Consider the following 288,358-nt stretch of genomic DNA (forward strand, 5'->3'; position numbering starts at 1 on the left):
CAGACTGAAGCGCCTAGAACCGCTCGGCCACCCCGGCCAGCTATCATTTTGTTGACGACGATTTATTTGTTTATTGATTTCCAATCTTTTATCTGAATCAAAAGGAAAGCTAGTGTAAATGAACTACTCTACTTGCGTTGTGCTGACGGGTTCAGTCCCACAATTCTTTCCCAGCACATTAAGCAAAGGGCAGAACTTTCTTTGATTCTACCTATAACATTAAATTCTTCTTCCAGGTTTTCTTTGCAAATTCTAGTATCCTCATTTATTTTCCTCTTAGTGGATTCTTTTGATGGTTTGATGGTGCGTCAGATATTAATGATTCTAATAAACATAACCACGACACGAACAAGATCAGAGAAACACACAGAACGTGAAGACTCCTAAGGGGCAGCGAAACGTAGTGCGCCAGTGACACTGAGTGACCCGAAAGACCTGTGATGGAAGTGGGGTGGGCGTAGGCGGAGTGCGCTCAGTTCTTCGCTTTTTCTTCGGGCAATCCCACCTATATGAGCCTGTAATGTTAATCAGTCTTTGTAGTGGTGATTTGAACTCAGATCCTGTCAATGAGAACACTCTTGTAACGTTAAGAGTTTTCTCGTTGTACACTACTGGACATTAAAATTGCTACACCAAGAAGAAATGCAGATGATAAACGGGTATTCATTGGACAAATATATTATACTAAAACTGACATGTTATTACATTTTAACACAGTTTGGGTGCATAGATCCTGAGAAATCAGTACCCTGAACAACCACATCTGACCGTAATGACGGCCTTGACACGCCTGGGCATTGAGTCAAACAGAGCTTGGATGGCGTGTACAGGTACAGATGCCCGTGCAGCTTCAACACGATACCACAGTTCATCAAGAGTATTGACTGGCGATTCGTGACGAGCCAGTTGCTCGGCCACCATTGACCAGACGTTTTCAATTGGTGAGAGATCTGGAGAATGTACTGGCCAGGCAGCAGCCGAACATTTTCTGAATCCAGAAAGGCACGTACAGGACCTGCAACATGCGGTCGTGCATTATCCTGCTGAAATGGTTCAAATGGCTTTGAGCACTATGGGACTTAACTGCTGAGGTCATCAGTCCCCTAGAACTTAGAACTACTTAAACCTAACTAATCAAAGGACGTCACACACATCCATGCCCGAGGCAGGATTCGAACCTGCGACCGTAGCGGTCGCGCAGTTCCAGACTGAAGCGCCTAGAAAAGCTCGGCCACTCCGGCCGGCCCTGCTGAATTGTAGGGTTTCGCAGGGATCGAATGAAGGGTACAACAATGGGTCGTAACACATCTGAAATGTAGCGTCCACCCTTCAAAGTGCCGTCAATGCGAACAAGAGGTGACCCAGACGTGTATCCAATGGCCCCATACCATCATGCCGGGTGATACGCCAGTATGACGATGACGAATACACGCTTCCAATGTGCTTTCACCGCGATGTCGCCAAACACGGATGCGACCACCATGATGCTGTAAACAGAACCCGGATTCATCCGATAAAATGACGTTTTGTCATTCGTGCACCAAGGTTCGTCGTTGGGTACACCATCACAAGTGCTCCTGTTTGTGATACAGCATCAAGGGTAACCGCAGCCATGGTCTCCGAGCTGATAGGCCAGTCTGCTGCAAACGTCGTCGAACTGTTCGTGCAGATGGTTGTTGTCTTGCAAACGTCCCCATCTGTTGACTCAGGGATCGAGACGTGGCTGCACGATTCGTTGCAGCCATTCGGATAAGATGCCTGTCATGTCGACTATAGTGATACCAGGCCGTTGGGATCCAGCACGGCGTTACGTATTACCCTCCTGAACCCACCGATTCCATATTCTGCTAACAGTCATTGGATCTCGACCGACGCGAGCAGCAAAGTCGCGATACGACATACCGCAATCGCGATAGTCTACAATCCGACCTTTATCATAGTTGGAAACGTGATGGTACGCATTTTTCCTCCTTACACGAGGCATCACAACAACGTTTCTCCAGGCAACGCCGGTCAACTGCTGTTTGTGTATGAGAAATCGGTTGGAAGCTCTCCCCATATCAGTACGTTGAACCGCGGGACTGCTACGGTGGCAGGTTCGAATCCTGCCCCGTGCATGGGTGTGTGTGATGTCCTTAGGTTAGTTAGGTTTAAGTAGTTCTAAGTTCTAGGGGACTTATGACCGAAGATGTTGAGTCCCATAGTGCTCAGAGCCATCAGCACGTTGTAGATGCACCACCGGCGCCAACCTTGTGTGAATGCTCTGAAAAGCTAATCATTTGCGTATCACATCTTTTTCCTGTCGGTTAAATTTCGCGTCTGTAGCACGTCATTTTCTTGGTGCAGCAATTTTAATGGCCAGTAGTGTACGAGAAATTGCGGAAGATATCTTGCAAGCTTTAACTTTCTCCAAAAATGAAAATAGGTACTGAGTAACAATTATATTATGTGTACAGCTAAGATCTGCACAAAGATGAGCATTAGTAATTTCAGGTAAACAGTTAACTAGAGAAACAAAAAATGCAAAGAAAACCGCACGACCGCTACGGTCGCAGGTTCGAATCCTGCCTCGGGCGTGGATGTGTGTGATGTCCTTAGGTTAGTTAGGTTTAAGTAGTTCTAAGTTCTAGGGGACTTATGACCACAGCAGTTGAGTCCCATAGTGCTCAGTGCCATTTGAACCATTTCTGTCTTGTGATGTACATTTCTGGCTATCTCATCCGTGTCTGCTCCTGTCCGCACGTAAGTAGTCCCCATAGCATTTTCCAAATGCAGAGTCTATGATTGTATTGTGAGATAGTATTCTCATTGTACTGGAATTTAAATTGTTTCACAACTTACCTGTCGCGGCGCTCCGATTGTTGCAAGAGGGCGCACATCGGGCAGATGGCAACTACGCAGAGTTCTTATGCTGGACTGTAAGATGTGACTGGCCCAGTCAGGTAACATCTGCCTTTAACTGTCAAGTGAAAAGTAATGTTAACTGCACGATACTTCCAAGAAACATCTACACCGCGTTGGGTAAACCTCTCTGTCTGTGATAAGCCATTTGCATGGTGGCAAGTGCAGCGAGAAAATTTAACATAAAACGTCACCACCACAAGTCTTTATTTCTATAATTTAAAGTGCGCTCACAAATTCCACTTCTATAAATCTTGTTCACTTTTGTTATTGGTAGTATTGTTCTGTAGCTGACGCGCAAAATATTAGTCAGTAGTCCCAAAGTACTGACGGCCTGACGGCCACACATCAGCACTATTCAGAACACTTCATGTTAACTGTGCTCTGTTTCAGATTGCTGCCAACCTCCGCATACTATCAGTTGTGACAGTGGAACTACGTGGTGAATTTTCTTTCTTGTTTTTTTTAATTGTTTTACTCTCCGTGTGAATGATGTTGATTAATAACAGTATCCATACAAATGTTTGAAAGCGCTATTGAATGTGAGACACCATCACAGAAATTTGATAAATGATTTAAATGCCTGTTCTCTCCTAGTTACTGTGTTGTATGAGTCTTGCACGGCCTTGGGTTGTCAGTGCTGCAAGGCATACAATAAAACATTCCCCCTCCTACATTCTCTGACTCTTCAGTGGCCAAGTGGCTTAGCCCTCTCCACAGAGCTCACGGCTGAACTGATAAACATCAATTAAAATTAAGCACGGATTAAAATATTACTGACTCTTTAAGTATTTTTGTTCGCTACTGAGCAAGAAAACAACACCCTTAAGAAGATCTTATCGTTAGTTACAGAGTTTGAATTTAGCTATTACTTGCTGGATACAGTGTAGATATAAAGTAGTGCTGAGAACCACGGGCCTCACAAATATGTGATTAGGGCTGCATTTAAGATCGTCAGGTCCAAAAAATAGAAAAGGTGTTATCGGCGTTATGTTTAGTCGGACATTTTGCCTTAAAATTCGGACTACCTATTTTAAACACAAATAGAATTTATTAGTGTTTATTGATAGTTTTGTTTGCCACATCAACCTAAAAAGTGGTTGAAGATACAAAAGAAAAGGAAAAAAACAGTAAACAGCCTTATAATTTGGCACTTATAGCAACTGATTACTCACTCTTCGTAATTGCTCAGTCTTCTTCGTAAAGTAATTTTACGTCAAAATAATTATCTATCTTCTGTGGCGGAAAACGAATCAACATTCAATAACTTCGGCCGTTTCAACCACACTTATAAAGGAATAACAGTAATGTGTTGTTTACTATTAATATTCCTCTTTTGAGCCCACTTTATGATGAACTTGGTTTTTTTTTCGAAAGCCTCTCGTGGAGTACAATTTTAAATTACACAATTATAACGCCATCATTGTGGTTCTGGCGGTTTGCAAGCTATTGCGTCCCTATATCCAGTTGGTATTTTTTAAAGAGAACACACTTTCACTGTTAGCATTATGGCCTGGAATTGTGCAATTATGTTCAGTCAATTTCAGTAGTTCCGAATATAATTATTCGTTCGGAGTTATTCCCTGCGCTGGGGAAAGAAGGTGCTGCTACTCGCAAAGAAGTTAATCCAGTAACTTCCACAATTTAAATCTATCTTCGGATGTACATTCATCGTCCTCGACAGCATCTTGGTTTTAGTATCAATAGCAGAAAGAAGGCCTTGGAGCAACCACTAATACACATATTAGTTAGGTTTGGACAGAGCCGGAGAAAGGCCCCTTGCTTCTCTTTCATTTACGCGAAATTTTCGGGCTAATTTTGTAATTCGGTTTCACCTAATATCAGATTCTTCCCAGAATTATCTAGCCAATATTTAGAATAAACAATCTTGGCACAATCACGAAAAAACAGTATCATTTCCTTGAAAGCAAATGCTTTCCGGCAACTTCTTGCAGACTTTTATAGAAATGAGATGACCTAATTGCCGGATTTTGTCTTTCATTTTTGTGGAGTTCCGACCTTTTGAATTTCGTAATCTCCATACTTTGAAGAGACATACTACAGCAGAGATAACGATTTTCAGTTGTTTCCTAAAAAATTTGGAAAGTGTTAATTATCTTCTTGTATGCTTTGTGCGAGTGAATATTTCTCCCATGTAGACCTAGACATAGTTCACTAAGATCTTGGAGATTGCCATACTTTTGGCCCAAATTGAGAACAAATGACGATGGCTTATTTTTCTCAAAAGAGGTTCATAAAGACGGTGATCTGTCTTGCTTCATTTTCTGTCTTCTTTTACTTCCTAAAGCTGATGGACGACGGTTTCAAACTCTTGTTATACTACCGAGACGGTGCGAAAGATAGATGCAATCCAACGAGTGCTTTAAATTGTGCCAGATTTAAGAACTTGAATCTGTAGAGTCGCTACACAACGCGGTAGTTCCCAAAGAAGTAGGAGGTCAACTTACAAGGACTGAAACAGGTCATTTCATCCACGAAGACAGTGCCGTTTACCAGGATAGTTGTAATATATTCTGTTGGAAATACGTCGAACACTTTTAAGATGTAAAGGAAATGTGTAAGTAGAAAAGTATCGATAGAAAAATAGCACTACTGATTCCTCTCCTTAGGTCACTATCTTGAAAGGAGCATTAGCTGTGCTTTTTCTGCTTCACCACTGAAAATGCTTACGAAAGCCGGACTGGCTGGATTTGTACATCTTTTATCAGACACGACGATAGATATCCGGACCTATGCCTTGTTAACAGCCGCATGCGGCCTGCAGAGCGCAGTTTGACGCCCACGTCACAACACTTAAGTTCTCCCAACACATTTATTGTCTTCGTATCTCTAATGGTCGTCTTTTAATCTAACATAGACCTCAGGACTGACGTAAGGAGTGAGGAGGGTTCAGCGGAGAACACTGACAAGAAGAGGGAACGCGATGGTAGGACGTCTGTCAAGACATCACAGAATAACTTCCATGTTTCTAGAGAGCTAGAGAGAGCTGCAGAGGAAAACAGAGATTGTGGTACATCCAGCAGACAATCGAGGGCGTAGATTGCAAGTACTAACCTGGGATGATGAGTTTGGCACAGAAGAGGAATTCGTGGCGGGCCACACCAAACCATGAGTCAAAAATAAAGAAAGAAAGAAAGAGGCCTTGAGATATTCTACAGAATTCACCACAACCTAGTTCTGCAAAGTAAAGAAAATGCTAAGAAACATTGTAGCAGTTATGTTCGTAAATTGAAGGGGGATCACTGCCATCAGCTTTAGCGGGAGATTAAACAGAATCAGTGGCGCCGAGCGAAAATGTGTACTGGGCCGGGATTCGAGCCAGGGATCTCCTGGTTACCAGGCAGATGCGGTAACCACTGCACCATTCGGCACGCAGCGTTATCGCAACTGCACGGACCATCTCCGTACACCTCGAGGTCGATCCACACTCCCACCGAGCGCCACTTCGCCGCAGTCCCTGTCCATTATACTCATGTTCGATACTTCAGAGATTCCCACAGTAGGCCGGACGTATTTGTGCATTGTTATCTTTGTGTTGCACGTTTACGGCGCCACATGTTACGTCATCATTAAGTCCCACGGCGCAGTCCACATCTGGTACCGGTAGGCTCAGGTGACCATCATACAATGGGCTAAGAAAAAAAATGAAATTTGTTTGAACGAAAAAACTGAAAAATATAAATATTTAAATTACAACAGAAACGTATGCAGAATACATACCACATTTCAAATGGTTCAAATGGCTCTGAGCACTATGGGGCTTACCTTCTGAGGTCATCAGTCCCCTAGAACTTAGAACTACTTAAACCTAACTAACCTAAGGACATCACAAACATCCATGCCCGAGGTAGGATTCGAAAGTGCGACCGTAGCCGTCACGCGGTTCCAGACTGTAGCGCCTATAACCGCTTGGCCACTCCGGCCGGCATACCACATTTCATTAGATGTCAAATGGCACAGAGAAGTAAAAACTTTTCCATAATTTGTGTAGGTATGTATAGAGATCAAAAGACGGTTGAGAAATACATGTAAGCTGGCACTGAAAATGGCGCTATTCCGCTGCTAATGTCAGATGAGGAATGCAAACTATTTGAGATATGAAGAAAAAGATGATAGCTTTCCAATAGAAGTAACAACAATTCTCCTTGTGGAGCACTAGAGCATGATATTGCGCATTAAAGGAAAGTGGGTGCGGGGCATTTAAAGGACTCAGATTTTAATATAAAACCTACAAGAAAAAAATAACAGAGAGTGTGGTTTCCTTATTAAAACCTTTCATTGAGATATGTTATTTCAAAGCTTTAAACTCCTAGTGATCAATTTTAAATCTCTCGTAAGCTTCCATTTATCTAGACAAATATATCGTAGAGTACTGATACTGTAATTCGCATTACACATCTTAAACGACAAGAAAAGTCAAAAGGCCCTTAATATGAAGCTTACACACGGATTCAGCTCGGTGCGTTATGTATGCAGCAGCTTTAGCCACCCGTAAGCAAAACAATAAACGTGACGACGACGGGTGTGGCGAGCTGCTAACGCAACTAATTTCGTAATTCAAATTTTGGACAATGGTTTGCCGTTATTGCTTGCCGAACAACGAGAACGGGACCAAAACTTCTATGGGTAGCATGAATCTGACTTAATTAATAGCGCTGCAAATCCATTCAAAATTAAACGTTTGGACAGCGCGCAATAGCGCCCCGCTGGCCGCCGCTGTGGGCTTTTGTGGACGGATGCGGCCAGCGCGGAACAGTGCTGCCAACATAACAGCGGCGCGAGGAGGAGGAGGAGGAGGAGGAGGAGGCGGCAACGTGCCGGTGAATCTGAGCGATTGTGCGTTATTCGAGGAACAGCAGGAACAGGAACGGCGAGGTAAAACGAGGTTTTACTTGGAAAAGCGGCCCAATTGCGTTGTTCTCGGGATAGCATTAATTCATTTGCAGCAAATATTACGTTTCCAGACACGAAATGGTACGATAAAGCAGATTTAAGCCCAGTTCGTGAATCACATCAAGTAGTAACCAAATCTGACGCGCCAGTTTGTTTCACCAAGGTTTGTATCGATTTTACTGGAAGGGAAGTGCAGAAATAATTAAATCGGGACAAGCTAAAAGCGCGTGATATAATAAAGTTATAAACAGCATGGATGAAGCAGTACTTAAAGTACTTCACCCATATTGAGATATCAATTATTTGTAACGCAGTACTCAACAATGCAGCCTCTAGACGCTGGGGTCCCGTGTTTTATCCCAGCCTGGTTGGACATTGACTCCACTCGGGGACTGAATGTTGTCATTTCATCAACAACGCGCATGTCGTCCAAGTGCCGACAAATACAAGGACTTGGACTAAACGACCTAACTACCCTAATAGTGCAATACCGTCATTTAATTTCATTTGCAACTTGTCCGCAGATTGTAATCTGTGATACGCTCTAAAAGAAGAAGCTATAAAAAGAATTTGGTCTGTCAGGATTTTAACGAAAGTGGCTTGAAGTGTGGCGGCGGAAACACATGGTGGAAGAGGCTGTTGTGGTTGGGGGGGGGGGGGGGAGACGTGTATGCTTAATTGTAGTAAACGTAATGTTTGTTATGGAAATTGCTGACTACCACTATCGGTACATAGTCGAAAGGACTCCAAATGGCTATGTGTTACCTAGGTGATTTCGGACAGCCACGCACGTTTATCGCTGTATATATATATATATATATATATATATATAAACTTATTGTTTACATGCGTGGGCTTCCTTCGCAACTGTCACAGTCAATAAAATTCATCCGGGTGCTTGACCGCCTTGTAAATGTGTGTGGACAATATTCTCGGACAAGAAGGCGTCAAGCCCATTTTTCGAATCAGCAACAGAATAAATCGTGTTGTTAGTTGGACGAAAGACGCAGTTGACAATCTGAGTTTACGAAATCGGGTGCGACTGTGGATTAGTGTATGTAGGCGAGGCGGTGCGACCAAGCAGCAAAGGCGTATCTGAAGAACAGTTTGAAATGACCCTACTACAACAATCGTTAGTGGCCCAAGACGAAGAGATGAAATGAAGTTAAGCTACATAAGAGAGGAGAGGCAAGAAGTCTTCTTGACATGCTTCTGAAAAGGCACAGGTTACTTACTGCACATCATTCTTTCTGAATAATGCCGTCTATACTGCTTAATATATTTATTTCTTTTCAACGACGTTTCGGCTGCTTAGTATTCGGATCAAAGTTCAAAATCGGTAAAACAATGCTTGCATTGATCTAGAGGGCTTTACTCACAAAAGTCCACAAAAATCACAGACTCATTCAGGAAATTTCTTTCTTTTGTCATGAAGTGTTATATCTGGCACAGAAACCTGGCCTTCGAACAAGCGAAATACCTTTAGAGACGAGTTATGTCATACGGAAAACAAAATATACAAACTGTAATTAGGTGTACATACGTAAAATGTATTGGTAAACCATAGAATAAGATGGAAGGCCGTAATAAACCTTACAAAAGACGAGCACAGCTGAGAATGAAATGATCTGCAATATCATTCCACCAGAATAGATAGAATTTTTCTGTATCACACATCATAACTTCAAACTGTCCTTTACAAAATTGATAGTTACTACATGTGCCGATTTAGAGTAACGGACACCGTGATACTATTACGGGTATTAGGTTCTTACATAACAGCACACTAGAAAATAAATCTAGAAGCTTCAATAACCTCAGATAACTCTCTCATAAAGTTTCAGTTTTCATAAGTTGTAGTGAGTACATTCATAAAAAAAGTAAAAAAAAATGAAAGAAATAAAAATAATGCAACATGAAACCTTATTCGAATGGGACGAAAATCGATAGACGTGATGTACATGTACAGGAGAACAAATGATTACAATTTCAGAAGAAATAGATCATTCGGCAAACTAAGGATGTTAACAACTCGTTGGTCATCTCTGCCCCTAATGCAAGCAGTTATTCTGCTTATCAGTGACTGATATCGTGACATATCCTGTCCAACTGGTGCATTGGATTGTCAAAATCTCTATCTTGTTGGAGGGCCCTCCACATAATGCTCTAAACTTAGCACTTACGGAGAGATCCGGCGAACTAGCTGGTGAAGGTAAGGTTTGGCAAGCACTTTGTCAAGCAGTAGAAAGTCTCGCCGTGTGTGGATGGGCATTATCTTGCTGAAATGTAAACCCAGGGACAACAAAACGGGAACAGAATACTGTCGACGTACCACTTTGGAATAGCGGTGCCGCGGATGACAATCTAAGAGGTCATACTGTGAATTGAAATGGCAGCACAGACCACTTCTACTGGTTGTCGTGCCGTATAGTGGGCGATATTCAGGTTGTATCTCACCGCTGCCCGAGGCGCCTCCAGGCAAGTCTTCACTGGTCATCGGGGATCAATTCAAAGCGGGATTCGTTACTAAAGATAATACAGTGCAGGAGATTCCAGGCCGAAGACGTTTCTGGAGACGCTAAAGACAGTTATGTGGTACCAAATCGACTGTCTCTCGCCATATGGCCCGATGACCAGGCAGCAGCAAAAACTTCTCAGACAAACAGAAGCTAAATGATGTCAAAGTTGGCGTTAGGAGCGTGAAGCGTTCAGTGAATTCGAAAGTAAAATTCTATGTACCGACTTGACAGAAATTCTAGGAAGTTATCGTCTTACTTTAAATCAGTAAGTGGATCGAAACAGCATATCCAGACACTCTTGGATGATGATGATGGTATTGAAACAGAGGATGACACGCGTAAAGCTGAAATACTAAACACCTTTATCCAAAGGTGTTTCACAGACGAAGACCGCACTGCAGTTCCTTCTCTAAATCACCACACCAACGAAAACATGGCTGACATCGAAACAAGTGTCCAAGGAATAGAAAAGCAACTGAAATCAGATACCAATTCGATTCTACACAGAGTTCAAAAATGGCTCTGAGCACTATGCCACTGAACTTCTGAGGTCATCAGTCGCCTAGAACTTAGAACTAATTAAACCTAACTAACCTAAGGACATCACACACATCCATGCCCGAGGCAGGATTCGAACCTGCGACCGTAGCAGTCCCGCGGTTCCGGACTGCGCGCCTAGAACCACTAGCCACCGCGGCCGGCCTACACAGAGTACGCGAAGGAACTTGCCCCACTTGTAACAACCGTGTATCGCAAGTCTCTAGGGGAACGGAAGGTTCCAAATGATTGGAAAAGAGCACAGGTAGTCCGTTTTCAAGAAGGATCGTCGAGCAGATGCACAAAACTATAGGCCTATATCTCTGGCACCGATCTTTGGGGGAATTATAGAACATGTTTTTTGCTCGCGAATCATGACATTTCTGGAAACCCAGAATCTACTCTGTAGGATTCAACATGGATACGGGAAACAGCGATCGTGTGAGACCCAACTCGCTTTATTTGTTCATGAGACCCAGGCTCCCAGGTAGATGCCATTTTCCGACTTCCAGATGGCGTTGGATACAGTTCCGCACTGTCGCCTGATAAACAAAGTAAGAGCCCACGGAATATCAGACCAGCTGTGTGGCTGGATTGAAGAGTTTTTAGCAAACAGAACACAGAGTGTTGTTCTCAATGGAGAAACGTCTACTGACGTTAAAGTTACCTCTGGCGTGCCACAAGGGAGTGTTATGGGACCATTGATTTTCACAATATATTGAAATGACCTAGCAGATGGTGTCGGAAGTTCCATGCGGCTTTGCCGGCCGGTGTGGCCGTGCGGTTAAAGGCGCTTCAGTTTGGAACCGCGTGACCGCTACGGTCGCAGGTTCGAATCCTGCGTCGGGCATGAATGTGTGTGATGTCCTTAGGTTAGTTAGGTTTAATTAGTTCTAAGTTCTAGGCGACTGATGACCTCAGAAGTTAAGTCGCATAGTGCACAGAGCCATCCATGCGGCTTTTCGCGGATGATGCTGTAGTATACAGAGCAGCTACAGCGGGTTGACAGAGGAGATAGAGAAGATCCAAAGAAGAGCGGCGCGTTTCGTCACAGGGTTATTTGGTAAGCGTGATAGCGTTACGGAGATGTTTAGCAACTCAAGTGGCAGACTGCAACAGAGGCGCTCTGCATCGCGGTGTAGCTTGCTGTCCAGGTTTCGAGAGGGTGCGTTTCTGGATGAGGTATCGAATATATTGCTTACCCCTACTTATATCTCCCGAGGAGATCACGAATGTAAAATTAGAGAGATTCGATCGCGCACGGAGGGTTTCCGGCAGTCGCCTGGAACAGGAAAGGGAGGTAATGACAGTAGCACGTAATGTGTCCTCCGCCTCACACCGTTGGGTGGCTTGCGGAGTATAAATGTAGATGTAGATGTAGATGAACGATGGTCTGGGGTCATTTCTTTTCATATCAGACTCCTTTCGTAGTCATTCGTGGAACACTTTCAGAAGTACGTCGACGATATTCTACATCCCGTTTTTTGCCGTTGATAGGCAAGCCATCCTGGAGTAACATTTCAATGAAATAATGCACCCCTCCCTCCAAAATTCTACCTTGCCAAACCGTACATTGGCCAGCAGGGTCGCCGGATGTCTGCTAAAGGCAGAATGTTTGCAGCATCAGGGGCAGGGTCCTCCAGTCAGCTCGCTATTTTGACGAGCCAACGCTACAATTGGCCATAATTTGACGCGATATCCCTGCAGATGGCACCCAATAACTCTATCAGTCAGTCTCAAGCTCAATAACTGCTTGCATAATGGGTATAGATCGACCACCACATTATTGACTTGCGTAATTTGTGAAGCTCTTTCTCTTGAATAATTCACTGACTTTTCAAAAACTGTATTCAATTGTTTATCAGTACGTGTACATCAGATCTACCGATTTAGGTTAAGTCCTTCATTTTGTGTCGTTAGTTTGATTCTTAGAATGTATTTTCTATCCCATGTAATTATTGTTGTTTGGCGTTTTGTTAGAAACTCCCACGTTTCGCGTTTTCAGTAATGGGCAACTCGATAATATTTTGCCGCCGCATGTCCTTAACGGTGCTGTCGCCTCAGAACGACCGGGCTATTTAGTATTCCTGCCTACAGCCTTAAAGACTGACACTTGTGAGTGATGTGTTTAATAACGGTGCCACAGCACATGGGGTGTTTATAGAAAGCAAGTTCACCGCCAACGTGTAATCGACAACCTAACGGCTTAGCCGTAATTTATCTCCACACTCTACCGCTTCGTGTTTGGTTCTCGGCGTGTGCTGGTGACAGGCGCATATATCATACTTTTCCTCAACTATACAGGTAAATTTTATAAATTCTGAGTGTTCTTTATCCACATAAGTACTATGCATTCACAATAGATGCTTGGCATCAATTTGTTAGTGCTCATGACGCTAAAACAAATCCGTTGTAAATGACCTGTAAAATTATCAGTGGAACTCCATGCTACATTTGCAACGATGGTCCTGTTTGAACTCGGTGCCTGCTTCCCCCTTAAATATAGTTGAAAGAATTGTGACACACGCAGCTAATCCTGGCTTTTTCTTTCTACTTCATTTCACTATGGTAACTGCTTTCGGAATAGTGTGTGCATATTTATATAGCTACACTGGAAGGTAGCTAATTGTCATGTTCAAGTAATAGGGAATAGTTGCTTATAACACGTAAATGAAAAGTAACGACACTAACTTATGATAATTTTAACCATAAAGACATCGTAATGAAAGACATGGGGCATGTAAAATATAACAGTAAATGTAAAGGATAATAGTACACATCCAGTCTGATCGAAACACAGTTAATAATGTTACAAAGAATACCGTAAATATCTGTAAACCCAGATTGCTGTGAAACTAACTCAGCAAAGCAAAATGCATCAGAAATAAATTTAAACACACAGCACACATAGTAAAATATTTGCATTATCTGTGAGCAGAAATAACAAATTAAAATTTATAGAAAGCTGGACTAAAAAGGAATACAATGCACTACAAAGCTGGAGAGTAACACAGAAGTTGTGTGTTTTCATGTACGATCGATTTACTGTGAAAGAATTAGTGATATTATGCCATTGATGTACATGTAGTGGATGTTAAAAACAGTTGCACCATTGATATGACGATGTATTTAATGAAAACATCTGTTCGAACAACGGACGTTAAGGGCAGCCCAGAGCAGCCCCACATAAGCTTGACTATAAGACACTCTAGAACTAATGAAAATGATGTCGTTTAAGGTCAAAGAAAACCTGAAATTTCAGTTAGAAATAGGAGATGCCATACTATACTCGTTGCATCTCAGAATGATATTTAACCTCAAAGTAAAACATATCCTATAAATGCAGTAGCTATAACTAAGAACAGAATTACTGTTACAGTTATTCGGGTGTGTATATACATATAGGATCCATAGTAGATTCCTCGTCCTACATGCAAGTAAATGCAAATAAAAGATTTAGATGCTCCACTTGCCTGTAAAGTTCGAATGATTCAACCGTTATTTACGTCCCGGTAGATGTGTACTACACTACTGAATGCTATTTCAATATTTGGTGTACAGTGCATAGATAAAAATAGTCCAGTCACTATTTGAATTACTAAACACCGTCCTAATACATCTAATATTTATGTCAATATTATGTTTTCTAACAGTCAAACGCAGGTAATGCTATTGGGTAGAATTATGTTGTATGTTGGTAAAAAGCTACAGTTATACAAGTGGACGTCGTAAGCCTAAGTTGGACAGATGTAGAAGATATGTAAGGATATTGAACGGGTAGTTCACTACGTAAAGTGAGATGGGCATCTAATAATAATTGGGGATTGGAATGCGGTTCCAGGCGAAGGACTAGAAGAAATATTTATGTGAGGATATGGACTTGGTAGTAAAAATGAGAGAGGAGAAACGCTAATTGAGTTCTGAAAAAATTTCAGATCATAAGAGCAAATAGTCTGTTCAAGACTCACAAGAGGAGGAAAAAGCCGGGTGACGCGGGAAGATTTCTGTTAGATTAAATCATGGTCAGACAGAGATCAGATACTGGATTGTAAGGCGTACCCAGGAGCAGATATGGACTCAGGTCACAATGTAGTACTGATGAAGAGTAGGCTGAAGTTTGAGAGACTTGTTGGGAAGAATCAGTGTACTAAGAAATGAGATACGGGAGTAGTAGGGAATGAAGGGATACTTTTGTAGTAATCTGACGGTATAGATACTGGGATAATGAATAGCTCAATAGGCATTTCTATTGAAGAGGAATGGACATTTCTAAAAAGGACCTTAACGGAATTTGAAAAAAAAAAAATAGGACATAGGTACAAGGGAGGTAGCTGCGAAAAAACCATGGGTATCAGAAGAAATATTTCAGTTGATCGACGAAAGAAAGAAGTACAAGAATGTTCAGCACAATTCAGGAATACAGAAATACAAATCAGCTACGAAATAAATAAATAGGAAATGCAGGAAAGCTAAGACAAAACGGCTACATGAAAAATGTGAAGAAATCGGAAAAGAAATCGTTATCAGAGTGACTCATCATACAGAAAAGTGAAAACAACCTTTGGTGAAATTTTAAAGCAAGGGCGATAACATTCAGAGTGCAATGGGAATTTCAGGGCCAAATGCAGAGGAGAGAGCGGATAGGCGGAAGGACTACATTGATTACCACTATGAAGGGAAGGACTTACGATGAAATAGAAGAAGAAACAGGGGTCGACAGGAAAGAGATAGGGCATTCATTATTAGAATCAATATTTAGCACAGCTTCGGAAGACGTAAAATCTAATGAGGCAGAAGGGATAGATAGCATTCCAATGGAATTTCTGAAATCATTTTGGGAATTGGCAACAAAACTATTATTCGCATTGGTGCGTATAATGGGTGGGACTCGCCATTCATCATCAGACTTTCGGCAAAAAACATCATACACACAATTCCGAAGACTGCAAAAGTGAGAGAACTAGCGCACAATCAGGATAACAGCTCGTTCATCCGTGTAGTTGACCAGATTAATTTATAGAAGAATGAAAAAGAAAATTTTTGATCTGTTAGATGACGATCAGTTCGGCTTTCGAATGGGGAAAGGTGCCAGAGAGGCGGTTCTGACATCACGGTTGATAATGAAAGCAAGACTGAAGAAAAATCAAGACACTTTCATAGGATTTGTCAAGCTGGAAAAAGCCTTCGACAATGTAAAACCGTGAAAGATGTTCGAAATTATGAGGGGAAGTGGGGCAAGCTATAGGGAAAGAAATGAAACGTTCAATGTGTACAAGAACTGAGAGGGAATAATAAGAATGGAAGACCAAGAACGAACTGCAAGGACTAAAAAGGGTGTGAGACAGACATATAGCCTTGGGGCACTTCTGGTCCGAAATAAAAGTAAGGTTCAAGAGTGAAATTAAAATTGAAGGCGAAAGATTATCAATGTTAGAATCGCTGATGACATCGCAGATCTAAATGAAAGTAAAGAAGAATTACAGATTGTGTTGAATGGAATGAGCAGTCTAATGAGTAAAGTATGTGGATGGAGAGTGAAACAAAGAAAGACGAAAATAACAGGAAGTAGGAGAATTGAGAACAATAAGAAGCATAACTTCATAACTGTTGATCACTAAAGAGTTCTGCCACTTGGGCATTTGAGATGCGATGCTAGAGACGAATGTTGAAAATTAGGTAGACCGATAAGATAAGGAATGGGGACGTTCTCCACAGAAGTTGGAAATGGGAAATTTGTGGTAAGGTCTTATGGGACCAAACGGCTGAGGTCATCGGTCCTTAAGCTTACACACTACTTAACCTAACTTACGCTAAGAACGACACACACACCCATGCAAGAGGGAGGACTCGAACCTCCGACGAGGGGAGGTTCTCCACCGAATCAGCGAGTGAAGTAAGGTACGGAAAACATTGACAAGAAGAAGGAACAGAATGATAACATATTTGTTGACACATGAGGGAATAACTTTCATGGTTCTAGAGGGAGCTGCAGAGCGTAAAAGCTGTAGAGGAAGACAGAGACTGGGATACATTGCCTTTGACTAAAGAGCTAACAACGCCAGTGCCCTAGGAACCTCCTTTAAATTTCAGATCAGAAGAAACAGTTTAGCTAGTGGGCATCCAAGTGCTTTACAGAGCCATACGGGATTCATTTCACTGACCAAATAAAGTGCGCTTAGAAATTTGACGGCAAAAGAGCTACTATGATAAATCACGACGGAAATCCCAATAACGGGATTAGCACAACATGGAGCCAGAAAACATCATCATACAAATGATGATTATTTAAAACGAAGTGGAAGCTCAGAACTCTTGTTAAACTCAAACACACCGGGAAATACTCTAACAAAACATCTGATACTTAATTCTTAATGGAACCTACGATCAGGAATGCTGGCGTAACAGCTGGTTACCGTCAAGGCAACACAGTGTAATGGTTCAGTCAAATGCGTTAACAGACGCCAATAAATACTTTGTGCAGAGCCCGCATCTCGTGGTCGTGTGGTAGCGTTCTCGCTTCCCACGCCCTGGTTCCCGGGTTCGATTCCCGGCGGGGTCAGGGATTTTCTCTGCCTCGTGATGGCTGGGTGTTGTGTGAAGTCCTTAGGTTAGTTAGGTTTAAGTAGTTCTAAGTTCTAGGGGACTGATGACCATAGATGTTAAGTCCCATAGTGCTCAGAGCCATTTTTGAACTTTGTGCAGAATCACCTAAAGGTGGCAAACATGAAAAACTTATGACGACAATATACTAGGGCTTCTGCCTGATTAAATAGAACTGGTGGTGATAGTTTCCTATGGGACCAAACTGCTGAGGTCATCGGTCCGTAGGCCTACACACAAGTTATTATAACTTAAACTAACTTACGCTAAGGACCACACACACACCCAGTGAGGACTCGAGCCTCCGCTCCGCCCGGGAGGGGGGGGGGGGGGGAGTTGAGGGGGAGGGAGCCGTGCGAACCGTGGCAAGGCGCCTCAGACTAATTAAATAAAACACATGCAGCCACACACAACGCACACGTAGCACACAAACGAGTTTACAATGCTCATTACCAAAAGAATGAAAAGAACATTTCTTCAGGGGGAAAAGTATTAAGGAAGCACACTCTAAAATACTGACTCACAAAAAGGCACACTTCACACAGCGGACGTAAAAACAAATTACACTTCAGAAATGTACACAAGAATGGCACTTCACGCTAGGATGGTTGAGCAGTGATCGCGACCCGAACATGAATGCTTTTGCTATCAAATCCGAAGAAGGGCGAAATTAATTGATCCGTGCAAAATTTGAAATGCGGCAAAGTGATTGCAGTGCAAAGGGACTCGGAAAAAAACAGGCACACACGCACACAGAGAATTTGCCACAAACTTTTACACGGTGAGCACGAAGCATTAACGGTGTGGAAAGTTCTCAAAGCTGCTCACTCGGTTAAATGCTGAAACAGTACGGTAGGGCTGAAGACGCCCGCAGCACCGTGTCCTCCTGCGTACATGTAGTGGAACTCCTCCCCAAGGTGATTCCTGCTGGAAGAACCGCACGGAGGCTAACGATCAAGGTATTAAAGCTCGTCGGGCGGTTCCACATTGATCAGATTTCTTTGCCATCACTAACCACCAACGAAGCACGCCCAACCCGCTCTGTGTGCACATCATTCACGGACCTCGGTGTTCACAAAATGGGCCCATGCCACCACAACACAGACCTAACCGACTCTTACATTCTGTCGCTGTTACGCCACCCTCATTCGCCTGCTCTCACTTTCCACATCCTAGTCACTTTCCGCCATCTGCACGGACCATACCTAGCACCAAATCCCTCTGGCTAAATATAACCCTCCAAGAATCTGACACGAGGCATGAAAACGTAAAACATGGCACATCTCTGCGCCTCCTCCGAAACTAGACCCCTATCCCCCATAGCCGGGTTCATAAACACGAAAAAAATTATCTACACCTGGCAGGTTTGATATGACTCACGTGTACTTGGTAATCATACCTGGTCCCTTCATGGCAGATTTGGAGTTTCCACTGGGGGGGGGGGGGGGGCGGCCGTTATGGCCGAGCGGTTCTAGGCGCTTCAGTCCGGAACCGCGCTGCTGCTACGGTCGCAGGTTCGAATCCTGTCTCGGGCATGGAAGTGTGTGATGTCCTTAGGTTAATTAGGTTTAAATAGTTCTAAGTCTAGGCGACTGATGACCTCAGATGTTTGACCCATAGTGCTAAAGGCTCTCTTTCACTGGGGGTGGGGCACCTCGAGCACATTGCAGGGCTCCACAAATTGAGCTTAGAAGTAATTCCTCAGGCAACAGATCATGAAGAGACCAGATGTAGATAACGTAGATTTGAGAGGGGATGCATACATTAGGGAAATGGGGGTTGTCTTATGCGTCAGGCGGTTAGCGGTATTGATAGCAACGTTTAACTACCGTAAGAAGCACGTTCACTTAGCCTGGGCCTCCGTGTGGAAAATGAGATTTCAAATTCCTACTCATTCTCTCCGCAAAGGCGTGATGGGGTTAGCAAGTGGTCATGTAGCAGTACGTTTGACCCCGCTCTGGAAGCAGAACTTCTGTAATTCCATTGATACAAAGTCAGAAGTTTTGCCACTCATCAGCACTTTAACAGGAACAATCGAAGAAGAACTCTTACTGAGATACTGGATGATTCGCGCTGCCATCAGTTCGCTGCTAGGTGCAAACCACGTATGAACCACAAGTGCCTTCATCTGCGACAAAAATTTAATAGTGGCTGCACTGGGTGTGTGGCAGCGGCCCCACGTAACCCGTGAGAAAGTGTTCCATAGGTTTCACAGCCCGCGTGAACTGAAGCAAAATCCTGTGTCCGTAAAGATTGTTTTCTGCCGCCTAACTTTACTGACACAAGCTGACCATCCACCGCATAACATGGTACAACGATGATCAGGTCAGAGATTCCCTGATGTTTTGGATAGCACTGTAAGCTGCTAGTTGCGTCATGGCAGTACCTGAAGATGAATGGTAGTTAAGCAGCGGGAGACCTAGGGAAGGGTACGATATTTTCGTTGGTTCGGCCTCCTAAAGTGATTGCTAGTTACAGCACTCGTAATTTTGTGTCAAGTCGTTTCCGGAGATTCTATTTCCAGAGGGTGTCAAACATACCATTATGAGTAATTACTATCTGTAACCCCCTTCACAGAGTGGGTGATTTGGAATTGAAAATTTACTTTAATAATTCTTTACACTGATGCCCATGCTAAACGAGATCGTTTCTTATAGGGTTAAACCACACATTTAAAATCGCTAAAAAAGAGACGCAATGTATGAACTCAGTTGCGTACCAACTTCGTTATCTAACATCTTGTCTATCCAGGACCTGCTGCCTTAGGAATTACTCCTAAGCCCGTGTAGGGTAATTTGCGTAGGTTTAGGGCTAGTACAGAAGGAGCACATAAAACGTAAGCATCGCGGTATGACAGCTCCTCGTGTCTCGGCAGTTTTCAACAAGTGGGTTGTGGTGTTCATGAAAGGTATGATGGACGAGTTTGTGTTAGTCAGTGGTCAGGGAAGTGAGCTCTTAAATTTGTGAAACCCTGTAAAGTGCTCGGGGTGTCCTCCACAGCAACGCTCCAGATCTGCCAAAAGAGACATGGTGTGATTACGTGAATGAGATCTAATCTGGCATTTGCAGATATTTCTTCCCATATTTATGAGCCCGACCCCACGAGGAAGGAGGCCAAGTTGTGACTGAGGGCCTGGAATTGGTTATCTTTGGCCAGAGGTAGTGGGCGCAAGCAGTGGTCCGTGCAGACAGCGAGATGTGACTGCTTTGTGAGATGGTTTTGGAATAAGGGTGGGTGAAAGAGGGCGGCTTAGCGGAGACTTAGGGTAACTGTCGTGTCAGTTTGTGTTGCAATCACATGGGTCCATTTTTGTGGATCCCGAAGTTCGTGCCTTGTGTGTATCCAAAGCGCGCTGAACGTGCTTTGGTGATGATTAGTGAAGGCACTAAAAACGGATCAACATGGAACTTCACGACCTGCGGGAAAATATTGGTCGTTAGTCTCGATCGCATTCTTCTGCCTGACATCTCCTTGGGAAGCAGTTCCAATACATTCATACAGAAGGAAGCTAGGAGCTGTGGGCCCGTTCATCCTTGTCTATCTTCTCTCTATTTTAACGGTTATGTAGGTTTGAGAACTTTCCACCTTACTTTTAATGCTTCCTGCTTACCATGAAAAACGTTGTGACAATATTATTGCGCGTGTGTGCGCTTGTCTTTATTTCTGAGGCCATTTGGAATACAGTCCCTACATCCCATTTCGACTTCTCCTCGGAACCGTTAATTCAGTTTGTCTGAGGGTCTTATAGTAAAAGTATTAATGTTCCGGTCACTGACTTGAAGTGCCATTAATGCGGACATTTCTCAAGTGTTTTTTTTTTATTTCTTTGTAAACGACTCCGCTGCTGCGAGGATTCTGTGTTTCCTTAATGCCTTAACTCCTGAAGAAATCTTTTTCTTAATTTATTCTTTGGTAATAAACACCTTTCGATCGTGTGCCCTGCATGCGACTGCGCGACTTCCATTTAATCATGTGTTCGTCATGTTTGCTCCCTTTGGGCGATTCTGTACAAAGTACGTACTGGAGTTTTTTAAGGGATTCGAGTGAAACATCATATTCTCTTGCCTTGTTCTTAACCAGCTGTTACGCCAGAATTCGTGACCGTATCTTCGATTGGGGGTTAATAATCATTTCCTATATTTTATTAATTTCCTTGCGTGCTTATGTTTACCAAGAATACTGAACTTTTTCTCGTTTACATTAATCATCGCTTGCATAATCTTGTTATTTGGCCGCGTGTTGTGCTAACCCAGTAATTGTGAGTTTCCGAAATCGCTGGACCTCTTTTGACGTAAAATTTATTAGCGTACTTCATTTGGTCAGTGAAATAATTCCTGTTAATATTCTGAAGAGGAAAGGCTTGGTCCATGTACTTGGGTGCCCGCATGTCAGATGTCCCGAATTTTTGGAGACTTGGCGCTTGTTATCAGCCACTGGCTGGGTTGTTCATAAGCAGAGTTTGTTGTATGTGTGGATGTTTCTCTCCTTCTGCTAGTAATTTTCCAAGCGTTGACGTTAAATAATTCCTTTAGACAAATATTCGTAAGATATACATTTGAACGAATTATCTAAAACGAGAACTAATACTTGCTAGTAACTTGCCAAAAAACAGGCATTGAAATTGGATAGTTTGTTCAGCCAACTATTAACCTTGTTAAATAATTTGTTTTATAACAAGTATTAATGTTGTTAAAATTTAATATAAAGTAGGCATTTGTGTACCTCTATAAAATTTCATCCAAAGCACGGTTACTGTCTTTTATAATTGTTTCAAAGGAAGTTCGATTCTTTTTATTAACTTGTCTGATTACAGTGTTGAATAAATGCTGTTGTAAATTGGGTGGGTCACAAATTATATTCCATGCCCCAGTGTTCCATTCCTTCCAATGACAAGGTACCAAGGACCGGAAGCCATGTACCAAAATGATGGGCAGAGCAAAGTCGCCTTGGGAGGTGGGGTCTTCTACTTTTAGAACTGACTTGAAGGTTGACAATAACATTCTGCTAGGAGAGCTCTGATAATGTTTCATATTTAGTATTTTGTCACCATCTCTCTTTGCTGTATATGTTAAAGTCTACTCGCTCATACCACGGTGACCGTGCGGTACTTGGACTGGGCTGCTTGAAGAGGAAACAGCTATGGTACGAACTTCATATACATGGGCTTTCAGAGGAGGCGAATGTCACAGAACTGTCTGCGGGGCTTTATGGAGCAACAGAAAATCTGGTTATAGCGGCCGGAAATAATCACGTGCGTGCTACTGTTGAATATGGTATCGGTTCTGTTTCAGACTTAGAGAAAAATCTAGAATGCTTGAAAGACAATAGTCCATCTGGCGCAGAAGTCTACTGTGTTCAACCTCAGATCACTAACTGGTGTCACCATATCGAGGATTGTTTTTTGGGTTTGATTCATTCTGGTTCGAAAGTGAAGACGAGTGAAATTGATTTGGCAGCCTAGTAGCAGCTTAGGTGAAGTTCTTTATTGTGGGGCGATAAACCAGGGATGAGTGGAAAGGAGAGCCCTCTCGACTTATAAAACATCATTAGTTCTTCTGGTGCAAGAAGCTGGCATTCCGATGATGTGTTCTCCAGCTTTGAAAAATAACTTAACCGTCTTTTGACTGTGTTTCAGGGAGTAGAGTTCTTTACTATTGACATCTTGCAACAGCTATTGACACTTTTGTGGTGTACTGTAATTCTGGAAAGACAGCTCAGAGGTGTCCCAGGAAGTTGTTTTGACACTTTTATACCCGTTTTATCATGGGTGTTGGCGGAAGTTGTTGACAGTCTGGGTGTGACATTGGTCTACCATGACACTATCAACACAGACTAAGAGCCCCGAGAAGGAAAATTCCCAATGTGACCGATCGACCGTCGACAGCTTGACGGTCAGCTTCATCAATTACGCCAGCACTTCCCGCTATGTTCCAGGTAAATGTTACTATAGAATGAGATTTTCACTCTGCAGCGGAGTGTGCGCTGATATGAAATTTCCTGGCAGATTAAAACTGTGTGCCCGACCGAGACTCGAACTCGTGACCTTTGCCTTTCGCGGGCAAGTGCTCTACCAACTGAGATACACAAGCAGGACTCACGCCCCGTCCTCACAGCTTTACTTCCGCCAGTACCTCGTCTCCTACCTTCCAAACTTAACAGAAGCGCTCCTGCGAACCATGCAGGACTAGCAATTCTGAAAGAAAGGATATTGCGGAGGCATGGCTTAGCCACAGCCTAGGGGTTGTTTCCAGAATGAGATTTTCACTCTCATTCTTGAAACAAACCCTAGGCAGTGGCTAAGCCACGTTAACACCTAAAATGCAGTCTGAGGGGCTTTTACGCAAGACTGGCCGTTAATAACTGATGCTATAACACTTCACTACAAAATTCATATGTCGCTATCACTGTACTCGACAGTCTGTTCACAGTTCAGAAAATACGCTGTTCTGTTGTCCTAAACCATTATATTGCGCTCAACGTGATCGTTTTCAAATGTCACTGCATACGTACTTGCCTCGATCGTGGTTACCAACCCAATACTCACCCCAGTTAGCAGCAGGTCCGGCTCTTACCGTTGTTGTTGTTGTGATCTTCAGTCCTGAGGCTGGTTTGATGCAGCTCTCCATGCTACTCTATCCTGTGCAAGCTTCTTCATCTCCCAGTACCTACTGCAGCCTACATCCATCTGAATCTGCTTAGTGTATTCATCTCTTGGTCTCCCTCTTCGATTTTTACCCTCCACGCTGCCCTCCAATACTAAATTGGTGATCCCTCGATGTCTCAGAACATGTCCTCCCAACCGATCTCTTCTTCTAGTCAAGTTGTGCCACAAACTTCTCTTCTCCCCAATTCTATTCAATACCTCCTCATTAGTTATGTGATTTACCCATCTAATCTTCAGCATTCTTCTGTACCACCACATTTCGAAAGCTTCTATTCTCTTCTTGTCTAAGCTATTTATCGTCCACGTTTCACTTCCATACATGACTACACTCCATACAAATACTTTCAGAAACGACTTCTTGACATTTAAATCTATACTCGATGTTAACAAATTTTCCTTCTTCAGAAACGCTTTCCTGGCCATTGCCAGTCTACATTTTATATCCTCTCTACTTCGACCATCATCAGTTACTTTGCTCCCCAAGTAGCAAAACTCCTTTACTACTTTAAGTGTCTCGTTTCCTAATCTAATTCCCTCAGCATCATCCGACTTAATTCGACTACATTCCATTATCCTCGTTTTGCTTTTGTTGATGTTCATCTTATATCCTCCTTTCAAGACATTGTCCATTCCGTTCAGCTGCTCTTTCAAGTCCTTTGCTGTCTCTGACAGAATTACGTCATCGGCGAACCTCAAAGTTTTTCCTTCTCCTCCATGGATTTTAATACCTACTCCGAATTTTTTTTATTTCCTTTACTGCTTGCTCAATATACAGACTGAACAACATCGGAGTAGGCTACAACCCTGTCTCACTCCCTTCCCATCCGCTGCTTCCCTTTCATGTCCCTCGACTCTTATAACTGCCATCTGCTTTCTGTACAAATTGTAAATAGCCTTTCGCTCCCTGTATTTTACCCCTGCCACTTTCATAATTTGAAAGAGAGTATTCCAATCAACATCGTCAAAAGCTTTCTCTAAGTCTACAAATGCTAGAAACGTAGGTTTGCCTTTCCTTAATCTTTCTTCTAACATAAGTCGTAGGGTCAATATTGCCTCATGTGTTCCAACATTTCTACGGAATCCAAACTGATCTTCCCCGAGGGCGGCTTCTATCAGTTTTTCCATTCGTCTGTAAAGAATTCGCGTTAGTATTTTGCAGTTGTGACTTATTAAACTGATAGTTCGGTAACTTTCAGATCTGTCAACACCTGCTTTCTTTGGGATTGGAATTATTATATTCTTCTTGAAGTCTGAGAGTATTTCACCTGTCTCATACATTTTCCTCACCAGACGGTAGAGTTTTGTCAGGACTGGCTCTCCCAAGGCTGTCAGTAGATCTAATGGAATGTCCTTGTTTCGACTCAAGTCTTTCAGTGCTCTGTCAAACACTTCACACAGAGTCATACCTCCCATTTCATCTTCATCTACATCATCTTCCATTTCCATAATATTGTCTTCAAGTACATCGCCCTTGTATTGACCCTCTATATACTCCTTCCACCTTTCTGCTTTCCCTCCTTTGCTTAGAACTGGGTTTTCATCTGAGCTCTTGATATTCATGCAAGTGGTTCTCCTTTCTCCAAAGGTCTCTTTAATTTTCCTGTAAGTGGTATCTATCTTACCCCTAGTGAGATAAGCCTCTACATCCTTACATTTGTCCTCCAGCCATCCTTGCTTAGCCATTTTGCACTTCCTGTCGATCTCATTTTTGAGACGTTTATATTACTTTTGCCTGCTTCATTTACTGGCATTTTTATATTTTCTCATTTCATCAATTGCATTGAATATCTCTTCTGTTACCCAAGGGTTTCTACTAGCCCTCATCTTTATACGTATTTGGTCCTCTGCTGCCTTCACTATTTCATCCCTCAAAGCTACCCATTCCTCTTCTACTGTATTTCTTTCCCCAATTCCTGTCAATTGTTCCCTTATGCTCTCCCTGAAATCCTGTACAACCCCTGGTTCTTTCAGTTTATCCAGGTCCCATCTCCTTAAATTCCCACATTTTTGAAGTTTCTTCAGTTTTAATCTACAGTTCATAACCAATAGATTGTGGTCAGAGTCCACATCTGCCCCTGGAAAAGTCTTACAATTTAGAACCTGGTTCCTAAATCTGTGTCTTACCATTATATAATCTGATGTCTTCTAGTATCTCCAGGGTTCTTCCATGTATACAACCTTCTTTCATGATTCTGGAACCAAGTGTTAGCTATGATTAAGTTATGCTGTGCGCAAAATTCTACCAGGCGGCTTCCTCTTTCATTTCTTGGCCCCAATCCATATTCACCTACTATGTTTCCTTCTCTCCCTTTTCCTACTCTCGAATTACAGTCACCCATGACTATTAAAGTTTCGTCTCCCTTCACTACCTGAATAATTTCTTTTATCTCATCATACATTTCATCAATTTCTTTGTCATCTGCAGAGCTAGTGGGCATATAAACTTGTACTACTGTAGTAGGTGTGGGCTTCGTGTGTATCTTGGCCACAAAAATGCGTTCACTATGTTGTTTGTAGTAGCTTACCCGTACTCCTATTTTGTATCCATTATTAAACCTACTCCTGCATTACCCTTATTTGATTTTGTATTTATAACCCTGTATTCACCTGACCAAAAGTCCTGTTCCTCTTGCCACCGAACTTCACTAATTCCCACTATATCTAACTTTAACCTAACCATTTACCTATTTCAATTTTCTAACCTACCTGCCCGATTAAGGGATCTGACATTCCACATTACGATCCATAGAACGCCAGTTTTCTTTCTCCTGATGACGACGTCCTCTTGAGTATTCCCCGCCTGGAGATCCGAATGGGGAACAATTTTACCTCCGGAATATTTTACCCAAGAGGACGCCATCATCATTTAATCATATAGTAAAGCTGCATGCCCTCGGGAAAAATTACGGCTGCAGTTTCCCCTTGCTTTCAGCCGTTCGCAGTACCAGAACAGCAAGGCCATTTTGGTTAGTGTTACAGGGCCAGATCAGTGAATCATCCAGTTTGTTGCTCCTGGAACTATTGAAAAGGCTGCTGCCCCTCGTCAGGAACCACACGTTTGTCTGGCCTCTCATCAGATACCCCTCCGTTGTGGTTGCACCTACGGTACGGTTATCTGAATCGTTGAGGCACGCAAGCCTCCCCACCAACGGCAAGGTCCATGGTTCATGGGGGGAGGCTTTCTAGTAATTTTTCGTAAACCACGCATTAAAATCCGATAATTTGCTCAGACAGTTATTAACCTATTTAAATAATTTGCCTTAGAACCTCTTAGCGTTACTCAAACTCAACTCGACCAAAGATGGCCGCCCTATACACCCTCGAAGTGACTGCCTAACTCAAAACAATGTTTGACAAAAAAATTACGAATATTGTAAAACTAAACACAAAAACACATATGATAACTTGAATAAAATGGAAATTTTCAGGGTAATAACAATTTAAAGTCCAAGATTTTTGTATTTGCCACCGTTTTCTCACAGATAATGTTCTTGTAGCGTGATTTTGCTTTGTCCAGATTTTTTTGAAACAAAACATAAATAAACAAATAAAAATAGTACTTAATTACTCACCTACCTGTTTCAACTTTAGAATGGTTCCTCCAGTTTCGTCTCTTTAAATTTATTTGTTAACAAAAAATCAGTTTCTCTCAATCGAATCCCATATTACGACCTCTCATTCAAAAATGGTACATATTCTGCTAAATCGGCTATGATTGCTCGATGCATCTCTACTAGCCGCACCCGTAAACACTTCGTTCGTATTAATCGGCCAAAGCATTGCCGAAAGTTAGCTTTTGAACTTTCATAAATTTACGGTTTTTAAGGCAATAACTTTTAAACTGTTTTTGTGGCATGTCTAGATAATTAACTTTTCATATTTTTCTGTCCATGAGTGCCCACTCGCATTTCCGTGCCACTCTTACTTAAGTTTTAATCAATTTTTCTCTGGCTTATAAAGTCCTCCAAGCCCGCAAAACGGCCTTACTCTCTCCTGCCAAGCTTTCGCTCAGGTTTTTCCAATGCCGCATAACCGCTGGCCGCTCGCCACGGTCCCGTAGCAACCGCCAGCCACGTCCTCTGCGGCAGAAAACTGCTGCTCTAATCTCCCCCCCCCCCCCCCCCCCCCCAGCTTATACGCTCACAAAGTCAATAATCCTGCTTCCGATCAAATACTAAAGAGTTAGCACAAATGCCTTCTTTATTGTACATCACAACAATATTAATACTAGTTCTAAGGCAAATTATTTAAAGAGGTTAATAACTTTCTGAGCAAATTATCGGATTTTAATGCTTGGTTTACGTAAAATTACTAGAAAGCATCAATTCTGGTTATAGAGGAAACTCTTCAAATACATAAATAATAAGCACTTGTCTAAATGAATTATATATCATCAGTACATGGACTAGAGAAAATTACTAGTAAGGGTATATGTTAATAGGAGTGAAAACACTCACATAAACAACAACTCAGCTCATGAACAAGTCACCCAGAGCTAATAACATGCCCAGAGTCTCCAAAAAATTCGGCATTCTACACAAATAGGCACCCCAAGTACACAGGCTTCTCCTCTCTAGAACATAGACACAAACATATCTTCACACAAATGAATATATACTGACCGTGCGGGTCCTGTAACGAGGTCCAGTGACATTTGAGCGACTGAAGAGCGAACAACGCCGCAGTCCTAGCAACGTTCTATTAATTTCATGTCAGAAGAAAATTTTAGCTGGAGAGCATAAAAGTGTATTATAGAGCCACGCAAAAAGCTCGCCTGTGGAACTGCCCCAAATGTGCAGGAGAAGCGAGAATGTTTTCACTGGTCAAATGTCGTGCGCTAAGAACTCTTACGTCAGGACAGCTACTGTGATAAATCACTACAGAAATCCAGAATTACAGTTTTAACGCAACATCTGATCAAATAACAAGATTACACAAATGATGATTAACCTAAGCGAACTAGTAACTCAGCATTCTTGGTATACTTGAACACTCTGGGAAATGTGTTAATGATTATTAATTCCTAATGGAACTTACGATCATGAATGTCAGCGCGACAGCTGGTTATCGACAATGCAACACTCAAATACATTAAAACAGCCCAATAAATACTCTGTACAGAATCGCCTACGGTGGCAAACATGACAAACATTTGGTGACTAAATAGAGGTCACATGGTCACATGCAACACAGACTTAGGATACAAACGTATTTACAGTTCTCATTATCAAGAGAATGAACTACCAGCAAAATTTTTTAGGAGCTGAAGCATTAAAATACTCAGCCCCAAAAACATCCACTCCACACAGCACCACAGTTCAAGAAAATAAAAAAGAGTCCTTCAAAAGGATACACACTAATAACCTAGGAAAGCTGAGTGATCGAAATCCAACCACTGATATTTTTACTATCAAATTCTAGGAGGTCCCGAGCACAAATCAAAATAAGGTTGAGTGACTATAGTGCAAAAGGTCTCACAGAAAAAAGAGGCACACACACACATATAAGAACTGCCACCAACTTTTACATGGTGAGCATGAACATTAACAGCGTGGACTGCTCACCCAGTATAATGCAGAAAGGACGTGGTGGAGATGAAGAAGCCCGCAGTGCATGTAATGGAACTGCTCCCCAGCATGATGTCCGGTGGATAAAATGTCATGCAGACTGACGATAGATATCTTCCTGCTGGACCGGTGGTTCCACATTCATCTGTTTTCGTGGCATTTACTTAACACCACAGAAGGACGACCCAAGCCCTCGGGCTGCACACCAGACAAGAATCTGAAGATGCACAGGATGCGCCCACGCGATCGAAACACAGATTTACCCGACCATTACCGTCTGTCGCTGATCAGGCGCTCTCATTCACCTATCTTTGCCTCAAAACCATCCCCGCTTCCCTGTCGCTTCCCGCCTTCTCCACGGAGCATGCCTCGCGCTCATCTCTGTGGCCAAAGATAAACACTCCCGGAGCATGACCAAGGTTCTAAAACATGGTACAGCTCATCCTTCTCCCCTAAAACACGTCCTCCTCCTATGGGGTTGGGTTTATAAACACGAGAAAAATTATCTACACCCACCAGGTTTGACCTGATTCAGTACTCACATCCGGACTCTTCATGACAGATCCGCAACGTTACTGGGGAGATGGGGAGATCATCTCGAGCACTTACAGGGTTCCACAAACGGAGACGCTAACTTCCCCGATCTCTGACGGCTCTATCTGCTCCATCAAACCTTTGATGACTACTACATCACTGATTTTAAAATTGCTTGGAACCTTCTGCTGTATACTACGTTGCTTCCCTTATGCACCCCTTCTATATTGGTCCTAGCCCTAGTCAATTATCCTTCAGGTCTTAGGAGTACTTCGTCAGGCAGCAGGTCTCGGATAGACCAGATGTTAGCTAATAGAGAGTTGAGAGGGTACACAAACATTGGATAACCTGGGGTCACATTAAGTATCTACTGGCTAGCTATATTAAATACGAGGTTTAATCTTGGAAAGAAGCGATCTCGCTTTGCCTGTGACACTGTGTGAGAAACGATTAAAGCAGACTTCAAATTCCTGTTCAGCCGCTCCATCGTGGGGGCTGAGGGTAGTACGGGGTCATAGTGACATGTTTATTCCGATCCTGAAGGCAAAACTTCCGCAACTCCCTTAACGCAACGTCAGGAGCTTTGTCACTAGCCATGACTCCAGTGCCTCAATAACGAGAATATCTTTGTGAGGTGTCATGACTCATCTGCTAGGCACTAACAATATGTGATCTACAAGAAACCATCACTGCGACAAAAATATACTCTTATCTGCCAATGGTGTGTGACAACGGCCGCACGTAATCAATGAACAAGTGCTCCATAGTTTTTTTTTTTTCAAATTTATTCGACATGTCCTTATAGCAGTCATGCCGCAGTTGCAGTAAACTGCAGAAAGCTTCAGTGCAGTTCAGTCACTACTATGAAATGTAACTAGTATGAAATAAGTCTGCCATTAATTTTGAGAACCTGAAATATAAGTAACAACTTTGTAATGCGAAACGGTACTGTGAAATTAACATATTAAATTAAACATCGTTATGCAGTAATGGCAAAGGAGCAACATCACTGCAAGTGATCGTTGTAAAGCCATTATCCATACAAAACATAAAAATTTAAATGCCGTGTATGATGGATTAGGATCGCCGTTGTCCAACTATCTGCAGAACGAGCCTGACAAGTGAATATATTGGCTTGTTAACTTTAGTGAGATTGCTGTTATTCTGAAACATACATCGCTCAAATATGAGGTGAAACCATTATCTGAAGTATCAGAATGCACCTTTATGAAGTTAATGAAATAAGAACATCCATGCATGAATACTGTACGTTACTATCTGTATGGAAGGCGTCCCATTTATCTAGACCACCCTAAATAACTGTTTGTCCAGTTGCAAATTACAAAATATTTCAAGCCAACGTTCTTTAGCCATCAGGGGGACATCAATCAGCATGATTGCCTTCGTTGTAGCTTTGTTTTTTACAAAGATATGAACAGCCGTTGACTTTTTTAAATGGCACCCTGTATTTTTTATTAGGTAATTCATTTCCTCTCCTAAAGACCTATTCAAAAATGTGTCACAGTGTACCATTCACTGAAACACAACATTATTAATTACATAGAAAACATTGACTTTGAGCCCGGGATCACAAAATCGTCCACTTGCTGGAGTTGTCAGACAACAAATGAAAAACCGAGTAAAAACATAACACAAAATTGAGTTTGGCTCGCCTGTACCACTGCCCAGGAGCACGACATTCAAACGTGCTCAAACTAGTGACCCTGGACACCGATACACTGGTGCTCTCGTTTAATGGGAGAATTATTTACTGCTTCCAGTGTTGCTGCTAAAGAGAATTACAAGGAAACACGATATATTCCTGCATGTCCTCTGGAGTTGTTGAAATATCGCGATAGACGTCTTTAATGCATCCCCAAAGAAAAAAGTCCTGAGGATTTAAATCAGGAGACCTAGCAGGCCATGTAACTGTTCCTCCTCGACCAATCTACATGGCAGGTTACCTTCGCTTCAGAGCACGACGTGCACGGAAGACATTATGTGCTGGACATTCATCCTGTTGATACCACTTAAGCATTCTGGTTCTTAGCGGCATCCAGAAGGGGAGGAAGAATTCGTTTGAGGAAGTTGGCATATGCAGTGCCGTTTATACTACCATTGATGAAATAAGGGTCAATAATTGTAGTACCAAGCATCCCACACAAGACGTTAACTCTCCATTGACGCCGATGTTCCACCTGTCTAAGCAATCGTGGGTTGTTGTCACTGGACCAATAATGCATGTTCCTTTGATATACCTGTCCTGTGTTTGGGAAGGAACGTTCACCGGTAAATAGAAGATTGGCGAAGAAGTTCGGGTTGGCGAAGATTTACTGCTGTGCCCACTGACAGGAATTAAGGATGGAAGCTGTGACATGTTAGAATACGATGTACACTGGTTTTAGGAATGCTAATCTCGTGTTTAAGCTGCCGTGTGCTCACATGTGGATTCATAGTAACAGAAGCGAGAACAGTAACTACGGCAGCTTTGTCTGTGCGAGTGCTACGAAGATTGCGCTGTCGTGTGCTGGAACATCCCGTTTCCTGAAGTGTCGAAACTAGACGAGAAAACATCCGTCGGGAAGGTGGGTTCTTGTCAGGATATCGCTCTCTGTACAGTTCCGCTGCCTGTGTAGCATTTTTCCTACCTTCAACAACAACCACAATAAAAGAAACGTTAAGGCGATGCAGTTTGTAGGAAGGACAGCCTATACTGTATTCCTACTCTACACAACAGTATTTAAAAGGATTAAACTACTGTACTACATGTACCTGTTCTCGTACATAAGAAAACAGTATTTAAATTACTGTTCTGCTATTTTACATTCCCCATAGCCAAGAGGGCGGAGGAGCGGATAGAGGTTCAGGGCACTCTATTGTCCTAGGGGTGGGAAACTGCCCCTAAAGGCGGAAGAATCAGCAATGATCAACGACATGAGGATGCAGAAGGCAATGGAAACCATTGCATTAAAGACACGTAACGTGTATCCACAGGACATGTGGCCTGTATTTGAAGAAGTGTCATGATGATCTCTCCATTTGCAAAAGATTCCGGAATAGTCCCCCATTCGGATCTCTGGGAGGGGACTGCCAAGGGGGAGGTTACCATGAGAAAAAGATTGAATAATCTACGAAAGGATAACGTTCTACGAGTCGGGGCGTGGAATGTCAGAAGCTTGAACGTGGTAGGGAAACTAGAAAATCTGAAAAGGGAAATGCAAAGGCTCAATCTAGATATAGTAGGGGTCAGTGAAGTGAAGTGGAAGGAAGACAAGGATTTCTGGTCAGATGAGTATCGGGTAATATAAACAGCAGCAGGGCAGAGAGTGTGTTACTGTGAACAGTTCAGTATCCAGGTTGTTCTAATCAGAATCGACAGCAGACCAACACCGACAACGATAGTTCAGGTATACATGCCGACGTCGCAAGCTGAAGGTGAACAGATAGAGAAAGTGAATGAGGATATTGAAAGGGTAATGCAGTTAGTAAAGGGGGACGAAAATCTAATAGTCATGGGCGACTGGAATGCAGTTGTAGGGGAAGGAGTAGAAGAAAAGGTTACAGGAGAACATGGGCTTGGGACAAGGAATGAAAGAGGAGAAAGACTAATTGAGTTCTGCAACAATTTCAACTAGTATTAGCGAATACCCTGTTCAAGAATCACAAGAGGAGGAGGTATACTAGGAAAAGGCCGGGAGATACGAGAAAAAAAAATGGTTCAAATGGCTCTGAGCACTATGGGACTCAACATCTTAGGCCATAAGTCCCCTAGAACTTAGAACTACTTAAACCTAACTAACCTAAGGACATCACACACAACCATGCCCGAGGCAGGATTCGAACCTGCGACCGTAGCAGTCCCGCGGTTCCGGACTGCAGCGCCAGAACCGCTAGACCACCGCGGCCGGCGATACGAGAGGATTTCAATTAGATTACATCATGGTCAGGCAGCGATTCCGAAATCAGATGCTGGATTGTAAGGCGTACCCAGGAGCAGATATAGACTCAAATCAAAATATAGTAGTGATGAATAGTAGGCTGAAGTTCAAGACATTAGTCAGGAAGAATCAATACGCAAAGAAGTGGGATACGGAAGTACTAAGGAATGACGAGATACGTTTGAAGTTCTCTAACGCTATAGATACAGCAATAAGGAATAGAGCAGTAGGCAGTACAGTTGAAGAGGAATGGACATCACTAAAAAGGGCCATCACAGAAGTTGGGAAAGAAAACATAGGTACAAAGAAGGTAGCTGCGAAGAAACCATGGGTAACAGAAGAAATACTTCAGTTGATTGATGAAAGGAGGAAGTACAAACATGTTCCGGGAAAATCAGGAATACAGAAATACAAGTCGGTGAGGAATGAAATAAATAGGAAGTGCAGGGAAGCTAAGACGAAATGGCTGCAGGAAAAATGTGAAGACATCGAAAAAGATATGATTGTCGGAAGGACAGACTCAGCATACAGGAAAGTCAAAACAACCTTTGGTGACATTAAAAGCAACGGTGGTAACAATAAGAGTGCAACGGGAATTCCACTGTTACATGCAGAGGAGAGAGCAGATAGGTGGAAAGAATACATTGAAAGCCTCTATGAGCGTGAAGATTTGTCTGATGTGATAGAAGAAGAAACAGGAGTCGATTTAGAAGAGATAGGGGATCCAGTATTAGAAGCGGAATTTAAAAGAGCTTTGGAGGACTTACGATCAAATAAGGCAGAAGGGATAGATAACATTCCATCAGAATTTCTAAAATCATTGGGGGAAGTGGCAACAAAACGACTATTCACGTTGGTGTGTAGAATATATGAGTCTGGCGATATACCATCTGACTTTCGGAAAAGCAACATCCACACAATTCCGAAGACGGCAAGAGCTGACAAGTGCGAGAATTATCGCACAATCAGCTTAACAGCTCATGCATCGAAGCTGCTTACAAGAATAATATACAGAAGAATGGAAAAGAAAATTGAGAATGCGCTAGGTGACGATCAGTTTGGCTTTAGGAAAAGTAAAGGTACGAGAGAGGCAATTCTGACGTTACGGCTAATAATGGAAGCAAGGCTAAAGAAAAATCAAGACACTTTCATAGGATTTGTCGACCTGGAAAAAGCGTTCGACAATATAAAATGGTGCAAGCTGTTCGAGATTCTGAAAAAAGTATGGGTAAGCTATAGGGAGAGACGGGTCATATACAATATGTACAACAACCAAGAGGGAATAATAAGAGTGGACGATCAAGAACGAAGTGCTCGTATTAAGAAGGGTGTAAGACAAGGCTGTAGCCTTTCGCCCCTACTCTTCAATCTGTACATCGAGGAAGCAATGATGGAAATAAATGAAAGGTTCAGGACTGGAATTAAAATACAAGGTGAAAGGATATCAATGATAAGATTCGCTGATGACATTGCTATCCTGAGTGAAAGTGAAGAAGAATTAAATGATCTGCTGAACGGAATGAACAGTCTAATGAGTACACAGTTTGGTTTGAGAGTAAATCGGAGAAAGACGAAGGTAATGAGATGTAGTAGAAATGAGAACAGCGAGAAACTTAACATCAGGATTGATGGTTACGAAGTCAATGAAGTTAAGGAATTCAGCTACCTAGGCAGTAAAATAACCAATGACGGACGGAGCAAAGAGGACATCAAAAGCAGACTCGCTATGGCAAAAAAGGCATTTCTGGCCAAGAGAAGTCTACTAATATCAAATACCGGCCTTAATTTGAGGAAGAAATTTCCGAGGATGTACGTCTGGAGTACAGCATTGTATGGTAGTGAAACATGGACTGTGGGAAAACCGAAACAGAAGAGAATCTAAGCATTTGAGATGTGGTGCTACAGACGGATGTTGGAAATGAGGTGGACTGATAAGGTAAGGAATGAGGAGGTTCTACGCTGAATCGGAGAGGAAAGGAATATGTGGAAAACACTGATAAGGAGAAGGGACAGGAAGATAGGACAAATTCTAAGACATGAGGGAGTGACTTCCATGGTACTGGAGGGAGCTGTAGAGGGGAAAAACTGTAGAGGAAGATAGAGATTGGAATACGTCAAGCAAATAATTGAGGACGTAGGTTGCAAGTGCTACTCTGAGATGAAGATGTTAGCACAGGAAAAGAATTCGTGGCGGGCCGCATCAAACCAGTCAGTAGACTGATGGCATTTCTACCTTCTCTTCGTTGGTGTACTCACACGACTCTTCCACTGACGATGGCTCAGGGAATGACGAGTGTGCATTCTACTTATGTTTACATTTCTCCTCTGTCACGTCAGGACGTGGATGTGTTCCGTTGCCGCGAGTACTTGCACAAAGCGCTGGGAATATCAACGTCAATGTTGTGTTTGAGTGAATGGTACACTGTAATGCATTTTTGAGTAGGTCCTTAGGAGAGGAAATGAATTATCGAAAAACAATACAGGATGCCATTTAAAAAAGTCATAGCGCTGTTCATATCATTGTAAAAAATAAAACTACAACGAAGGCAATCATGCTGATTGATTTCCCCCTGACGGATAAAGAACATTACTTGAAAAATTTTGTAATTTGCATCTGGAGAAACAGTTATTTAGAGTGGTCAAGATAAACAGGACATCCTATAAATTGTTTCCATACTAACTGGTCAACTCTAAGATAAAATCTCCTCATCTGAAGGCCTTAGAATTGAAAATACACAGCTTTCAATGTTGAACGCAAAAAGCTCTTAAACAAGGCTGCGAATCAAGAACTGTATAGATCTGAAGGGGTTGAAAAAAATCAGACAAGAAGTTGCAAAACAAAAGCTTATTAGCCCTTGAGCTAGGTTTCGATATTACTAGAAGTTATTTTTAGAAATATCGAAATCTATATCAACGGCTCATAAGCTTTTGTTTGACAACTGGTTGGCTGATTTTTTTCAACCTCTTATGAACACAGCACTTATTGCCTTTGTGTCTAACAAAAACAGTTGTTTCTTGGACTTCAGTTCTGTGTTCAAGATTACAAACTGTCTATTTTCAACTTTAGCACGTTGAGATGCGGGGATCTTATCTAAGAGTCGACCAACCGGTTTGGAGACAAGTGTCAAGGATGTCACACTGAAGCATCGCTGGGAACAAGTGCAAAAGTCGCAGAAAACATGCGTTTTCGGACCAATTTGCAATGGTCTTTTCTTTCATGTTGTGATGTTGTAACGTTTTCGTCTTGAATTTGTCGCATAGGTGACAATACTGACTATCAGAGTATTACGCAATTCCGTCACGGGAGAGAGAAAATAATATAGATAACTGAAATTAATGGTTAGCGTGAAAAGATTCTATAATTATCAGCTTATCGAATACTAACATCAAGGCACTAAGGCGTCTTCCGACGTCAATGTTCGAGGGTAGATGCTCGATCAACCTAACATGATTCTTATACATAAGAAATGATCGGCTACACTCAGGGTGGTTCTTCTTAAAGATATTGAATGTGTTCGGTCGTTCCCTCCTCGAACATTTCGTCACCATTCATTTCTTTATGGGCTCTGAAAAGAAAGATGTAAATGGTCCAAATGGCTCTAACCACTATGGGACTTAACATCTTAGGTCATCAGTCCCCTAGACTTAGAACTACATTAACCTAAGTGACCTAAGGACATCACACACATCATGCAGAGCAGAAATGGTGGTAATGGACAAGCATACTCCTAAAAATGTACCCAGAGAAAGAGAGCAAATCATTAAACTTGAAACATACTCGTATAGGGCAGAGACACTTGTAATGGGCTCAATGTAGTGAAAGATGTGTCTTACCAAAGGATTCGAACCTGCGTCTGCAGCAGCAGCCGGGTTCCGTACTGAAGCGCCTAGAACCGCTCGGCCACAGGAGCCGACTAAGATACAAATATTTGGGTCTGATACTGCAATGAAATTTCACTTACACATTTCCAGAAAAATGTCCTGTATTTTATCTAAAGTTGCGGTATGTATAAAAACGTGTGCTTACTCTGTTACTGCCACGAAAAAAAGAGAGAAGAAGAAAGACGCAGCAAAATGGCGTGAATAAGCAAATTACAGTATCATTTGTTTTACAGAAGAAGATATACAGAGCTCGCTCCCGTTTAGCCACAGACAAATCAAAACTGAAATTCACATGTCACAGTATTAATATGTTTCTACTGGTTAATTTCCATCTCACACTTTAGTCGCTATGAAGTTACATAGTGACAATAGATGTAGTAAGTATTTCACGGCTAGATTGTATAATGCTGTATTATGTTTACCGCCTCGCACTATACTGGACACTTTTGTATTCAGCCACTATGAACAAGTGTTCATGTGTCAGAAAGAATCCAGTTCTGGAGCTATGTTTGTTGGTGTTGTTTTCTTCTATGTTTTTTTTTATATACTACCACCGCTCAAGATTCTCGGCAAACGTTATTCGTAAATCATGTGTTCGAAAAGCCCTCTAATGCGTGTAAATAGTTTTCCGTGCAGAGACGCAAGGGGAACCGAGGAGGAGAGGAGCGCACTGCACTGAGCGGCAGCGCTCAGAGCGGGCGAGCGCCACGGCTGTCCTGGCGGGGCAGCCGGCCAGCCAGCGGCCGCTCTCCACCGCCGGCCTCGCAGCTCGTAAATATCTGGCGTGTGGGTGTGGGTGTGGGGCTGGGCGCGGGTGTGGCCGCGCTGGTGTGTGGGTGGACGCTCAGGGCGGCGCGGCGGGGCATAAATCGTGGCCGGAGAGATCGCTATCTGGCGGGCCGGACACCTCGCAGCCCGCTTGACCCTGGCTCACCCTGCCCCGCTCCACTCCTACGTCAGCGCCGCCTCTCGGTCTCGCCACTGAGCGGACGCCTCTTGAGTCGAGGGTCACCGGGGACATGTCCCGCATGAGCTTTTACCGTCCACTGTCCTGAGAAAGCCTCACTCATCACTAGGTTCCCTTCTTTCTCACCTGTTAAAAGAATTGTCCGGTGTATCAAAATGACTTAATACGATTAGAATTCACCAATAGTGTATTCTCGACTGTAACTCGGTCTTTTCCCTGTTTTCTTTCATTATTCTTTGATCCTCGATGTCGCCCAACGCGCCGTCATCTCCTGCGCCACTGCACCACCCTCATCATATCAGAGCAACACTTTCTAGTTTAACTAGATTACGTGGAAGCTAGCTTACTCTACTATTAATAGTATTGCAGTTCTTCAGCCATTCTGGAGATAGTCTGACATGAAATAAACAAGCAGAAACTCACATTTCAAATCCAGTTCTTTACTGTTCAGGCTGTTTCGGGCTTAGGACAACAATTGTTTAGTATATGTATTGTTACTGTTAAGAAATTTCTAAAACTTCTTGAAAATAATGTAAAAAAATCCCTTACAAAAATTTGTGCAAATGAATTAAAATTTTGCAAGCGCCTATTAGCGTGCATGTAGGTTCAAAAATGGTTCAAATGGCTCTGACCACTATGGGACTTAACTTCTGAGGCCATCAGTCCCCTAGACTTAGAACTACTTAAACCTAACTAACCTAAGTAGATCACACACATCCATGCCCGAGGCAGGATTCGACCCTGCGACTGTAGCGGTCGCGCGGTTGCAGGCTGAAGCTCCTAGAACCGCTCGGCCACTGCGGCCGGCTGTAGGTAGGTCCCTGTATCAGCAAGACAAGCAGTTTAGCACATTACAGATGCATCTTCATATGATAATCTGTCTTGGACAGAAAGAAGGCTGCCATAAAATGCTGTTGATATATGGTACACAACAGCAAAAAGGTATCAACTTTTTACTCACAACTTTAAACTTAATAAGGCTAGAGAAAATGTAGAATGACCCAATGTTCAGGTTGTAAACTTATTAAATCAGTAACCACTTGAAATGTTAACCTTTGCATGGCTAGACATGGAATTTATACATCGTAAGGTGAATGCAAGAAGCGTCAAAACTCATGCTCCAGTGAAATACCGCTCCACATTGTAACATATAGAGCAAAAACGGTGGTAATGGACACATACTCCTATAAATGTGCCCAGAGAAAGAGAGCAAATCATTACAAGTTAAAACATACTCGTATAGGGCAGAGACACTTGTAATGGGCTCAATGCAGTGAAAGAAGTGTCTTACCAAAGATCTGTTAGAATAGATTCAAAGTCTGGAAATTTCTTTAAAGTAACGATTGTTCAAATTTCATCAGCACAAACCCACACCACAAAATCAGGAATAGTAACACAAACTTTCTGAAAATACCCGCCTCAACGTCTCCACTCCGTTTTCACATCACAGATCTGCCTTTTTTGGAATTCGATAACGGCTGACAACAATGCTTGTGCACAGAAGGAGCGCAAAGCCAAAGGTACTCTCGAAACTTCTAGACTGCAGAGATATCATGAAACTACACAAAACATATTATGATAATATTACATGCAAAGATCTAAACTAACGGACAGTCACTTAATATGTTTCAAATTTCACCCAACTTCCTCCATTACCTATTGAAGATATTCCGGTCTTTGTCTTCCCTTAGAGTTGTTTCCCTTGCCAGCTCCCTCAAGTATCAAGGAAATTGTTATTTGACGTTTTAATACCGTTCCTACCATTCTATAACCTCTTCTTCTACATTTTTACACATAATAATTATCGATTCTGCTAAAAAAATACACACATCAAAAAAGTTTTGCACCACAACGGTTCCCAGAACTCCTGAAGATAGGCCTAGACTGTGGATATTGTATCACAGACACAGTCCCCTTGACTGTTGAGAGATGTCACTAAACCAACCCAAAGATGTAAACAACCATGCATGCGCAGCGCCTATTAGCCAGAGGGGGTACGACAGCCGGTCAGTTCCAGTCATTCCACCAGGAAGGAGGTACACGACTCGTGTTGTCTGTAGTTCAACCATGCCTGGGCGGCAATACCGCGGTTCGATCGCAGCCGCATTGTTAGTTGGTGCCAGGAAGGACTCTCAGCAAGGAAAGTGTCCAGGCGTCTCGGAGTGAACCAAAGCGATGTTGTCCGGACATGGAGGAGATACAGACAGAGAGGAACTATGGATGACATGCCTCACTCAGGCCGCCCAAGGAGTATTGCCGCAGTGGATGACCGCTAACTAGGAATTATGGATCGGAGGAACCTTGGCGCCGGCCGATGTGGCCGAGCGGTTCTAGGCACTTCAGTCTGGAATCGCGCGACCAGTACGGTCGCAGGTTCGAATCCTGGCTCGTGCATGGATGTGTGTGATGTCCTTAGGTTAGTTAGGTTTAAGTAGTTCTAAGTTCTAGGGGACTGATGACCTCAGATGTTAAGTCCCATAGTGCTCAGAGTCATTTTTAGGAACGCTGACAGAAACGTCACCATGTTGAACAATGCATTTCGTGTAGCCACAGGACGTCGTGTTTGGACTCAAACTGTGTGCAATACGTTGCGAGATGCGCAGCTTAACTCACGACGTCCATGGCGAGGTCCATTTTGCAGCCACGACACCATGAAGCGCTGTACAGATGGTCCCAACAACACGCCAAATGGACCGGTCAGGATTGGCATTACGTTCTCTTCACCGAAGAATGTCGCATATGCATTCAACCAGACAATCGTCGGAGACGTGTTTGCTAGCAACCTGGTCAAACTGAACGCCTTAGACACACTGTCCAGCGAGTGCAGCTAGGTGGAGGTTCCCTGCTGTTTTGGGGTGGAATTATGTTGGGCCGACGTTCGCGACTTGTCGTCATGGAAGGCGCCGTAACGTCTGTAAGATACATGAATGCCATGCTCCCACCGATAGCGCAACCATGTCGGCAGCATATTGACGAAGCATTCGTCTTCATGGAGGACCATTCGCGTCTACATCGTGCACATCCTGTGAATGACTTCCCGACATCGCTCGACTAGAGTGGCCAGCATGTTCTCCAGAAATCACCCCAATCGAACATGTCTGGGATAGATTGAAAAGGGCTGTTTATGGACGACGTTACCTACCAACCACTCTGAGGGATCTACGCCGAATCGCCATTGAGCAGTGGGACAACCCGGACCGATAGTGCCTTGAATGAACTTGTGGATAGCATACCATGACGAATACAGGCATGCATCATTGCAAGAGGACGTACTGGTGGGTATTAGAGATACCGATGTGGACAACCACCTCTGAAGGTCTCGCTGAATGGTGGTACAACATGCAATGTTTGGTTTTCATGAGCAATAAAAAGGGCGGAAATGATGTTTATGTTTATATCTGTTCCAACTTTCTGTACAAATTCCAGAACTCTCGGAACCGAGGTGAAGGAAATCTTTTTTTGATGTGTGTATTTTTACCTTCATTGTTCGACACAATTTTTAGCGTCCTTCTCTAGCGTCATTACTCTAACGGTTCGGTTCTCTCTTTTTCTTGTTTGTCTATAATCCATAGGAAAATCCTATTAAATACTGTGTTCCAAACTCACATTCCCAGTAAACTTTTCCTCAAACTATAATTGATGCTTTATATTAGTAGGCTTCTTTTGCTCACGATTGTCCTATCTGCTTGTGCTAATCACCTTTGAATATGTTCCGCTTGCTCCATCTCTGAAGTTTTATTTTGATTCCAGGGTTGCAAAATCGCTTCACTTCGAGCATTTCTCCAATTTAGATGATATGTTTATCATTAATCTCGTATCTACTATTCCTCATTACTTTCGCCTCTTTTCGGTTTATCCTCGATCCGTGTTTTGCACTCATCACACTGATCTTTCTATTTCAGAGGCATCGCAAAACTTTCTCTTCTTCACTGTGGACAGTATTGTCATCTGTGCATCTTATTATTGACATCCAGTAAACATGAATTTTATTCAGACTGTTGTAGCTTTCTTTTATTGCTATCATAGCATTTTCGATGTATAAGTTGAACAGTAGTGGCAAAAACTGTTTTCTGTCTCTCCCCTTTCTAGCCCGAACAGTTTTTGCTTGGTGTTCCTTTCTTATTGTTGTCTCTTTATTCTCTTACATGTATTATATTACTCTTCTTTCACAGCTTATATCTATTTTCCTGAGAATATTGAAGATCTTAAGGAGGGCAGGACGTCAAACGGGCCGGCTTGGTGCAGGAGAGGCACCACAGAAAATTTTTATTTCCACTGTCTTTACTTTTACAAGTAAATTCATAAAACTTTGTCAGCATGACCAGGAAGAATTCAGGATTCACACTCGTAGCAGCGGAAGTTCAAAAACATAACCAAATGATTTTTTTACAAGTGAAATTTCATAATTTTTTCACTTACTATTGGCTGCATTTGTTGCTATAGGTACACTTTTCTTCATAAGTACGAGAGACTGTTCGATGAATTTTGCACAGCATACAAACCATACTTACATGTGTCTGAAACTCTAGCATCTATATAATTTATAAAAAATGAATGAACTGTTAGGTTTTAAACTTTATGTTTAGGAAATAAATCAAATTTTTAGTTAATTATCTCACTTTTTACCACAGTTTTTAATAGATTTGGAAAAATTACTTTATCGAAACTTTTTTCTTGTGCAACAAAAATTACTGGTAATTAAAAATGTAATATTTATGAAACCTTCCGTCGCTTCTTGACAGAACAATTCCATATTGAGGGATGAATAATACTTCAGCGGTTTGTTGTTCTACTGATTCTTAATTGTATGAACTAGTTTTCGGTTCATTAGGCGATCTTCAGATAAGTACTGGCTATTGTTTACAAAGAGCTTATGGTCTTATGAACCAAACATTCTGGACTAAGATACAACGCAATTACATACGATCCTTAGTTGTGGTGTTGTCTTAGGAATTATCAAACGGGTCTTTTGACTTTTGTTCTGTAAAACTGTTCTTTAACTTAATAAATCTCATTTTATGGTTTGTCAGGACCATGTATGACAACAATTAGAATTATTTAGAATACACGTTATTACAAAATTACAATTTATTGGTATTTGTTGTGAACAGTTGCACTGGACACTAATTGTTGGTTGTACAATGTTTTCTTTGGGGGTTACATTTTGCATTATATTGAGGTGTGAATTTATTTACTATTGGGACACTTTGTGGTTAGTAGCTGGTTTACCTTATTGTATAAAGTATAAGAGTGGTGATGTGCTCAGTTGCAATTGGTCATTTAGAACCATCTGGGGATTTAGGGTTAAGTGTTTGTTAATTTCATCATGGAGCCAGGCGAAAAATCGATGAACATTTTAGACCTTAACATAGATATCACCACAAACACACATTCTTTCAAAATCTACAGAAAACCCACAACAACAGACACAGTAATATCCTCGTGCATACAAACCTAATAACACATAAACATGCAGCTTTCCATTCCATGGTACATCACCTCACATCGAAACAGAATTTTCCAACAGAAGTAGACACCATTAAATATATTGCATATAACAATGGTTATAACTCTGAATTAGTTGACAAAATCCTGCACAAGAAGCAAAGAAGGAAATTCCTGCCCTACATTTATGCCCCCACTGCAATAACAACCACACCAAAAACCAACTGGTGTACTATTCCATATCTAGGTAAGCTATCAGTCAAACTAGGCAAAACACTGAAATCCTAAAACTATAAAACATCATTGAGGCACTACAGCTAATCTCTTACTCAACAGCAAGGACAAAACAGATTAACTAAGAAACAGTGAGGTCTACTAAATAACCTGCACTGACTGCAATAAGCTGTACATTCGTCAAATGGGTCAGGCCATATCAACAAAGCTGACTGAACCTGAACGCAGCTGGAGATTAAATAAATCAGACACCACCTTTGCTCAGCATGCGCTCAAAGAAGGACACAGAAGCCAACAAAGACAGAAAACTCAGGCTACTGGAAGCACTTGAAATTAACAAACACTTAGCCCTGAGCCCCCAGCTGGTCGTAAACGACCAATTGCAACTGAGCATATCACGACTCTTAAACTTTACACAATAACGTAAACCTGCTACAAACCGGAAAGTGTCCAAATAGTAAACAAATTCACACCCCAATGTAATGTAATATCCCTTATGTGTTTACATTTCTAACTGTAACTCAACTGTAACAATGTAATATTTGATATATATTAATGCACAAATTTTCCAATAACAAAATGTAACCCCCAAAGAAAACATCGCTGTTGTACAGACAGTAATTTGTCCAGTGCAACTGTTCACAACAAATACTAAAAAAATGTAGTTTTGTAATAATGTGTATTCATACATGGTACTGACAACCAATAAAATGTGATTTATTACGTTAAAGGACAGTTTTACAGAACAAAATGCCAAAAGACCCGTTTGACAATTCAAAAGACAGTACCACAACTAAAGATCGTTGTATCTTAGTCCAGAACGTTTGGTTCGTAAGAACACAAGCTCCTTGTAAACAATAGCCAGTAGTTATCTGAAGATGACCTAATAAGCCGAAAACTAGTTCATAAAAATAAAAATCAGTAGAACAACATACCGACTAAGTGTTATTCAACCCTCAATAAAAATACAGTAATCTATACCACAGGTTCAAAATGGCTCTGAGCACTATGGGACTTAACATCTATGGTCATCATATACCACAGAAAAATTTTATTTTTAAAAATTGCGATCGGTTTTGATGAATGTTTGATCTTCTTCAGACCATTACTCCTTGTTAACTGCTGGGGACGATAGTATGGATGTGGAACTGCTCTAAGATGGCGTGAAGAACAACTGATTTTACTATATTTTAATATTAATCCTATTTTACGACATCTGACGTCTCCAGAAACTATGGCTACTGGATCGTTACATCCAGTTTAGGGTTAAGCACTTTGTCCGATAATTTTCTAGTGTAAAAATTCCAGCCCTTTTTCCATCACATTTATCGAAATCTTTGTAGTGGATGAATTCAAACTATTCTTCAAAAAAAAAAAAAAATGGTTCAAATGGCTCTGAGCACTATGGGACTTAACTTCTAGGGTCATCAGTCCCCTAGAACTTAGAACTAGTTAAACCTAACTAACCTAAGGACATCACACACATCCATGCCCGAGGCAGGATTCGAGCCTGCGACCGTAGCGGTCACGCGGTTCCAGACTGAAGCGCGTAGAACCGCACGGCCACACTGGCCGGCTCTCTTCTTCAATCGTTACTCGTTTTCTATAAAACATCCATCCATAGCTGAGCCGTGTGTCGACTCTCAACATATATCGCGCTGTAAAGATTGTTCTGAGTCCTTCCATTCCATCGTAGATTGATTCTTTCACACTTATCGTTATGCTGCGTACGATTCTGTTGAGAGTCCCCTCTGGCGGCGTGTCTGGTCTTATCGATCTTCGAGTCGTTGCTTCCTGTTAGCCTTGTGGAAGGGAATAAGATCTTTAGGGGGATGGCCGGTTGGTTGCCTAGCGGTGACGAGTCGATCGGTCAGTTTCTAAAATTGGGAATTAGAGAATGTCGTACAATGAGACCGCGTCGTGCGTGGCGGTGGAGAGTTGGCTGTTGTTCCGAGAAGCCGCGTGGTCTACCCTGGCGGTGCGAGACGAGTGGGGCGAGTTGACGGGACAAGGCTGTATGTAAGCTCTTGCTGTGAGCACCCGGGGGCCACGGCTGTGGTTCCGAGTCACTACTTGGTGGGAGCGGCAACCGAAGTCTTTAAATTTTCCGTCTGGAGGCGGCAATGATGGACTAGTAACTCGCCTAACCTGAGGAGTGGTATTTCGCCGCCGTGGGTGCAGAGAAGACGAGGGCTCCGGTGACAAGAGGGCGTGGCTGCGTGACTGTGCCCAGTTGGGCACGCTGGCGACATGCACACGGTCAGGTGTAAGGAACCTTTGCATCGGAGTTCACCTGATGTTTCTCTGATAAACTGCAATTAAAGGTGTAGATGTTAATTGAAGAATTTTGGTTTGTGCAACCAGTGTTTTTTCTGCCTTCTGGCCTCCTGCGTTCGGGTTTCATGTCCCTGTCGCCGGTGTATTTATAGACAGTGATCTTTTCCGATTCTTATTAGTACTGCCCGCTAGGAAGTGTATTTTTGGGCAGTGATTATTGTTTTAGACTGCATTTTTTCTGCCTTGTGGCCTCCTGCTTCGGATTTCCTGTCCCTGTCACCGGTGTAATTATAGACAGCGATATATTGGAATTTTTATTAGTATTGCCTGGGAGAATGTATTTTTAGGCAGGGATTATGGTTCCTGATTTCATTCCTCCTCCTTCTCCTCCTCTGGCCTCGCGTGAGGTCGATGTGATTGCTGAATGTGAAGAGTTGTGGGTCTGTTAGTAGGCTTCTAGCCTGAGCATCTTTCGGGAGACAATTGTGGCCGCCCTTACACCCGGTCGGTTAGTTATTTCTATCCCAGGACATTTTGGGGGCAGGACATGGTATTACAGTTGTTAGTTATTGTAAAATGTTAAATGGTTGTATCTGACTATGATTCTTTTTTGGCTACTGTTTAAAAAGATTAAGTTTGGCTTTCATTGGTGGGTTTTTAAAATTAAGTGGTTTTAAAATTGTTAGTAATTGTAAAAGGTGAATGACTATCTTTACTTTGAATATTTTAATCTACTTGGCATCCTTTGAAAATGCTAGTTCTGCCTCCCTGTAAGCGAGTCCTTGTAATTTAATATCTTGTTGTGCCAAAGTTTAAAAGAAGTTGGCTCCCTACATGTTCGGTAGCGAAATTGTATGGATTTTTTTTTTTGTTTCATTACTTGGGAAGTTTTAATTTCTTTATTAAATGCTTTATCAAAGTCTGTTTTAAGTAAAATGGCGTAGATAACGACCGTAATGTAAAGTTTTTAATTTCATTACTTGGAAAATTTTGATTTGTTATCAAATGTTTATCAAAGACGGTTTTAAGTAAAATTGCTTGGCCGTTAACTGTAAAGTAAGTTGTTTTGAGTAGGCACTCATGCCTACTAGCTTTTTGGATCTGTTCCTGGTCAAGTGATAAAGAAATGACTTTTAATGGTTGAAGTAATCAATAAAGAACCTGTAAATTGCAACTCGACAGTAACCAACTAATTTTGGCCCCGTTTCCCAACTGGGGGTTTTCCTTGATTAATCGTAACACCCGTCTCAATAGCTGCTTTAACTTTTCCCTTGAACTAAAAATGTTTTACATCCAATGTTATTTTTTGGTCTTCAGTCCGAAGGCTGACTTAAGACAGCTCTCCACGTTAATACACTCCTGGAAATTGAAATAAGAACACCGTGAATTCATTGTCCCAGGAAGGGGAAACTTTATTGACACATTCCTGGGGTCAGATACATCACATGATCACACTGACAGAACCACAGGCACATAGACACAGGCAACAGAGCATGCACAATGTCGGCACTAGTACAGTGTATATCCACCTTTCGCAGCAATGCAGGCTGCTATTCTCCCATGGAGACGATCGTAGAGATGCTGGATGTAGTCCTGTGGAACGGCTTGCCATGCCATTTCCACCTGGCGCCTCAGTTGGACCAGCGTTCGTGCTGGACGTGCAGACCGCGTGAGACGACGCTTCATCCAGTCCCAAACATGCTCAACGGGGGACAGATCCGGAGATCTTGCTGGCCAGGGTAGTTGACTTACACCTTCTAGAGCACGTTGGGTGGCACGGGATACATGCGGACGTGCATTGTCCTGTTGGAACAGCAAGTTCCCTTGTCGGTCTAGGAATGGTAGAACGATGGGTTCGATGACGGTTTGGATGTACCGTGCACTATTCAGTGTCCCCTCGACGATCACCAGTGGTGTACGGCCAGTGTAGGAGATCGCTCCCCACACCATGATGCCGGGTGTCGGCCCTGTGTGCCTCGGTCGTATGCAGTCCTGATTGTGGCGCTCACCTGCACGGCGCCAAACACGCATACGACCATCATTGGCACCAAGGCAGAAGCGACTCTCATCGCTGAAGACGACACGTCTCCATTCGTCCCTCCATTCACGCCCGTCGCGACACCACTGGAGGCGGGCTGCACGATGTTGGGGCGTGAGCGGAAGACGGCCTAACGGTGTGCGGGACCGTAGCCCAGCTTCATGGAGACGGTTGCGAATGGTCCTCGCCGATACCCCAGGAGCAACAGTGTCCCTAATTTGCTGGGAAGTGGCGGTGCGGTCCCCTACGGCACTGCGTAGGATCCTACGGTCTTGGCGTGCATCCGTGCGTCGCTGCGGTCCGGTCCCAGGTCGACGGGCACGTGCACCTTCCGCCGATCACTGGCGACAACATCGATGTACTGTGGAGTCCTCACGCCCCACGTGTTGAGCAATTCGGCGGTACGTCCACCCGGCCTCCCGCATGCCCACTATACGCCCTCGCTCAAAGTCCGTCAACTGCACATACGGTTCACGTCCACGCTGTCGCGGCATGCTACCAGTGTTAAAGACTGCGATGGAGCTCCGTATGCCACGGCAAACTGGCTGACACTGACGGCGGCGGTGCACAAATGCTGCGCAGCTAGCGCCATTCGACGGCCAACACCGCGGTTCCTGGTGTGTCCGCTGTGCCGTGCGTGTGATCATTGCTTGTACAGTCCTCTCGCAGTGTCCGGAGCAAGTATGGTGGGTCTGATACACCGGTGTCAATGTGTTCTTTTTTCCATTTCCAGGAGTGTATATCATGTGAAATATAATATGTAATAAAATCAATTGATCTTCACGGCGTCCTAGAGCAGTTCCACTTCTATGCCTCCATCTCCAACAGTCAACAAGGAGTAACGGTCTGAAGAAGATCAAACATTCATCGAAAGCGATCACTATTTTTAAAAATAAAAGAAGTCTCTATTAACATTAAACCAATACACTCCTGAAGCTCCTTACTGTTGTCAGGGCTTGTTTTCCTCTATAACGCTTTATTCTCTCCCTCCTTTCCACTACCACTTCTCTCTATTACCAAATAGGCAATAATGTGTACTATTAAGTAATCTAGAAACAAAATAGTTTTTTTCATTCAATTAAAAGTTTCGATTGTCAAGATTATCCCGTATGCTTAATTACCTCTATGAGTTTGGTCTGGTATCAATTCGTATTGAAATTTTCGCCCTCGTAAATAAATTGTGCAATGTGGTCTGACTAAATACTGACGAAAGGGGTCGTCGAGCTATAGCAAGAAAAGTAACCAACTCCCAAATGCATCTGATAGCTTTTGAATAAAGTACAATGGAACTCAACGCATTCATTGAATTAAGGCCTCATATTCTACCGAGCGTATCCAAAACGGCAGTGAAAGCGACAGATGCTGACTGTCTGCGACTCTCGCATCGCCGTTTGCCGCTCGCTGCACCTCTGAAACCAGCCACCTCACTTGGACTCATAACGTCCCATTTCTGAGAACTGATCTGTTACGGTACCGTGTGAGAGGAAGATGAGCTGCTTGCCCAATAGCCAAATAAGCAGAGAGTCTCACTACAAATACGTGAGAATAAAGAGCAATTTTAATGCCAAACTGCTCTCAGAGCTTCTGGATTTCCCCACATTGCTTACAGAGCGACGAATGTACCGCTCATAGTGACACGCTGGTACATCTTCTCTACTGTGCAAAAGATGGCGCACACAGAGAAAAGTCCTCTCCGCTCATGGAGAAGGCTCACACCCAGATGTCCTTTACAGGAAACTAAGAGCTCTGCTGTTGAAAAACAACAACAGAAGGTGAGAGGTTGCAGGGCACTCTCACTTTTGATACGATGTCATGCTACTTAATGTTCTTAGGGAAGATGATCCTTATAGCTTGGTTTCTATATTTGATACGATCTGACTTCATTCATACGATGCAATTCTTGGCAGTAGTTAACGCTCTTGCTTGTGTGCTCTAGTGAAGGCATATTGGTAAGCTTTACCTGCATTTAAAGGAAGAGGGTGCCGAGTTACTTAACTGCAGTAAAGGCGTACGGCGGCTGAGAGCCGAGGGGAGAGTTTTTTCTGCGGTGCCTGAGTGAAAACGATTGCGGACAGCCAAGTCCTTCCGTCTCATTGTGCACACATATTGGGTGACGCCTGTCGGTCAGCGGCCGCGTCCGGGTAAATAGACTAGCGCTGAGGAGTCGCTGCAGCTATGAGCGTAACTGCGTACGAAACGATGACCGGCAATAAAGCAGAGGATGGGCCCTTGTTAGGTAGGAAGCCGATGAGACGACTGTGAGTTTCTGCGAATTTCCGTGGGACAGGGCAATGGCGTCCTGGCGTCCAGACTCTGCTATAAAACAGATTTGTGCAGGCACGAGGCTTTTTATCGAGTTTATGGCCGTTCTTCAGAAAGTCTGAAATGGACGCAACAGAGGAGATAACGACCTTTTTATGGAGGCTGTGGTTCCATCCAGGTCATCCTTTTAGCAAAGACATGGCGTAAAAGAATGGGAAAGAGACTGTGAAGCTAAATCTTTTTTCGTTTTCTCCCAATTAATTTTTAAAGTCTGGTTTGTCAAATCTGTGTATGCAGGTCTCCCACCTACGAATGCCGCGCTCCAGCTCGTGATGGGCTTGTGCTAAAGTGGGATCAGTCTAAGCATGTAAATGTGCTCTGCTACCGAGTTGGCGAGTAAAGCTGAGAGGAAGAAAAGATTCCACTCTGGTACTGGTGCTGTGTCAGTCACCATCTGAACTGTCAGAGGCACTGCTTCTTGCATCACGCACAAAACAAGTTATGCGTGGCTGTACTTATTTGTTTTGAGTCTGCTGTCTAAGCATTTGACATATTCCGTCACGCATAGTCGTGGCACGGAGTCAGATTGGTTTGGCAGACCAGCAAATGAGTCCTCCTGCACACTGGAATCCACCGGGGTTTCAGAGGCTCATAGGGAGGTATCTGCATTCAGAATCAAAAATGGCTCTGAGCACTATGGGACTTAACAGCGGAGGTCATCAGTCCCCCAGAACTTAGAACCACTTAAACCTAACTAACCTAAGGACATCACACACACCCATGCCCGAGGCAGAATTCGAACCTGCGACCGTAGCAGTCGCGCGGTTCCGGACTGAAGCGCCTAGAACCGCTCGGCCACCGCGGCATTCAGAATCAGCCGAACGCGAGATCACCTACTTGCATGTTTCCGGAGGCGTGACGTTAATAACAGATTGCCGCTGCCCATGACTGCAATCGCTGAGCGCATCGTGATGTGTCGCCCTGTCGTGCATGAGGGTAAAGTATTCGCTGCTACGGCGCAGGGCTCCATTATATGCTTCTCAGTATCCTGTATTTTGGAACCATATTTTTCTTTATGGGGTAGTAGAGGTATATGCTTGATGGTAGCGTAATTTTTGGGACAATCCTCGTATTCACATCTATGAAGTGAGTTAAGGCGATTAGTTCCTATTATCATGGTATGTTGTTCCGCAGCTGATCACTTTGTTAACCGTAGACCGCATATGGTTGAAAGGGTATGTCAAATAAAAATATTTGTGTGGCGTGTTTTTAGCCATTTTTTTGTCATGTGATGTTAAGAATGAATAAAACTATTCTGATTTATACCAGAACTCCTCCCAGTGTTCTAATTAATATTACCTTTGAGTGTTTATTGTAGTTTTGATTGCAACTGAAAGTTTCAGAATCTTGCAGTTGGCGAACTGCTGCCAGGATTTAGGTTGTGATGCTGTCATTTCGCGTCCTTGCCAAACAGCTCCATATTATGTTTAAATGAAAAATAAAAAGTTGGTTCAGTAATATGTTGTAGATACGTATTTCTCTGATTGTGTTGTTTATGTATTTATTTATTTTATTTAAAGTGCATTTGTGTCAGTGACTTCTGTCACTTGTTGACCGTTTTCCCGTCCTTGCCAACCGTGTTGTCATATTACCTTTGTGGTGTTTACTATTGTATTTTTTTATAATTGGTTGTTTGTCTTAGTCTCTGACTGCATACTGCTTTGCTAATTCTTTTTATGTCACTGTATTGTACTGCTTATATCTCGTGAGTGAGATAATAGGGTTGTACACGTGTTGCACGGATAATTGAAGTTTGTTGTTGATAGAGAATTTGAATGATAACGAAAAGTAGAGCACGGAGACAAGTAGACTGGGAGCGGGAAAATAAAGCATACGTCGTGGAGGAAGAGTGCAATGGAACGGTAGCAGTTTGAACGTAGGGAGACGTTGCTGTTGAACAGTATTAGCAATAACGATCTCTTGCAGCAAGGAAACCAGGGATACGAAAACAATACGGTTTATCTTGAGGTGCGTAAAGTGTCAGATTTGTGTGACAGAAGAGGTGATTGTTAGAAATCCGGACAGAGAAGACAGTGAGGCATCAGAACGTAATGATGCGGAAACAACACCGTAGAAATCAAGTATGAGTTCGGTCGATCAGAATACTAAGGAAAAAGCAGCGGACGTCGACCTGCTGTTTTTCTTTAATGGGAATGGATAAAAAAGTGATGGACTAAACGGAATGGAGGCTGGACTAAAAGGAATGGAGGAACAGATTAATGAGTTAGTTCGAGATAATAACAAGACGAGGATGGACATCAAAAATATCGGTGCTCAGGTAAATCAGATGCGAGACGAACACAAGTCATGGGCAAATAAACTCCAGGAAAGCCACATAAGGTAAACACCAAAGCAATCAAAAGTTTTAAGATTGCACATGATGCTAGTAAGACGGCAGAGGGCGCCAGGGAAGTAGCAACTTCCGCGAGGTGAGTGGCGGCTGAAGCATTGAAAACGAGTAAACGCACAGAACAGCAAGGACGAGAGGACGCGCTCCATTTGAACAAGAAGGTCGATAGCGTGGAAAAGCGGCACAATCACTCAGAGCAATGTATCGACAAGAAATTACGTGAAGCCACGGATCTTCATGCGACAGCGCCCATGGACAAATTAGAGTCTGAGCTGCGCAAATTAGGGACTGGTGCGGACACCGCAACTGCAACTTCAGTGAGCGAGACTGAAGAGGTCCGGACTCTTCTTTCGTTCAAATCTCAACAAGAAGCTATCAACACGCGTATGGAGAAAAGGTTGAATGAGGTGCTAAGGAAACTATTTCAAACACGGGAAAGTGTGAATGTAACAGGACCGGAAACAACTTCGGACGGTGCGGATAACCGCAAACCGTTATCAGCGAGTAGAGGACATGGTGAGATGTACGTTACATTTTCTCGAAGCCGTGGAGGCAGCACAGATGAGGGAACGTCGCACGAGGACATCCAAAAGACAGTAATTTATCGAAGGATGGAAGTAGTCGACGAAATGCAATTAGATTTCCAACACTTCATCGAAAATTCGAAATTTTCCGAAATGAGGGTATTTATACTCAACCACAAACTTGGACATCGCAATTTGCCCTCTCTTTGCCTCGAAATTGGCCTTTAAAATACAAATTAGACTTTATTTGCGGGCACTTGCTAGGGTCATTTGAGGAGAAAATGCACGGAATACCAGCGACGTGTAGAAGTTACCAGGAGTTCAAGGACAGCTTCCTAAATATCTGCTGGTCCAAGGAAACGCAAGCGTACATAAAATACGAGATGATTGTTGGTAACGGTTCAAATGGCTCTGAGCACTATGGGACTTAACATCTGAGGTTATTAGTCCCCTAGAACTTAGAACTACTTAAACCAACCTAACGTAAGAACATCACACACATCCATGCCCGAGGCAGGCTTCGAACCTGCGACCGTAGCGGTCGCGCGGTTCCAGACTGAAGTGCCTAGAACCGCTCGGCCACACGGGCCGGCTGTCGGTAAAGATTTCTAAGTTTCGGCCTACAAAAGCCCAGACAAGTTCCTTGATGCAGTGATTGACAAGAACCAGTATCTTGACATACAATGTCCTACCGGTGAAATCATACTTCACTGTTACAACAAACGTCCGTCAGCATATCAACAAGTATTAGCTGGCAGATGTAACGTGGAGCTTAGTACTTACCATAACACTCTTTACGCATTAGAGTACGCATTCCTAGCAAAGAATATCAGAGAACACAGAAGAAACTCTGACAGATTCGTCGCAGGCTCTATGTCGCGTCCACAACATAACAATAAATTATAGTAACAGGAATGGAAATGTACGAAATGGAACGCCTAACGAAAACCATTCACGGTCGGGAAATTTCGGGAATAATGAAGCGGAACAACAAAGTGACTGAAATGGGAACCATAGTAGTTACGTACTACGCAACAGAGGCTGGAATGGAAGGAGGAATGAAGGCTACAGACTACAAAACAACAGATGGCGAAACCAGGGATCTGGTTTTAATGTCAATGGAAGATATGCGCGAATGAACAACAAGGTCAGTCCGAGGAAACTGAAATCCGGGGGCCAACCCAGGACGAGGGGCGGGAGGAAAAGTCAACCAACGTCAATGACTGATTGAATGTGCAGAAGAGGCACAAAATTGATCCGCAACTGAACTCGGATGTAGCCTCATCAATGGTATGAGATACGACAATCTTGAAGAAATGTTGATGGAAGTTTCCTATTCTGAACAGGTCACAGGTAGTTAATGGTTGGTGACAGCCGAACATAAGCATAGCAGCATAAGTTTGGTTGAAGACAAGAATCATTTGTTTAGATTTTTTTGTAATTCAGTATGGTAATAAGCACAGGAACTTCTCCCATTGCTGTAGTCGTAAGAGTTAGGCATTTTTAGATTTCACTGTACAATTATTTCTTCGTAATATATGTCAAGTTTATAGATGTACAGATGGTCATCCCACAGCTGACTAATTATAGTTGTTGAGAGTAGCCGGCCGGAGTGGCCTTGCGCTTCTAGGCGCTACAGTCTGGAGCCTAGTGAACGCTACAGTCTCAGGTTCGAATCCTGCCTCGGGCATGGATGTGTGTGAAGTCCTTAGGTTAGTTAGGTTTGATTAGTTCTAGGTTATAGGTGACTGATGACCTCAGAAGTTAAGTTGCATAGTGCTCAGAGTCATTTGAACGATTTGTTGAGAGTAGAAATGTGCCGATCTCACGACGGATACCTCGTTCTTTATTTGAGTCCCATTTCGTCCGAGTTAATATGTTCTCACAGTAGTTCTGCAGTTTGCACGGAACTACAGAGTCAGGTGTCACAACAATAGAATTTTATGTCTTCCAGTCCGAAACAATTGCATTCAGCTACAATAAAATTTTTTCTATTTACTGTGTGTGCATTGCAGTAAACGCCCTTGTACGATCCCGTATAGAATTCGTAGCATAGTGTGAGAGAGTGGGGTCGTTGAGGTTTGCGACACCCATGGAGGTATTTTGCAGGATGGTCGTGTATTGTCCACACGAGAGGTAAATTGACTTTCTTGTGTGTTATCAGTAGTCTGTGACCACTGCGCAGTGCAGTGTGTCTTCGCTGTGGGCTTATTAATGTCATCGCCTGTGGCGCAATGTATTTGTGGTGTGAAACTTCCTGGCAGATTAAAACTGTTTGCCGGACCAAGACACGAACTCGGGACCTTTGCCTTTCGCGGGCAAGTGCTCTACCAACTGAGCTACCCAAGCACGACTCAAGACCCGTCTTCACATCTTTAATTCCACCAGTACCTCGTCTACTACATTCCAAACTACACAGAACCTCTTCTGCTGGCCTTGCAGAACTAGAAAGAAAGGATACTGCGGAAACATGGCTTAGCCTCAGCCTGGGGGATGTTTCCAGAATGAGATTTTCACTCTGCGGCAGAGTGAATCTGCCAGGAAGTTTCATGTCAGCGCACACTCCGCTGCAGAGTGAAAATATCATTCTGGAAACATCCCCCAGGCTGTGGCTAAGCCATGTCTCCGCAATATCCTTTCTTCCAGCAGTGCTAGTTCTGCAAGGTCCGCAAAGAGCTTCTGTGAAGTTTGGAAGGAAGGAGACAAGGTACTAGCGGAATTAAAGTTGTGAGGACGGGTCGTGAGTCGTAGCTCAGCTGGTAGAGCACTTGCCCAGGAAAGGCAAAGGTTGCCAGTTCGAGTCTTGGTGCGGCACACAGTTTTAATCTGCCAGTAAGTTTCATAGCAGCGCACATTCCGCTGCAAAGTGAAATCTCATTCTATTTGTGGTATGTGTTTCGTCTATGGATCTCGCTTTTTTTGCTATGTTTCTTGGGAATGGGATATTTTACTCGAGTGTCGTTACACAAATGAGCTATCGCGTATTATGCGTTTGTTGTTCGCTGTGGTTATTCCCTTGTTGTTTTCGCATGTGGTTTTCCGCACTATTGTGCGGTGATATTCGCAGAGGCTTTTGCGAGTGGTTCGTGAGCGCATGAGTGGTAGACCTTGGGCGATAGTTTGTGCTTAAGTGGCGTGAGCACGGAATTTGACAGTCACTTTGGTATGTATATGCACAGTGAGCGAGGCACACCATCAATTTGTGTGAAAGAGAGGAACAGAAGAAATGTAGCTTGGCAGTCAAATATTGATAATAAATTGTGATTTTTTTAGGTTTATATCAGCAGCTGGAGTGAAAATTTGTACACCCAAATGAGAAACTTTTGTGTCAGTTTCAGCAAAAAGAGAATTTTTCAGCCCAATTGTTTTGGCCACATATCACAGAGAACAGACTGATGACGTCGCACACCCATCGAAATTCACGCCATATGCCAGCGTTAGTTTCACCATAAGTAACGGACAAGTAATCTCTAATACCTTCATTGGTTTGTATATTTTTTGTAGTACTTGCGTTGCATGAATAAGTGGTAGACTTAGATTGTGTGGGAAGTGAATGTGTAGGCTAAACAAGCTTAGTGCTTTGATTTGCATGTAAGGTTGTGGGAAATTAACACAATGCTATTATACATTACAACACCTCGCAACTATGATTTAGATACAGAAAATTAATCATTTAAAATTATTGCTGTAATACAGTCAAAGAATAATTGTAAAACAGAATTAGATTTTATTTTTGTCAAAACAGCTCTGTATACCATTTTATTATTTTATTTTTCTTGGAGTAACCATGTAAAGCGATTTCGTTACTGTCAATAAAGGGCCGGTGCCCTGGCAGCACGCGAGCAGTTTCACTGCTGCCTCCAGCTTCCAAGGTCCCTTGAGACCAACCACTGAATGGAAGGTGGCATGCCACAGGGGCGAGGTGCAGAACTGTGAATGGAGGTACATACGTCTATGGAGACACGGGTCGATGCAGATGGCGATGGTACGACGCGATTCACCTCAAATCTGTGTCCATATGCTGCCTGGTTCATCCCATGAATGTATTTGACCACAGCAATGCATTGCCGACTACTACATAATCCAAGATGGTCAATCATCAAGATGCCACTGACTGCAGCCCACAGACAAGGGGGAGGTCCTGCCACACAGAGGCTCCTGCCTGTATTGTACATGCCAAGTAAATGGGGTAACCCATCTTGGCAAACTCATCGCTAACAGCTGCCACATCTAACCTGTTACATGCATGAGTAATGCTGTGTTTATTCGTGTGACAGTTGTAAATTTAAAAAATTCGACTCTCAAAAAACCTTTGAGATGGCATCTTTAGGAGCTATTTGTTGTTTTCAGTTAATTTGTTTTATATGTGTCTTGATGTCTTCATTTTTACTATATTACATGTATTTTTTGTGTTTTCTTACAAAGATTTATTTTCTCTTAATTAACTCATGTATTATTTTTCGTTTTGTGTAAAGATTCACTTCTTTATATCACTTACATGTTGCTTTGTTTTGCTGACACGTCTTTGCATTAAAGGAACAGACTGACACATGTTAATGAAATAAGCTGAACAGATGATGCATGCCACATGAATACCATGAATCTTTTATGTTGGGTGAATGTGAGAACGTTTGTTATCGATGTTCTGTGAAGGAATGAAGGCAGTCTTGTGTATAACTGAGAAGGGGTAGTAATTTTCCATGAGGCAGAGAATCCTCAAGACAATGATATTATATTCTGGTTAGGGAAATTACCTTCTCTGGTCCCAACTTCTGGATAAATGAGTAGATAAATGTCTGCATGACCCTGTAACCGTTTGCTAATTGTTATCAAATTCTGGGTCTACAGAATATGACCCAATGGTACACCCATCACATTTTTATTGCTCACTTTAATTTTGTAGGCATGCAGCAGAGAGTGTATGTATGACCCCAGGCTGAATGTGGTAAAGGCAGGGTATCACACTGTGTTGGGGTTATAGTGAACAAAGATGGTTCATGTTTATTTCTTTCATAGAGACCCAACTAAAGTGTCACTATTAATTCTGTTCCATGTCACACTAACCATTTTAAAGTGTGACACTCCTTAAGACTAAATTTGAGAGGAATGGGGACGTTGTGAGAGATTGCAGGGCACTCTCACTCTTGATATGGTGTCATGATGCTTAATGTTATTAGGGAAGATGATCTTTACTGCTTGTTTGCTATATTTGACACGAATGCTTGGCAGTAGTTAGCGCTCTTTCTTGTGTGCTCCAGTGAAGGCATAGCTGTAAGCTTTACCGGCGTTCAAAGGAAGAGGGTGCCAAGTTGATTGACTGCAGTAAAAGCGTACAGTAGCTGAGGGCCAAGGGGCGCATTTTTTTCCGTGGAACCTGCGTGAAAACGTTTGCGGAACGCCAAGTCCCTCGGTCTCATTGCGGAGACACATTGGGTGGCACCTCTTGAGTCGCCAGCCGCGTCCAGGTAGGCTGACTAGCGCCGAAGAGTCGCAGCAGCTATGAGCAGAGCTTTGTATGAAGTGATGACCAGCAATAAAGCAGAGATTGGCCCCTTGCTAGGTAGAAAGCCGATGAGACGACTGTGAGTTCCTGCAGATTTCCATGGGACAAGGCAGTGGCGTCCAGGCGTACAGACTCTGCTACAAAATATATTTGTGAAGGCACAAGGCTTTTTGCGAGCTTATGGCCGTTCTTTGGAAAGTCTGAAATGGATGCAATAGGGTGATTAAGGTCTTTCTATGCAGGGCTGTGATTCCATCCAAGTCATGCTCTTAGCAAGGACATGGAGTAAACGTGTGGGCAAGGGGCTGCAGAGCTGAATATTTTTTCCTTTTCCTTCAAATAATCTTTAAAGTCTCGTTGGTCAAGAGGGCATTCTCCAAACGAATGCCACGTTCTAGATCATAATTGGCTTGTGCTGAAGTGGGAGTAGTCTAAGCATGTATATGTGCTATGCTACCATGGGGTGAGGAAAGCTGAGAGAAAGAGAAGATCTCACTGTGGTACTGACGCTTCGCTAGTAAAGAATGGCAGGTCTTTACCTAGATAGTGACACACGTGTCCTTTGATAGTGTGCCACTTAGAGCCTGTGCCAGTCACCATCTGAACTGTCAGAGGTAATGATTCTTGCATCACACACACAACGAGTGATGTGTGGGTGACTTATTTCTTCTGAGTCGACCGTCTAAACGTTTGACATATTCCGTCACGCGTAGTTGTGTCACAGAGTAAAATTATTTTTTCAGAGCAGCAAACGGATCCACCTGCACACTGGAATCCACTGGGGTTTCAGAGGCTTATAGGGTAGTACCCGCGTTCCGAATCAGCCGAACGCGAGACCGCATACTTGCGTGCTTCCGGAGACGCGATGTTAACAACAAATTGCCGCCGTCAATGACTGCAGTGGCCGAGCGCACCATGGTATGACGGCCTGACATGCATAAGGGTAAAATATTCGCTGCTACGGCGTAGGGCTCCAATATATTCTTCTCAGTATCTTCTTCTTTGGAACCATATTTTTCTTTATGCGGTAGTAGAGGTATATGCTTGATGGTAGCGTAATTTTTGGGACAATCCACGTATTCACATTTATGAAGTCAGATTAAGCGATTAGTACTGATTAGTGTGGTATGTTGATCCTATGCTGATCACTTTTTTACCATAGACCGAATATCATTGAAAGCGTTTGTCAAATAAAAATGTTCGTGTGGCGTTTTTTAGCCATTTTTTGTCATGTTATGTTGAGAATGTATAAATCTATTTTTATTTAGATCTCAACTTCTCCCATTGTTCTGATTAACATTACCTTTGCCACTTTATTAAAGTCTTGACTGCAATTGAAAGAGTCGGAACCTTACAAAGCACTTTCTTGTCCAATCACAGGGCTCGTCCCTGAGCGAGTGCCCCCTTCCTACTTAGGATCATGTTGTGAGCATTGGACAACGCCTGGGCTGTAATCATTAAGCCGCAATCAACAGATTTCGCTTCACACTCCACCTTCTCCAAGGTCTCATGGCCGAAGCCCGTATAAACACGTATTGCTAAGAGATGGCTTTCGGCTGCCACGGCTGCCCCCAAGGACACAGCACTGTGGAAGCCCGTGCAGAAAGCAGTTCCGTCCCCGCCACACACTACGGAGCGGCCTGCTCATTCCCAGTCCTTGCCCTGCTTCCTATGGTTTCTCGGAAGGAGCATTGTGCCGTATTCTGACTGCCAAGTATCACTTGAGCGTGCAACACAGGCGATTAGTAACGTCATCATCATTGCTCACATGTGTCAACGTTCTAAGTAAGTTACACTTCATCCCTTACTGTATTTAAAATTAAAGTGCTTTTCTAATTACTTTAAGTAAGACTTCAAAAAATCCGACGCCTTACATTACCCTCACTCCCTGTGATCAAATAACAAGAATGTTAATGTCTGATACGGCAGAAAATCGTCTTTATCATAAAAATAATTCCAAATAAAAATAATAATTATTATTATTATGCACGCTACCTACCAAACCATTACAATCATTGGTAGGAGTCTGTAAAATCATACCATTTATGTGCCTGGACGTAGAAATTAAGTTCTGCGCTTTTGAATGTGAATGTGACATCAACATTTTTAATCAAACTATGTGGGTCTATTACTGTTCCATAATAAAGTCTCCCACCGTACCCTTTCTGAAATCAGAATACCAGAAATCTCATGCTAGACAAAATAATGACTGTTTAGTGTTGAGCGTGTATTAACAAATAGAAACACCACAAGCAAGATTACATAATACAACAAAAATTGACAGAAGCTGAATCATACCTCAAGATTTTAAACATGGCTGAAACAGCAACTGTTGAAATACTTAACTGACGACACATTTTGGCACAATTGTTTTATTAATCTCCATTGCAGAATGTAATTTTAGATTTTTTACTTCTGATGAAGGTATATTTATATATACCGAAACCTTGGTCAAGAATTTTAATAAATCTTTATCCTGCAACTGATTTGGTTGTCATCATTTACCGTGAAGAATCATAACTGATATGAGCACTGGTGATACGCTATTTCACGTTTACCTTACATGATTCCTGTTAACTTTACACTGTTTATTTCAAAGCAAAGACAAAGCTGTACAACCTCTTACTAACGATCCTCTTAATTAGTATTACTCCTTCTTTTAATGTCACATTTGTGGCATCTATGTATCGTGTTTTTATACGTGTAAATACATATTGTAAACAATTATAAATCATTTTAAGTGATAAGAAACACATTTATCTTTTACAAACATTTCCGATCTACAAGTTTATAGAAAAGAATAAAAAACGGCTTCCGTCCTTGTAAGCAGTATATATAAGTATATATAAAGAACGAACAATCGCGTTTGATTCGGGGGGTTAACTGTCTTAATAGTGGATATTGGTCATTGTACTGAGCTTGGGCTACAAACAAAAGAAGGCCTTGGTTCACGTACTACTCTCGCTGGACGCTGATGTCGGCAGATGGCATCGCTCAATTCAGATGAGGAGCTAAGGCACATTTACTGTGCTAGCGGAGACGGCTACGACTGTCGCTGGTGCGATGGTGCTTAAGATTGCATCCCAATGTTGGCCTCTCGTCGTTGTTGAGTTGCATACTGGTTGCGTCAGCCAGTCAAGATCGCTCACGACTGACTGTTACTGGATACTCGCGTCGGCCATCTGTATGACGCATCTCTTGTTACCTTAGATTGGTGAGAATCTGTGGCTTTTGAGATACCTGCGTGTTGAACTGACCTTGTCTGCAATTTGATGTGGGTCCCGAAAATGATATATTTTATGGTAGTAGGTACATGAACTTTTTAAGTATTGCCAAGTTGTATTACATCGCCCAAACGTCCCAAATTTCATTTTTCTCTTGCCTCTTCTGTTCCTTTGTCCTGTAACTGCCCTTTTCTTCTGTCTTGTCTCTTCGATATTTGTGTCTTGTAACTTGTTTCTCTTCTTACTTGCCTCTTATGTCAGTTGTGATGCATTAGGTCTAAAATCTCGTGGACTCAAGAACGTAGGTGAGAGTATTCATGCCTGACAAGAGTCGGCGTTTATGAGGGGATAAGCACCACATTTTGCCACAATCGCACAGGCTCTCTGTAACCACCCTCTCAGACATCGCTTTTTTTTGTTTCACAATATATGAAAGTCTGGGAGGTTGATAAATTAAATTACCACTACACTCCCTCTTATGAAGCTGCTTTCTTCTTCTTCTTCTAGATGTATCATTTCCATAATAGTTTTTCATCTCTTCTTCAGTACAGCTGAATTTCAGAAAAGGGGCGTTTTTTATTCTTATTTTACTGTTCTTGTCTTAAATACCGGTTGTTTTCCTTACGTATACGTCTTTAAGCATTTTTTCTTCATTTTTATTAAGGTCGTTTCTTAACACTAACCGTCTTTCTCGTATCAGAGAATTTAGCTTATTTAATTATTTTGTTGTAGAATTTTTACCTAAACATTTTTGTACATTTGCACACCCAAAACTTCCAGCCACTTCTGCTCCACAGCCCATACTTCAAAATGTACCAAAGTGTAAACGTATTCGACGTGTATTACCTTCCAAGGAAAGCTAATAGGTTACATCATTTCCAAAGTAATTGAGTTGTAATAAACTATCATTTTCTGGAGTCAGCTAATTTAAATTTTTCTTTTTTGCTATCATTGAAACTAACCATCGCCGTCACATGATTACTTTTTCTCTTTAGTGGCTCAACATTTATAATTATATTATATATAGGTGAAGTCTGCTCTTCTGGACATGTCCAAAGAATAAACACCATTTTGTTCCAGCAGTCACTATGAATTAATAATTGAGGTATTGGCTGTGGTTGGGCATTGTTATAAATAAACGGGGAAAGTTAAAAATTTTTGTTATACAAGGATTCTGGCTCGGGCTTCCTGCTTAGTAAGCAGATGCTCTGATCACGTTTTTGGCGGAAAGAGGAATAGGGGGGGGGGGAGGGGGAATGGGAGGTGAGTTGGGAAAGGAAAGAACAAACTGAACGTTATCCAGCATTGTTTTGGAGTAGGTGAGGGGGCACTGAAGGCAGGGTATAAGAAGTGTATCAGAACTCTCCATTACATAAAACAATATATCCAACTTAACGCTATTCTTTGTATTTTGCAAACACTCAGATATCGATAGTAACAATCTGAGGGCGAAACGTCGTAGCGCAATTCTAAGCATTGTTGTGAGACAAGGTCTGTCTGCGAGAGTGGAAGTAGTAGTATGGGTCGAGAGCTCGGAGGCAGAAAACGTATCACGCTGCCGTCAAGTCGGTGATGGCAGATATTACCTCAATCAAGGCTTGATTTCATTTACATAGCCAGGAGAGATTTAAATGGCTTAACTACACATGAAGATGGAATTCAAGGTAAAATTAGCAACCTTAGCGCAAGGACAATTGCAGGGTTAGGCTCGTGATAGTTAGTCCGAGTTTGCAATAATCCCATGTTTTGCTTATCAGTGAAAGAAGCCTCCTTATCCTCCAAATAATAATAATTATTCTCAACATCTAATTAATAAATAAATTCTGTGGTTATTAAATGTTAATGCAACTTTGAAAGTGAAATAATTTGTGAATCTGGCACTCAGCCATTATTGATACCTATATCATTGTAATTGTCATTGTCTGCTATTGGTTATGGATTATGATGATTCTAAAGTTTTAAATAGACTTAATTTATAAAATCCCTCCTCACAAGTTATTTAGTAACTAACAAAACCCAAACAGACCCCTTTTTATTACATTTATTCTTAGTAACAATAAGCTTTATCCGCTGCTGCTGCGTATTGCTGTAAACCACATGGAAAAAGGCACTGACCTAAAGAGGTGAGCGCAAACCTTTGGGTCAAAACAGAGACACTGACACACCACAACATGTCATGTACTCTAATCTAGTAAATGCCGCTGCACAAGTCAGATTCTGTACCACTTGTAAATTATTGTTCAAATAAACAGTTAGATAGCTTATCCAAACGTTAGTTTCAAGTTTTTCCACGCACTCGGTGTTATGCAGGTCAGATTCCGATTACTGATAGCTCAGGTTGCTTATCAAGTCCGTTTTCACTGAGGAACATAGACGTATTGAGTGTAGCTACGTTACAAATTGGTTACATATACGTTACAAGGAGTCGTCTCTCGAGGACAGGATACGGTGATCCCGTCACAGCGAAGAGAAGAAATGAATTAAACGCTGTCCAGAGGCAATAATTCAATTTAATTCTTTAATTTTTAATTTATTTATCGTTTGTATTTATTTATCGTTTGTATTTATTTATTTTACAGTTTATGATTTTTATTTTTTTTATGGAAAAGAATAGGAAGGTCCATCCTCCAGCTGAAAGGAAATGAACGTTCACTCCACCAATAGTTGCAACCAGGGTCCTCGCATTGACTGATCATTCTCTCGTGTCTTCTCGTATCTTTTGTTAGGTCACTGTAGTTTGATCTAAACTCATCTGCATCTCGACATGTTCATCTCCTATCGCCATGGTTGATACATCTGCGCAACCGATTATGTACTGCACTCCAGAGGTATTTAGAATAAAATAATTCGGGGTCCCCGACAATCGCACATTGCCGTTCCTGCATATTGTTCCAGAAATCGAGTACATCCTTTCGACAAACACTAAATAAGTATGGCCGTCATGGCCGAGGATCCCCGTGATGGTGTTGGTCCTGGTCCTTTCACTCAGTTGGAACTTCTGCCATGTGGGTGTCATGTACACCTTCCTGTGTGATCTGTTTCCTATTCACTGTCACACACCAAGTGGAATGGACGTCTGAGTCGAGTATGGCTGTGTGGACTGTCCGCCATACGATTTGCCGTCGCCTGCTGGGGTATTTTGTTTCCACCACCTTCGGTTGTTGCCTGCTTTGCAGGGAGCAGTATATATCCTTCTCTGTGGCCAAGGGCGGAGCCTGGAAAGTGGCGAGTATGTAACTGAGTTCCAAAGACAAGCGCCAAAGGTAGAAAAATTGTGTAGAGGAATTTTTCACGACACCGTGGACTCGAGGCAGGCTGGCGATAAAGTTTTCAGCAGCAAGATCGTGAGGCTGGTTGGGCAGTGATGCCATAAACTTAAATGTGAACTAACAAACAGGGTTGGGTAGCGATGCCATAACCTTAAATATGAACTAAAAAACATAGCCCGCTCTGTCGTAAACGTTTACTAGTCCTAGTCCTCCCCTGTCCTTGGGGATAACATTCCTATACCAAGTACGAAGTAGCTGAGAGTCGCTATAATGTTGAGGGCAATTGGGTTCATAATTGGAAGTACATGTGCCACGTACGGGATGTGTAAAGCTTGGTAGACATTTGCATACCGTGTCCGTTGGATGCCGTTCAAAATGCAGACAGTTATCCAGTTATCTGCTACCCCTGATCTAATGAGGAGTAGGAGTTGCCTACAATTACGGGCCGTTGTACGGCGTACATCGATCGTGATATCTAAACCCAAGCATCTCATCTGGTCACTGACGTGTAAGGGAGTGACACTCTCAGGTGGCAAATCCCCATTTTTATTTCTATGAACTTTTCTATACAAATACGGCTACCCGAGGCTCCCTATCTGTCATGATCCATTCCATGGCGTTCTTCATATCATCACTGCTACAGGGTACTAGCATCAAGTCGTTGACATATGCTGTACATTGGAAGTTGGCAGTATAAAGCATTATCCCAGTCACTCTAAGGTCAGCTTGTATTGTATTAATGACAATGGGCAGTTTTGGCGCACCGAGAGGCAAATCTGATGGTCACTGTTAAACGACTTTTAACGAGCAACCTCGATGATGTATTGCATAGTATGCGCATCACCGCTTGGGTGATAAAGCAGTCTGGGTATCACATGCCCCAGAGGAATGCAGCAATAATGAGTGGCCAACTCGGTCGAATACTGGACTAAAGTCGTTCGATGATAGCCCTCCCGGTATATGGTGAATTTTATGTGAATAAAAATCTCCAACAGCCGTGTAACTTCAGATACTATTTTATTTTCTTGTGAAGGCTGTCAATTTCAGCATTTCATTATGCCATCTTCAGGCCCCATATGTACCTACCCAAATAAATGAATATGTCGCATAGAGCAATAAATCTCTGGATGTCGTGAATTCAATAGAGATACTATTGCTTCATTCGATGATGTGTCCCCAGTCAAGTCCGCCTTCTATACTTGCAATGCTGAAATGCGGATCAACATGGGGATCTACCCTGAGATGCCCACACCGACTGCTGGATCTGATTGCCACGCCACATGCAATCGAGTATAATCGTCGTAAAATGTCTTGGATTTGTTGAGGCGTCTACTGTCCTCCATGTCGATAATATGGACCAGCTCCTGGTGCCGCCTTTTGTGCTCTGTATGTGGTACATTGAATGTCGTTCTATGAGCATGTGGTCGTGTGCATGCATGGCTACTACCAAATGGAGGCGTATGGGAGAAATGGTCTCTGCTGAGCCACATTTGTCTGATGACTGTCTGTCTGGTGAGGGTGGCTCTGAGGATGGTAAAGAAAAAGTATAGCCATATCCCGAGGACACGTCTATGACACAGTTGTAGGCTGAATGTTCCGAAAAAGCTGTTGGCCATAGTTCCACATCACAAGTCGCTACTATAGTGAGCGAGTGACATAAATCTGGTCGTCAGCTGGGCGAGAGATTAGTGAAGTGATTATAGCCAAGTCGGTCTCCGCGAATGTGGCACCATATTTCCTACAGTTCAAGTTTTAGGATGAGTATGACAAGCTCAGGGCACGGGAAATTGATTGTGTGCAATTGGAGTCCGTCTACCACCCCCACACCCCCCACATCTGTCACCAGACCCTCTAGCCGACCCTGGATGAGCACTACGATCGCCTCTGCAGAAAGCTAGAGAATTCCCTCCGTCGATCTGGCCCAGAAAAGGCATAAACATTGACGAGTTGGACGTCATACACCGTGGCGGTCATGTCCCATGGGCTGGGGAGGTATCGAATGTCACTGGCTGCCAAGTCTTCTATTAATAGGACGGAGACGGTTCATGATATAAAATGGAACAAACAAACGGTAAAGAATTTTCACGCAACTCAAGAACTCTCTTAATTCTGGGAGGCCGTTTGCTGCGGCACTGACGTCGTGTCACTGACCGACGGTGTCATTTACTCCTAACAGCCTTCATGGTTGTTGGCGCTCGCCGACAGCGTGGCCTGTCTGACAGCAACGAAAACAGACAACTCCCTGATATCGTATTCGTGCATTATTCGGTGGTCGTATGCTTCCAAGTTTCTCATGTCTGTCTCCATACAAGGCTTATTCACGGTTTTAGGTTTTTCGTCAGCAAACCTAACGTTTTCAACCGCTGAAATTATCTCATACAGATCAGAGAACGATGTTGGTTTACCGCGTAACACCACACATGAGCGATCATGTGGACGCATTCTTTCGATGATAGTGCATAGCATCTCAGCTTATCATAATTTCACCGACAACACATTCTCAGCTTACTGAATACACTCCGCATAAGCACTCAGCTCTTCTTGCGCTCTCTGTACTTTAAATACATACTAAGTTATCAGATACTTTAACGTATGGGCACCCAACATAACCTGAACAATTTTATTACGGAAATCCTTTATTAATATAACTTAGAGTCACTGAATACTGTAAATGGAAGACAAAATTATCTGAAAGTCGTAAAATGGTCATCTGCTCCCTTAACCTGATAGTTAATAAAAGCATTTTCATAAACTTCTTCCTGTTTTCCAAGGACTAATTTTCATACCCAGTCATAACCGTTTGTAACGGTTCTTTTAATTTAGTAAAATGCCTTGAGTCGGATGTTCGAGAAAAATACGTTCCAATGGCTTGGAAGACCCTGCAGAAGAGGTTGCTCCTGTCTTGACTGAGCTACCTTAATTGTTTGGTAGTCTGAGTATGTTAAAACCATCCAGAAGATTAAAGACCACCTTAATTCCAACGGGCTTCTGAAGATTGATCGAGGAATGTGAACTGTACAAGACGGTAAAATCCAACTGCAATACCCACCGTGGTTCTTATGCTCCTTCAGGGAAAGTAGGCTCGTGGATATAATATTCATGTACTATACAGGAAACTTCGGCTTACTAAGGCCAGGTATGCGAATAACTCGCAGCAGTGGATGCGTTTAGTGGATTCGTCTGATTGATACACAGCGGGTCAGTTACTGATGATGTGTCCATTCAACGTCCCGTGGCTATTTTTTGGCCGGCCGGTGTGGCCGTGCGGTTCTAGGCGCTACAGTCTGGAGCCGAGCGACCGCTACGGTCGCAGGTTCGAATCCTGCCTCGGGCATGGATGTGTGTGATGTCCTTAGGTTAGTTAGGTTTAATTAGTTCTAAGTTCTAGGCGACTGATGAGCTCAGAAGTTAAGTCGCATAGTGCTCAGAGCCATTTGCACTATTTTTTGAACTTTAGGACTGTTGACTGTTGCAGTTGCTCGTGCTAGTGGCCAGCAAAACATTCACTGCAGTGGTGGCGAGGCGAGCTATGTTCTGGAACGGCCATGCAATTATGTTACTAAACTGGCTAGAAAGAGTGCCTCGCTTTTGTAAGTTTGGATATGGTTCTTAGTGTCACGCTGAAGTTAACTTGTTCACTTGAACGTCATTTCTTAATTTAGTTATACATTCTGAATTTTCTGGTTTTACGAATTAGTGGTAGTTGTTGTTTCTTAATAATTTCTTGTGTGTATGGAAGGCAAATGGCCATGATAAATAGGATCACATTGTGTTTTATGGTCGGATTGAGGCCGTGTGTATTTTGATCTGTGGTCATAGGGACCGTGCTTATTGCATTAGCGACCTATTGAAGTGACATTAATTTCCTATTGTAATTTCAAATACCTATCTGAAGATTGATTTTCACGTAAGGTACTGCACCTTTGATTTGTGTGGTGTCAGCCATTCTGCAAAGACAGATTATCTTGTAAGGTGGACCTTAAGTCATTGGCTGTGGTAGGATATTCCGAACGTTGAGTGTAGTAGAATGCTAAGTGTAAATAGAACAATTAATGGTACCCTTTAGGTCAGATAGCATCAAATTAATCTTACCTTTTCAGTAAGTGTAAAACTGAATGAGAAAGGCGATAGCCGGCATTCGAAACATTTGGTTATCTGTGTCATCTATTATTTTGGTTGTTGTTACCGGCACGTAACGGGGCCGCTGTCACAAGTGTGACGGTTAATACTGTAAATACTAACTATGGATAGGACCTTGATATGCAAATGTTGTTAATTGATTATTACTGCTAATGAATTCATGTGTATGTGTAACCATTAGAGAAGTGTTGCAACTACAAACTGGTTGTGTTACTGGTATACAAGGTTAGAGTGTGCAATCGCCACACCAATGATGACCATACCTTATTTTCTACAGCCATCTTTCGGCGAACACATTAAAGGAATCTGAAGTCCGAATTAATTATTTATCACGCTTGTAATCAGGCATCATGGAACAGTTTGATGAGTGGTCGGCTTTTAATACCGTTGTTCATGACACTCATAAAACTACCCCTCCAAGCTTATGTTGGCCTACCCCATCATTTCCCCACCTAGTCATCTGCGGTCGATCGGTGACCTCCTAAGACAGAAGATGGGCCCAGGTAATGGTAAGAAGAAGTGGGATGCGGCTCTCCCAAATATCTCCACGGCTCTCTAGTCGGCAAAACCGAGGCATAGTGGGTGTTCAAAATATGGTTCAAATGGCTCTGAGCACTATGGGACATAACTGCTGAGGTCATCTGTCCCCTAGAACTTAGAACTAATTAAACCTAACTAACCTAAGGACATAACACACATCCATGCCCGAGGCAGGATTCGAACCTGCGACCGTAGCAGTCGCGCGGTTCCAGACTGTAGCGCCTAGAACCGCTCGGCCACTCTGGCCGGCCGTGGGTGTTCACCTCACTTGGAGTATGCGTAAACCCTTTGGGTACATAGTAAGCAAAAATATTGCTGCTGTTTCTAGGACCTTGTGAGGTTTCCGAAAAGATTAGCCCAGTCAGCTATTTGTTTTTCTTTACTAAAACAATGATATAAGCACATAAGCACAAAAACAAAATAATGAAGTACTGGAACTGTTCAAACTCGAATTGTATCCTACAATAGACTGAAGAACACATTTCAATATAGTGCCATTTGTGAGCTTACAAAACAGAACAAAATTATTAAACTGGCAATAGCATTATCAGGCGAGACAGAGACATAGAACAAAACGCAAACATATTTAATATATATATATATATATATATATATATATATATATAATTGACTTTCTTAACTAGAATTGCAGTTCTGTCAATTGATTCACAACCGTCCAAACTCTTCACAGAAAGGCATTTGGAGCATACAAACGGATAAGAAAGACATGCACAGGCAACGTAAATTAAGGAAAACGTCAAATGAAGTTAATAACACCATTGAGAAGTCGGGAGCAGTCCTAGGAACAGGTGTAACTCCTCATTCGTTGTATATTTTGTTCGCTACATAGTCTTGCATGTGATTTGTGTCCTTACCGGCGTCGAGAATTACCTTACGCCTTGTTTTTCAAAAATTATGCCTAACATGTTACCAAACATCGTCCTGAACTTTGGGTAACGTTTCATCTTCCAACGTGCTGTTCTCAAATAAGCCTCGAAACTAATGAGATTATCGTAACTATTGTGGATGATGATATATGTCACAAACTGTCCCAACAACCACATCACGGTATTGTTCTTGGTAGCTGGAAAATGTTTCGTGTCCGGCCAGAGCAGGATGTCAGTGCAGTGGCTGGCTGAGCTGCTGCGGGTAATCAGGCCCAGCCTCTGCTGCACCCATTTCCAGTTAATGAGATGGCCGCCACAAGTGAAGCGATGGAGTAAGTTGTCGACCAGACCACAGCGGACGCATTTATCACTGTCACATAAGCCGATTCTATGTAACCTTTCATTAGTAGGTATAACATCGTTTACCACTTTATACCATGTGGACGCCACCTCAGCAGTGTGGACGGTTAAACTTATGTTGTCCCAAACTGCCATCCAATGAACACTCTGGTATTTAAGTTCAATGGCTTTCCGGACTATCGGAGATGTCCATCTTTTTAATAACAGGTGAGTCGTCGGTAAATCCTGCGTAAAACAATGTCCATCAATATAGCTTACTTCAAGAAAAAACTGATTGACATGTCGTAGTTTGTAATGCATTTTACCTACATCAATGGGTGGGTGCATACCGGTGGGTTGTAAGGTTCGGAAGAGCCAACTGGTTACGCTGAGAGGTTCCTTGTCCAACAAGTGGGTGATTCGTTTAATATATAACGCAGTACACTTTCGGTTAATGTCAGGCATGTTGAGTCCGCCGGCCTGTCTGGAAGACGTCAGCGTGGTGTATTTCACTTTGAACAGATGCCCTTGCCAGATAAATCTATTAGAGAATTTCATCACGTGTTTGGCCTGGATGGAAAGTGACTGGAGAACTCTAAACCAGAAGACAATGTGTCTGTATTTGTGTTAGCTTAAGTTAGACAGTAATAGTGATGGCAGATATGAGGAATAAAGATAATGGCTGGTCACTGCTACCCCCCCCCCCCCCCTCTGACCCTACAGGTGATTTTGAGAGGGGGAGGTGGATGAGCTGGTCCATGATCGATATTCAAAGGTCTCCTGTTGCGCTCGAGACCGTGCTACCCTGCTGCCTCTCTAGGAGGCAACATAACCGATACTATGCAAAATATCGTTTGTGAGCTGGACGAGTAGGGTCTGCACCGGCGCGTCTATTGTCGCGATTTGAGGGAAAATCGTGTGGGAGTTTGTGCGGTGGTGCTTTCGCATTTGGACGTGTGGCGTCCTTCCTACGCCGATGTAATGCACACAGGAATAGAATAATTATGGTAGCCACAGTGAATGGTAGTTGGAGATGGTCTGTTAACAGAGGTGCTGCTCATCGTCTAACGGAAATAGCAGAATGAGTTATCAGCAACTCCCCAAATTAGTCGCCTGCTGTGGATGCTTCGTGAGATACGAATTGTAGAGGAGAACAAAGCACCATTTTAGTGCACGGTGGGCGTCACATTTGGATGCGTATACTGATTTTCTACTGACATTATGGCAATGGACTCATCAGTGTTCTGAACGTCTGCGTATGTGTCTAGGCTTGCTGAATATATCGTTAGCTGAATTTAACACTTGCTGAATGTAACTGGGTCTAGGTGTCAGCTGGATATACCGAGCCGGAACTGAGTTTACGTTAAACTTGTCTCTTGAAACAAAACATATTTTCTGTTAAAAATCTTCTTTGGCACTCCTGGCCATGAACCCTTTAGAGAATATTAAGTTTTATTGCTGGTTGTTAAATTCACCTAATTTAATTTGGTTTTTACTCCAAGGCTGGCTACATAAGTTTCGAGTAGATGTGCTTTAATTATGATGAACGATTATCTGCCTCGATGTGTTTTTAATTTTTTAACATTCATTTGTTTTAGATTTTACCTGTACCCGGCATGGGTTAATTTATTCTGCGAAGGCCATAGGGGCTGTTTGGATACGATGGCGTTTGTCATGTTCCAAAGTCATTGTCATCTGAAATTTTTGTAAACTATTCAAGTTGTTATTTGTTGGTAATTTATTGTTGAATAAATTATTATAACTTATATATGTTGCTCTGTCTTCAAGTACACGGTCTATCTGCAAAAGAATTGTGTGTGCTTAAGTTTTGTACAGTAGTACTACCAGGAACGATCAAGTATGAGGATGCACCCTGCAGTAAAGCAGCACCTGTGAGACAATGGTATCTAGATAATGAGATTCCTGAAATCGACTGGCTTGGAAAACGTACCGATCGAAAAGCAACGGAATGAGTTCGACTGTCGACTTCGCACCCGACTCGAACGTCCTTGCCTTCTCTGGTCGCCATTCTCGGCGAAGAATAGGCTGCAGTTTCTCTACAGACATTCAGACATCAAATTTGTACTGTCCTTGTTAGAGTTAAAGCCTCCATTAAGGATACCGGGTACTCGTAAATGGTGCAAAAATCGAATTTTGTATGACTTTATTAAAGTCTATAATCTTTCCTGATTACATTGATATGCAGGGTTGATAGTGACCGGGCCAAATATCTCACGAAAGTAGCATCAAACGAAAAAAGTACAGATGGCGCTATGGCTGGCCCGCTAGATGCTGCTGCCATAGGTCAAACGGATATCAATAGCATTTTTTAAAACAGAAACCCCCATTTTTATTACATATTCGTGTAGTGCGTAAAGAAATACGAATGTTTCAGTTGGACCGCTTTTTTCGCTTTGTAATAGATGGCGCTGTAATAGTCACAAACGTATTAGTACGTGGTATCACGTATTTGCTTCGTGATACATTACCCGTGTTAAAATGGACCGTTTACCAACTGCGAAAAAGGTCGATATCGTGTTGATATAGGGCTATTGTGATCAAAATGCCCGACGGGGGTGTGCTATGTATGTTGCTCGGTATCCTGGACGACATCATCCAAATGTCCGGACCGTTCGCCGGATAATTACGTTATTTAAGGAAACGGGAAGTGTTGAAACACACATGAAACGTCAACCACGACCTTCAACAATCAGTATCAACAAATTGCTTGAGAATTAGGAATCTCAAAAACGTCGGTGTTGAGAAAGCTACATCAACATCGATTGCACCCGTACCATATTTTATGCACCAGGAATTGCATGGCGACGACTTTGAACGTCGTGTACAGTTCTGCCACTGGGCACAAGAGAAATTCCGGGACGATGACAGATTTTTTGCACGCGTTCTATTTAGCGACGAAGCGTCATTCACCAACAACGGTAACGTAAACCGGCATAATATGCACTATTGGGCAACGGAAAATCCACGATGGCAGCGACAAGCGGAACATCAGTGACCTTGGCGGATTAATGTATGGTGCGGCATTATGGGAAGTAGGATAATTGGCCCCCATTTTATCGATGGCAATCTAAATGGTGCATTGTATGCTGATTTCGTACGTAAGGTTCTGCCGATGTTACTACAAGATGTTTCACTGTATGACAGAATGGCGATGTACTTCCAACACGATGGATGTCTGGCACATAGCTCGCATGCGGTTGAAGCGGTATTGAATAGCATATTTCATGACAGGTGGATTGGTCGTCGAAGCACCATACCATGGCCTGCCCGTTCACTGGATATGAAGTCCCTGGATTTCTTTCTGTGGGGACAGTTGAAGGATATTTGCTATCGTGATCCACCGACAACGACTGACAACATGCGTCAGTGCATTGTCAATGCATGCTCGAACATTACGGAAGGCGAACTACTCACTGTTGAGAAAAATGTCGTTACACGTATTGCCAAATGTATTGAGGTTGACGGACATAGTTTTGAGTATTTATTACACTGATGTGGTATTTACAGGTAATCAACCTGTAACAGCATGCATTCTCAGAAGTGATAAGTTCACAAAGGTACATGTATCACACTGGAACAAACGAAATAAAATGTTCGAATGTACCTACGCTCTGTATTTTAATTTAAAAAAACCTACCTGTTATCAACTATTCGTTTAAAATTGTGAGCCATATGTTTGTGACTATTACAGCGCCATCTATCACAAAATGAAAAAAGTGGTCTAACTAAAAGATTCATATTTCTTTACGTTCTAGACGAATATGTAATAAAATATGTGGGTTCCTATTTTAAAAAAAAAACGCTGTTGATATCCGCTTGACCAATGGCAGCGCCATCTAGCGGGCCAACCATAGCACCATCTGGTTTCCCCCTTCAAGCTAGACAAGTTTCGTTTTTTGTAGTTTTTTTCGTTTGACGCTTATTTCGTGAGATATTTAGCACTGTCACGAACAATGGATCACCCTGTTTACATAATAGGGTTTCAAATGAAAACTGACCTATATATACCAAGTTTTAAAGTTACAGTCATGTATGCCACCACGCCCCCTTTACATCTGTTACAGAAATCAGAATTAATTCGAAATATGTTTGTGGTAATACCTTGGTAACTTAACTGGAATATTGTGGACGTGTGCAAACGAGGATGGCTGCTACATTAAGGAAGCTACTAAGAGAAATGAAATGAAAGTTGCTATCTGATGGAAAATCTCTGTCTGGCCGAGGCAGACTGACGGAAACTGAAATAGATCATCTCCTGAGTTGTTATGGGTTGGCCTTTAAACGAACTGCACCTCTGAATGATGTTACAGCAATGAAAAAAGCTGTGTGGGCTACCTACGTTCATAAGTTGTAACAGATGGCCACCCTGGTCACAGACTTTGTCTTAATGGAGCAGATTCTTGGTGTGGTTACCAAAAAGCAAAAGAAAGTGTTCAAATATACCATCATAAGCGTTCTATTCCTGAGCGTGTAACGAATGAAATAACCCTGTTTTGCTTAGTTAATAGGGGCACACAGAATACAAATGAAAGTTATAACCATTGAATATGGGAAAGATTACCCAAAAATATTTTTGTAGAGCTAAATACATTAAAAGTTGGTGTACTAGATGCAGTGACATGTTTCAGTGATGTAGGGATAGGAAGGTTGAAAGTCCTGAGAAATTTAGGTATAAAATGTGGATCTAATTTTGTAGATCAATTTCTTGCGTGTAACAGACAACGGGTGCATGAGGCTAAACGAGTTTCTCTTCAAGTTACATTAGAAGCAAAAAGTGTTAAAAGGAATGCCAAGAGGAAGTTTGATGATGAAGAAATGCTGCAGGATAAAGGATATGCTTCAGGAATGTTCTGACGCACAGTTTAATTGGACTCATATCTTCATCCGCAATCTCCCACAAGTTGTATTTTCCAGAATTCTTGTACAAATATTTCCTAAAGTTTATAAAGCATTGCTCTCATTTTTTCTATAGCTTGCAATCGTGCATACTTATGTAGTGGACCTAAGTTTTATTTAAAAACCAACTAAACTAAAAAAATAAATTTTTATTAGGAAAATCTTATAAAAAGTAAAACGTTAGATGTGATATTTTTCATCCTTCTAATATACATAATAGGTGGAATTGAATAGGTATAGTACACTCTTTGACATAAAACTCGACCGGCGGCCGGCCGCTGCAGAGGCTAAGTCCGCGCCACGGGACAAATAAACTGGCCAACTCGCTAATTCTCTAAGTCCAGCTATCTTCACAATCTGGCAACACTGTAGACTGCGGCACTTCCTGGAGGAAGTCTTGTCCCATGTTAGAGATAACATAGACTGTTTACTCCCATGGTCTAGCGGTAGCATTCGTTCTTTCTGTCTGCAATGTCTGTGGATCGCGACCAGCTAGCGCAAAACATTTTTATAGCCCCTTCTGTTCGAATGCTGAAGACGTGAATTAAATGGTAGCGCAGATTCAATCTATTTCACTTTCTGACACACCGATAGCAAAATTTTATCCAGTAACCATTTTGCGCCAGATTTCTCGCAGACTGTCCTCCTCTGGACGCCCTATGCGATAAAGCTCCGGGATCCATCTGCCGGCTACCGGCAGCGGCTGTGGCGATAGCAGCGGCCCTGCACTCCCCCCGTCCTTTATCGAAAGCGCCTGCTACCGCTCATCGCTATTGATAATTTAAAAAGCTTTATTATTATTATTATTATTAAATGTTGCTCCACAGAAAATTTCTACGATTTCCATTCACGCTCGAAAGCAACGGAGATTACTGTATTACGTTAATCGGCAAGAGCTGAGTATGGCCCGAAATTAATTTTATAGACTGGGACGAAATTAAACCACATCACTACATTCGATGAATTTATAAATGCTTCAAACCTCGTTTCTTTTTCTTTCAAATCCAGTTATTTGTGCAACTTTAGGCCAATATTCGGATGTTTTCGTCAAGGCAGAGTGAGCGTCTGTGGCGTAAAGTGTATTACAGTTTTTCTCACATTCCTTGTGGTAAGTCTATGCGATAAGCTGTGTGAATACCTTGCAATGCATGCTCTGTAGCAGTGCAGGAACACTGCACGTTTGGAGTTCCATTTGTGGATTCATGAAGTATTTAATGTTGATCGGAAGTGATAGTAAAGGTCATCAGATTTAAACCAGACAGTTAAATGCTATTGCAAAAATTTAGAGGGGTGGAAGTGTACTGATCACCATGTTCACTTCATAAGCAACCTCCATGACATATTAGACCTATATGACGAACAAAGCTCAAATTCGTATCGTTGACAGTCGGTTTGAATCTTTTCAGAAACTAGTTTACAGTGATGCACCTTGGCAGTTGCAAAGTCATCCGTGATATTAACATAATTTACTAGTTCGAAATTGCACGAAGATTTGGGAGTAAAGGCATTCTTCAGCTTTCGTATAAGGAATTTTTACTAGCAGTTTGCAACTCCAATAATTAAAATGGAAAATAAATTGTTGTGTTCTGCAGCTTTCACCGAGATAGGAACTGCCACCTCATACAGCACCAGCATCGCAACACGTAAGCGAACCACTGAGCTAACGGCACGCTAGCGAAGAGAGGCGGCCTATAGTCATTGAGATAGTGACTGAGTCTCAAAATGCAACATTAAAAACACAAACAGTCGTTACTTATGTGAAAAACGCCGTTCTTGGAGTCCAGAAATGAAATATACTCTCTAAGGGTCTCATCTTACAGTGGATTATATAGTATGAGTCATCGATGTGAAAAACGAATGCCAAGTGAATTTAGCGAGGTAATGCCGGGCTACACCCGGAAGTAAATGCACTATCACAGTGTTGACAAATACTTGCTACGATGCTGCCAATTCTCAGCTCTAACGAGGCAGCTCTTCAGCGAAATGCTTGTCAGGATTGTCCGATACGGTACTTCGGACGGGAGACGCACGCGAACGTTTGGTTTTTATGCAGCGTTCACCCCTGATAGTTTCTGACGTCACCTTGTGGGCTATGTATACATTTGGCGCATTCATTAATCATTAATCCAGAATGATACAAGTTTCAGCTTCCGGCAGGGAAGAAGACTGTTGACGCCGAAATTATATCATTTCAAAGTAGGGAAATCAAATCGGATGATTCAGTGTTTCTCATTCAGCATAAACCATGTGAAATAATTTTCCGCAACGTTCATAATCATCTCAAAATACACAAGAAGTAAAAATACATCGAAAGCTAATTTGAATTGAATATAATGTAAGATACAAAAACTTTGCACCTCGGTGTCGAATGTGTCCACGTGCAATCTTCTGTAGTATAGATTCAGAATGTCACGATTACCACGAGAATGAAGAAATATGTTGGTAGGGATGGAAGCAAGAGAGACACAATTAACAAATATTCAATTCCTCATGGCATTCATTTCATTTGGGATTTAAGAAGTGGTAAAGCGGGATATTACTTTCGTTAACAAATATTGGTTCAAATGGCTCTGAGCACTATGGGACTTAACATCTATGTCATCAGTCCCCTAGAACTTAGAACTACTTAAACCTAACTAACGTAAGGACATCACCAACACCCAGTCATCACGAGGCAGAGAAATTCCCCGACCCCGCCGGGAATCGAACCCGGGAACCCGGGCGTGGGAAGCGAGAACGCTACCGCACGATCACGAGCTTTCGTTAACACTAAAGATATGCTGCACATATGGATAACGAGGAAGTCTGCGTCTTCATACGGTTAATCTTTGAAATCCGTATGTTCTATTATATACTAAGTAGCCTGATCAATCTTTCCATACGTTACCCTCTTGTTTGGACCCTACACGCTCGATAGATTCCAAATGCATGTCACTGAATGAAAGTAGTAGTCCGAACCCTTCCTGCGTTGTTTTTTGTGCTTTATGCTTGGAATTCGTGAAGCAGACCGCCCCCGCCCGCCCTTCCCAGGTCTCGAGGGTCAGGTCTCAAAACTAAACCGTTTTTTTTTTTATCCACGGGCATAATTTATTCAGATAGAATCAGTACAAGACTATCAAACAAAGCCTTCCATTTACAGTTGAAACACACTGACCAGCAGCTGATCCAAGGGTACTTCACGGTCATGGTCCGAAATTAGCAGCTTTCTGCTACTGAGGCAAGTTCCAGATATGTGCCAGCGTATCTATCGTCCCACTGCTAATTTTATGTATCTCACTTCTCCTGTAGCGTTGATCACGAGGTGCCGAAGTAAAGGATTGTATTCTGCATGACGTAACATTCAGTATTCCCTTCTTCCGTAGCCACTCTTCATGTGCTTTGATACCAAATAGTGATTTGAAAACTCTTGCGAGCGAGAGAATGACAGCAATAATCGCAATAAGAACTAGCAAATAAAGAGTGAAGTTCATTGCAATGCAAACGAGAAAGGTCGTAAGAATAAAAATCTATAAAAATTGGTTGATCGTTGAGTTGGCAAAATGCAAATGTCATCTTAGCATTTTATTACTGAATTTAGTTCTGGATTTTTGCAGAGAAAAAGGCAAATTCGATACTTTGTGATCCAGCAACTACCCTTTCCTTCGACCACGACTCAAGCAGGTCCCCAAGCTGCTACCAAGACATTGCTGCATTCTGTTCCCCGGCATTGCTCTGATGACGTTTAATGCTGGTCGTTCCGATTCTGAAATACAAAACGTATTGCAGGTTAGTTCCTAGGATCGTAATATTAAATTTGCGATGTGAAGACTATCCAAATGGTTCAAATGGCTCTGAGCACTATGGGGCTCAACATCTTAGGTCATAAGTCCCCTAGAACTTAGAACTACTTAAACCTAACTAACCTAAGGACATCACACACACCCATGCCCGAGGCAGGATTCGAACCTGTGACCGTAGCAGTCCCGCGGTTCCGTACTGCAGCGCCAGAACCGCACGGCTACCGCGATCGGCGAAGTCTATCCAGATTACTCGTCAATATAAAAAGACAAAATTATGGGAATTTAGCATGGTCCCTCAGCCACTTGCTCTTTCCCACTCGTTATAGCCCCTTTGATGATATTCTTTCCCCCAGCGTCTAGTTGTTCTTGCCGGTACTCCACAATTTTCTCCAGCTTCAGATGCCGAGTAGTTGCCATGCTCAATCATTGCAACCACACGCACCCTACTCCCTCGATTCCAAAGCGACTGCATTGCGACTGTCGCCCTTGTGACGTTACCATGCGTTTTATAAAGAGCACCAGTGGAGAAATGATGACTGACAAAATAAAAGAATATCTTTTTTCAGTTATCTGACACACAAAAATATAAACTCCGTTAAAGTACTTTGTCAAGAATCACTATTAAGAAAGAAACGACAATCATAAGGCAAGATATTAAACGATGCTCTTGTTCACTTTAGTCAGACCACAAATATGCAAGAAAGGTAAATTAAGGTTTCTGTCCCACTTACAATATTCATGTAATCCCCCTCATGACACTGCCACTTGCAGCATGTGACGTGGTGAGCAGTGTGCCCAGTCATGTAGTGTTTGTGTTGACGAAACAGGAACGCTGCGGCAGCCACTGTGATGTAGAAAATAGCACTCGGTTTTGACCATCATCACGTCACTCGACTATCCAAAAACTGACCCCCATTCTCAAATCCAACGAAACGAGTGAAATCTGTGTTGCCCAACTTTTTATCATCACGATAGCACCCGTCCCATATGCTACCAGACTAAAAAACATTCATGTCCGCCGCTCGTGGTCTCGCGGTAGCGTTCTCGCTTCCCGAGCACGGGGTCCCGGGTTCGATTCCCGGCGGGGTCAGGGATTTTCACCTGCCTCGAGATGACTGGGTGTTTGTGTTGTCCTCATCATTTCATCATCATCCAGGAAAGTGGCGAAATTGGACTGCTGATAACCACGCAGTTGAGGGCCCCACAAACCAAACATCATCATCATCAAAAACATTCATGAAATGAGTTTTTCGAAAAGCATGTAAATCACTCCTGCATCTTGTGACGTAAAACATGGGCATTGCTGCCAACTGGCCCTTCTTCAGAAGTGGTCTTTTGTATTTTCGAATCACTGCTCAAATGATTTGATGCTCTACACCAAGTCAGAGCTTTATGATTGTCTAACTTACGATGTGACTAACACACGATATAATGCTTTAAGAAATGTCTATGGTAGGAGTCAATGAGAAAAGTTCGAAAAAATTTCAGTGTGTCATCAAGGAATGGACTGAAATTAAAATTAGTGATGGCCGCAAGCGAAACGCTACCTAACGTGACCAGGTATCTATCACTTACATGTAGGAAGTAGTTCCCATATGAGTACACTGATGCTTTTGTATTATGACCACATTTTGGTCTATCGGGAACTAAATTCGACGGAAACTGGTCTAACATCACGGCACTACATCAAACCCTCCCCACACTGCCTATGGTCAACTTGTTTTTCTTAAAATTATTTTCTTTCATTCGGTCTGGAGTGTGCTGCAAATTGAGAGGCTCGTTCAGCTGTTCTGAGCGCTTTTATAAGCACAATTTCCTGATTACATCACGGTAAACATTACATGTAGGTGTTATTTCTCTTTCCTTGGTGTATAGCCTTTAATAAAAGGGTAATGAGCAGCAGTAAAATTAAGTAAGGCTATGCAGAGGAAATGAGACGATGGTAGTCGTAGGCGTGGTTTCCCATGTGGACAGCAAAATAATTGCTACAGCAGAAGTGAGAAGGATATGAAATGTTGTCTGGAAATAGAAACGATAGCTTTATTGAAAAAGAAAACCTGCTACATCTGAAAATTAATTCAAGTATCAAGGCGTCTACTCCAAAAGTTTTTCTCTCCTTTCCTGCTGCTATTTGATGATGTAGGTAACAGTCGGTAAGCATGAACAGTGGTAATTAATGGGCTTTAACCATGATACGAGTCACAGACGTGGGAATATTATTCAAATGGTTAACAATTAGGTTTTCTGCTCTTTTTAGACATGTAGGCATACAGCCATATCTGTCATTCGGATTGCATTGTATCCCCATCTGTTCGTGAAGAATTCCTGCTAAGAAAACGGAATCTTCTTGCCACTATTGTAGTCAAGGACTCACAACGTCGTACGCCTTATTTGGCAACTGTCTTCGTATGAGAATGATTTGCGGCTGTGGGACTGTGTTTTATCTGCTACATCCATTTAATATTTTCTTGTCATTTCGATCAAATATTGTGAATAATTACCACAGAACGAGTGGTTTTGAGTTAGAAAACGTATTTCAGTTCAAAATGGTCGCTTCATGCAAGATGTAGCCATACTCTCATGTTTCACATTGCGAGCTGTGTAAGTGAGCTACGATTATGTTAAGGGCAGTATTTACTACTGTGAGAACGAAGCACTGGTACAGTAAAGTGTTCAATTTACGTAACTACAGCTGTTTTTTCTTTAGTTCCAGTTTCTCTGCAAAAGCTTTATCTTATAAATACCTTCCGCTACTGCTCTTTTTTTTTAAGTTCTAATGCCTAAGGGACCTAACTGCTAGGGTCATCAGTCCCTAGACGCAGAAACTACTTACGTTAAGTAACTTATTCTAAGGACAACACACAAGTCCATGCCCGGGGGAGGACTAGAACCTCCGGCAGAAGCGGCTGCGAAATCTGTGACATGGCACCCCAGCCCGCGCGGCCACCACGCGCGGCAACTGCGATTCTAACGATCACAACTAAGAGACTATTCTTAACCCTCCGTTCCATATGTGTTCTGGAAACCTCTCAGGATTTGCGACAGTATTATTCTTCGCGAATAACAATTTACATCAACAAAAAAACAAGACTAAGTTCCTGAAGAGACTAGAATTAACTGTCAGTGACACGAATTTGTGTTGTTTATATCATCTCGGTGTCAAACAAGAAGTTAACAGTTACTGAAGCAATAAACGAGGTTATTATTGATGTATTAACCATGGCAGCTATGAACATAAAAACATATATAAATGCACATCAGCGCATTTTCCCATTGTTTCCTTTCTTCTTCAGTGCTCGCACATTATATTTTTCTTTCAGTATCCACCAAATGATTTCGATGTGTTGGACTATTATCCACAATAACATCTGATATTCTATTGATGTACAACAAATTTCACTGAAGCTGATCAGCATAAGTACGCAATTCATTCGTAGATTTCAGTGGTGTAATGTGCTATCGGGTTGGCGTCTGGCAGCGCAGCTCCACTAGGGCTGACAGAAACAAGCTGTGGATAGCAGTGAGGACTTTCTGGTCCGTCCAATGCCTTCTTCATATTGCTACTGTCTTTGGTACTTGGCAGACCTTTTGAAAGTGTTGGGCAAACCTGTGGTCATTCACTCTCTTTCAGCATTGGTGCCGAGGAACAATGTTCAATTCCCATAATACTGTCTTTTTACTTGGACGATTAATCTGGATAGTCGTCACGTCCATGTGCCATCTACATCGGAAATTTAATATTACGATCCCAGGAACTAACCTACAATACGTTTTGTATTTCGTAATGGGAACTATCTACATTAACCGTCATCAGAATAATGTCAGGGAACAGAATGCAGCAATGCCTTGGTAGATACTTGGACACCTGCTTGAGTCGTGTTCCAAGGAAAGGGTAGTTGCGGGTTCATATTATATGGCACTAGCGAGAAGTACCGAATTTTCCTTTTTCTCTGCATACATCCAGAAGTAGATTTAGTAATAAAATGCTAAGAAGATATTTGCATTTTGCCAACTCAACGATCAACCAATTTTTATAGATTTTTATTTCCACAGCCATTTCTCATTCTGCATTCCAATAAACTTCACTCATTATTTGCTTGTTCTTATTACGATTATTGCTGTCATTCACTCATTCGCAGCCGGCCGTGGTGGTCTAGCGGTTCTGGCGGAACCGCGGGACTGCTACGGTCGCAGGTTCGAATCCTGCCTCGGGCATGGGTGTGTGCGATGTCCTTAGGTTAGTTAGGTTTAAGTAGTTCTAAGTTCTAGGGGACTTATGACCTAAGATGTTGAGTCCCATAGTGCTCAGAGCCATTTGACCCACTCACTCGCAAGAGTTTTCGCATCCCTATTCGGTATCGAAGCACATGAAGAGTGGCCATGTAAGAAGGGAAAACTGATTGTTACGCCATGCAGAATACACTCCTTTACTTCGGCACCTCGTGATCAACGCTACAGCCGGCCGCCGTGGCCGAGCGGTTCTAGGCGCTTCAGTCGGGAACCGCGCGACTGCTACAGTCACAGGTTCGAATCCTGCCTTGGGCATGGATGTATGTGATGTCCTTAGGTTAGTTAGGTTTAAGTAGTTCTAAGTTCTGGGGGACTGATGACCTCAGATGTTAAGTCCCATAGTGCTCAGAGCCATTTGAACCATTTGATCAACGCTACAGGAGAAGTCAGATACATAAAGTTGACAATGGGAGGATAGATACGCTGGCACAGATCTGGAACAACTCCTGTTGGTTGAACACAGTGTTACCAGATAAACTGGTGCTGCGGGATCGAAAATGTAGCACGGGTTTTGCCACAGTAGCAGAGGTCTGCTTATTTCGGATCATGACCGTGAATTACCCTTGGGTCAGCTGCTGGTCAGAGTGTTGCAACTGTAAATGGAAGGCTTTGTTTGATAGTCTTGTGCTGATTCTGTCTGAATAAATTATGCCCATGGATAAAAGAAAAAAAAACGGTTTAGTTTTTAGACCTGACCCCGCGAGAGCTGTGAAGGGAGGGGGGGGGGGGGGGCTCCTTCATGAATTCCAAGCATAAAGCATACTACTTTCATTCAGTGACATGCATTTGGAATCTATTGACCGTGTAGGGGCCAAACAAGAGGGTAACGTATGGAAACAATGATCAGGCTACTTAGTATATAATAAAACATACAGATTTCAAAGATTAAACGTATGAAGACGCAGACTTCTTCGTTATTCATATGTGCGGCATATCTTTCGTGTTAACGAAAGTAATATCCCGCTTTACCACTTCTTAAATCTCAAATGAAAAGAATGCCATGAGGAATTGAATATTTGTTAACTGTGTCTCTTCTTGCTTCCACCCCTACCAACATATTCCTTCATTCTCGTGGTAATCGTGACATTCTAAATGTATACTGCAGAAGACTGCACGTGCACGACACCGAGGTGCAAAGTGTTTGATATCTTACATTACATTCAATTCAAATTAGCTTTCGATGCATTTTTACCTCTTGTGTATTTTGAGATGTTTATGAACGTTGCGGAAAATTATTTCACATGGTTTATGCTGAATGAGAAACACTGAATCATCCGTTTTGATTTCCCTACTTTGAAATGATATAATTTCGGCGTCAACAGTCTTCTTCCCTGCCGGAAGCTGAAACTTGTATCATTCTGGATTAATGATTATTGAATGCGTCAAATGTATACATAGCCCACAAGGTGACGTCAGAAACTGTCAGGGGTGAACGCCGCATAAAAACCAAACGTTCGCGCGCGTCTCCCGTCTGAAGAACCGTATCGGACAATCGCGACAAGCATTTCGCTGAAGAGCTGCCTCGTAAGAGCTGAGAATTGGCACCATCGTAGCAAGTATTTGTCAACAGTGTGATAGTGCATTTACTTCCGGGTGTAGCCCGGCATTACCTCGCTAAATTCACTTGGCATTCGTTTTTCAAATCGAAGACTCATACGATATAAGCCACTATAAGATGAGACACTTAGAAAGTATATTTCATTTCTGGACTCCAAGAACGGCGTTCTTCACATAAGTAACACCTGTTTGTGTTTTTAATGTTGCGTTTTTGAGGCTCAGTCACTATCTCAATGACTATAGGCCGCCTCTCATCGCTAGCGTGCCGTTAGCTCAGTAGCGCCGTGGTCCTGTGGTTAGCGTCAGCAGCTGCGGCACGAGAAGTCCTTGGTTCAAGTCTTCCCTCGAGTGAAAAGTTTAACTTTAGTCCGCTGTTAGCAGCGGAATGGAATGTCGTCATGCCTGTGTCCCCCTGTTAGCGCACCGCGCGCGCGAGTGTTTACTGTTTACCTTCCGCTGCGGCGAGTGTCATGCGTCCGTGCCATGGCGCACTCGTATCGCAAGTCTACAATTAAGATCACATTTCAAGCGGACTACGCAAGATCTTGAGCGCTTGATATTGAACGTTTTATGCGGTGAGAACTTCATATTGCACCTCAAGACATCATTGGGATCCAGTTTTCTATAACACAAAGTGTCGTCTACATAAAACTGATCAATGAAAAGGCGTGCACTGATGTTGTGTGCCGACACGCTCATGCACTTAAATTTAAGCATTCTGATGGTCACATAGGAACTGTCACGATCGACCACGCTGGATTAGGCCTTCGCACTCTGAGGGTCTTCGAGCTGCCATTCGAAGTCCCGCCAGATGTTGTGATGACAGCTTTCAAACCCTACGGCAACGTGCTAAGCCACCCCGTCTTAAATGGAGTGCGACAAATTAAGATTGAACTGACGAAGCATGTGCCATCCTATCTAGTAATTGGCGGCTGCAGAGCCATTGTCATGTACGACGGACAACCGCGAACTTTCGCCATCTGTGGCCAGGAAGGACACGTCCGATCTGCCTGCGTTCAACGCCGACTGACTCAGACACCGGTTGGTGAAGTTCCGTCCCCGGCGACACCTACTTCACTCCCCATCACGAATGCAGCGGCTGCAACCGCAACAGCTGTTCCTGCTCAGGATCGTAACACCATATTGCAGTAAGTGGCCGATGACAGTTTGGCGGACAGCATATCCCCCTCTACGACGACATCGGCAGATTTGCCTCAAGACGGTGATCAATTGTGCCACCAAGACGAGCTAAAGAGAAGATGGTAGTAGAAACGGAAATTGTCCCGACCTCTGCCTTCCTACCAATGGAGACCGCATCAGATGATTGTCGCCCGCACTCTGACACAGAACAACATGTCCGAAAACTACGATCCCCTCGAAAACGCAAGAAACGGCGCCATACGCCATCCGATGATTGCCTGCTTCGGATATGTGACCCGGACGAACATCCGGCGTCGGACGACACTCAGGACTCTACCACCACAACTCACCCTTCCCATTACGATGTTACGCGGATCAATTTCTGAGCCTCGGTCTGACAACATCACTTCTGCTACTGAACATGCGCGCAAGCGCTCTACTGACAGCACTAATCAACAGTTACCAATTGCTGCATCTGATTCTAGGGCGGATGATGTCGAGGATGAGCCACTGCACCAGGAGGATGCCGAAGGCAGCGATGCTCCCTCGGCTGTACCCAGCACCGACCAACCACAGTGACTACGACTTTATCGTCAGCCTCTGTGGGGCCGCCCCAGCCGTCCACACCTGGCCTCCTACACAACCCAGTTGCCGACCTGGCTGACCAAACATTGCGTCTAGCGACGGTTAAAATCAACAACATACGTGCCCGACATAAACTACCGATGCTACAGGATCTACTCAACGCAGCAGACATCGACATTGCGCTCCTTCAAGAGGTGTATGTCGCAGACTTCAAGCAACCCTATGGCTACAAGACTTTGGTCTCACATGCGTCTGCCAATGGCAGTGGTGTGGCGATCCTCCTTCGCGAAGGTATATCCGCAGAAGACGTCGAGTATCTCCCTGACGCCAGAGGCATTGCTCTTACTATCCAAGGAGTCAAACTTATTAACATCTATGCACCGTCAGGATCTGGTCGGCGTCGCGAACGATCCACCTTTTTCGCTTATACAATCACGCCCCTCTTTATGGATCGTCAGGACGCCTTGATAATCGGAGGGGACTTCAACTGTAGCCAAGCACCTACGGATCAGTTACCACGTCATTCTCCCTGCGCAGAACTTACGACAATTATAAATAATCTTCATTGGTGGACTCGTGGGAACATATTTGTGACGATCGGCCCGGATTTACTCACTACACCAGCCATTGCTCCAGCCGCATCGACCGAATTTACATCTCGCGCTCCATAGCTGTGCGGACAAGAGCTGCCGAGGTTTGGCCCACAGCTTTTTCTAACCATGAGGCCTACATCGGCCGCCAGAAGGTATGGCACAGCCGTGGTCCTTGGAAGTTGAACGTCGCCCACCTAGCTTCTAAGGAATGCCGCCGCCTTATAGAGAACACATGGGACTCTTGTAGCCGCCGGCGTGGCACCTACCGGTCTACACTGTCGTGGTGGTTACTCTGCGCCAAACCAGCCCTCCGGAAGACCTTGATAGGCTACGGCCGAGATGTTGCAGCATGGAAGAGACATACCATGGACTTTTACTACAGCATCTTAAGGGAATGTACAACACTGCCGTACTCACCTGCACGGCAGGTGACGGTGAACCGTGCCAAGGCACAGATCATGAGATTAACACGTTGCCACCTTGAGGGTGCGATAGTCAGAGCGCGCACTCAAGACAGAGTGGCCCAGGAGGAACCGTCCATGTACCACATCATTGCAGAACGACGGCGCCGACGCAGGACACTGATCCAAGCTATCACAACGGAAGACGGACTACGCCTTGATACCCAGCGCGACATAGGAAACGCCCTTCATGCTCACTACACTAGGCTGTACTCGGAACATCGACATCCCCCAGAGGTGATCGCCAAAGTCTCTCAACTCATTTATGGCACGATCTCTCCGACAGCGGCAGCGGATTTGACTGCATATGTAACGGAAGAGGAAATCATTGAAGCAATACAGGCTGGGGCTACTCATAAGTCCCCGGGACCTGATGGCCTTCCCTTGGAATTTTACCGGACATATCAACAATTGCTGGCACCAGCATGGACTGATATTTGCCGCGATCTTATGTCTCCCACGACGCAGATCCCTGGGGCTATTCTAGAAGGACTGATTGTGCCCATACACAAACCACGAGGCGGATCCAGGATCAGTGACTATCGGCCCTTGACCTTACTCAACAGTGAGTTGAAGATTTTCACCCGGCTTCTGGCGGCACGCATAAAGCGATCAGTACGATGTGTTGCGTCGCAGGACCAGGCATCGTTAGGTGGTGACCATAATATTCGCACTGCATTGTGCCGATACAGAGATATGATCGCGCTAGCCAAAGCTCGCCAGTTGCCAGGAGTTTTGGCCTCACTCGACTTTACCCAGGCTTTTGACATACTCGATCACACATTTTTGATGGAGGTACTGCGACACATGGGGTATCCGGACGTCATAGTTAATGTACTGATGCGTCTCCTACGCGGCGCGACGTCCAAGGTGTTATATAATGGCCGTCTCACGCCACCGATACAGATCCAGCGATCGGTGCGACAAGGCTGCCCTCTTTCGGCGATATTGTACGCCCTCGTTTTGGAACCACTCCTCTGCGGCCTCCGACAACGCCAGACTGGAATGTCCCTTGGTGGACACACTTTTTGCTGCACTGCCTATGCGGATGATCTGGTACTCCTTCTTCACAATAATGACGATGTTCGTGCAGCACTGGCGTGGGTGGCGACCTACGGCGCGGCATCGGGGAGCCATCTCAATCTCCACAAATCACACGCCCTGTCTATAGGCAGAGGCCTACCCGACGAGAGCGTCGCACCGCTACGAATCAGTGACACAATCCGCTGTCTTGGCATTGATTTCACATCTGACATGATGCGTTCAACAGCCCTTAACTATAGGCGTTTATTGAATCAGATGAGAGCAGGAATAAGTGACCATCATCTGAGACATCTAGACCTCCTGCAACGGACACGATACGCTAACGTCTATTTGGCGTCACGTATCCCCCATTTTGCACAGATACTCCCGATACCACCTACCATGGCTCACCGCATGTTGGCGGTTTTGGGATCCTTTGTTAATACGGGCATGTTATTTAAGATTCGTTACGAGTCCCTAACCCTCCCGAGGAGCAGAAGGGGTTTAGGCCTTTGTCATGTTCAGAACAGAGCGAAAGCCCTGTTCGTCAGCTGTCACCTGCAACTATGGCGACGAAGTCCGACGTGTCTCACAAGTCTCTTACTGGAAGCCTTACGAGCAATCTCACTCGCACCCCCTGTGATGATATCGGACATCCCAGCACCTTTCTTCTACATTAGCCAATTCTTCCTTGAATTAAGCTACGTCCGCACCGCACTACTACCCACACGCTTGATGATGACGAGGGCGATATATGCTGCCATGCAAATGAACAGGACGCCGAATGTGATTGAAAGCAAACACCCCACTACCAAGTGGCGCGCTGTGTGGCAGGCAGTGAATGCCACCACCCTTGATACTGACGTGCAATCTGCACGGTACGTAACTGTTAACGGGAACCAGTTGTGCCAGTCCCGCCTGCATCACATCCACCTCGCCGACTCACCCTTATGTGCCACATGCCAAGTGACTGACACGGATGAACATCGTTTCGAATGCGGGTCGGCAAAGGACGTTTGGTATTTGGTGCGTCAGATATTGGCTTTTCTCACACGCACGACTCCCGACAGGATAACTACCCGATCACTTCTTTTCCTCGATAGGATTTATTTCCTAAGAGCAAAAACTATGTGGCATGGATCAGCGGCCACGCTGTTCATTACCTATTCGGTAATGGCGAAAAGACAGTACCCGATTTTTAGTATTACCTCAACGAACGACATTGTGCGATCGTCAAGAACCCTAAATATAGGCAATATTTTTCTAATTTTCTTTGGAGCGCATTCCATAATCCGCCTCGCAGCTGGATTACCGATGACATGAGAAGATAACCATAGCACCTCTTCCCAGTTCCTTTTTTTTATGAGACTGATCAAACAACGGAAACAACACAGCAACGAGACGACAGTCATCGAAAAATTCGCAGCGGGCTATATTATGGAGCATCTTTTGTCGTAACGGGACTACTTCCCATTATTCTGTTTATGTAGCCGAAGAGGAACGGCATTCGTTTTATCCATTTGTATAAAAATAAAATTAAATTAAAAAAGCTGAAAAACAACTTTCCAAAATCCTTTTGCCGTTTTTTTTCATTTTTTGTTAAAAATCGTGGCTAGGATAGCTGGCTATTAAAAAAAAATGCCTATTTGTGTTAAGTACGCATTTTGTTATTTTAATTAGTGTAGGTTAAAAAAAGTGTAATGAATAGCGTCACTGCGTAAATAAAAAAAGAACAAAAAAACTCCCGCTCTAATTAAAAAAAAAGGGTTTCCTTACGTGTTGCGATGCTGGTGCTATATGAGGTGGCAGTTCCAATCTCGGTGAAAGCTGCAGAACACGACCTTTTATTTTCCATTTTAATTAATGGAGTTGCAAACTGCTAGTAAAAATTCCTTATACGAAAGCTGAAGAATGCCTTTACTCACAAATCTTCGTGCAATTTCGAATTAGTAAATTATGTTAATATCACGGATGACTTTGCAACTGCCAAGGTGCATCACTGTAAACTAGTTTCTGAAATGATTCAAACCGACTGTCAACGATACGAATTTGAGATTTGTTCGTCATATAGGTCTAATATGTCATGGAGGTTGCCTATGAAAACATGGTGATCAATATACTTCCTCTCCTCTAAATTTATGCAATAGCATTTAACTGTAGAGGTTTTCTGACACCGGCGTTATCAATTCCTTTCCGTTCTCTGAAACGTCTGGTTTAAATCTGATGACCTTTACTATCACTTCTGATCCACTTTAAATACTTCATGAATCCAAAAATGGAACTCCAAATGTGCAGTGTTCCTGCACTGCTACAGAGCACGCATTGCAAGGTATTCACACAGCTTATCGCATAGACTTACCACAAGGAATGTGAGAAAAACTGTAATACACTTTACGCCACAGACGCTCACTCTGCCTTGACGCACTCTCGGGCGCTGATGACCACGCAGTTGAGCGCCCCACAAACCAAACATCACTCTGCCTTGACGAAAACATCCGAATATTGGCCAAAAGTTGCACAAATAACTGAATTTGAAAGAAAAAGAAACGAGGTATGAAGCATTTATAAATTCATCGAATGTAGTGAGGTGGTTTAATTTCGTCCCAGTCTATAAATTTAATTCCGGGCCATACTCAGCTCTTGCCGATTAACGTAATACAGTAATCTCCGTTGCTTTCGAGCGTGAATGGAAATCGTAGAAATTTTCTGTGGAACAACATTTAATAATAATAATAATAAAGCGTTTTAAATTATCAATAGCGATGAGCGGTAGCAGGCGCTTTCGATAAGGACGGGGGAGTGCAGGGCCGCTGCTATCGCCACAGCCGCTGCCGGTAGCCGGCAAGTGGATCCCCGAGCTTTACCGCATAGGGCGTCCAGAGGAGGACAGTCTGTGAGAAATCTGGCGCAAAATGGTTACTGGATAAAATTTTGCTATCGGTGTGTCAGAAAGTGAAATAGATTGAATCTGCGCTACCATTTAATTCACGTTTTCAGCATTCGAACAGAAGAGGCTATACAAATGTTTTGCGCTAGCTGGCCTCGATCCATAGATGTTGCAGACAGAAAGAACGAATGCTACCGCTAGACCATGGGCGTAAACAGTCTATGTTTTCTCTAATATGCGACAAGACTTCCTCCAGGAAGTGCCGCAGTCTACAGTGTTGCCAGATTGTGCAGATAGCTGGACTTGCCTTTCGCGGGCAAAGGTCCCGAGTTCGAGTCTCGGTCGGGCACACAGTTTTAATCTGCCAGGAAGTTTGATATCAGCGCACACTGCGCTGCAGAGTGAAAATATCATTCCTTAAACATCCCCCAGGCTGTGGCTAAGCCATGTCTCCGCAGTATCCGTTCCTTCAGGAGTGCTAGTTCTGCAAGGTTCGCAGGAGAGCTTCTGTTAAGTTTGGAAGGTAGGAGACGAGATACTGGCAGAAGTAAAGCTGTGAGTACCGGGCGTGAGTCGTGCTTCGGTAGCTCAGATGGTAGAGCACTTGCCCGCGTAAGGCATAGATCCCGAGTTCGAGTCTCGGTCGGGCACACAGTTTTAATCTGCCAGGAAGTTTCATATCAGCGCACACTCCGCTGCAGAGTGAAAATCTCATTCCAGTTATAATCTATTGGAAAGTTTCAGGCGAGAATACACATTGCTGCGGAGTGGAAATTTTACTCTCGAATGTACTTTTCTGAAACATAGTACATGATAGGATTGATACAGAAAATAAAGACGATGCAAAGAGAACAGTACGTTTCGCACTAGGTTCATTTAGCAAGCGTGAAAGAGTCGCGGAGACGCTTAGCCAGCTTTAGTAACGGATTTTTGCCAGAGAACACATGGTCCTAGAATGGTTAACCAATATGTTGCTTCCTACTCCGCTAAAATACTACACAGTTAAATTACAGAGATTAGAGGTAACACGGAGGCTTCCCAACAATCGTTGTTCCCACAATCAGTTCGTGATTGGATCTGGAAACGGTTAAGATACAGTCATACTCGGTGCATCCCCCGCCAAACACCGTAAGGTGACTTGTGGAGTATGAATGTAGATGTACATGACAATGAGAGGCCCTTGATGACGGTATATCTGAGGAATTTGCAAAAAATAGTTCAAATAGCTTTGAGCACTATGGGACGTAACATCTGAGGTCATCAGTTCCATAGTACTTAGAACTACTTAAACCTAACTAACCGAAGGTCATCACACACATCCATGCCAGAGGCAGGATTCAAACCTGCAACCGTAGCGGTCGTGCGGTTCCACACCGAAGCGCTTAGAGCCGCTCGGCCACCCCGGCCGGCTAGAAATTTGCAATAAGAACTGTTGAGATAGTGGCATATTCAGCTGATCTGTCATACTTTCACTTCCATGCATTTTTGCATGTGAAGGATTAGTTGCTGCAAAAAATATACTGGTATAGGGAAGCTTTTCACTGAGTGCAAACATACAGTTGAAGTGTTTTGGGGAGAGATGTTTTTGGTTAGAACGGTTATATTTGCAAGTTTGTTATAGTTTGGAGATGGATCTTTTTCCTTAGAATGGTCAGATTCGCAAGAGTTTTATTATCTGTTCCGTTGCAGGTTTGTTCACTTTCTCTTCTTGTGAGGTTAACGGGCCGAATAATCACTCATGCTACCCGCGAAGTTATTGTTTTTTCCTCAACATGGCAATTGTGGGTTTTGTCATTTGTTTTCTGTACTCAGTTGTCAATTTCTAAACCCTGGTTCCATTCGCTTAGTGACACACATTTCGATATTCACTGTCCAGCGACTTCTGCTTCTGACGACCCGATATCACTTCTGTATTAATACATTCTTATTTCATTGTCAAATCATTAATTTCACTTATTATCTTATTGATTAATTATGTCTTGCCAGATCTGTTAATTTCATTTGGCTGTTGTACGTGAAGTCCTCTTATGTTGATTACAACTGGTTCTTTCACCACAAGCTACCGATTACGACCACGATTAAATTTATAGGATAACAGACATTTCCTTAATTCACACAGTTTGTTCACCTGCTAGTTTCACTGGGGCTCCCTGCAGCACTTGATGTGTCGTGTGAGGGAAAAGAACAAATTTCCTGGTCAGCCGAGCAAGCAGTCGTAGAGCTGATGGTTAGTTTGCAAAACACGGGATTCTTAAACCGTATGCAGAGATTAAAACTGAAGAAACAGCAAAAAAGTGGGAATTTAAGGAGATGGGACCTGGATAAACTCAAAGAACCTGAGGTTGTAGAGAGTTTTAGGGAGAGCATAAGGGAACAATTGACAGGAATGGGGGAAAGAAATACAGTAGAAGAAGAATGGGTAGCTTTGAGGGATGAAGTAGTGAAGGCAGCAGAGGATCAAGTGGGTAAAAAGACCAGGGCTCTTAGAAATCCTTGGGTAACAGAAGAAATATTGAATTTAATTGATGAAAGGAGAACATATAAAAATGCAGTTAATGAAGCAGGCAAAAAGGAATACAAATGTCTCAAAAATGAGATCGACAGGAAGTGCAAAATGGCTAAGCAGGGATGGCTAGAGGACAAATGTAAGGATGTAGAGGCTTATCTCACTAGGGGTAAGATAGATACTGCCTACAGGAAAATTAAAGAGACCTTTGGAGATAAGAGAACCACTTGTATGAACATCAAGAGCTCAGATGGGAACCCAGTTCTAAGCAAAGAAGGGAAAGCAGAAAGGTGGAAGGAGTATATAGAGGGTCTATACAAGGGCGATGTACTTAGGGACAATATTATGGAAATGGAAGAAATGTAGATGAAGATGAAATGGGAGATACGATACGGCGCGAAGAGTTTGACAGAGCACTGAAAGAACTGAGTCGAAACAAGGGCCCCGGAGTAGACAACATTCCATTGGAACTACTGACGGCCTTGGGAGAGCCAGTCCTGACAAAACTCTACCATCTGGTGAGCAAGATGTATGAAACAGGCGAAATACCCTCAGACTTCAAGAAGAATATAATAATTCCAATCCCAAAGAAAGCAGGTGTTGACAGATGTGGAAATTACCGAACAATCAGTTTAATAAGCCACAGCTGCAAAATACTAACACGAATTCTTTATAGACGAATGGAAAAACTAGTAGAAGCCGACCTCGGGGAAGATCAATTTGGATTCCGTAGAAATACTGGAACACGTGAGGCAATACTGACCTTACGACTTATCTTAGAAGAAAGATTAAGGAAAGGCAAACCTACGTTTCTAGCGTTTGTAGACTTAGAGGAAGCTTTTGACAATGTTGACTGGAATACTCTCTTTCAAATTCCAAATGTGGCAGGGGTAAAATACAGGGAGCGAAAGGCTATTTACAATTTGTACAGAAACCAGATGGCAGTTATAAGAGTCGAGGGATATGAAAGGGAAGCAGTGGTTGGGAAAGGAGTAAGACAGGGTTGTAGCCTCTCCCCGATGTTATTCAATCTGTATATTGAGCAAGCAGTAAAGGAAACAAAAGAAAAATTCGGTCTAGGTATTAGAATCCATGGAGAAGAAATAAAAACCTTGAGGTTTGCCGATGACATTGTAATTCTGTCGGAGACAGCAAAGGACCTGGAAGAGCAGTTGAACGGAATGGACAGTGTCTTGAAAGGAGGATATAAAATGAACATCAACAAAAGCAAAACGAGGATAATGGAATGTAGTCGAATTAAGTCGGGTGATGCAGAGGGAATTAGATTAGGAAATGAGACACTTAAAGTAGTAAAGGAGTTTTGCTATTTGGGGAGCAAAATAACTGATGATGGTCGAAGTAGAGAGGATATAAAATGTAGACTGGCAAAGTCAAGGAAAGCGTTTCTGAAGAAGAGAAATTTGTTAACATCGAGTATAGATTTAAGTGTCAGGAAGTCATTTCTGAAAGTATTTGTATGGAGTGTAGCCATGTATGGAAGTGAAACATGGACGGTAAATAGTTTGGACAAGAAGAGAATAGAAGCTTTCGAAATGTGGTGCTACAGAAGAATGCTGAAGATTAGATGGGTAGATCACATAACTAATGAGGAAGTATTGAATAGGATTGGGGAGAAGAGAAGTTTGTGGCACAACTTGACCAGAAGAAGGGATCGGTTGGTAGGACATGTTCTGAGGCATCAAGGGATCACCAATTTAGTATTGGAGGGCAGCGTGGAGGGTAAAAATCGTAGGGGGAGACCAAGAGATGAATAGACTAAGCAGATTCAGAAGGATGTAGGTTGCAGTAGGTACTGGGAGATGAAGAAGCTTGCACAGGATAGAGTAGCATGGAGAGCTGCATCAAACCAGTCTCAGGACTGAAGACCACAACAACAACAACATGCAGAGAGTGTACGACGATTAACCATTAACCTCCCAACATCGTATACTTCCAGTCAGGATCGTGATAAGAGATATTAGGACAAGCACAAGCTCTTTTCGCTCAATAGGGAAATATAACACGAATATTAGTAAATGTACCATACGCCTAGGACTCCCCTAGCTACCTAACAGATCTCTAGGCAATGGATTGCACAGGATAGGCGGCTTCTTGGAAATTTGCATTTTATCCTCTAGGTATCAATACGCAAACAGCAATATTCAGTTCAGACAACTCTGGTGCATCACAGGACCATTACATTGCTGCAGATTAAAAATGCAACAACAGGAAGGTTGGAATATAAGAAAACTTGACGTACTGTTCGTATACAGTGCAGTAGGAAGAATACATAATTCAATTTGTAAGTAATTTTGGGGTATGCGGGATGCGACATTTTGTGCAGAGAGATGCTACAAGTGGCAGTAACAAAGGTTGTAACTCGAGTGGGCACGAGTCACTCTGAATTTGGATGATATACCTGATTAGGTGATTCATGGTGTTACAGCGTCATGCCAGAGTCCATCAGTTATAGTGACTTGAGAGTGGTGGCGGCAGTCCATGAAATGTTGTCAATATCTGGGACGTGAACAGAAGGTGCTGACCAGGACAATAAATATCCTTTGCATCGAGCACTGCGTGGGCAATGATGTGTCTTGCGGTTTTTTAAAAGACAGTGCCACAGAGAACCCGAAGAAAGAGTCCAGTTACGAAAACGACAGGGGATAGTGTTGTGTATCCAATTGCATCCTCTGCCACAGTGCACGCAATAGCATGCTGTGCGACAAGAGGCCCATATTCCGTTTCTGAAGCACGTTGTCTTCGCTGCTTCCACACAGGAAAAGTCCTTTGTGATGCTGCACGCAGAATGATACTGAAAATGAGACACCTCACCACTACTACGTCCTGAGTCCTGATTTGTCATCAGACACACTATAGTATTCGCACCTCGCTCTGCTGCCACATGAAGGGAAGCCACTACAATGGTCGCAGCGCTGACAAAGCGTGGCTGTTCAGATGTCGCCGCTGTTTCTGTGTGGACACTTATTTTGCTCTAACAACCAGCACTTTCTGATCAGAAGTATCCAGACACCTGTTAGTACACATTTACATGGCGTGTTCCCAACCTTCGCCTTTATGGCTGCTTGAGCTCGTCTAGGGTCATTTTAACGAGGGTTCTCTATGTCTGTGGGGGAATGTCAGCCGATTCTTCCACAAGAGCCGGAACCAGAGAAGGCTGGGGTGTGAAGTCGACGTTGTGTCTCGTCCAAGATGTGTCTGTATGCTCATCTTTTTAGAGATGGTTGCGGGACTCGGCTGTTCGATAGAGTATATCAAATTAAACACCTTTCAGCCGTCAATTTTCAACCTTATTTTATTAGGCAACAAGTTTCAGCGTTTTACTACTCCACCTTCATGCCACTGTCCGACGTGTAGGAAGAATGTACCTCGTTTGTGACCAAAACAGGGACTAGCAATACTATTATTAGTAGATATCTATTTGCTACAGTGATCAACCACCACCTGCCGACAGGCCGACGGCTGAAAGATGTTTAATCCCATATCCCCCTAGTACTATCTTCCATAGGTTTCGTGTCGGGACTCTGAGAGGCAGTTCCTTCTATTCCAGGATTATTACTGTGCACATGGCTTTGCCTCGCAAATGCCGCTATATGACAGGGTGCATTGTCATGCTGGAAAATGTGTTCATATACTTTTGCCCCTATCGCCATCCTAAATGCAATAATGAGACAGTACAGCCCCATATGATAACCTAACTTCATCCGCAGATCGCTGATTCCACTGCACGTGATCGCTGGTAACGCTATCTGTGCGTTCACTGAACCCAACCAAACCCATCCAACGGATTGCCACATAGTATATCGTGACTAACGAGTCAAAACATTCGTTTCGAGTCATCCGTCCCTAACTCGTGGTCTCGCGGTGGCGTTCTCGCTTCCCGAGCACGGGGTCCCGGGTTCGTTTCCCAGCAGGCTCAGGGATTTTCACCTGCCTCGAGATGACTGGGTGTTTGTGTTGGTCGCATCATTTCATCATGATTCATGAAAGTGGCGTGATTGAACTGAGCAAAGATTGGGAATTTGCACGGGCGCTGCTAACCGCGCTGTTGAGCGCCCCACAAACAAAACATCATCATCATCGAGTCATCCACTGGCGTCGTTCTCCACTTCAAGCGTAACACAGCACTGGCTGCAAGAGTCTGAGCCTTAGCTGCTAGATCAGTGTACCCCATTCATTTCAACTCCCTGGCCGTCGTTGTGCCATCTGGACTGCTTGCAGCACTTCGGAACTCACAAGTGATTCTTTACGATGAATTCTTGCGATTATTTTCCAAGCACCGTTCGCAACGCTCGATTATCTTTGTTCCTTACTACTTGAAGTCTGCCTGGTCTGGGGATACCTGTGGTTGATCGTTCGCATTCTCACTTCAGTTTCACCTGACCAATAGTCGTGCTTCTTCAGAACAGTTGTAATTTCCTTGCTGGATTTGTTACTCAGATGAAATCAAGTGACTAGTTTACGTTCGAAATCATTGTGATGTCTTGCCCGATCCATTCCGTTGTTATTGCTTGTTTACTCAGAACCCTATATTGTACGCCTCTTTGTATACTGGCGGATCAGCGTATCATGTCATCTGGAGGTGAGTCCCACATTATGTAGGGGTGTGCAGATACTTTTGAGCAGATACTATATTTCCTGATCTAAGGTGCGTTAAGCGGCTGTACGATCCTACAAGGCAAGCACACAAAATATCTGTTCCCTCGGGCGTTAGTCTTTCGGGGCCGTTGACATCCTGCGTAGTTTCTAGCGCAGCCACTCAGATAGATCGATTTCTCGATCGCATGAAAGCCGTGGAATTTCGACCAAGGAAAGGAGCTGTATCACTGAACAATAAATTTTTTAGGCCACGATTCAGTCACTGCACGTTACACGAAGTAGAACACGGTCTTCTCACCACCAACTGACTGTAAATGCGGTTGTGTAAAAAGTACCAAGGACACCATCAGCTGTAATTTTATCTCCCATTTTTTTTACCAACTACCAGTTTTGGCGACATAATGCGTCACCGTCAGGCCCTCTGCACTAGACAGTGGCCGAGTTTTCCATTGAGAAACGTATGTACGTCATATACGAGCACGAGCGTGCAGAGATTCATGAGAAGACTGGTTGTTTTCAAATACGACATACATAATTCGAAAATTCGGTCACTGTTGGCATAGACGGACTAACAGTGGCGTATTATATCGCCGAAACCGGTAACCTATAAAAAAATTGGTGATGGAGCTACAGCTGACGGTGTTCTTGGTATTTTCTATACGGGGTGAGTCACCTAACATTACCGCTGGATATATTTCGTAAACCACATCAAATACTGACGAATCGATTCCACAGACCGAACGTGTAATCAGTGCCGTTTGTTGCATTGTAAAATGTTAATTACATCCGGAGATATTGTAACCTAATGTTGACGCTTCAGTACCACTCCTCCGCTGCTCGATCGTGTGTATCGGAGATCACCGAATTACGTAGGGATCCAAAGGGAACGGTGATGAACCTTAGGTACAGAAGAGACTGGAACAGCACATTACGTCCACATGCTAACACCTTTTTATTGTTTTTTTTTTCACTGACGCACATGTACATTACCATGAGGGGTGAGGTACACGTACACACGTGGTTTCCGTTTTCAATTACGGAGTGGAATAGAGTGTGTCCCGACATGTCAGGCCAATAGATGTTCAATGTGGTGGCCATCATTTGCTGCACACAATTGCAATCTCTGGCGTAATGAATGTCGTACACGCCGCAGTACATGTGGTGTAATGTCGCCGCAGGCTGCCACAATACGTTGCTTCATATCCTCTGGGGTTGTAGGCACATCAAGGTACACATTCTCCTTTACCGTACCCCACTGAAAGAAGTCCAGAGGTGTAATATCAGGAGAACGGACTGGCCAATTTATGCGTCCTCCACGTCCTATGAAATGCCCGTCGAACATCCTGTCAAGGGTCAGCCTAGTGTTAATTGCGGAATGTGCAGGTGCACCATCATGCTGATGCCACATACGTCGACGCGTTTCCAGGAGGACATTTTCGAGCAACGTTGGCAAATCATTCTGTAGAAACGCGGTGTATGTTGCAGCTGTTTCGGCCCATTCAATGAAGTGAGGACCAATGAGGTGGTCGCCAATGATTCCGCACCATACATTTACAGTCCACGGTCGCTGTCGCTCTGCCTGGCTGAGCCAGCGAGGATTGTCCACGGACCAATAATGCATGTTCCGTAGATTCACTGCCCCGTGGTTTGTGAAACCCGCTTCATCGGTAAACAGGTAGAACTGCAACGCATTCTCTGTTAATGCCCATTGACAAAATTGCACTCGATCATTAAAGTCATCACCATGTAATTGCTGATGTAGCGACACATTAAACGGGTGAAAGCGGTGACGATGCAGTACGCGCATGACACTACTTTGACTCTGTCCACCGGCTCTCGCAATGTCCCGTGTACTCATGTGTGGGTTCATGGCAACAGCAGCTAACACACCAACTGCACCCGCTTCTCCTGTGACGGGCCTGTTACGGACACTACAACACTACACTATCACAGACGTCTGGTAACACAGTGTACTACAGTTGGTCTGCGTGCGGTGACGAATGCAGAATAACAATAGCAGCAAGCGCTACATGCTGACACTGCGACAGCTAGACCAAACCACGACAGTGCACTACAGCCACTCTCGTAAACACGGTCTTCATCGTAAACATGTCCCTGCAGATGCTGCTCGCCGACCGGGGCCCGTGTTTGTTACAACACGCAACTGAACGTCGGAGGTTTCAAGCATCAACTTTAGGTTACAATATCTCTGGATGTAATTAACATTTTACAATGCAACAAACGGCACTGATTACGCATTTATTTATATATTCAAATGTGCTAACAAAACTAACGTGGTTGCATTTAAAAAAACCTAGGTTTGTGTTAAAAAACATACTTCCGGGCATTTTTGTATGGTTTGTATTAAACAATTACACTAGCCCCTCTCCTCACGTTCGGTCTGTGGAATCGGTTCGTCAGTATTTGATGTGATTTACGAAATATATCCAGCGGTAACGTTAGGTGACTCACCCTGTATACATATCGGCTATTGTCCTACGACTGATCAAAAAAAGAATGGATGCTGTTTATGGTGTATGAACCAGCTGTGTAAATTTTACTTATGTAGAGATGGCAGACTGCGTTAGTCCAACGTATTTTCTTCGGTATCGCTGAAATGCTAATCAGTTTCACATCCGAGCTTATAATGCGCGTCATTTCAATGCCATGTTTGTTGCATGCTGCCACCACGGTTTTGCAATTCTCTAAATGACAGCAGTGTGTATGAGATGATAGTAGTCTACAGCTGTTCCAAACGGAAACAGTAATGGAATCATTAAAAGGAAGTGCATTCCATATTGCAAATTAAATGCCGGGAGGGTAGTTTAATTTTTCTGCCCACTGGTTCACAACTCTCAGTTGACTGTTTGACATTTTTTTTAAATGTGAAGCCCGCATAACCTCTGCCAGCTGTAATTCAGCAAGCGGATTATGCATATTTAACAAGTCGATCTGGTGAACACCATACACCCGATGCGGGTCATTACGTTGCTGCGTAGACAACAAAAAGTAAAATTATGACTTCTGCATTGTGATGAGGATCAGCAAAAAGAGTATTCTGAAATATTATTCCGCCACAGTACCGCGCACCGTAGCTGGGCTTTTATATCTCGCGCACGAAATACGCTCTTGCATTTCAGGTTACACTAAATGAATTGAAATTACCGAGCAACATCTGTATATGTTCTCTTTTTTAGTGCTTTTTTTTTCAACAGATATGCACGCGGAGGTAAGCGGCAGGGTGGCTTATCCTGCTAATGGAGGATCGCATTAAACTGCGCTTCCATTAGCACCATGCGGGGATCGGTGTGAGCGCTTATGCAAGGGATTCGTTGTAGACTACTGCTGTGGGTCACCGAAGAATCCGGCGTGCATTCCTGTGTCTGGTAGACTGTAGGAGCGGGGCCTTCGGAACTGCAAATTGTGTTCTTTAGAGTTAGAAAAGGCATCATTCAGCCACATTTTGCGTACCTGTAGAAGGGTCAAACATATTTGACATTACTTCCGCTCTGTTTCTGGACATCGGCCTTTCGATAACGTTGTCCCCATAGGCTGAATGCTTGTTGGAGCTGAAGCCAGGAAAAAATTTGTGTACAAAATCACAAAAATTGCATTTTGAAGCAGTTTTAGGATTAAAAGTTTTTAGAACAGTATTTAAAGTATTTACATATAATTTTGGTAGACAGTTAATGATTTCATGAACTGAAGACATTAAAAAGGAAGAGAATTGAAATTCTTAATGTATTAAATACGTTTTATTAATATCTACTGTTTATCTTAAGAAAGGAAGAGATTCATGTCAATGCAAAAATCAATGTGTGAGTGTTAAAAACAATGTATTGTTACTCTAATCAATCGTGTTTGTTAGTCAGATAATGGATTGCAATAGGGACGAAACAGCCAAATAAATTTTACATTCATTAAATTGAGATGGAATAGCTACCCTCACTATCTCGTTATGAAAAATATTGTCTGGAAAGGGTTTTCTCCAGCTTGAATAGTCCTCTTCTGACGTGAGGAAGTAAAAATCATATGGATCCCGGTTTAGGTGAAATGAGAAAGAATGAAATCGGATTCCGAATATACCGAATTCACTTCAGACTGCCAAAATTTCTTTAACTGATTTTTGCCTTCCGAAGTGCCAAGCGTTGGAGCAAGGGCCACAGGGCAACTGATTAGGGCTTTGTAAGTTAATGCAGGTTTAATTCATATTAGCTGTATACTGAAAAAAACCTTCTCGGTCAGCCTATACCTAACAACTGCGTCTAAGCATTTTACGATGGTTCACACCAAAGTATTAAAGTAAGAAAGAGACATTTCGTTCGGATTTTTGGGTTGCCGGCTAATCGTGCAGCCTAGATAGTAAATGTGGCCTCGATGTGACAGAACGACGGCATTGCAGACGAGGTATGTGTCAGAAACTTGGGCCACTGTGCAGGGACGCAGTTCGAATGATAGCGAATATGGTAGACGAATTCCCCATAGTTCGAGTACAAGATGAAGACTCTGGTCTTTAGCATCGACATACACTCGTTTTGCTTCATAGTACTGTTTCTGAAAGCTGGTAATTTGGACCCTGTTCTCGGGTACTCTGTGGCACTGTCTTTCAACAAAACGCAAGACATTTGGTCATGGATTGCCGCCCCACTCTCTATTCACTGTAACTGATGAACTCAGACACAGCGTTGTAACAACATGAAGTGCCGTACCTGGTCTGTCATCCAAACTCAGATCGACTCGTTGTCCAGTCCTGCAAAAGCTGTTGTTACTGCCGTAATTGCCATCCCTCTGCACAAAATGTGGCATCCTGCACACCCCCAAATTCCTTACAAATTTAGTTATGTTTCCTTCCTACTACATTATATGAGCACAGTAAGTGAAGTTTTCTTATCTGCCAACCTCGCTGGTGTTGCAGCATTAAGGTACAGTGTGCAGTTGTCCTACAGCGTATCAGAGTCGACTGGACCAAACGCTACAGTCTTGCATAGTGATACACAGTGGATGAAAGACGTATTTCCACGAGGGCACCTATTCTCTGTAATCCGGGGCCTGGAGAGCTGTTAGTTTATTCAAAAATGGTTTAAATGGTTCTAAACACTATGGGACTTAACATCTGAGGTCATCAGTCCCCTAGAACTTAGAACTACTTAAACCTAACTAACCGAAGGTCATCACGCACATCCATGCCCCAGGCAGGATTCGAACCTGCGACCGTCGCGGTCTGTTAGCTTACTACAGTAGTCCTAGGCGTAGGGCACATTTACAAATATTCGCTTGTACTTGCCCTAATATCTCTTATCATGATGCTGACTGGAAGTATGCGATGTTGGGAGATTAATCGTCGTACATTCTCTGCATACGGTGCAAGAATCCCGTGTTTTGCAAACATAATCGGCTCTTAAAGTGCTTGCTCGGCTGACCAGGTAACATGTTCTTTTCCCTCACACAACACATCAAGTGTTGCAGGGAGCTCCCGTGAAACCAGCAGTCGTCTTGATGAACGAACTTTGCACATGGTCGTAATCGCTAGCTTATGGTGATAGAGCCCGTTAAAATCAATGTAAGAAGTCTTTCGTTACAACTACCAAATGTAGTTAATAGATCTTGAAAGACATAATTTACTCAATAAGACAATGAGTGAAGTTAATGATCTGACAATGAAATTGAAATTTATTAATATAAAATAGTACCGGATTGCTACTAGCGGAAGTCGCTGGACAATGAATATACAACTGTGCGTCACTAAACGAATGGAACGACATTAAAATTTATAAGTAGGCAGTTGATTGATAAAGGAAGCAATACCCACTGTGGGGATGTTATTGAAAAGAAGGACACCTATGTTTAGCATCAATAGCTCCGCAGCTTTCTCCACCATTAACTAATAACATAAGTAACTGTTCGACCAATTAACCTCATAGAAAGAGAAACAGAACACTATTGCTCTTGCTGCGCCTCTGAACTTGTACATTGGACATATAATTGGACTCACAATCAATTTAATCGATCCAAGTAAAAACGTCCCTCGGCTTCTGCGCTGATCTCTCCATTGCAATGCCATTTTACCAACGTTGGATTTGTCTTGTAGCGGCAGGAAGTGCGGCTCTGAGCTACACTAGGGTGTCACATTAGCCATGGTTTTTGCAGACTCCCCTCTCCATCGTAGCAGATGCTTTGGCGAAATTAAATCTTTTAGGAGTCAAACACAAATGATCAAGCCACTTGCCGTCCGGGAATAAGACTGCGAGTCCTCGCCTTTCTGGCTTCACATCTGAACTTGGAGCAGCGCTCGCGATTCTCCCTCGTCGTGGGGCAAGCCTAAAACTCTCTTCCGATTGCTGAAAATTATCATGAATATCTGCCTCCTACCAAAGTGTTAACTGTGATCGAACCAACCAGCGACTTCTGCACGTCCGATTCCCTTGGTGTGGCCGTCACTCGCCTTCCTCGTGAGATTTCTAGAAAAAAGGTGCGGAAAATTTTAAGAATCTACGTTCACAAGGAAGACTCTATGTCTGTGTTCCGCAGAGCATTCTCGAGACGATATTATTTTGACAAGCGAGTAGCGCCCCACAGCCTCCATCTCACTTCGAACTACAAATGTTCAAAAGTGTGTGAATTCGTAACGGACCAAACTGCTGAGGTGATCGCTCCGTAGACTTACACACGACTTAACTAAGTTAAACTAGCTCATGCTAAGACCAATACACATACCCATGCCCGAGGGTACACTATAGTGCGAACTACCTTTTCACCGAAACTGCGGCAAAAGGTATGCTTTTGTTTCCTCTATGAGAGGCTTAGTCACGATCTGGTGAGCACCACACTCTTCGTGTCTCGCCTGGGGGTTGCCTGCAGAAAAGATGTTATGAAAGCCCACATGCGTCAGTCCCGTTAGAGTTCAGAGGCCTTTACCGTAGTTCCAGAAACCTTTCCCTCATGCACAAATATCAGACAGAAAAATGTGGTACTGAAAAGAGCTTAAAGAAGGCTGTAATCGAGATAAAACTAATTACAGCACCGATAGAATGTCATGTTTCATGCCATCATTAAAACTGAAAAGGAATTATTCTACATCTACGTCTACATGATTACTCTGCAATTCACGTTTACAGGGTGTTTCAAAAATGACCGGTATATTTGAAACGGTAGTAAAAACTAAACGAGCAGCGATAGAAATACACCGTTTGTTGCAATATGCTTGGGACAACAGTACATTTTCAGGCAGACAAACTTTCGAAATTACAGTAGTTACAATTGTCAACAACAGACGGCGCTGCGGTCTGGGAAACTCTATAGTACGATATTTTCCACATATCCACCATGCGTAGCAATAATATGGCGTAGTCTCTGAATGAAATTACCCGAAACCTTTGACAACGTGTCTGGCGGAATGGCTTCACATGCAGATGAGATGTACTGCTTCAGCTGTTCAATTGTTTCTGGGTTCTGGTGGTACACCTGGTCTTTCAAGTGTCCCCCCAGAAAGAAGTCACAGGGGTTCATGTCTGGCGAATAGGGAGGCCAATCCACGCCGCCTCCTGTATGTTTCGGATAGCCCAAAGCAATCACACGATCATCGAAATATTCATTCAGGAAATTAAAGACGTCGGCCGTGCGATGTGGCCGGGCACCATCTTGCATAAACCACGAGGTGTTCGCAGTGTCGTCTAAGGCAGTTTGTACCGCCACAATTTCACGAAGAATGTCCAGATAGCGTGATGCAGTAATCGTTTCGGATCTGAAAAATGGGCCAATGATTCCTTTGGAAGAAATGGCGGCCCAGACCAGTACTTTTTGAGGATGCAGGGACGATGGGACTGCAACATGGGGATTTCCGGTTCCCCATATGCGCCAGTTCTGTTTATTGACGAAGCCGTCCAGGTAAAAATAAGCTTCGTCAGTAAACCAAATGCTGCCCACATGCATATCGCCGTCATCAATCCTGTGCACTATATCGTTAGCGAATGTCTCTCGTGCAGCAATGGTAGCGGCGCTGAGGGGTTGCCGCGTTTGAATTTTGTATGGATAGAGGTGTAAACTCTGGCGCATGAGACGATACGTGGACGTTGGCGTCATTTGGACCGCAGCTGCAACACGGCGAACGGAAACCCGAGGCCGCTGTTGGATCACCTGCTGCACTAGCTGCGCGTTGCCCTCTGAGGTTGCCGTACGCGGTCGCCCTACCTTTCCAGCGCGTTCATCCGTCACGAACCCAGTCCGTTGAAATTTTTCAAACAGATTCTTTATTGTATCGCTTTTCGGTCCTTTGGTTACATTAAACCTCCGTTGAAAACTTCGTCTTGTTGCAACAACACTGTGTTCTAGGCGGTGGAATTCCAACACCAGAAAAATCCTCTGTTCTAAGGAATTAACCATGTTGTCCACAGCACACTTGCACGTTGTGAACAGCACACGCTTACAGCAGAAAGACGATGTACAGTATGGCGCACCCACAGACTGCGTTGTCTTCTATATCTTTCGCATCACTTGCAGCGCCATCTGTTGTTGAAAATGGTAACTACTGTCATTTCGAAAGTTTGTCCGCCTGAAAATGTACTGTTGTTCGAAGCATATTGCAACAAACGGTGTATTTATATCGCTGCTCGTTTAGTTTTTATTGCCGTTTAAAATATACCGGCCATTTTTGAAACACCCTGTAAGTGCTTGGCAGAGGGTTCATCGAACCACAATCATACTATCTCCCTACCATTCCACTCCCGAAAAGCGCGCGTGGAAAACGAATACCTAAACCTTCGAGCTCTGATTTCTCTAATTTTACTTTGCTGATCATTCCTACCTATGTAGGTTGGGCTCAACAAAATATTTTCGCATTCGGAAGAGAAAGTTGGTGACTGAAATTTCGTAAATAGATCACGCCGCGACGAGAAACGTCTTTGCATTAATGACTTCCATCCCAACTCGCGTATCATATCTACCACACTCTCGCCCCTATTACGTGATAATACCTAACGAGCTGCCCTTTTTTGCACCCTTACGATGTCCTTCATCAATCCCACCTGGTAAGGATCCCACACCGCGCAGCAATATTCTAACAGAGGACGAACGGGTGTAGTGTAAGCTGTCTCTTTAGCAGACTTGTGGCATCTTCTAAGTGTCCTGCCAATGAAACGCAACCTTTGGCTCGCCTTCCCCACAATATTATTATTTATTCGTGATGCAAGTTTATGTTGATTAAAAAACACAAGGAAAAGGTGAAGGAGAGGCTGCCACCTCACAACAGGTTGCCCTAATTTACTCTACAGGATTTCGCGAGATCTCTGTTTCCCTACTCTTGCAAGATTCCCATTTATATTCTCCGAATGTTTGCGGTGAACTCTCGTCTGGACTATAACGACTCGTTACGATCGTAGCTGCGCTTCTCTGAAATCATTCAACGTCTGTTCTGATGCGTACTAGGTAAGGATTCCAAAAACTGGGAAAAGGGTCGCACTAGTGTCTAGTCAGCGATTTACTTTAAAGATGCATTACATGTTTTCAGAACACTTCCAAAAAAATCTGTCTTACATTCACCTTCTCCACCACTGATCTCACGAGGTCGTCGCATTTCATATTGCTTCTTAGCATTAACCGTAAATACTCATACGATGTCCTCTTAAGTCTTGAAACAGGTCTGAGGTATAGCCTGGCGGTAAAACTGCATCTAACAAAGCAAAAGACGCCTCACCTGAGGCCCGTCTCTCTGAAAAGCGCAGAAGGCATGTTTTGTTTCTCAATGGAAGCTCCAACATTAGGCGGGCAAGGGAGCCTCTCAGGCAAATATCGTACAACTTAGGAAGGAAGGGCAGTTTCCACCCTTTGGCTTGCCGGGGATCTCGTTCAATACATGGGAGAGGCTATGCTAGTGGTGATGGGTGCGCCCGGCGGCAAATCGTCGCTCTTATTGCACGAATTACACCTGACTGACTTACGATGCTGCTTTTTCTACAGACAGCTGCCACCATGTGTAGGGCGGAAACAAAAATAGCGCAACAGTTCCCACAGCCGGTCGCTGTTCTGTGGTGTGCAATCGACTGTAAGGCGCAAACCAAAGACTCAGACGATTCTGTGATGATCTTGGAAGCGGATATCCCGACCTCGGATATCGAGGGTACTGTTATGACAATTTCCTTAACAGGTCGGGTGTGCACTACGGGATGCGGCTACTGGGGTAGAAGGATACGTGTGGTTTGCAAAAGTGGGATCTTTTTAGGGCAGAGAAATCCCACCATAACCCCGATAGATTCATTCTGATTTCAGACAGAATTCATTAAAGAGAGCATCATGCGTCATAGTAGATCGGAGAAACATAGCACCCTCATACTATTATTTCACTGCAGATGCGGTCATTGAAAAGCCACAGAACTAGTCTCACATGCGATAATGGAGTCCACGTACTACTGGGGACAGAAAGCTGACTGGTATCAGCTGTTAGCAGTAAAGGAAAACTTCCGACTGTGAAGAAAATTGAAAACACAGTTTGAAATTAATTGCAGAAGCTTATTTGAAGCTATAAATAATAGGATAGTATGAGGAGAGGTTAACGCAGATGGTAAATGCGAAATAATTAATGTGACAATAAGAAATATTAACCGTTGATCATACATGATTATCAGATTATTTTATAGATTATACTGCCTCCTGAACTATGATGTAAGATAAAAGAGAAAACTTGGAGACGGTTAGTAATAGGTTTAGTGATAATGTTACAGATTTAGGTGAAGATTTCAACTTACTATCTATAGACTGGGAGACTCGAGTGATCAGGGCAAGTATTAGAGCAACTACTAGAGCGACATAGGCTCGAGCTTTAGACGCAGTAAACGTATAGCAGAGGATCAGTGCTCATAGCGATCTTACAGTTTTACTTAACACTGCTTCAAATAGAAATGTAAAAGAAAAAGGAAGATATGGTTTTGCTTGGTAAGTCAAACAAAAAACGAATTTCAGATTATATGAGCGGTCACATGAAACATGCATTTCAAGGACTAGGAATGTTGAGCAGTAATGGACGACGTTTGAGATTATTGTGCAGTACGCCTTAGGTCAGTCTCCGGCGAGCCAAGTTGTGAGGGATGGGAAAGGCTTACCATAGTTCGACATAGTTCGAGTTAGAAAGCCTACTTCGAAAGCAAATACAGATTCATTGCAAATTTAAAAGTAGCCGAAGCATCATACGCAAATCATACACAAAGAAACTGAATGATACAAAATTTTGCGTAAGGAGAACTATGTTGCAGTAATTCGAAGGTAAACTACCATCTTACGACCTGACAGAAGATCCTAAGGAGTGTTCGTCTTATAGTAAATCAGGAAAGGATTCAAGTCGCCTGTCCGTATACTCTGTCATTAAAGTTTTGAAATTTATGGTGATAGAGAAAAGGTCAAAATATAAAATTCCTCTTCCAAAAATAGCTACACTGAGGGAGACCATTCCGTGGTTCCACTTTTAAATCGTCTCACGAAAGTTAAAATGCCATGTAACGAAATATATGACGGAGTTACATAAATCAAGTCTAATATGTCAACAGAAGAAAGACCCCTGGGAAGCGATGGGATACCTACGCGATTCTGCATGGGGTATCAGGAGATAAGCTGCTGATTTAAAAGACATGATTCCAATGAATTTCAGTGAGAAACCACGGGCAGAATTCAACATACGAAAGTTCGTATTGACGCTCACGTACAACAGCAAATTTCCTGTGAGGCCAGTTGTCCTGTTCATTAACAAGGACCAATTCATATAAATATCTTCAGAGCCAATTTCATATTGCCCCCACTTTGTATGACGTTGTATATAGCGTCCGAAGTTCCATGAGGCCTTTCGTGGACGACGCTGTTCTATACAGAGGTTTCGCAACATTAGAAAATTGCAGCAAAATGCAGAAATACCTGCACTGAATTGTCACTTGGTGCATGCACTGCCAGTTGACGCAAAACATAAACCAATATAGAGTACTGCACACATAAAGGCAGAAAAAACCAATATCACACACAAAACTGCAGGACATTTACAGGAAGAAGTTATATTCATAACATACACTAGTGGTCATTAAAATCGTTACACCAAGAAGAAATGCAGATGATAAACGGGTATTCACTGGGCAAATATATTATACTAGAACTGACATGTGATTACCTTTTTACGCAGTTTGGGTGCATAGATCTTGAAAAAACAGTACCCAGAACAACCACCTTCGGCAGTAATAACGGCCTTGATACGCCTAGGCATTGAGTCAAACAAAGCTTGGATGGCGGGTACAGATAAAGCTGCCCACGCAGTTTCAACACGATACCACAGTTCATCAGGAGTAGTGACTGGCATATTGTGACGAACCAGTTGCTCGGCAATCATTGACCAGACGTTTTCAATTAGTGAGGGATTTGGAGAATGTGCTGGCCAGGGCAGCAGTCGAACATTTTCTGTATCCAGAAAGGCCCGTACAGGACCTGCAACATGCGGTCGTGCATTATTCTGCTAAAATTTAGGGTTTCGCAGGGATCGAATGAAGGGTAGAGCCACGGGTCATAACACATCTGAAATGTAACGTCCACTGTTGAAAGTGCCGTCAATGCGAACAAGAGGTGACCGCGACGTGTAACCAATGGCACCCCATACCACCACGCCGGGCGATACGCCAGTATGGCGATGACGAATACACGCTTCCAATGTGTGTTCACCGCGATGTCGCGAAACACGGATGCGACCATCATGATGCTGTAAACAGAACCTGGATTCATCCGATAAAATGACGTTTTGCCATTGGTGTATCCAGGTTCGTCGTTGAGTACACCATCGCAGGCGCTCCTGTCTGTGATGCAGCGTCAAGGGTAATCGCAACCAACGTCTCCGAGCTGATAGTCCATGCTGCTGCAAACGTTGTCGAACTGTTCGTGCAGGTGGTTGTTGTCTTGCAACTGTTGACTCAGTGATCGAGACGTGACTGCACGATCCGTTACAGCCATGCGGATAAGATGCCTGTCATCTCGACTGTTAGTGATACGAGGCCGTTGGGGTCCAGTACGGCGTTCCGTATTACCATTATGAACCTACCGATTCCATATTCTGTTAACAGTCATTGGATCTCGACCAACGCGAGCAGCAATGTCGCTATGCCATAAACCTCAATTGCGATAGGCTACAATCCGACCTTTATCAAAGTCGGAAACGTAATGGTACTCATTTCTTCTCCTTACACGAGGCATCACAACAACGTTCCACCAGGCAACGCGAGTCAACTGCTGTTTGTGTATAAGAAATCGGTTGGAAACTTTCCTCACAAGGTTGTCGTACATAACAGCTCATGCATGTCCTCTCGTTATCCTGTCTCGTAACAATGTCCCGTCACATTCCTATTTTCTTACTTTTCTTCGCTCGCCATGGAGCAAGTCAACGAATAAGTATTTCGCTCGAGCAGGCGAAACGTACCACCTCTCGATATATATTAACTATAATCCAATAAAATTAGGAAGGTCGTTGAACTAATGAGCCGATTGATCCACGACTTTTACCCGCTAATACATGCCAAATGAGACATCATTCAATACTTACGTATTTCTAAAAACCTCAATGAGATCTTCACTACTAGTCGTCCATAAGTTTTTTAGATCTGTATTCATACCAATACCGGTTATTACACTGAATTTTCTTGCGTTCTTTACTGTTAGTAGAAAACATTATTTCTTTACATTCTTTGACATTATAACACAAGCTTTCCACTTTAGGTTGTACTCTGTATAACGATATTTTATATCATTCTAAGCACTGTTTCTCACACGACTATTTGGTGTATATTCGGTCCATCAACCGAAATTATTTTGTGATGCTTCGATTCGTCAGTAGCGCGGCACTGATGAAACTGGTGCTATGTGTAATGATGTCTTTGGTAATCAGAAAACATTACAAAATATTTTAAATCTTTTGTTAGCGTCTGTTTTAAAAGTTGATAAAAATCAGTTTTATATTTTTGATTTGTGCATCGCTCACATGAATTATTTGTGACGCTGGATAGCCGGCCGCGGTGGTCTTGCGGTTCTAGGCGCTGCAGTCCGGAACCGCGGGACTGCTACGGTCGCAGGTTCGAATCCTGCCTCGGGCATGGATGTGTGTGATGTCCTTAGGTTAGTTACGTTTAAGTAGTTCTAAGTTCTAGGGGACTGATGACCTAAGATGTTAAGTCCCATAGTGCTCAGAGCCATTTGAACCATTTGAACCATTGACGTTGGATAGATTCGGGTTCAATATAACTTTGCTGCTTGTTGGCTTAGATCAAGCATAATTTTGTATGCTAAAACAATGAAACAAAAGATACAAGGTCTTTTAACTAAACTAATAAATGAACAACTCAAATTAGAAAATTTTCCTGAGCATTTCACACAAGACATGTGCCTCTGCTTAGGTAAAGCAATGCAGAAGACATAAGTAACTACTTGCCCATTTCCCTGTCATCAGCATTCTCAAAAATTAAAGAATCAACAATGAAAAATAGATTAATGAACTACTTGAATAAATAAAATTGAAGAGAATCACAATCTGGATTCGAAAGTGTGAGAAGTACAGAACTAACTAGAGTAGAATTCACAAATGTTTTTGACCATGATAAGTGTGTCATAAACATATTATTGTGTCTACCTAGGGCTTCTGATACTGTTTATAATTGGATTCGTCTTAATATGCTACCGTCATTATAATTAAAAGGTGTATCCAATGATTAGTTCCACACTTAGCGCAAAGGGTACATGAACATAAGAATTCCTCAGGGAAGCATATTAGAAACAATATTGTCTGTGATATACATCTATGAATTTCTCAATAATGTTAGACATGTCAAAAAGTGTTGTTGCTGATGATTTTAGTATCATAATCACTGATGAAGATACAGAAAGAAGATACAGATAGATAAAAAATAAATGCCATGAATCTCAATTTGGAGTAAAATGACACTCCTAAGTTAAATGCAAGGGATACCTCTATGAACTGCTTAATGAACACAACATTTTTAGTAATGAAGTTGAAATCGCAGTTGAAGTAGAGTGGACTAGCAAATACGCCTGGAGAATAAACGTCATTAGCTTGGCATGCCCCTGGAATCGTGTCATCACTGTGTAACAGCCATGTCTTTTTAGTAACATACTGACCACATTTATACTCTGCCTTCAGTTCACTTCTGGGGAACAAATGCTCGAAATATGAGCTCTGTTGCCGAAGTACGCAAAGGGCATAAAAACAATAATAAAAAATAGTAATCGGTTAACCCATCTAGTTCTGTTCGACATTGAGGAATGTTAGCTACACTATGTGAGTGGATTTATACACATCTAAAATAAATCAGATACCTGCTGCACGAACAGGTCTGCCCTTGACCACGAGACACGATCTAAACTTAATTTCCGTTTACCAAGAAATAATTAAAACAGAACTGAAATCAACATTTCATACCAGGGAAGCATGTTTTACAATCAACTGTACAAGGACATGAAAGCGATATCTAAGGCGATTGAAAACAAAACATACACAAAATAATATATTCTACACAGTGAAGCAGCACATACATAAGACGTAGCAGGGAACTGGTAAAAAATGTAATACTAGTAAATAATAGTAATAACGTATATAACGACGGTAAAAGCAGAAAGTTTTTGCTCTATGTTTCTTTCCTTCTCAGTTTCCTTATTTTCTCTTTTCTCCAATACCCCACTCCGAAACCTCTGCAAAGAGCAATACTAACACGTTATTGCCTTTCCGAGTTCAACATCGTACTTAATACGGACAGTTTTCAGTCTGGCAAACGGGAAGTTGCACTATACACATTAGCAAAGGCGTTTTTTTGTGGACCTGAAACCATTATGAAGTAATGTGTTTTCAGTGATTAGTAGTGATAAATGAATGAATTGTGTTGACTAGCTTATCATATTATGAAATAATTTCTTTGCAAAATAGTATTGTGCTCAATGGATAAAATGAACGACGTTGAGCAGTTTTATAGAATTTGGACTTGTTTTCAGAATATTGAAACCTACAATCCCTACCCCGCCAGAATGATTTGTGCTTTCGTCTGTTTCCCTTAATTACTTGAGGAATGAGCTATGAAACCGAGGAATATAAATGCTACTGCTAGTATGTAGTTAACAGTTGTCCTTTGCCATGAAATTCTCGAAAATACCATTGAACAAATGTCAGAGCAATCTTACTAGCAGGATATGTCTGTCTGGAAAGTCTCAAGCTAGCATCAACGTAGTATAGAGAACGTAAGGTTAACTACAACTTGTACAGAGACCATACTACCGTTATTAGAATCGAAATACATGAAAGGGAAGCAGTAACTGAGCAGGAAGTGAAACATGGTGATAACCTACATTAGATACTGTACTGATGTCCAAAATAAAATCAACGAACGGAAATTTTGCAAGGCTCCATTTATTTGCCACAAAACAGTATAAACAAGTGATATCGTACAAATGATATAAAGAATACAGAACGTAACCAACTGCTAGATGCATAACGGTAGACAAAAATATTCTTCGTTTTTTCCATCACAACGGATTTGCACACACCTTCTGACAATTGGGAAATGTGCTCAGAATAATATGCGAACATCTCTGACAGCAATTCAGGTCTGACGACGACGGGGCGTGCTGTGTATGATGTTGCCAGTCTCATGCTGAGTTAACTACGTCAATTCTTCCTGCAGAGCAGCTCACAATCTTGGAGAGTGGTTGGTGGATGCTGAAATGATGCAACCCGCCTCCCTAGTGCATCCCAGACAGGCTCTTTTGGTTTCATATAGGCAGAGCGACCAGGCCACGCCGTGCAAGCAATGTCTTCCGTTTCAAAGAGAACGTCAACCACCCGTGCTTTATGAGGTCGAGCATTATCGTCCAACGATACGAAGTCTGGGTCCACAGCACTTTCGAACAACCGTAGATGAGGTTCCAAGATCTCGTCACAATACCTGACAGCATTTAAACCTTGTTGTTTCACCATACAATTTCATGAAGAGGGATTCGAGTGGTGAACATAATCTCTACCCATACCATTAATGATCCTCCTCGATATCGGTCTCTTTCCACAATATTTGGGTCCCGAAATAGTGTTCCATGTTACCTGCAGATGCGAGTCCGTCGGGAACTACTCTCCAGACTAAACCGGGACTCTTCTGTGAAAAGACCATTGGCCCACTGTTCGACCGTCCAGAAGGCATGTTAATGACTGCTCTCTGTGCGTTCCCTTCTGTAAAGACGAATCAGAGGTAGAGATGCAGCATGTCTCCGACAGTAAGGTGCCTTCTGCACACCGTTTGCCTCGATACAGCAGCAGCAGTGGATGCTGAGATCTCACATGCCGGTTGCTGTGCATTACTAAGGCGGTATTGGCGTGCCCTTACAGCCAAATAACGGTCCTCTCTTATGAAGTCACACGTGGTGGGCCCTGTGTGTTCCACGCCTCTTCGAAAACCACAGGACCGATTTCAGTCAAACTTTGTACGCATATAATTTACTGTCAGGGAAGAATCATTGTGATGGTGAGAACCACCCACTTATTAAATGGGCGAAGGTGAGAAAGCCGTGCAGCCTACGATGCGAGATTACCCACACTTTACTCACCCAGTATTGGAGAATGAGAGCATTTAGAGACTACCAATAAACGTTACACGTAATTTCAAATCTTCCCGACACTTTTTCTCGCTGACAACCAGTGACATATACAGAAAAACCTCAGGGAGGGGGGCGCTAAATGTATCTTGAGCTACCTTTCCCTTTAGCGCTTTAAAAAATAATCACGTTACATGCAAAGTTTAAGACAGTTTTATTTCAACATATTATACACGTATCTTATGATATAAAAAGTTGCAATTGTCGTTCCCTTCCTTAAATGTTAAATTCTTGGCGCCTATTTCTCCTGGAAAGTTGGTTAGTTACATCGTCAACAGAGCTAAGCCATTAATTCGATCCTCCTTCATTGTCGACCTCAGCCATGTCTTTGTACGCCACGATATTGAAAAGCTTCTTGCTACCGTAGCAATAGCTGCTGGTAGACAAGCAAATATTTTGTACAGCGTGTGCGAAGTAGGGTAGTCAGATCTAGGACAAACAGTCAACCCTTGCATACAGAATCAGGATCATTATGGACGTTTATGCTCGTTTGCTTGTATTGAAGAATCTCTGCGATTAGTCTCTGTTTAATCACAAAGAGTGAGTCTTCTTCAAAGAACGGTAGTTCTGTTAAGCACTGATTCAATTTATGTGCCGGATCATTACCATCATGTTTCAGTAGTTGTGAAGGCAGAAGTACGTTGAATTTTAAATGAAAATATTTTCATCAGCAAAACGTTCTCTCATGTCAGTCGTAAAATGGTCCAGTGTCGGAATAAAAACACTCGTTTTCCAATTTTTCATAGCATCACCATTATGATCGCAGTTTTCCCTGTGTCTTTGTCTGCTTGTAAGATGAGGAACACTCTTCACGTCCAACTCTTCCATAGCTGCCTTCGCTTCTTCAACAATACGAGCAAAGTGGCTGTCAGCATTAGCTCTCATGCCGTCGTACACCTTGAGCGTCGAACCTAATTTTGATTTTGCCATCGCGACGTCCATGCTAGGGTCTTGTAAGATTTTTCTGGCTGGATATGTTATGCTCATAATGTCGCTCAGTATAAACAGAGTGATGATAAACTCGTAATCAGAGAGAGCTCGAAGGAGAATATTGTCTTTGGCAGCCGTTGTTCTACCGCTCCAACACTGTATTCTTTAAGAACTTTGCAAATCGTCCGAGATAAGCTGCGAATTGAATAACAGCATTAAGTCGCTCAACCCACCTTGTTTGAGAATGTGAGTGCACCGAGTGTTTTAGGTGACTATTCAATGTTGCGAACCGTTTCCTAGACGCTGTGAAGAACGATACTACTTCTTCAATAGTAGTAGCAAGCAAGTTTCTGACACTTGTAACTTTGCAAGAGCGGGAGACAGCGAGGTTGACCTGATGACTTCGACACGGTGCTACTTGCGCGTTGATGGCTTTCTTTTTTATTGTAGCCACAGCTCCTTTCAATTGTGACATATTAAATGAGCAACCATCACAGCCTACATCCACACAGTTCTCCAGTGACAGACAAAGAATTTCCATTCTCCTTAGAATGGTAGTACCTAATACTTCACCAGTAACACTACACTCTTCATTTTGACTCTCTTGAGGTTCATCGTCAATGTTACCACTACAATCATTGTCTTTATGGATGTCAACGACACCCAAAAACCTTCCCTGTAAATAGCCGTCGCCATCAACACGTCTTGATGCTAAACTCAGTTGGGCGATGTGCGTTATGTCCGTAGTCTCATCAAAAATTATGCTGTACTAACGAGGATCTATGATTTCCTGCACTTATTCTCGATAACATTATTATTTCACAGCACGAAATAAGTCCGTTACATGTTATTTTACTTGCATAAGTGGCGTTCGCTTTAATGGTCTCAAGGTGATGTTTTAGTTGGAAGTCTCCAGCGTCTATTCTAAATCTTAGAAGAGCTCTAAAGTTTCCCTCGTTACTTTCACAATTATTTTCGTTTTCCAATAGATTCCCACATCTCTCTGGTTCCGCAGAAGAATATTTTGCTTTCCATGAATTATGATTGTTTTTATCATAGGTACAAGGCGGTCCCTGTTTACCTAATTATTTCCATCCTCTTTCTAGACAATGGATTTATGACCACAAGTTCGGGTTGTCTGTTGTTACCGAAAATTATTTTGCATCTGTTGACACTTAAACGTCGTATTTGAGCTGAAAGTGGGTCTCAAGGTCACGTTATTTACCAGTAAGTTTGGCAAAGTTTGATAGTGGTTCATCCACAAGTTTCTTGGCGCTAATTGATTTCTTTCCTACAACCATTTTATTATTCACAAAAATTGAACATTTAATGCAAAGAAGTCCCTTTTTAGCTAGTGAGAACAACAGCTATGGATACTGTTCAAAGTAATTGTCGTGTACTTGTCTGCGTTCAACCAGTCCCCTCTTATTGTACTCGGAAGTAGGAAATATATAACCTTTCTCAGGTTTCCAAGGAGCTGTGAGAAACTTGTGTTTTATGTCATCACTAATATTTCTTGACGCCAATATACCCAAATGATAGAAAATATCCGTGGGATTAAATAAATCAGTCGCCGAAGTTTTTTGTGGAAGTTTCGACGAAATGTTGGGATCTCCTTGTACATCAGCTGGTGTTTTCGCGACTGAATGGTGACCGGAATGTTCAGATGTTTCTACTCCTCTTTTTCTTATTACATAACGATCCATTTCATTATATTGTTACGACTTAGGGAAATTCGATGCCAATTATTCTCAAATAAAGACTTTATTCACACTGAAAAATGCTACGCTAGTACACTTAGCACTAAACCACACACTGTCACACTCCGCGTATTTCTAATGTCACTAACCACACGGCTGGCTGAAATCCATGCTGATGGCTTATAATCACAGTTGTTCACTTTTTGTCACTTCTAAGTTATCACGACGGTTGTAGCTTTCCAACTGACGACCTGGCAGCAAACTCTGCTTCTCTTATATATTTGGATCTGTTGTTTCGAGAATATTTTCTGCCAGAATGTTCGCTTCCAGACTTTTATGGAGTGTGAAAAATACCTACTGTGAAAAGGAAAAGCCAATATGTACCTTGCGACGTATTATATAAGGTCGGGTTTCCAGTGATGACGTCATGCAGCAATTTATGTGTGTGGACCTTTTATGGTCGATTCCGATCCTATCTACTGCATTCGATAGAGGGTCTACTTAGTAACAACGAGTTTACCGGAGATAAACGCATCAATAGTTTCCATTACCTAACTCGTAATAACAGATAGGCATTGGAAACTATTGTTACGTTACTAGTAAAATTATTCTTAGGAGTCTACTACCAACGTTTTTACGGAGAAATTATTATGAATTACTAGTATTAATATTTCACAATCAACTGATCACTCTCAATCTTGACTAATCTCCACACTTGCACATAATACAACAAGGACTTTTAGAGAAAGTAGGAACCAGACCAGTCAGTCATGCAGTTGGAGACGGACCAGGAGGGCGTTCGGGACACAGCAGCAGTGCACACGGGACGGAGTTCCAGTGAGATCAGCACAGCCAGTACCACCAGGGACGACCCCGTTGGTCGGTCATCTCAGCGCCGACGTGTGTTTGGATAGGTTCCTTCCTGTGCTGAGATGTCGGTTGTGTTACATCTGCATGGTTGTGTCAGAGCCAGCGTCTCAGGGATGTCATCCGTCCGAAGGAAAAAAATCAGTTCGAGACGGACCAGCAGTGAAGTAGGGGACAGAGCCCCAGTGTGTTCGGCACATCCAGTACCAGCAGGATGACGGTTGGTTGGCCGTTCGGTCGGCCGTTTCATCGACGACATGTATTTGGGCCAGGTCCTTCCTGCGCAGATACGTCGGTTGTGTTACCTCTGCATGGCTGGGTCAGAGCTAGTGTCTCCGGGACGTCAACTGTCCAAAGGAAGAAAGTCAGTTCAAGACGGACCAGCAGTGCAGTAGGGGACGGAGCCCAGGAGAGGTCGTTACAGCCAGTGACATCTGGACGACCGTTGGTTGGTCGTTCGGTCTGTCGTCTAATCGACGACGTATATTTGGGTCGTTTCCTTGCTGTGCAGAGATGTCTTTTGTGTTACCGCTGATGGTTGGGTCGGAGCCTGTGTCTCTGAGACGTCGTCCGTCCGAACGAAGAATGCCAGTTCTAGACGGATGAGAAATGCAGTCGAGGACGGAGCCCCAGTGAGTTCGGCAAAGCCAGTACCAGTTGGATGGCCGTAGGTTGGTCTTTCGGTCGGTCGTCTAATCGACGACGTGTATTTGAGTTGGTTTCTTCCTGTGCAAAGATGTCGGTTGTGTTACCTCTGCATGGTTGCGTCAGAGCCAGTGTCTCTGGGACGTCGTCCGTCCAAAGGAAGGAAGTCAGTTCAAGACGGACCAGCAGTTCAGTCGGGGATGGAGCCCCAGCGAGGCCAGTGAAGCCGGTACCAGTGGACGACCGTTTTTTCATCGTTCAGTCGGTCGTCTAATCGACGACGTGTATTTGGGTCGGTTCCTTTCTGTGCAGAGACGTCGTTTGTGTTACCGCTGCATGGTTGGGTCAGAGCCAGTGACTCCAGGACCTCGTCCATAAGAAGGAAGAATGTCAGTTTCAGACGGATGAGCAATGCTGTTAGGGATGGAGCCCCAGTCACGTCGGCGCAGTCTGTACTATCTGGATAAGCGTTGGTTGGTCATTTGGACCGCCGTCTAATGGACGACGTGTATTTGGGTCGGTTCCTTCCTGTGCAGATACGTTGGTTGTGTTACCTCTACATCGTTGGTTCGGAGCCAGGGTCTCTGTGACGTCGTCTCTCCGAAGGAAGAAAGTCAAAATGGTTCAAATGCCTCTGAGCAGTATGGGACTTAACTTCTGTGGTCATCAGTCTCCTAGAACTTTTTTTTTTTGTTCATCAGTCTATTGACTGGTTTGATGCGGTTCGCCACGAATTCCTTTCCTGTGCTAACCTCTTCATCTCAGAGTAGCACTTGCAACCTACGTCCTCAGTTACTTGCTTGAAGTATTCCAATCTCTGTCTTCCTCTACAGCTGCCTCTAGTACCATGCAAGTCATTCCCTCATGTCCTAGCAGATGTCCTATCATCCTGTCCCTTTTCCTTATCAGTGTTTTCCACATATTCCTTTCCTCTCCGATTCTGCGTAGAACCTCCTCATTCCTTACCTGATCAGTCCACCTAATTTTCAACATTCGTCTATAGCACCACATCTCAAATGCTTAGATTCTCTTCTGTTCCGGTTTTCCCACAGTCCATGTTTCACTACCATACAATGCTGTACTCCAGACGTACATCCTCAGAAATTTCTTCCTCAAATTAAGGCCGTTATTTGATATTAGTAGACTTCTGTTGGCCAGAAATGCCTTTTTTGCCGTAGCGAGTCTGCTTTTGATGCCCTCCTTGCTCCGTCCATCATTGGTTATTTTACTGTCTAGGTAGCAGAATTTCTTAACTTCTTTGACTTCGTGACCATCAATCCTGACGTTAAGTTTCTCGCTGTTCTTATTTCTACTACTTCTCATTACCTTCGTCTTTCTCCGATTTACTCTTAGAACTTAGAACTACTTAAACCTAACAAACCTAAGGACATCACACACATCCATGCCCGAGGCCGGATTCGACCGTAGCCTTCTCGCGGTTCCAGACTGTAGCGTCTAGAACTGCTCGGCCACAAGAAAGTCAGTTCGAGACGGACCAGTAGAGGAGGCGGGGACAGAGCTCCAGTGAGGTCGGCACAGCCAGTACCAGCGGGAGACCGTTGGTTCGTAGTTCGGTCAGTCGTCTAATCGACGACGTGTCTTTGGGTCGGTTCCTTCCTGTGCAGAGATATCTTTTGTGTTACCGCTGATGGTTGGGTCGGAGCCAGTGTCTCTGAGACGTCGTCCGTCCGAACTAAGAATGTCAGTTCGAGACGGATGAGCAATGCAGTCGGGGACGGAGCCCCAGTGAGTTCGGCACAGCCAGTACCAGCTGGACGACCATTGGTTGGTCTTTCGGTCGGTGCTCTTATCGACGACGTGTATTTGGGTCGGTTCCAGCCTGTGAAGTGACGTCGGTTGTGTTATCTCTGCATGGTCGGGTCGGAGCCAATGTTTCCGTGTCGTCGTTCGTGCTACGGAAGAAAGTCAGTTTGAGATGTGCAGTAGGGGACGGAGCCCCTGTGAGTTTCGCACAGCCACCACCAGCGAGGACAACCGTTGGTTGGTCGTTCGGTTGATTAAACTGCTATGTCTTCAGCCGATTTGATTGAAGATGTAGAAAATAATCTTTCGTGAAACCTCCAGAAGAACCTTGTATTCCAATTTTGGATAGCCGTGCATTTTGGATTTTGAATGTGGCCGAAGGAGGTCCATTAAAGTTTTGAGTGTTTTTGCATCCTTGTTGTGATATTGTGTGTAGATAAATAATGTCTGTACGTGGAGTGCAACTGACAGGAACTCATTTTGGCACTTTTCCACAACCTAATCCTGTCAGTCCTGCTAGCCCAGGCATTCCATTGCATCTAAGCGCGCGCACACACACACACACACACACACACACACACACACACACACACACACACACATTCTTCAGTCTTAATATCATTTCTTCTGAATGTAAACTAGCTTCTTATTCGGCGAATCGTATTTATAACGCTACGTATCGAAGGTTCTCCGTACGAGGAAACAGTAGAATATTCACGACTTTTCTCGAACAAATGCCAAACAGTATAACGTATCGATGTCACTAGAATGGCCGCAACTTTCCTCGTTGTTATGTGTTGGCTATATATATGTGCCAGACAGAAAAGTATAAAATGCGATGGTGAGGACGCAAGTGGTAGATAGGAAAGTACAACTACTCGGTAACACGATTCAGTCAAATCGGCTGACGAAAGGAAAGAACGAATAGCGCGCAGGGTGACTGGCAGGAGCGGCGCGGATGGCAATGCGGGCGGCCCCGAGAGACCCTTCATATGTATCCGCCACTGCTGACAACCTCCGAAACGGATGAAATGAAAATAGTTTATCGCTTGTTACATTTTCATTGTTCACCCTGTAAAACTGCCACGTGAAACATTACATTTTAATTTATTATTTCTTTGCTACCAACTACATTCACAATGGATTTTGCAGACAGTAGGCACATATACCAATGGATGTACATTCAAAATTATACCATTTTACGACACATAGTTAAAGAGATATGAGGTCCTAAACACTGATGTGATCGAAAATAAAACTTCTGGGTGAAATTCTCTAGGTATACAGGCGAAGTATGTGTAGAAATACGCATAAAATATGTTAAATACTTTACATTTGAGCATGAGAGCAAATCTACTGGTAAAGAGCTGATCCTAAACCAGTGGAGCGTTTTCAATCAAACTTAGTACACGTATTTGATATAATCTGGAAAGGCTGTGTAAGGTGACGTGGTCTCCTGACCTTCATTTCTTACATATTCTGTCCCCACACACTCAGAGCTGTAGGGGTACGAACCACCAGTCTCCTATTAGTATAAGTGTGATAGCGCCAAGAGAGAAGAGAGGACGAGGACGTGGAGAGATAGTAGGTGAAAGGAGAAGATAGACGCAAATGGGTGGAAAATGTTCAAATGTGTGTGAAATCTCATGGGATGTAACTGCTAAGGTCATCAATCCCTAACCTTACACACTACTTAACCTACATTATCCTAAGGACAAACATACACACCCATGCCCGAGGGAGGTCTCGAACCTCCGCCGGGACCAGCCTCACAGTCCATGACTGCAGCGCCTTAGACCGCTCGGCTAATCCCGTGCGGCAAGTGGGTGGAGGAGGAGACGGGGAAAATGGACGGAAAGAGGGGAGAGGATGAGATGGAGAAAGCAAATAGGAGACTGTGGACACAAACAGGGGGAGTTAGATGTGGAAGAAGGAGGTGAGCAAAAAGGAGGAGGAAATGGACAGAGAAACGGAAGAGGAGTAGATAGACACAGAAAGGAAAGGGGAGGAAATGAACAGGAAGAGTAGGGAGGAGAATATGAACAGAGTGAGAGGAGGAAAGATGGACAGAGGAGGTACGAGCAGATTGACAGAGAGAGAGGAGGCGAGGAGCTGGACCGAGAGGACAGGAGAAGTTGCACAGAGAGATGGGGACGTGGTGGGAGAGAATGAATGGAAGAAATGGACAGAGGGGCAGGGAAAGGATGGACTAATAGAAGACTAGGCAACGCCGGGTATTCAGGTAGTGCTATAATAAAGGTAAAGTCACTACGCATTTCTGCACGACGTTCCCGTCTGTAAATGATCAACAACCTCCTTCATGAAGGTTTGAGCTACATGAGAACTAAAAAACGTGGCCTAAAGCACACACACACACACACACACACACACACACACACACACACACACTGGAAAACTCCCGCTTTTTGCTTTTACTCTTTTGTGAATGGAATGGGCAACTGTTCTTTGCTCTCTGTGAAAGACACAAAATGTTAAGAGGTAATTACAGGCAATGTTTGTACAAAGTGAATTGCGTGTTGTTGGAGAGTCCTCCTCTCTCCATAGATACATTCTTAAAGAGAGGCGTGTACGAACGTCTACACATATACACAAACAAACGAACACGAAAGCATGTACACACGAGAGCACTCTTTCCCGAATGCACGAAATAACCAGGAAATTCTCAAACGCTTGATGTATTCGAAAGAAGATGATGCTGGAGCACGGCGTTTATAAACATAATGGTCATGAAAGTCTCAATATTTACTTCGCAAATGACATTGATGAAAAGGGCATAATAACAGTACCACCCGTTCTTCCCCATATTTTCATACTCTCTCTATTGTTCCCAAAGTTCTGCAGCTACATTCGTGGGGAATATGTCTCTATTGTGCTACATTGTTCAACATTTCAGTAGTGTGCCGATTTACATTATGCTGAATTCAAACAGGCTACTGTTAAACCAGTGGAAATCTGTTACATTGAAATGCGTAGCACTTGATCCTGCAAAAACAACTATTTTTGTAATACGATGCTTGACAAAAGAAACTAAAACACCTAGAAGGCGAGAAGTGCATTAACTGAAACATCATGGATTAAGAGGGTTGATGGTGTTATTTCAGCGATTACAAAATTGTGCCATATTGACAAATAACTTGGCACAACGCGCATACTTACCAGTATGACGTCTCAGTCCCTCTGGCCTGGATGAATCGACTGATTACGTTAGGAAAGGTAACATAGCACGATTGTATACTCTCGTGATCCAAGTTAGCCCACAACACCGATGTAGCTTCCAGTGGAACCTAGACTAGTGGCAAGGCGACGAAGCTAACGTCCGAAATGGACCCACACGTATTTTTCAGAGACATACATCGTATTTAGGGATCTTTCTGAGCACGGCATTACCTCAGCATCGCTAAGACATTTCATAGAAAACCCTACCTTGTGTGGACGAGCGTTTTTCTGTTGAAAAGTGGAACCACCATTCAGTCGCACGAGAGAAAACACCCGACAACGCAAGATGCCAGTGACGTAACGTTACGCCGTTAGAATTCCCTCAATCCCTACAACCCGTTATCGGAAGTCATACTCAATGGATCATACCCAATGGTTTCCGCGACGATGACGCCAGAGGTAACACCGCTGTGTCTCTCCAAAATATGGGAAGAACAGGGCTTATTGCAAGGCTGCCGCCAAACTCGCCAACGATGGTCATCCAGACTAGTGCGGAACCTTGATTCATTGTTGAACGCTATGCCTCGCAGTTCATAGCAGTCCCCGCTTCCCCGCCGTAGCACTACTTTAAGGAAAGCCGCTATCGATATAGTGTTAAAGCTGACATACTCCCATGGGTGAACCGTTTTTCACTGGACACAAACATCTGCCAGAGACTATTTTTGTCAAATTCACATTAAAAGACAGCCAATGGAAGCTTCACTGACTTTTCTGTTTCAATACAGCAAGGGTGGCAAAGAGTTTTTAAATCATATTGTTACTATTGACGAGACCTCTAGAAACTAAGCACCAGGCAGTGGAGCGCGGTCGTTCATGATACGTAAAAAAAGAAAAGAAAAAAGAAGTGAAACGCATACTGAACCCAAGAAGCTGATGTCCACGGTGTTTTTGGATCGAGATCATAAATGCATGCTGCCACACCCTTCATCTACTGCGTCGTAATGTTCAAAGAGGTGCCTGTCGAGCGGTATGATCCAGCATCAGGAGAACCCTTGCCCAAATTCTCCTAATTTGACAAGGGATTTATTTTGGCATTTAAAGTGGGAAGTTTTTGAAAATCCTCTTTACATCCCAGAGTTGATTTGAAGTTGTCACAATATTTCTGTTTTTTTTTTTCGAAATGAAAGATTTTGCGGGCGGAAATCGCTATGGACAGGAAAACTTAATGAAATTGAATCTTAGGGCAGGTTCTACAACTTCTTTCCAACAAAGTACGCAGAAGGCAAAGGAAAGCTTGTGGAGCACTACAATGAATATGTAAATTTGACCAGCCACTACATAGGAAACTAGATAAGGTAAAATATATTGCAAAATAATTGGTTTTCATCATCTTGAATAAAAATGTTTGGAGAAATATATGGCCATTACTTTTAGACTGTCTTTCGTATACGCATGTACCTCTACCAAGGACGGAGAAGAGTTCGGCATGAGTACAGTGTCCTCACTTGCATGCATAGCTTTGTCTCCTGGGTGCACACATTCTACACTATCACGCCATTCTGTCTGAATATAAAGTGGGAGAAACTCTCAATGCACTGGAGTTCGAAGAGAATTCAGTCACACAATGCGCACTGTACGTTTCTCAAACGGCTTGGTTTCATGTTTCATGACAACATCGATTACTAAAATAAAAATACGTTACTACGCAGTTCTTTCTGGCTCGATGAAGACCTAATAAAATTTATGTCTGGTACAGACTGTCGGCATGTGGACAGATGCAGTCCATTATCACTCAATTTGCCACATGGTATTTACTGTAAGAGTTTCATAATCAACAAAAGCCTTTCAAGGACACATGTTGATCAAAACAGTGTATCTAGTTTGAAAGCTCTTCCCAAGGGAAACAGTGTAGAACTTCTGGAAAGTTTTATCATAAAATAACTGGTCTTGAAAACGAGAATTGCACTGCAGACCGATCGGTTCCGTCTGCCCATGTATGTTTCCGAAAAGAGCTCGAAAACAAGTGTAGGACTGGCAGTATCCTCAAACTTTCGAGAAATCTAGACTTGTAATTCATTCAAAATTAGCGTTTTCTTCAGCTTTAGTGAGTTTAGGGAAAGGAAAAATCTTTTTTGTCGGAAGTTGCCCGCTCCACAACGCAATTTTCCTTTTCTAAGGGACGCCATCACTTCAGAAATAAGTTCAATGAATAAAATTCTTCTGGGTTTGCGGCCGCACTGTCAACTACAAAATTCCGACGTTTCGGTGACTATTGCAAGACGCCTGCTAATAGTAGCATGATTTTAACGGTTGTGACAACGGCCGCGGAAGCCTACTTTTACATCAAAAATAAGTTTTTTCTTGCCCTGAAACGTGTTACTGCCAGTAGTGTATAGTAGTGTACAGGGACATCTGCAGTGTCGTCCTTCCTTTCTGGATTTCCCACTCATTTTTACGTTTGGGACAACGAGTCACTAGTTTGTCACTTACTGTTTGAACAACCATACAACCTATGAATTTCCAGTATGTCAGGAATAAAAAGCGAATGATGAACAGCGATGACAGCACGCTTGGTGTAACTGAGAAAAGTCGTGGCGACCGCAAAGTACCAAAACAAATGCCGGAAGAAAAAATGCTGCTTCACAGGGCTACACGAAATGTGGCTCTGTATCGAACAGTCCCGAGAAGGATCGACCAAAGCATAGACAGGCAGAGCCTCGGGTGCGTGGGTGAAGTTTCGCACGCTAGGTTCAACAATGATCCCTACTGTAAATCCACACCCACTATAAGATGGGCACACGTTTATAGGACGCTCGCAACTCGAAACAATCCAAACAATTGTGTCTTGAAATATTTACCACTTGAGAAGAAAAACCATATAGAATATGAAGCGGAAGATTCCGACAACAAGGCGTTATTCTTACTTCCCAATCAAGAGCAAAGGAAGACCTTCGTAGTTCCAGTGTGTTTTACGCACGGAGTACTTTCACCTGCATGCGGCCGGCGTCGGGTCAACAAGAAGCGCAGCACTCGCCCCTGCACGGGCAGGCAGCCCGCACAGCGCATCCGGCGGCTGTTTTGCAGAACCGCGCGGAGCGGTGTGGCGTTCGTTACCACAACAGTGGTGCAGGCAGTTAAAGTTAATTAAAGGGGAGAGGTCGAAATTGAAATGCAGAGCCCTTCAGCAGGTGAAACGTGGCCCGCAGTAATCGCCGAGCCTGTGGCACCTGTTGGCACTCCGGCTCAATTTGTGTCTATTTCGACGTGCTATATATATAACCAGTACATACACCGTTGCTCAAATTTATTTCTTCGAGCTACGTTCTAGATTACCGAAGCCTAATATGATCGTTAAAATTTAGCCGCAGGAAAAGAACATATCTGGTACCATAGATTTAAAAAAAAAATATTTTTCGGTTTTATTCATTTTTAATGGTTTCCCACAAGGTGAAGAAGTCCTCGCCATGTTTGGGTGAGATTTATAGACTCTCCCGGCGCTCTATTCCCTAATAGCAAGTATAGTATCATGATACAGTGTGAAATATTATGTAACCAAATTTTGAATTGCTAACCGGAATATGTAGCTAACCTTCAATAGTATGATCGTGTTTTGACGTCACAGATATGTACCAAAATTAACGATCGGACACTGTTTCCACCACATAATTGTGCCGAGAGTTACTCCAACTATAAAACAACGGCGCATCTATTTGATTTAATGCATATCTAACAGATCGTTCACTCCTGGTAAGTAATTCATGATTTGAATGGTTTTTGGACTTAATCACCGCTATTCAGCAAACACGCAACAATACAAGAGTGTCTTCCCAAAATATAATACACACGGAAATCGACACATCGAGTGAATCCAGAAAATTTGTGCCTACTTTGAAGTTGAAGTATGCATTTCGCCAAAATCCAACGCTGTTTTTACTACGTGGATTCCAAGAGGAAGCAAACGTCACATGGCACTTCAGACGTTATAAACAAGCCGAGAGAAAGAAACACGTTATATTCCAGACTCATATCAGCACTAACACCTATCACTCAAATGTCCACACTCACACTACAAAATGGCTCTGAGCACTATGGGACTTAACATCTGAGGTCATCAGTCCCCTAGAACTTAGAACCACTTAAACCTAACTAACCTAAGGACATCACACGCATCTATGCCCGAGGCAGGATTCCAACTCAGACTACATTTGAGATAGTTTACTTCTATCATGCCATCTACTTAAGACCAATCTAGTGACTGGTACGCACTAACGACGGAAGGTTGCCTGGGGGTGGTAGGACTGGGACAAATAAGGGTTGAAGTAAAGCTGTGAGACCGGGCGTGAGTCGTGCTTCGGTAGCTCAGATGGTAGAGCGCTTGCCCGCGAAAGGCAAAGGTCCCGAGTTCGAGTCTCGGTCGGGCACACAGTTTTAATCTGCCAGGAAGTTTCATATCAGCGCACACTCCGCTGCAGAGTGAAAATCTCATTCTGGAAACATCCCCTAGGCTGTGGCTAAGCCATGTCTCCGCAATATCCTTTCTTTCAGGAGTGCTAGTTCTGCAAGGTTCGCAGGAGAGCTTCTGTAAAGTTTGGAAGGTAGGAGACGAGATACTGGCAGAAGTAAAGCTGTGAGACCGGGCGTGAGTCGTGCTTCGGTAGCTCAGATGGTAGAGCGCTTGCCCGCGAAAGGCAAAGGTCCTGAGTTCGAGTCTCGGTCGGGCACACAGTTTTAATCTGCCAGGAAGTTTCATATCAGCGCACACTCCGCTGCAGAGTGAAAATCTCATTCTGGAAACATCCCCTAGGCTGTGGCTAAGCCATGTCTCCGCAATATCCTTTCTTTCAGGAGTGCTAGTTCTGCAAGGTTCGCAGGAGAGCTTCTGTAAAGTTTGGAAGGTAGGAGACGAGATACTGGCAGAAGTAAAGCTGTGAGACCGGGCGTGAGTCGTGCTTCGGTAGCTCAGATGGTAGAGCGCTTGCCCGCGAAAGGCAAAGGTCCCGAGTTCGAGTCTCGGTCGGGCACACAGTTTTAATCTATCAGGAAGTTTCATATCAGCGCACACTCCGCTGCAGAGTGAAAATCTCATTCTGGAATCTCATCAAAGATTCTTAGAAAACAGTCTTCAGACAGGTAGTCAACAGGTATTTGGCAAAAATGAAAAAAAATTGAGCTTTATGTAGAAAAGAGTTCATAAAACGGCACAAAAACAATTAAAACGCCACAGTGTGAAATCGCTAAATGTCGGGCAACAATGACAGCATGATGAAAAGAGAAGCAATTTTTGTGTGACACGAGTAGAACATAAGTCATTAGATTTCACGGTTCTGAAAAGTTGCCTAAAGATGATAAGGTAACTGGCTGAGGCAACCAGACACCTCCCACCTTCACTCCCTTCACTCCTGATAATGTACAAGTTGATTGGCCAACAGACATTCATCTTCAAATCGCGCCACAAAGTGAAAACGATTAAAACTGAACTGTCGTGCGGGATGGAAAGCGTAGGTGGAAGGAAGACGCAAACGATTGGCTAATGAACCTCACCTATGTAAACACGAGCTTGGTCTGGAAGTATAGCCCACTCAAAATAGATGTAACAAGAATTGCCCCTGTAAAGCACATAAGCCTGCAGGCTTCAAATAACTAAAGAAAGTGACATGGCAGTTTAGTACACAACGTATCAGACGAAAAAAGTATTTTTACGTCCTAATTAGTGAAGAACTAAACATAAAAGCAATCTACAAAACCGCAATAATTTAAAACACACAAACCCACCATCAAACAACAACTGCATGACAGTTATTACGTTTTCATACGAGCGACACGATCCTCGAACTGCTTGGCCAGACGCAGGAACAGAGAACAACAACGACAAAAGGCGGAGCTAAATCAGATATAAAAACAGCAGGGCACAAGCATGTGCAGGATGCGAACCTTTCACAGTTATCACGCTCACAGCAGGAGCAAGATCAGTCTTTACTTACGCCGCTTGGTCTCGGCACCGAAACAACGAACTGATTTTGACAGACACCTCCCCAACGACTCACCGTGCTTTTGTTCGCTGCCAGGTGACCGTACGCATTCTGCAATAGTCTATGAATAGCTGCGAAGCTCAACAACAGCTCTACGCCTGGGAAGAGCTCCATTACAGACACCATTTTAAAGGCTACGTGTAGCACCACCACCCGTCGGAACTTCACGAAAGCGGGATTACTCCAATATTTCACACAAAAATTACGAATTTTTTCCACCGAGACTGGTTGAAAATAATGTGTTGCATTAGTTATTGAACGTCCATCGTAATTTGAGTTCAACCCAATAATTACATAAAAAGCTTGTAGATTGTCTCATTAAATGGTTCCTTACTGGAATCATAACGGTTTTTGCCTAAAATGCTGGTGAGAGGAAGAGTTCTTGGTTCAGATTAAGGGGATCTGGACGTGAACGAGCTGCAATTTTATACCCCGCTCTCAGTGCAAATTACTCTTGATCTACAATGTGGAGGAAGTTGTGGTTTTTTACCAACACTGAATGACATTAACTCAAGCTGTAAAAAGAAATTTATAATATCTATTATAGTTTAAGAATTACAGTATTTTGCCTAAGAGATGTTTTTATAACACACGTTCGCATTCTGGTACCATTTTATGGTCCATCATCAGTCTAATAACATTCAAACTGTTGCAGGCTTCTGTCAACATTCGTAAGAACACATTATGTCTCTCGTTTTGTAGTTTGTAAAAACGCTTAAGCAGTAGGCTTTTACCAGAGATATTGACCATTAGACAGTGTGTCTAATAGTGTATTTTAAATACGACAGTACGCCATCTTAGGCACTGTATAACATTAAAACACGTGATAATTGCACTTTAAAGCTGAAATCATGATCGTGTAAATGTAACAATGCAAATTAAAAAACAGTCTAATGGCGGTATTGACTTTACTGGCCCAAAATTATGAAAAAAAATTAGCATTGACAACGTTCTGGGGCTCCTGGTGCTGGGTTCCTAATTCACTATCTTCTCGATTAAACATGCTACTAAGGGCATCAGCTACCTCGTTCTCCGATCCCCGAATGTGTTTTACTTGGAAACGGGAAGCCGATGTCCAAGCAGCCCAGCTCGCGATTCCGCAGATCCTACGGGGCCTAGCCAATACCCAGCAAAGGGCTTCATTATCCGTTTCCAAAATAAACTGCTGATGTTCCAGGTAAAAGCTGAACTTTTCCAGTGCGAACAACACCGCTGGCGCCCCACATTCCTAGACAGAGTAGTTGAGTTCCGGCTGTGGCTGCTTCCTTGAGGAATACGCTAACGTACGTCTTTCCCCGTTATGTTCTTAGAGCAGGACCGCGGTAATCTCATCATGGGCAGCATCTGTTTGTACAACAAAGGTTTTTGCAAAATCTGGAACAACCAAAACCGGAGGGCTGGTAATCGAGGTTTTAATTGCTTCAACTTCCCCTGCTAACTGTCTCCCCACGCAAATTCAATCCACTTCTTACGCAAGGCATTGAGGGGGGCGGCCAGCTGTGCGAAGTTGGGGACGAACTTCCGTAAATAATTCACCATTCCGACGAACCTAGAACCTAGCGATTTCCCTATTCTTGGGTGGAGGGAAAGCCTTTGAACCCTTAGTTCTTTCCTGGTCAATTCTTATTCCATCGAGAGAACCCAAGTGTCCCAAGAAGTATATTTGCGGCCTGCACAAGGTTATTTTGGAAGGATTAACCGTCAAACCTGCCGCCCGAAATTTAGATAACACTGGTCAAAGGTGGTAGAGGTGCTCAATAAACGAATGACTATAAACTACAACGTCGCTCAGATAGTTATGTTCATATACAACTTCAAATCTCCCAAAATCGCATCTTGTAAACGGGATGAAACAGTAGTGCCAGTCCGGCCGGTGTGGCCGAGCGGTTCTAGGCGCTTCAGTCTGGAACCGAGGTTCGAATCCTGCCTTGGGCATGGATGTGTGTGATGTCCTTAGGTTAGTTAGGTTTAAGTAGTTCTAAGTTCTAGGGGACTGATGACCTCAGATGTTAAGTCCCATAGTGCTCAGAGCCATCTGAACCATTTGAAGTAGTGCCAATAGCTAGACCAAATGGAACCCAGTTTACTCAAAGAGGTTCCAATCGGTGCAAAAGGCTGTCACGGGCTTGGATTGTGCCGCCAGGGGAATCTGTTAGTAGGCCTGATTGAGATTCAGAAGCATAAAATATGTTGCACCCGAAAACTAAGTGAAACAGTTACGGAGATCAATAGCCTCCTTATTGAGAAAGTGATAGTCAAGAACGGTTCGAAAATCCTGCCCCTGATCCTTGGGAACAAGAAATATTGGAGAAGTGTAGGGGGAAGTAAACGGCTTGATCAGCCCATTCTGTAACATGCCTTCAACCTTCCATCAGGATCCTCATCTTAGGAGGCGATTGTCTGTAAGGAGACTGACGGACCGGTACATCGTGGACTAATCTAATGTTGTATTCCACCATATAGATAACAGCTAATCTATAGGAGAACACGTCAGGATATTATCCTAACAGCTCAAATACCTGCCTTGCCTGATCAAGTTCTAGATCACTCAACTCAAACCCAGTGCCGTCGCTACTAACTAAATTAACCCACGAAGGGTGACGGCAAGAACAAAGAGAAATCCTTTGAGCTGGCGAAAGTTTAATGAAAATAGCACCACTCGCATAGTCAAGGACCAAACCAGAGCGCTGTATGAAATCCAATAGTAAAGGTAATTTAAGATTCTTTACGAAGACCAGATCAACCGGCGAAGTAAAATTCCCGACATATAAGCCCACTAGAGGTAACTCCGGCCTATCAGCTACAAGACATCTCTGAGTGACACGACGCGCGGAAGAGAATTTACACCAATAGCGGAATTCCAAGTATCACTGGTACTCTATCAATGACACCGAACTGCCAGGTTTAAGGAGTGCACCAACACGTTCTTGTCCGAATCGGGCCCATACATACGGAAGAGTCGGATACTTAGGAACACTAACAGCCTTACAATCCCAAAGCCAGATACCCGGGAGTTTGCGACCCCGCCTCTTATGGCTTCAGCTGATAGATCTAGGATTTCTCTTAACAGGACACTCCACACTAAATGATCTGACTCTCCACTACGATAACACCGTCTGTAATTAGAAACCCGATTTATCACTCGCGCCATGGGGGGTTCGTTACTAAAGGGCAACATCCGCGTTCCACCCTCCCTCTCGCGGCGTTCGTCTAAAAACGAAAGTGCCACTATAGAGTTATCAGCTCTCGAAACTGATCAGAAGTACTAGACCGGTGGGAAAAGTTCAAGCGAGGCACCCTGTTCCTCTCACCATCCTAGAGAACTCCGATTCTGACCTTGGATAACGATAGCCCTGTTAGGGCCACTCATAAAGCGTTAGTGTTAAGTTGACCACTCGATGGGTGTCGACTATTGTAAACCAACAATGTTGATACATAAAATATTTAGTAATTGCTTACCTCTTGCCTGAAATCTGAACTTCCACCTTCAGGAAGTGGTATGAGACTTCAAGTGCCACCGCCACACCACCAACGTGCACTCCAGTGATGACTTTGGAATGACATCATTGTCTAATGGAACTGTTTTAACATTCATCAAGAGAGTAAGACCGTGGTCCACCGGTGACACTGTATTATAACCTCCACGAAAAGGAAAAAAATTGCAGGCTCCAATGGTGAACACTCACCTGAAGATGGCTAGACGATAGCTAGCCGAAAAATTGTGGCAAGAAGTCATCATGATCCGGCTGCAATCCCGAAACCTCATCGAATAACAATAAGTTTACTGACAACGAGAACGACAACTCTGTGCAAGAACAGAATGACGAGGGTGTACTAGGGCCAAAAAGACGAGGGAAGGTTCAAGTAAATGCTCCATCTATTGATTTTAAAGATTTCCAGAAAGTACAAGCCATTATTCGCAAACGCCGTAACATACAAAACGAGTTTTTACGAAAAAATGAAGTACCGGGATTAAAAAAACTCTCCGTCCAAACAGGCCTTGGTAGGCCCCACAGTGCCGACCGGCCGTCGTGTCATCCTCTCTGCCCAGGGGCGACACTAGATGCGGATACGGAGGGGCATCGTGGTCAGCACACCGCTCTCCCGACCGTTGTGAGTTTCCGTGACCGTAGTCGCTACTTCTCAGTCAAGTAGCTCCTCAATTTGCCTCACAAGGGCTGAGTGCAGCCCGCTTGCCAACAGCGCTCAACAGACCGGACGGTCACCCATTCACGTGCTAGCCCAGTCCGACTGCTCTTAACTTCGGTGATCTGACGGGAACTGGTGTTACCACTGCGGCAAGGCCATTACCATCAGAATTAACGATATTAATGATTTGTTTTTTACGAACTGTACTTTCGTGCACACTATACTGTGACTAAATGTAACAAAGTGACAACAGTGCCTGACAGCATTTCATTTATGTGGATGTTAAGTTTCTTACCGTATTTACTTCTACTCTGTGAATATAACAGGAATGCTCGGTCTATCAGGTACAAAGTAATAAAACAAAACTAGAAGTACGAAAAAGAAAGCAAAAATTCTGCCATTAATTAAGGAGCAGCAAACTTCTCATAATTTCATAGACAAAGTTTAGCAAGAAAATGAATCCCTTCCTAATACCGCCAAACCACTTACTCCCAAATATGACAGAAGTTGTCTGGAAACTGGCAAAGAATAAGATCCGTCGCTTGTTTGATTCAGAAAATTAATGGCTGACGTTTTTTCAATTCACAGTTAAGGCCTTCGTAGTCGAAGCCTGTCGTAGTAATTCTACTACATCACCACGGTATTATTGCACTTGGCCTCCCATGACCTTTATCTGAAAAATGCAGTGATATTACAGTAAAGACGTGCATTGGTGATTAGGGTAAACGCATTGCACTGTGAATGTTTTCACGACACTTATACCTGTACCATTGTAAGTAGGCTGTTTATATTTTCTTATGGGCAACGTTACGTAGCGCTCTGTATGAAAATCACTGGCTGTGCTGTGTGCAGTCTGTGGCTAGTTTGCATTATTGTCTGCCATTGTAGTGTTGGGCAGCGGCAGCTGGACGTGAACAGCGCGTAGCGTTGCGCAGTTGGAGGTGAGCCGCCAGCAGTGGTGGATGTGGGGAGAGAGATGGCGGAGTTTTGAAATTTGTAATACTGGATGGCATGAACTACTATATATATTATGATGTTAAGGTAAATACAATGTTTGTTCTCTATTAAAATCTTTCATTTGCTAACTATGCCTACTAGTATTTAGTGCCTTCTGTAGTTTGAATCTTTTATTTAGCTGGCAGTAGTGGCGCTCGCTGTATGGCAGTAGTTCGAGTAACGAAGATTTTTGGTGAGGTAAGTGATTTGTGAAAGGTACAGGTTAATGTTAGTCAGGGCCATTCCTTTGTAGGGATATCTGAAACTCAGATTGCGTTGCGCTAAAAAAAATATTGTGTGTCAGTTTAAGCACAGTCATGAATAATTGTTGTAAGGGGATGTTTCATATGTCGACCCTTAACCGAGGATACCTCACTGGAATCTTCTGATTTTTCTTGTAGTTTGTGTAATTAGTGTAGCTTTTGTTTATTGCTAGCACGCAGTTGTAGAGAGAATTTCCTTTGTAGTTGTAGTTTTTCATTCTTGTACAGTAAAACAGTTGTGGCATGCATGTAGATTTGCACCAAGTATTTCGCAGCTGCGCTTGCAATTAACTAGATATTATTTTCAGTGCTATGTTAATGTGTTCCCCTATTTTGGCTCTTCAAATTGTGTTTTTCTGTGTTGTCTTGTGAAATATTGTAACAATAATGGCGTGTGAAAAACGTAATACTAGGCTCCAAAGTAAACTGAGAAATGACAGTGAAGACGAAAGCAGTGTGTTAGCGCCACCGTGTAATGAATTAACTAATGTTCAACATAGTAATTTGGTAATTGTGCATAGGGAAATGGAGTGGGCGGCAAACAATGGCGTAGGCAGTGAAACAATTAGTGAACAGGGAAGCATTATCGATCGATCACTCGGCAACAGCTCGCCTCAGGAATCCGAAATGACAGGACACAATTTTACAAATACTGTAGATTCAGGTTTTGCGTCCTCACCGTTTTCTCAAATAAGTCAAGACACATTTTCTGCTTGTCAAAATGTGAATGTTGCTGGTGCAAATGCACTGCCGAAAAGCGTAGAGGAACAGATTCCAGACACTAATGCATTGTTATAACAATTAATGCAACAAATGGGACAAAATCTTCAAAAGTTAGACACAATGGAAAAAAATCTTCAAAAGTTAGACACAATGGAACAAAATCTTCGGAAGTTAGACACCACACTTGAACAAACACTTGAAGATTTAACTACTGAGTTACATAACATTGAATCGAAATGTCAAAAAGTCTGTAATGACGTAAAAACACAAATTTGTGAGCATTTTCAACCTATTTTTTTGCGGCATGAAAATGCATTACAGAATCACGAAGCAGCCATAAAAGAACTGCAAACCATTGTTCATGAAAATCATGAGACCTTGTGGGCTAAAATTGACTCAGTTGCATCTACCGATTCGGTTACGCAACTTGCAAAAACTCAGGAAAACTTAAAGGACACAGTAGATTCGATTTCAACACAAATGGACACTCTGAAACTTGGTTCAGAAAAACACACTGAGGAAATGTGTTCACTATCGGTGAAAGTAGCCGAACTTTCGGATAAGATCACTAACTTATCTACAAAGTTAGATGATGACCTGAATGACACAAGACCTGTAGCCATCACTGACACAGAAGAGTGCGAACAAATTAGGAAATTCAAACAAAATCAGTATCAAATTAATACGCAACACCAAAGAGAAATCCGGGAAGTACAAGATCAGCTGACACAGGTAATACAAGAATTACGTATTTCAGAGGCCACTCGCGCTCCAATACGGGAAGAGGGACATAGAAATATGGAACAGCCACAAAATAATAACTCAGGGCACTTCGGAAATTATGAAAGAAATTGGCAAGGTACACCGAATTTTGAGATGGAACCGCCGACACGAGTCCCATAGTGCTCAGAGCCATTTGAACCATTTTTTGCTCTGTTGTGGCCCATTACCTGTCAGCATTTCAAGAGTCAGCACTGTCTTTCCGTTGGAAGGACAACACTACTTCTTCAAGACTGCATGGAAATCCACTGCTTCCGTGTGCATTTTCTTTTACTGCTCAGACTTTGAGAAAAACACTGAAATTTTACAGTGATGAACAATCTGGACTGTCTTTATGGACTGTGAGAAAATTTTAGCTTTTGACCAACATTGTACCAATAAGTGGGTGCATTTGATATCTTTGTTATTGTAATTATGAAAATTTTTTTCAAATCTGTATTGACCAGTGCCCAAAACAATTTGTAAAATTTTTTGTGGGGAGAATGGGGGCTATGTAAGTAGGCTGTTTATATTTTCTTACGGGCAACGTTACGTAGCGCTCTGTATGAAAATCACTGGCTGTGCTGTGTGCAGTCTGTGGCTAGTTTGCATTGTTGTCTGCCATTGTAGTGTTGGGCAGCGGCAGCTGGACGTGAACAGCGTGTAGCGTTGCGCAGTTGGAGGTGAACCGCCAGCAGTGGTGGATGTGGGGAGAGAGATGGCGGAGTTTTGAAATTTGTAATACTGGATGGCATGAACTACTATATATATTATGATGTTAAGGTAAATACAATGTTTGTTCTCTATTAAAATCTTTCATTTGCTAACTATGCCTACTAGTATTTAGTGCCTTCTGTAGTTTGAATCTTTTATTTAGCTGGCAGTAGTGGCGCTCGCTGTATGGCAGTAGTTCGAGTAACGAAGATTTTTGGTGAGGTAAGTGATTTGTGAAAGGTACAGGTTAATGTTAGTCAGGGCCATTCCTTTGTAGGGATATCTGAAAGTCAGATTGCGTTGCGCTAAAAAAATATTTTGTGTCAGTTTAAGCACAGTCATGAATAATTGTTCTAAGGAACGTTTCACCATGAAGTATTTCAGTGTGTCCTCGTAAAATATCAACATAAAAACTCAGTATGAACGACCGAAACTTCCTCACTCCCAATATAATATTGCTGACGAATAACACTTTGGTAGGTTATGTATCAATATCGCTTATTTAATATTCATGCAGCTTTTCAGTTGGTGAGCAAATCTCCAAACTCCTTCCACACGTTTCCAAGAGAGAATAATAAGTCGCCAGCAAGAGCCGAACCTGAGTCCTCGACGTTACTGTTCAAAATCAGTAACTACCAGCCCACGATGTCAACTTGATTTTACTTCCCTGTCATTAGCAATTACTGCGTGATTAGAAGACAAGGCAGCCTGTGCATTAAGGAATAAAGTGTGTAATGACTGGGGCTTGGATATTTATGACTCAAAAACATACTCGTAATACGCAAAATACGCTCTTACGATCAAAATTTATGAAAATATGCCTAATAACACAAAATTATGACATAGCAATATTAATATGGTGTAGAATTTCTGTTGAAAATTAAATTAGTCACTTTGTGATCATGAACTACAATATAGAAAATATAAAGAGTAATACACACAAAATTTGGAATTTGATGTTGCAGTATTCGTTTTATTAACAAAATTAGAATATAATTAACGTACGATGTGTTTTCTTTGTGAATCTAATTTTAACTTCAATTTCTGAGCATCTTGCGCGAATTTCAAAGTAAGAAAGATATCTTGTTTCCAGCCAATAAAGCATTATATTTGTACATAAGTCTAAATGTAAATGATTCTGAGAGAACATTTTACACAAAAGTCGTTGAAACGGAACTGAGTGTGTGATACGCTGGTTTTTTTTCTAACACTATTTCCATTTTTTGGGCACTTCTTTTTCTACTCCAGCGCAAACAGTTTCGGATTTATTTAGAATTTTTTTTCACTTGCTCTGTGTGCTTCACTAATGACGCTAACCATTGCTCCAAAGCAGTTATGGTAGCAGGAATAAACAAAAAATTTGACTTTATGTGCAGAGTTTGCCTTAAATTATAGCTTTAAACATTAGTTCTTTGGCTAGTCCACGTGAAGTGGCTCCACTGCTATCGAATGAATCAATGACGCCTCCGCAGCCTTCTGGCAGTAAGAGTTGCAAGCATCAGTCTTGTCAAAATGGGAGCTTTTGGTAACGAAATGTATGGAGCTAGCAGCTTAAATGCTGTATCACCTGAAGATGCTTTTAAAAATACCTTTTTGACACGCGCAATAAATTTGTCGAAAATCACTGAATTTACTACAACTCTCTTCTGCAACTGTGTGTAAGGTGTTAGATAAACATGCTGGACGCATCATTTTGCTGTATAATGCTTTCCGCGAATTATCAGCTTTACTTTATTAGACGAAGCATCAGTTACAAAGAGTAGTAAATTGTTATGCGTAATGTCTTCGGTCCATATGATTTTCACAGACCTGTCGAAGATTTTACTAATGGTGCAAAAATTTACTTTTTATAATCGTTCACCGTTTATTAGAAACTTTTTGTCATGATCAATTTTTCCGTTGTTCCCACAATGACATTTGCAATAAATGAGATTCTACTCTGTATTCTTTCAACAATGCACGAAATTCTTAGTGGTTTAGTTTACTTAAGGGAATGTCACCGCAAAAGAAAGCTTTACAAAGCTCTTCACTGAAATGTGAATGAGTTTATCGGGATTTCTCCTATGAGCTTTTGTTGTAGTGCTTTTCCATTTTCATTCCGTTGTACCACGCGTTTGAGTTTTGTTTTTTCCAGATTCTGCTGAAGGTAAAATGACTTCTCCGCAGCAACTCATAAGTCCACAGACTACGACACAGTACTTTACCATCTGCTGAAACTACTTTCTCTGGTAATGAGAAGTGAATTGCTGCAATGTTACTTGAATACTTTGCTTCACTTCAGCATTTCTTCTGAACTATATAGCACTGACAGCCGACTTCAGTAAGTTTGAATAACATAATGAGACAGTTGCCTGCAGTCCATGGATCATAGTGGCTTAAGCAACTACCTGCTTATAGAGTAAGTGTAGGCTGCCCAAACCCACAGTTGCGGTAAGGGTGAAGTCCAGATTGCGAATTAAGACGGAAAATGTTGGGGGGGGGGGCAGGGGAACTTAGATATTTGCCATTTCCGGGGAAAGAAAACGAGATTCGAAATTCTGAGAAATGTAACACGAAGAAACAAACTGCATGAGAAAGTTCTTTAGTTCTTGAATACAAGAAATGGGAACGTTTAAATACTAAAAGATGGCTTTATATGCACAAATATGATTTAAATTACAGTGATTCATTTAGTTTTTTCATAACGAACAATTATGTGTATTTAAGGAACATGTCAGTTTTACCGAAATGTGACCTACTGTAAGAACCCTAGCACTGTTTATGGCGACTGGAGGGAAGTAGGAAATCGACAATGTAATAAAATCAGTCAGCGGTAACTGAAGCAGCAGTTGACAAATCAACAGTCACATCTGTGAAAAATAGCTATATCACTGGAACGGGTAGTTTTACGGATACTGCCTGCATTGCCAAGGTGAGATATGCCGCGCCCCCCTTTTTCTTTTCTCGTCGTTAATAGGCAAATAGTCTACTGTAACGTACACACTTTTAGGGCGCCGCTTGTTGGATTACTGGAGTGTCCGTTGTTAGTACCACCCCTCCGTGCCACTCAAGGGCTAAACACGAGGGCGCTACTGTGCTGGCCAGGTGACCAGTTCACAACCGCTGAGTAATACTTATGGCTGCGATTGTAACTGTCTGCCTCCGTAGCTGAGTGGACTGCGCAGCTCAGTATCATTCACATGACCTGAGTTTGATTCCCGGTACAGCCAGGGATGTTCATTTGGTGTGAGAACTGATACTATGCGGACTCAGTCTCGTGAGGTCAATTGAGGAGCTACTTGACCGAATCGTAGCGGTTCCTGGTCACACACACTAACAGTGGCCGGGAAAGCGGTTTGCTGACCCCACCGTTCTCCATACCACATACAGTGACACAATTGGCGGAGGATGATTTTGTGGTCGGTCGGTAACGATGAGCCTGTTAGAGCCAGTGGACGGAATTTACGTTTACGACACGTTTACATCCTGTGCTTGTGACAGGCGCTCTGCGAGGTGTTTCAGTATGCTCTTCATGTTCCTGAATATGCCTTTTAGTGTTACGTATAACGACTAACATTTTTGAGTGATGCCATTAACAGATTTATGCCACTTTGTGAGAATTAATTATGAATATTGCAGGTAGACTTTTGGTATCAGATGGAGATGTTTATTCTGAATGGAACGAGATGTGACGTAGTAATCGTACCTAGAATACAGTAGTGGCGGCTTTTATTAACATTACATTCGTAATTGTGTTTAATACAGGGTGTTCGGCCTGAAAGCATAAAATTTAAATGTAATGTTTTAATAAGTAATTGAGGTATTTATTGATGTTTCTCATGTATGGTAACCCAAAATGTTTGTTTACATACCTGATACACCTCGATATGGACACCATTAGTGATGCGGCAGACATCTAGTCCGCATTCCACGTCTCTCCAAGTGTTTGGCAGTGCAGACGTATCATTTGCGATAGCTGTACGAACGCGATGCTGGCACACTTGATTCTGGATGAACACCACAACAAACAGGAAAAACAAGTAATATCTGGAACCCTAGGGAGCCAAGCAATCGATGGACTACGTCTCACACTCCAACAACGTGGAAACTCAGGATCCAATAAATCCCTCACAGTGATCGCAGAATGGCATGCTGTGCCATCTTGTTGAAAGATATTCCTTACAGCAGCATACTACGCCATCTTGTTGAAAGATAACGTCACGTGGAAGTTGTGGAACACCGTAGAGCTGCAAGTATCTACGTACATTGTTCCATTAACTTTGGGCTCCGCGAAGAGGAATGAGCCTGTAATCTTGCCCTTCAACAATACACACCATACATTCACTTTCTGAGAATCACGTTCGCAGTCTTTCAATGCGTGGGAGAGTTCAGTTCCCCACATGCCAGTTCCCCACATAGAATGTAGCCTCGTCCGAGAAACAGACGAAATCAAGAGATGCCTCGTCTTCATCCATTTTCGCCAGAATTGTCTCCACGAATGCGTTCCGCCGCGACCGGTCCTCAGGCTAGATATTGTTAGGAAGCTGCAGTTTTTACACCCAAAGCCGCAACCATTTATGGCTGGCATCGAGTGCTGTCGAACTAACTGCAACTGCCAACTTGTTTGACGAACTGACTTACGAGAGCCTTGTTTTATGGACGTACCGATTAATTCAACAGTAGCCTCTCGAACTGTGTTCCAGCTCGGATAGTCCAATATCGAAAGCAAATCCTCAGTTCCTTCTAATCGGCTTGTCCCATTTCTTCATTGTCAGGTAAATAGCAGTATCGTCAGTTGCCCGCTGTCCATTCTCTCGCCGAAAGCGACTTTTTGACACTTTAACAGAATTTAGCTCCGCGAGAAACCGAGCACCTTTTGCTGTGGAGTCCACATGGCTGCTAACGCGGATTTACGTGAAAAAAAAAAAAAAAACAATTATGTACATGTGAACGCGGCGCCGCTAGCAAGCACATACAACGTTTCGAGATACTATACCTGTAGAAGCAAATCGCAACAACAAGTTACGCCTCAAGTTATTACATTTTATTATTATTATTACACAAGTTACAGGCCTTTTATCAGACAACGCGATACATTCATGACTAGTTGTTTTTTCTGTTCTTCCAGTACTACTTCATCCCTTCACTAAACGCTCTCTTCCTTCCCTCCGTCCACATTGGCCTTTGGGCTTTAGGTGCTGTTTTCTCTGACATCACTTCCCACTTGTACACTTGTCGATAGACGCCTTTGACCATGACGTCCACTGTATCTATCTGAGCTCTTTCCAGATCAATTTTGACTTGTGTCATCCAGGATGTAGAGGCCTTGAGTCTCTGGATGTACCTGAGGATTCTGTTGGTGAGTCTGGTCTGTGGGAGTCTTAAATTTTATGTTATTGGTTCAAACGGCTCTGAGCACTATGGGACTTAACATCTGAGGTCATCAGTCCCCTAGACTTTGAACCACTTAAACCTGACTAACCTAAGGACATCACACACATCCATGCCCGAGGCAGGAATCGAACCTGCGACCGCAGCAGCAGCGCGGTTCCGGACTGAAGCGCCTAGAACCGCTCGACGACAGCGGCCGGCTACGTTATTGGATATTTAACCAGAACACCTTGTTTGTGGAAGCGTGGACATAACAGCACTACAAACAGGAGCACCGTTGAGCCGACTTTTAATAAGTGATGCGGGAACAGAAGCGCCTATGCATCTGAGGCGCTGACAGAGCCGGGTGAGTGGTGCACTGCGCCAGCGGCAGCAGAGGCGCTCCCCGGTGGCACAGCAGCGCCGCAGCGTCACGGCGGCAGCAGACGGCGTTAGCTGGCACGGCCGAGCTGGGAGCCATCACTCTGCAGCTCGCCCAGACCAGCCCCGCAGTCTCCATGCTCGGCGCTGTCCCCAGGCCGCCCGCCCGCCTCGCCTAACGCAATCTGCGCTGCGCCGCCCAAACAAAGTGCCCGGCTGCCGTGCCGGCATAGCGGCGCGCTGTACATAAACCCAGTTACGCCTGCTGAGAGCCGGGGCGCAGTAGCTTCTTATAGACTGCCGGCCGCGTCTCGGCAGAGACTGCCGTGGAGGTGGTGGGCTGGGGAGGAGTCTGGAGAATTGAGCGGAACTACTCACGCCCCAGCTGCCAGCACTCAGAGTTGACGCAGGGCTGTCTCCCACCACATTGTTAAATCTGGTCAAGGATTATAGAACAGCATATCGTTAAGTACGAGCGTAAGCCAAAAATTACGCGCAACGTTCACTTTTCTCTTCTTACACTTTTCCTACGGACCTCGTTTATTTCATTTTGTGCTGTTCTGGTCCTTCTATGAAAGTTTGATGCTAAGTCCTCCATTTGTCTTACTTTTGTTGTAGACCTGGCCGTTCCGTTAAAGGTTTGCACCGAAGAGGAACAACGAGTGGTGATCGGGTTTTTGTGGTCGGAAGGTGTATCGGCACAATTTGAGAACTGAATCTTGGCGCAACGGAGGGTTCAAAAGTTGATTGAAAAATTTTTAAAAAAAGAAAAAGACTGCACAAGTGTTAAGTGTGAGGAAGGTGCGAGGCGATCACCCACGCCCACAAATGATGACAAGATTGCTCGTGCACGTCACATGCTTCAGGTAGGCAGACGAGCGACTGTTGATGAATTACCACATCACCTGCAGATTATTCATGGTTCTGCCATCTTGAAAAATCAAGTTTTCAGGCAGTAATCCGCGTCGTACTTGCACGATATTTCAATTGCGTTTCTTAAAATCTTCATCAGGTGCTCCCAAGAAGACAACGCCTCACTGGAAAAGTCAAGCACTTGAGGTTAATTTAGAGAGTAAGCATGTAAGCTGCGTACTAAATTATCCACAGCAGATTTGGGTTTCATGAAGCATGTGCAAGATGGGTCTCCAAACAACACGCGCTGCTGCGTAAACAGACGCGCTTGGTCATCTGCACATGACATTTGGATCGCTATGAGAGTGATAGTTTCTTAGAAAGAATCATCACTGGTGACGAAACATAGATCCACCATTGTGTACCGGAGAGTAAACGGCAGAGTATGGAACGGAAGCATCCACATTCGCCCAAAGGAAAATTGAAGCTTAACCTTTTTTCGGACGCAGAAGGCCAATACTGGAACATATTAGGAGACAAGCACAGCAATAAACAGTGCGCGTCACACTGACATGTTTGCTGACAGGCTAAGGCCTGCACTTCGACACAAACGCTGAGGACCACTATGGAAAGATATTGGTTTTAGAACGACAATGCCGGACCAGGAACCGCTACCCACACCGCTAGAACGCTCTAGAACATCAAACTAGACTTAATGACTCATTTTTCGTATAGTCCTGATCTTCCTCCTTCTAACTACAACTTAACTGGTCCACTCGAAGAGGAATTACGGGTCCGTCCATTCACCTCGGGCAAGAGGTGAATGATGCGGTTCATGTGTGGCTCGCTGCTCAGCCAGAAACCTCCCTTTCTGAGGCCATCAGGAAACTAGTACAGCGGTGGAACAAGTGCGGTGAAAAGCAAACGGTGTTTACTGAAAAATGATCTACATCTGCATGCTTACTCTGCAAGTCACCCTTAAGTGCCTGGAAGACGGTTCATCGAACCACCTTCACAACAATTGTCTATTATCCTAAAACCGAAAAACACACGGAAAAAACGAACACACGTATCCTTCCCTGTAAGCTCTGATTTCCCTAATTTTATTATGATGATATTTCTCCCTATGTAGGTCGTCGTCAGTAAAATATTTTCGCATATGGAGGAGAAAGCTGATGACTGAAATTTTGTGAGATGATCCCGCCACAGCTAAAAACGCCTTTGTTTTCATTATGTACATCCCAAATTCTGTAACATGTCTGTGACACACACTCCCTATTTCGGCAAAATACAAAACGTGCTGGTCTTCTTTGAACTTTCTCCATGTACTCCGTAATTCCCACCTGGTAAGGATACCAGACCACGCAGCAATACAGGAGAACGGAGAAACGAAGTGTAGGCAGACTCTTTAGTAGATGTGTTACATTTTCTAAGAGTTCTGCCAATAAAACTCAGTCTACAAGCCGCTTGTGAGGTATAGTGTCAAAAGCCTCCTGGAAATCTAGAAATACGGAATCAATTTGAAATCCTTTGTCAGTAACACTCGCCATTTCATGTGGGTAAAGAGCTAGTTGTGTTTCACAAGATAGATGTTTTCTAAATACGTGTGGACTTCGTGTCAATAGACCGAGGTAATACATAATGTTCGAACACCATGTAAGTTCCAAAACCCTACTGCATATCGACGTTAATGATATGAGCCTGTAATTTAGTGGATAACTCCCACTGTCTTTCTTGAATATTGGTGTGGGCTGTGCAACTTTCCAGTCTTCGGGTACGAATTTTTCGTAGAGCGAGCGGGTCTATACGTTTGTGAAGTATGGAGCTATTGTATCAGCATACTCTGAAAGAAAGCTTGTTGGTATACAGTCTGGACCGGAAGACTCGCTTTTATTAAGTATTTTAAGTTGCTTCACTAATCTGAGGATATCTACTTCTAAGTTACTCATATTGACAGCCGTTCTTGATTCGAATTCTGGAATTTTTATTTCGTCTTCCATGCTGAAGGAATTTCGGAATACTATGTTTACTAACTCTGCTTTGACAAAACTGTCATCGATGTAGTACATCCATCGCTCTCACGCATAGAAGGCATTGGTTGTGTCTTGCTGCTAGCATATTTTACATACGACCAGAATCTCATTGCATTTTCTGCTAGACTGCTAGACTGCGAGACGAAGTTTCGTTATGGAAATTATTGTAAGCATCGCGCTGAATTTCGAGATTCTGTGAAAGATCGCCAGTCTTGGAGATCTTGTGTTCGTTTGAATTTGGCATGCTTTTTTCATTGTTTCCGCAACGAATTTCATAATCATTTTGTGTACCAAGGGGCATCAGCTCCGTTGTAGGTTAATTTATTTGGTATAAATCTCTAAATAGCTGTAGAAACTACTTCTTTGAATTCAAGCCACATCTAGTCTACATTTACAGGGTGTTTCAAAAATGACCGGTATATTTGAAACGGCAATACAAACTAAACGAGCAGCGATAGAAATACACCGTTTGTTGCAATATGCTTGGGACAAAAGTACATTTTCAGGCGGATAACTTTCGAAATTACAGTAGTTACAATTGTCAACAACAGATGGAGCTGCGGTCTGAGAAACGCTATAGTACGATATTTTCCACATATCCACCATGCGTAGAATAATATGGCGTAGTCTCTGAATGAAATTACCCGAAACCTTTGACAACGTGTCTGGTGGAATGGCTTCACATGCAGATGAGATGTACTGCTTCAGCTGTTCAATTGTTTCTCGATTCTGGCGGTACACCTGGTCTTTCAAGTGTCCCCACAGAAAGAAGTCACAGGGGTTCATGTCTGGCGAATAGGGAGGCCAATCCACGCCGCCTCCTGTATGTTTCGGATAGCCCAAAGCAATCACACGATCATCGAAATATTATTCAGGAAATTAAAGACGTCGGCCGTGCGATGTGGCCGGGCACCATCTTGCATAAACCACGAGGTGTTCGCAGTGTCGTCTAAGACATTTTGTACCGCCACAAATTCACGAAGAATGTCCAGATAGCGTGATGCAGTAATGTTTCGGATCTGAAAAATGGGCCAATGATTCCTTTGGAAGAAATGGCGGCCCAGACCAGTACTTTTTGAGGATGCAGGGACGATGGGACTGCAGCATGGGGCTTTTCGGTTCCCCATATGCGCCAGTTCTGTTTATTGACGAAGCCGTCCAGGTAAATATAAGCTTCGTCAGTAAACCAAATGCTGCCCACATGCATATCGCCGTCATCAATCCTGTGCACTATATCGTTAGCGAATGTCTCTCGTGCAGCAATGGTAGCGGCGCTGAGGGGTTGCCGCGTTTGAATTTTGTATGGATAGAGGTGTAAACTCTGGCGCATGAGACCATACGTGGACGTTGGCGTCATTTGGACCGCAGCTGCAACACGGCGAACGGAAACCCGAGGCCGCTGTTGGATCACCTGCTGCACTAGCTGCGCGTTGCCCTCTGTGGTTGCCGTACGTGGTCGCCCTACCTTTCCAGCACGTTCATCCGTCATGTTCCCAGTACGTTGAAATATTTCAAACAGATCCTTTATTGTATCGCTTTTCGGTCCTTTGGTTACATAAAACCTCCGTTGAAAACTTCGTCTTGTTGCAACAACACTGTGTTCTAGGCGGTGGAATTCCAACACCAGAAAAATCCTCTGTTCTAAGGAATAAACCATGTTGTCCACAGCACACTTGCACGTTGTGAACAGCACACGCTTACAGCAGAAAGACGACGTACAGAATGGCGCACCCACAGACTGTGTTGTCTTCTATATCTTTCACATCACTTGCAGCGCCATCTGTTGTTGAAAATTGTAACTACTGTAATTTCGAAAGTTTGTCCGCCTGAAAATGTACTGTTGTCACAAGCATATTGCAACAAACGGTGTATTTATATCGCTGCTCGTTTAGTTTTTATTGCCGTTTAAAATATACCGGTCAGTTTTGAAACACCCTGTACATTGTTAACTTGTAAGGGTTGGACGTAGACTCTGAGGAAGGTATCATCTGAATTTTTATCTCATTTTTTTCATAGGTATTTTTTTCATTTAGTTTTGGACGATTTTAGAGTATTCAGCCTCGCTACGACAACTTATTGTTCACTAATCCCTGTATCCGTATTAATGATCGTTATTGCCGTAGGATTATTTGTTGCTAAGTGTGTTACCTCAGAGTTCCGTACCAAGTACAGAAAATTGGAATAGAGATCAACATATTTTTCTGCCCTTTTTATAGCTCATGAAAACCACAAATTGCATGTTGTACCACCATACAGCGAGACCTTCAGAGGCGGTGGTCCAGGTTGCTGTACACATCGGTAGCACTAATACCCAGTAGCACGTCCTCTTGCATTTATGCATGCCTTTATTCGTCGTGGCATACTATCCTCAAGTTCATCAACACACCGTTAGTCCAGGTAGTCCCACTCTTCAACGGCGATTCGGCGTAGACCCCCAGAGTGGTTGGTAAGTCACTTCGTCCATGAACAACCCTTTTCAAACTATCCCAGGCGTGCTCGATAGGGTTCATGTCTGGAGAACATGCTGGCGACTTCAGTCGAGCGATTTTACCAACCTGAAGGAAGTTATTCACTAGATGATCACGATGGTGGCGGGAATTGTCGTCCCTGAAAACGAATGCCTCGCCAATATGCTGCCGATACGGTTGCCCTATCGTAGGATGGTATTCACGTATTGTACAGCCGTTACTGTGCCTTCCATTATACCGGCGGCGTACGTCGGCCCCACATAATGCCACCCGAGAACATCCAACTTGCTGCACTCGATGGGTTGCATCGCGTCAGCATCCACCAACGACTCTCGAAGATTTGCGAGCAGCTCGGCAGGAAGAATGGGCGTTATTGCCTCAACATGGCACTGATGAACTTTTTTGTAGCATACTATATCGTTGTCTGGACTATATTGCTGCCAGAGGTCCTAACACCTCATAGTGAGCACATTAACCAGTTGTCGGAATCTGTGTGCAAATCTGTTAACGTTGGAAAAAATGAAGAACATTTGCCTACTGTTATATATGTTGCAGTTGTTAGCATTCTGTATTCTTTACATTGGCTCTATTTTCCTATCACCTGTGTCTTCTATTTTCTAGCAAAATAAAAGCAGCCTTGCGAAATTTTGATTCAATGATTTATATTTGGACATCAATGCACGTTTTCAAAATTTTATTCCTCAAATTATGGTCGAAATTTGATGCTTGTAGACTTATCTTGGTCATGAATACCATTTTTGCTAATGGTACTCTTCTTTTTACTTCTTCCTCGTTCCGTCCATAATTGGTTAATTTGCTGCGTACATAGCACAATTTCTTTACTTCCTCTACTTCTTAAGCCCCGATGGTGATGTTAATTTCTCGCTGTCTAGATCACTCCATTGGCAAAAGATTCCGGAATAATCCCCCATTCGGATCTCCGGGAGGAGACTGCAATGAGGAGGTTATCATGAGAAAAAGAATGTAAAATATGGAGTTTCAGTCTTCGATCGCTATTCTTTATTTTCAATTACCGGTTTCGGGCTAGCTGCCCATCTTCAGATCATATGCTGTAGTTACAGAGTAACTTGTCCGTACAGAACACACTGTTCACTGTCATAAGTAAAGTAAATTTACTTTACTTATGACAGTGAACAGTGTGTTCTGTACGGACAAGTTACTCTGTAACTACAGCATATGATCTGAAGATGGGCAGCTAGCCCGAAACCGGTAATTGAAAATAAAGAATAGCGATCGAAGACTGAAACTCCATATTTTACTTATTGAACGATCGCGGAATTCCCAGTGAGACAACTATGTCTAGTTTTGGTAGAAAAAGAATGAATAATCAACGAAAGGATAACGTTCTACGAGTCGGGGCATGGAATGTCAGAAGCTTGAACGTGGTAGGGAAACTAGAAAATCTCAAAATGGAAATGCAAAGGCTCAATCTAGATATATTAGGGGTCAGTGAAGTGAAGTGGAAGGAAGACAAGGATTTCCGGTCAGATGAGTATCGGGTAATATCAACAGCAGCAGAAAATGGTATAACAGGTGTAGGATTCGTTATGAATAGGAAGGTAGGGCAGAGGGTGTGTTACTGTGAACAGTCCAGTGACCGGGTTGTTCTAATCAGAATCGACAGCAGACCAACACCGACAACGATAGTTCAGGTATACATGCCGACGTCGCAAGCTGAAGATGAACAGATAGAGAAAGTGTATGAGGATATTGAAAGGGTAGTGCAGTATGTAAAGGGGGACGAAAATCTAACAGTCATGGGCGACTGGAACGCAGTTGTAGGGGAAGGAGTAGAAGAAAAGGTTACAGGAGAATATGGGCTTGGGACAAGGAATGAAAGAGGAGAAAGACTAATTGAGTTCTGTAACAAGTTTCAGCTAGTAATAGCGAATACCCTGTTCAAGAATCACAAGAGGAGGAGGTATACTAGGAAAAGGCCGAGAGATACGGGAAGATTTCAATTAGATTACGTCAGGGTCAGACAGAGATTCCGAAATCAGATACTGGATTGCAAGGCGTACCCAGGAGCAGATATAGACTCAGATCACAATATAGTAGTGATGAAGAGTAGGCTGAAGTTCAAGACATTAGTCAGGAAGAATCAATACGCAATGAAGTGGGATACGGAAGTACTAAGGAATGACGAGATACATTTGAAGTTCTCTAACGCTATAGATACAGCAATAAGGAATAGCGCAGTAGGCAGTACAGTTGAAGAGGAATGGACATCTCTAAAAAGGGCCATCACAGAAGTTGGGAAGCAAAACATAGGTACAAATAAGGTAGCTGCGAAGAAACCATGGGTAACAGAGGAAATACTTCAGTTGATTGATGAAAGGAGGAAGTACAAACATGTTCCGGGAAAATCAAGAATACAGAAATACAAGTCGCTGAGGAATGAAATAAATAGGAAGTGCAGGGAAGCTAAGACGAAATGGCTGCAGGAAAAATGTGAAGACATCGAAAAAGGTATGATTGTCGGAAGGACAGACTCAGCATACAGGAAAGTCAAAACAACCTTTGGTGACATTAAAAGCAACGGTGGTAACATTAAGAGTGCAGCGGGAATTCCACTGTTAAATGCAGAGGAAAGAGCAAATAGGTGGAAAAAATACATTGAAAGCCTCTATGAGCGTGAAGATTTGTCTGATGTGATAGAAGAAGAAACAGGAGACGATTTAGAAGAGATAGGGATTCCAGTATTAGAACCGGAATTTAAAAGAGAGAAAGAGGACTTACGGTCAAATAAGGCAGAAGGGATAGATAACATTCCATCAGAATTTCTAAAATCATTGGGGGAAGTGGCAACAAAACGACTATTCACATTGGTGTGTTGAATACATGAGTCTGGCGATATACCATCTGACTTTCGGAAAAGCATCATCCACACAATTCCGAAGACGGCAAGAGCTGACAAGTGCGACAATTATCGCACAATCAGCTTAACAGCTCATGCATCGAAGCTGCTTACTAGAATAATATACAGAAGAATGGAAAAGAAAATTGAGAATGCGCTAGGTGACGATCAGTTTGGCTTTAGGAAAATTAAAGGGACGAGAGAGGCAATTCTGACGTTACGGCTAATAATGGAAGCAAGGCTAAAGAAAAATCAGAGACACTTTCATAGGATTTGTCGACCTGGAAAAAGCGTTCGGCAATATAAAATGGTGCAAGCTGTTCGAGATTCTGAAAAAAGTAGGGGTAAGCTATAGGGAGAGACGGGTCATATACAATATGTACAACAACCAAGAGGGAATAATAAGAGTGGACGATCAAGAACGAAGTGCTCGTATTAAGAAGGGTGTAAGACAAGGCTGTAGCCTTTCGCCCCTACTCTTCAATCTGTACATCGAGGAAGCAATGATGGAAATAAAAGAAAGGTTCAGGAGTGGAATTAAAATACAAGGTGAAAGGATATCAATGATACGATTCGCTGATGACATTGCTATCCCGAGTGAAAGTGAAGGAGAATTAAATGATATGCTGAACGGAATGAACAGTCTAATGAGTACACAGTTTGGTTTGAGAGTAAATCGGAGAAAGACGAAGGAAATGAGAAGTAGTAAAAATGAGAACAGCGAGAAACTTAACATCAGGATTGATGGGCACACAGTCAATGAAGTTAAGGAATTCTGCTACCTAGGCAGTAAAATAACCAATGACGGACGGAGCAAGGAGGACATCAAAAGCAGACTCGCTATGGCAAGAAAGGCATTTCTGGCCAACAGAAGTCTACTAATATCAAATACCGGCCTTAATTTGAGGAAGAAAATTCTGAGGATGTACGTCTGGAGTACAGCATTGTATGGTAGTGAAACATGGACTGTGGGAAAACCGGAACAGAAGAGAATCGAAGCATTTGAGATGTGGTGCTATAGACGAATGTTGAAAATTAGGTGGACTGATAAGGTAAGGAATGAGGAGGTTCTACGCAGAATCGGAGAGGAAAGGAAGATGTGGAAAACACTGAGAAGGAGAAGGGACAGGATGATAGGACATCTGCTAAGACATGAGGGAATGACTTCCATGGTACTAGAGGGAGCTGTAGAGGGCAAAAACTGTAGAGGAAGACGGAGATTGGAATACTTCAAGCAAATAATTGAGGACGTAGGTTGCAAGTGCTACTCTGAGATGAAGAGGTTAGCACAGGAAAGGAATTCGTGGCGGGCCGCATCAAACCAGTCAGTAGTCTGATGACAAAAAAAAAAAAACAAAAAAAAAAAGATAGCAGAAATCCCTACCTTCATCCACTTCGTGATCACCAATAATGATGATAAGTTTCTATCTATTCTCATTTCTGCTACTTACCATTACTTTTGTATTTCTTCTATGTACTCTCAATCATCAGTTTGTACTCATTAGAGTTTTCATTCCATTCAACAGCTCCTGTATTCTTTCTCACTTTCACTGAGAATAGCAATGACATTAGCTATTCTCATCATTTACATCCTTTCACCTTGAATTTCAATCCCACTCTCGAAACTTTCTTTTATTTCTGATGTATAATTTGAACAATAGTGCGAAGGAGTACATTCCTGCCTTACATCCTTTGTAATGTGAGCACTTCGTTCGCGGTCTTCCTCTCTTATTGTTCCCCTTTCGTTCTAGCCTTCCCAATAGCTTACCCGTATTTTTATCAGAATTTCAAACTTCTATCACTATTTTGCATTTTCGAACGCTTTATCCATGTCGACAAATCCTATGAACGTGTCCTGATGTTCTTTCAGTCTTGCTTCCATTGTCAGCTGCAGTGTCAGAACTGCCTCTCAATTGCCTTTAACTTTTCTAAAGCCAAACTCATCGTCATCTAACAGATAAACCATTTTATGTTCCATTCTTCTTTGCGTTATTCTTGTGAGAAATCTGGATGCATGAGCTTTTAAGCCGACTCTGTGATAATCCTCGCACTTGTCAGCTCTTGCAGTCTTCAGCATTGTGTGCATGATATTTTTTGGAAAGTCTCATGATATACTGACTCCCCATGAACCATGGACCTTGCCGTTGGTGGGGAGGCTTGCGTGCCTCAGCGATACAGATAGCCGTACCGTAGGTACAACCACAACGGAGGGGTATCTGTTGAGAGGCCAGACAAACGTGTGGTTCCTGGAGAGGGGCAGCAGCCTTTTCAGTAGTTGCAAGGGCAACAGTATGGATGATTGACTGATCTGGGCTTGTAACAATAACCAAAACGGCCTTGCTGTTCTGGTACTGCGAACGGCTGAAAGCAAGGGGAAACTACGGCCGTAATTTTTCCCGAGGGCATGCAGCTTTACTGTATGATTAAATGATGATGGCGTCCTCTTGGGTAAAATATTCCGGAGGTAAAATAGTCCCCCCTTCGGATCTCCGGGCGGGGACTACTCAAGAGGATGTCGTTATCAGGAAAAAGAAAACTGGCATTCTACGGATCGGAGCGTGGAATGTCAGATCCCTTAATCGGGCAGGTAGGTTAGAAAATTTAAAAAGGGAAATGGATAGGTTAAAGTTAGATATAGTGGGATTTAGTGAAGTTCGGTGGCAGGAGGAACAAGACTTCTGGTCAGGTGACTACAGGGTTATAAACACAAAGTCAAATAGGGGTAATGCAGGAGTAGGTTTAATAATGAATAGGAAAATAGGAATGCGGGTAAGCTACTACAAACAGCATAGTGAACGCATTATTGTGGCCAAGATAGATACGAAGCCCACACCTACTACAGTAGTACAAGTTTATATGCCAACTAGCTCTGCAGATGACGAAGAAATTGAAGAAATGTATGATGAAATAAAAGAAATTATTCAGATAGTGAAGGGAGACGAAAATTTAATAGTCATGGGTGACTGGAATTCGAGTGTAGGAAAAGGAGAGAAGGAAACGTAGTAGGTGAATATGGATTGGGGCTAAGAAATGAAAGAGGAAGCCGCCTGGTAGAATTTTGCACAGAGCACAACTTAATTATAGCTAACACTTGGTTTAAGAATCATGATAGAAGGTTGTATACATGGAAGAACCCTGGAGATACTAAAAAGTATCAGATAGATTATATAATGGTAAGACAGAGATTTAGGAACCAGGTTTTAAATTGTAAGACATTTCCAGGGGCAGATGTGGACTCTGACCACAATCTATTGGTTATGACCTGTAGATTAAAACTGAAGAAACTTGAAAAAGGTGGGAGTTTAAGGAGATGGGACCTGGATAAACTGAAAGAACCAGAGGTTGTACAGAGTTTTAGGGAGAGCATAAGGGAACAATTGACAGGAATGGGGGAAAGAAATACAGTAGAAGAAGAATGGGTAACTTTGAGGGATGAAGCAGTGAAGGCAGCAGAGGATCAAGTAGGTAAAAAGACGAGGGCTAGTAGAAATCCTTGGGTAACAGAAGAAATATTGAATTTAATCGATGAAAGGAGAAAATATAAAAATGCAGTAAACGAAGCAGGCAAAAAAGAATACAAACTTCTCAAAAATGAGATCGACAGGAAGTGCAAAATGACTAAGCAGGGATGGCTAGAGGACAAATGTAAGGATGTAGAGGCTTATCTCACTAGGGGTAAGATAGATACTGCCTACAGGAAAATTAAAGAGACCTTTGGAGATAAGAGAACCACTTGTATGAATATCAAGAGCTCAGATGGAAATCCAGTTCTAAGCAAAGAAGGGAAAGCAGAAAGGTGGAAGGAGTATATAGAGGGTCTATACAAGGGCGATGCACTTGAGGACAATATTATGGAAATGGAAGAGGATGTAGATGAAGATGAAATGGGAGATACGATACTGCGTGAAGAGTTTGACAGAGCACTGAAAGACCTGAGTTGAAACAAGGCCCTGGGAGTAGACAACATTCCATTGGAACTACTGACGGCCTTGGGAGAGCCAGTCCTGACAAAACTCTACCATCTGGTGAGGAAGATGTATGAAACAGGCGAAATACCCTCAGACTTCAAGAAGAATATAATAATTTCAATCCCAAAGAAAGCAGGTGTTGACAGATGTGAAAATTATCGGACAATCAGCTTAATAAGCCACAGCTGCAAAGTACTAACACGAATTCTTTACAGACGAATGGAAAAACTAGTAGAAGCCGACCTCGGGGAAGATCAGTTTGGATTCCGTAGAAATACTGGAACACGCGAGGCAATTCTGACCTTACGACTAATCTTAGAAGAAAGATTAAGGAAAGGCAAACCTACGTTTCTAGCACTTGTAGACTTAGAGAAAGCTTTTGACAATGTTGACTGGAATACTCTATTTCAAATTCTAAAGGTGGCAGGGGTAAAATACAGAGAGCGAAAGACTATATACAATTTGTACAGAAACCAGACGGCAGTTATAAGAGTGGAGGGACATGAAAGGGAAGCAGTGGATGGGAAGGGAGTAACACAGGGTTGTAGCCTCTCCCCGATGTTATTCAATCTGTATACTGAGCAAGCAGTAAAGGAAACAAAAGAAAAATTTGGAGTAGGTATTAAAATCCATGGAGAAGAAATAAAAACTTTGAGGTTCGCCGATGACATTGTAATTCTTTCAGAGACAGCAAAGGACTTGGAAGAGCAGTTGAACGGAATGGATGGTGTCTTGAAGGGAGGATATAAGATGAACATCAACAAAAGCAAAACGAGGATAATGGAATGTAGTCGAATTAAGTCGGGCTGATGCTGAGGGAATTAGATTAGAAAATGAGACACTTAAAGTAGTAAAGGAGTTTTGCTATTTGGGGAGCAAAATAACTGATGGTGGTGGAAGTAGAGAGGATATAAAATGTAGACTGGCAATGGCAAGGAAAGCGTTTATGAAGAAGAGAAATTTGTTAACATCGAGTATAGATTTAAGTGTCAGGAAGTCATTTCTGAAAGTATTTGTATGGAGTGTAGCCATGTATGGAAGTGAAACATGGACGGTAAATAGTTTGGACAAGAAGAGAATAGAAGCTTTTGAAATGTGGTGCTACAGAAGAATGCTGAAGATTAGATGGGTAGATCACGTAACTAATGAGGAGGTATTGAATAGGATTGGGGAGAAGAGAAGTTTGTGGCACAACTTGACCAGAAGAAGGGATCGTTTGGTAGGACATGTTCTGAGGCATCAAGGGATCACCAATTTAGTATTGGAGGGCAGCGTGGAGGGTAAAAATCGTAGGGGGAGACCAAGAGATGAATACACTATGCAGATTCTGAAGGATGTAGGTTGCAGTAGGTACTGGAGATGAAGAAGCTTGCACAGGATAGAGTTGCATGGAGAGCTGCATCAAACCAGTCTCAGGGCTGAAGACCACAACAACAACAAAACAACATGATATACTGCCACTCCTACATTCTACACGCCAACGTGGACAGTCATTTTTTCACCACTTCCCCCAATAATTTAAGAAATTTCAGTGCAATATTATCTCCTTGTTCTACCACATCTGTAAGTTGTGCAAAGCTTTTTTAAATTCTGATTCTAATAACTGTTCCTCTGTCTCTTCCCTGTCAGCTCTTGTTTCTTCTTGTGTCACTTCATCAGACAAATCCTCACCGTCATGGAGACATTAAATTTATTGTTTCCGCTCTCTCCTCTGCATGTAATTGTGGAATTCCCATTGCATTCTTAACATTACCGCCCTTGCTTTTAATTTGAATTTTCTGTATGCTGAGTGCGTCCTTCCGACAGTATTTTTCGATTTATTCACATTTTTCATGCAGCCACTTCGCCTTTTCTTCCTTACATTTAATTTCTAAGTGAGATGTGTTCCTACATTCCTCAGTTATCTGAACATTTTAGTACATCCTTCTTTCGTCGATCAACTGATTTCATCTGATACCCATGGTTCTTCGCCGCTATCTTATTTGTAGGTTCTTTGCCGTTATTTTCTTGTACCCCTGTTTTTCTTTGTATCTTCTGTGATTGCTCTTTTCAAAGGTGTCCATTTCTCTTCAACAGGACTGCCTACTGAAATATTAATTATCATATTATTTCAGCATCAGACATCTTCAAAGATATATCTTCATTCCTTAGTACTAATCAAGCTGCGGGCCCGTGGGGTAGCGTCTCAGTTGTGCGACTGGATTCGTGATTTCCTGTCGGGAAGGTCGCAGTTCGTAGTAGTAGACGGCAAATCACCGAGTAAAACTGAAGTGATATCAGGTGTTCCCCAGGAAGCGTCCTGGGACCTCTGCTGTTCCTGATCTATATAAATGACCTGGGTGACAATCTGAGCAGTTCTCTTAGGATGTTCGCAGATGATGCTGTAATTTACCGTCTAGTAAGGTCATCCGAAGACCAGTATCAGTTGCAAAGCGATTTAGAAAAGATTGCTGTATGGTGTGGCAGGTGGCAGTTGACGCTAAATAACGAAAAGTGTGAGGTGATCCACGTGAGTTCCAAAAGAAATCCGCTGGAATTCGATTACTCGATAAATAGTTCAGTTCTCAAGGCTGTCAATTCAACTAAATACCTGGGTGTTAAAATAACGAACAACTTCAGTTGGAAAGACCGCATAGATAATATTCTACTACATCTACATCTACATTTATACTCCGCAAGCCACCCAACGGTGTGTGGCGGAGGGCACTTTACGTGCCACTGTCATTACCTCCCTTTCCTGTTCCAGTCGCGTATGGTTCGCGGGAAGAACGACTGTCTGAAGGCCTCTGTGCGCGCTCTAATCTCTCTAATTTTACTTTCGTGATCTCCTCGGTCGGTATAAGTAGGGGGAAGCAATATATTCGATACCTCATCCAGAAAAGCACCCTCTCGAAACCTGGCGAGCAAGCTACACCGCGATGCAGAGCGCCTCTCTTGCAGAGTCTGCCACTTGAGTTTGTTAAACATCTCCGTAACGCTATCACGGTTACAAAATAACCCTGTGACGAAACGCGCCGCTCTTCTTTGAATCTTCTCTATCTCCTCCGTCAACCCAATCTAGTACGGATCCCACACTGATGAGCAATACTCAAGTATAGGTCGAACGAGTGTTTTGTAAGCCACCTCCTTTGTTGATGGACTACATTTTCTAAGGACTCTCCCAATGAATCTCAACCTGGTACCCGCCTTACCAACGATTAATTTTATATGATCATTCCACTTCATATCGTTCCGCACGCATACTCCCAGATATTTTACAGAAGTAACTGCTACCAGTGTTTGTTCCGCTATCATATAATCATACAATAAAGGATCCTTCTTTCTATGTATTCGCAATACATTACATTTGTCTACGTTAAGAGTCAGTTGCCACGCCCTGCACCAAGTGCCTATCCGCTGCAGATCTTCCTGCATTTCGCTACAATTTTCTAATGCTGCAACTTCTCTGTATACTACAGCATCATCCGCGAAAAGCCGCATGGAACTTCCGACACTATCTACTAGGTCATTTATATATATTGTGAAAAGCAATGGTCCCATAACACTCCCCTGTGGCACACCAGAGGTTACTTTGTCTGTAGACGTCTCTCCATTGATAAGAACATGCTGTGTTCTGTTTGCTAAAAACTCTTCAATCCAGCCACACAGCTGGTCTGATATTCCGTAGGCTCTTACTTTGTTTATCAGGCGACAGTGCGGAACTGTATCGAACGCCTTCCGGAAGTCAAGAAAAATAGCATCTACCTGGGAGCCTGTATCTAATATTTTCTGGGTCTCATGAACAAATAAAGCGAGTTGGGTCTCACACGATCGCTGTTTCCGGAACCCACGTTGATTCCTACATAGTAGATTCTGAGTTTCCAAAAACAGCATGATATTCGAGCAAAAACATGTTCTAAAATTCTACAACAGATCGACGTCAGAGATATAGGTCTATAGTTTTGCGCATCTGCTCGACGACCCTTCTTGAAGACTGGGACTACCTGTGCTCTTTTCCAATCATTTGGAACCTTCCGTTCCTCTAGAGACTTGCGGTACACGGCTGTTAGAAGGGGGGCAATTTCTTTCGCGTACTCTGTGTAGAATCGAATTGGTATCCCGTCAGGTCCAGTGGACTTTCCTCTGTTGAGTGATTCCAGTTGCTTTTCTATTCCTTGGACACTTATTTCGATGTCAGCCATTTCTTCGTTTGTGCGAGGATTTAGAGAAGGAACTGCAGTGCGGTCTTCCTCTGTGAAACAGCTTTGGAAAAAGGTGTTTAGTATTTCAGCTTTACGCTTGTCATCCTCTGTTTCAATGCCATCATCATCCCGGAGTGTCTGGATATGCTGTTTCGAGCCACTTACTGATTTAACGTAAGACCAGAACTTCCTAGGATTTTCTGTCAAGTCGGTACATAGAATTTTACTTTCGAATTCACTGAACGCTTCACGCATAGCCCTCCTTACGCTAACTTTGACATCGTTTAGCTTCTGTTTGTCTGAGAGGTTTTGGCTGCGTTTAAACTTTGAGTGAAGCTCTCTTTGCTTTCGCAGTAGTTTGCTAACTTTGTTGTTGTACCACGGTGGGTTTTTCCCGTCCCTCACAGTTTTACTCGGCACGTACCTGTCTAAAACGCATTTTACGATTGCCCTGAACTTTTTCCATAAACACTCAACATTGTCAGTGTCGGAACAGAAATTTACGTTTAGATAAGTTAGGTAGTCTGAAATCTGCCTTCTATTACTCTTGCTAAACAGATAAACCTTCCACCCTTTTTTTATATTCCTATGAACTTCCATATTCAGGGATGCTGCAACGGCCTTATGATCACTGATTCCCTGTTCTACACTTACAGAGTCGAAAAGTTCGGGTCTGTTTGTTACCAGTAGGTCCAAGATGTTATCTCCACGAGTCGGTTCTCTGTTTAATTGCTCGAGGTAATTTTCGGATAGTGCACTCAGTATAATGTCACTCGATGCTCTGTCCCTACCACCCGTCCTAAACATCTGAGTGTCCCAATCTATATCTGGTAAATTGAAATCTCCACCTAAGACTATAACATGCTGAGAAAATTTATGTGAAATGTATTCCAAATTTTCTCTCAGTTGTTCTGCCACTAATGCTGCTGAGTCGGGGGGTCGGTAAAAGGAGCCAATTATTAACCTAGCTCGGTTGTTGAGTGTAACCTCCACCCATAATAATTCACAGGAACTATCCACTTCTACTTCACTACAGGATAAACTACTACTAACAGCGACGAACACTCCACCACCGGTTGAATGCAATCTATCCTTTCTAAACACCGTCTGTACCTTTGTAAAAATTTCAGCAGAATTTATCTCTGGCTTCAGCCAGCTTTCTGTACCTATAACGATTTCAGCTTCAGTGCTTTCTATCAGCGCTTGAAGTTCCGGTACTTTACCAACGCAGCTTCGACAGTTTACAATTACAATACCGATTGCTGCTTGGTCCCCGCATGTTCTGACTTTACCCCACACCCGTTGAGGCTGTTGCCCTTTCTGTACTTGCCCGAGGCCATGTAACCTAAAAAACCGCCCAGCCCACGCCACACAACCCCTGCTACCCGTGTAGCCGCTTGTTGCATGTAGTGGACTGCTGACCTATCCAGCGGAACCCGAAACCCCACCACCCTATGGCGCAAGTCGAGGAATCTGCAGCCCACACGGTCGCAGAACCGTCTCAGCCTCTGATTCAGACCCTCCACTCGGCTCTGTACCAAAGGTCCGCAGTCAGTCCTGTCGACGATGCTGCAGATGGTGAGCTCTGCTTTCATCCCGCTAGCGAGACTGGCAGTCTTCACCAAATCAGATAGCCGCCGGAAGCCAGAGAGGATTTCCTCCGATCCATAGCGACACACATCATTGGTGCCGACTTGAGCGACCACCTGCAGATGGGTGCACCCTGTACCCTTCATGGCATCCGGAGGACCCTTTCCACATCTGGAATGACTCCCCCCGGTATGCACACGGAGTGCACTTTGGTCTTCTTCCCCTCCCTTGCTGCCATATCCCTAAGGGGCCCCATTACGCGCCTGACGTTGGAGCTCCCAACTACCAGTAAGCCCACCCTCTGCGACCGCCCGGATCTTGCAGACTGAGGGGCAACCTCTGGAACAGGACAAGCAGCCATGTCAGGCCGAAGATCAGTATCAGCCTGAGACAGAGCCTGAACCCGGTTCGTCAGACAAACTGGAGAGGCCTTCCGTTCAGCCCTCCGGAATGTCTTTCGCCCCCTGCCACACCTTGAGACGACCTCCCCCTCTACCACAGGTGAGGGAACAGCCTCAATGCGGGCAGTATCCCGGGCAACCACAGTTGTAGCCCGATCGGGGGATGCGTGGGACGAGCTGGCCGTCCCCGACAAACCCCCATCCGGACCCCCACAGTGATGCCAATTGGCAACAGCCTCAAGCTGTGTGACCGAAGCCAACACTGCCTGAAGCTGGGAGCGAAGGGATGCCAACTCAGCCTGCATCCGAACACAGCAGTTGCAGTCCCTATCCATGCTAAAAACTGTTGTGCAATGAACGTCTGAACTAATCTACAGAGAGCGCAAACAAATCGACACAAAATTTAAACGGTTATTAAAATACGAGATTGCCTAGTAAATGCAGTAATGCTGCCACTTGTGCACTGCTGACGCACTGCTCGGCGGCGGAAGGAGACTACGCGATTTTACACTATTCAGGTACTAAAACGCGATGCTACAACTCTCAAATACTATAATACGCCCGAAATTTATGAATTAAACAATGCATGTACCAAAAACACGCAAAGAAATTAAGAATTAAACTACGTAACAAATGAGTGAGCTAGGAGTATACGACTTGCTGCTGCAGCTGCTTATCCAACGGCGGCAGGGAGCACACTGACTGTGACCAACCGACACTGGCCGTTCAAAACAAAAACAGAAGACAGACGACTACGCGAATTTACACTATTCAGGTACTAAAACGCGATGCTACAACTCTCAAATACTATAATACACAATAATATTGTGGGGAAGGCGAGCCAAAGGTTGCGTTTCATTGGCAGGACGCTTAGAAGATGCAACAAGTCCACTAAAGAGACAGCTTACACTACACTCGTTCGTCCTCTGTTAGAATATTGCTGCGCGTTGTGGGGTCCTTACCGGATGGGATTGACGGAGGATATCGAAAGGGTGCAAAAAAAGGGCAGCACGTTTTGTATTATCACGTAATAGGGGAGAGAGTGTGGCATACATGATACGCGAGTTGGGATGGAAGCCATTAAAGCAAAGACGTTTTTCGTCGCGGCGAGATGTATTTACGAAATTTCAGACACCAACTTCCTCTTCCGAATGCAAAAATATTTTGTTGAGCCCAACCTACATATGTAGGAATGATCATCAAAATAAAACAAGAGAAATCAGAGCTCGAACAGAAAAGGTTTAGGTGTTCGTTTTTCCCGCGCGCTGTTCGGGAGTGGAATGGTAGGGAGATAGTATGAATGTGGTTCGATGAACCCTCTGCCAAGCACTTAAATGTGAATTGCAGAGTAATCACGTAGATGTAGATGTAGATGTACTTCCGTATTGCACTTCTTTACGCATTGCTTCTTCCTTTCCCCACACTTTATCATTTCTAAATTATGGTCTATGTCTGCTAAAATCTATGTCTGCTGAAATCGAACATCTGATTTTGGAATCTCTACTTGACCATACCGTAATCCAACTGGAATCATTGCGTCTCCTCCGGCCCTTTCCAAGTATACCTCCGCCGGTTATGCTATTCATACAGAATATTCACTATTATTAGCTGAATTTATTGCAGAACTCGTGTATTCTTTCTCTTCTCTCATTCTTAGTACCAGTCCCACATTCTCCCATAACCCTTGCTTCTTCTCCTGCCCCTGCAACCGCATTCCAGTCCTCCATGACTACTAAATTTCCGTCTCCATTTATGCACTGAATTGCCACTTCTATATGTTCATATACTTTCTCTATCTTTTCATCTTCTGTTTACGACGCCTGCATGTATACCTGAATTACTGTTGTCAGTGTTGGTTTGTTGTAGATTCTGATGAGAATAGCGCTATCACTGTTCACAGCAACTCGTTCTCTACCATACTTTTCTACCCATAACGGTTGCTACTACCGTTATACTATTTTCTACTGCTTTCGACATTACTCAATACTCTTCTGACCATGAATCCTTGTCTTCTTTCCATTTCATTTCACTGTCCGCCTGCGTCTCTAGAATGAGTCTTAGCATTTCCTTTTTCAGAATTTCTATCTGCCCTACCAGGTTCAAATTCCTTTCATTAGTTATTCAATCTTTTTCTTCTGTTCACCTCCCCCATGGTACTGCTTTCCTGGAGATCCGAATGGGGGACTATTCCGGGTTCCTTTGTCAATGGAGAGATCATCATGACACATTTTCAGCTACAGGCCACAGTTCCTGTGGATACATATTATATTTCTTTAATTCAGTGGATTCCATTGCCCTCTGCATCCTCAAGCCTTTGATTATTGCAGATTATTCCAGCTTAATGGGCAGTTTCCCATCCAAAGTGCAGGAATGTGCCCTGAACCTCTGTCCCCACTTAAGACTTCTTTGGCAAGGCCATTTGCAGAATGAAGGTGACTTCTTATGCCGGAAGTCTTTGGACGCTCTTGCTGATGATTTTTATTCAAAATTTAAAAAGGGGTGAGAGTTCAACTTGGGACTGATGAGGTTTTGATTTGTAGTCACAGTTATTACCCCTAGACCACGGTTGCACGTTCGTTGTATACTATGCATCCGTATTTCAGAAACTTTAGATCACTGAATACTGGTTAACAGTACCGTATTGTCCGAGCACGCTAAACTAATTGATATGGTGTGCAGTTTTCATTTGTTTAGTTACTGGTTAAAGCCGCGTTCTTTGGCCACCACGCCGCACGTTCTATACTTAGGGTGGCTACCAGCATGTGGACGTGCTATGTGAGTGACAGCAATAGTACAAACTATGTGCTAGTGGACACTTTTACTTTAGGTAATGTGTATCAGCATGGCCTTAGTAGCAGCAGCGTTTGTGTTACTAAATTAACTTCATTTTTATTTTTATTTCTTCGGGATCAGTGGACGGATGCAAGTCTTTCAATGGGATGTCATTTCAGCGATTTGCGAGTTCTTAATCTACCCGAGTCATTCAACCTGGGAAGGGGGCCTGGAATTCAAATCGGAATTCGGACTATGTGTCGTTACTGGTGATTTCTCACATAGTTAAGAAGTGAAAGCTAGATTAAAGGTAAACTGAAAATTTCCGTGGTCTGTCTGGGATTCGATAACGCGATCACTCAGTTTCCAGGCACGCGCTGTACCACTTGACCAACAGGAGCGTCACTGCAAATGTGAGAAAAGAGCAGAACAAAAAAAGACTTATTTGTTACCTTCAGTCGGGTTTTATAGAATGAAATGTCTTTACAGTCACGCAAAACTGAAATTTTTACACTCCAATTCCACATGTAGTACAGACTCTTTTAAATAAAATTTTTACGTATTGTACTTCTATGACATCCTACCTCCTTCCAGGGTACGTTGTTGTTTCACTAAGGAAAGTGAGCAGATTCCCGAAAAAAGTCGCCGTATTACAAAATCATCCGCGATGAGAAATGCCAATTTAGTATGTATGGTGTACTATGACAGAACGGAGCCATTATAGAAGTAGGTTCTACCATCGTGGCTCGCTGCTACTCCGTGTGCAGATACGGCGCAAGTTGCCTGTGTACCTGACTGCAACTTTCAGTTGTGTACATATCACCGTAACGCCGACATTGCCTCGGCCGCCGCCGTTGCCAAGAAGTTTAGAGAGCTGTTGCTAACAAACAGCTTCGCATTGTGAGAACTTCTGCAGCTGAGTACACTCTAAAGTGCGCCGTAGCTCGGGCGCGCACGACTCTTGTGTTTACCGCTGCTTAAAAAAATGTTAATCATAACTCTTACTGAGCCTTTCGCTACATCCCTGTTGTTACGAGTGGTAAAACTCGCTGTCAGAAGAGAGGGAAAAATTCGATGCGTGGGGAACTCCGCTGAATATCGCTGACGCTATTACGCTTCTTGAAGTCTTTCACTCGCTCACTGATGTGCGTTTTGCCACTATTTTCTCTCCGCTTGGACTGAACTTATTTGGTCATTGATAATAGTTACCTTTCTTCTTATCAGGAAAAGGCAGCATTGTGTTTAAAGCTTTCTTGTAAATTATTTTTTTACACGATAGAGTATCTACTTGCATATTTCCGGCAACATGGTTTACACAATGATTTAACACTACCTTTGACAGCATTTTCATGTACTACCGCACTCCGAGTTGATCCCCTGTTGAAAATCACTGTAGCATTACTGTTGAAAGTCTTAGGCAATGATGTACTATCTTTACTGTATACGTCCTTTCTGCAACACATTTAGTATTGAGCTATATACATTTAGATCGGTGCTATGGAATCATCTAAAGTTGCTATTACTTCAGTAAAACATGAAACCCGATTCATAAAAGATAAACTTTCCTTATTCGTTATACAAGTAAAATTGCTACTACATTAAACAAAAAGGAAAAAAACACTGGAGATGAAAGTAAATAAAAGTGAATTTATATCAGCTGCTTGTAATCCGTTAAATTGGTGAGTGAATACATTTACCGAGAGAACCTACGAAATTGTCATAACGTTGTGATCAAAATGAAACACGTCTGCTGGAACCTTGTGTAATATCAGTCACACCGTGGTCAAAGTTAGGGAGGGACCAGCCAGCAATGGGACTTCTCTAAATTTTGATGTTTATGGCACATGGCGATGAGAACTGGAATATCTCTCTCTTAAAGCACTGTGATTCGACTCCCAAAAACTCTCTAGAAAATCGACCTTAGAAAAAACCTGAATCCACTGCCGTTAAGGCAATTTCCGCATGGATCACCCGGTAATGTTGGGGAACGGTAATGTGGTAACCATCGGATCGCTGGTTCAAATCCTGGTACGGTCTCTTTTCCTTCCTTTCATATTTATTGTTCAATTCGAATATCTACTTTGTTCAAATGTAAAATTCATCCCAATTAACATATAATTAATCGTAATTTTTCAAGGAAAATGCACATCTACATTTTTCTGATTATGTATTGTACACACAACCCTAAACTTAATCGAAAACGTAAATTATTAACTAACTGTAATGTTTGAAAGGTTGTTCATAAATTTGTAATGCTTTCTAGTTTAAACAATATTTATGGACAATATTTTGTAAAATTTTGTTCATTTAAAAATTATATTTGCAACACGTACAGTATGAAATCAGAAGCAACAACACATGCACTTTCATAAAAATGATTGTCATTAGGTATGTGTTAATTAGCATATTTTTGATGAATTTTATATTTAAATGACTTAAGTATCCGAACTGAAAGGAAAAAGATTAAAACAAGAAAACAGAGCATCGCGAGATTCAAACTAGCAATCCACAGAGTACCCAAATAACCTTCCCCTACGTTACTGTGTGAGCCACGCTGCAGTGTCATAAATCGTCCCAATTTTAATGAACGAAAGTTCTTCCAAAATCTTCAAAGCTGATTTTCTCGAGAACTCTTTAGAGTTGCATGGAACTCCTGTGGAAGAATGATACTTAGGTTCTGAAGTTTACGTACCACTCACTTCGTAGAACTATTTATGCCAGCTATCGACCCGAACTTCAGTGAAGTTGCAGCGTGTCATTTACTTTGACAGCTGCGTGTAGATCAGTTCTGACATTAATCTCAGGGCTGCTGGAAATCGTAAAAAAAGACCTCATACCTGTTCCCTGTAGGATTAGGAGCATGTGGGATGTTATGACTCAGAACTGCATGCTGGTACCGTAACGAGCTTTGTACATATAATGGTGGGAAGCTGTTCTTTTGTTTGTGAGATAGCTATGGCCATTTCAGGTCAGGTGTTTCGGGTTTGAACAATTATGGAAGTCAGCAGACGGTCAGCGAGATCCAAACAGTTCAGTAGAGCTATTGTATTAACCACAGGAATTTCATTACGCTATGACCAGAAGGCCCACTCGTATTGTGCTCTCACTCTGGTGTCGATCACTGAACCAAGAAAAGAGAAAAGACTAAAATCATTCGATGAAGAAAGACGACTAGACTTGTGAGGTTCCTTGTTCTATTCAACGTAAGTTGGAATTTCCGATGTCGCATATCTACTAACAGTTGATGAAACCAGAATCGTAAATCTGTAGGTCCCATCGGGCACAGATAAATAGAGCTATCGCTCCCAATTCTACGCAGAAGATATCACGCCTTTATTTCTGAGTAAATACAATCACCCCATCGTGGCATGTGTGTTCTCGACCGTACAGACGAGTACCCACAAAACCCCACAAGCTCGGAACTTCGCTTCTAAACTATATATCTCCGAAACTCTAATGCGCTATTTTCTCGACGTGGAATTTTAAATGTCTGCCTTTTCGGATCATGACATCTTCATCTCTACTATCATCCTACGTAGAAAATCTATATGGCACAGTGCAGGATCTTGAGAACTCGAAGCGAGATTCCCTATGTTGACAACAGTTCAGAGACTCATGGCACGATTGTGTTAAACGCATCATGAGTAACGAAACGACACTGCAGTAGTGGATACTGTTTACCCAACTGGCCATTAGCTGAAGGTTGGCACAATATGGTAGAACCAAAGCCAGGTGGAACCGACAAAAACAGATTATTACCAGAGCGCTCTACATGACCTCACGGGCCATCCACTGTCCCCAGAGCATCAAAGAGAATTTCAACACATCAAGGCACACATTTTTTCTTGGCCATCTGTCGTCTGGAAAGAACCATTATAAAAGCATGCCAACAAGACAGGATTAGCGGTGAAGAAATTGCCAGGCGTCACATCGTTCATAGTGATCAATGACACCGACAGGCCTTAATCAACACTTCAGACGTACCTGGTGGAGGGTATCCGACAACGCAAACTCCCATCGCCAATGCCATCACCAACCTCTACTGACGTCTATCGAGAAGTACCAGCTCTACTATTGCCGAGGCTCCCCAGCAGATCTAACGTACATCAGATGCCTTACCGTGGAAGTGACCATCGACGACGCTCTCGCAGCTGTGGCCAATAGATAACTTAATCGATCTCCCGGTCCGGCTGCTTTAACCCTCGCGTTTTACAGAACCTTTCAAAATATATGGTGCAATGGAGGAGAGACGCGTACTGGGAACCTTTGCCAGGGGCAGCATTCCCACACCCGCAACATTCATGAATGGTTTTCTTACACCAGTCCCGAAACCCGCCGAAGGAGCACGGCCCTATACACTGAAGAGCCAAAGATGTTGGTGCATCTATTTGATATCGATTAGGGCCCCCGTGAGCACGCAGAAGTGTCGCAGCATGACGCGGCATGGACTCGACTAAGTAGTGATGGAGGACACCATGAATTTGGCAGGGCTATCCGTAAATTCGTAAGAGTACAAGGCGGTGGAGATCTCTTCTGAACCGCACATTGCAAGGCATCCCAGAGTTGCTCAATAATGTTCATTGCTAGGGAGTTTGATGGTCAGCGGAAGTGCTTAAACTCAGTGTTCCCTGAGCCACTCTGTAGCAATCCTCGACTTGTGGGGTTTCACATTCTCCTACTGGAATAGTGCAAGCCCGTCGTAATGCACAATGGACAATGGACACAAATAGATGCAGGTGATCAGACAGGATGGTTACGTACGTGTCACCTGTCAGAGTTGTTTCTAGACGTATCAGTAATCCCATATCACTCTAACTGCACACTACCAACACCATTATAGAGCCTCCATCAGCTTGAATACTCCCCTGCTGACGTGCAGGACCCACGGCTTCATGAGGTTATCTCCGTACCTGTACACTTCCATCAGCTCGATACAGTTTTAAACGACACTCGTTCGGCTAGGCCATATTTTTCCAGTCACGAACAGTCCAATGTCGGTGTTGACGGGCCCAGGCGAGGCGTAAGCCTTTGTGTCATGCAGCCTTCAAGGGTACACTTGTGGATCTTAGGCTATGAAAGCCCATATCGGTGATTTCATTGAATGGTTCACACGAATACACTTGTTAATGGTCCAACATTGAAATCTGTAACCATTGGAGGAGGGTTTACACTTAAGTCACCTTGAACAATTTTATTCTCTAGTCGTTGATCCCGTACTTGCAGGAGCTTTTTCGGTCCTCAGCAAAATCAGAGATTTGATGTTTTACCGGATTCCTGATATTCACGGTATACTCGTGAAATCATCGTACGGGGAAATCTCCGTGTTGTATCCCATTACTCGTGTGGCTACTATAACACCACCTTCAAACTCACTTAAATCTTTATAACCTTCCATTGCAGCAACAATAACAGATCTAACAATTTTGCCAGACTCTTGTTGTCTTATACAGGCGTTGCCGATCGCAGCGCCGTATTCTGCCTGTTCAGAAATCCCTGTGTTTGAGTGCACATACCTATACAGTATAAGTTTCTTTGGCGCATCAATGTAGTTAACGGCCCTTCGCGTAATTAAATTCAGATTTTAAGATTTTCACACATCTTCTAGATATGCGGGTCAAACTTGTGTTTCGACAATTTGTGTTCCGTGAGTATACATCCTCCGATGAAGATTATAAAATCCACATCGACCTCAGTGAACATCGGGATGTGATCGCTGTGGCAACAAACTACCAACTGCCTGGCGTCTTAATTTCCATCGGCCTCACCTAGGCATTTGACCATGCCAGTTACGCTTTCCTCACCACAGAAATGCACTGTGTGGTTTTACCCCCGAAGTGATCATGTGACTCCCTTGAGAGCCGACATGCAAGCTTCTCGTGAACGGAAGACATACAGATGTCTATGCAGATCGAAAACTCGGTACGACAGGATTGCCCACTGTCGATCGTACTGTATACCACTGCGATGGAGCCATTCACATGCGGTTTACGGCAAAGCTTAATGTGTATTCCATCCAGGAGCGTGTGATGCGCTCCGTGCCTTGGCGCTCGTCATAGGTTCAGTGGCCAAAACACAAGCTCGATGTAGGGAATTACATCTTCCACTGCAAGAGATGGGAGCGCTATGATAGTCGCCAATTTGTACGCCATGAAGATCGGTCGTGGCCTTCTCACAGACAGCACAACACCCTTTCAATTGGCGGACACCCTCCCCTGTCTCGGAGCGGTGTAGAAGCGAGACATTCGCCGTACCTCGACGATCAATTTTCGGCCACTATAGCAGTGCATGCGGACAAGCATACCGCATCACGAACTACATCCGTCGGATATGGGCCAGAGGATAATCATTGTCACCAATGGCAGTTCGGATACCCGACGTCACACAGATTCTGCCCGTCAGTGTGATAATGCCGGCTAGACTACAGTCCTCTTTTGGGTATTTTATATGTTATGGACACATCTTCAGAGTAAAGTATGATGCCCTTATCTTACCGGAGCGGATGGGCCTCGTTATGGTTGACATGAGAACTAGGACCATGGAGCTTTACACTAGTGCAATGCTCTCATTTGAAAAAAATCAGGATATTAGTTTTACTGGAATGTTACCGTCGAGTTCACACACATCGGACGGTCCTTTTTGGAATACTTGTGTTCGAGAATCACAAGAGGAAAAGGTTCACTTGGAAAAGAATGCGTGATAAGGAAAGATTTCAGTTAGGTTACGTAGTGGTCAGACAGAGATTCCGAAATCAGATAATGGATTGTAATGTGTACCAAACTTCGTAGTGATGAGGGACAGGCTGAGATATTACTCAGGAAGAATCAATACGCAGAAGAGTCGCATAGAGGAGTACTAAGGGGTGACGAAGCACACTTGAAGTTCTCTATGGCTACATATAGAGCAATAAGGAATAGCTCAGTCGGCAGTTTGTTGAACATGACATCACTACAAAGGGCAATTACAGAAGTTGGAAAGAAAACCATAGGTACAAAGATGGTGATTGCAGGGAAACTATGGGTAACAGAAGATATATTTCAGTTCATCGATGAAAGAAGGAAGTACAAAAATGTTCAGAGAAATTTAGGAATAGAAGAATATAAGTCGCTGAATAATGAAATAAATAAGAAGTTCAGAGAAGTAATTATGAATTGAATGCATGAAAAATGTTATGAAATCGAAAAAGAAATGATTGTCGGAAAGACTGACTCAAAATACAGGAAAGTCAAAACGATCTTCAGTGAATTTAAAAGTAAGGGGTGGTAACATTAAGAGTGCAACGGGAATTCCACTGTTAAATACAGAGGAGAGGTCGGATAGGTGAAAAGAGTACGTTGAAGGCTTGTATCAGTGGGAAGATTTGATGTGTAAGAAGAAGAAAGAGGAGTAGATTTAGAAGAGACAGGGGATCCAGTATTAGAATCATAATTTAAGAGGGCTTAATATCAAAATAAGGCAGATAGGAGAAATAACACACCATCACAATTTCTAAAATCATTGGGTAAGTGTCAACAAAACGACATTCACATTGGTGTATAGAATGTATGAGTATGGCGACATGAAATCAGTCTTTCTGTAAAATATCATCCACAAAATTTCGAGGAGTGCAAGAGCTGACAAGTGCGGGAATTATCGCACAATCAGGTTAACGGTTCATGCATCCAAGATGCTGACAACAGTAAAATATAGAAGCATGGAAACGGAAACTGAGGATGTATTAGAAGACGATCACTTTGGCTTCAGGATAGGTAAAGAAACCAGGGAGGCAATTCTGACGTTGCGGTTGATAATGGTAGCAAGACTAAAGACAAATCAAGACACGTTTACAGGAGTTTGTTGACCTGGTAAAGGCATTCGAAAGTTTAAAAATCTGAGAAGAACAGGGGTACGCTATAGCGAGAGGCGAGTAGAACACAATATGTACAAGAGCCCAGAGGGAATAATGAGAGTGGGCGTGTAACAACGAAGCGCTCCGATTAAAAAGGGTGTAAAACAGCTATGTAGTTGATTCCCCTTCTGCTAAAGCAGTATATTGAAGAAGCAATTATGGAAATAATAGAAATGTTCAGGAGTGGAATTAGAATTTAAGGTGAAAGGGTATCTATGATCCGATTCGCTGATAACTTTGCTATTCTGAGTGAAAGTGAAGAAGAATTGCATGAAAAGCTGAATGGACTGAGAGTAAATTAAAGAAAGACGTAAATAATGTGAAGTAGCAGAAATTAGAGCAGCAAGATACTTGACGTGAGGGTTCGCGGTCACGATATAGATATAGATAAGAAATTCTGCTTCCTTGGCAGCAAAATAACCAATGAGGGACGGAGCAAGGAGGACATCAAAAGGAGACTAGCAATGACAAAGACGGCATCAAGTCAAATACAGGCCTTAGTTTGAGGAAGAAAGTTCTGAAAATGCACCTCTTGGGCAAAGCACTGTATGGTAGTGAAACATGGATTGTGGGAAAACCAGAAGAGAAGAGAAACGAAGGATTTGAGATGTGGTAAGGACTGATAAGGTAAGGAAGATGAGGTTCCGCGCAGAATCGTTGAGGAAAGGAATTCGTGGAAAACACTGACAATGAAAGAGACAGGATGATGGGACATCTGGAAAGACATGAGAGAATGATTTCCAAGGTACTAGAGGGAGGTGTAGAGGGCAAATCTGTAGAGGAGGACAGAGATTGGAGTACTACCAGCTTATAATTGCGGACGTAGGTAACAGATGTTACTCTGAGATGAAGAGGCTGGCACAGGAGAGGAATTCGTAGCGGGCTGCAAACCAACAAGTATTTCATGGCATACAGGTTGGAAGACGACCCATCAACCATACCACACCACTGACACCACTGCGACGTGGTATATCCTCGTCAACGGCAAATATACTACAAGACAGAATCCGCACGGCATCAGCTGGTGGACTCACTTTATCTGAAGTCCAATGGCAAAGTTACAGATTTACACCGCTTTGAGTGTGGGGCGGCAGAAACTGTCTGGACATTTGTACAGGAGATAGTAGCTTTCTGCCTCCGAATTCCCCCATACCACATCTATCCTACAACGCTGATTTTTTATGATGCGATCTACTTTCCATCATCTAAGCAGCATGGCTACTGACTACCTCTTCCGGGGGACACTGATTTGGCGGACTTACGGACACAAGTACCACACGCCACCCTGCGCCGACATCGACGCTATCCAGCCATTTTCGCGAACTTTCTTCAGAGTATTTTTGCCAGCCTTCCCAGGAGTGGAATGTCGACGAAACGTGCCAATCAACAGAGGACTACACCCAGTCCTCCCTATCGATGACAGAACGGGCCTTTTCTAACGGCAAGACGATTTGAAGCATGGCAGCGAGCCTTCCTGGTTTCCTCACCATCGTTTTTCTCTTGGGCTTCTAGATATTTTTCATGTTTATTCATTGATGGATTTCCATCTGCAGCCTTTTTACTTTTTGTATTTAATGTGCTCTGCTATTATACCAATTCTGCAATCATGTAAAAAACAGGAATAAAAAAGATCAAGAACGAACATAACACACTCTGTAAAACGTCTCTAGTGCAACGCCACTTCACACAACTACGCACGACGAGACGAACACCGACGGAACCACATCCGTTCTTCCAAAGACTTATGAGGCGACACTGCACGTTCAGTCTTTGCAAGACGCTGTCCATGAGTGTCTCTCGAGACCGATACACGTGGAGGCGTCATGCCACGTTGCTACCTTCAGTGAACATGATTTCCATGCTCGATGTTCACAATGATAATAGCGGGAGTGTCATGGAGATTGAAGACCGCATTATACTACTCGCGGATTCTGTATTAAAATGACACGAATCTCTTCCTCCCTCAGACACCGATACAAATTGCTGGAAGCAAACGTCACGAGAACGCCACAAGAAACACCGCTGGACATCAGTTTCAGCCACTGAGCCATCTTCGTTGGACGAAGAGGAGGTTCATAAACCTGACGGCATACAGGATAAATCTTTTCTCGATGACCCGGAGACGCATTCTCCACAAGACTGTTAGCTGTCTAACAGAGACTGTGAGCAAGAACAACGCCAAGAAACCATGAAATAGAACCCCCTTCGTCGCCGAAGCTATCAAGCCGAATCAGCCAGCGCCACCACCTCTCATCAATACTGAAATGTTCATGGACGCATGGCAATGATTTGTCACGTCCAACAATCACGTCCAACCGACTAGGAAATTAGATCTGTTTCTTCGTTAGACCAACAACGTAACACGCTGAGAGCAGCGGACATCGGCATCCCTCTGCTACAAGAACAAAGGACACTATCTTCTTCTGGGTCTTATGGATCGGAGACGTATTTAGCCGCGACGGATATGAAACCCACATTCTCCTCCGACAAGGGTGTGCAGTTCCAGTGTTGCATATCAACCAATGGCGCGGGGCACTGGCCGATGGGGAAACCAGAATTACAAATCTCTAACCCCCCCCCCCCATCTTCCTTTCTCTCCCCCATCGCACACAGATAAACGGAGGGATCGCTCCCAGTTCTACGCAGAAGATATCACACCTTTATTTCTCGATGCCTACAATCACATCATTGGGGGTGGAGATTTCAGCTGTGTTCGTTAGCGACAATCCAATACCCGTATTTCATCATATGCCCAGAACTTTTCTTCCTCGTCCGCCACTTTCGTCTCTTCGACACTCCCCCAGCCGATTCGATAGAATATATGTCGCTGAAGTTCCGACACCCGACCTCCTCGACGTGGAGTGTTGGTTTTCTGCCTTTTCGGATAATGATATCTTCGTCTATATTATCATGCTACATAGTCAATCTATATGGTGCATTGCAGGAGCTTGGAAACAAAGATCTTCGGTATCGTGAGTATCTTAAGACCTTCGACCACAGGTCACGGACTCATGGCACGATGGCTCGCTTGTTTTAAACGATCTGAAATGGGGGTACTGTGCTCGATACAGGACGACAGCGGCGCCTTGACACACATGGTAGCGCCAAACCAAAGTGGAACCACCACAAAACAGATTTCTGCTATAGTGTTCTACGCGACCTCATGAACGATCGCCCACCGTGGACCGTAGAAAAGAAGCTCAGCACATTAAGGCAAATATTTTAACCAAACAATGCGCTATTTGGAAGGAGACACTATACAAGGAAGCAATCAAGACAGCGGCGGACATTCTACTCATCGTAGCTTTCAGAATGGTCGACGTCGACAAGCGTTGATATCGACTTTAGACGTACTTGATAGACGACTGCTGACATCGCAAGCTCCTAGCACCGATGCCTCCACGACGCACCACCGAGTCAAAAGAGCAGTACCAGCCTCTACAGGGACTGTTGCCGAGGCTCGATGGAAATTCTATCGTACATTAGACGCCACGGCAATAGGCAATAACACTCCTTCCTTCTCTCGCTGCATTAGTCAAAGGATCACTGAATCGGTCTTCCTGCCCGGATGATTTACCGTTCGAGTGTTACAGAACCTTCAGAAATCTGTGGTGGCATGATGGAGAAACGTGTACTGGGAACAATTGTCCGGCGATGCACTCCCACTACCACCAACTTTCATGAAAGGCTTACTTAATATCAACCTTGAAACTCGCAGGACTAGCGCAGGCTTATAGTTACCGGCCATTTACGTAACTAAATTTCGATTTCAAGATTTTCAAGCGTCTTCTAGCTATGCGACTCAGACAAGTATTTCGACAATCTGTGTTCCATGAGGAAAAATATTCAGATAGCGATAAAAAAAATCCAGATTACCATCAGTGAACAACGAGATGTGATTGATATGGCAACACACTACAGACTCAGAATGAGATTTCCACTCTGCAGCGGAGTGTGCGCTGAAGTGAAACTTCCTGGCAGATTAAAACTGTGTGTCGGACCCAGACTCGAAATCAGGACCTTCGCCTTTCGCGGGCAAGTGCTCTACCATCTGAGCTGCCCAAGCACGACTCACGCCTCGTCCTCACAGCTTCACTTCTGCCAGTACCTCGTTTCCTACCTTCCAAACTTTACAGAAGCTCTCCTTTCTTTCAGGAGTGCCAATTCTGCAAGGTTCGCAGGAGAGCTTCTGTAAAGTTTGGAAGGTAGGAGACGAGGTACTGGCAGAAGTAAAGTTGTGAGGACGAGGCGTGAGTCGTGCTTGGGTACCTCAGATGATAGAGTACTTGCCCGCGAAAGGCAAAGGTCCCGAGTTCGAGTCTCGGTATGGCCCAAAGTTTTAATCTGCCAGGAAGTTTCACACTTCTGACTGCCCTGCATTTTAATCTCCATCGACTTTATTATAGCGTTGACCATGCCAGCCATGCAGTCCTCACCACACATATGGAATGGATAGCGATAGCGTCTCGTCAATGGAAGACTTGCAGAACCAATACACATCGGACGCTCAGTACCTCATGGTTGCCCACTTTCGATCGTGCTTTATGTCATTGCGATGGAACCATTCAGCTGCGGTTTACGGCAAATCTTGATTTGTATTCCAGTCGAGGAGCCCGTGTTCCGCTCCGTGCCTGTGGAACGGACTTAGCCCTCATGGCATGTTCAGCAGCCAAAATATAAACTACAATGCAATGGATTACACCTTCCAGTGCAGGATAGGGAACACTATGAACGTCGCAAAATAATGCACCATGAAGATCGTCCGTGGCCTATCACAGACAGAGTATCACCCTTTCAATTGGTGGACTCCCTCCTCTCTGTCGGAGTGGTGAACACGCGAGACATACGGCGTAATTGACGATCAACTTTCGGTCGCTACTGCAGCGCATCCGGGCAAACACAAAGAACTAGCTATTACGCCTGCTGAACGTGGACTAGAGGGTCACATTTGACAATACAAGCCTATTCTGCCCATAAGTGCGACAATGACGGTCAGACTGCAGACGGCTTTCGGGATTTTATATGTTCTCAACATATCTTCAAAGTCCGGTAAGATGTCCTCACCTTAGCGATACGAATGGGCCTCGTTCTGGTTAACATGAGACCTAGGACTATGGCACCCTGGAATGTTGACCATCGAGTTTGCACTTATTTCGAGACGGCCTCTCTTCCAACGATAGAATGGACGTTGTTCTGACGGCGAGAGAATGTGGCGGACGGCACAGTATGTCTACCTAGTTTCCTCACCTTCGTTTTCCTCTTCATCTTATAAATGTTTCTAATGTTTGTTCACGGAGAGATCTTCGTCTGCAGCGTTATCTGTTTTTCTTTTTCGTGTGCTCTGCTACTGCAGCTATTTCGTACTCACGTAAAACAAATCAGGAACAAATATCATATGCTACGTTAAACGTCTTCTGGTGTTCTTTTTTTGTTTGTTTCTAAAAATGAGAACAAAGCTGGAAAAGGAAGAACATGGCAGCCTGAGCTTTCTTTCTTTCTGTTTATTTTAGCTAATATTTCATTTTGTGGTGAGTTTAAGAGCACATCGGTACTTCAAAAACAAGTAAATGATTTAAAAAAGCTCTATAATCGGTAGAACTAAAAAAATGTCGGTAGAGCAGGTAACCGTAAAAGGGAAAGGTCCACAGTTATAATATCGGCTCGGCACACAGTGTTCATCTGCCACGAAGTTTCATATCGCGCACACTCCGCTGCAGCGTCAAAATACCATTCTCGAAGCATCCCCCGGGCTGTGGCTAAGCAATGTCTCCACAGTACCCTTTCTTCCAGGGGTGCTAGTTTGGAAAGTTTGCAGAAGAGCTTCTATGAAGTTTGGAAGGTAGGAGACGAGGTACTGGGGGAAACAAAGCTGTGAGAAGTGGTCGTGAGACGTGCTGGGGTAACTCAGTCGATGGAACACTTGCACGCGAAATGCAAAGGTCCCGAGTACGTGTATAGATCCGGCACACAGTGTACTCCGCCAGGTTTTAATATCAGACCACAGTCCGCTGCAGAGTGAAATTTCATTCATTTCCTAGCAGTTTCCCGTCAGACCAAATTCCCCTGCTGCACACACAACACAATCAATCATAGCCCATCTTCCACTACATATATCTATCCGAAGCTATATTGGAGAGTCTGGTTTGTTGTCAAACGACTTTATAACTCATCAGCTACAGCTTTTATGCAGGATGAGTTGTAATTAATAGCAACAAAATCAGATGAAGGTAACAGTTTTGTATTTTAGAGAAAGTGTGAGTCTTCAAAAGAAGTCAGTGAATTCCCGCGTCTCACATGTTTCCAAGTCCTTCCTAAACAAATAATTCAAAGATGGTATTAAATATGTAATCAATTCATGCAGAGGCATATTATCTGATTTTGAACTAAAACTATGAACTAATATGAATCCACTGTGTCTTAGATTGTATGATCTTCCTAAATTACATTAGAGGGGTGTAAACATCCTTCCAGTTGCATCATCACTGCTCCATCATGCAAATTGACAAGTAAGTGAAAAGTTCAATTAAAACCAAGACAAAAATCAAACAAAACTGTGCTAATTCAAACTGTGTGCAATTCATAATTAAGATAAAGGATCAGTCTCACAATGAGGTATATCAGCACCTTTTCAAGCGTGCAGTTTGTTTTACAACATACCACTAGGGAATGAGTTGATATTCTGACAGAGAAGGAATACAGGTCCAATTTTAGTCATGTGGAATTGAATAACTTTAGACTGGCCACTCAGCATTAATTAACATGTAACTGTTTCCATTTCAAAGGGACTCTGTATAAACAAACGGGGTAGCTATAGAGTCTCCTCACAGTCGACTTTTGGTCATTTAGGACATTTTCTGAACAAAAAACCTTTGAGTGCTAATACTTAATACTGGTTCAGATACGTAAATGATGTACTGTGTGTGTGGACAGGCACTACAAGACAGCTCAACACATATTTTCATAGCTTAATCAGTCAATGTAAAAATATTTAGTTCCCGATGGAGGTGGACAAAAGATCCATGACTTTCCTAGATCGAAACACTGAAATTAGTAAACAAACACAGTGTTTCAAAGTTTATAGAAAAAACAACAAGTACAGACACAGTAGTACATACTAGCTATCAATACTCAGTAACACAGAATCGTGTAGTTTTCTACACGACGGTGCAACCTCTCAAACTTTACGGAGCGAGATGGCGCAGTGGTTAGCACAGTGGACTCGCACTCGGGAAGACGACGGCTCAAATAGGTAACAGGCCTTTTGATTTAAGGTTACCATGATTTCCCTAAATCACTTGAGGCAAATTCTGTATGGTTCCTTTCAAAGAGCGCAGCCGAATACCTCCTCCATCCTTCCCTAATCCGATGGGACCGATGGCCTCGCTGTTTGGTCCCACTCTGATATTTTTTCTTGTTCAAAGAGGATTTCAAAACAGAGTTAAACACAATAAACGTAATGCCGTGAACCAGTGGCTACAAGCCTGAATGACCACGTCTTGCATAGGAAACAAAAACATGAAAATTATAATCCCCCTCTATAATCCCTCTGGCGCTCCTTGCACAGTCTGTAGGAAGTGGTGTACTATACCACTCCTAGAATTGCTATCACAGAGTGTAGCGAAACACTGATAATCTGCAACAATAACAATAAGATTGCCTACCACAGACCAGTGTATTTTCAACAGTATAGATGAGACCCAATTACTGGCCGACTTTGGAGAACACGGAATTCCTTGTCGTGAATGAACTGGGCAGACACATAGCAAATAGGGTGGTTGAACGTCAACGCTGCTGGAGTTTTCAGATTTTTATTTATTTATTTTTTTGAGTCGTAAGTCTTCTGACTGATTTGATGCAGCCCACCAAGACTTCTTCTCCTGTTCCAACCTTTACTTGTCGGAGTAGCATTTGCAACCTACGTCCCAAATAATTTGCTTGATGTATTCAAATCTCTGTCTTACTCTAGTTTTTGCCTTCTGCAGCTCCCTCTAGTAGCACGGAAGTTATTCCCTGAATTCCTATCACCCTGTCCCTTTATCTTCCCAAATATTCCTTTCCGCGCCGATCCTACGAAGACCCCAGTCATTCCTTACCTCCATCAAATTTTCAACATTCTTCTGTAGCACCACATCACTAATGCTTCCATGTTATGTCCTCCTTGCTCCGTCTGTCAAGGGTTACTGCACTACCTAGGAAGTAGAATTCCTTACTTTCGTCAACTATGAGGATAAGTTTCACCCTGTTATGATTTCTGCAACTTTTCATTACTTTCGTCCTTCTTCGATTTACTCTCAATTATCTTTCTGTTCTACTTAGAGTGTTCGTTCCATTCAGCAAGTTCTGTTTTCCTTCTCCACTTTCACTGAGGGTAGTACTGTCGTTAACGAATCTTAACATTAATATTCTTTCTTAATTCCACTCTCAGAACATTATAGTATTCCCATCACTGCTTTTTTGACATATTGATTGAACTGTAGGGGCGAAAGACTATATTCCTGACTTACACCCTTCTTCATCCGTGCACTTAATTGTTGGTATTTGAGTCTTATTGTTCCAGCTTGATTCTGGTATGTATTGTAAATTACCTGTCTTTGTCTAAATCTTACCACAATTTTTCTCAGGATTTCGAATATCTTGCAACACTGTACATTACCGAACGCTTTTTCCAGATCGTCAAATCCTATGAGCGTGTCTTGATTTTTCTGCAGCTTGCTTCCATGTCAACCGCAACGCCAGAACTGCATCTCTGGTAACTCAATCTTCACTAAAGTCAAACTGATCGTCATCCAACATAACCTCAATTTTCTTCTCCATTCTTCTCTTACATTCTACACACCACCGTGAATCATCGCTTTGTCTCCACGTCCCCCAATGATTTCAGATATTTCGATGGAATGTGATCTATTTCTTCTGCCTTATTTGATTTTAAGTGGTCCAAAGCTCTTCTAAATTCTAACAGAGCATCCCTTATTTCTACCCTGTCGGCTGCTATTTCTTCTTCTATTATGTCATCGGACAAGTCCCCCTCCTATTAGAGGTCTTCAGTGTACTCTTTCCACCTATGTCCTTGCATTTAGCAGTGGAAATGTCGCTCCACTCTTAATGTTACCACCTTTGCTTTTAATTTCATCGAAGGTTCTTTTGACTTTCCTGTATGCTGAGTAAGTCTTTCCAACCATCCTCCGCAAGCCACTGTGCGTGGATGGAAAAACGGCTATCTATATGGCTCTGTATGAGCCTTAATTTCTTGAATCTTATCTTGGTGGTACTTACGTGCAATGTATGTTGGCTGCAGTAGAATCGATTGGCAGTCAGCTTCAAATGTCGTTTCTCTAAATTTTATGAGTAGGCTTTCTCGAAACGAATGCTGCCTTTCCTCAAGGGATTCCCATTTGAGTTCCCGAAGCATCTTCAAAATACTTACGTATTCTTCGAATCTAGTGGTAAAAGCTCTAGCAACCCACCTCTGAATTGCTTCGATGCCTTCTTTCAGTCCCACCTGTTATGGACTCCAAACATTCGAACTGCTCTCAAGAATAGGTCGCACCAGTGTTCTATATGCAGTCTCCTTCACAGGTGAATCACTTTCTCCTAAAATTCTTCCAACAAACCGAAGGCTACCATTGGTCTTCCCTTTCACTGTTCACACATGCTCGTTCCCTTTCATATCGCTTTGAAACTTAACTCCCAGATATTTAAACGATTTTACTGTTTCAAGCAGGACCCTAGTAGTACTATAATCGAACATAACAGGTTTCTTCTTCCTACTCATTCAAATTGAAACCTACAGTTATGGATAAAGGGATGTAAGGTAAAGGATTAGGGCCCGTGTAAAGTCATGTTACTACGTTATTGACATAAATGCTCCTGAAACTGGTAGGCCTTTGGCAATCACAATTTCGGTTGGTTACAACACAGATTGAGTGAGATATCAGATCTCTATAAAACAGGTAGGCCTTGAATAATAAGAGTTTCAGCTAACTCAAATTACGAAATACCACTTAATTTAATTTAAAGTGAACAGGTAGGCCTTCTTTAAAAAATAGCTTCAGTTATGTAAAATTACCAAATAGAAAAAAGGAAACTTTTAATAACAACAACTTCAGTTAAGCAAAATTGCCAAATAGAAAAGAGGCTGGCCTACAATGATAAGATCTTTAGTTAAGTGAAATTATCAAAGAGAATATCTTAATAACTAAACAGAAAACAGGTAGACCTTCTTTAATAACAGCTTCAGTTAAGTAAAATTATCAATTGGAAAACAGACAGGCCTTCAATGACAACGGCTTCAGTTCATCACCATTTACAAACTTGGAATCTTCCTGTTGCCCTTCGTGCACAGTTAGCAGGATATTATGTGAGAAAAGGAAAAGCTGAGTTTCGCGTGATCGATGCTTTCTAAAATCATAGTGATTCGTGGACATAAGCGTCTCAGTCTCATAAGTGTTTATTATATTTGAACTGAGAATATGTTCAAGGATTCTCCAATAGACCAAAGTTAGGTCTGTTCTTTACCCTTCCTTTATACTAGAGTCACTTGCCCTTTTTTCCACTCGCTTTGGACTTCACGTTGGGCGGGAGATTCACGCTAGGTAAGAGGCGGAGGCCTCAGAGTATCTATGTACCACCGAATTGGGATTCCATTCGGATTACTGATTTATTTGCTTTCAGAACTTTCAGTAGTTTCTCTGCGCCAGGGATGCCTGTTACTATGTCGTCCATTGTGGAGTCTGTACGATGATTAAATGATGGTATGTTTGCTCCATTTTGCTACGTGAACCATTTCTTGAATGCGACACTTAAAACTTCCGTTTTGCTATCTTTAATAGCCACACGAGATTGGTCAGAAAAGGACTGAATGGAAGTTATGGACGAGTCTAGCGATTTTACGCAGAATCATATTTTCTCCGGTTCTCTGACCGATCTTTGGCTAAGGTGTGGTGGTGGTAGCTGTTGTATGCTTCGCGCATGGTTTTTTTACAGATGCACTAAACTCTAATTTTTTTTTTTAACCGAGAGTGAAACAGCCTATGCTCCCTCAGCTTCTTCCGAATTTCGTTACTAAATCATGCTGAATCTTATGCGATTTCAGTCTTTCTCGGTGTATTTCATTGATGAATTCTTCTCGGGTTGCCCGCATCTCGTGGTCGTGCGGTAGCGTTCTCGCTTCCCACGCCCGGGTTCCCGGGTTCGATTCCCGGCGGGGTCAGGGATTTTCTCTGCCTCGTGATGGCTGGGTGTTGTGTGCTGTCCTTAGGTTAGTTAGGTTTAAGTAGTTCTAAGTTCTAGGGGACTGATGACCATAGATGTTAAGTCCCATAGTGCTCAGAGCCAGAGCCTTCTCGGGTTATCAGCCGAGTGTTGGCGTCGTCTTATCGCTACGTCTCAATGAGTTGCGTACCAATCATCTTCGACGGAAGATGTACAATCATCTTAAATTTTGCCTATAATTCATCTACATCAGTTTTACAGGAACTAAGTGATGTCACTTCACTGTCTACATGAGATGCTAATAACTGCTTATCTCCTTAATATAGCAGAAACACTCTATTCTCCTTACTGATTTATTAACTTTCGTAACCATAGTCACAGTAATGACGTTATGATAGTTAATCCCCATTTCTATATAAGGCCTACTAAGGTCCGGCCTAATTGCAGCTACAAGATCTAAGATGTTTGTATTACTTGTGGCAGCCAAGTTAGCTGCTCATGTTAGTGTTCAGGAAACGAGTTCAAAAGTATCTCATATGACTATCTGCACCCCACGCAATGAATCCATAGACATCGCAATCTATTCACATTTCTCATACAGTCACTTCGCCTTAGCTTCCACGAACTTGTAATTTATTTAATGCCTAAATGACCTGTACTTCTTTATTCCAAAATTTCGCTGAACCATTTTTTTTCGGCGGTCAGCTGAAGCATTTCTTCTAATACCCATGGTATCTTCGCAGTTACCTTCCTTGTACCTACGCTTCTCTCTCTCCGTGACTGTCCCTTTTAGGGAAGACCATTCCGGTGCAAGTGAACTGCCTGCTGAGCTGTTCATTACCGTAGTTTGTTTAGCCTCAGGCAACTTCAAGTGTATCTCTTTATTCCTTAGTACCTCCGCGTCCCATTTACTTGAGCACTAGTTACAGAATTATGACTTCACATCTACTGAGCATGTACTGAGTCAGGGGCACGGCCACCAGTCACAGCCTAATGTCCTTCACTTGGCAAAAAATGCCATAAAACTCAATCTGTTGCAAGCGTTGGGAATTAACGGACATCTGTGCCACAGTTCTGATTTTATATTATATAATACACCCCTGGAAATTGAAATAAGAACACCGTGAATTCATTGTCCCAGGAAGGGGAAACTTTATTGACACATTTCTGGGGTCAAATACATCACATGATCACACTGACAGAACCACAGGCACATAGATACAGGCAACAGAGCATGCACAATGTCGGCACTAGTACAGTGTATATCCACCTTTCGCAGCAATGCAGGCTGCTATTCTCCCATGGAGACGATCGTAGAGATGCTGGATGTAGTCCTGTGGAACGGCTTGCCATGCCATTTCCACCTGGCGCCTCAGTTGGACCAGCGTTCGTGCTGGACGTGCAGACCGCGCGAGACGACGCTTCATCCAGTCCCAAACATGCTCAATGGGGGACAGATCCGGAGATCTTGCTGGCCAGGGTAGTTGACTTACACCTTCTAGAGCACGTTGGGTGGCACGGGATACATGCGGACGTGTATTGTCCTGTTGGAACAGCAAGTTCCCTTGCCGGCCTAGGAATGGTAGAACGATGGGTTCGATGACGGTTTGGATGTACCGTGCACTATTCAGTGTCCCCTCGACGATCACCAGTGGTGTACGGCCAGTGTAGGAGATCGCTCCCCACACCATGATGCCGGGTGTTGGCCCTGTGTGCCTCGGTCGTATGCAGTCCTGATTGTGGCGCTCACCTGCACGGCGACAAACACGCATACGACCATCATTGGCACCAAGGCAGAAGCGACTCTCATCGCTGAAGACAACACGTCTCCATTCGTCCCTCTATTCACGCCTGTCGCGACACCACTGGAGGCGGGCTGCACGATGTTGGGGCGTGAGCGGAAGACGGCCTAACGGTGTGCGGGACCGTAGCCCAGCTTCATGGAGACGGTTGCGAATGGTCCTCACCGATACCCCAGGAGCAACAGTGTCCCTAATTTGCTGGGAAGTGGCGGTGCGGTCCCCTACGGCACTGCGTAGGATCCTACGGTCTTGGCGTGCATCCGTGCGTCGCTGCGGTCCGGTCCCAGGTCGACGGGCACGTGCACCTTCCGCCGACCACTGGCGACAACATCGATGTACTGTGGAGACCTCACGCCCCACGTGTTGAGCAATTCGGCGGTACGTCCACCCGGCCTCCCGCATGCCCACTATACGCCCTCGCTCAAAGTCCGTCAACTGCACATACGGTTCACGTCCACGCTGTCGCGGCATGCTACCAGTGTTAAAGACTGCGATGGAGCTCCGTATGCCACGGCAAACTGGCTGACACTGACGGCAGCGGTGCACAAATGCTGCGCAGCTAGCGCCATTCGACGGCCAACACCACGGTTCCTGGTGTGTCCGCTGTGCCGTGCGTGTGATCATTGCTTGTACAGCCCTCTCGCAGTGTCCGGAGCAAGTATGGTGGGTCTGACACACCGGTGTCAATGTGTTCTTTTTTCCATTTCCAGGAGTGTATTATTATAAGACCAGTACTTCCCCTCCTCAAACGCTTAATTATCTCAGCTTTCCGTTACTGCCCACACTGTTTGTTCCTTCCTGTTGCTACATTTTGCGTTATTTATTTACCTTTATTTTAGTTTACTGTGACTGTCTATATATTCCACGTACTGTGTGGTTACAAAATTCAGTTTTGTCCATTACCATCTCTCTGTATCACTTTCCATACGTAACACTTTTTGAAGCTAATTTCTCTGTCTTCGTGTTCTATAGTTTTGACTTGGCCGCGTATGACCTCAGTTACTTTTGTGTCCTACAACAAAACAAAACAGGCTAATTTTTACTCGGCTTGTCAAGAACTAATATATTTTATTAGGCTTATTAATTTAATGTAAATTGTTGTGCAGACACCGTTTTCCGAGTTGACTGATACTGTTTGTCGCAGCTTGCTCCCTTTGTATTTATTTATTGTCCAGATTTTTACCTTATTAATTGAGGTATCATCAAACTTTCAAAGATAACATTGACTGTGTTTATGCGTCAAAACGCATGAGTAAATTTTTTTCCTATCTTGGTTACCCAATTACTGTAATTTCATTGTTAGCGATGTCAGTTATGTTTTGATAAAGGCCGTGTAAGCCGAAATCAGGCCTACTAAATATATTAATCCTGTCGAAATTTCACAATATTGTGCTTTTCATTTATAAATAGCGAAAACCAACATGCGTGGAGGTAGGCGATGGTAGTAGCCGAAATGTTCCAGGAAACACAGGTCCGCCAACGGATATGTGAAAATCGCACCCAGTGAAAGTAGTTCCCAGGCAGATATCTGTGAAATTCGCTCCCAGTTTTTCTGGAAGCCAACTGCTAAAGGGCAGAGCCCACCTGCTTCCCCGGGAATTGTCATCAACAGGAAATGATCCCCGTGCGGCACGGCCTACCTGTACTCGGGAAGTCCTCATCCACTCAAGTGACTGACCTCTTAGCTAGTCACTGTCAGAATGAGTCTAGCTTCCGAGTGTCCAGCTCGCTTGCCTTGTGTCTGTGAGCTTATACCGTCGATATGGAACTGTCAACAACCACCCACGGTAAATCATGTGCCCACTGTAATTGTTAATCGAATATCGTGAAGAGAACTCAATCAGATGGGACTGTGATATTACTCTGTTCGAAACAGAGAACAACATATTGCTGAGAAATGCTTAAGACCAAAGACTGTATCCTGCTTAGTTCAAACGAGCATCAATGAGGGGCACAGGACGTCCGTCATTTAAAAAAAAAAGTTGAATCATGCAAGGAAGAGGTCACGAGAGGAAGAGACTTCCATTTCTAAAATATATACCGAAGAGTTAGACGACTTGCACAATCGAAGGTATGAATTTGTTACCGAGACGCCAGAACATCAAGCAATGAAGAGGATATTATAAACGCACGGGGTCAAATCACATGGCAGTCAGAAAGAGCCAGAAACAGAAGCTGATCTTCAAGCGGAGTTACTAACTATTAATGACGGCAGCAGTTTTCCCTTAAGTGATGATAACTTTAAAGATAGGATCATAGTTTTTAACCGAAAAGCAGGAAGAGAGGCTCTAAAGACAAAAAAGACTTTTTTTATGGATGGCACCCTCAAATGCTGTAGCAAACAATTTTCACAGATATATAATATTCATGCAGACTTCAGAAGTTCAGAGTACGAAACAAACATCTATCCGGTGGCTTTTTTATTCTTACCAAACAAGAGAAAAAAGACATATATCCGTATTTTTTGCAATGTTGTGGATAATATACCAGAATGGAATCTTAATAATGTCACCATTGAGTTCGACTCAGCGGCGATTTCTGCACTAAAAGTCGTGATCCCGTCGGTTCAAGTGCATGGATGCCATTTCCATATGAAGAAATCTCTCTGGAGGAAAGTGCAAGACTTGGGATTTACTTGCGGATACAGAGAAACCGAAGAAGAAATTCGGCAAATTCGCATGTGTGCTGCTCTGGCGTTCCTTCGACCTGAAGATGTCTGAGATGGCTGGCTCGTGATACATTCACAAGCACCGGATATCTTCAGGCTATCTCAGTTTTTCCACTGTTTTGTAGATAGATGGTTGGAAAATGACGAAAACCCGACCAATCTTAGAAAATGCTACAGACGGCGCCACCGTACCATCAATGCTGTAAAAGACTGGCACAACAAAATTCACAATTTTCTTGGAACACTGAATCCTAAAATTAAAGGCGTGATCGAGTGTATGTAGACAAAAGCAAAGTACTGGGCATGTGCATTAATGAGATCAGAATTAAGTATGGAAGGCAAACGAAGAAAGACAACTTATACGAAACTTGATGAAAGGCTCGAAAAAAATAGTAGGAAAGTATGAAGAGGATGGTGGCATCAGGGCTTGTTAGAAACCAATCACTTACGTCCAAAAATTTCAATGAAGCCATATGGCAGTGTTGGACGATATATATGAAAAGAATGTATAAAATGTGAAAGCTCATAGCAACTTACAAACTTGAAAATAAAATATAAAATTTATAAAATTAAATACAAAAATAAATTATTTAATAAATAAAAAAACTAATTTCAAATACTTCTAAATAATGGCAGTTTGCTCTTGCTATTTAGCCAGGCCAAAGCATGAATAAAGTGTGATGGGAGTCCGTCTGTTACGAAAAATCGATAGGCACGGCGTTATCACTTCCTACAAGAAACGAAGTTTCATGTACGGAGTACCATGATTGACTGTTTGATTTTTTTTTATTTTATCACTGACGAAATCACAAAATTTTCACATATGGCCTGTATCGACCAAATTCTTCCACCTCGAGAAACATTATGAAACATTTATATAAAGTTACAAACACATAATTTAAAAATCGTATCTCTTCTACTTGTCAAAACATGCTTTAAAATAAACAGAAATAAAGTATGGCTCATGACTAAGGATGGTATATCAGTATATGTAATGTAAAGTACATAACATGCGTTGTCGCATAATGTGCAAAGATGAAGGCGCCCTGAACGAGGGCTGGGCATATGGGTGACGTGAGAAGCCATGTACAGCCAGTTTCACCTATATTCGTGACGAGCCCTGGGCTTTTAGTTAGTATGACAACACGTGTTACACAAATTACATGTACCATATGCTGATCCAAGGCTGTGGACCATATATTATGTTGATTTTAAAGCATTCTTTGTGAAGCAGAAGTGGTTATATCTTTCCATTCTGTGTTAGTAAATTGGTTTTCCTGTTTTAGATTGTAGTCTCTGAAGATATAGTACTAAGTAAAAATAATCTAACGGAAACAATGATCACTTCTCGCAATAATTAATGCGGGATTACGAATATTATCACTAATATCCTTCACCTGTACACCACTTCAAAGTTCGTTTACATGGACTGTAAAAATTGGCTATTGTTGACAATATAAGCCGGCTGTGCTGTCTGGCAATATCACGGCCACACGAGGTACAGCCAAATGTACAGAAACATTCCCTGCCACTGTTGCCCGGCAACGTATGCTGCAAAACATGAACTACACTGTGCGTCACGCTTGCTTATTTATGGTAAATATAACACTTTTGACAGATGTTAAAGCAATCAATTTTATTATGTCTTATATAATATTTGACGTATTCAATTTACTTCACGACTGTATTAAGATCAATGACTATATCCATCGTAAAAGAGTGTTTCATCACATCACAGTTGTACAATAAATATTTCATTTCATTTCAGCACTGTTTGAAAGCAAACGTATTGCATAATTTGTATTTCAATGAAATATACATACAATAGCATTCTGCTGCTATAATTCTCACCGACAGATTGCGATTCATATGCTGATTAAGGTACCATTGAAGGTTTGTATGAATCGTTTATAGTCGCGTATTTGATGATTAATGCATGTTAGAGTGCCTTTCATTAGCTGATTAAGGTGCTATGGAAATTTTCTATGATTTTTCTGCTGTGCGATTGTGTTTGTTGATTTAACAGTCGTTCTGGGAACTTAGTGGTGTGAATGCAGATTTGTACAGGTATTTCTTCGAAAATGTCCATCAATTGGCATCTGAAGACATCTGTAAACTAGTGTGATTTCTCTCGAGATTTTCAATGGATTGTGTATTATTCTCTGAGGTACGTGCTGACTCATAGGTTATTTTTGCCTCTGTTTATGTATCCTGTAAATCTTGTCTTACAGGACCTGGAGTTCAACGGGCTTCATATCTAAGTCTCACTTTCGTCGAGTGTTACTCTTGATCTACAAATCGAGGGAAGTTGCGGTTTCGTGAAAACACTGAATGGCATTAACTAAAGCTGTAAAATGAAAGCTGCATAATTATCTGTTATAGTTTAAGAAATACGACGTTCTGTATAATAGGAATTCATCTTTAAAGGAATTTGATGAACATAGCTCAAACCATTGTGAAGGTATATGTACCTAATGTCCTGAAAATATAGTTTCGAGAAAATGAGAAACGATTGTTCAAAAATGGTTCAAATGGCTCTGAGCACTATGGGGCTTAACTTCTGAGTTCATCAGTTCCCTAGAACTTAGAACTACTTAAACCTAACTAGCCTAAGGACATCACACACACACACCTATGTGCGAGGCAGGATTTGAACCTGCGACCTTAGCGGTCACGCGGTTCCAGACTGTAGCCCCTAGAACCGCTCGGCCACGTTGTTCTCAGTGTTTTTGACACACCGTATGCCCTTTCAGAACATTCCAGCAACATTATTTTTGCTGGCCAGCTATTGCTTCGTCCTCTGTAGACTTTTTCACGAATCTTTTCCTTACTCTGGACCGTTAGTGCTGGCTTTCTCAACCCTTTCAGCTTCAACTACTTGCTGACAATCTTTGGCATTCATCACAGCTATCATATTATGCTCTGATTGGATGCCTAATTTGTCCATTAGTTTGGTCTTGCTAATTACACCGTCACTGAAACAGATGACCTGAGTATTGTCAATCGAACAAACACTGTTTTTGGTTCTCTTTGCCACACGCAGCTGTTGAAACTCTCATTAGCTTTTAGTGTATGGCCATGTAGACTTCTGCTAAGTGATTTTGTATCTCCAGGGTCCCTATATACTGTTTTATTGCTTCCATCACTGTGGCAGGCAAGCCATGTTTATGGTGATATTCCTTGAGTGTCCAGTGAGCCTGGCTGGTACGCAGACATACGTGCGAAGAGCGTTGAAGACCAAGTCAACAATTGAATAATAGAAAAAAATACATTTTTGAAGCGGGTTGAATTTTATCTTTTGGATGATGACAAAAATATGTTTTTGAAATTTTCAGTCATTTCACGTCCAGTTCCCCTTCAACGTTCGTCTGTTCAGCGTAGGCTTCATTACATTCGTTACATTCGTTTTTTTAACTGACAGAATACTTACATCGTCAAGTTTTGGCTACTTTATAAATGATGTTGGTGCTGAGTGTGTTTATGTCAAAATTGCGATAATGCCTGCAGTTTATAAGCCAGCGTAATCCGATGAGAACAAATTCTCCACTGTATATAAAATACCGTTGGCACGTGGATCACATCATACTGGGTAATGAAGGTAACACACACACACACACACACACACACACACACACACACACACACATATATATATATATATATATATGGTGTTACAAAAGGGTACGGCCAAACTTTCAGCAAACATTCTTCACACGCAAATAAAGAAGAGATGGTAAGTGGACACATGTCCGGAAACGCTTGTTAGAGCTCATTTTAGTTTCGTCAGTATGTACTGTACTTCCTCGATTCACCGCCAGTTGCCCCAATTGAAGGAAGGTAATGTTGACTTCGGTGCTCTACAGTACTAGCATCAAGCACATCAGTACGTAGCATCAAATGTTCTCTTTACGGATGAGGCTTCATTCCAACGTGATCAAATGTAAATTTTCACAATCAACATGTGTGGGCTGACGAGAATCCGCACGCAATTGTGCAATCACGTCATCAACACAGATTTTCTGTGAACATTTGTGCAGGCATTGTTGGTGATGTCTTGATTGGACCCCATGTTCTTCCACCTACGCTCAATGGAGCATGTTATCATGATTTCATACGGGATACTCTACCTGTGCTGCTAGAACATGTGCTATTACAAGTACGACACAACATGTGGTTCATGTACGATGGAGCTCCTGCACATTTCAGTCGAAGTGTTCGCACGCTTCGCAACAATAGATTCGGTGACCGATGGATTGGTAGAGGCGGACCAATTCCATGGCCTCCACGCTCTCCTGACCTCAACCCTGTTGGCTTTCATTTATGGGGGCATTTGAAAGCTCTTGCCTACGCAACCGCGGTACCAAATGTAGATACTCTTCGTGCTCGTATTGTGGACGGCTGTGATGCAATACGCCATTCTCCAGGGTTGCATCAGCGCATCAGGGATTCCATGCAACGGAGGGTGGATGCATGTATCCTCGCTAACGGAGGACATTTTGAACATTTCCTGTAACAAAGTGTTTGAAGTCACGCTGGTACGTTCTGTTGCTGTGTGTTTCCATTCCATGATTAATGTGATTTGAAGAGAAGTAATAAAATGAGCTCTAACATTGAAAGACAGCGTTTCCGGACACATGTCCACATAACATATTTTCTTTCTTTGTGTGTGAGAAATATTTCCTGAAAGTTTGGCCGTACCTTTTTGTAACACCCAGTATATATATATTGCACGTACCATAATGCGGTACAGTAAGGAGTAAATACAATTGTGACATTTTCGAACACAGACACATTCAAGTATGATGACATGAATAGAATTGTCCACACGAAACAAATCCTAAATACAAAACACGTAAATAGTTACCATATGAACATATTATTTATGATACCTTTAATTATGTACAATCAATGCATCCACTCGTAACAGATTTAGATCTGTATAAGAAGAGGCTTGTGAAAATGTGTGAAGTCCGAAACTGGTCAACCAACACTACATAATTAATTGGCAACTTTGTTGTAAACGTTTAAAAATCTCTTTTCTTTCACATTTTTGAGCTGCCAGACGTGACGCAGCGAAAACTTTTATGTCTTATCTCTTATTTTATAACATATCTTTTGTATCTTATATCTTATTTTATATCTTACATCTTTTTAGGAGGTATATGTAATGCTTTGATGGAAAGGCTCAACAGTTTATTAAAGTAGTGGACCAGAGATGACCAGAGTTATAGGGCATGCAAAGTAATGTATACATCCATCACAATGAAATGGAAAGAGAAGGTAAATTGAGCCCATTTAAAACGCGTGATGAAGCTTAAAAACTTTCGGGGGTCTTAATAACCGATTTAGAATCAAATTTCCGTTCAGTACTACAGATATTTTAAAACGATGGTAGTGAGAACGCCGTTTTCCAGCATTCGCTCTTTGTTTACATTACTTTCTTTTTCTTTCGCTCTCGCGTTCATGGATTTCTCGTTGATTGTCTCGTTTGCCCAATTTTACGTACCTGTAGCTGCTTCTGTATTTTTGGAGCAGTGTTTCGTATAAATAATTAGACGAACCTAATCTTTAAGAACGAAATAATACTGTTTCAACGTGATTCGACACAGCGGCACTGCCGGCTGAGGATGAAGAATCGAGGCTGAGAGTGAAAGGCAGACAAGAACTGAGACGGACATGGTTTCGGGATTGACGTGTTTCAGCAATGTTGCAGGCAACGCTGTTGCAGCCACACATTGCCGTAAAATATGGCCTTCGGCTCTCTTACTGCGCGGCCACTCCTGTCGGAGGCTCGAGTCCTCCCTCGGGCATGGGTGTGTGCGTTGTTCTTAGCATAAGTTAGTTTAAGTAGTGTGTAAGTCTAGGGACCGATGACCACAGCAGTTTGGTCCCTTAGGAATTCTCACACACGCACACACACACACATACACACACACACACACACACACACAGGCTCTCTTACCTACAAAGCGGCAATTCTACCTGCCGGCCGGAGATGGGATGGAGAGATTAAAGAACCTTTCCTCGACCTTTTCTGGGTGCGAATCTTACTGGGTGTGAATTTCAGGACACCTTTTTTCATAAATAGCGATAACTGACACGTGCGAAGGTACACAATGATACTTGGCGAAACGTTCCAGGAAACAAACGTCCGCAAAAGAGCCGTTTGCCAGATTGTAGTGAATGTATGGTTACGATCCGTCAACGAATTCAGTGTGAATTATAGGCCTGTTTAGTGAAAAAGTGTGTTTTGTTTGGGAGAAAACTTTCAATAGCCAAGATTAGATTTTGTCGAAATGCTTCAAATGGCTCTGAGCACTATGGGACTTAACATCGGAGGTCATAAGTCCCCTAGAACTTAGAACTACTTAAACCTAACTAACCTAAGGACATCACACACATCCATGTCCGAGGCAGGATTCGAACTTGTGACCGTAGCGGTTCCAGACTGAAGCGCCTAGAACCGCTCGGCCACTCCGGCCGGCTTAGATTTTATCATTGACAACTGTCATCTTCTAGCATTTTACTGTTTATCGTGCGCTTTAAGAATTAACATGCCTCTGCGATGGAAAGTTTGCGAACATGCCCATGTTCAGAAGGTGCTTTTTGACTGTAAATGCTTTTATTTTTGACACATCTGTGTATTATATGCTGCAGTTTACCCATCGCAGCTTCAACATGGCAAAAGATACTAACTCAAGATGGAACAGGTTTTACAACAAAATAATTTTAAAGACTAGAAGACAGCAGTTACAACTGTCAACAATAAAGCCTTTGCAGTCTTGGATATTGCAAGTTTTTGCCTAGTAAACTTTTCTATTAAGCCCCCGTTGAATTGGGCTCGAATATCGCGCATGAACTACTTTAAAAAGAAACGCGTTGTAACATGTTACAATTTAACATCCGCTCGTACTTGTTACGTCGCTATTAGACGTGATATAATTGAACGTAAGCTAAGGAGGTATTTCCCATTTGTCTTGGTATTAGGATGCAATAATACCCTCCTATCTACAGCGAGTTACGAATTATTTCAATCACCCCCAGCTCGTTACGTAAACCTCGAAAAGACTGACAATTTTTTGTAGAGAATTAAAGTCTCACAGTCTTGGTACGGGCTCGGCTTGACCTATCCGTTTTGGTCCGTACTGGAATGTTAAACGTCGTCTTAAAACAGCAAAATACGTCAGTGCACCAACATGCATGTGCGAGCGGCGTTCGGTAAGTAAGGGAACACACTTCCCTTCTTCTCGCCGATTTCCCGTTTTAAAATGCGGAATTTGTTGTGAGACAACTGTGAATATTCTAGCATCAGCTCTTATAGCTCCATGAAGTTCCGGCTAGTGCCAGCGCTTTATGTAACCTTCAAAATGTTGTCTGTAACGGACGTGCGTTCGAAGCAGACGTATGTCTTTGAGATGCCTTTGGCGAAAACGAGAGCATTGAAAATATTCCCACGTATTTGCAGAATGTCTACGGAGATCTGGCAGTTAACAAAAGCACTTGGTGTCGTTGGGCGAGGAGACAGTCATCATTGAAGCAGAGTCGCGCAAACTCCTGCGTGCCGGCCGGTCGCACATATCTGTGATTACCGCAGTGTTAGAACGTGAGGACAATCTGATTTCGAGGTGATTGGCAGATTACAATCAAACATTTCGCTGCATAACTGGACGTATGTGTTGGTAGTGCTGACACACTCATTCGCCAGTTGCGGTAGTCAAAGGTGCGTGGCCGCTGGGTTCTCCGGCGCCTAACAAAACACCATAAGGAGCAATGAAGGACCTACTGAGGACAACCGCTTGCGCTTTACGAGGCTGGTTGTGAGAATTTTTTGTTAAGCATCGTCATAGGCGATGAAACCTGGGTCCACACTTCAAACAGGAAGCAAACCTGCAGTCCTTGGAATTGCGTCCCAGCACCTCTCCAAGTTCAAAGCCCCAGCCTCAGCCGGGAAAATACTGGTGGAAAGATCAGCACTGAAGTGTACTGTGCCATCCTCAGAAAACTGAAGAAACGAATTCAATATATTCGTTGCCACAAGAATGCATACGAACTTCTCCTTCAGCACGACAACGCAGGGCCTCATACAACGCTATGCACCCGAGAGAAGCTCACAAAAGTTCATTGAGCTACTCTTCCTCATCCACTTTACAGTCATGATCTCGCACTGTCCATCCTTACGGTCCAATGAAAGATGCACTGCGCTGAAGCGGTACATGGATGTCGGGGAGGGGGGAGGATGCATCAGTGATGCAGCAAGATGTCGACCAATAGAGTGGTATCATGTGGGCATACAGGTCCTCCTAGTAAGGTGGCTTAAGGCCATCGCACTGAACGGAGGTTATGTTGAAACTAGGGTTTTGTCCAAAAGATTGAGAAATAATATCGTGTATTGGATTCCTAAATAAAACCAACCTGCTTTCAGAAGAAAAAGGGTTGTATCACTTACTGAACACCCCTCGTACCACATTCCGCGACAAACGGCCATGTGTGAACCGTGGCCTTATTTATATGGTGGCTCAGTCGAAAAGTCTTCATTTCAAATATATCTGTACACTAGTTCATACTGAGAACAGGGAAACATGTAACAGTACACTCATATCATTAGCGGAAACGGACACCCATGCATACTGGAACTTTTTTCCTTCTATTATCGTATACTTTCAGTCACTTTTAATTATTATACATATGTTATAATAAAACGATTCGAGTATCTAATGTTCCCAAATATACACTCAGGAACATTGAAAATAGCGCACCAGGAGTGGAGCCGCGGACTGAAACCAAATTTATTAGACATAAAGAAATTAAGACAACTACACAAATACAGTGAGTACAAGTAGAAAAATAAAGTGCAACATCAGTAATTAGTTGTATCATACTCTGCTGCCATACACACAGTTCTGCACCGAGTTAAGCAGACGTCTGATGTACGTGTCATAAATTCCCGTCTGAGGCCTGTGATCATTTTTATGTTAATAAATGGCAACCAATGCTGTACAATCGCAATGAAGTCACGAGATGTTCAATTGACTCTTTTATTAGAACATGTTACGCGTTTCGGGATTACATCCATTTTCAGACATCACAAACTTCAGCTCCTTCCTAACCAACGAGGCATACAGGCATTGGTTAGGAATGAGCTGAAGTTTGTGATGTCTGAAGATGGGTGTAATCCCGAAACGCGTAACATCTAATAAAAGAGTCAATTGAACATCTCTAGACTTTATTGCGATTGTACAGCATTGGTTGCCAGTTATTAAGCAGACATCTGATGATCTCCTGAGATAGACTGATCCACAAATCTCGAACAGCCACCACCAAATCATGCACAGAGCGATAGGGTGGTATCTGGCGTTTCAACTGGTCGCATACATGCTGTATAGGGGCCAAGTTCGGGGAGCCGGCCATGGAAGAGGCAGGACATGACGTAGGAAGTCTTGAGCAACTCGAGCTGTATCCAGACGAGCTTTATCGTACTGAAAAGTGTCCCTTTTTAGGAAAGATCCCACATGGTGGTTGAAGAACGTCCCTCAAGATTTAACATAATACAACTAGAAGGAACCGGCTATCAAACGCTATGGCTCACCAAGCCATTCCACCCATTGTGCGAGAGGTGTGGCATGACATGTGGGTGGAACCGCGCAGTTCGCCAGGCTCCCTCCACACTCGTATGTGGTTATCATCCGTCCCCAAAACTAACCGGAATCATACGGAACGCTCCGAACTGTCGATTGGGTGAGCCACACAACTTGTCGACCAGCCTGCCATTTTCATATAGATGGACAGGCCCCTCTCAAACTGGCTTACCGGCGAGGAAAGTGGTGTAACATGTCTACCCGGCATTCTGCGCCTACTAACATCCTCCAGGAGTCGAGATGTGATCGACACGTTTATGACTCGCCCGCTATGTGCCGTTTAAATTGGTCTTCTGTAACTGCTGGGTCAGAACTTGGCATCGAAATTTGATTATTTGCGTATCGGATCTCACTGCACTTACTTCAAAAATTTCACGTTTCTACCTTTAATTGAATGTTCCTGAGTATATTAACAATTCCTCTTGGCTGGTTTCTTTAATTTTGAGAATGATTACAGAAGGTAGTTTTTTAATATTTAGAGAAACTCCTGTAGATGATTTCTCGACAGTGACCTGCTGTTCATGTTTGTGGAGCACGTTCGACGCCCCGCGGTGCTCCATCAGCGGACAGGCGCGACGTGTCGGTCCGTGCTCAGGGTGCGCCAGCTGAGCAAACCGACGCCCACCGGCCTACACAAACACAGCGGCGCGACGCCCGGTTGTGACTGGCCGCGCGCTAAAGGGGACGTCGCCGACGCTCACCCACCCACTGATCTGTCCGGCCCTCCTCAGCCCTTCCCTGCTGGCGACGGACTATGTCAATACTACTAGCGGTATACAGCTTTCTAATAGTGAACGGATAATTCATTGAGTAAAGGAGATGAAAATGGGAGAAATGGGAGAGGAAGTGTAAGAAAAAGTTTCTGTAGAATAAGGGCTTGGTAGTAGGAATGGGAGAGGAGAAAGACTAATTAGTTATGCAATAAATTTCAAACGGTAATAGCGAAATTCCTGTCCAATAACCGCAAGAGGAGATTGTACACTTGAAAAATGCCGGGAGGTACAGAAGCATTTGAGATAGATTATATCATAGTCAGGCAGAAATTTCGGAATGAGGTATTAGATTGTAAGGCGTACCCAGATGCAGATATAGACTCAGACCACAATCTGTTAATAATGAAGTGTAAGTTTAAGTTTAAGAGACTGCTCAGGAAGAATCAGTGCCAAAAGATGTAGGATACGGAGGCACCAAGGAATAAATGAAGACACTTGAAGTTCTCTAATGCTGTAGCTTCTACGGTAAGGACAGCTCAGTAGACAAGTCAGGTGAAGAGGAATGGACGTCTCTAAAAGGGGCAATCACAGACGTCAGAGAGAAAATCGTAGGAAAAAGTAAGGTAACTGCGAAGAAACCATAGGTAATACAAGAAATACTTTAGTTGATAGATGAAAGAAGGAAGTACAAAAATGTTTAGTAGCCATAAAAAGTTGAAAGTTAAAAAAGCACCGGGTCCAGACTGCATTCACGGGGACCATAAACTAGTGGCACAACAGATAAGACCATTTTTAAAGCAGGTTCTAATGAAGCCTTAATACTGGGAATAATACTTCCAGTGAGGAATTTGAGAAACACAATATTCAAGAAATCGGATTACAAACATCCTGGCAAAGTGAAGTCGCGTAGAACCAATTTGCTTGGTCAACAAACGTGTAGGAGCGGCCTCTGTGTAGCCGATCACAGGCTCACAGGCGGCTCCAGGGATTCAGTCCTCACCAACACAGGTTCCGTGATAATCACTGGACGATTCATTCAAACAGGCACTCCAATCAGCACATAATACCAACCGCAAGTGCATTATGGCCATTCCCATAGACATCGCCGGGGCTTTTGATAACCTCCATTGTCCCGAAATGTTCGCCAGATACCGGGAATAACAAGTACAACTAACTGCATAGATTACACTGCTACACTACCACAATAAAATAGCCGTATGTTGGGTGGGCTAATTGAAAGTGATCAAGAGAATAAAAAAAGCGGTGTCCGCAAGGTCCGATCTGTTCGCCCATCTTTTGAGATATTATCATTTAACCAATGCGACAGAGATGGGTGGGGATTGTTGTAAAAGCTGATGATATGTTATTTGCAGTGTCAATATACTCGAGAGGAGAGTTAGAAACGAAGGCCGCTACATTCCACACAGGACGGCCAAGTGTTGACTGAGAAACAAGTTCACGATATTCCGGATGACATAGTCTACACATTTCTCAAAGGAAAACTACAGAAAGCTGTTTGTAAAACTGCACAATTCAAATATACTTTAAGAGAGAAAAAAGACGCACTACGATGAAGGTATGTGAATGGGACAGGAACCTCGGTAAATGCCATTTATAATTGTATCTTTCTGCAGAGATGAGGCACACGACCGTATGAAAGTGTTTGTTCCGACTCGCGTTCCTTCTTCATTCGTATAGTAGTAGACTATTGTGTTCCTACCGGTTCTGATCATTGCATTTGTGTCTAGTATAATTTGGATGTCTAGGAGTAACAGCTTTTTCCCTGTTCTAGCTGTCGGCAATGCAGCACAAAATCTCTTATTTAGTAGGTTATTTAACCGAGCGAGGTGGCGCAGTGGTTAGCACAATGGACTCGCATTCGGGTGGACGACGGTTCAATCCCGCTTCCGGCCATCCTGATTTAGGTTTTCCGTGATTTCCCTAAATCGGTTCAGGCAAATGCCCGGATGGTTCCTCTGAAAGGGAACGGCCGACTTCCTTTCCTAATCCGATGGGACCGATGACCTCGCTGTTTGGTCTGCTCCACCAAATCAACCAAATCAGTTGGTTATTTAAGTGGTACTGTAGGTTGATACTGTATATAGTTTGTTTCCGCAAGAGCGTGCGGAAATTTACAGGACGTAGAGGACGCTTCACCGAACAGTTAGAGCTGAGGAACCTTCGGTCGGAGAAGCCAGATTAAGGAGATAATAGGAATAAAATCACATTACTGTGCACTTTTTTATTTTCATTAGATACAGTTAAATGAAAATACAGTCACTAACACGGTGAACGTACCATTTGTACTGTATCTTACAAAACGTGCTGAAACTAACGGTCGTCAGCTTCAATGCAAGACTATGCAACTTAAATTCTGAGGTCATCAGTCGCCTAGAACTTAGAACTAATTAAACCTAACTAACCTAAGGACATCACACACATCCACGCCCGAGGCAGGATTCGAACCTGCGACCGTAGCGGTCACGCGGTTCCAGACTAAAGCGCCTATAACCGCACAGCCACACCTGCCGGCCACGACATCGGTGAAGAACATGCTGACGCACACTGACAAATATCCCTGGTGTGTTTTGAATCACGTCACAGGCAGCTACAGTTCTGACATTTAATTCCATCTTCATATGCACTGGGGACTTACACAAAAGTGAATTTAGATATTCTAACAGGAAATAACCAAGGGAATTCAGATCAGGTGAACTCGCGGGCGGTGGAATAGGACCTCCCATTCCGACCAAGCGACCAGGTTGAGATGGCTGCGGATATCCACACTGAAAGGAGGCAGCACACCGTCTTGTTGTGTTTACATCCTCTCACAGACAGCCAAGTGCACTTCCTCGAACAACCCAGGTAGGACTCTGCAGGAACTTCAAATAAAGGTGGCCTTTCCGACAGTCAGGTAGAAAATATGGCCCAATGAGATTGTCGCCTACAATGCTGGCACAGAGATTCACAGGAAAACGTACTTGATGGTGTGACTATACAACAGCGAGAGGGGTTTCCTCATACGACATATGACTATTCCGGTTGGTCGAAATACCATCATGGATCAAGAGAGGCCTCGTCAATAAGCAGCTCGACTTAAGAAAATCTGGTCGATCGGTCCATTGTTGGAGCAGCCACTGACTCAATGCGGTTCTTGGTGCAAAGACAGTCACAAGCATTGCGTGGACTTGCTGCGGCTAATAAGGGTGTAATTGTTGTTTATGTTGTCAGGCCCCTCGTTTCTTCTTTCCAATCAACCACTCTGCCGCATTCGTCGATCGAAAGAAATAAATACTCCTAGTGACGGATGATGCCTGTTAGGAAGTCCTTTCCTGTGCAGCCTTTAAGCTGCGAGAGCATTGCAACGTACGTCCCCATAATTAAGGAGCATGGAATTGAGTTCTTCGAAATTTTACCAGTACTTCTCCATAGCACTGTACTGTACGGCTCTGAACAGCACTGAATAATGAATGGTCTGCCGTCGAGTCATAGCACGTTCTGTCAGGGGACGTTAAAATACTATTCTACATTGCCACCTTACGGACAAGTAAACAAAACATGCGTCACGACTTACAAATCAAGCTCATCATCTTGTTTCCTTGCAGGAAATAAAGAAGTGACATGCAAATGAACAGCACACTGCGAGTAAACTTGTATGCATATTAGCTGTAAATAAGATGGAAAACAGTAGCGCTAAACAAAGCGGTAGACAACTTTACCTCCATATCTCCTGAAACTGGCTTCTCCGACCCCGGGTTCCATACCTCAAATTGTTCAGTGGAGCATTCTCTACGTCCCGTTACATTTTTGCATGCTCTTACTGAGATACCTTGTAGGTATTCATGTTACATTCAATCTAGTACAGCGTTTTATTAAAGGAGACAACATACAACTGTAGTGTAAAAGCATTTAGGGCGTAGTTGATGTCGCATATTATTATAGTTGAAATTTAGTCCTTTTATTCCTGTTGTTTAAGAAAACAAATTTCTTTTTCGTCAGGTAATTTGCAGTATATTTATGTTACTCTTAAAGTGTCCTTTGCCAAAAGGTACAGAATTTCTAAAATTAGCGTCACACATTATGTGGATAACTCCTCCAGACCCGCACATTGCAGTGTAGATAAATGTAAAACTAAGGAACAGGCCGCAAATGGAGAGAAATTGGTAAAATGTTCTCTTTTGGCAAAGTATTGGTGCTTTTATTCTATGTTACGGTCAAATGTAAACTGACGGCATCTGTAGGCGTTTATAACTCTGATAAAGAAAGAGGCACCACTTGTCTCATTTACCTTTGTTGCAGTAACTACTCTGAGCTATTAAAATGCCTCTACAATTTAGTAGATGTTGGTTTGTAATGCACTGCATACACAGCAGGGACACTGTGAGAAGTGACCTCTCGTCAGGCCAATGTTATTTAGATATAATGACAAGAGATCTGTTTTCAGAAGATTGACACGATTGCTTTTAATACGATAGATTCCTGTTGGGTTCAAACAATTTTGAAATCGGTATGGTCATGTACTGAATGAAGTAAGTTATTATAATACACAAAAAAGAAACGAAAGCGGATATTTTAGACACTGTCGAAGGTTTTGTTTGTACTGATAATTTCACTTCTCCGGCAAGAGGTTCATTTTCGCTTTCCGTCTCATATCTATACTGAAGACCGTTAACGTACAATTGAAAATTATGTTACTGAGTCTTAACCTCTGCATATGAACCCATCTATTAACATAAAATGAAACTTAAGACTAAATTAACAACAGCAGATAGAAGAAGAGACATTAAACATCCTACATTTTCACGAAACTCTGGTTTAATTCATAACAGATTTACACAGATGTTATTAGGAAATGTCCGTAGACACGTTATTATAACTCAGGAGGCCACACCAGGATGAAGCAAAGCCTGATCAGATTTAATAGGTGGAAAATTACCTGCGTCCCTCATTTTAGAATCATGCCATACTCAGGCGATAAAAAAAATGGGATATGGAATACGAAATTACTTGGAGAAAATTGTGACGGTAGCTATTTCTTTCGCCAGGAGGAACATTCTATCTCAATTTATCGTCTCGCAGGAAATCACACCCGACACCCGCGCTGTTTAATCAGTCACGTGCAGTTATCCGTCAGCGCAGGGGACGAAATTTCCCGCGGCAGAGGAGCACGATTTCCTTCCGGGTCTTCGCGAACATCATCAACTCGGACGCAACGGGAAGCTTTAAATTTTGCAGGAGTTCTCGAGACAAAAGGAGCGAGAAATTCGACTGTAATGGAATCGCTAATTACACAAAGCACCGTCCCGTCCTTATAGAAATAATCTTCTATTTTTACAAGGCTTCGCATTCAGGGTGGGACACAAAAGAACTAAATTAGCGACGCCGCTGGCCAACTGTGCTCCCGCCGTCTTTTATGTTTTTTCCTGGTCTTAATTGTATGCATACTTTGAAGGCGTTACTAATCTCTCACAGACTTTGAAAGGGAGCAGCATCTCTTGTGGCAGATGAACTCTTATTGAATTTCTGTGTCCACACTTTGCACAATGGTCCTCTCAGAAGATATCCTCTGATCCCACTGTTCTTTAATGGCAACGGAGAAGCGGCTGTAATCATTTACGCAGAAACGTATAGAATTCAGTCACCTCTGTTACCCCCAGCTCTTACGTACTCTGTAGCATTGCTCGTGCTTGATACGTTTCTTCGAGTCTTGAACGAAATGAATGAACATTTAAGTATGTATCGCTGCTGTGCCAGGAAGATAGATCCAGACGCGAACATACCCGAGTAAATCATCTTTATGTTTTCCTCGTATTTACCGAAAGGGATACGGTAATGTGTGGGTACGCGATAGCGGGGTAAGTTGACGACTGCAGTATGATGACTGCAGTCTCGCTAATTTTAGATTCACGCTGGAGGTCGAACGTAAACGTGAAACTGTACCGAAGGTTGTGGATTCACTGACCATCAAGACGAATCAGTTATTTCTGGACAAAATGAGAACGCTCCAGTTCATGTCGTAGCATCTGAAACTGCTGATTATTCTTCTGATGAACTTTAAGCAAAGCATAATGAAGGACCAGGGGCTTCAAAAATGCTGCTCCCACGAAGCCAAAATGTTGCCAAAGTGTTTTCCAATTTAAATTATTGTGTGAAGAAAGATCATGTGTTGGAACACGAAAACTCTCAGTATTCAATGTGCAAGTGCTTTGAAAACTGTGGTATGAAGTCAGTACTGGATGTTAAAGAAGCACACAAATAGGAACAGAAATGTTTAAAAGAAAGAAAAAAATTTCAAAGAAAGTATAGTGTAGCGTCATGCGTGTGGTGAAATCTACCTTTAACCTTCTGCCTGAAGAGTGGGTAAAATGTTGCAACTGCTACACATCCTGGGGTGAAGACAGCTCAAATTTTGAAGAATGTAAAGACATACGTCATTTTTGTTAATGAAGAACACTGATCAAGAGGTACATTAATTTTCAACACAATAAACCATTCTTCAAATACTACTGAATATGCCCTATACATCATAAGAATATGAATGTATTATTTACCAGTATACTTACAGGGTGACAGTTATTGAAATGTATGAAATAAAATCGTCATAACTTCTGAACTGTTTGTGCTAGGACGTTCAAACTGTACCATTAGCCGCGGAGTATGATGGAAATTAGTAAGCGCTGTGTGGTTTGGTCTAGCGACGAAGTCCATTTTCATTTGGATGGTATCGTCAATAAGCAAAATTGGCATATTTGTGGGACTGAGAATCCGCATTTCGCGATCGAGAAGTCTCTTCATCCTCAACGGGTGACTGTGTGGTGTGCAGTGTCCAGTTACGGAATAATCGGTGCGATATTCCATGATGGCGGTGACTACCAAACGGTACGTGACGGTTTTGGAAAATGATTTCATCCCAGTTATCCAAAATGACACTCATTTCGCTTTCTGGCTCTGGGACTCCCGGAGACCACTGGCATGGGCCTCGATTGGCCGCCATATTCTCCGGATCTGGACACATGCGGCTGCTTTTTGTGGGGCTATATTAAAGACAAGCAAAATAGCAATATCCCCAAAACCACTGCTAAGCTGAAAACATTCAGGGGGTTATCGACAGCATGGATGTTCCGATACTTCAGCAGGTTATGCAGAATTTCACTGTTCGTCTGCGCCTCATCATTGCTGATGATGGTAGGCATATGGAACATGTCATAACCTAAATTCGACTATCTTTAGTGAAGTTTACATGTTGAAAAAAACATTTGAAATCGGTAGTTGATAAATAATTTATGTTTCTTTTCATATTGTTTAATAATTGTCACCCCAGACCTTCTCCCTGCACCAAATCATTGCAGTATTTTTTTTAAATTGGCAGAATAAACTGTCATCAAATAAAAATAAAAATTTATACAATCAGATACTTCACAACTTGTGATCAGTTCATTAACATTTGCAAAGAAAAAGAAAGCATTTCCATAAGTAAATCTATTAGAAATACTTAAGCAGTAACATCGATAATCTGTACTAGTCTCCCCCACAATGCACCAGGTCGAGCAAGACATCGAGTGCACTTTATGTAAACTGGAGGTGGAGGGGGGAAGAAAATAAAATAACGGGAAGGAACTAGTGATGACAATTATGTCGGGATTTCATGGGGAATCAAATGGCTCTGAGTACTATGGGACTTAACTTCTGAGGTCATCAGTCCCCTAGAACTTAGAACTGCTTAAACCTAACTAACCTAAGAACATCACGCACATTCATGCCCGAGGCAGGATTCGAACCTGAGACCATAGCGGTCGCGCGGTTCCAGACTGTTGCGCCTAGAACCGCTCGGCCACTCCGGCCGGCTACTATGGAATCAGCGGCAACAAGTGAAAATGTATGCCACACTGAGATTCGAACCTGAGATCTCCTACCTACTGGCCACTTGCATTGACAACACTGCCAAACAGACTAGTATTCATGTCTGTTTCGGAGACTTTCAATCCCCATAGATGCCAATCAGTTATATGAATTATATGAATACCTCGTGTCTGTTCTTTCGGATATATCGGAAAGAAAGGACACCACGCATTCATAGAATTGATTCTCCTCAATGTTCCATGAATACACCACAAAGACTGCGGGTGCACAACTACGTCTGATCTCATGCAAGTATCTCAAAGCAACGAGCATGGAGGATCTGAACAGCGACTGCAAATAGGCGGCGCTTGATGGGAGCGTGGGCCAACAGAGACGCATGTGGAGAGAGTCCGTGCAATTACTGTACGCTCTGTGTCCTGGTAGCACTGTGGTTATCTCAGCTGCCTAGTTAGCAGGAGATCCCGAATTCGAATCCTGGTTCGGGACACTGTTTTCGCATCTCCCCCCCCACCCCCTCCCTTATCTCCAATTGTCGTATTATGTATCACAGCTCAGCTGCGGATTCCACGTGGTGCGAATTCTTTCCGGACATGTCCGGAATAAGACACTGAGCCGTGTGGCTCGATCACGGATATTCCCGCCGCCGGTGTGGGTCAGCTATCCGATGGTGTGGGCAGAGCGCGCGGTGGCACCACCTACCTGACCGATCGGGGAGCGAGGGGTAAGCTCTAGCAAGTAGCGAGGATTTTGCTTTGGGACGTCTAGCAGTAACGTCGTTTGGGAAGTCTGGCGGACAGTACAGGCCCCCTGCGCGGCAGCATAAAGAGCGCATCTAAAACGGGCTGTTTACCCAGGTGAGGGTGCCGTAGGAAATATCGCCGGCGTGGAAGCAGCTACATTACTGGGAAGTCGTTGGTGTATTTCGTTTCCTGAATGTGTCCTGGCACCGGGATCTGCGGCGGCTGACTTCGTCCAACAAGCAGGAGGTTAAGGGCCTTGCTTGTGCTGTAAATTGGGGCCGGAATCGACCGCTGGGTTCAGTGCTGTTGACTTCATTTTCTTGGCCGGCCAATGCTACTCCTACTGAGTCTGTCCTCGAATGGAGTGTGTTAATTTCAACTTGCTTAGTACGCAAGGTTCTAGTGAGAGCTGTATGTGATATGACGATTAACATTTACTAGGGCCTAGAGTGCTGATACATTCTGTTTGTAGATTGCTGCTATCAGTGTTAACCGCTACTGAAAAAAGTTCGGCTCGTCCTTGTTTAAGTGCCGCCTCGTTATTGTACTTATATCACACGACGGTATTAAGCCCGCCAATTGCTATAGATGTACATGGAGAAAAGTTTCCCTGGATATATTTTGCTGCGAATTGCAATAACATTACTGTTACGTTTCTATCTGAAGTGATAGTGTGTCTGAGAGAGACGTGTCTAGTTCTAAATGAGTAGATTCATAAATTCTTACTAGTTACTGGGAGGCCAGTTGCTATTGTGTGTTTAAATAGTTTGAAACTTATTCTAATAGAGAAAGTTCAAGAATTCCATCAATCACAGTATATGGATATGGTAATTAATTCTGATTTAATCACAAATTTAAGTGTGGCTATTCGCTGTAAGTCAACTTGTGTTTTGCGTTGGGAGGGGGGGGGGGGGGGCGCTCTCGATATACCGTTAGCCTGCACGATAGTTAATTGGAATTGATTTCGATTTATTGGGAATTCTGTTGTTTGTCTTAATAGCGGGTGTGGGGTCTTGGGTTGCGTCCTGCTTGTGCTGTTCTGTATTTTCCACCCCATTGCCCGCGCGTGCCGGCTGGCCGTGTATCTAGTTCGCTCGCGGCTTAATGTATAATTGGCACATTTGTACTGCTTAGCTGATGTTCATTAATAGGTTGATTAATTCTACAGATGGAGTGCTGTAATGAATTAGTGTGTTTCTAGTTACTTAAGGCAGATGTCAGTCTGTTGTAGATACCCACTACTTCTGGGATTTTTCGTGCCTATTCCTGACCGTTGCTGCTCCCCTTTGGGGGACCATGCCGAGCATGTATCGTAAACAGCTGAGTGTGGGGGGGGGGGGGGGGGCTGACCGCTCCTGGGCGTAGTTTGTTGAATCCCACGAGGTTACTTGGTGACATGAATTTTATGTTTTATATCCTACATTGTAGGGTGCCTGCCATTTAACTAAGGTTGCTGAAAGGTTCAAAGAGAACTTGAGTTTGATTTCAAACACGCACCCGACTCATACGATAACACTTGGTGGTGTCTTTAAGTTACCTTCGATATGTTGGCGAAAATACATATTTAATTCCAGAGGTACGCATAAAATATCATCCGAAATTGTGCTAAACGCATTATCTGAAAATTATGTCGAGCAGTTAGTTCATGAGCCCACGCGAATAGTAAACGGTTGTGAAAACACACCTGACATCTTAGCAAAACATAATCCTGAGTTAATAGCGAGCATCAAAACAGATTCAGGGATTAGTGAATACAGAGTTGTTGTAGCGAGATTTAATACTGTAATCCCCAAATCCTCAAAAAAATAAACGAAAAATATACCTATTCAAAAAAGGAGATAAAAATTCACTTGACGCCTTCGTAAGGGACAATCTCCACTCATTCCAAATTAATAATGTAAGTGTAGACCAGATGTGGCTTGGATTCAAAGAAATAGTAACTGAAGCAATTGAGAGATTTATACCAAATAAATGAACAAACGATGGAGCTGATCCTCCTTGGCGCACAAAACGGGTTATAACACTGTTGCAGAAACAACGAAACAAACATCCCAAATTGAAACAGACGCAAAATTCCCAAGATTGGCGATCTTTTAAGGAAGCTCGAAATTTAGCGCGGACTTAAATGCGAGATTCCTAAAACAGTTTCCACAACGAAACTTTGTCTCAAAACCTGGCAGAAAATGCAAAGAGATTCTGGTCGTATGTGAAGTATGTTAGTGGCAAGAAACAGTCAGTGCCTTCTCTGCGCGATAGCAATGGAGACACTGTCGAAGGTAGTGCTGCCAAGGTGAGTTACTAAACACGGCCTTCCGAAATGCCTTCACCAAAGAAGACGAAGTAAATATTCCAGAATTCGAATAGAGAACAGCTACCAACATGAGTAACGTAGAAGTAAATATCCTCGGAGTAGTGAAGCAACTCAAATCACTTAAGAAAAGCAAGTCTTCTGGTCCAGACTGTATGCCAATTAGGATCCTTTCAGAGTATGCCGATGCATTTGCTCCATACTTAGCATTCATATACAACCGTTCGCTCGACGAATGATTCGTACCCAAAGACTGGTTGCACAGATCACACCAATATGCAAGAAAGGTAGTAGGAATGGGTTCGAACATTTTGAATTACCTCGAAGAAAACGGTCTATTGACACGCAGTCAACATAGGTTTAGAAAACATCGTTCAGGTGAAACACAACTATCTCTTTATTCAAATGTAGTGTTGAGTGCTATAGACAAGGGATTTAGATCGATTCCGTATTTCTGGATTTCCAGAAGGCTTTTGACACTGTACCACACAAGCGGCTCGTAATGAAATTGCCTGCTTAAGGAATATCGTCTCAGTTATGTGACTGGATTTGTGATTTCCTGCCAGAGAGGTCAAAGTTCGTAGTAACTGACGGGAAGTCATCGAATAAAACAGAAGTGATTTCTGGCGTTCCCCAAGGTGGTGTTACAGGCCCTTTGCTTTTTTGTTATCCATACAAACGATTTTGGAGACAATGTGAGCAGTCGTCTTTGGTTGTCTGGAGATGACGCTGTCGTTTATCGACTAATAAAGTCATCGGAAGGTAAAACAAACTGCAAAACGATTTAGAGAAGATATGAGAACGGTGCGAAAAGTGGCAGTTGACGGTAAATAACGAAAAGTGTGAGGTCATCCTCATGAATGCTAAAAGGAACTCGTTAAACTTCGATTACACGATAAATTAATCTAAGAGCCATAAATTCAACCATACACCTAGGTATTACAACTACGAACAACTTTAATTTGAAGGAACACAAAATTTTGTGGGGAAAGATAACCAAAAGCAGCATTTTATTGGCAGGAATCTTAGAAAATGTAACAGACCTACTAAGGAGACTGCCCATAGTACTCTTGTCCGTCCTCTATTTAGAATACTGCTGCGCGTTGTGGGATCCTTACCAGATAGGACTGACGGAGTACATCGAAAAAGTTCAAAGAAAAACAGCACGTTTTGTAATATCTCGAAATAGGGGAGACAGTGTCACAGAAAAGTTACAGGATTTGGGCTGGAAAACTTTAAAAGAAAGATGATTTTCTTTGCGATGGAATCTTCTCACGATATTCCAGTCACCAACTTTCTCCTCCGAAAGCGAAAATATTTTGTAACGCCGACGTACATAGGGAGGAACGATCACCACGATAAAATAAGGGAAATCAGAGCTCGTACGGAAAGATATAGGTGTTCATTCTTTCCGCACGCTATACGAGATTGGAATAAGAGAGAGTTGTGAAGGTGGTTCGATGAGCCCTCTGACAGGCACCTGAATGTGATTTGCTGAGTATCCATGTAGATGTAGATGGTTGTGTACCACGGTATCTGATTTGTTGTTGCCTGTACTCTAAATTACTTTGGTAATACCAATCACTGAGGAGTGGCCGAGCGGTTCTAGGCGCTACAGTCTGGAACCGCGCGACCGCTACGGTAGCAGGTTCGAATCTTGCCTCGGGCATGGATGTGTGTGATGTCCTTAGGTTGGTTAGGTTTAAGTGGTTCTAAGTTGTAGGGGACTGGTGACCTCAGAATTTAAGTCCCATAGTGCTCAGAGCCATTTTAGCCATTTGAACCAATCAATGCAGTAACGAAACACATTTCCTCGTTAAATTTTAGTAAATTGTTCTTAAGGTTGATAATAGTTTTTGAGTAAATAATTTTTAACTCATTTCACTAAATGTGTAATAGGCCATAAGTGCCGTGGTTTATGAATGTTCAAATTTTGAAGGAACTTGCTCTCACCTAAATGAGAATTTTAAAAATGTGTTAATGATTTGATTTGTTATTTGCCTTGTTTAAATGTTCCAAATAAATGTTCAGTGCAACTGTCGATGGTGATTGCCTGATGTGTTACTTGGTAGAGTCCTACCACCTCACAGCAATTGTGCTGAGCTTCCGTCATTGTGCAAAAGTTGAATTTCATGCTGTGTTGACACATCAGACACTATGCGTTCGTGTAAGAGGGCATTTTAATACAGACACAAGAGAGCGTCCTGAAAAGTAACGCCTCTGAAATTTTTTTGTTAAAGCCCTTCCACCTTTTTAAACAAAATAAACGTTATTCTTCATCCCTCTGCCACTGTAGAGCTCGGAATTGTAACATGTAAGATGGAAGTGTACAACGTAAGTATGCCATTACATGAAAACCAGCAAGCTGTATTTGACTTCGAATTCATGGAGTTGATTAACATGGAACGCCCTCTCTCTCTGTATAATAGTGCCAGACCACACATGAATGCTGCAACATCTGCAACAAATCAACGTTTCGGGTTTACTGTTATCGATCATCTTCCATACGGTGGCTCGACCTTCTTGAAGCAGGTATAGCCACGGTTACTACCTGTGCCTTCATTGTTTCCACCGGTTTCGCAGCATAGGCAAACCATCATTCCTCTACTTTAGCATAAGTAAATTTCCCCACAATTTTTCAGGTTTCTTGCGCAATGCTCCTTTTTACGTCTGGAAAGGAGATTCGCAGAGTTCAATTACACGGCCTACGATCACTAATTCTTTGTTTTCTTTTTCTGAATTACTCAACATCGATTTTAACTGATAATCTCTAGCCGAAAGTTGACAGACCGGATTATTTCAATGGAGTAATGTTAAAATATCGGTGTGACTAATTCACTCCATCTTTTTCTGGTTTAATTAGCCCACATTTTTGGTATTATTAATTTGCCAATAATCCATATTGCATGTTCTTGTAGATTTTATAGCTGGAGTTGCGATTACAGTATCGAGAAAGCGCTCGTGTATAACCTTGGACTGATTAACAATTGATAATGTGGTTTTCAGAAGGTTTTTAAAGATTTTTTTTGTACATACAAGGGGTCAGGACAGTAACCGAAGTGTGCCGGAACTAGCACAGAGACTGCAGGACATTTTGGAGAGCCCGTTACAGCTACGTTAACAGGATATAAGCATCGCAGGTGCGGCTGCCAAATACCTCCCCGTACTGCAAGCCAATACTGAGTTTTTACAGAACAACTGCCTTAGCGAATACTGCGTATTAAAGTTCAGTTTAATCGCTTGCCTAGTCACGTGCAAAATTTACACTGAAGTGGCGAAAGACATGGGATAGCGATACGCGCATTTACAGATACCAGTAGTATTGCACACACAAGTATAAAAGGGCAGTAACAGGCCGAGCTGTCATCTATACTCAATTGACTCATGTGGAAAAGTTTGCTCCTTATTTAAGGGCGCACGACGGAGATCAATAACAGACTCTAAAGGCGCAATATAGCATGAGACAATCCATTTCGGAAATCCGTAAGGAATTCAATATTTCGTGATCCACCAAATATCAGGCATTATCTCTCAACAGGTATAACGTAGTGACCGATGGCCTCCACTAAACGGCCGAGAGCAGCGGTGTTGGCGTAAAATTGTCAGTGTCAATATACAAGCAACACTGCGTGAAAAGCCGCAGAAATCAGTGTGGGACGTACGACGGTCGTATCCTTAGGACAGTGCGTCCAAATCTGGCGATAGTGAGCTACGGCAGTTCACGACCGACGCGAGTGCCTTCGCTAACAGTACGACATCGCCTGCAGCGCGTCTCCTAGGCTCGCGATCAAATCATTTAGGCCCTAGACGACTGGAAAACTTTGTCCCGGTCAGATGAGTCCCGATTTCAGCCGGTACGAGCTGACGGTAGGGTTTGAGTATGGCGCAGACCCCTCGAAGCCATGGACTCAGGTTGTCAACAAGGCACTCTGCAAGCAGGTGATGGTTCTGTAACGGTGTGGGCTGTGTTTACATGGCCATAACTGGTTCCTCTGGCCCAACTGAACAATTCGTTTACTGTACATGGTTACGTTCGACCACTTGGAGACCATTTGCACCCATTCATGGACTTCATGTAACCAAACAAAGACTGATTTTTGCGGATGACAATGCGCTATGTCAAGTCTCCAAAATTGTTCCCGATTTGTTGGAAGAACATTTTGGACAGTTCGAGCGAATGATGTGGGCGCCGATCGAACATTTAGGGGACGTGATGGAGAGGTCAGTTCGTGTACTAAATCCTCCGCCGGCAACCGTGGACGGCTGTAGAAGCTGGTAGTGGGGGGGGGGGGGGGGGGGGGGGCGGGGCGGGGGGGGGTGCTTTCAACGGTTTGTTTTGTCCATGACATGACAAATTGTGCAGTACGCCGGGCAAAAGAAGGTCGACAAGATATTACCTGGTAACCCATGATCTTTATTACCTCAGTGTATCTCTAATTAGTATAGGTAGGAAACAAATTCCAATTCTAAAAAAAAATGTTGGGTAAAGTAATGAAATTTCAGACCTATACCGAAGGCTTGCATTTGCAGTAAGGATCGAAGACGGTGGTAATGCAAATGTAGAGCACAACGCTGTCACCGCAGGTGCTGATGGGAGAGTGTAGCGTTGAATGAATTAACCAGTTTCCCAAAGCGACAGCTAGGGTACCAAACGGAACAGAAGTTTTGTCAATTGAGTTGATTATGGAGATGGTGCAGTTTATGTGGTGAATAGCTAGGTTTCACCATTAAGTTCTTCAATTTTCGCGCATTCTGATTTTTGGCGTGGTTTATCATTTCGCCAGGGGTCGATTGAGTGGACATCTTGAGTAAATTATCTACGATCAAGGATCCATGGAGGAACGGCGTAAGATATTTGTTCCGCAAAATCTCTCCAGCAAATGTGAAGATGAAGTAACAAATCAGTATCAGTTTAACGTTCAAGGAGAAGAATAAAGTTTTGTTCATTACCTGTAGAGCTAGGCCTGCATTATGTTTAATAACTATAGAAAGCAATACAAAATATAAATCTGTGGTAAATCCTATGGGAGGAAACTGCTGAGGTCATCGGTCCCTAAGCTTACACACTACTTAATCTAACTTAAACTAACTTACGCTAAAGACAAGATACACACCCCTGCCCGAGGGAGGACTCGAACCTCCGACGGGAGTAGCCGCACGAACCGTGACCGTGACAAGGCACCTTCGATCGCACGGCTACACTGTGCAAAGCGGTACAGTTAATAACATTTTTGGAATCATGCAGCCTGAGGACTATTGAAGGGTGTTTCTCGCTGGGAAGCCTAAGGCTTTTGCTATAATTATGGAAAGTGCATGACAATAGTATACGAATCCGTAGTGGCAAATCCAATTAGTCTGTTGGACGGAACAGGCAAGGTCCTCAACACAAGGGTAATTTTTTTTCCATGCAATCTGCCGTGGCCTACTGCTTGCGACTGTAGATTTCAGTGAAGTAATCTGAAGAACAGCTGACGCTATCGGCCAAGCGCGCCGCTGTTGACGGGTTGTACTAACTTTAGGAAAAATAAGCTGCTTAGTAATCGTTGAAATTTATTTTGCACAGTGCTATTAGTTTAGGTCACAGATCATTTTAAAGCTTAGCAGGCATGTTATACCATGGTGTAAACAAGTTGCAGTTGCAGGCCAACATACTCAGTAAAATTTTCAGCAATATAATTAGTCATTGACTTAAGATGTGAATAAGCCTTCTGGTGACAATTGCTCTGGACATTTATTATATTGTTGACAGTTTTATTGACTATGATAGGGCAGCAAAAACAACTTACAGTGTGAAAGTTATTAAATTAAGTTAAAAAATTAAGTTAGCTACAAATTATAGCGTGCACACACTTTATTAACCATGTCAATGTAGCTACAAACATTCGGACCTAGATTGTGACATGTTCGATATACCTCCCATCCTTGGCGATGATATGGCGAAGACGAATATCGAAATTCTACAAGACCCGCTGATGTGTTGGAATATCGATGCTGTCGGTGACCTCCTTTATGGCTGTTTGCAGCTCAGAAATGGCTTTGGGGCTATAGCTTTAAAGCTGTCTTTAATATAGCCCCACAAAAACGAGTCGCAGGTGTTCAGAACCGGAGAATATGGCGGCCAATCGAGGAACATGACAGTGGCCTCCTGGAGTTCCAGAGCCAGAATGCGGTCCCCAAAGTGGTCCTCCAGGACATCACTGTCCTGGTACAAATGGGGTCGAACTCCGTCTTGCAGGAACCACATCTTGTCGAAACTAGGGTCATTTTGGATAATGGGGAAGAAATCATCTTACAAAACCTTCAAGTGCCGTTCGCCAGTCACCGTGCCACTTAAAAATATCTCATTGATTATTCCTTGACTAGACAGTACACACAACATAGTCACCCGTCGAGCTGAAGAGATTCCTCGATCGAGAAATGCGGATAATCAGTCCCCCAAATGCGCCAGTTTTGCTTATTGGCGAACCTATGCAAATGAAAGTGGGTTTAGCCACTGTGCTGTTCGTCAGTTCTGTGCAATGGTGTTGACGAAACAAAACCGCTCTTCCATGGTCCTGGAACTTAATGGCTTATTCGTTTGAATTTCGTATGGGGACAGATGCAGATCTTCAACAATTTGTCACAGCGCTCTCTGGTTGATTCTCACTCGTTCTGCAGCTCGTCTGGTCGATTTCCGGGGATCTGATTTAAAACACAGAGCGTGTCTTCTCTATGTTTTCAGGCATTTTCGCCCTTTTCGGACGACCGACAATACCAACACTGTCATCACGCACACTTCCCTTGCTCTCAAACTTGTGAATCAAATTCTTGATTGTTAGCACACTTGGACCGATTATCATCAACTTCGACCCAGTCGTAGATGTCCTTTGAGCCGCAATTGGGCTGTTATTGCTCATACAGTAGGCCCTCATAAACTTTATAGGCTCAGGCACGCTGTACCGTGACAGTTTTCACGTGCAAAGACCGACAACAACAAGGAGCGTGTGCAAATGGTTCAAATGGCTCTGAGCACTATGGGACTTAACTTCTCAGGTCATCAGTCCCCTAGAACTTAGAACTACCTAAACCTAACTAACCTAAGGCCATCACACACATCCATGCCCGAGGCAAGATTCGAACCTGCGACCGTAGCGGTCGCGCGGTTCCAGACTGTAGCGCCTAGAACCGCTCGGTCACTGCAGCCGGCGCGCGTGCGCATGCTGATACCAATTCCATGAGGCCCTGTGGCCAACCTTGCAGTTTAAAGGTCATAACGCAAACCGTTTAGAAGTAACGACGATTTTATTTCATTTAGTTCAGTAATTGTCTGCCTGTATAATCGTTTACATCATGGTTTAACACTCCTGTCGTTGGTGTCTGCTAAGCTTGAAAGTGGTCCACGACTGCAACCAATAGCTCTGTGCAAAACAAAAGACCAGTGAAGGTTTTTACCATGTTTCATTGAGTCTGCTTATTGTGTGTCTCTGACCAAGATGCAGGCGTGGAAGTAGATTATCAGCCAGTTGCTGGAGGATGGAGTCTTAAGACCCTCCAATTCGGATTTTGCAGGTGATTCCCCTTTTGCTGCCACCAGTGGCATTTCCCACTTTTACGGCACACTCACCACCTATACGTAACGGAGTATATTAGGTGTATTAATTGGGCGCCCTTGCCGCGAATAGCTGATTATGTATTGTTATTTGTTTTGAGACCTGTTCATCTATGTTGCCAGTAACCATGTATTGATAACTGCCCTAGATAGAGCAGCTGCTTATGAAGTAATAAATCGACGCTCCAGTTGCGTTTTTAAAAGACATGTTTTGACCTTTATTTTAGCCCGTTATCAATGGCCTCTAAAGTTACGTTGTAGGGAAGCAACAACAGCAATGTCATCCGGGCAAGCAGGAATTAATGATTACCAATTGTTATTTCTTTTGAGACCTATCTATCATTCTTGTGAGTAACCAAGTAATCGGAGATGTAACTGAAGTAAGTTACTTTACCCTTTTCTTGGATTTAAGATTGCTTCGACAAACGTATTTTCTTCGTTGAAGAAGTAATCTTAATGATTTTGAGTTCTTCTATTTAATATCAGGTGATGATTTGTGCAGGATGCTTTGTTTAATTAACTGGTATATGTCTTCAATTATTATGCCAAATTTTATTTGTGGAGATCGCTGGAAAATGAAATTAAATATTGTTTAAAAATATTGCTCAGCTTGAGCCCAGTAACCTATTGCTCAGTTGCTCCCAACTCATTGAGCCCAGTACCAACCGCTCCTCTGCTCCATGCAGTTGCTCCTACGGTATGTACCCATCATCAGTTCTAGTGTACTGAGAAGTTAGATTTTCAGTCTTAGGTATATTGGTCCTGAAACAATCTCCAACTATCTGCTATTTAAGTGTTGAATGCCCTGGTGACCCTGACGTCATTGAGGCTTCCGAAACGCAATATCTAACCGATCCGTCCTCATTGCAGAGTGGGTGGCAGACAGTGGTGGGTTCGCGTGTCACTGGGCGGGAGGCGAAAGAAGGAGCAGGTCGTGCGGCTGGCATCCTACGCCTTAGTAACAGGTAAGAGGTGCTCCCCCTTGTTGATGACAACTTTGAGCAAGCACGGGATGCCTCTCGAGCCAGAGGTCGATTTTCCAACCAGTTCTGACAAGTACAGAGGGTGAATTTTCTAGTCGTTGAGAGCTCCAATGTTAGGCGGGTGTGGAGCCCCTCAGGGAGATAGCAGGAAAGGCGAGAAAGAATTCCAGTGTGCGTTCGGTATGTTTGCCGGGAGGTCTCATCCGTGATGCGGAGGAGGCCGTGCCGGCGGCTATCGACCGCATTGGTTGTAACAGGTGCATGTAGTAGCACATGTCGAGACGAGTGACACTTGCCGCTTGGGTTCTGAGGCCATCCTGAGCTCCTTTCGGCGGCTGGCTGGTTTGGTAAAGGCAACTAGCAACCCACGTGGGGTTCAGGCTAAGCTGTCTAGTTGTAGTGTGGATTGCGGTCCTCTGGTTTGGAACACAATGGAGGGTCTAAACCACAGGCTCAGACGGCTCTGCGACGGTATCGGATGTGAATTTCTCGACCTCCGCTGTCGGGTGCAGAATGGTACGCTTCCCCTTAATAGGTCAGGCGTGAACTACACGCAGGAAGCGGCTTCTAGGGTAGCGGAGTACGTGTGGCTTGCAGATGGGGCTTTTTTAGGTTAGAGGACCCACACGATTTACCTGTTAAATCAGCCACAGCGACCTCAGAGAACCTTGGTCTTCGCAGATAAGAGATAGAAAAAATTAATGTGATGTTAGTAAACTGCAGGACCATCCAAGGAAAGGTCCCATAATTAGTATCGCTTATTTAAGGTTATAATGCACATGTAGTATTGGGAACAGAAAGCTGGTTGAAGCCAGACGTCAATGACAACAAAATCCTATGTTCAGACTGGAATGTTTATCGTAAGCATATGTTAGCCGCCGTTGTAATAGGGGGTGACTTCAAGTTGGCAGGTATATATTGGGAGTTTTATACGATCAAAACTGGTGTCAGACATAGGTAATCGTGTAGCATTGTTCTGGATGTCTTGCCCGAAAATTACCTTGAGCAGATAGTTACAGAACCAACTCGTAAGGATAAGGTCTTAGACCTCGTGGTAACAATCAGACCTGATCTTATCGAATCACTTAATGTAGAGGAAGGTATCAGTGATCATAAGGCCGTGACAGCATCTATGATGATGGGTCCTATAAGGAATGTTAATACAGGTAGGAAGATATATTTGCTCAGCAAGGCTGACAGGGTACAAATTTCAGAATATCTCGGCAGTCAGCATCAAATACTCGGTGATGAGGGCGAAGATGTGGAGAACAAATGGAAAAAATTCGAAGGAATCGCTCATATAACCTAGACAAGTATGTTCCGATCAAGGTTTTAAGGGATGGGAAAGATCCACCTTGGTTTAATAGCCGTGTTAGACAAGCACTACGTAAACAATGAGCACTTCATCTCAGATTCAAGAGAAATAAAACACCTAGCTGACAAACAAAAGCTGAAGGAAGCGAAAATGAGCGTAAGGAGAGCAATGAGAGAAGCGTTCAATGGTTTTGAAAGTAAGACGTCAACCGACCTGAGTAGCCTGAGTGAAAACCCTAGGAGATTTTGGTCGTATGTTAATCAGTAAGTGGGTCAAAATCATCTATTCTTTCTCTCAGCGATCACACTGGCACCGAAACGGAAGATAACACAGAGAGGGCCGAAATACTGAATTCGGTCTTCTGAAGTTGTTTCACCGCGGAAGATCGTACCGCTGTCACTCCATTCAATTGTCGTGCAAACGTCGTAATGTCAGATATTGAAATAACCGATCACGGAATTGAAAAGCAGCTACAATCGATTAGTAGAGGAAAGGCTTGAGGACTAGATGAGATACCTATAAAATTCGATAAAGATTATGCGAAAGAACTCGCTCTCTTTCCAGCAGTAATTTACTGTAGATCGCTTGAGCAACGAAAGATACCTAACGGCTGGAAAAAAAAGCGCAGGTCATTCCCGTTATTAAGAGAGGCAGTAAGACAGATCCACACACTTATAGACCTATATCTCTGAAGTCAATATGCTGTACAATTATGGAACATGCTTTATACTCAAGAATTATTACGTTTTCGGAAAATGAACAGCTCCTGTATAAAAATCAACATGGATTCCGCAAACAGAGACCCTGCGAAACTCAGCTCGCTGTGTTCCTCCATGAGATCCACAGCGCAGTGGACAATGCCGCTCAGGCTGATGCCGTGTTCCTTGACTGCGTCCCACACTGCCGTTTAATGGAAAACTCGCGAGCTTACGGAGTGTCGGAGCAGACTTGCTACTGGATTCAAGACTTCCTTGCAGATAGGACTCAACACGTTGCCCTTAACGGAACTAAATCGACAGATGTAAAATTAATGTCCTAAGTGTCATAGGGAAGTGTGATAGGACCGTTGTTGTTTACAATATACATAAATGATCTAATAGATAGCATCGGACGCTCTTTAAGGCTATCCGCAGATGATTCAGTTGTTTATACAAAAGTAGTAACGCCAGAAGATAGAAACAACCTGCAGAACGACCTGCAGAAAATTGATGAATGTTGCAGACTCTGGCATTTGACCCTGAATTTAAATAAATGTAACATATTGCGCTTACATAGAAAAAGTAATCCACTACTTTACAGCTACATAATTGATGATAAACAGCTGGAGACAGCGTCTGCCGTAAAATATCTATGAATAATTATCGAGAGCGACCTTATGAGGAAAGACCATATAAAACAGATAGTGGGAAAAGCAGACACAAAACTCAGATTCGTCTGAAGAATCTTAAGAAAATGTAACTCATCCTCGAAAGAAGTTACTTGTAGGGCGCTTGTTCACCCGATTCTTGAGTATTGTTCACCTGTCTTGGATCCCTATTAGGTAGGACTGATAGAGGAGATAGAGAAGATGCAACGAAGAGCGGCGCATTTCGTCACGGGATCGTTTAGTAGACGATACAGCGTTACGGAGATGGTAAGCAAACTGTACTGGCAGACGTTACAAGAGAGACGTTGTGCATCGCGGATAGATTTCCTATTGAAATATCGGGACAGAAATTGTCAGGAGGAGTCAGAAAATATATTACTTTCCTCCATATACATCTCGCGTATCGGCCACGAGGAGAAAATTCGAAAAATTAGTGTCAATACAGAGGTTTACCGACAATCACTCTTCCCACGCACTATTCGCTACTGAAAGGGGAGGGATAACATGTTGTTGTTGTTTTCTTCAGTCCTGAGACTGGTTTGATGCAGCTCTCCATGCTACTCTATCCTGTGCAAGCTTCTTCATCTCCCAGTACCTACTGCAACCTACATCCTTCTGAATCTGCTTAGTGTATTCATCTCTTGGTCTCCCCCTGCCATTTTTACCCTCCACGCTGCCTTCCAATACTAAATTGGTGATCCCTTGATGCCTCAGAACATGTCCTACCAACCGATCCCTTCTTCTGGTCAAGTTGTGCCACAAACTTCTCTTCTCCCCAATCCTATTCAATACTTCCTCATTAGTTATGTGATCTACCCATCTAATCTTCAGCATTCTTCTGTAGCACCACATTTCAAAAGCTTCTATTCTCTTCTTGTCCAAACTATTTACCGTCCATGTTTCACTTCCATACATGGCTACGCTTCATACAAATACTTTCAGAAATGACTTCCTGACACTTAAATCTATCCTCGATGTTAACAAATTTCTCTTCTTCAGAAACGCTTTCCTTGCCATTGCCAGTCTACATTTTATATCCTCTCTACTTCGACCATCATCAGTTATTTTGCTCCCCAAATAGCAAAACTCCTTTACTACTTTAAGTGTCTCATTTCCTAATCTAATACCCTCAACATCACCCGACTTAATTCGACTACATTCCATTATCCTCGTTTTGCTTTTGTTGATGTTCATCTTATATCCTCCCTTCAAGACACCATCCATTCCGTTCAACTGCTCTTCCAAGTCCTTTGCTGTCTCTGACAGAATTACAATGTCATCGGCGAACCTGAAAGTTTTTATTTCTTCTCCATGCATTTTAATACCTACTCCAAATTATTCTTTTGTTTCCTTTACTGCTTGCTCAATATACAGATTGAATAACATTGGGGAGAGGCTACAACCCTGTCTCACTCCCTTCCCAACCGCTGCTTCCCTCTCAAGCCCCTCGACTCTTATAACTGCCATCTAGTTTCTGTACAAATTGTAAATAGCCTTTCGCTCCCTGTATTTTACCCCTGCCACCTTTAGAATTTGAAAGAGAGTATTCCAGTCAACATTATCAAAAGCTTTCTCTAAGTCTACAAATGCTAGAAACGTAGGTTTGCCTTTCCTTAATCTTTCTTCTAAGATAAGTCGTAAGGTCAGTATTGCCTCACATGTTCCAGTATTTCTACGGAATCCAAACTGATCTTCCCCGAGGTCGGCTTCTACTAGTTTTTCCATTCGCCTGTAAAGAATTCGTGTTAGTATTTTGCAGCTGTGGCTTATTAAACTGATTTTTCGGTAATTTTCACATCTGTCAACACCTGCTTTCTTTGGGATTGGAATTATTACATTCTTCTTGAAGTCTGAGGGTATTTCGCCTGTTTCATACATCTTGCTCACCAGATGGTAGAGTTTTGTCAGGAGTGGCTCTCCCAAGGCCGTCAGTAGTTCTACTGGAATGTTGTCTACTCCGGGGGCCTTGTTTCGACTCAGGTCTTTCAGTGCTCTGTCAAACTCTTCACGCAGTATCGTATCTCCCATTTCATCTTCATCTACATCCTCTTCCATTTTCATAATATTGTCCTCAAGTACATCGCCCTTGTATAGACCCTCTATATACTCCTTCCACCTTTCTGCTTTCCCTTCTTTGCTTAGAACTGGGCTACCATCTGAGCTCTTGATGTTCATACAAGTGGTTCTCTTATCTCCAAAGGTCTCTTTAATTTTCCTGTAGGCAGTATCTATCTTACCCCTAGTGAGATAAGTTCTACATCCTTACATTTGTCCTCTAGCCATCCCTGCCTAGCCATTCTGCACTTCCTGTCGATCTCATTTTTGAGACGTTTGTATTCCTTTTTGCCTGCTTCATTTACTGCATTTTTATGTTTTCTCCTTTCATCAATTAAATTCAATATTTCTTCTGTTACCCAAGGATTTCTACTAACCCTCGTCTTTTTACCTACTTGATCCTCTGCTGCCTTCACTACTTCATCCCTCAAAGCTACCCATTCTTCTTCTACTGTATTTCTTTCCCCCATTCCTGTCAATTGTTCCCTTATGCTCTCCCTGAAACTCTGTACAACCTCTGGTTTTTTCAGTTTATCCATGTCCCATCTCCTTAAATTCCCACCTTTTTGCAGTTTCTTCAGTTTTAATCTACAGGTCATAACCAATAGATTATGGTCAGAGTCCACATCTGCCTCTGGAAATGTCTTAGAATTTAAAAACTGGTTCCTAAATCTCTGTCTTACCATTATATAATCTGATAGCCACCTAATGGTGTGTGGCGGAGTGTATTTTCGGTACCACTATGTTATCCCTTTTAGAGATACTAAAAGAACATAGTGGTACCGAAAATACACTCCGCCACACACCATTAGGTGGCCTGCGGAATAGTATCGTTATCCAAATTCTCGACTGCCTGGAATAATATAAGAACAATAACGGCAAGAACATACACTGAAGAACGAAAACATTATGACCACATGCTTGGTAACGTATTGCCAATATAAGAAACGCAATATAGTAGCGTTTCTGCATAGCGTGTATTCAGAAAAGCCTCAGTAGGCTTCCGGAGATACATGACTAAAGTCGACGGCACATGTCACTTAATTCCTATAAATTTTGGTCGGTGATTTTTTGATGCGCAGTAGTGACCAGCAGAGTCACAGATCCTTTGATTGGGTTCATATCAGAGAAATATGGTGCCAAGACAGCAAAGTGAATTTGCAACCACACTTCTCAAACCATTTAAGCACTGATCTGGATTTGTGATCCTACTACAAGATGCCATCGGCCACAGCGAACCCGTAAGGCTTGAAATGCCAGTAGTGTGCGGTACTGTTGACGTAGTCCACGGGTGTCGTTGTGCCTTCGGCTACACTGCTAGAGGTCCCATGTAAGCCCACTGAAATACCTCCCACAGCGCAACATCGCCACCATATGTCAGAGCAGCCGTTTACCCCAATGATGGCGAATCCCAACAAGACCATAGAACTGACGTGATCATAAATATGATTTATCCGACCAGCCATCACGTTCCCATTGATCCGCGGTCCAATTTCCATGACCCTGTGCCTACTGCTGTAGTAGGTATCGTATGTCATGTAGGGGTCACCCGTCGCAGAACCTTAGTTCTACGAAGTGCACTGAGAGGTGTGCGTGCACACGTGAAGATTCTGCATATATGCCACATATCGCCACCTATCTTGCTTTCCGGAGGGGGTAAGCCTCTGACGTTCTGGGATTAGGCGAGGACGTCCAACAGCTTGTCCTTCCATCACTTTTCACAGATGCTCACAACTGCACGTGAAAGTAGTGAATGGAGCCATATATTAAATAAAAGGTTTCGCACCAGGCCCCGCCACTCGTGTTGGCCCTTCTCCCTAGTATTCACCGACCCTCTCTCCCTCCTCCATTTACCCCTCTCCCCACAACTTCAGCATCTTCCTTTCTCCTCCTTCCTCTACCATATGCATTGATACGCCACAATAATTTAAAGTTACAGTTAGGTACAGAACAAGCGGTCAGCAAAGCTACAGGTCAAGACCAATCAAAAAATTATTCTTGGAAACTGCGCAAATGGTTTAAGGTTCAAGAATGAAGGCCCAGCATGGCGAGACCAAAAGTAATTTATAGATACAAAGCAGTTGCAGTGAAAGTACAAACACAAAATACAGGTCGATAGCATCAACTGAGGAAACCAATAATTACACTTAGCAATTACCCAAACGGCTGAAGGCCCAATGAAAAAACGCTAACAAAATTTTAATGTGCTAAAATATCACATACAAGGAGCTCTAGGCAAAATAGTATTTTAAAAGGAAATATGTACAACTTAATTGAATTTAACAACAAGCCTTAGAATTCTTACAAAGAGTGAAGGCGTTTCAGAATTGGCCTGAAATTTGGTTAATACATTATAAGTATATAAGCAGCTATGTACGAGCCCCTCATTCAAAGAACTACACGACGCATAGAAGCTAGAGCTCTACACATGTGGTTTTAAAAACGCTATAGCTCACGCATGGTGGAGTAGAAGTTGCCAGGCACACACTACGGAATTGTTCAAATATGTGCCGTGAACAATAAAAATCATGAGGCAATCTTCGTGTTACTCACACTCAGTGTGGAGATAAGATACAATACAAAACCCCCTCTCGTGCCTCCACTCCAACGCCATCTAATATCGGAAGCTGTAAGGAAAACTTTGTATTCAAATCACACACATCAGCGACTCGATCTGTCCACTGTACATGATAACCGCCGCACAGCGATCTCAATCAGACAACTTGTCAGCAGCCCACCAAACAATGTGGTCCAATAAAGCACACTCATACTGCTCTGAATATTACAACAATACGTAGTAAGGAGTTTCTCCGTAGAATCGGCGAGGAAAGGAATACGTGGAAAACACACACGAAGAAGGGACAAGGTAGTAGGATATCTGTTAAGACACGACGAAATAATTTCCATCTTTCCAAAGTGAGACGTACAGGACAAAAACCGTAGACGTTGACAGAGATTGGAATACATCCAGAAAATAACTAAGGACCTATGTTCCAAGTCCTGCTACGAGATAAAGACATTGGAACAGGAGAGAAATTCGTGGCGGGCCGCATCAAACTAAGGAGACAAATGAAACGAAACACTCTTCTCTGTACCTGGTTGTGGATGACATTTTTTCGGTCCACCGGGTATACACACTTCCATCCAGCAGACACGTAATGACTGCGAGAGGATAGCATGTCCTGAATTTACCGTGGACTGCATAATCTGTCCAGTTTCATTTCCGTTTTGCTTGCGGCCAGTTATAACTACGGTCTGCAGCAACGAATAGGCCTACTACGATACACTCAAATCAAGTCGGGACAGTGCCTCAGATCGGTTACGGAACTGCCTCATAACTCGTCCGCATCCAGTCGTCGTAACAAGAGAAATGTCTGCATTCTGAATAAAAAGTTCTCGAGTTGCCAGCGGCGTCAAGTTGTAACCTCCCCTTCACTTATAGACCTTAATGACAGTAAAAATTAAACCGCGTGCACCTAATCGAAATGTGGGAAAAGCAATCGTCACCGAAATTAATCTGTCGGTAAAGAGGGAGGAAAGGGTTACATCTAAACGAAAAGGAAAAATGCAAATGAAACTGGTGGAAATTAATTTTGAAAAGGGGTAAAGTAAATAAAGAAAGTAAACGTGCGGTCGTTACGTTTACAATTAACTGGCGTTAATTTGATTTTTGAGATTTGGGTAAAATTACGGTCGCCAGTCCTATGGACAACTACTATAATAACTGAAAATGAAAGGTTATTGCACATATAATTAGCACTAAAAGTGTGGCAACTGAAGGTTGACACGTGTTATGTGAAAACTGAAAGTTTGTCAGAAGTAATAAATTTCGCAACACTCTGACTTAATTTAGCAAAAGGATTAATAAAACCGGAAAATTGAAAGTAAATTTAATGACTGAAATTTATAGTGAACTTTGTTTCTGAAGCACTACGAAATTAAATAAAATAAGGTTAGTCTTGGGCTACCTAAACAATCATCTCAAAAGCTACATGAATCTACGCAATTTAGAAATAAGAGATTTAACTTTGAACTTGAATTAAATGATTCTGAACAATTAACAATAGTAAAATTTAGTACGTACCAAGATGAGCTCCAGTCACAGGTAAGCTAAAATACGGTAATCAAACTCGCACTCTTAATTTCTGCTTGTGTGATCTACATACTGTAGCCAGCTATGAATACTTTAACTGAACTTTGAAATTAAAGCAGTGAAATGGAATGTTATTACTTGAATGCTGGCGTCTGAATTTCAACGACACTCGGGTTCATTCCAGAAACGGAAGGGGCCCTGCTTGCTAATGCAGTTGGGACAGTGAGCAACAAAGATTCATGTTAAGTTGCTGTATTTTAGTGATGCAATTGGAACAGTTTGAAAAGCTGAGGCCTGCCATACAGTTCTAAATCTTTAGGTGCTTTCAGTTTTCCTTGTTGGTTGATTGAAGGTTTGAAGCCGTCGATCGAGGAGGTGGCGACAATCACTTATTGACGCCCGTGCCTGTTGCAGAAGCTGGATGTTGGCGCGCCTTCTTCTCGACACGATCACCAGGCGAAACGTGTTGTTGATGTGTGTCAGCTAATTTTTCCCGTCCGCGACACTGTGCCAGAAACTATCATAGCAAGTTGAGCGCAATTACATGCTGCCAAACACCGAAAGCGCGGCAATTCGCTGGAGCGTCGCACCACACCTGCTCGACCGCCTTACTCCAGCCAGACTCTCCTCTGCCCGCGCTCCACGCGACAGAGTTAACACTACCAAAGATCCTAAACTCTTTGGTTCTCCACACGACTTATCGATGTAATCGTTCGATAGCATAGTTTTCCCTAGGCAAGACCCAGCGTAAAAATACAGATAGTATTTACAAAACAAACCAATTATACATCGACATAAATGCATATATATATATATATATATATATATATATATATATATATATATATATATATATATACACTCCTGGAAATGGAAAAAAGTACACATTGACACCGGTGTGTCAGACCCAGCATACTTGCTCCGGACACTGCGAGAGGGCTGTACAAGCAATGATCACACGCACGGCACAGCGGACACACCAGGAACCGGGGTGTTGGCCGTCGAATGGCGCTAGCTGCGCAGCATTTGTGCACCGCCGCCGTCAGTGTCAGCCAGTTTGCCGTGGCATACGGAGCTCCATCGCAGTCTTTAACACTGGTAGCATGCCGCGACAGCGTGGACGTGAACCGTATGTGCAGTTGACGGACTTTGAGCGAGGGCGTATAGCGGGCATGCGGGAGGCCGGGTGGACGTACCGCCGAATTGCTCAACACGTGGGGCGTGAGGTCTCCACAGTACATCGATGTTGTCGCCAGTGGTCGGCGGAAGGTGCACGTGCCCGTCGACCTGGGACCGGACCGCAGCGACGCACGGATGCACGCCAAGACCGTAGGATCCTACGCAGTGCCGTAGGGGACCGCACCGCCACTTCCCAGCAAATTAGGGACACTGTTGCTCCTGGGGTATCGGCGAGGACCATTCGCAACCGTCTCCATGAAGCTGGGCTACGGTCCCGCACACCGTTAGGCCGTCTTCCGCTCACGCCCCAACATCGTGCAGCCCGCCTCCAGTGGTGTCGCGACAGGCGTGAATGGAGGGACGAATGGAGACGTGTCGTCTTCAGCGATGAGAGTCGCTTCTGCCTTGGTGCCAATGATGGTCGTATGCGTGTTTGGCGCCGTGCAGATGAGCGCCACAATCAGGACTGCATACGACCGAGGCACACAGGGCCAACACCCGGCATCATGGTCTGGGGAGCGATCTCCTACACTGGCCGTACACCACTGGTGATCGTCGAGGGGACACTGAATAGTGCACGGTACATCCAAACCGTCATCGAACCCATCGTTCTACCATTCCTAGACTGGCAAGGGAACTTGCTGTTCCAACAGGACAATGCACGTCCGCATGTATCCCGTGCCACCCAACGTGCTCTAGAAGGTGTAAGTCAACTACCCTGGCCAGCAAGATCTCCGGATCTGTCCCCCATTGAGCATGTTTGGGACTGGATGAAGCGTCGTCTCACGCGGTCTGCACGTCCAGCACGAACGCTGGTCCAACTGAGGCGCCAGGTGGAAATGGCATGGCAAGCCGTTCCATAGGACTACATCCAGCATCTCTACGATCGTCTCCATGGGAGAATAGCAGCCTGCATTGCTGCGAAAGGTTGATATACACTGTACTAGTGCCGATATTGTGCATGCTCTGTTGCCTGTATCTATGTGCCTGTGGTTCTGTCAGTGTGATCATGTGATCTATCTGACCCCAGGAATGTGTCAATAAAGTTTCCCCTTCCTGGGACAATGAATTCACGGTGTTCTTATTTCAATTTCCAGGAGTATATATATATAGTAAAACAGTTACAATATATAAAGACACAGAAATGTCATATCATCAGATAACAAAATAAGGAAAAAACGTATAGTACAATAGATTGAAATAGGAGGATATACATTTCCAGCGTTACACAGTGACAGAAAAATGACAACAGCTGTCAGCTGAGCAGTTCTTCACCAATGTCAGGAGGCGATAAGGCTGCCCGCGGACTGCTGGTACAACCTTGTATACCCTAACAGCCTGCTGTAACGCGACTGGTGCTCGCGGCATTGCTATATACGAGCATATGTTTACGCGGCGTTCGATGTGCCTCCTTCAACCGCACGGTAGCTTCATCATATGCCTTGCTCAGCTGCAGGCCACCGTCTCTACGTTGCGTGATACCGGTGATTTCATTTCGATGTCTTCTTTAATTATACAGCGACAGACACCGTTAGTGCGAGTGACAACAGAAGTTTCGCCCAATTTTATCCGGTGGCCATTTTCTAACCCATGCTCAGATAAAGCGTATTTCTGGAGGTAGTGTAGGCTTTCTGCGTTGTTGCACAGCGCGCACTGTTTGTCCGACATAAGAATCGCCACACTCGCAGGGTATCCTGTAGACGCCAGGTGTTCTGAGACCTGCTACAAATTTAACGAGTTTCAGTAATTGACAGACTTCTGTCGGAGGCCTGAAGATCCTTTTGATCTTGTGCCTTTTCAGCAGCCGGCTTACCTTGTACGCCACGAAGCCACAGAAAGGCAAGAGCAACTTTCTTTTCATGCTCCTCGTCAGAGGTCACATTGTGTTTGTTGTTTGTAATCATGCTTTATAAAACGGCCTCCGATAATATTTAACGAAACTTTTGGCGTGGGTCGCACCAACGGCTTCCGAGAGTGTATGATTAAAGAAGCCATTAAAATAAAAATGGCCGATAACACTTTAAGCAGAAACGGTGGCCTGAAAATGAGCGCTGCGTAGGATACAGCGGTCGCCCGGTTGAAGCGGGCACATACAGCGCCGAGTCAACGTTAGCACATACAGGGCTATCTTCCGAATACCAGTGACGTCACAACCGATAGGTAGTGTATATTAGGGCGACCAGCAGCGCTCTGGTAGACATCCCGCTTGACAGTTTGGCCATTGCCAGGTGGTATGTCTGCCAGCGCTTGCCCGAGATCTCATGCAGTTTTCATCACTTGGAGGTACTTGGAAACCGACAACTTCTTATTCAATACTGCAACCGCGATACACTGCATTCTTACAATTCTGTATTCTGCCTGTAACCATGCGGAAGTTGTTTTCAAAAATGGTTCAAATGGCTCTGAGCACTATGGGACTCAACATCTCAGGTCATCAGTCCCCTAGAACTTAGAACTACTTAAACCTAACTAACCTAAGGACAGCACACAACACCCAGCCATCACGAGGCAGAGAAAATCCCTGACCCCGCCGGGAATCGAACCCGGGTACCCGGGCGTGGGAAGCGAGAACGCTACCGCACGACCACGAGATGCGGGCTCCATGTAAAGCCTTGCAGATTCTCCTCAGTCAGCGGTGACAGTGGTACCGACATCGTATTATTCCACCTACATCCGATATGGCTCGTAGATGGTACATCTCTTCAAATCAATACGATAGTATGTGCGCAGTGTCAGTGCGACTGGTTTTACTACCCGAACGTACAGCTTTCTAACGACAATCTGTAAAATTGAAATTATTTTGTTCTTCAGTCTATTTGACCAACGCCCTCACACAGAAACAAGGATTGTGAGAAATTTTGAAATTTAGTACTAGAAACTCTGGTCTACATCCACTCCCAAATTTGTGATTAGTTCGCAGTTCACAAATGAGTGACATGCAGAGGATTCAACGAACCACCTTCAAGCTACTTCTCCATCATTTCACTCTCGAACAGTCTTCCCGCGAGAACTCTGATTTCTCTTATTTTATTATGGTTGCGATTTTCTCCCTGTAAGTGGGAGCCAACAAAATATTTCCACACTCGGAGGACGAAGTTGGTGATTGAAATTCCATGAGAAAGTAGTGCCAGAGCGAAAACCGCCTTTCCTGACTGCCACCCCATTTCGCGTATCATATCCGTAGCGTGATACAAAACTAGCTGCCCTTCTCTGAACGTTTTTCGATATCCTTCGTCAGTATCCTCGTACCTGATGTGGATCCCACACCGGACAAGTATAGTGTAAGCAGTCTCTTTAGTAGACCTGTGGCAATGTTAAGTCTTCTGGCAATAAATTTTAATCTTTGGTTTGCTTTCCCCACAACATCATCTACGTGATCTTTCCAATTTCAGTTATACATAACTTTAAATACAAGAATTTAGTTTTTAGATACGTGTGATATACCGTGTAAACGAAATTTGTGTGTAGATTGTGGCATCCTGAGAACGAGAAATATAATAAAAAGGATTTGTATCGGGACATATGGTCCGAAATCGCTACTTTATTGGAAACCACGCGTTTAGAAAAACTTAAAAGTTCATTAATAATATTAGCTTGTATCACATTACGCGTGTTCTGTCAGTGGATAGCCATTTCTGCCTCATGTCAGTACTTAAAATGTAGCATGTCATACAGGAAAAACGTGTATCCGAAATTATAGGCCTAGGTTATAACCACAAAACTTTGTGTGTCAAGTCAGTAAGGAGACGTATGTCAATTTTATTGCTTAATGTTACTCTTCTGAATTTTTTGAAAATTTGTAAATTTGTGGTAGGTTCCTACGGGATCAAACTGCTGAGGTCGTCGGTCCCTAGGCTTACACACTACTTAATCTAACTTAACCTAACTTATGCTAATGACGACATACACACCCATGCCCAAAGGAGGACACAAACTTCTGACTGGGAAGCCACGCGAATCGTGGCAAGGTGCCCAAGACAGCGCGGCTACCCAACGCTGTGACTTTTTTTGAGCTGTGTTCGGTAGACCTTTGCTGACTAAGAGTTATTAATGCTGCTTACTTGTGTTTTCAAGGCACTAGTGTGGTGACTTGTCTAACATGAGTCGGTTTCTTCAATTGTGGCGTAAGTGTTTCCAATTTTCACAGCTTTAGGTCTCCCGAGTAGCTTATTATGACGTTTATATTTGTCTTTCACACATACGATGAGTGACAGACATTAAAGTTTAATTGACACATTTGTTTCGCTGCATATGTTAGAAGTTGATAAGAGTGTTTCTAATCTTTCTTTTCAGTGTCAATACGACTCATCTTGAGTATGTAATTGAACATTTCTCTCTTCATCTTATATATCCACAAAACATGTCTGATTATTCCAGTAACTGAGGGAACAGTGTTCGTTACCAGACAGATGTAAGTTGTAATTCCAAAATTGACGCCAAAAATGACGGAGAAGATCGAACGCTCTGTGACAAGGGTGTCGGCTGATATTATCGGGCCGGCTGGAGTGGCCGTGCGGTTCTAGGCGCTAAGTCTGGAGCCGAGCGACCGCTACGGTCGCAGGCACGAATCCTGCCTCGTGCATGGATGTGTGTGATGTCTTTAGGTTATGTTTTGTTGTTGTTGTCTTCAGTCCTGAGACTGGCTTGATGCAGCTCTCCATGCTACTCTATCCTGTGCAAGGTTCTTCATCTCCCAGTACCTACTGCAACCTACATCCTTCTGAATCTGCTTAGTGTATTCATCTCTTGGTCTCCCCCTACGATTTTTAACGCTCCACGCTGCCTTCCAATACCAAATTGGTGATCCCTTGATGCCTCAGAACATGTCCTACCAACCGATCCCTTCTTCTGGTCAAGTTGTGCCACAAACTTCTCTTCTCCCCAATCCTATTCAATACCTCCTCATTAGTTATGTGATCTACCCATCTGATCTTCAGCATTCTTCTGTAGCACCACATTTCAAAAGCTTCTATTCTCTTCTTGTCCAAACTATTTACCGTCCATGTTTCACTTCCATACATGGCTACACTCCATACAAATACTTTCAGAAATGACTTCCTGACACGTAAATCTATACTCGATGTTAACAAATTTCTCTTCTTCAGAAACACTTTCCTTGCCATTGCCAGTCTACATTTTATATCCTCTCTACTTCGACCACCATCAGTTATTTTGCTCCCCAAATAGCTAAACTCCTTTACTACTTTAAGTGTCTCATTTCCTAATCTAATTCCCTCAGCATCACCCGACTTAATTCGACTACATTCCATTATCCTCGTTTTGCTTTTGTTGATGTTCATCTTATATCCTCCCTTCAAGACACCATCCATTCCGTTCAACTGCTCTTCCAAGTCCTTTGCTGTCTCTGACAGAATTACAATATCATCGGCGAACCTCAAAGTTTTTATTTCTTCTCCATGGATTTTAATACCTACTCCCAATTTTTCTTTTGTTTCCTTTACTGCTTGCTCAATATACAGATTGAATAACATTGGGGAGAGGCTGCAACCCTGTCTCACTCCCTTCCCAACCGCTGCTTCCCTCTCATGCCCCTCGACTCTTATAACTGCCATCTGGTTTCTGTACAAATTGTAAATAGCCTTTCGCTCCCTGTATTTTACCCCTGCCACCTTTAGAATTTGAAAGAGTGTATTCCAGTCAACATTGTCAAAAGCTTTCTCTAAGTCTACAAATGCTAGAAACGTAGGTTTGCCTTTCCTTAATCTTTCTTCTAAGCTAAGTCGTAAGGTCAGTATTGCCTCACATGTTCCAGTATTTCTACGCAATCCAAACTGATCTTCCCCGAGGTCGGCTTCTACTAGTTTTTCCATTCGTCTGTAAAGAATTCGTGTTAGTATTTTGCAGCTGTGGCTTATTAAACTGATTGTTCGGTAATTTTCCCATCTGTCCACACCTGCTTTCTTTGGGATTGGAATTATTATATTCTTCTTGAAGTCTGAGGGTATTTCGCCTGTTTCATACATCTTGCTCACCAGATGGTAGAGTTTTGTCAGGACTGGCTCTCCCAAGGCCGTCAGTAGTTCTACTGGAATGTTGTCTACTCCGGGGGCCTTGTTTCGACTCAGGTCTTTCAGTGCTCTGTCAAACTCTTCACGCAGTATCGTATCTCCCATTTCATCTTCATCTACATCCTCTTCCATTTCCATAATATTGTCCTCAAGTACATCGCCCTTGTATAGACCCTCTATATACTCCTCCCACCTTTCTGCTTTCCCTTCTTTGCTTAGAACTGGATTTCCATCTGAGCTCTTGATGCTCATACAAGTGGTTCTCTTATCTCCAAAGGTCTCTTTAACTTTCCTGTAGGCAGTATCTATCTTACCCCTAGTGAGGTTAGTTAGGTTTAATTAGTTCTAAGTTCTAGGCGACTGATGACCTCAGAATTTGAGTCGCATATGCTCAGAGCCATTTGAACCATTTTTTGATATTTTCGGTCGATACTCGGCGACGCCATCTGGCTGCTTTTGCCGGTGCCATTGTTAACGCAGCCTGTGTTGTTGTGGCGGTCATCAGCCCCAAGCCTGTTCTGATGCAGCATGCTAGTGTACGCAGTGCAAACCTCTTCATCTCTGTATAACTGCCGCAACCTTCATCCAATTGGACCTGCTTACGACATTCAAATCTGGTCTCTACGATTTTCACCCCCCCCCCCCCAATTGCATTCAGGAATTGACGATTCCTCGATAGCTCACGATCTGTCTTATCAGAAGATCTTTTTTGGAAAATTGTGTCACAAATTTGTTCCGCAATTCAATGTCATCTCTGCTCATTTGTTATCTGATTTACCTATTTACTGTAAGCTTGACCGCAAATGTACACTGAAACTGCAAAAAGAAGCATTGAAATAATTATTACTTAGTCAAGTCGAATAAATCAGCATTAGCAGATCACGCACTGAACTCAGTGAATCACAGAATTCATTTCTCTCACACGGGGGCTGCAGCAAGATCTAATCAGTACTGTGCTATGATGCACAGAGGGAGACAACAGAAGTTCAAGAGCACAAATTTATATTCAACAGAACAGAAGAAGAACTAAAATTGGGCAAGTTGGGGGCTCTAACGCTACATAAAACAAACGGTGCCGTATCTTTTCCACTGCAAGCTCAACGCCGCCGCGACCTTGCCATCTTAGGCAGCAGTCTAATGACGTCACGAAGCGAGCGTTGCAAGGATACATGTAAACAATTAGGCCTGCTGAGACTGCTCTAGAGTGTAACTAGTCTCAGGGTCTTTAAATCCAATAATTATGTCTTCAGCATTGAAAGACGAAACGTTAGGCAGAGAACTGCGCTTTGGACCATGGCACAAATTCCCATAAAACAACATCAGAAAAATTTCGTCTCTATCAATCTGCACTCAGACCACCTTCTGAAACTTTTTGGTCTGTTGGAATTCTGTATATGAAGGTGCATGGAATGTAAGAGTCTGGCGATATACCACTTGACTACCGGAAAAACATCATCCACGCAATTCCCAAGACTACAATAGCCAAGTGATATAATTACAGCATAATCAGCTTAATAACTCATGCATACAAGCTGCTAACAAGAATAACATTTAGAAGAATGGAAAAGAAAATTTAGGATGTGTTAGCTGACGATCAGTTTGGCTGTGGGAAAGGTAAAGGCTCAAGAGCGGAAAACCTGACGTTGCGGTTGGTAATGGAAACAAGATTGAAGAACAATCAAGACACTTTCTTAGGATCTGTCGACTTGGAAAAGTTATTCGACAATTAAAATGGGGAAATAAGTTCGAAATTCTGAGAAAAATAGAGGTAGCTACAGGGAAACACGGTAACATATTGTATGTACAAGGGCCAAGAGGGAACATGAGAGTGCAAGACCAAGAACGAAATGGTCGGATTAAAAATGGTGTAACACAGGGATGTAGTCTTTTGCTCCTACTGTAAGCATCGAAGAAACGATGGCGAAAATAAGAGAAATCTTCTAGAGTGGAATTAAAATTCAAGATTGAACGATAACGTAAAGGCTGGACAGACGCCTCACATTTTTTCAGATTTATTTTTAGCAATATATTAACTTTTAAATCACTATAAATTAAGGCGAGAATAGCCGTTTGAACATCGTATACTGTTAAAGAAGCTGTCGTTTTACAGAAAACTTTATAACAAAGGAACATTGTTATGATATACATGGCTTTTATAATTCAAGAAAATATTGTTGTTTTTAAAGTTTGTTATTAAATCGATCACACAAACGTGTTCTTTGGAGAGTGCATGATTAATGATGCCACCTAGGGTACCCTACACGTTGAATCCAATCACAGGTAGACGACGTTTCTTGATGAAGATCATGGTACTCTACAGATTCGTTTTCTTCCAAATTTAATTCGTCGGATGAACTACCGTGTTGGGAAATATCATTTTCTTCTGAAACTGTGTCTTCAAAAGGACGCTTCGTTGGCGGTTTTTTCTTCTTGTTTTGGGGATTTGATTTCTTCAGGTGCTACATTTTCTACTGCACATGATTATCCTTTATTCTTTCCTTCTGCGATTTACGTCCTTTTTAATTGCTATAAAGTTGTCGCATTTTAGACTCACTGCTGTTTTCTTTCGGATTTACTTCTCTGAGGTACTGCAGGAACACATAACATCAACAAATTTCATTCACACCGTGACGATGGTGGCTGATCTGGAGTCGAATCCTTAGAGACATCTTCAGTAGCTTGGAGTTCGGTCTCAGTATTAGTAACGTCCGAGACAAAGGCATAGTTAGGAATTACTGCTCTGTCTAGCAGGATAATTTAAATAGCTTTAAATCCTGATACACCAACTGGACCATAGCAGCACGAGTCCGTGCAACTCTCCAAACCGCTGCCTCGTAATTCTTCTGTCTTTGCTTGCATTAGCTACAATCCATTACTTAAAAGTGTCTTTAAAGGAAAATAATGACGGCTTGAAACCGTTCGGCAAAGTGGCTGTAAAATATGTGTCGTACGACAAGCAACAGACTATCGACACTTCGTTTTCAACACCTAGATCCAAAAAGGTGACATAAAAGATGGTTCAAATGGCTCTGATGACTTAACTGCTGAGGTCATCAGTCCCCTGAACTAACTACTTATACCTAACTAACTTCACACACATCCATGCCTGAGGCAGGATTCGAACCTGCGATCGTAGCGGTCGCATGTTTCCAGACTGAAGCGCCTAGAACCACTTGGCCACTTAGGTCGGCCAAAAGGGTGACAGAATACTTACGACAGACATGACTATTTAGCAGTAGCTTTCTGGGAAGGAAATGATTTTTGGACCAACCCATTAAAATATCAGTGTTGAATTAAGCGGATTCTCTTCTCATAATAACTGATCCTGGGGATATACTGTCTTCGGTATCTTCGTTTTCATTTACCCACTTGTAAACGCAGTAAGGTGGCAAGAAATTTCCCTCACAATACAGTAGACTATAAGTCTTATTGTGTCTGATTATTTAGCAGAAGTTATAACAAGGTCATCTCTACTTCCTTTTGCCGCCACAACCTTCTCATGCTCGTAGTTTAACTGTACACCAGTTTCGTCTACGCTGTTGATACTACTTGGTTTATCCAAAAATCCGTTTTCTGTCAATGTTCTTGTCAATAAATCAAAGTAAAAACTGACTTCGTCTCTGTTCATTCCAAGTGCTCTAGCAAAAGTAACCCCTTGGGTTTTTCTGATGCGTAACTCTGCATTGCGGCCTAAAATTGAGAGGAGCCAATCTTAGGTGCACAACTTTTCTTGATTGAATTTGTCTTTCAATCCTATCCGATAACCTAAATTGAAAGCTATTTGTATGAAGTCTGACGGTTTGGGAACAAAGTCACATGCTTACAGTTTCTTTACATGGGCAACTGATTTCCTTCCTGAAGCTTCACCCAAGTATGACGATGGTCCACATCTTGTTATTCTTGAAATCGCGCGTAGCAAATCTTCTCCTTAATATTCGCTCTGCTACATTTTTCATTCGAGCTGCTTTCCTTTTAGCATTACCTTCCTCTTTAGCTATTCTCACGACCTCTATTACACAATCTGCAGTGCTGTCTGTTGTCCTAAAGCGTCTTCTCGGTATTTTTCTTTAAAGCAAAGTCGTATGGACTCCTGTTAAGAATAGGAAACTCAGCGGCATCTGTCCCACAGTAAGGGTGCGCCCTCTGTCCGTTTTCATGAGACAGACCCCGCGCCCCCATTTTCACCATAGCTGTTAACGAAAGAAGCCACTACTCGACCCACATAAAATACAATGTTTCTACTGCGCAATCCAAACAAGAGCTCTAAGATACGAGGTTCTTCTCTACTATGACCTGATATTGAAACTTTCCTTGACTTACTTTGGTACAGAAATACATGAATTGAGAGTAAAATGAAGAAAAGCGAACATAAGGAGAAGTATCAGAAATGAGAACAGCAAGAGACTTATTATCAAGATTGGAGATCACGAAGTAGGTGATGTTAAGGAATTCTGCTGCCTAGGCAGTAAAATAACCAATGACGGACGGAATAAGGAGCACATGAAAGCAGATTAGCACTTGCCAAAAGGGTATTCTTGGCTAAGAGAAGTCTACTGGTATCAAATACAGGCCTTAATGTGAGAAAAAAAATTCTGGGACTGTACGTCTGGAGCACAGAATTGTTTGGTAGTGAAACATGGTGTGTAGGAAAGCCGGAAAGGAAGAGAATCTAAGCATTTGGGATGCGCTGCCACCGAAGAATGTTGAAAAATAAGTAATCCTATAAGCTACGGGAATGAGGAGGTTCTGAAGAGATCCGGCGAGGAAAGGAACATGTGGAAAAAAAACAATAAAAAGGGACAGGATTATGGAGAATCTGTTAATACATCACGGAATAACTTCGATGGTACTACGGGAAGCCCTAGAAGGTAAAAACTGTTGAGGAAAACAGAGATTGGAATTCATGACGCAAATAACAGAGGAGGTAGGTTGCGAGTGCTACTCTGGGATGAAGAGATTGGTTTAGGAGAGAAATTCGTGGCGGGCCACATCACATCAGTCAGAAGACTGATGTCTCAAAACAAATCGTCAAATACGATACGTTCGGATTTACTTTCACAGGTACTCCAGATTTAAAAGCTATCAGTTGCGCTACATTATTAGCAGTTGGAACAGAGGAGACACTTTCGAAGTTCGAAAGTTTGACTGTTTATTAAACATTACAAAAAGCCCCTGAAAGCTACTGAAACACACATTTAGAAAAAAATGCTACAGACATATTTAATTTCATTCCTTATGTAAGAATTCAGTTAAAATCGTTCGGTTTTCTTACGTAAGAAAAACCTTTTGCTTCACCAGTACATAGCATCAAGTGCACACTAACTGAGGAGTAACAAAAGGCCGTCAGTTCCAGAAAATCTTTTAGACAGTCTCCTATGTATTTATTAATTCCGTGAGACAGAATTACTCAACTTGTTTCGGAATTCGCTTTCTAATTTACCCGTACTTGAACTTAATTAAAACAGTCTGACGTCACACTCACAGAACAGAATGCTACAATGGCCCAGTGAAACATATAATAAAGAGAAGCCGACGGTGTGGAATTTAATTTCGTCCTAAATGAACGTATCTGTAATTTCCTAGGGTGTTTAACGCCAGTCAAATGAGAACTTAAATCTACTGCCTCTGCGCGCTTTGTAAAACGTTTCCAATTATCTGCACCCATTGTATCCTTGCTGAGGATAACATTTTTTTCCTACACATTGTCGTTACTTTGAGCCTTCCTAGACCTACATGTAAAGTGCAAAGTTGGAGCAGCGCTCGCAAATACATGCCAGATAATAAGTGACTTTCCTGTTTTACAGAATAGTTGTTTTACTAGCAAAATCCGCTTTCATGTATAGCCTTCCCTTTCAGTAATAGACTGCAGAAATGAGTTCTACATTGTATGTCACTGTTAAAGTACTTTCGATGTTTCCTATGTTAAACAAAGTTGTAACCATATGTACGTCCCTTCTCTATGTATACAACAATATAACTTGTTAGTCTTATCTGGTACCGGTCCCACAAACTTGAGTAATATTCTAGAACCGGTCGTACGAGTGATTTGTAAGAAATCTCTTTTGTATGATGATTGTACTTCCCCTGCATTCTACCAATAACCCGAAGTCAACCACATGCTTTACCCACGACTGAACCTATGCGATCATTGCATTTCATATCCCTACATAGTGTTACACACAGGCATTTCTATGAGTTGGCCGATTCCAACAGCGACTAATTGATATTATAGTCCTAGAATACTACGTTTCTTCGTTTGTGAGTTGCAAAATTTAACGTTTCTGAACATTTTGAGCAAGTTGCTAATCTCTCTACCAAATTGTAACCTTATCGAGGCCTGACTCAATATTTGTGGAGCTTCTCTCAGATAGTACTTCATTATATATAACTGAATCATCTGTTAAAGCCTGGTTTTACTGCTAGAATTGTCTGCAAGGTCATTACAATACGACTTGAACAGCAAGGGTCCCAAGACTTCTTCATCTCACGATGACTACATCCAAGATAACGTGCTGCATCCTTGCTACCAAAACGTCCTCAGTCCAGTCACAAATTTGACTTGATACGCCACATGATAGTACTTTCGATAATAAACTTAGGTGCGGTACTGAGACAAATACTTTTCTGAAATCAAGAAACCTTGCGTCTACCGGGTTACCTTGATCCGAAGCTTTCAGTATGCTATTTGAAAAAAGAGGGAATTGTGTTTCACATGATCGATCCGAGACTGTCAGATGGAACTTTGGAACATTTAGTTTTTCAGAGAGTAGCACACACCGACGGATAATTGCATAAAAACTCCAATCATCATCAACAACCAAAGTGGGGTGTCTTTAAAAGTCTTGTTGATAGAGCCGAACGGATATGCACATCGAAACACCTGGACGCTGAAACAAAACATCTGAAGCAGGCCTTCGAGAAAAATGGCTACTGAGGGAAAGACGTAAAGAGAATTTTACGACCAAGGAACAGAAGACCGAAGGACAAGGGTGAACCACAACGACCGAAAAATACAATTTCTCTCTCTTTTATTAAAAAAGTAACGGATTAGATCACTAAGGTTTTACAGAAACATGACATCACCGGTCTTTAGACTAACAAAGAAAATAGGTCAAGTACTCCGATCTGTGAAGGATAAACGTCCTCCTCTGTTGGCATGTGGTGTACACAAAATTCCGTGTACTTTAGTGAGGTTTATAATGGAATTACCAAGAGGAGCGCAAATACTCGGCTAAAAGAGCACACAAGTCATTGTCGACTATGAAAAATAGAGAAATCTGCTCTAGTAGAGCATGCTCTTCAGTCAAGAGACTATGAAGTTTTCTGAAACAGAAATTTTATCTACAACGTAAAATTACTATCCACGACTTTGTAGCCATTTAAATTTATAAGCATCAGAATAATTTTAATAGGAAAGAGGAGGCAATGAAACTTAGCGACATATGGACAGTAGCTGTGCAAAATCACTAGAAAATTTTATCTTTGACAGGGCGACAATCGATAGTTATGTTTTACATTTGACAAGGGTTATCTTCGACCACTCCCCCTTTCCTACAGTATATATGTAGCTCTGGGACATCCGACCGGTGTTTTGTTCAGTCCTGTCCTGTTCTTTTCCTTGTTTTCCTGTTGTCATCATGACTACCCCCACCATTACATCCACCACCACCGCCGTCATCTATACATCACCGCCCAGCGCTGCCACCACCATTACGAGGTGTGCCCAGTCACCACCCTGTAACCTCGCCCTCACTTATCGACCTTAATGACAGTGAAAAAATAAACCGCATGCACCCAATGGAAATTTGGGAAAAGCAATCGTCACCGAAGTTAATGTGTCGGTAAAGAGGGAGGAAAGGGTTACATCTAAATGAAAAGGAAAAATGCAAATGAAACTGGTGGAAATTAATTTTGAGAAAAGGACAAAATTAATAAAGAAAGTAAATGTGTCGTCTTTACGTTAACAATTAATTGGCGTTAATTAGATATTTGAGATTTGGGTAAAGTTACGGTCGCCAGTCCTATGGACAACTACTATAATAACTGAAAATGGAAGGTTATAATTAGCACTAAAAGTGTGGCAACTGAAGGTTGACACATGTTATGTGAAAACTGAAAGTTTGTCAGAAGTAATAAATTTCGCTACACTCTGACTTAATTTAGCGAAAGAATTAATAAAACCGGAAAATTGTAAGCTAATTTAGTGACTGAAATCAATAGTGAACTTAGTTTCTGAAGCACTAAGAAATAAAATAAAATAAGATTAGTCTTGGGCTACCTCAACAATCATTTCAAAAGCTACTTGAATCCACATTACTTAGAAATAAGAGATTTAACTTTGAACTTGAATTAAATGATTCTGAACAATTAACAATAGTAAAATTTAGTACGTACCAAGCTGAGCTGCAGTCACAGGTAAGCTAAAAGGTGGTAACAAAACTCGCACTCTTAATTTCTGTTTGTATGATCTAAATATTGTGGCCAGCTATGATTACCTTAACTGAACTTTGAAATTAAAGCAGTTAAATGGAATGATATTACTTTAATGCTGGCGTATGAATTTCAACGGCACTCGGGTTCATTCCACAAAAGAAGGGACTCTGCTTGGTAATGCAATTGTGACAATGAGCAACAAAGGTTCATGCTAAGTTGCTGTATTTTTGTGATGCAACAATTTGAAAGCCGAGGTCTGCCATATAGTTCTAAAAGTTTACGTGCTTTTTGTCTTCCTTGTTGGTTGATTGAAGGTTTGCAGTCGTCGAGGTGGCGACAGTCACTCATTGTCGGCCGTCGCTGTTGCAGAAGCTGGATGTCGACACGGTCACCAGGCAAAACGGGCTCTTGATGTGCGCCAGGTAATGCTTCCCGTCCGCGACACCTTGTCAGAAACTATCATAGCAAGTCGAGCGCAATTACATGCTGCCAAACACCGAAAGCCCGGCAACTCGCGGGAGCGTCACACAACACACCTGCTCCACCACCCTATTCCAGCCAGACTCTCTCTGCCCGCGCTCCATGCGGAAGAGTTAACACTACCAAAGAACTTAAACACTTTGGTTCTCCACACGACCTATCAATGTAATCGTTCGATAGCATGGTTTTCCCTAGGCAAGACCCAGCGTAAAAATACAAATAATATTTACAAAACAAACCACTTATACATCGATATATATATATACACAAATAGTAAAACTATTACAATATATAAAGACAGAGAAATGTCATATCTTCAGGTAACAAAATAAGGAAAAAATTTAGAATACAATAGATGGAAATAGGAGGATAAGTATTTCCAGCGTTACAACCCCCTCATTCCATCCCACCGCCTCTCACACTCCCCTCTCCTGCACTCTTCGTCGCCCTGTCCTCGGCCCCTTCCTCCTCTTGTGATCCCTTCCCGCCCCTCCCTCACCCTGCTTCCAATGTCCCAGCAGAACCCACCGAGAGAGCCACGGCCCAAGTGCAACTGTCTCCATCGCCTTCACCTTCACCATCGCCTTCACCGTCTCCTTCAGCATCGCCTTCGCCAACACCACCACCAGCGCCTACAAATAGGACCTGCCACCTCCCGCCATCTCCCTGTTGTTCCCATACCCCACAGCTACTCTCATCCTTCTGTAGCAGTTAAATGTCCCAGTGGTACCTGCCTCTTCCGCTCCCAAAAAGTCCCAGCCTCTTCCTCCTCCTGCTCCTGTAGATGCCATGGATGTCTCCCTGCCTGTCCCTTCTACCACCTCCTCTTCCTCGTCCCCCTCCTCCTACAAATATCTCCGGTCCCGTCAGGATCCCACGCTCCTCGAAGCTCGGAACCTCGCCCTGCTCTTCTGCCAGCACTTTTCCGGAACCCCCATCTCCCTCCTCACTCCCTGTCAAGACTCTGTTCTCATCTCCTCCCCAAGCCTCACCCTTCACACAGACATCCTCTCCAGAATACCCATTAACCTCTTTGACCCCAATGTCTTCCTCACCCCTGCTCCTTCCCCATCCCCCTCCTGCCAACCCCAACCCCCACGTCGCCTGCCGACCCTCACCGCCATGATCACTCAGCTTAGTCTGACGATAACAGAGGAGGAGGTGTTGGCAGAGCTTAAGGCGCACCCATACTTAGAAATACGGGCAGTACAGATCTTCAACCCCGCCGGCCCCAACCACCTTATGCGGGTGTTCTCAGAACATGTCCCGTCCATCAACTGTCTCCTGAAGGAGGGTGTCCTATTCCATCAACAGTACAAAGTCAACTCCTCCCGTTCCCCTCCCCAATCCCTCTGCTGCCACTGGTGCCTGCACTACAATGCACACCCAACATCTGAGTGCCTTGAGGCCCCCATCTGCCCGTAAATAGGTGCACTTCCTCTGGCAGTGCCTTAAAATACAGTCCCCTCCTTCCTGCAACACCTGAACCTTCCACATCCCACTTCCTCCCAGAAATGCGAGGCCCGACCCCCCACCACTCCTGCCCTCTGCACGCCCCCACCCCTCCTGGCAATTCCCTTCGTCCCTCCCCCCCACCGCTGAGGACATCATCAGGTTTATAACAATTGTCCTCCAGAATATCCACCTATTCCAGCGCCCCCACAGACTCCAACAGATATCCCTCACCGCCCGATCCGTCTTCCACCTCAAACCCTATGCCACCTACTCCCATAATCAAGCCCACTTCACCCTCTCCCATCTTCACACCCTTGTCTAAATCACTGTCATGGTGCGACAGCACAGTATCTTGTTTAATAACGTGTGTTCCCTTCCCACAAATAAGAAACTCCTCCTGCACACCCTCACAACCCACCGCTTGGATACCTTCTTCCTCAAAGAAACCTTTCTTCAACCCCAGCACACCATACACACCTCACCCTACCTCCTTCACCACTCCGATAATCCCCTCTCGATAGTGCGTGGCAGAGTAGCCATTGGCCACCACTGCCAGGTCCCTGTTCGGCTCCAACCCCTCCTTCCCAACCCCACAGAACACCTGATCTTTAGTCTCTTCTTCCCTGGCCTTACCACCACCTGCGCCACCATCTAAGTCCGCCCTATCGCCCCTATTCCTTTTGACTTCCTTTACAACATTGACCATACCTCCTCCTCCTATATGGTCGCCGCCGACCTCAACATCCATAGTTGCTCCGCCGCCCAGTTACAGCGGTGGCATCGGTTCCTCTCCTCCCTCCAAGGCGACCGCATACCCATTCCCCAGCACACCCACCCTGAATCCAGCACCACTCCAGATGTCATCCTCTCCTCCCCTAACCTCCTTGGCCACATAACGGTGGATGTCCTTGACCCCATTGCTAGTGACCATCTCCCTGTCCTCCTCACCATTTCTGATGGTCATCGCCCCAGTCGTGATCTTCGTAATGACCTTCTCCCGAAATACATCCATGATTATTCCCATGCAGACTGGAATGCCTACTGGGATTCACTATCTACCCAGGTCAATAGCCAGCCCCTCAGCTACCACCACCCTTAGGATGTTACCCACGTCGCCTCCTTTCTCCAGCAGACCTTGTCTAAGGCCGTGCAGGCCCACGTCCCTTCCATCGCCATCCACCCACACCGTCCCACTTTACCCCCACAGGCCGCCCTTCTCCATGACTCCAGCCATCTCTACCGTGCCTTCCTTCACATGCGTCACCCAGACACACTACGACGCCACTGACAACTACACTGACACGTGAGAAACTTCCTCGTGGCTAAGAAACGTCGGGACTGGCGACAGACGTGCACCCGTCTTAATTCTACACTTCCTATCAACTCGTCTAAGTACTGGTCAGCCTTCCGTCGCCTAACTGCATCTGAGCCCACCCCTACTACCTTCTCCTTCATGATAACAAACCCTTCCCTGACAACCTTAGTAAGGTCAATCACTTTGCTCTCCCTGACGATCCCCAGTTCGATTACTCCATCTTCCCTGATGTCCGTGATCGAACTGACACCTCTGTCTCTCCCCTCGCCCCTGGCTTCCAGTACTTGGACAACATTGCACACAACGAACTCAGTGCCCCCATCCCTACTCAGGATATCATCACTACACTCCACACGAAACACAACACTGCTCCTGGTCACGATCATGTCACCTATCGCCACTTTCGTGAAGCTCCTGCCTCCTTCCTCTCCACCTTGGCCAGGCTATATAATGTGGTCCTGTCCACTGGCTACTACCCGAACCTGTGGAAAACCTCCCATATCCTGATGTTCCTTAAACCCGACAAACCGCCATCCGCTGTCTCCTCCTACCATCCCATCAGCCTTACCTCAGTCTTCAGCAAGGTCCTGGAATCCATCCTCACCTGGCGCATCCACCTGCATCTCCGCCAGCACCGTATCCTTCCCCCTACCCAGTGTGGCTTTCGACCATCCTTCTCTGTCGATGACCTTCTCGTCACCTCACTCATCTCCTCTCCGAACAGCTCAACTCCTGTCGATCCGCAATCTTCCTCTCCGTCGATCTTGAGTGTGCTTATGACTTAGTATGACGTTCTGGTCTCCTCTTCAAACATCAATCCTTCACCCTTCCTATTAACTACGTCCGTCTTATTAGGTCCTTTCTTTCCCAACGTCCTACCTACATCACTATCCATAACACGGTTTCCTACACCTTCTAGTCCTCTGCCGGTGTGCCCCAAGGTTCTGTCCTCTCCCCTCTTCCCTACCTTCTGTATATGGCGGACATGCCGCTGCCTTCAACCCCCATCCACCTTTTCCAATACGCTGATGACACCGCCTTCCTTGCCCTTGCCCCCACCCTGCAACGCTACCAACACCTTCTCCAATCCCATCTTGACCGGTTCACCACTTGGTGCAACCAGTGGTTGCTCAAGATCAATCCTTCTAAGATCCAGGCCATCATTGTAGGCAAAACCACCCCTTCCTTCCGTCTCCTCGATTTCTATGTCACCATTTATGGCTGTCCTATCGCCCTCACCCCCACCCTTAAGAACCTTGGCGTCACCCTTGACAGTCGTCTCTCCTGGATCCCCCCTCTGGACAATCCAAGCCAAGGCATGCTATTGAATCCGTCTCCTCAAGGTCCTTTCTGGCCGCACATGGGGGGCTGGACCCCTCTACCATCCTCCACACCTACAAATCCCTCATCCGCCCTATCCTCTGCTACGTCCACCCTGCCTGGATCTCCGCCCCTCCTAACTTTTACGAATTCCTTCAAATCCTAGAACGCCTTGCTCCCCGCCTCGCCTATCGCATCTGACTCCCCTCCCCCACACAGATCCTATATGATCTTATCCCGTTCCCACACCACCTCCTTTTCCTCGAACGTATATGGATCCTCTACATCTGCCATAAACTTGATCCCCCTCACCCTCTTGTATCTCCTATCCTCTCCCACCTCTGTCCACTGCTGCGACTGTATTCCCACGTCCCACCTGCTCTCCATCTCTCCATACTCCATACCCTCTCCCAAGGTGGCTTCCACCAGCTGCCCCTTCCTGATAATGCCCTCATCCCCTCCATCTACCCCTCCAATCAACTTTGATCCTCCTCTTCCACAACCTGTGTTTTTTCCTTAGGGCACCCTCTCTCCCTTCTCTCCCTCTACCATCCCAACCCCCTCCTCCCCCAGGCTTCCCCTACCCCCTATACCTTCTTTCCTCCCCCCATATCCTCTGCCACTGGCATATACACTCTCCCCTTTCCCTCCTCCCCAACCTTTCCCCTTTTGGCAGGTCCCTTGACTCCATCTACCCCTCCAATCAACTTTGATCCTCCTCTTCCACAACCTGTGTTTTTTCCTTAGGGCACCCTCTCTCCCTTCTCTCCCTCTACCCTCCCTCCCCCTCCTCCCCCAGGCTTCCCCTACCCCCTATACCTTCTTTCCTCCCCCCATATCCTCTGCCACTGGCATATACACTCTCCCCTTTCCCTCCTCCCCAACCTTTCCCCTTTTGGCAGGTCCCTTGACTCGCACACGTCACGTGAAGATTCGCTCGCCGGAGGTCATCGCCATCGGTTATGTGTGTGTGTCGTCTTGTTAGTGCTTCAGTGTTTTTTCGCCGCGCACGCTCCATCGTTCACGTGTGTCATCTCAATCATCATGTACCGTGCTCACGGTTTTTTATTTTTCTATGCCTGTGATCGGCTTCGTGGTTTTTGCTCTTGAGTCTACCGTTTTTTGTCCACCGTTATGTTTTGTCTTTCTTGTTTCTATTGGTACTGTCTGTGGCCGAAGAGTGGCGTACTATTTCCGCTGCCGGCCCACCTTATTAATGTAAGGTGTTGAAATAACAATAAAGAAAAAAAATAGTCCGACCGGTCAATCGGCAAGACTCAGCGGAGGAGCGCCTCTGAGAATGCCCAGAACAGCCCTGGACGAAACGATATGGATTAACTCAGCCACAAATTCAGTATAGACATTGACAGAAATTCCACCGGGGCCTGGAGCTTTGTTAAAATTTAACGATTTCAGCCGTTTCTCATCACCACTGGCACTAATACTTATTTCATTCATCTTTTCAGCTGTAAGAGGAGTAAACTGCAATTCTCCTGGATTTCCTATGTAAAGAAACTTTAAAAACGGAGTTAAGCATTTCAGTTTTTGCTTTCCATCCCTCAACATCAGTTCATGTCTCAATTGCTATGGACTGGACACTAACTTTGGTGCCATGTAGTCATCAGGAAAAGTGTGTAGTTTAACATCTTCTGTCCAAATAAAACGGCAATAATGTCACTCACCGAAGTTTTGGTTCCCTGAATCGATTTTTTGTATTAGTTTCCTCCCATCCCATATGTACTCCAGTTGATAAATTTCGATGTGTATTCAACATTTAAAAGTGAATCTTCTTCTGTTGTCCTGTGTTTCTTGTAAATAGCTGGAAAATTTGGTAGGATTACAGAATAATTTCTGTGAATTTTATCCATAATGAATGCAGCTTTATGGGGTGTGGAGTAATAGTTGTTACATGCTAATAATAGTCCCACATTGTGACTGGTAGAGCTTATTGTTCTAAACCCTTAGACCGATTTAAACTTTGCCATTTATTTTTCTTGGCTTGTAATTTTCAACGCATTATTAGGCTTTAGTAGTATGTCTTTATTGTTTCGTTATTTGTTTATCATTTTAAGTCACTATATCTAACACAGTAAGCAAACCTGCACAAGAACAGGGTAGCTTGTATAAAAATCTAGGAAACGAGTAATAACTTATGAAGAAAGACACCCATCACACATAAAAAAATATAAAATTAGTAACCTTCTCCCACTTTTACTAATTTGACTAAATTGCATAATAAAAACATTGCATCTGTTTGAATGGATAATTACCGCGTTTCATGACGGAGTATTTCCAGGGATAACTTTCTTCGGTGCTTCAAGTCTTACAAGACGATTCTAAGGGAACAGGAAAATACAAAATCACGACAGTAGAAACAGAAAATCACATAGTTTCAGTAAACTTTGCTCTTTACGATTTAATGGATTGCCATGTTTTAAGACATAGTGCCCACTAGGCTAGTTCACCTCATGCTATACTTAATGTTGTTTGTGTGTTTAAGGTAACCACATCACGCTGCAGATATTGAGCAAGCATTATATTAATCGTACTCAGTGACTTCTTTCATTAACTATGTTATAGATGTTCACATAGTCTGATCTTTGATGTTGTGTCTACTACGTTGGGCGTCAGCTCCAATACAAACACGGGACGAAAGAAGTTGTGATAGCCTGTGGCAGAAATCCAAAGTCATCTCTACAAAACACTAGAAGATTAAATGAACACTTTATTTTTGAAATTAATTAATTTGTTCTGACTTTCCTGTGCCTGCTGCAACCAAGTATTTATTATATCACTCGCAGAACCCCGGCTGAGTATTGTCTCGCTATTGCTCAGTACTGACGCTCTCGAAGACTGAGACCGGACGGGGCCGACCAGCGACGGGCGGCTGGTTAGATCAGCGTTGAGAGGGGGCGCTCAGCTCTATCTGCTTGGAGGTGCGGCGCTGCCCGCTCTTTCCATTAGCCCGCGAGTCAGCGCCTTCTGGATGCCGTTACGCGGAGCGGCGCTGGTCGGTGTGCAGTCGATGCTTCTGGACTGCACATTTACTATTAAAACTCTTTGGTAACCTACGGTTACACATGTCTTTGATGACATTAATTTGCTAACCGTCAGCAAACTCTACGCAACGTGTTATATATGAGATTTTAACCATCTTATGCGAGTAGGTTGAAGTTTAAGAGGTTAGTCAGTAAGAATCAATAAACAATGAAGTGGGATACGGAAGTACTAAAGAATGACGAGACAATTGAAGTTCTCTATAGCTATAGATATAAAGCACTCCGTCTTCAGGCCATGAGTGGCCTACCGGGACCATCCGACCGCCGTGTCACCTTGAGGGAGGATGCGGATAGCAGGGGCGTGGGGTAAGCACATTGCTCTCCTAGCCGTTATGATGGTATTCTTGACCGAAGCCACTACTATTCGGTCGAGTAGCTCCTCAATTGGTATCACGATGCTGAGTGCACCCCGAAAAATAGCAACAGCTCATGGCGGCCTGGATGGTCACCCATTCAAGTGCCGACCACGCCCGACAGCGCTTAACTTCGGCGATCTCACGGGAACCGGTGTAGCCACTGCGGCAAGGCCGTTGCCTAGCTATAAATATAGCAATAAGTAATAGCTCAGTAGGCAGTACAGTTGAAGAGGAATGGACATTTCTGAAAAGGGCAATCACAGAAGCTGGAAAGAAAAACATAAGTACAAAGAAGGTAGGTGCTAAGAAAGCATGCGTAACAGAAGAAATACTTTAGATGATCGATGAAACAAGGAAGTACAAAAATGTTGAGGGAAATTCAGAAATGCAAAATGGTTCAAATGGCTCTGAGCACTATGGGACTTAACATCTGTGGTCCTCAGTCCCCTAGAACTTAGAACTACTTAAACCTAACTAACCTAAGGACATCACACACATCCATGCCCGAGGCAGGATTCGAACCTGCGACCGTAGCAGTCGCGCGGTTCCGGACTGAGCACCTAGAACCGCGAGACCACCGCGGCCGGCTTCAGAAATGCAGAAATACAAGTTGCAGAGGAATGAAATAAATAGAAAGTGCCGGGAGGCTAAGACGTAATTGCTGCATGAAAACTGCGAAGAAATCGAAAAAAAAAATTATTGTCACAAGGATTGACTCAGCATAGAGAAAAGTCTAAATAACTTTCGGTGACATTAAAAGCAAGTGTGGTAACATTAAGAGGGCAGATGAGGGAGGATGCTATCCGCATCCTCCCTCAAGGTGACACGGCGGTCGGATGGTCCCGGTAGGCCACTCATGGCCTGAAGACGGAGTGCTTTATATCTATAGCTATTCATCGAAGACCTCTATGAGGGGGAAGATTTGTCTAATGACATACAAGAAGAAACAAAACTGGATTTAGAAGAGGTAGGGGATCCAGTACAAGAATCAGATTTAAGAGAGATTTTCAGGGCGCAGTATCAAAGAAGGCAGAGAGGATAGTCAACATTCCATAAGAATCTCTAAAATAATTGTAGGAAGTGACAACAAAACGATTATTTACGTTGGTGTGTAGAATGTATGAATTTGGCGACATACCAACTAACTTTCGGAAAAATTCCGAAGACTTCAAGAGCCGACAAGTGCGAAAATTACCCCACAGTCAGCTTAACATGTCATGTATGCAAGTTGCTGACAAGAATAATATACAGAAGAATGGAGAGGGATATTGAGGAAGCTTTAGATGACGGTCAGTTTAGCTTTAGGGAAAGTGCAGGTACCAGAGGGGCAATTCTGAGGTTGCATTAGATACCGGAAGCAAGACTAAAAAAAAAAAGATACAATCATAGTATTAGTTGACCAGAAAAAAATGTACGTTAATGTAAAATGGTGCAAGATGTTCGAAATTCTGAGGAAAATAGGGGTAAGCTATAGGGAGAGGCGGGCAATATACAATATGTACAAGAGTTCAAAATGGTTCAAATGGCTCTGAGCACTATGGGACTTAACATCGATGGTCATCAGTCCCCTAGAACTTAGAACTACTTAAACCTAACTAACCTAAGGACAGCACACAACACCCAGCCATCACGAGGCAGAGAAAATCCCTGACCTCGCCGAGAATCGAACCCGGGAACCCGGGCGCGGGAAGCGAGAACGCTACCGCACGACCACGAGATGCGGGCTGTACAAGAGTAAAGAGGGAATAATAAGAGTGAACGACCAAGAACGAAGTGTTTTGATTAAAACGGGTTTGAGATAGGAATGTAGTGTTTCGCCCTATGTTCAATCTGTATATGGAAGAATCAAAAATGGAAATAAAAGAAATGTTCAGGAGTGTAATTAAAATTCAAGATGAAAGGATATCAATGATACGATTCGCTGATGACATTTCTAAGCTGAGTGAAAGCGAAGTAGAATTACATGATCTGCTGAATGGAATGAATAATCTAATGAGTATAGAATATGGACTGAGAGTAGATCGAAGAAAGATGAAAGTAATGAGAAGTAGCAGGAATGAAAACAGTGAGCAACTTAACATCAGGATTGACGTCCACGAAGTAGATGAAGTTAAGGAATTCTGCTACCTGGGCAGCAAAAAAATAATAACGGACGGAGCAAGGAGGGCATCAAGAGCAATCTACCATTCTTAGCTAAGAGAAGTCTACTAGTATCAAACATAGGCTTCAATTTGGGGGAGAAATATCTGATAATGTTCGTTTGGAGCACAGCATTGTATAGTAGTGAAACATGGACTGAGGGTAAACCGGAACAGAAGACAATCGAAACATTTGAAATTTGCTGCTACAGGCGTATGTTGAAAATTCGGTAGACTGATGAGGTGAGGAATGAGGAGGTTCTGTGCAGAATCTCAGAGGAAAGTAATATGAGCAAAACAATGAAAAGATGGGACAGGATTATACCGTACTTCATGATTTCCAAAAGTTTTCCTACACTGTGTTTGGGTTGTTTGGGGGGAAGAGACCAGACAGCGAGGTCATCGGTCTCAGCGGATTAGGGAAGGAACTCGGCCGGGCCCTTTCAAAGGAACCATCCCGGCATTTGCCTGGAGCGATTTAGGGAAATCACGGAAAACCTAAATCAGGATGGTCGGACGCGGGATTGAACCGTCGTCCTCCCGAATGCGAGTTTAGTGTGCTCCTACACTGTACCACCCATGCGGCTTGTAGTGAAGTTGAGTGGTATGAATTTTGAGGTATGTGACTGGAATCGTGATTTCCTGTCAGAGAGGTCACAGTTCGCAGTAACTGACCGAACGCCATTGAGTAAAACAAAAGTGATTTCTGGTGTTTCCGATGGTAGTGGTGTTTTGCTGTTCCTCATCTATATAAAAGGTTTAGGAGACAATCTGAGCAGCCGTCTTAGGTTGTTTGCAGATGATGCTGTCGTTTATTGACTAGTCATCAGAAGATCTAAACGAAATGCAAAACGATTTTGAAAAAATATCTTTATGGTGCAAAAATTGGCAGTGGATCCCCAATAACGAAAACTGTGATTTCATCCACAAGAGTGCTAAGAGAAATCCTTTAAAATTCGGTTACAAAATAAATCAGCCATACCTAAGGGCCGTACTTTCCACTACATATGTAAGGATTACAATTATATACAACTTAAATTTGAAGGAACTTCTAGAAAATGTTGTGGGGAAGGCTGACCAAAGACTGTGTTTAATTGGCAGGACACTTAGAAAACGTAACAGATCTACTAAAGAGACTGATACACTAAGCTTGTCCACCCTTTCTTAGAAAACTGCTGCACGACGTGGGATCCTTACCAGACAGGATTGACAGAAAACTTCGAGGAAGTTCGAAGAAGGACAGCACGTTTGGTATTATCGCGAAATGGGTAGAGAGTGTAACTGAAATGATACAGGACTTGGTGTGGACATCATTCAAACAAAGGTGTTTATCGTTGCGGCGGAATGTTCTCACGAAATTCCAATCACCAACTTTCTCCTCCGAATGTGAAAATATTTTGCTGAGCCGACCTACTCAGGCAGAAACGATCACCATAAAGAAATAATGGAAATCAGAGGTCGCACCGAAGGATATAAGTGTTCGTTTTCTCCTCGCGCTATATGAGATTGGAATAATAACGAATTATTGTGAAGGTGTTTCGATGAACCTTTTGCGAGGCACTTAAATGTGATTTGCGGAGTATCCGTGTAGATGTAGATGTAAATGATAAGTCATCTGTTAAGAAGTCAGCAAATGACTTCCATGGTTCTAGAGGGAGCTGTAAAGGGTAAAAACTGTAAAGGATGACAGAAATAGGAATACATACAGCAAATAATTGAGGACGTAGGTTGCAAGTGCTACCTTGAGATGAAGGGAGGGCGCAGGAGAGGGATTCGTGGAGAGCCGCATCAAACCAGTCAGAAGACTGACGAGAAAAAGAAAAAAAGGACGTGAATTATGACATTAGCTAAAGTATATGATGCATTTTTCATTCACCTGATGTGCTGCTTTGTACCTAATGACCTTGATATTGATGTACATAAGTAAAGTCCCTACATTTTTCTTTCTTTATACACTACATGCCTCTGTTTTTGTTATTTAGTCTTCCAGTGACGATGGCTATACATACCGTAGCCAGTAAAGAACGAAACATAATGTTTACGGTTGACAGCTATGAAACTGCATTTCGTGAAATATATAACACCTGTGGCAAGTTACCTTCATTAGTAATTAACTACTACAGCTGACTTCTTCCGGCTTACAACGCGTTCTGTTCAGTTCTATCACAGTCCAAGAAAGAAGCTCGGAACGCCGTATTACTAACGGAATCCCGTCTTAGAGACCTCACATTCGTTCTCTGAAATTAAGATTGACTGTGCACTACCAGGAATTAAAAATTCGGAACCAAGGATGTTGACAAATAACAAACACATGATTAAACTATCAATTTTAGTGTGCACAGTGTGCTAAATTTGATACACAGTGATGGCACAGCTCTATTATAGGATTCATCAGTCATAGTGGACGGCGACTGGTCGCCTGCCATACTCTCAGCAGCTCTTCATCAGAAGTTTTCAGCGGGCGAGTTTCCAGGATAAAGTGCAGTTCAGGCCAGCAATCGACTACCCTCTGTATCGAAGTAGGTTTGAAAGCCACGACAAAGTGCGGCATTGCATTATCTTGTTGCAAGTTACTTTACGAAAACCTCGAATACAGGGCAGAGGCAACGATCTTAGGACGTCAGAAGTGTAGCGACTGTTATCCAAACTATCGGCTATGTAGATCTCAGGTGATTTCGATGTGTAGCCAATAGCAACTCCTACCAGCAGACAAGATTTTGGTTGGTATGATGATGTATAATTAAATCTGGCTACGTTATTTCTATTAATATTCCGTATGTAGAGCCTGAACTCATCTGATAAGACGTCCTGATGCCATCACCGTTTTCGTTGTAGATGTTGGGCACACCATTGTCGGTGCGTCTTGTGTCCATCCTTTCAGGGCATAGAATGCATGTTCCTCTGCCAGCCATCGATTTCATATTAGCATGACAGTCAGGAGATGCCGGCCAATATGAGTAACAGTGTGGCGGCACATTGAACCACAGACCCGATAGACCATGGTCCTGCCACTGTCGAATTCTGGAAGTGCGGGTAGTCATTTCTCTCTCTTGTACGAGATATTCTCGGAAATAAGACTAAAAGGCCATTTCTGAATTAGAAACCCACTATATGACCTGTTTGCATGTTTTATACGGCGATAATTGTAGCCACTTAAGAGGACACGACTGCTCGTTGCAATCTCGTAAGGAGGATATCTGCTGTTGAGGTAACCACCGATAAAAACATCGAAGCAACATGGTGCAGCGTCATGCTGAAATCACATCGTCATGTGGACCTCATGAAGTACTGTTTCCACATTTGTGCAACACAGCTCAATAAAACAACAGACAAGATTATTCAAAGACGGGGACAACAAGAAATGTGGTTCTCATTGATCTTATACAGTTCTAGTGCAGAGTCAACAGAAAATAATATTGGTAGTTTGAAACACCGGACACCGTTGTACTGCGAGAGTTGAAAATACCATGCTTCATCAGGAATGAAACTGCTGCTCTGCCACCATTCTCCAGACGTTGTGTTCTTGGATGTGTCCAATTCAATGGGAAGCTAATGAGTGCTGATTTATGAATTTCCACATCATACATTCAGCACCACACTCTACATTTACCCCACTTAAAATGATTGCTGTTGTGAAATTATTGTCTGTGTATTTGTTCAGCTTTATGAGCACTACACCATGAGTCACCATTCATTGTATTCTTGAATGCGTGTTACTGTAAGGAGTGATGCTCGACTTTTATCAGTCATTCACGAACGCGGATAATCTTTACAGCATCATTATCATATGGCGCTACAGATAGTACAAGTGTACATAGACACACACAACTGATTTGTAGTTTATTGTTTAAAATTGACAAGTAGATTGTAGCGCTCAGAGTCAGTTCTTTCAGGTATTTCACTCTACCTGTAAATGCGTGGAGCGGGCAGGTTGATAATCTGCACCACAGTCAGAAGTCACACTTTCATAATAACCTCACTTCTTCAAGATTTGACCACAGCTCACTCATCTTGTACAGATGTACGTGTCACGATAATCGACGATTTGGTATACCAATCATTCGAACCTACGCACTGTGTTTTTAATCTGGTTTATTATTCTGAGGTGGACTCCAGCGTTTCACCTGAAGATCAACCGAAGGTGGCATTCATGACTTCTATACAGTTTATGCTACTCCATCTTGCTCAAATTCGTCCCTTTGCCGCTTTTACTCTGTGGTATAGGGTCGGGTGGGGGGGGGGGGGGAGGGAGTGGCAATATTGGACGGAACAGACAATCACCGAATGACTGAAGATGTTAACTGCCACTAATGGTCCTTAGGCCTCATTTAAACATAGACCCATCTGATCAGTATGTGCAGCGTTTTCCCAAGAAGAGGCACATTATTCGGAAGTATACAGCAAATGAAAAGGCGGCTCTACTTGTCACACCTGCATTTCCTTCCATGCTGCTTCCGTCATTTTTCTGTAGAGTAGATTTTCTCTTGAACCAAGCTTCTTTGAGAGGTTCGTGCAGTGCTGCTAAATGGCACTGTCCTGTCGAGGAGCGAAATGCAGCAAGGCCAGCGTAGGATCGGCGATTGGTGCAGCGATTGGCACTTAGCCTTCAACGTAAACAAATACAACGTATTAACGATACATAGACAGAGAGACACACTACTGTATGACTGCACTAATTCAGAGCAGTCACTGGAAGGAGTTAGTTGCATAAAATATTCGAATCCAGTAATATAGATTCGGAGCGATTTAAGGTGAAACGACCACATGAAACTAACAACAAGAAAGGCAGATGCCAGTCTGAGATTCATTGGAAAAGTCCTCAGGAAATGCAGTCTGTCATCAAATGGTGCAGCCTACAAAATCTTCGTTTGATTAATACTTGAAAGTTGGGCGTCAGTATGGGACCCGTACTAGATGGGATTGATAGAGATAATAGACCTATGACTCAAGTGACACCCAATCACCTGACCACGTTAGAAGTCAGTGAGTTCCGCGGAGCGCCCCATTCTGCTCCCTCATGATGTCAAATGACTACTGAGGCCGATATGGGCTACCTGGCAGTAGGTGGTACCTAATATGAAAAACGTATGTTTTTGGATTGTCCCGATACTTTCGATCACATAGTGTATGTAGCTTTTTATAGTGCAGTGACCTCCGTTTTACTTGGGTTTGGTTGGAGTCTCCATTTGTAAATTTTCTCGTTCACTATGGTAATATCACTTGAGAATGTGTTCTCCTATGCTTGACGTCGTTTCTGTGAGATATCGGTGCCAGGTCATCTGCATACAGGATTTCCTTGGCGCCAATATCTGGCATTTCGTAGATACACGAAATAAACCATGTTGGATCCAGGACTGATCCATGAGGCAAGCCGTTGTAGGGTTGACCGTCTGCTGGCTTTTCCCTTCAGAATACCAGAAGTATTTGATCAGAGAGCAAATTGTTCAGTAACTAACTTGTTAGCCTATGATATGAAATTACATCATAAAAATTAAACCTTGATCATTGAATCTTCTCTGTATATTCTGTAGTAAGCAACTGTCAGATCGAGGAAAGCTGCGACCGATGAGGCGTTTCTGAAATTCAGATTCTAACTGTGGTGAGCGTTATGCAAAGCCACGCAACACGACTAAGAGTATTATGATATCTTGTATTGGCAGAGAATTAACTTTTCCAATAACTGATGTGCTGCGTGGGGAGATTGTTCGAAGGTTGATGCATCAATTCCTTCTTTTCTGGTCTCAAGATTGAATTGCCTTAACACTTTTAAACATTTTCAGTGTGGTTGGGAAGTTCGAAAATTTGAAAAGGGAAAGGCAAATGCTCAATCTAGATAAAGTGGGTGTCAGTCAAGTGGAGTGGAAAGAAAGCATGGATTTTTGGTGAGATGAATGCAGGATAATATCAACAACAGAGTAACTTGGTAAAACGGGAGTAGGATTCGTTACGAATAGAAAGGCAGGGCAAAGAGTAAGTTACTAGAATTGTTAAATGATAGGGCTGTTCAGATCGAAACGGCAGCAAACAAACAGCGATAACAGTAGTTCAGGTATACATGGTGACGTCGGAAGAAAATGACGAAGAAATAGGAACAGTGTACGAGAATACTGAGAGAGTAATTCAGTACGTGAAGTGAGATGAAAATCTGATAGTCATAACAGGAGGAGGTATACTCGGAAAAGGCCGAGAGATACGAGAAGATATCTGTTGGATTACATCATGGTAAGGCACATATTCCGAACTCAGATAATGGATTGTAATGAGTGTCCAGGATCACACTCAGACTCAGGTCACAACTTAGTAGTGATAAAGAGTGGGCCGGTTTAAGAAATTGATCGCAAAGAATCAATGTGCAAAGAAGTGGGGTACAGAAGTACTAAGGGACGAAGAGACTTACTTGACGTTCTCTGAGGTTATAGATACTGCGATAATGCATACCTCAGTAGTTTTCAGTTGAAGAGGAATGGACATCTCTAAAAAAAGGGGGAATTAGAGAAGTTGGAAAGAAGAATACTGCGAGGAAACCGTGGGCAAAAGAAGAAATATTTCAGTTGATCGACTAAAGAAAGTACAAAAATATACAGGGAATTTCAGCAATACGGAAATACAACTCACTTTGGACTGGAATAAATAGGAAATCCATGGAAGCTAAGGCGGAACGCATGCATGGAGAATGTGGATACTGAGGACCAGTTAACTGTAACATTTCTTCCATAAGACAATCTTCCTATTTTAAGACTGTAAAAATGCTAGTTTCATTCATTTTATTTTCTCCAAGAACGTGTCATTTGTTTTCCTTACTGCTGCATCTTTTCTGTTAACCGAAGTTGATTTACAAACCATTCATGTTTAATGCTCGTCTTGTATTCATATGTTTTGAAACGTATTACAAATGCTATATTTTCCCTGCTTTCTGACATAAAGCACACCCCAGGGAACCTTTATGGAGTCCAATGATCTATGTTGAAGCTGTTAATGATTTCGTGGTCCTTCTCTGCCTTTGAGAACAAAGTTGCTGCTGGTTCTGAAACTTGTGTACCCTCAGAGACTTGAAGTTTTGACGCAGCAACATAAATGACAAAAAGTTAGCAATCATGTTATTATAGGTAGAGGCGCTCGCAATGGACAAGAACAATTTGCACTAGGATATGACGAAGCTTCGTGGCCTCTAGTGAAGACCTCCTTGGTGTCGGGAATCTACGACGTTGCCCAGAGGGCAGCAAAATAGCGTGACCACGACGCAAGGTAAATATTGGCCGTATGGCGCAGGCGCGGGCGGGCAAACACAGCCCGCCGTAATGGTGACTGAGACGGTGGTGCCACGTCTTGTGGCCAATTACTGGCGCTCATTAGCCGGGTACACAGCGGCCCGATCCGGCTGTTGACCGGCCGGCTGGTCACCTTCCACCGTACTCTCGAGACGAACTTTTTCTTCCCCGGTAACAAACCTACACGCGATGGCTACGGTGGTACGTACTGCTGTGTGCAGGTAACATCTCCCACCAATTAATCATCCCTGACTCCTCACAGTGAGACAACTCGCTTCAAAACCTGAATAGAACAGAAACAGATGTTGATGAGCAATCAGTCTTTAGTCCTGCGAAATCTTGAGTAGATGGTATTGGTGCATACTTGTCCAGTACTACAGGAGAGCTGCAGGCAGGAGCCGATAAGATACGGACCGTGACAGTTAACGGTAAACAGTGAATAAGACAACGACACAACTTTCAGATATTCTTTGGTGGCCTGTTTAACATATGTCAGTTATTCTGCCTACTTCAGAGGACTTTCCGAAATCATTGGCTACAAAATTTCTTGTGCGTGGTTCCTCTTTTGTAAATGGCTTTCCTACTACGACAAAATCTTAATTAACAAGCTTAGAAGAATTTACATACTCTTATTTGCTGGTTTTTAGTAAGTGGTCAGTTCTCTACCATGCAGACTGCGACACGGTAGACAATTATTGTGCACTGATTCACAGTATTATGAAAATGATAGAGCAGCAAGGCACCTGTCATGCAGGGTAGGCTACACATGAGGAGCCTGGAAATAGTTTGGTGTCCGAAATTGAAGTAACAACTGGAATTTCTGAAAAGTTGCTTCTGTTTTGTCACAAAACGGTATAAACAAGTGATACTAAAGTGGAAACGATGTAAAGAATACAGAACGAAATCAAGCGCAACACGCATAAAAATTGACAAAAATATACTTCTTTATATTCCAACATTTTCACACACATTCTAGGAACTGGTTAATGTGCTCAATATGGGGTCTTTGATTAGTAATCAAAACGGCCTTGGTCCCGGGTTCGAAGCCCGCCACCGCTTAAATTTTGATTAAGAAACAGCATTGGCGGCCGCAGACTTAAGACATAAGAAGTCAATCTCATTCTGCCAACGGCGTTGTCAAAGAGAGCAGAGGAGCGAACAGAGGTTCAGGGCAGCCTCTTGTCCTTGGGGGTGGGAAACTATCCCCACAGGCAGAAAAGTCACCCATGATCAACGGCATGAGGATGCAGAAGGCTACGGAAACCACTGCATTAAAGAAACATAACGTGCATACACAGGATATGTGGCCTATAATTGAAAACGTTTCATGATGTTCTCTCCATTGGCGAAAGATTCCGCAATAATCCCTCCTTCGGATCTCCTGGAGGGGACTTCCAAGGTGGACAATGACCTAAAGATGGAATAATGAACCAAAGGTTAACTTTCTACGAGTCGACGCGTGGAATGTAAGAGGTTTGAATGTGATAGGAAAGCTGGAAAATCTGAAAAGGAAAATGCTAAGGTTCTATCTAGATATAGTACGGGTCAGTGAAATGAAACTGATCAATACGCAACTGTTCATATGAATATAGAGTAATATCGACTACAGCAGAAAATGGTATAACGGGAGAAGGATTCGTTATGAATAGAAGGGGCGGGAAAAGAGAATGTTACAGTGAACATATCAGTTATAGGGTAGTCCGCATCAGCATCGATAGCAAACCAACACCGACAAAGATAGTTCAGATATACATTCCGACGTCGAAAGCTGAAGATGAAGTGATAGAGAAAGTATGAGGATCTTGAAAGGGTAACACAGTACGTAAAGAGATACGAAAATCTAACAGTCCTGGGGTACTAGAATGCAGCTGTAGAAAAACTAGTAGAAGAGAAAGACTAACTGAGATCTGTAATAAATTTCAGCTACTAATAGCAATCCTCTCTTCAAGAATCACAATACGAGGTGGTATACTTGGAAAACAGCGGAAAGAATTTAGCTAGATTACGTCATGGTCAGAAAGAGATTCCAAAATCGGATACTGGATCGTAAGGGGTAGCCAGGAGCAGATGCAGACACATTACAATACAGTAGATATGAAGAGTAGGCTGAAGTTCAAGATATGAGTAAAGAAGAAACAATACGCAAAGAAGTGGGATACGGAAGTACTAAGAGATGATGAGACACGCTTGAAGTTCTCTAAGGCTATAGATACAGCACCTCACTAGGCAGTAAAGTTGATGAGAAATGGACAGCTCTAAAATGGGCTATCACAGAGGTTGGGAAGAAATACAAACGTACAAAATAGGAACTGCGAAGAAACTATGGGTAACAGAAGAAACACTTCAGTTGATTGAAGAAACAAGGAAGTACAAAATGTTAGGGAAATTCAGGAATACAGAAGTACAACTCGCTGAGGAATGAAATAAACAGGAAGCGGCAATGAAGCTAACACACAGTGGCTGCATGAAAAATTGAAGAAATTTAAAATTAAACGATTGTCAGAAGGACTGACTCCATATAGGAAAGTCGAAACAACCTACGGTGACATTAACTCCAAGGGTGGTAGCATAAAGAGGGAATTACACTGTTAAATGCTGTGGAGAAGGTGGATAGGTAGCAAGAACACATTGAAGACCTCTGTGAGGGGGAAGATTTATCTGTTATGATAGAAGGAGAAACAGGAGTCGATTTAAAATCAAAATTTAAGAAAGCTTTGGCGGACTTAAGATAAAATAAGGGACAAGGACTTCATAATATTCCATCAGAATTTCTAAATTCACTGGGTGAACTGCCAACGAAATGACCCTTCACGTTGGTGTGTAGAATGTATGAGTGTGGTGACATACCATCTGATTTTCGGAAAAATATCATCCACACAATTTTGAAGACTGCAGGAGCTGGCAAGCGCGAGAATTGTCGACCAATCAGCTTAGCAGCTGATGCATCCATGTTGCTAACAAGGATAATATACAGAAGAATGGCAAATAAAATTGAGGATGTGCTAAATGACGACCAGTTTGGCTTTAGATGCAACTCTCACGCTGCGATTGATATTGGAATCGAGATTAAACCAAAATCAAGACGCCTTCGTATAATTTGTCGACCTGGAAAAATCGTTCGACAATGTAAAATGATGCAAGATGGTCGACATTCTGAGAAAATAGGCTTAAGCTATAGGAATAGAGGGGTAATATACAATATATACAAGAGCCTAGTGGGAATAATAAGAATGGAGGGCTAAGAACGAAGCGCTTGGACTAAAAAGGGTAAAAGACAGAGATGTAGTCTTTCCCCCCAACGGTTTAATCTATATATCGAAGAAATAATGATGGAAATAAAAGGAAGATTAAGGAGTGGAATCAAAACTCAAGGTGAAAAGGATATGAAACTGAGAAAGTGAAAAAGAATTACATCATATGCTGAATGGAATGAACAATATAAGGAGTGCAGAATATGGTTCGAGAGTAAATCGAAGAAAGATGAATGTAATCAGAAGTAGCAGAAATCCGAGCAGTGAGCAACATATCATCAGGACTGATGGTCACAGAGTAGATGAAGTTAAGATGGTCAGTCCAGAGACTGGTTTAATCCACCTCTCCATGCTACTCTATCCTGTGCAAGCTTCATCTCCCAGTACCTACTGCAACCTACTTCCTTCTGAATCTGTTTAGTGTATTCATCCCTTGGTCTCCCTATACCGTTTTCAACCTCCACGCTGCCCTCCAGTACTAAATTGGTGATCCCTTGATGCCTCAGACCATGTCATACAAACCGATCCCTTCTTCTAGTCAAGTTGTGCCACAAATTCTCTTCTCCCACAATTCTATTCAGTACCTCCTCGTTAGTTACGTGATCTACCCATCTAATCTCCAGCATTCTTCTGTAGCACCTCATTTCAAAAGTTTCTATTCTCTTCTTGTGCAAATTATTTATCTTCCATGTTTTACTTCCATACATGGCTACACTCCATACAAACACTTTTAGAAACGACTCACTTAAATCTCTACTCGATGTTAACAAATTTCTCTTCTTCAGTAACGCTTTCCTTCCCATTGCCGGTTTACGTTTTATATCCCCTCTACTTCGACCATCATCAGTTACTTTGCTCCCCAAATAGCAAAACTCATTTAATACTTTAAGTGTCTCATTTCCTAATCTAATCCCCTCAGCTTCACCCGACTTAATTCGACTACATTCCATTATCCTCGTTTTGCTTTTGTTGATGTTCATCTTATATCCTCCTTTCAAGACATTGTCCATTCCGTTCAGCTGCTCTTCCAGGTCCTTTGCTGTCTCTGACAGAATTACAATGTCATCGGCGAACCTAAGAGTTTTTATTTCTTCTCCGTGAATTTTAATTCCTACTCCGAATTTTTCTTTTGTTTCCTTTACTGCTTGGTCAATATACAGATTGAATAACATCGGGGATAGGCTACAACCCTGTCTCACTCCCTTCCCAACCACTGCTTCCCTTTCATGCTCCTCGACTCTTATAACCGCCATCTGGTTTCTGCACAAATTGTAAATAGCCTTTCGCTCCCTGTATTTTACCAGTGCTACCCTCAGAATTTGAAAGAGACTATTCCAGTCAACATTGTCAAAAGCTTTCTCTAAGTCTACCACCAAGGCAGCAAAATAACCAATTACGGACGGAGCAAGGAGGATATCAAAGCAGACTAGCACTGGTAGCACTAGCCGGCCGCGGTGGTCTAGCGGTTCTGGCGCTGCAGTCCGGAACTGCGGGACTGCTACGGTCGCAGGTTCGAATCCTGCCTCGGGCATGGGTGTGTGTGATGTCCTTAGGTTAGTTAGGTTTAAGTAGTTCTAAGTTCTAGGGGACTTATGACCTAAGATGTTGAGTCCCATAGTGCTCAGAGCCATTTGAACCATTTGAACTGGTACCACTGGCAAAAAGGGCATTCGTGGCCAAGAGAAGTTTAATAGTATCAAACATAGGCTTTAATTTGAGAAAGAAATTTCTGAGAATGTATGTCTGGAGCATAGCATTGTGTGGTAGTGGAACATGGACTATGAAAAAACTGGAAGAGAAGAAAATACAAGCGTTTGAGATGTGGTGTTAGAGAAGAATGTTGAAAATTAGATGGACTGATAAAGTAAGGAATGACGAGGGTCTGCGTCGGTTTGGAGAGAAAAAGGACGTGTGGAAAACACTGCGCAGGAGAAAGGGCAGGGTCATAGACATCTGTTAAGATGTGAGGGAATGACTTCCATGGAGCTGTAGAGGGCAAAAACAGTAGAGTCAAACAGAGATTGGAATACATCCAGTAAACTATTCAGGACGCGGGTTGCAAGTGCTGCTCTGAGATGAAGAGGAATTCTTTGCTGGCTGCATCAAATCAATTAGAAGAATGATGACCCGATAAAAAATTGTGTGTGACCACATCTGGCACCAGTACAGGCTTTAAGACGACGGGGCATGCTGTGAATTATGTCATCAATTTCTTGTTGACGCAATAACGCCAGTCTTCCTGCAGAGCGGCTCACAAGTCTTGGAGAGTGGTTGGTGTATGCTGATGTGTTGCAGCTCATCTCCATAATGCATCCCAGACCTGCTCGTCAGAACGAGCAGGCCACAACAAGTGAGCAATACCTCCCGTTTCCAAAAAAACATTAAACGCCTGTGCTCAATGAGGTAGAACATTATCGTCCTTCAATATGAAGTCTGGCCAAGAGAATTACACAACAACCGTTTTGAGATTCCAAAATCTGCTCACCGTATCTGACAGCAGTTAAGACTTGCTTATTCACCCGTAAAAATTCATGAAGAAATATTCGAGTGGTCAACATAACCCTTGCCCGCAGCTCCTCCATATCGGTCTCTTTCCATGATGTTTCGATCCCGAAATGGTGTTCCACATGCTCTCCAGATGCGAATCCATCAAGAATCACTCTCCAGATCAAATCGGGACCCATGTGTGCAATGAATATTGGCCCACCAAGTTGCATTTTGACAGCTCCAATGTAGACGTTCCAATCTGTGAAGATACGTCAGAGGTAAACAGCCAGCTGGTCTCCAGCAATTAAAGGCCAGTGTGCTGAAGCCTTCTGTACACAGTTTGCCTCAAAACAACACGTCCATTGGATGCTGCGACATCAGATGCCAGTTGTAGTACAGTACTAAGGCGGTACTGTGATGCACTTACAGCCAAATAACTGTCCACTCTTTTTGATGTCACGTGGTCACCATCTCCTGGTCTTTGGGATACGGTTTCGGTCTCTACAAACTGTTGCCTCATACGAGAAACTACACAACGATTCATATAAAGCCATTTGTTTGCGACTCTCCTGCTTTGATTCTTCCTATGGCCCTCCACAGCAGAGAGTCTGTAGGTGTCTTCTCTGTGCCATACCGTACAGCCTGTAACTGTGTACTCCGCGATGTGGGATGACCTGGCGTCATTCCTTTCATGATTGTCCGTTGATTAGAATGCCATCTTCCATGCAGAACACGATCTTAACGACATCTGCTGACAGTTTGTATGATTATATCGTGAGTTAGGTACAGGATGGGGAAATACCACTTTGTCACTTTAATTTTGGACAACAGTGTAGTTTATTTGCACCTGACGTACACGTCGCTACACAAAGCAAGGTGATAAAACAGGCTGATCCTACACAAAAACTGTATGCTTTTCGTGCAGGGCAGCCTACATGTAGGATACCGTAAAACCGTTTCTTCTCCCTAACATGTAGGCTGCCCTACAAAGCTGGTCGACCAGACCGCCAATACTCTTCTCACACAATACCCCAGCCATCCACGGTAGCCTATACACCTGGAGATGGAAAAAACCCTTTCTTTCTCATATCTCCGCTCCTATTCGACCTAGGAAGCTATAAATCACAAAGTGCTGATTTGAGACCTGCTGTTTCTGTGTCAAATTTGGTTCAATATGATCCATATGAACCAGTGGTTTAGCAGGAGCTTCGAGACACGCATACACAGACATCCGCATTCTGTTTGGTATATATATATAATGCACAATAATTAATAAATTAATTGGCAATCAAACAAACAATTGCTTGATTACTGAACTGAAAATTAATCCCTAAACAATGTACTATGCATAATTATGTGGTGAACGGTCTGAATGATTTCTTTTTCGGCAATTACTTAACATTCTCAAACCAATACACGGAGGGAAATATTTCATTTGGCGTGAAATGTATGGGTAGCAGACACTGACAGACAAGTCGCAGCTGTACAGTCAAATTTGTCTGAGGTTGTAGGCAGTTCATTTTAGTTTACTGCTGCTAGTGAAAAGCAATTGTAAATAATTTCCTCAAATTTGTGGAGAGGATTGAACCAGGCTGAGTGGAAACGCGACCAATTTGACACTGCCAGTAAACAGAGGGTGGCAATATACATTTAATTTTTGGTGAGTACCGTCCACATTCGTATTACCGTTCATTTCAACACTTAGTGATTTGTATTAGTGTGATAGTATTAATTTTTTGTTATAGATGGCGTAGACACAGATTAGCTGCCCAGATAATAGAGTGAAAGGAAGATGTCTGGTCGGCATCTATCCTCATCTGTGACACTACCGAATTAAGGAAGCGTCGTGGGACGCTGGAACCCGGCACAACTGGTTTACGTCACGCAAATAACTTTTCGTGTAGATAGTGCCCCTGCAGCTTTCCAGTTTATCGGAAGAGGTTATAACAAATATATAAGAAATACCGATGGACTTAGTTTTTAACGTTATTATTTCGGTTAAAATAACTAAAGTAACATATCATGGTAAGAGAAATGACGAATAATAACTGCCTTAGCCGTCCGGAGTGGCCGAGCGGTTCTAGGCGCTACAGTCTGGAACCGCGCGACCGCTACGGTCGCAGGTTCCAATCCTGCCTCGGACATGGATGTGTGTGATGTCCTTAGGTTAGTTAGGTTTAAGTAGTTCTAAGTTCTAGGGGACTGATGACCACAGATGTCAAGTCCCATAGTGCTCAGAGCCATTTGAACCATTTTTTTGTTTATACTTTAGCTGAGTCGACGTTGTGTTGATCCCTGATAATCTCAATGGGCTGGGCACGACAGGATCGCGCGCCTAACGCAACCAATGACGTAACGCGATTTTGTAAAGGACTCTATCCCTGCGCCTCATTGGTCACAAAGATGGCCCATTTTGGACGAACAGGTCACCAGTGAACGTGATTTGTGCGATCAAAATCAAATGGCTCTGAGCACTATGGGACGTAACTGCTGAGGTCATTAGTCCCCTAGAATGTAGAACTACTTAAAAATAACTAAGCTAAGGACAACACACACATCCATGCTCGAGGCAGGATTCCAACCTGCGACCGTAGCGGTCTCGCGGTTCCAGACTAAAGCGCCTAGAACCGTGTTCCCAGTTTCTTGCCTTTGTTAAATAAGCACCATAATAAGAGAAAGGAAACTTCTATGGTTTTAATTAGCTTGTTACTCACAGTCTATCTATAATTTTCTTGTCGAACATGACATGGGCCATAACAGAACTGACCATGTGTAACCGTGGCTTTTAACTTCATCAGCACCAGTGCTTTGTACACTCGTTACAGCAACACCATCTAATCGTCTCGCCGCTGGTTTCATCACAGGGAGGTCTCCAGTGATCCTTTGTTGTTGAGGATGTTGTTCGGTCTACTGCACATGTATATGTTGACTGTCACTGTTGGCTAGATCATATCAGAATACCATTTCACGTTGCGTTTTCCACACTCTACGGGAGCACTAATCTTCTCCTGATGTCAACACATCTTCACAACGAAAAGTATGCAAAGATTCGAGTAAGAGACTGATAAATGCGGTGTGTGGCAAAAGTGTCTCACGGACGGGTCCAGGCATAGAGAGATACACAAGCAATAAGAAATTAGCGATGAATGTCATTAGGGAAACAGCATACAGCGCCGAAAAGTACTGACTGTTTGCCACTAAAGTAAAATGCCACATATCGCCAAGTGCAATATACAAAGAAACTGAATATAAGTCACATGTCTGAGGCTGAAACTGACGTGAAGAATGTTATAAAGTGTTTATGTGGTGCAGAGAGATTTACAATTTGAGTGCTGTTTGCACTGCAACAGTTGGTGCATCGTCCCCCAAAAGTATAAGGACCAAACCAAGACGAGACGTAGTTCATTGGAATATATTGCTGGAGAGGCCGACATTCTGCTCATGAACCCATGAACCATCGCAATACCAAGGAGGTAGAGTACTTTATGCCCACATATTGAAAATATTGTAAAATTTTGAAAAGAAATAGTTATTGATTTCAATGTACTCTTTTAGCAGATTCCATAAATATGTTAATATCTTCAGTTGATCTTAACCCAAAAATTTAGTTATTGATGCCATTTCCCATAACGAAATATACTAAATGTGTTCGCAATTGCGAATAAGGGCAACCATCAACTGTAGATTGGAATCATAACAATGAAAACTTCTGGACTGAGACTGGAACTCGGATTTCCCGCATATCGCGGCCTGTGTCCTTACCGTAAGGCTGTCCGAGCACGCTTCACGGCCAGATCCATACTAGTGTCATCAGCCACGTCTCAACTATGTATCTATAACCAGCACCCTTTATGTATACTCTCATATGGGGCAGAAATTTTAATTGAAAGTAGTTTGCCCGTTGTCGGCAGATAAATACGTTACTGCAGTGCCTGTTGTTCACAAAGAGGATGCAATGTTCCTCCGGATATGCACGCACGTCCGTTGGAACTCTGCGTCGTACTTTTGAACAACACAGCCACAGCAGTGTTGTATTCCTCAGTGAATGTAATAATCAATATTTTCAGGTTCAGAAGCTTACTTCGATATCTTTTTAAAAAAGGCATTTTAAAAATGTTGTGGCATAAAGTACATCTACTCACACAGGTAATTTTAAGTGCGTTGAAAGTGCTAAGAGTGTACTAGAAGATAATTTCAGTTTCTGGACCCTACTCACACATCACTACCACTTTAAAACTATGTTGTTCTGAGTCAACAATAAATAGCGGATTCTGTCCATTTATTATTTTGTAGGCATGAAGTATCCCCCCCTCCACCATGGTAATGCACGTAATAGAAAAAAAAAATCTGTTGGCATTGAGAGGGTAGCCAAGTCGTATCTTAGGAGTCCCTGGTTTGTCCGTTAGAGGTGGGACTCCGTCACCTCCAAAGGTCCGATGCATTTTGCTCTGATTGTTGCCAGCATCATATTTAAAGTACCAGGGAAGCACGTTGCTAGCCTTACTTGCCCCGAGTCCCATTGGGTTTTACCCCTAACGGCTGAGGGACTAACCGGTGGATTTGCTCATGGGTGATTTTAACGCCAGGATTGGAAATCGAACAGAAGGGTATGAAGAGATTATGGGTAAATTTGGAGAGGATATGGAGGCCAACAGGAACGGGAAACAACTCTTGGATTTCTGTGCCAGTATGGGCTTAGTAATCACCAACTCCTTTTTTAAACATAAGAACATTCACCGGTATACTTGGGAAGGCAGGGGAACCAGATCTGTCATTGACTATATAATAACAGATCAGGAATTCAGGAAGGCTGTGAGGGACACACGTGTATTCAGGGGATTCTTTGATGACACTGATCATTATTTAATCTGCAGTGAAATTGGGATTGTGAGGCCGAAAGTGCAGGAGGTCAGGTCCATATGTAGGAGGATAAGAGTGGAGAAACTTCAGGATAAGGAAATCAGGCACAAATACGTAACAGCGATCTCAGAAAGGTACCAGTTAGTTGAATGTAGCCAATTACAGTCATTGGAAAAGGAATGGACAAGGTACAGGGACACAGTACTAGAAGTGGCTAAAGAATGTATTGGAACAGTAGTGTGTAAAAGTAGGAAGAAGCAAACAGCTTGGTGGAATGATACAGTCAAGGCAGCCTGTAAAAGGAAAAAAGAAGGCGTATCAAAAATGGCTATATACCAGAACCCAGGTAGACAGAGAAAGTTATGTTGAAGAAAGAAACAAAGCCAAACAGATAATTGCAGCATCCAAGAAGAAATCGTGGGAAGACTTTGGAAACAGGTTGGAGACTATGGGTCAAGCTGCTGGAAAACCATTCTGGAGTGTAATTAGCAGTCTTCGAAAGGGAGGTAAGAAGGAAATGACAAGTATTTTGGACAGGTCAGGAAAACTGCTGGTGAATCCTGTGGATGCCTTGGGCAGATGGAGGGAATATTTTGAAGAGTTGCTCAATGTAAGTGAAAATGCGATCAGTAAGGTTTCAGATTTCGAGGTAGAATGGGATAGGAATGATGATGGAAATAGGATCACATTTGAGGAAGTGGAAAAAATGGTCAATAGATTGCAGTGCAATAAAGCGGCTGGGGTGGATGAAATTAAGTCGGAACTCATCAAATACAGTGGAATGACAGGTCTTAAATGGCTACACAGGATAATTGAAATGGCCTGGTAGTCGGGACAGGTTCCATCAGACTGGACAAAAGCAGTAATCACACCAATCTTTAAACATGGAAACAGAAAAGATTGTAACAACTACAGAGGTATCTCTTTAATCAGCGTTGTGGGTAAAATCTTCTCAGGTATTGTTGAAAGGAAAGTGCGAGTATTAGTTGAGGACCAATTGGATGAAAATCAGTGTGGGTTTAGGCCTCTTAGAGGTTGTCAGGACCAGATCTTTAGCTTACGGCAAATAATGGAGAAGTGTTATGAGTGGAACAGGGAATTGTATCTATGCTTTATAGATCTAGAAAAGGCATATGACCGGGTTCCTAGGAGAAAGTTATTGTCTGTTCTACAATATTATGGAATACGAGGCAAACTTTTGCAAGCAATTAAATGTCTTTACATGGATAGTCAGGCAGCAGTTAGAGTTGACGGTAAATTGAGTTCATGGTTCAGAGTAGTTTCAGGGGTAAGACAAGGCTGCAACCTGTCTCCACTGTTGTTCATATTATTCATGGATCATATGTTGAAAACAATAGACTGGCTGGGTGAGATTAAGATATGTGAACACAAAATAAGCAGTCTTGCATATGCGGATGACTTAGTTGTGATGGCAGATTCGATTAAAAGTTTGTAAAGTAATATTTCAGAGCTAGATCAGAAATGTAAGGACTATGGTATGAAGATTAACATCTCCAAAACGAAAGTAATGTCAGTGGGAAAGAAATATAAACGGATTGAGTGCCAAATAGGAGGAACAAAGTTAGAACAGGTGGACGGTTTCAAGTACTTAGGATGCATATTCTCACAGGATGGCAACATAGTGAAAGAACTGGAAGCGAGGTGTAGCAAAGCTAATGTAGTGAGCGCTCAGCTACGATCTACTCTTCTGCAAGAAGGAAGTCAGTACCAAGACCAAGTTATCTGTGCACCGTTCAATCTTTCGACCAACTATGTTGTATGGGAGCGAAAGCTGGGTGGATTCAGGTTACCTTATCAACAAGGTTGAGGTTACGGATATGAAAGTAGCTAGGATGATTGCAGGTACTAGTAGATGGGAACAATGGCAGGAGGGTGTCCACAATGAGGAAATGAAAGATAAACTGGGAATGAACTCTATAGATGTAGCAGTCAGGGCGAACAGGCTTAGATGGTGGGGTCATGTTACACGCATGGGAGAAGCAAGGTTACCCAAGAGACTCATGGATTCAGCAGTAGAGGGTAGGAGGAGTCGGGGCAGACCGAGGAGAAGGTACCTGGATTCGGTTAAGAATGATTTTGAAGTAATAGGTTTAACATCAGAAGAGGCATCAATGTTAGCACTGAATAGGGGATCATGGAGGAACTGTATAAGGGGGGCTATGCTCCAGACTGAACGATGAAAGGCATAATCAGTCTTAAATGATGATGATGATGATGATTGAGAGGGTTAACGTGATTCAGAAGTTAGACATGTGAGGATGAAAATGACAGCCCTGTAGCGGTTATCGTATGAAAGCTTTTTAAAACTACGTGTGACTGATTGCGTCCTTCTATAACAGTGCCAAGTAACTGTTTCCGAAGAGTGTTTCAATGACTTTCTTTTCTAGTGTGAATCACTACTGTCCGATGTAGGACTATGGGACACTCTCTTTAAAAAAGTTAAGAAAGAGAAACATACCAAGTGTAATATGGTGAAAGTCGTCTGTGATAGCTGTATAAAGAAGTCTTGGACTTTTACGCTGGAAGGCATATACAGTTCTGTAGTTAAAAGTGATTAAAAGGATCACAGAGCTACTCATGTTCCCGCAGCATTAACCGCGCCGCTAACTGATGGCTGGAATTTTCATTTACAATATTTCATTGTCATTAAACATTACTCAAATAGCCACTACATTTATTATTTATACAAATATTCATCTACATCAACATGGATACTCTGTAAATCACATTTAAGTGCCTGGAAGAGGCTTCATCGAACCGCTTCACAATTCTCTGTTATTCCAAACTCGTATAGCGCGTGGGAAGAATGAACAACTATATCTCTCCGTATGGGCTCTGATTTCCCTTATTTTATCATGGTGATCGTACCTCTCTATGTAGGTCGGTGTCAACAAAATAGTTTCGCATTCGGAGGAAAAAGTTGGTGATTGGAATTTCGTGAGAAGATTCCGTCGCCACGAAAAACGCCTTTCTTAAAATGCTGTCTATCCCAAATCCTGTGTCTTTACTGTGAGACTCTCTCCCATATTTCACGCTAATATAAAACGTGCTGCCTTTCTTTGAACTTTTTCGATGCACTCAGTCAGTTCTATCTGGTAAGGATCCCACACCACGCAACAGGATTATAAAAGAGGACGGACATGCGTAGTGTCTGTTACATTTTCTAAGTGTACTGCCAATGAAACGCAGTCTTTGGTTAGCCTTCGCCACAACATTTTCTATGTGTTCTTTCCGAATTTAAATTCTTCGTAATAGTAATACCTATGTATTTAGTGGAATTTACGGCTTTTAGATTAGACTGATTTATCGTGTAACCAAAGTTTAACGCGTTGTTCCGGTATTTCTTCTAAATCGTTTTGCAGTTGTTTTGATCTTCTGATGACTTTATTAGTCGATAAACGACAGCGTCATCTGCAAACAACCGAAGACGGCAGCTCAGATTGTCTCCCAAATCGTTTATATAGATAAGGACCAGCAAATGGCCTATAACACTACCTTGGGGAACGCCAGAAATCACTTCTGTTTTACTCGTTGACTTTCCGTCAATTACAACGAACTGTGACTTCTCTGACAGGAAATCACAGGTACAGTCACATAGCTGAGACGATATTCCATAAGCATGCAATTTCATTACGAGCCGCTTGTGTGGTACAGTGTCAAAAGCCTTCCGGAAATCCAGAAATAAGAAATCGATCTGAAATCCCTTGTCAATAGCACTCAGCTATTCAGCAACAAAGTCAAGCAATTGTATATGGCAGACTGACATTAAAATATGATTTGGATTATTTTACCTTTGTTGCAGATAACATCTGCCGCTGATGGATCGAACGAGGAATTAACTGCATACTTTTAACTACCTGCTCCTTTGACTATTTATGTAGGACTACAGATCAATGTTTCTCTCGTCGCTTCTTCTAGCTATCGAAGCAACAGGTGCCTTTACGAGTAGAAAGCAACGTTACAGGGTAACGTAATTTTTTGCAGTTTACCTGAAGAAAATTGTCTCCTGTCCAACACTGCGTGCTTTTACAGCGTGTTACCACATCGACCTTGTGTTGAAATTGATGCTGATAACTGGGGCACTCAGAGAAGATTTATAGTACTCCCTTAAGCGGCTTTGCAATGCAAATTTCCGGATCACTACAGCTCATTATAACAGAATCCACTCGCTCAACTTGAGGGGAGTAATCTTGTTATTTTAATCCATGGCAGCAGTTAGTTGTCGGGGAAGAGGTTCCGCGAGACTATTTAGGGACGAAGTTGCGGAATTAGTCCACTGAGTTAATCTTCTCGGTTACTGCACTGGATTGTGCGAGCGGGCTGATTAATGGCTGCGCTATTGAAATAAACTTGCGCTGTCTCCCTGTGGGTGGTTCACTCGCTTAACACGTCAAGTGGTCAGTGCAGTTAGGCCGCAGCGCCTGCAAGTTGGAACACGCAACAGCAAATCGTCACGGCAGTGCCATCTACCCAACATTGTTGTACACACATCCGCTGCTTGTTGCGAAAGTGGAGCGATTGACAACAGAACAAAACGTGTGCCGCATTGTGAGACAATCTGAGGGCGAAGGACTTACTTCGGAACTCAGGGTGATCGTAATAAAGATTTTTTTATCCTCATTCCAAAGAAGATAATCAGTTAAGGAAGAAATATAATATTGAAACTGGCAACACTTGTAAAGCATAATGATGTCTTATAAACTATTTACTTTATAGCCCCATTCAAGCACCATTGTAATTAAAGTAAATTATAGTGTCAGGTTCAAAGTAGACATAAGCATTGTTATATTTACGAAAGGCGCAGGTAATTCCATTAAATAAATTCCCCATACTTGTTGGAATATGTATTTAGAGTAGTTTTGTAAGCCTCTGTATATGGTTTCATTTTGTGGAATTATCTTGTCAAGTGCATATAGAATAACGGACGAAAATGAACTAATGATAAAGTCGGGACACAACTGGCAAACCAAAAGCGTGATAAACTCCTGATATGTTCATGTAGGACCTTTCTGGCGAATACCTCGTGGTGTCAAACTGTTTATTTTAGGACACTCATAGCAGAAGTACGTTACCGAAAAAAGTTATTAAACTGTAATGTAACTTCCGATTTTTGTGGGACTGTATGCGAAAAAAAAGTTTTGTAATTACGTTTAAATTTTTAAAGAGAGTGGCTAACTGCTAGCACTGTCAAATACTGAATGAAATGTACTCTGAACTGCATTTACAGAAGCGCTAGATATTCACGCATCGAGTTTCGAGAAACGCTAGATATTCACGTATCTCAAAGTTTTCTACGTCGTATCTGCTGAACAAATACATAATTTTGCAATCACATTGAGTGCTATACGTGGATCCTATCTGCAAAATATGTTACGAATAGAGTCAGTAGTAAAGCAAAAATAAATGAGAACGTCACGCCTGATGGTGAAGTTTTAGTACACGAATGAATATCTAGTGAATCACATATTTGTTTCTTTTTGCCTTTCAGCATTTTGTAGGAGGAAGGGGGAGGGGTGTCAGCGGGAAAAGATTTTATAAAAGGTTTGTAATTCAGTGTCAAGTTCGTTGTAAGTCTTTAAGTGTTCTCGTTCTCAAATACTAGATGAATATAATGCGAGTAATTTCCACACCATGATTAACAATGCCTCAAGCCTTTTACACATTTTCTAACTTTAACACCACACTTACTGTGTCAAACCATTAACGTAACATTACAAACCATGAGAGCAATTTGACATCGTTTTAAATTTTTAATTCATTCAGTAATGATACGAAATACAGAAAATCAAATTTTTATTGCCCTTGGAAGTCGTTAGATAAGCAACCTGCAGATGAGTACAGGGGAATATTTTACTCATTTGGTAATATACTTTTAGCTCGACTGAACTACACAGCCTTCGAGAACGTAGTTGTGGGTCCTTAAAAAAGTATGTTCAATTATAAGACATGCATATTATACTTGGTACATGAGTGGCTATGCACTGAAGAGCCAAGGAAACTGGTACAACTGCCTCATATCGTGTTGAGCCCCCGTGAAAAAGTAGATGTGCAGCAAAACGAAAGTGGCATGGGCTCGACTAATGTCTGAAGTAGTGCTGGCGGGAACTGACACAATTAATCCTGTAGGGCTGTCCAAAAATCCGTAAGAGTACGAGGCGGTAGAGATCTCTTCTGAACAGCACGTTGCAAGAGATCCCACATACGCTCAATAATGTTCATTTTGGGGCGAGTTTGGTGGCCAGCAGAAGTGTTTAAACTCAGAAGACTGTTCCTGGAGCCATTCTGTAGCAATTATGGACTTGCGGAGTGTCACATTGTACTGCTGGAATTCTCCAAGACCGACAGAATGAACAATATACATGAAAGAACGCAGGTGATCACAGTATGCTTAGGTACGTGTCACCTCTGAGTCGTATCGAGACGTATCAGGGATTCTATATCGCTTCAGCTGCACACGCCCCATACCGTTACAGAGCATCCACCAGCTTGAATAGTCTCCAGCTGACATGCAGGGTCCACGGATTCATCAGGTTGTCTCCATACCCGTACACGTCCGTCCGCTCGATACAATCTGAAACGAGACTCGTCCCACCAAGCAACATGTCTGCAGTCATCAACATTCCAATGTCAGTGTGGGACGGGCCCCGGCAAGGCGTACAGATTTGTGTTGTGCAATCATCAAGGGTACAATAGCATGCCATGGCTCACAAAGTTCGTATCGATGATGTTTCGTTGAATAGTTCGCACGCTGACAGTTGTTAATGGTTCAGCATTCAAATCTGCATCAATTTGCAGCATGGTTGTACTTGTGTCATGTTGATCGATTCTCTTCAGTCGTCATTGGTCTCGTTCTTGCGGGATCTTTTTCTGGCGCAGCTATGTCGGAGATTTGATGTTTTACAGGATTCCTGATATTCGCGGTACACTCGTGAAATGGTCGTACCGGAAGATCGGAGATACCGAGTCCAATCGATCGTGTACCGACTATAACACCCCGTTCATCTCACTTAAATCTAGATAACCTGCCATTGTAGCAGCAGTAACCGATCTAACTTCAGTGAGTAATTATATACTTTACCCGCTTTGAAGGTAAATCTAAGCTCCTGAAAGTTCCATGTTATGGTTTGCTAAGTGCCATACTAGTTTCGAGCAATCTTTGCTGCCATTTCTGCTCAGTGCTGCGTCGGCCATGTAGGAGTATGTTGCCTAAACTCTTTGAGACAAGAGATTTGAATTGAGGGCGCTGAGTAACTACATATCTTGCAAGTTTTGAAACAGAACGAATTTTTCTTCTTCTTGTTTGATTTGTTTGGGCTTTTTTGGAATGAAGGTGTGTTTTAGCCTGTGTGCGATATGGTGTGCTTCTGAGTAAAGCTGCCTTGAAATATACTGAGAAAGAAGCAGAGGGATATATAAAAGATTCTTATTGTTTGAATGCTCGACACGGCACTAAGAATTCTCCATAATTTTTTTCTATACGTCGATTCCAGAATAAAAGGCATTTTTTTAATTTTTTTATTAACGGCTTGGAAATTCGTCTTGGAAAAGTAATAATCCATGGTAACTAAAAGACTATGAGCACTATGGGACTTAACATCTGAGGTCATCAGCCCCTAGAACTTAGAACTCCTCAAACCTAACTAACCTAAGGATATCACACACTTCCATGCCCGAGGCAGGATTCGAACCTGCGACCGTAGCAGTCGCGCGGTTCCAGACTGAAGCGCCTAGAACCTCTCGGCCACATGGTAACTAATGTGGAATCAATAGAAAAGTGGTTTTTCTGATTACGATTAATATAGGGTAGCTTCCATTCTGTTTACATCTTGGATTGGTTCGTTATCAAGATTGACAAGCTGATATTTCATTCACCCCAATTTCTTTTGTACTTTTTAATTCAAAAGTATCCAGAAGAGTCGATCGTTATGTGATAGCTCTATGTGTGTGTCTGGTCATGTGGCTCATGTAATGTTAATCTTACTGCTGTGTGTATGAATACCTGTATTCATTGGGAGCTTACAATCACAGATTAACGGAAAATCTCATATCTTTACTTCTATTTTGTTCCTTTTATGAATTCAGTTAAATTATCTTCTGTCTAGATGGTAGTATTTGTAACAAAAAGGTTTAGCATTAATGGCTGGCATAGGTATAACAAGGGATGCGATTTTATGCTTTCAGTTCTCTCATTAGTTTCACAACTAGTTTTCATGCCGTACGTTTTACAAGTCCTTTACTAGGGCTGTGAGCCGTGGCTGGCTCATGTTATGCGTTGGATTAAACCTTGGTTGCTATTCTGTGTATAGTCTCCCGCAGATATCGCGATTATGCTGTTATCCTCTCTCTCCACGAGTGACAGCAGCGGTGAGCATAGATATTCGCATATTCGCACTTTGTACTATCTTTGGCCGGGCGCTGATAGATTCCGGCTGTGCCGTGCACGAGCAGTTGGTCGGTTGGCGTGGAACAGCGAGGTAATCCCCGCGGTGCGTAGTTTGGAAGAGGCCGCTGCTGGCGTCGACGCGCGGTCGGAGTGTGTGGTGCTGTTCCCACTGCTATGAGGTCCGTGGATCACCGATCCTTGGCACAGAAAGTTGAGCTTTGACTTAATCCACCAGAAAGTCAAGCCTGTTCGCATTGTGTCGTTTGGATTTCGTTGTCGGCTGTTGGGACATTCCCGCGACAACAACGTGTGTTTTCAAGTTAGCGAATTTTAGCCATCCTCCAGTGGAGTTTAACAGTACTTGGTTATTTTGAATTGAAGTGCACCAGCGGAATCTTCATCCTTGCGGCCGTTAACGTTCCGGTTACCTGCCCTGGCCTTTGACGTAAATTCAGGCAGTGTATTTTCCTCATCGTGTTGTCGCTGTCCAGCACGGTGTGTAGTTTGACAGCTCAATGTATTATTGGTTGTGGGCGCCAATACCTTCTACGTTGTTCCATTGAACTCCCTGTTGTGTGCAGGTCGGGTGGAGTGGAAGTTATCTTGTCGGTGGATCCGTTGACTGTCATTCACTTGGGTTGTCGTCGGATCGTGAATGTTTGGGTCGACTAGCTGTCTCACCTACGGGAGCGTTAGTGTTTGAATTCCAGCACGACCTTCGGAAACTTCTGAGCGCCGTTGGGTGTACTGCCTTTTCTTATTCGTTCTTGTTGTTTGTACTTCTATGGCTTCCAGCCGATTTTTAAATTAAGGTTGTTTTGCCCTTAAGGCGCAATATTGTTTGGGCCTTCAGCCTAATTAAAGTTCTGCTATAAGGTAAGGCCTTTGGCCTTTTAAAAATTTATTTTGGTTTGAGTCTTAAGTGATGGGCGATAAGTCGATTTTTAAATTAAGGTTGTTTTGCTCTTAAGGTGTCAGATTGTTTGGGCCGTCAGCCTAATTAAAGAACTGTTTTAAGATAAGGCCTTTTGCCGTTTAAAAATTTTGATTTTGGTTTGAGTCTTAAGTTTTTGGCTTTCAGCCGATTTTAAATTAAAGTGGTCTTGCCCTTAAGGCATGAGATTGTATGGCGTATTCAGCCGGTTATTAAGATCCAAAAATTAATGCTGTTTCTTTTTGTTTTTTTTTTTAATGTTCTTGGCTCTTGCAATGTTTGGTCAAATAAATAAGGTTGTATGTTCCAGTGTAACTGACAGCCACCTATTTTTGCCCCTTTCCACAATTTTAACTACCTGTCCTGTCCTGCGGGTTTAGCAGGGCGTTTCATATTACTTTAAAAATTTGTTTCCAGTTTTCAGGAAGTAAGTTCTCCTGGAGAATTCAAGACCATAAATTGTTCGCCGTATCAATACGATGTTTGGTGGGAATGATATACAACGCCGCGTTGAAAAATAATGCCTCCATAATTTTTATTCTGGTCTCAATATCGGTAGAGGTATTGCATGTCATGCATATTACTCGTCCGACTTGCCCGCTTCAGTGACGCAAGTTGCAATCGTCTTCCAGTAGATGACTCTAAATTTTAGTGTGTAACATGCGGTGTGTGGCGTAACAATATCGGTGATTGAGAAGCAGCGCCCTCTAACCGAGTTCTGAATTCGACATAAGGAGCAGTCTCTCCTTCAGCATGACAATCCCTGACCACACACGAGCACTGCGGCATCTGCGACAATCCAACACCTTGGGTTCACTGTCATCGATCATACTCCATACAGTCTGGTGGGCCATAACGTCTCGAGGACTTCGCTTTGACAATGATGAAGCGGTGTAAGCGGAGGTGCGGTTGTGGCTTCATCAAACATCTTACACGGACGGTATCAACAAACGATCCCGCATTGGGAGGAATGTGTTCGCTGCCAGGGTGTTTATGTTGAAAAATAAATATGAGACACGAATAATAAAGATGTAGAAGGTTAATAGCATATGTGTTAGTTAAGTAGCTTTAAGTGTTGTGACATAAAAAATTCTAAGGCATTACTTTTCAGCAGGCCATTGTATGACCAGTTACAAATTTTACTGAATGTAATCGTATCTACTACAAGTGTATGGTACATGTCTTGCAACTAGGTGCATGCTAGACTGTGCTTGTGGGTTCCAAGATTAGGTTTAGTGATGAGAATTTGGTCGATTGACGATAGTATGTCATTTCAAATTTTAAACAATAATCGTTTGGTGAAGTGTGATTGTCAGTATCGAATCATACATGAAGGACATTCTGATCGCGAAATAATATTATCTTTTGGGTTTTCTGAAGACCATAACTTTACACAGAACAATTTTACGTGGAACACGCGACCATAACTACATGTAACGCATATATTACAGGCATCATGCAATCCTTAAGCACAGTAGTTCATTGCGAGCTAAGGTATGCTGTTTCTGTGTACCATATTGAAGAATAGGTGAAGAACGACATTTTTACTACGTTCTAAAAAAATAAATGAATGAAGAGAAACGTCGCATCATGAAGGAATCATGTACATTGGATGGCCAGGAATCTCACTCAATGGAGCAGAATTGTCTTCAGTAATGAGTCCCACTTCGAACTGAGCCACGATGACCACCGAATGCGTGTCTGGAGGTGCCACGAACAGTGGTCGGGCCCCAGTCTCCCTTGCAGCACGGCGGTACGTTGACGAATTTTTATGTTACGGTTTGTTCCCTTAATGTCAAGCCATCCTAGACATACACTTCAGCAAAATAACGTCCGACCGCGCATGGCGAGTGTTTCTACCGCTTGTTTTCGTGTTTGTCAGACCCTTCCTTAGCCCACAAGGACACCGGATCTCTCTCCAATTGAGAACTTTTGGAGCATTATGGCTAGGAACGTCCAGTCAGCTTGGAATATTGATGATTTCGGACGCCTATTGGACAGAGTTTGGCAAGATATTCCTGAGGCGAACATACAGCAGCTCTGTCGAACAGTGCCAATTGGTATAACTGCTTGCATACGGGACAAAGGTGGGCCAATGAGCTATTGATCTGCTCAGTTTTCGAAGCGCTTTCTCTTGAATAAATTTTCTGAAAGTGTAATTATTTGTTTGTCTGTACATGTACATCTCATATAGCGATTACAAAGAGTAGACTGCGTGGTGCGTAGACTTGGTGTAGAATTTCTACTTTAAAATACTTCATGGATATCCTGTCAAGCCGGCCGCGGTGGCCGAGCGACTCTAGGCACTTCAGTCTGGAACCACGCGATTGCTACGGTCGCAGGCTCCAATTCTGCCTCGGTCATGGATGTCTGTGTTGTCCTTACGTTAGTTAGGTTTAAGTAGTTCTACGTTCTAGGGGACTGATGACCTCAGATGTTAAGTCCCATAGTGCTCAGAGCCATTTGAACCATTTTTTATCCTGTCAATTTCAAACACTAGACTGCCAAGTCAGCCTCTCATTTTCCCTAACAACGCTGAGTTTATCTCGTCCCAAAACCTTCCACTACAGAAAAATGGTATCTAGCACAAATTGAAACCGGAGAGAGCAATCAGTAAGCTTTAAAGGCATTTAACATTTTCCAGAAGGGTGGGGCTGTTGACAGAAATGAATCTGAAATCTCAGTAAATAGTTAAGTACTGAAAATGATTCTACAATGTGATGAGAGAGACGTAATGATAACGAATGTAAAATTACACACCAACGTAAAAAAAGTGGATTGAACAGTATGAGAGCAGAATTCTTGACTATTATTATATAGACAATGTTAAGAACGATAAAAATGAAGTGGACTGATAGAGTAAGAAATGAGAAGGTTCTGCATAGAATCGTGGAAGAATATTTAGCAACACTAGCCAAAAGAACCGTTGGGTGAAAGGACTTGTATTAAGACAAATTTTAGCACTAGGCAATGTTTTGATCTCGCGTACGGGTGTCTTGGTGAATGTACATGTACGAATCCCCCACACTACCCTCACTTATTCTCCACATCATCTCGCAAGAAACATGAAGTGACTCTCGTTATCAGAGCACAAATCCCGCCATACTGGCTGTAAGGAACCCCTCACCATTACAAACAGGGTTCTCGTCCCTCTCCTGATATTTCCATTTCCCATTTCCTTCCTAACTCGGTATTTCGTTACATACTAGCTGGTAATATCTTCCATCCCTTTCTCCAACATAACAATTCTCCTGACCCCATAACAGCGCACACCTTACACCTGCCCTACAGTGTTATACCCCTCAGTCACACCTCTCCTGATCCGACTCGACGGAGATCCTTAGGATACAACGTAGTGCAGAGCATCTTTTAAAATCTTTCACCATAATCCCTGTAAACGTAAGCAACTGGGACTATACACATTTTTAAATATCACTAAATTAATCATTTATTAAGAGCAGCAGACTTGTTAGTGTCGTATTTAAAAAAAAATTGTCTTAAGAGCAGATTATTGAAATTTTCATATCTGCGTTCATTAGCATCCTCATACAGTTAATGCCGTACAATGGATATGTAAAGACATGTATGAAGTGTCTGTGCATCTACGACCTCTTGTAACAAGACTGTTTAGGTTTTTTTATTGGTAACGCCACGTAGCGCTCAGTACGAAAATCAGTGGCTGTGCTGTGTGCAGTCTGTGGCTGGTATGCATTGTTGTTGGCTATTGTAGTGTTGGGCAGCTGGATGTTAACAGCGCGTAGCGTTGCGCAGTTGGGGGTGGGCCACAAGCAGTGGTGGATGTGGGGTGTGAGATGGCGGAGTTTTGGACGGAAACAGTACATTTGTAAGAATGGATATCATGAACTGCTACATATATTATAACTATTAAGGTAAATACATTGTTTGTTCTCTATTAAAATGTTTCATTTGCTAACTATGCCTATCAGTAGTTAGTGCCTTCAGTAGTTTGAATCTTTTATTTAGCTGGCAGTAGTGGCGCTCGCTGTATTGCAGTAGCTTGAGTAACGAAGATCTTTGTGAGGTAAGTGATTTGTGAAAGGTATAGGTTAATGTTAGTCAGGGCTATTCTGTTGTAGGGATTTTTGAAAGTCAGATTGCGTTGCGCTAAAAATATTGTGTGTCACTTTAGTGAATGTTTGAGTATGTTCAGTTTTGCTCAGCTGTTTGAAAAGCAAATAATGTAAGAGGTTAATCAGCACAGTAATTCAGAAATTTTTCTAAGGGGACGTTACACTCTGATAGATAACGAGCGTGTACACTTATTCGCATGAATTTAAAGTAAAGTAAAAAAATTCTTACGCTCCACCCTAGCAACACAAAAAGAATTCGATTTAAAGCTCTTCAGCTCATGATCTGCTTTAAATACACCACCATGATAATTAGCATCGTTGTACACAGCTTTTATTCACATTTATTCTATCGTTGTATAATTAAGAATTTAAGAAATATCTAGCTGCTTAAGCGTCTATGACATAACACGTCCTGGTGCATTGAAATTTGGCGTTGATAGAAAGGCTCCCACCTCTCACAGTACGCAGCACACATTTCATACGACTGCTTTAATTACGCGATTAACGGCATTTTTTTTCTCCATATAACCATAACTATATTCTTTGCAACGTATAATGTTATAGTGAATTTTCTTAATTAACAGTTTTCATTGTCCATTTCTATTATGACTCTACATCTCCCGAACATTCCACAAACAAGAGTTTGTAATGGGAAGTATGAACAGAAACACAATTTAAGTAATGGGAGACGTAAGTAATGTGGTATGCAATGACAGAAGGGATAAACCAACCTCTAAACCTCTACTGCGCGAAAAGGTTAGAAACGTTCTTCCGTGATTGTTTGGAAAATACATTTCACCTCACTCAAGAGCAGAACTAAATTATGTATTAAGATGGTTGACACCTGACAGAAGACAACATGGTCCACAATGCAACGTAGGATAAATAAAAGAAGAAAAAATTGTGACTGGAGGCGCTTATGTTTATACGTCCTGTGTATTGACTATAGCTGCGTTTGGCAGGTGTAGAAGATAGATAATATTAGTTTTGCGTTTGATCCAATCGCATGTCTCTAAAGATATAGAGAGAAATACGGAAAGAAAGTCAAGGAAAGCATTATAGGAGTTTCAAAATGGTTCAGATTGCTCTGAGCACTATGAGACTTAACATCTGAGGTCATCGGTCCCATAGAACTTAGAACAACTAAAACCTAACTAACCTACGGATAGCACACACATCCATGCTCGAGGCAGGATTCTAACCTGCGACCGTAGCGGATATAGGAGTTTCGTTTCGGGTAGTATGAAAGTTACAGAATAGATTTTATGTGAAAATAGTTGTAAAAATCGTCACCAATCGATGATTGGCTCCTTGTTACGGCACTTGAAAATTAAGCATCATGGATAGGAGAGGGTCGCAAACGCT

This window comes from Schistocerca cancellata, chromosome 1 (assembly GCF_023864275.1).
Source record: "Schistocerca cancellata isolate TAMUIC-IGC-003103 chromosome 1, iqSchCanc2.1, whole genome shotgun sequence".
Lineage (NCBI taxonomy): Eukaryota > Metazoa > Arthropoda > Insecta > Orthoptera > Acrididae > Schistocerca > Schistocerca cancellata.